At 40.8% G+C, this 288,358-nt stretch overlaps 3 protein-coding genes and 1 long non-coding RNA gene across 5 annotated transcripts; 2 read left to right on the top strand and 2 right to left on the bottom strand.

The window, feature by feature from the left end:
* The first annotated feature begins 82,906 nt into the window (after window positions 1–82,906).
* On the top strand, window positions 82,907–136,663 carry ITGA4 (integrin subunit alpha 4). Its single transcript, XM_060779997.2, has 28 exons — window positions 82,907–83,446; window positions 87,656–87,777; window positions 95,929–96,035; window positions 97,216–97,342; window positions 97,844–97,911; window positions 100,399–100,525; window positions 101,998–102,083; window positions 102,781–102,843; window positions 102,938–103,075; window positions 104,369–104,480; window positions 106,908–107,002; window positions 108,400–108,490; window positions 109,671–109,716; window positions 111,700–111,854; window positions 112,575–112,732; window positions 113,586–113,735; window positions 116,858–116,934; window positions 119,833–119,983; window positions 120,279–120,377; window positions 122,191–122,270; window positions 123,313–123,402; window positions 123,646–123,736; window positions 125,576–125,683; window positions 128,489–128,608; window positions 130,191–130,310; window positions 130,637–130,735; window positions 132,546–132,665; window positions 134,722–136,663. The coding sequence occupies exons 1-28, from the start codon at window positions 83,235–83,237 to the stop codon at window positions 134,824–134,826; spliced, it is 3,117 nt and encodes a 1,038-aa protein (XP_060635980.2). The 5' UTR covers window positions 82,907–83,234; the 3' UTR covers window positions 134,827–136,663.
* Window positions 136,664–137,526: 863 nt separating this feature from the next.
* Window positions 137,527–180,281, bottom strand: CERKL (ceramide kinase like). Of its 2 annotated transcripts, none has more exons than XM_060780009.2 (13): window positions 179,929–180,281; window positions 165,725–165,967; window positions 161,261–161,392; window positions 156,087–156,150; window positions 155,394–155,536; window positions 151,389–151,463; window positions 149,913–150,090; window positions 148,887–148,952; window positions 148,387–148,412; window positions 148,193–148,301; window positions 144,757–144,853; window positions 142,965–143,137; window positions 137,527–138,035 (listed from the first exon to the last, which is right to left on the bottom strand). In XM_060780009.2, exons 1-13 carry the CDS (start codon window positions 180,200–180,202, stop codon window positions 137,954–137,956), a joined length of 1,662 nt encoding a protein of 553 aa, XP_060635992.2. In that variant the 5' UTR covers window positions 180,203–180,281; the 3' UTR covers window positions 137,527–137,953. The 2 variants fall into 2 exon arrangements, with proteins under 2 accessions (XP_060635992.2, XP_067327226.1); XM_067471125.1 differs by lacking the exon at window positions 179,929–180,281 and adding an exon at window positions 175,529–175,596.
* On the top strand, window positions 143,894–147,687 carry LOC137097572 (uncharacterized). Its single transcript, XR_010910275.1, has 3 exons — window positions 143,894–144,187; window positions 144,693–144,745; window positions 147,473–147,687. It is a non-coding gene; the product is annotated as an uncharacterized lncRNA (long non-coding RNA).
* Window positions 180,282–198,649: 18,368 nt separating the features above from the next.
* NEUROD1 (neuronal differentiation 1) lies at window positions 198,650–205,798 on the bottom strand. The gene is made up of 2 exons (XM_060780020.2): window positions 205,618–205,798; window positions 198,650–200,541 (listed from the first exon to the last, which is right to left on the bottom strand). The coding sequence occupies exon 2, from the start codon at window positions 200,525–200,527 to the stop codon at window positions 199,286–199,288; it is 1,242 nt and encodes a 413-aa protein (XP_060636003.2). The 5' UTR covers window positions 200,528–200,541; window positions 205,618–205,798; the 3' UTR covers window positions 198,650–199,285.
* Between the last annotated feature and the right edge of the window lie 82,560 nt (window positions 205,799–288,358).

Genomic DNA, 288,358 nt, shown 5'->3' with positions numbered 1-288,358 from the left:
GGTGGCGGACATCCATCCAGTCGGTGAAAACAAGACCTGGGGCTGACTGTAGCTCAGATCACGAACTTCTTATTGCCCAATTTAGAATAAAACTAAAGAGATCAGGGAAAATACACAGACCAGTTAGATATGATCTCACTAACATTCCTAGCGAATATACAGTGGAAGTGAAGAACAGATTTGAAGGACTAGATTTAGTAAACAGAGTCCCAGAAGAACTATGGACAGAAGTCCGAGACATTGTTCAGGAGGCGGCAACAAAGTACGTCCCAAAGAAAAAGAAAACCAAGAAGGCCAAATGGTTGTCTGCTGAGACACTGGAAGTAGCCCAAGAAAGGAGGAAAGCAAAAGGAAACAGGGATAAGGGGAGATATGCCCAGTTAAATGCGCAATTCCAGAGGTTAGCCAGAAGAGATAAGGAACTATTTTTAAATAAGCAATGCATGGAAGTGGAAGAAGACAACAGAATAGGAAGGACAAGAGACCTCTTCCAGAAAATTAGAAACATTGGAGGTAAATTTCAGGCAAAAATTGGTATGATAAGAAACAAAGATGGCAGGGACCTAACAGAAGCTGAAGAGATCAAGAGAAGGTGGCGAGACTACACAGAAGATCTGTATAGGAAGGATAATAATATTGAGGATAGTTATGACGGTGTGGTGAATGAATTAGAACCAGACATCCTGAGGAGTGAGGTTGAATGGGCCTTAAGAAACATTGCTAACAACAAGGCAGCAGGAGACGACGGGATCCCAGCTGAACTGTTTAAAATCTTAAAAGATGATGCTGTCAAGGTGATGCATGCCATATGCCAGCAAATATGGAAAACACAAGAATGGCCATCAGACTGGAAAAAATCAACTTATATCCCGATACCAAAAAAGGGAAATGCGAAAGACTGCTCAAATTTCCGTACAGTGGCCCTTATTTCTCATGCCAGTAAGGTAATGCTCAAGATCCTGCAAGGAAGACTCCAGCAATACATGGAGCGAGAGTTGCCAGATGTTCAAGCTGGGTTTAGAAAAGGCAGAGGAACCAGAGACCAGATTGCCAATATCCGCTGGATAATGGAGAAAGGCAGGGAGTTTCAGAAAAACATCTACTTCTGCTTCATTGACTATTCTAAAGCCTTTGACTGTGTGGATCATAATAAATTGTGGCAAGTTCTTAGTGGGATGGGCATCCCAAGCCACCTTGTCTCTCTCCTGAGGAATCTATACAAGGACCAAGTAGCAGCAGTCAGAACTGACCACGGAACAACAGACTGGTTCAAGATTGGGAAAGGCGTACGGCAAGGCTGCATACTCTCACCCAACCTTTTTAACTTGTATGCAGAACACATCATGCGATGTGCGGGGCTGGATGAATGCAAAGCTGGGGTGAAAATTGCTGGAAGAAACATTAACAACCTCAGATATGCAGATGACACCACTCTGATGGCCGAAAGCGAGGAGGAGCTGAGGAGCCTTCTAATCAAGGTGAAAGAAGAAAGCGCAAAAGCCGGGTTGCAGCTAAACATCAAAAAAACCAAGATTATGGCAACAAGAATGATTGACAACTGGAAAATAGAGGGAGAAACCGTGGAGGCCGTGACAGACTTTGTATTTCTAGGTGCAAAGATTACTGCAGATGCAGACTGTAGCCAGGAAATCAGAAGACGCTTACTTCTTGGGAGGAGAGCAATGTCCAGTCTCGATAAAATAGTAAAGAGTAGAGACATCAGACTGGCAACAAAGATCCGCCTAGTCAAAGCCATGGTATTCCCTGTAGTAACCTACGGATGTGAGAGCTGGACCTTAGGGAAGGCTGAGCGAAGGAAGATCGATGCTTTTGAGCTGTGGTGTTGGAGGAAAGTGCTGAGAGTGCCTTGGACTGCGAGAAGATCCAACCAGTCCATCCTCCAGGAAATAAAGCCCGACTGCTCACTGGAGGGAAAGATACTAGAGACAAAGTTGAAGTACTTTGGCCACATCATGAGGAGACAGCAAAGCCTAGAGAAGACAATTATGCTGGGGAAAGTGGAAGGCAAAAGGAAGAGGGGCCGACCAAGGGCAAGATGGATGGATGGCATCCTTGAAGTGACTGGACTGACCTTGAGGGAGTTGGGGGTGGTGACGGCCGACAGGGAGCTCTGGCGTGGGCTGGTCCATGAGGTCACGAAGAGTTGGAGACGACTGAACGAATGAACAAGAACACAACAGCATGTAAAAAGAGGCTGCTTTTTGTTTTTTTCCTTTTGAATGTTCGGCATATTTTAAAGTTCATTGCCTTTGGCTAGCACAATGAACATGTTGAATCGGAAAATGTATGTGCATATGTATGCATTTTTATACTGTCTGAAGTTGTTTGGCATGCATTATTCTAATGTGTGTACATGTGTTTGTCCCTTCAAGTCACCTGTCAGTTTGTGGTGACTCCAAGAATTTATAGGGGTTTCTTAGGCAAAATGCACTTGGTGAAATGTGTATATTTTTCCATTGTGTGCATTCCCCACCCCCGTATTGCCACAGAGGCCTTGAAAATGTACAGATTTCCAAAGCAAGATCGTCTTTGTCCCACTTTTAAGCCTCATGAGGCATGAAATTGTCATTTCTGAAGGGAAACGAGAAACTAAGGGATTACTTTTCCATTCCTTGATTTAAGTGGCATTCCAGCTGAATTTCTCTAAGGAGCCATTTGGAGAAACTCTGCAGGGATTGGACTCCAAGCACAAGCCCTGCTCCCAAGTTTCTGATCCCCAAGAGTTCACCATCAAACATGGTGGGGTTTTTTTTGTTTGTTTGTTTTTCGTGTCAGGAGAAACTTGAGAAACGACAAGTCTCTTCTGGTGTGAGAGAATTGGCCATCTGCAAGGATGTTGCCAGGGGATGCTCAGATGTTTTGAGGATTTACCATCCTTGTGGGAGGCTTTTATCATGTCCCCGTATGGGGAGCTGGAGCTGACAGAGGGAGCTCATCTGCACTCTCCCCGGATTCGAGCATCCGACCTGCTAGTCTTCAGTCCTGCCAGCACAAGGGTTCAACCCATTGCACCACCAGGGACTCCTATCCAACATGGTGCAGACAAGGTATAAAGGGAATTCTTCTCATATTCAATGGAATTGATTATGGACTCCTTCCTCTGTATTGCCCTCCAAATGTTGGACCTTCCAAATGTCCCATCAGTCTCCACCATTGATTATTCTGGCTAGGAAAGATGAGAGTTGCAGCTGAACAAACCTCTATAGGACTAGAAACTCCCTGTCCCTTGAATGGTGCTGAAGGCAAGAGGGCCCTAACAAAATAATAAAAATAATAAATACCTTTTGAGGTATTTACGGACTATATTACCCTGATTTCCAGCCACTATGTTTTAAATTATGATTTGATGCTTGCTTAATAGTATTATATGAAATGACTATTTTCTTAAATGGAGTAAAGCCAGCTGCTTCAGTGAGTATAATACTACCTTTGTAAATCAATTCTGCATTGACCTTTTGGATGCATGCAACCGATACATTTCAAGTATCACATGTTTTATTACAGTTTATGTGCAGAAAGGCATTCCATGCCCACTGTACAGATCCATGATGCTGGACCATAACTCCCCAAATTTCCATAGCCTTGTTTAGTATGAGTGAGGATGATAGGAGTGACAATCAAACAATATAAATATAAAACAGTTTTTAAAAAACAATATCTATAGAGCCACAAATTACCAGACCCAGTGTAGAGAAAATGTTCATTACATTGATTGTGCATTGTTATTGTTAATTTTACCAGAAATGCAGCCTTTTCCTCTGAACTGACGTGAAATTCAAGAAGGGACTAAAAGGTTTGCAGGCAAACTTCCTCAGAAAATATCTATGAAGAAGAAATGCCATCCCCTCCCTATCCTCCATATATCGTGAATATTTTAACAATATTTTAACTTCTTTTAATTTTATCTATAGTGATTCTGTTGCTTTGAAATTTTAGTAGGGAAATAACCATACAAATGAAGCACATTATTTTATATTATAGAATACTTGTTCAGAAACGAGAGAGAGAAATTGAGAGAGGGAAAAACTAATGAGTAGTTAAGAGAATGAGGAACATCAAGATCTTGACATAAGAGTAGGTGGTAATTCATTATCATTTCTCAAATTCCAAACGATGGAGAGGAAAGACAGAAATCATAGGGAAGGACCATACAGGCTGTATAGAGCAGCGGTTCTCAAAGTGTGCTCCAGGGAGCCCTTTGGAGCTCCACAAAGCATACTGAGGAGCTCCACATTTTCCTTCTCCTCCTTCAAGCTTTCCATCCTTTTTACCGCTCCTCCCCCTCCCCACCTCTCTTGCCACCAAAAGCTTTTTTTCTTCACCTTCCTCGCAGCCCAGATCTTTTCTCCCTTAACTTTCCTTGCTTCCAAACCCTATTTTCCTCCAACTGCTCAGGGGGTGTTTTGATTCTGCGTTTCCTGCATGGCAGAAGAGAGTTGATGTCCCCTGGACTTTTTGTTGTTGTTGTTGTTGTTGTTGTTACTACAAAGGCTAGATGACCATCTGTTGGGGATACTTTGAGTGTACTTTTCCTGTATGGCAGAAGGGGGTTGGACTGGATGGCCCCTGGGACCTTCCACTGAAATACTGTTAAGTTTATGTTGGTCATAAAGTTTGCCCATGCCTGATATATACACATTATATATAAGAGAATATATCATAAAAATATATATTTCTTGAGGCTCCATGAGAAACTTTTGCTTCAAAAAAGGTTCTGTGGCTGAAAAGGTTTGAGAACCCCTGGTATGGAGTGTGCCTTTGGTATCCGCTAGTCATGTGCATTCGGGACTTATCTTGATCCGTTTCATGTTCTGGCTTTTGGTGGGGGTCCCGATCCATTTTTATCTGAGCCCCTCAAAATCGGGAAGTCAGATATTTGCTTTTTTTGGTTTGTTTTTGGGGCCAAAAGAGCAGTGTTCTTTTGACCCATTATAGTGGGGGGGGGGGTTCACCTATAAGCCCAAAGTGCCCAGGTCTATGGGTGCAGGTTTTGGGCCTATGGGTGCAGTCTTCCTGGCCTACGTGCCCGGGCCTGGCAGGGCCTGCAGCTGAGCTCCGAGTAAGGAGTGCTCCTTACTTGGCGCTTGGCTGCAAGCGTTGCCCAAAGCGTTGGGCTGCCTCCAGCCGAGTGCCAAATAAGGAGCACTCCTTACTTGGTGCTTGGTTGCATGTACTGTATACCAAAATCCATGGATACTCAAGTCCCATTATATACATTGGCACAGTAAAATCGTGTCCCTTATATTAAAAAGCACAATCAAGGTTTGTGTTTTGCAATTTTAGTTTTATTTTTTTCAAGCCATGAATGGTTGAGTCTGTGGATGCCTAATCTATGGATATGAAGGGCTGTCTGTATTTCCAAAAAAATCATGGTAAAGGAGGAAGTACATGTCATTCTTGGGAGTAAATCTTTGTGCACTTGTAATGAGGTTTTATCTTTTAGAGACTAGTATGAGTCATTCTTAGATAGTCTTCAGGATGATGGGCGATGGAAGAGAATTCTTTCCCTCAAAATCTTGTCTCCTCATTCCCATAGGAATTGGTTGGTAATTATGCACAACATCCTTCTGAAAGCTTACACAATCCTTTAATTTCTTATTTCTTTGTATTCCATTTTGCTTAGGACTGAAAAAAAAAATGAGAACTGCCTTTCCTTCAGATGCAGAATATCTTTACTTGGAAAACAAAGAGAAAGCAGAGACAGCCAATTAATAGTAGTTCTTTCTTCAAGATTTTTGAATGACTGGGTTGTTGTAGGTTTTTTGGGCGATATGGCCATGTTCTAGAAGCATTCTCTCCTAACGTTTCACTTGCATCTATGGCAGACATCCTCAGAGGTTGTGAGACTTCACAACCTGTGAGAATGCCTGCCATAGACGCAGGTGAAATGTCAGGAGATAATGCTTCTAGAATATGGCCATATCACCCAAAAAACCTACAAGCCATGAAAGCCTTCGACAATGCTTTTGCATGAGTGTTGCTAATTTAATAGTAATTTCAGTCTTGAGAAATGTGCCCTAATGAAACTCACCAAAATCAATGAGAAAATAAATCTCAGGCTGATTCCAGTGCTTTGAAATTATCCAGATATTGAAATGTACATTTGATTTCAGTATGAGACTTGAACTCACAGCAGATTCTTTGCCTATGAGTGCCTATGGGTGTCCGACAAAACAGACCTTGCCTCATGTGATAAGATACATAGGCACCAGTAGAAAAATAGCATCAGAGATGGAGTTAATGTGTGTGATAAGGCCCATGGTGTGTTTTGCTCATGATTATCTCATATACTCATTTATATAAATGGTTTCTGATTTGTGCATGTGTATGTGAGTGTGCGCAGTTTATGAATTTTCTTATAGTTGTTGTCATTTGCTATCAAGCAAGCTTTAATTTATGGTGATCTCACAATTGCCTGTGTCCTCAATTGATCTGTTCAGGTCTTGCACACTCGTAGATGCAACTTTCTTGAGTAAATCTATATTACTACCTAACGTAATGGCCATTTCTTCCTAGTGCTTTCCTCTCCATCAAGGCTATAGTATATTTGTTTGCGTTGCTTTGCATGATGATGTCCTAGATCCCCAGTCAACATCAGATGTGGCCCATGAGGCCAAAAGTTTGGTGGTCTCTGTCACAAACCCAAAAGCAATTCTATCCACTATCTGAAGTATACTCACTCTTGTTCTGAAAGCATTTAAAATAAGATTATTTGTGGTTGGTTGGAAACTATCCAAGGCCTTGGGGGACTTTGCCAGCCTCATATGTTTTCAATGGAAATAGTTTTACTCGTTCTCTTTTGTTGTTTTCAGGAAATCTGTGAAGTGGCGTTTAACTTAAACAGACCCAGTGGGAGCGCAAGGAACAAACGCATTGCAAAAACATAAGCTAACAAACAAAAACATAGAGCTAAACTGCATCATCAAATGAAAGGAATCTGCCTGACATTCTCAATCCCCATTTGGAACATCATTATATTCTCCCTGTCATGTACAACATATCTGGGCAGTAGGCAATGATAAAGCTATGCCACAGATATACATCTTTGCAAAAGTGAGACTAATCCATACAATACAGCCAGCAGGCCATAATTTTCAATATCAGAATGACAGGTGAAAATAGCAATACAATGTCCTGCCAATTTCTAGAGTACTGACTTTCTGAAATTGCAGCTGTCCATTTCAAACAGCACATTAAATGTATGAGAATGTGAAGCCCAGACTGGAATAATGGCTAGTGCTGTCCTTTCCAATGAAGTGAGAGGAAGTCATAGGGAGGAGGGAGCAAGCATGTTTTCTGCTGCCCTGGAGACTAGGACGTGGAGCAATTGCTTCAAACTACAAGAGAAGAACTTCCTGGCTGTGAGAGCTGTTCAGCAGTGGAACTCTCTGCCCCGGAGTGTGGTGGAGGCTCCTTCTTTGGAAGCTTTTAAACAGAGGCTGGATGGCCATCTGTCGGGAGTGCTTTGAATGCAATTTTCCTGCTTCTTGGCAGGGTGTTAGACTGGATGGCCCATGAGGTTTCTTCCAATTCTATGATTCTATGAAGTGCCTTCCAGAGGTATTGATCTAACAAGTCCCAGTACCCCAAAGAAGCATTTGAATGTTGGACAAGGAGTGGAATGTGGAGGATCCAGGTTCAAACATCCCTCACTGAATGACTTTCATCTGGCCACTTCATGGAGCTGGAACCATTACAACCATTTTTGTAATCCTCAGAGTCACATCAGGGTCACGTTTTACTGTAGAGGTAATTCCCACAAGCTTTGGAACCCCTGAATCATTGTATGTCCTTTTTAGAAGAATACAAATAAAATGGAAGCAACACCCAATTGCTTCTGTTCTGAAAATGGCCACTGGGAATATAAAAACAGTGATGGCACTGAGGGACAACTGGGGGCAATTCTATTTCTATATATCTATCACTATATCTATAGGTGAAGGTGAAGGTTTTCCCCTGACATTAAGTCTAGTCGTATCCGACTCTGGGGGTTGGTGCTCATCTCCATTTCTAAGCCGAAGAGTTGGCATTATCCGTAGACGCCTCCAAGGTCATAAGGCTGGCATGACTGCATGAAGCGCCGTTTCCCGGCTGGAGTAGTACCTATTGATCTACTCACATTTGCATGTTTTTGAACTGCTAGGTTGGCAGAAGCTGGGGTTGACAGTGGGAGCTCACACCGCTCCTCAGATTCGAACCTGCAATCTTTCAATCAACAAGTTTAGCAGCTCAGTGGTTTAGCCCACTGTGCCACTGGGGGCTCCTCACTATAGCTATACCTACATCTATATCTGTGTTTGTTTGGAGAGGAGTACTTTGGTTCTTTTAACCTCCTGTACATGATCTACTCCTGATCTACTTAGTAGGGTTGTTGTGTGGTTAAAAGTGTTATGGTAGCATAGAGCCACCATGACTTCTAGCCATAGTGATAGCCCCATTTCCCATGAATTGGTTTGGAAGAAACTACCATTTGTTTCTCATGAATTCACAGTGTTCCACTTCATTGGATGAGCCTCGGTTCTAGCTTTATGGCACATTCAGAAAAGGCTCTTCCTATCCATTTTCTCCCGAGATGCCTAGTTTCATGAATTATCCCTTCCACTGTGATTCCTTTCTTTTTCTACATGAAAGCATTAGGAACCTTTCCTGCAAGGCAAATTGTGCCAGTCTCCTTCCACAATGATTCTGAATGCCCTCTTGGGTATCTTTTCCAGCGTTACAATGATCTTCTTGTAATGCAACAACCAGAACCATATACAGTTTTCCAAATGTGGCTGCACACGACAGATTTTTATATAGGCATTAGAATATTGGCACCCTTGTTTTTGATCTCTTTCCTTGCAATTCCTAGCACAGATATGGTCTTTTTCACAGCTGTTTATTTCTAGGCTGGCATTTTTGCCAAACTAGATGTCCAAAAGTTCTTCCCCGGTCAGTCATTTCCAGCTCCGTTTGTGTATGCATGTATGTGTGTATTGCTCTGTACACTTTGCATTCTGATTCGAAGCATGTTTAGATGGTAGTGAATTCCATTATAGGGTTGCTGTAAACAGAGGCGGCCCTAGGTAATTTTCAGCGGTAAGCAAACAGTATTTTGCCCCCCCCCCCCCCCCAACCAATCACTGATATATATTTTCTGTTCGTCGTGGGAGTTCTGTGTGCCATATTTGCTTCAAGTCCATCATTGGTGGAGTTCAGAATGCTCTTTGATTGTAGGTGAACTATACATCCCAGTAACTACAACTCACATATGTCAAGGGCTATTTTCCCCCAAGAGCGCCTCAAGAGCGCCCCTGGGCAAAATCAACTATACTGCAAAAGCTTACTTTGCGTAATGGGTTGAGCCTCCCCGGCTGTAAGTTTTTTGGCCTGTATGGCCATGTTCCAGATGCATTATATAATGGAATATAATTCCATTATAGTCTTCTATCTATCTATCTATCATCTATCTATCTATCTATCAATCTATCTATCTATCTATCATCTATCTATCTATCATCTATCTATCTATCTGAAACTGCATTATATGGTCAGTATCAACTCATATAATACAGTTCAATGTGGTTATACTGCAATTTATGAGTCTACACTGACCATATAATATGGTTTCAAACTGCATTAAAAGGCCGTGTAAATGGGGCCTAAGATGTTCGAGAGGAGCTTCTTCCTATTCACTTAGCAATATCGCAACACCATGTTGTTCAACTCAACAGGACAGTCTGTTCAAATCTATGCAGATCATTGGCCCACTCCCACTTCCCAGGCCTTGGGGGTGAAGTGTTGAAATCTCAGCTGCAGACCTTGTTCATGTCCATTTTTTATGTATCATTGCTTTCAAATCTGCTAGTCAATGAGCCATTTGTTTCATCTTTATGATGTCACGCAGCCTGCTGCTTTAAATGAAAAGCATGTACTTTTATCAGTTTTGTATTATCTCAAGAAAAATATTCCATATGCAGGAATGTGACAGTTAGCAAACACATCTGGAACTGTATTTGGCCTAGATAAGGGGAGGAAACATGCCTGGTTGTGTTCTAATACACACACACACACACACATATATGGAGCCCCTGGTGGTGCAATGGGTTAAAACCTTGTGCCAGCAGGACTGAAGACCAAAAGGTCAGAGGTGGATGAGCTCCCACTGTCAGCTCCAGCTCCCCATGCGGGGACATGAGAGAAGCCTCCCATAAGGATGGAAAAATATCAGAAACATCTGGGCATTCTCTGGGCAACGTCCTTGCAGACGGCCAATTTTCTCACACCAGAAGCGACTTGCAGTTTCTCAAGTCACTCCTGACACTACGGGGTGGCTTACATGAGGCCAAGCCCAACAACACATCAGTACAAACAAAACAGCAAGCAAATAAAACAGTACAATTAATATAACTCACATATAAACAATAACACAGAGAATTTAAAACCTTATGGCCGGGCCAGATGTAACAAATTAAAATTTTTAAATTAAACACTGGGCGTGAACAGAGTGAGGATGTATCTAAGCAGGAGGGTTTTAAAAGATAATGTAAGGAGACCAACCCAATGGGTAGTAAAGTGCTTCTGAGGACAATTCCAGAGAATTAATCAGAGTAGGGCATTGTTTCCTTTTTCAGGGAAGGCACACTGGAACAGCCACGTTTTCAGGGTGTGCTGACCCCTGCGATTTCCCCAAATGTGGGAAACTTGACTGCATAATTTGTGGTATATATATGGATTATGACTACACACACATACATATTACTCTATCTATCTGTTGGATAGTAAGTGAGCAAAAGACCAATAGACCATATGATCCTACCAAATATTATTTGGAAAACAAATAACCGAACGAAGGCTCAGTTTAATCACATAATTAAAAGGAATGAAATACCCTCTAAGAAATCATAAATAATGACTATACATATGGCCAAGTTTTATCAGAATGTGGCCAAGATGACAAATGTTGTAAATAAGGAAGAACGCATAAGTTAAGAGAGACTGCTGCAGTTTGCTTTTGTCTGAGTCTACAGGGAAGGGGAAAGATTCTGCCCGTTTCTCTCCTCATTTGTACAAGAACACATGTGAACTTTTGTGCAGACTTTTTTTTTCACTGCAAACTAATATCAAAACAGGATGGAATGAGCAAAGGGATGGAAAAGGGGGAACTGAGAAAATCAAACAGTTTGTTGAACTGGGTTGTAGGTTTTTCCGGGCTATATGGCCAGGTTCTGGAGGCAATTTTTCTCCTGACGTTCTCCTGACGTTTTCTCCTGAGGTTCAAGTTTGTTGAACCTTGACCTGGTTTGTAACAGCTGGATGGAACATTAAAAATAATTTATTTTTGCCAACTTGTCTATGATTTACACTTCAAATTCCAAGTAGATTACCCTTATGCAGAGTCTTGCAAATAAACAGGACTGGATAAAGCTAGATCAGGGTTCAAAGATACTCATTGCATGAGGTCTGTAGAGAAAAATAAGGAATGGTGGAGAAGTCATTGAAATAAAGGCAGCTTGGACATAAACTATGAGAAAGGCCAGCCAATGCTTTCTGTGAAATTCTGAGGACTGTAACTGTCCTGTTGCACTTTGAGGTGATGCTGTGGGTTAAATCCTTGTGCCAGCTGAACTGCTGATTGAAAGGTCAGCGGTTCAAATCCAGGGTGTGGGGTGAGTTCCCATCTGATAGTTCCAGCTTCTCATGCAGGGACATGAGAGAAGCCTCCCACAGGATGGTTACACATCAAACATCCAGGTGTCCCCTGGGCAACGTCCATGCAGACGGCCAATTCTTTCACACCAGAAGCGACTTGCAGTTTCGCAAGTTGCACCTGACATGAAAAAAAAAAGATTATCAGGAAAACTCTGTTGATGTAGGAGAATGTTTTCACCCTAGTCTCACCGACAGGACTGTCATATATGAAACATAAATGTATGTACGAAACAGAAATGATTTTCATATTTAGAATTGAGTCACATTTCTAAGATATCTTACTATCCATGGTAGAGTGGGTCTGATTGAAGTTGTAGGACAAATCATCCAGAAGTTAAAATGTCCTCCATTCTCGTATTATAGTTTCTGAACAGCCTTGATTGGTAGTAAGAAATCTTTAACCTTTCAGGTTATTTGAATTAATATAACCCTCAATCATAGTAATCGGGCATGGAGCTGATGGGAGCTGCAGTCCATTAAGATCTGAAGGTCCACATGTTCTTTGGTTTCGATCCATGGTACTATGATTAAAGTAGAACCTACTATGTGTGTACATGTGCCTTCATATTATGGGTTGACATACAGTGACCCCATTTATTTCACTGGGTTTTCTTAGGCAAGGAATACTCAAAGGTGGCTTTACCAGTCTCATTCTCCACTGCTACCATCTAATCTATATTGACATTGCAATGCCTCCCCCGCCCCCAAATGAATTTGAGCATATTTTGCTTAGGGAACATGTGGCTATAAAAGTAACAGATGGCCCAAGAGCTCAGAGAATATGGTGATAAATATGTGATGTTGGGATTTTATTAGGACATTTTATATTCACCAGAGACATTCAAGCTGATAACAGTTTAGAAAACAGTTTGGAAAGCAAACTCACAGGCTAATGTGTTCAATCTGTTGCAACCGGCAGCAGCTCTGAGAACAAGGATAGAGTTGAACATGAGCCTGGATATCAGATGAAGCCACAAGGAGGATCTTGTTCAAGCCATTGAAAGCCAGCCATGTGAAGATCTAGGATTCCTGAAAGAATTGTGATGTTTTGGCAAAATGAAAAAGGTGCTTAGCTGCAAGTGATCACTTCATACTTGGTGGTCACTGTCCCAGGCAACTATAAACTACTGCAGGTTTTATGAAGTTGTAAGAAAACCTAGAAATGGGGAAACTAAATCTGTCTTAAATACGATTTTTAAACAAATGAATCCCATCTGGGGTCTGTTGGCATTATCATACTACAGCATTATAGTATTCTAGTTTATGAATAGCCTTCAACTGCCAGGGCCCTATCCAATGGGTTAAAAGTGGCGCAATGGGTTAAACCCTTGTGTCGGCAGGACTAAAGACCAACAGGTCAGAGGTTCGAATCTGGGGAGAGTGTGGATGAGCTCCCTCTGTCAGCTCCAGCTCCCCATGCAAGGACATGAGAGAAACCTCCCACAAGGATGGTAAAATATAAAAACATCCAGGCATCTCCTGGTCAATGTCCTTGCACACAGCCAATTCTCTCACACCAGAAGCAACTTGCAATTTCTCAAGTCACTTCTGACATGAAAAAAAATCCAATTGAATTCTGGAAATTTCTGTTTATGTAGGAGATTTGGAAGATTATGATTCTCTACTGTGCTTCTGCAGGTGTGGGTATCTATGATGAGCTCCACATTTTTGGGAGCTGATGTCACCCTGGATCTAGTATGCAGTGACATCTGCTGCGGTGGCTGAACTCAGCCTTTCCTGAGACTTGTTTAATCTGTTGTATATCATGGTGCAGTGTGCATTGGTCATGTTCATTTTGTGGCCACTGTGGATTGGTTTCACAGTGGCCAGAAACTACTGGTTTGGTTTCAAACTATTGGATTGGTTTCAAATTGCCATATAGGGCACACTATGCCCCCTTTTTTTGCCCACAATATTGTGTATTCTCTTATAGATTCATAATTCTTCTCCAAGTACAAGAGGTATATATTTTTTTAATTAAGAAGACTCATATTTCCTTCCATCTAGTCAATGTGACCTTGTGTCTTCTATGTATAGCACACAGAGCGACACACACACACATATTTTAGGCCCCTTCTACACTGCCATATATTCTGGTTCAAAGCAGATAATCTGGATTTTATATGGCAGTGCAGAAAGGACCATAGAGGGAATAGAGAGGCATTTTGGGTGACTATGGCCCCTTCTACACTGCCATATAAAATCTAGATTATGTGCTTTGAACTGGAGTATATGGCAGTGTAAACTCATATAATCCAGTTCAGAGCATATAATGTAGATTACCTTTGATAATCTGGAGTATATGGCAGTCTAGAAGGGGCCTATGTTGGTGTTAAAGATCTTGGGTGAGTCACACCATTTCAGCCCTGGAAAACCACATGATAGGTTTGTCTTCAGGTTGCAATTAATTGGAAATGACTTGGGAAGCACAGAACAATAACACAAATATCATATGTCTATTTTTCTGGTCCTAATTCAGCGGCCAAATTCCTGTTCAACTCAAATCAGTCCAAGCTTAAACATTTTATTTTGGTGTAAATCCAATTAGTTTCACCAGCTTCTCTGTTTCTTTTTAAATTAAATAGAATAAGTGGGACTTAAGTTAATCTTTGCTAGCATTCAATTTATTCAAAAGCCACCAAAGTCTGGATCCAACACATATATGGGCAGAAGGTCTACTACCTATAACACATTTCCCAGACATCCAAAAATTATTCTTATTTGAAGGACTATCTTCATATTCTGTTAATTTGAGGTATGTGTTTTTGTGTTTCCAAAGCAAAACAAACAAACAAAACAAAAACCCTGACCAAACGTGCAAGAGCCTCATAAATATGTCAAGGAACTGTTATTCAAAGTTGCAACATTAATTTCCCTGTGCAATTGACAAGAAAAGACTTCCAGCTGCTGCCACTGCCACCTCCATCACCCTACAAACCGCAGTGAAATGTTGTTTCCTTTTTTTGTAGTGAGCATTGGCCCAGCAACCTCATATTTTCCTTTGGGGTGTAGAGGTAAAGAATAGCCTCAAACTCAGCTTTTTGGTTTAGTTTACACCAAGACAAGATAATCTACAGATGTCTGAAAATGGTCTGCTGCTTGGAAGACATTTGAAAATGACTTTTAGAACCAAAGAAAGAGTTACGCTTGCAAAAAAATTTAAAGGTACTGCAGAGCCCCCATTTCCTCTATGTGAAGGAGATGTCTATGCTCATATCTCCCTACACAGAGAAATAGTTTCCCTTTCCTTCTAATGTAATACCTAATTAAATAGGTATCACTGAGAACAGAGCACAGAGGCACTCCACAAACCAGGCAAAATGTTCAACAAGTTAACAGCATTGGATAAAGGTTTTAAGGGACCCCTCCCCTGAACATAATGCAGAACTTGTCCTACATCTAGCAGAGGTTGGTAGATACAAATGTAAACATCTGTCACTCAACCCATGCAGAGTTGTTTGATATTGTGAAATGGCTGGTGGTTGCAGGAGGAGGGTTGCACGGGTAGAAGCATTGCATATGTGAATGTGTAAGAGGGTGCATACACATGTGCACTCATGGCACACTTCACAGTGTGCAACAGGCCCATTTTTTAGTATATATTACACAATTTTGTATATTGGGGTATGTGTAATGCTAGCCTGGCATAGCTCTGTCAGTGGATATTTATGATACACAATGGCCCATTCCACGCAGTGGAAAAGTTTGCGCTGAACCAAGTTTTAAAATCCCGGGTCAGGGCAGACTATAATCTGCACATCAGCCCCAAAAGCCTCTGCTTCCCATGGGGGGGGGGGGGGGTCTAGATGTCCTCTCAGTACCTTCCAGGAGAATACCCAGACACCCAAACCTCCCCCTCCCAAAGACATTAAAAAATAAAATTACTTACCCGGCCATCATTATAGTGCTGTTGGAGTTCTCCTGAAACATAGAAATGATGTGCCAGGAGAGCTCCAATAGCAGTTTAATGATGGCCGGGTAAGTAATTTCATTTCTTAAAGTCTTTGGGAGAGGGGGGTTGGGGGGGGGGAGATTGGTGCCCTTGGGTTTTGAGGGCTGATTCAGCCCAGAAAACCCAAGAGTGCTGTGTGGATTGATTCCTCGGTAATCCCAGGACTACCAAGGGGTCAGTCTCCCCAGGGCCCATACTTCATTACACTGGGGTCTTTCAGGAAGACCTGGGTCTAACAAAGTATCAAATTAATTTGAGACAAAGCAGCGTTTCCCTGCTTTGTTTCAAATTAATTCACTTTTACTGGAGATGTAATGTGGACGTCTCCGGTAAAACCGCAGGAGAGCCCGCATTTTGAGCCCTGTGTGGAAAGGCCCTATGACAATGTGAGATGGTGGCAGCATGAGACAACCACTGCCTGTAGCAGATACTTGAGTATTCTGGTGGCCAGTGGCAGGTGGTCCCCTTAAACACTGGACAATGCGTTAAAAATGTTAAAGACCTTTTAGTAGCTTGAATATATAATAGAAGTTTCAATATTATTATTTTGTACAACAAAAATTTACATTATTAACTATTCCATTATTAAAAATTCCATTATTAACTATATACAATAAGGCACACTGCAGCCATTCTGACTGTGACAGAGAATTCAAGAAGTGATATAAAACCAGCACTTTGAAGTTCATACAAACTTTAGTTTTGACACCCAATGATGCTGAGGTCTTATTTGGGGAAGGATGCAGCCTCTTTTCTAAGAGTAGGGGGAGAGGAGACCTCAACGTGTGCCTGGCATCGTGCTTAATAAGCCTGGAGCCCTGTCATCAGTTTCTCACATTACTTCAGCGTTCCCTTCTCCCACAATTACAGTTCAAATTCATCCCAATTAGTGTGAATGCCACTTCACACATAAGTACACACCACACATACAGATTTTCACAGGTTTGGGAGGGGGGCATTCTTCACATTACGGAAGAGATAATCTGCTGACATGTGGTGCTGGGCAAACCATGGCTCTCTTTTTTCATGGTTGGAATGGAAGGAGACCTCCTTTGGCTAATCCAGTTGCTGCCTCCAAAGGTGGACTGGTGTGCATCTACACTATGGAATTAATGCAGTTTGACACCACTGTAGCTGCCATGGCTCACTGCTATGGAGTCATATGAGCTGTAGTTTTACAAAGTCTTTAGCTTTCTCTGCTACAGTGTATTGTGTCTCACCTGACCACGAATTCCACAACTCCATGTTGATAGTTACAGTGGTGTCAAACTGCATTAACTCTATGTCCTTCCATCAGCAACAGTTCTCAATCCAAATCTAATCCCTTTTTGTTATTGTCTATTAAGCATGATATATAAAAGGAACATTGTGCTAATTTGTAAATGCAATCCATCTTTTTTGAATGTGTAACTGTGACAAATTGCATGCAGTTTGTATTAATATACTTTAGACGTTCATTGGCCTTGATCCCTGTCCATTATTTATTATGTACCTGGAGATATTTATCTTGTCTCTTTAAAACCAAATTACAATTAGTACAGCACACATTGCTTCGGCAAAAGAACCATGAGTAATGAATTAGCCACAGCTTTGACTTCTTGGCTGGTTGTTTAAATTGCTTACATGTGGCAATCTTCTAAATACGCACTCCAGAGAGCAACAGCATGTGTCATTTTTCTTTTAATGCTTTCAATCAGAGAGGTGCATTGCCAGGTGTAAAAATCAATGAGATTAAATATGCTTAATCTTCAAAGAACAAAGAAAAGATCTGTGATGCTGTGGAGATTTTTTAACAAACCATGCTGCTTGGGGTAATCTGAGGGTAAACTGAGTAACTTTCCTGGATTCTTGGGCAGGCTGGGGACTTCCATCAGCCGGAGTTTGAAAAGTAACTTGTTGAAGTCCCATTGGCCATGAAGCAGATCTGCTGAATTTGGGGTGCTACTTACCTATCATCCGCAAAGAACTAACGCATCACTCCAAAGAGGAGAAAACCAATGTGGGATAAAATTTGCATGAAGATGGGTTCTGCAGGTTGATTCAAGTCATCTGCAGCAACATTTATGTACATATGAAGACAATATAGGATGCTAGCCATAATTTATAATGTAGGATATACATGGCCACTCTACATAGAGGACGTTTCTGTCCCATAACACATGATCTCTCAAATTGACAACTGTAACATCACATGCCAGTAGGGTGTAGTGGTTTGGGCATTGGACTATGACGCTGGAGACTAGGGTTCATTTCTGCATTTGGCTATGGAAACCCATTGGGTGACTTTGGGTGACACACACACTCTCACCTAAGGAAACTCCATGATAGGTTTGCCTTAAGGTTGTCCTAAGTTTGAAGTGACTTGAAGATACACAACAACAACAACAACAAATATAATGTGACATTTCCCATGATTAAGCAGAGCATTATAGATCTCACAAAGCACATAGAATTTTGATCTGGAATTGGTCAGGATCTGTTCGTCCAAGTTGCCAGAGTGAATCTGAAGGGGCCCAGCATGGGGAATTTGTCGACTCATGCCCCGCATTGCCTGCACTGCCACTTACCCCATCCCACGTGGGGTAGCGTTCACCACCCGGCTTCTCCTCATTGTTCTTTATGCAACACAGAAGCCTTCCATGTTGTCACCACTATGGCCACCCCTCTTCAGGCACGAAGTCCTGCCAGAAGTAGAGCAATGCCTTGAGATGGGACCTAGCAGGCTACGTACCTGAAGAGGGGTGAAAGCAGCATAGGATGGGCAAAATCAGATAATGAGCATATGGTGAGTATTCCTAGATTAAATTTGTTGTTGAAGGCTTTCATGGCCAGAATCACTGGGTTGCTATGAGTTTTCCGGTGTGTTTGGCCATGTTCCAGAAGCCCAGATTTGCTTGATTTTATGGAGCTCCATTGGCTGCCGTTCATTTTCCGAGCCCTGTGTTCATTTTTGTTTTCTTATTCATTTTTTGTATTGATTTTGTATTAAGTTGTTTTGTTTATATTTCATCTGATGTTATTAATTGCTGTATGTATTTTATTTTGATTTGTTGTAATTGTTTGGGCTTGGCCTCATGTTAGCTGCCCTGAGTCCCCGTTGTGGAGATGGTGGCAGTGTATAAATAAAGATTATTATTATTATTATTAATAATATTATTATATTATTATATTATTATTAATAATAATATTATTATAATAATATTTTACTGACACAAAACCACAGTATGTCACAGCAAATGAGATCTCTTTGCTGGACTTCATATCACAAAATCACAAGTCAAACACTTCCCAAGCGTCTAGGACTGTGTGATGTATTTTCGAATGATGCATGCAGATCCAAGTAAGGTGGCCTTTTGCAGTTGACAGATCATGATTTTGTCAATGTTCATTGTTTCAAAATGCTGGCTGAGATCTTTTAGATTATTATTATTATCATTATTATTATTATTATTATTATTATTATTATTTGCCATACAAACACACACACACTTAGGATGAATTATACCGACATTTGCCATACTATGATTGTGATAGTGTTTTTGGATATGGATAGGTTGTGTAGCAAGTGCAATAATGCCACTATTCTAAACAGTGTCTAGCACTTGTCCTAGAAAGAACATTTAAAGCTTTTAACGAGACAGTAAGCATTTTGTTCTTTATTTTACACAGTCATTTTGAGCAAACTGAAATATTGGTTCGTTGGCTGCAAACCAATGCTCATGTACTTAAAAGTAAGGGCAGTGTAGTGGTCTGGTGATTGCACTCGGACTCTGGAGACCAGAGTTTGAATCTTAGTCATCTTGGGCAAGTGACACTTGCTCAACCACAGAAGAAGGCAATGTCAACCCCACTCTGGACAACTCTTGCTAGGAAAACCCCATCATAGGTTCACCTTAGAGACACCCTAAGTTGGAAACAACTCCAAGGCATGTGACAGCAACAAAACCTTAGTGAATTCCATGGGAGTTCTGAGTAGATAAGTATAAACTTGGACTGTTTGGAGTCTTTTCAGTTCCCTGTCAAGAAATATGTAGATCACAATTTTCAGTTTGACCAGCTGTCTCATTGTAACCTCCCTCTTGGTGAATGTTTCTTTTCAGGGTTTTCGCTTTGCCATCGAAAGGTTAAAACGAATATGCTCAGCAGATGCCTCTGGTATGCATAAGTATGACCACCAGTATAAATATTAAAATACAAATAACACCTTGTATCCATGCCTGTCATTTGTCTGTTTTCTGACAGGAGGAGCCAGTTTTGATCGGGTACCTGTGGTCCCTGCGTTTTTTATCCTATTATCCAATTTTCCACCGCACTGATCGCCTTCTGGCTTGCTGACTGCTAGCCAAACCCTCCTTGGTAGAAAGGAGCCAAGCTACTTGTTTTATCAATCCCACAGAAGAGAAAGCAGATGAGACATTTAGCACAGAAGCTTTGTGTTTGTTTTGGCTTCACTGGGTGTGAAAAGAAAAAAGGACTTCTCTTTGAAAAGGCTGGTAGGAAGTAGAGATAGACAAATCTGTCCATTCTGGTTTCTTTCCAAATCTTTTCAGTCTTATGTTTGGTTCATTCAAGCTCTGAGAATTTTTTTGTTGTCGTTGTTTCAAGAATTGCACAAAAAAATGTATTGCTTTTATGTATACTGTCCCCAAGTCACATTTTGGACTGGGCCTTTGCTTCAAATATAAAGGTTTAGCAACTAGTTTTCACAATATATAAAGGTATTTCTGAAAATAATTTTTTACATGTACTCCTGATTGTGTGAACCTTTCCTTATAACACATGTTTATGAAAGTATGTTTTCCATGTTTTGAAAAAAATGACATGTGGATGTGACAAATTTGGGGATTCCTCTGCACAAAAGAAACATTTTCCCCAGGTACCTTTTTACCTAGGTTGGGGATTATGTCACTCTAAATATGATTAATCCAGTATGGTGTAGTTGTTTGAGTGTTGAACCCCTTCTACACTGCCATACAATCCAGATTATCACATCAGATAATTCACATTATCTGCCTTGAACTGGATTATAGGAGTCTAAATTTCCATATAATCCAGTTCAAAGAAGAAAATCTGGATTTTATATGGCTGTGTACAAAGGGCCACTGGGAGACCAGGAGGTGAATCCCTGCCAAGCCATGGAAATTCATTGCATTACCTTGGACTAGTCACACTCTCTCAGCCTTAGAAGAAGGGAAGAGCAAACTCCTGAATAAATTCGACCAAGAAAACCCTATGGTGAGATTGCAGTAGGGTTTCCATAGGTCTGAAACTATGTGAAGGCACACAACAACAACAACAACAACAACAACGTATACATTGTTACATTGCAGATTCAGCATTTCTCACCCTTGCCTTTGATGAGTAGGCTTATTTGGACTTGTAGTTTAAGAACATCTATAGTCCTTTCTCGTAATGGTCAGATAAATTTCTTTTTAAGTGGGAGTAATCATTTATCCTGTGTTATGTATGAAAATGTTGTGGAAACCCTCATGTTTTCTTCTTTCTTAGGGGAAAGGGGTTGAGTTGGTTCAATTTTGGGGAAGTATCTATGCACCCCCCCCCCCCCCCCACACACACACACACATTCTAAAACTAGCATTGAGAAAGTGTGGGCAAATTGCATTTTCACATATATTCAATTCATTCTTGGATAAGGGTGATCAAAGGATTATGGATCTTTCTATGAAGTGGGGAAAGAAATGTCTGTTGGCAAACAGGCTCAACATAGGTGGAAAAATTGTGGGCAGAAGCAAAGGTGGACAGATGTGTACAAGTAGGAACTGAAGGATGAAATTACGGAAAGGCGCAGGTGGAAAATCCTCCTGGCAGGGCTACCTAACTGTGGTGTCAAACAGCGTCCAATGAAGCCCTTGGAAAGCCGTCAATTTGGCACACTGAAAACTATTGTGGACAAGGTGCTAAGACATTTCCATGGGGAGAAACTCCACACTGCTAGAAGGAGAGATGAGATAATTTAATTGATCTCTTCCCGCCGCCCTCCTTTAACCGTATAATTTTACAAAGCAGCCATGGTAGGTCTGCTTTGTAGGATTGCAAAATAGGATTGCATAATCCCTTATCTAGCAGTTTGTGTCTGTTTGTTCCTTTCTTCATTCATCAAAGGAATTGATCAAGGTGACCAAAAGGGAACTTTACTATAGTCCTAAAAGGAAACTCTTCTTCAATAAATAAATCAATAAAGCACAAATCAATAAAGCACAAATCAATATGCCTGGCTGATAATCAATTGTGTGACTGTAATGTCCAATACACAAAGAAAATGCCCATTCAAAATCTAACCTGTGTACTTTAATGTGCTACCAGCAAAACAGTAGTCCCACAAGTGCAACTTGGCTTACAGTGACGTTAGCGTCATACAGCCATTGATCACTTGTCCTAAAAAAATATACGGCAATGTATACCTTTGTAAGTCACTAACTGGATTCTGGCCATACTGTATTTTAATTTAAACTATACTTATTATTTCGTAATGTACATCAACAAAAATACATTGGCATGATCAAATGGTACGCACATCTGTTTCCTCTTTTTTTGTGGGGTTGGGTGGTCTATGTGGTCACCATAGTGCTATATATTCATCACTTCTCTAAACACTCAAAATGTTCCAAAAAGGGTACATCTTTTGGTGTTAGACTTCCAATAAACAAAGTTGTGAAATGTGACTGGTCTCCTTTTTCCATTCCAAGGAGTATGGGGCATAAGAACAAGGCAAAAGGCCACCCCACAGCCCCTGGGGGCCGATTTTTCCCCCTGGTGAGTGTGTAGTGGAGGGGTACAGTTACATGCAGCTCGTGCACCCAAATCCACACATTGGCAAAGTGGCATCCTAAAACAGGCAGATGTGAAAAGTGGAGAGAGACAAAATTAGCACACTTGAATACTGATCGAACACACTGTCGGCCAATGGGAGGAATGCATCCAAGCAATGTGTTCATTAAAAAAACCTATTTGTGGGGCAGGGAGAAGGATAGATTTTGTTCTGTTTTTTTAAAAAACAATATCCGGAGTCACTGGGACAGGGCTAGATATGGAGATAGAAAAAAAGAGGACAATCAAGAAAGCAGAATTGAAAGCTGCGTACGCTTCTTCTTTGGACAACTCTTAAAGGCTAGCTTCTGTTATACAATACCCAACACTCCCATTATCTCTTTTGATGGTGTGATATAGTGAATTCAGGATTGGACTATAACTCTGGAGACTAAGAACCTGCCCATGTGTGTTGTGTTCACTGGGGGCTTGAGAACCATGTGGAACAGTCACTTTCAGTATACTCCACCCAAAATGTGGCGGTGGAGGAGAAAAGAGCACTCTTTTTATATCGCTCATGTCTTCCCTTTGAAAGAGATCAAAGAAGAGTTTTTTCTTGGGGGATGTGCCTACAGGTTTTGTCAAATGGTTGGCTTTCCAGGCCAACTCTAGCAGGCTTTCTAAATGTCTTGTTCAAAGCCATGTCTGGGCAAGTGAACATTGTCACTTCTCAGCAAATGCCAAGCTGAATTTTCAAATGAGGAGGCGTGAGTGCATATGGCACAGGTCCAGTCGTTGCTTTCTGAATAGATTTCAAGTAATTACGCATCTTGTGGAGAACATCCAGCTTCAGATGCCTAAGCCAGACAATTTGTTTTTTAAATAATATTTTTTCTTCCAAAAAAAAATTCTACTCTTTGCTGAATGGGTTTCTATATCAGACTCAGAAATATTGTTTGATGAAACCTTCCATCTGCTTAACAGGCAAGCAGTCTGCTGGGTAAGTATTTTCCCAGATGTAATTTTATAGCTACTTATCAAAGAATGAGCTTTATGCAATTCAACAGAACTAATTTCTAAGTAGAGACATAGCACATTGACCTGTTAAATGCATATTGTGCAGAATTGCTGGCTGCCCATAAAAATGCCTGAGTAAGCAGCTCCTGTGTACCTACATCAGCTTTCAAATTAAAATAGAGGGTGGATCTAGACAGGCCTTTATCCCAGGAGAATCCACGTTTTAAAAACACAGATTTTCCTGGGGGCCTGTCCACACCCACTCCAGAAAGCACACACTTTCTGGGATAGGTGTCCAGACATTATCTCGGGTTTGGCCCAAGAGAAAGTCTGGAGGCCCTCCCCTCCTCCCCCGAAGCCCCCAGATCCCTTAGAAAAGTAAGAAAAACTTACCCAGCCTCCATTACAAGCTTCAGCAGGCTCTCCCAGTAAATAGAAATGACACGCTAGGAGAGAGGGGGAGGGGAGCAATTTTCCTCCCTCCTCCCCCTGTGCTCTCCTGGCACTTCATTTCTATGCACTGGGAGAGCCAGCTGAAGCTTGTAATGGAGGCCGGGTAAGTTTTTCTTACTTTTCTAAGGGGTCTGGGGCTTTGGGGGAGGAAGGTGGCTATTCCCACAGTTTACAGGGCTTATTTAGCCCAGTAAACTGAGGTCATAACTGTCTGGACTGCAATATTCTACAGACACTGGAAGTAGTGGGTTTATCCTGCGCCTTCCAAGAAGGCTCGGAATAAACCCACTATCTAATTAATTTGCTACAAACCAAGGTTTTCTTGGTTTGTTGCGAATTAATTTGGGACTGTTCAGAATGCTGTCTGGACAGTCCCTCCTTTATTGCGGTAGTTACTGCAATAAAGGTACTGTCCTAACGGGCCCTCAGTTTAAACTGTATGCAATTTTTCACTCACTTCTTCTAATTTATACATTATTGCAAACAGTTTACCCCAATATAATGCATGTCTGTCTTCAAGAACATGCACATTTCATTCACAAATACGCATGAATATATTAGATTAATATAAACTGTTGTGTGTTTTTTCCATGGAAGAATTTTAAAATAAAAATGCACATATCAAAGTGCATTTTGGTTTCTGTTCTGGTTCTGCATAGGAAGATTGGGAAATATCTTTTCAATTCATCACCCCAACAGTAATCCAATCTGTGGAAATCATCAGGTATTTTTAATTCCACGGAAAAACTATTGCAGCACAGTGTTAGCCCCAGACTAGAGAGATCCAGGTTTCTATTCCCTAGTGAGGCATACAACTCTCTCCCTCTCTCCCTCTCCCTCTCTCTCTCTCTCTCTCAGCAGGCATGTAGCCAGGGGGGGGGGGCTCGGGGGGCTTCAGCCCCCCCCCCCCCCGAAATTCTCATGGTGGTTCGCGAAAAGGCCTTACTGGTGCATTATTTAAACTGTTATGTTTATTAATATCATGATTTGATCACCATTCTCAATATATCCCATATGTATGGGGGTATTGGGGTAATGATACAAAAGGTTTGCTAGGCTATACCCTCTTTCATTCAGACTCAGCCCCCCCCCCGAAACTCAGCCCCCCCCGAACCCCCCCCTAAAAAATTTTTAGCCCCCCCCCCCCCCCCCGAAACGAAATCCTGGCTACGGGCCTGTCTCTCAGCATTGTAAAGTTGTTGTGAGACTCAATGGAGTGCTACTTGGAGCTCATTGTAGGAAAAGTGAGATATAAATTATTAATTAAAACACGCGTATATAGATCAAGAAGCTGTTAAAGTCAAAAGTGGAAGGGACTAAACAAAAAGTGAACAACTAAGGGGAGTATTCAGAATTGAATTCAGAATGAAACTTTTCTGTTGCTTTTGCATTACTGATAAGTTGCTTCATAAAGACTATGGCACTAGGTCATGAACTTGCATTTTGAATCACAGCAGTTCACATAAAGGGAAATGAAATGCTTCCCCCTTTTCTGTCATTACTTACAATAAGCTATGATACTTTCAGCGTTTCATATCATCTACTGCACTCTATTTTGATCTTACTTACAATTCAAACTTTGCAGGAAACACATCTCCATTTCTCTAACATGGGGAAAAGAAACCTTTGGTCTTCTAGATATTTTATTTGGCCTTTAATTACTATTAGCCCAACCCAGTTCTAACGGACTTGCAAGATTTGGAGTTGAAAACATCTATTGGGCCAGAGGTTCCTCATTCCAGCTGTAATTTCCAGTTATAATGAACAGAAATGTTAGCAGAATAGGTACTCTTAAATGAGCAATTAATGAGAAAGGTTACATTTGTTCAGAAGTGTGTGCACGTGCATCCATATATTTGTGCATATATTTGGATGTGCGTATGTGTATAAGACAAATCAGCAGATTTAGGCTGGATCCAGACAGGCCTTTAGCCCCAAAGCATCCAAGTTAAAAAAAAACCAAAACACGGATGTTTATGGGGGCCTGTCCACACCCACTCTAGAAAGTGTGTGCTTTCTGGGGTAGGTGTCCAGACGTTCTCTCGGGACAAGCCCGAGAAAATGTGTGGAGACCCTACCGCCCTCCCCACAAGCCTCCAGACCTCTTAGAAAAGTAATAAAAACTTACCTGGCCTCCATTAGAAACCTCAGCTGGCTCTTCCAGAGCATAGAAATGACGCACCAGGAGAGAGCGATTTTCCTCCCTCCTCCCCCTTCTCCTGCTCTCCTGGTGCATCATTTCTACGTGCTGGGAGAGCCAGCTGAGACTTCTAATGGAGGCCAAGTAAGTTTTTATTACTTTCCTAAGCAATCTGGGGGCTTGGGGGGGGGGCGGTGGGTATTCCCACAGTTTACCAGGCTTATTTAGCCCGGTAAACTGTGGGAATACTGTCTGGACTGCAGTATTCTGCAGTCCAGACCCAGAAATAGTGCATTTATCCCACGCCTTCCAAGAAGGCACAGAATAAATCCACTATCAAATTAATTTGCTACAAACCAGGGTTTTCCTGATTTGTAGCAAATTAATTCGGGACTGCCCAGAATGTTGTCTGGACAGCCCTTCCCACAATAATGGTCCTGTCTGGACAGGCCCTTAGATGAACTGATTCCTTTGCTCTACTAACTGTTCATTGTTCTTGATTCTCCTGGTATCTCAGGTTAATGCTTTCATTGTTAATACCACCATTATTTTATTGCGCATTTTATTGCTTGCTTTGAACTCTGTTCATTTGTAACTCCAAGTACCACTTGTCATGCTAAATTGTTGGGAATGAGCATCCAAAACATCTGCAGGGCCAAAGGGTTGCCACTTCTATATTATATCAGCAATAAAGTTATCAGAAGCAATTCATGGATTGCCTTCTTGAATTGATCCCATCTTGAACTACTCAGGATTATTTGCTTATTCCCTGTCCTACATATACTTTTGGTCCAAAGAAAAAGATTGCTTGCCTGCTCTGCTTCCGCTGGACTGCTACATAAAGTGGATATTAGGGGCTTATCTATATGAAATGCCTGAGCTAGGAAGATTGTGTATGCCTCATTGAGAGGAACTGTATTAGATAAGTGACTATACCACACTCCCTTCCAGCTCTGTAAAACAACCCCCTTCTTTGTGCATTTTAAACATACCACAAATGCATGTTCAGAAGCTTTGGCTAATATAAGATAACAGGAGAGAGGCAAGACAGTGTGTTGGCTAAATGTAGCATCCTTGCACTTTTTATTTGTATTAAACATTTTATGGTTCTTCAGTGCACTCTATTAATGTATTAAGGATGTATCTATACTGTAGAATTATTATAGGTTTTTTTGTGTCATGAGAAACTTGAGAAACTGCAAGTCGTTTCTGGTGTGAGAGAATTGGCTGTCTGCAAGGAGGTTGCCCAGGGGACGCCTGGATGTTTTGAAGTTTTATCATCCTTGTGGGAGGCTTTTCTCATGTCCCCGCAATGGGAAGCTGGAACTGATAGAGGGAGCTCATCCGCACTCTCCCTGGGTTCGAACCTGCCACCTGTCAGTCTTCAGTCCTACCAGCACAAGGGTTTAACCCCTTTGCATCACCGGGGGCTCCAATTAATACAGTGTGACATCGCTTTAACTGCCAAGGTTCGGTGCTATGGAATCCTGAGAGTTGTAGTTTTACAAGGTCTTTAGCCTTCTCTGCCAAAGAGTGCTAGTCATCACTAAACCACAACTCCCAGGATTCCACAACATTGAGCCATGGCAGTCAAACTGCATTAAGTCTACATTATAGATGCACTGCCAGCCTCCACTGTGTGCAGATCTCCTTGGTCCACCTACATTACAGTGCTAGGCATGATTATAAAAACATTACTTCGAGCCACCAGTTTCCTTGGTGGCTTCTTTACTAAGCCTTTAGGACTTCTCTTGTGGAATTCCTCTAAAAGTCTGATCTCTGCTGAAAGCCTATGCTATTGATAAACCTGACAAATCTCTACTGGCATCTGCCCATCAAAGTGAATATTACAAAATCCCATGGTTTGCCAAGAGGATAGATGTATTGATTAGATTTCCATTTGTTTCATCCAGAAATGAATGAGTGCAGTGGAATGACCATGACCATATTTATAGGTGTCATCTCCAACCACCATGTGATAAGGATGCTATTTTCATATGAGATTCTGTATCTACACTCACATATGAGTGGCAACCTACATTTTACCTGTTTTCTCATTTCTTTGCTGGGTTTGGACCTTACTTACTTACTTAGGCGATCCCTCGCTTTCCGAGGATGATTGTCTTCCAATATTCTTGTGGGTCCGTATGTGGCTGTGGAGCCCTATTCTTGCTCTGCATCTTCTTCCGCAGTGAGGGCATTGGTTTCCAGGTGGAAGGCGGTCTCGGCCGGGGTTGGCTTGACGCGCCTTCCTCTTGGCACGTTTCTCTTTTTCACCCTCCACTCGTGCCTCCTCAAATTCTGCAGCACTGCTGGTCACAGCTGACCTCCAGCTGGAGCGGTCAAGGGCCAGGGCTTCCCAGTTCTCAGTGTCTATGCCAGAGTTTTTAAGGTTGGCTTTGAGCCCATCTTTAAATCTCTTTTCCTGTCCTCCAACATTCCGTTTTCCGTTCTTGAGTTCGGAGTAGAGCAGCTGCTTTGGGAGATGGTGGTCGGGCATCCGGACAACATGGCTGGTCCAGCGGAGTTGGTGGCGGAGGACCATCGCTTCAATGCTGGTGGTCTTTGCTTCTTCCAGCACGCTGACGTTTGTCCGCTTGTCTTCCCAAGAGATTTGGTTTGGACCACATCAACCCAAAACATTGTGTTGGTGTTTGGATGCTTCTGGAAAAAGTCCAACAGGGCCCGCATTTTGGGCTCTATCTGGAAGAGCCCTGTTGCAGCCTCTCTTATGCCTCTTCTACCTAACCTGTGGTGTTTTATTTGCTTTCTGTGCTCAGAAGATTTCACCTTGCTTTCTGTCCCAGTGATGATTGGATTTTGAAAAAAAAAAGTCTTATTGTGGAAACAAGGATTGGTGAGAAAGCGTCAGCAGAGACACCTTTTCTCCATGATAGAAAATTCAGGAGTGAATTTCCCTTCCGAGGGGTAGATTATCTCACTTCTTGTTGTCTCATCCCCATTCTTAGCTATGAATAGTTTGTAAATTAGATGCTTGTGCCCAAGGACTGGCTGTATATCTTTTCTCATTTTTTTTTCAGACAAATACTCAGCTATTCTGTGTAGCCCCTTTTCAGAAGATTTCACTTCACTTTCTGTTCCTCTGATCATTGGATTTTGAAAAATGGTTTTGGAAACAAGGACTGGTGAGAAAGCTTCAGTGGAGACACCCTTTCCCCATGATATCTTTTTTTCAGGAGTGAATTTGCTTTGATAAAGGTAGATTTTTCTCACTTCCTGTTATTTCACCCACATTCTTAGCTTTGACCCCTTCTACACTGCGATATAATCCACACGAGCAGCCACGCACTCTTTCCGAGGCATTTTAAGGAGGTGTCCTACTTCCAGGTAAGGAGAAGTGATGACCTCTTGGAAGAGGAGTGGTTTTCAGGGAATTAGGTTTTCTTTTTGTTTGCTGTAAGGTTTGGTGCCTTACCGTTATGAGCTCCTGAAGCACCAAAAGTACCGAAAGAAATGGATGAAATGAATTCCATGCACAACTCTAGTTTAGTGTAGGCTCTTGATTTCATTCCTCTACAAACATGAAGTTGGAGTGTTTTCTGTGTGGGCACACCTATACTGTAGAACCAATACTTTATCTGCCATGGCTCAGGCTCAGTGCTACTGAACCATTTGATTTGTAGTTTTGTAATGTCTTTAGCCTTCTCTATCAGAGTGCTGGTATCTCACCAAACTACAAATCCGACGATTCCATAGCATTGAGTCATGACAGTTAAAATGGTGTCAAACTGCAGTAATTCTATGGTGTAGATGCCTCCCATTTTGCTCCCTCTGCAAAATTTTGACTGTGGGAACCTGAAGAGAGAATTGAAATATAATTTCAGCTGCTTCCTTCCTTCCTCATCAGCCAGTATGCAAGATGGGCCTAAGCTGTCAGTCAAATGATTGAAATGACATGAAAAGCATTTCCACCTCTCTTGATTCTAATAATCTGCCTTCTCTGTAATGACAATAGTTCTTTGTTTTGCTTTGAATATTTTCCCCCTTCAGAGTCAGTGTGAAGCATTGCTTCCAATGGCTCCTTTGCAGCATTATCGTAAAGTGCATCTTAAGCCCCACTTTTCATCAATGTAATGCTGCTATTAAACTATCTTGTGTAACCTTGGGGGTTGTAAGAGGCAACTCTGCAAATATCTCCCAACTATTAGGATGGAGCTCAGAGGGGCTTTTTGTGCATCGTAATGGATGGCAAAGTATTTTCTTTAAAGCATTTGTTTTCCCCAAACTGCAAGTCCCACCAGTCAGATGAAAAATTGCATCTCAACTATATACCTTTCAAAGCTGCTTATGGGAAAAATGGAAGATAGATCACTATGAAATGAAAGATGGATAGCTATGAGATAATTTGCCTAGCCAGCTTTTCCTTGTAGAGGGAAACGTAGTTTTATTTTGACAATATTTACAAATAACCTATGGCAGGCAGGGCACACACAAGTAGATTAGCAATGGTGAAATGCCATTCTGTTTTCTCCACTGACAGGATGGCACACCACAGAGGCCTGTGCAGATTTATTTAAAGTTCTCCTGGTGCATTCCAAAATACAAAGAAACAGTATACAGGCAGCCCCCAAGTTAAAAACAAGATAGGCTGTGTAAGTTTGTTCTTCAGTTGAATTCGTATGTAAGTCAGAACAGGGTACATTTCAGCCAGCAATACATATTTTTTAGCTTTGGATAGCATAGGGAAGAGTTAACATCTCCACTGTTTGTTTTGCTGTCTGGGTCCCTGTTCAGAAGATTTCACCTCACTTTCTGTCCCGGTAGGGTCCCTGGTGGCGAAGTGGGTCAAGCTGTTGAGCTGCTGAACTTGCTGACTAAAAGGTTGGTAGTTCGAATCTGGGGAGCAGGGTGAGCTCCCACTGTTAGCCCCAGCTTCTGCCAACTTAGCAGTCCAAAAACATGCAAATGTTTGTAGGTCAATAGGTACCACTTCGGCAGGAAGGTAACGGCGTTCCATGTAGTCATGCTGGCCACATGACCTAGGAGGTGTTTATGGACAACACCAGTTCTTCGGCTTAGAAATGGAGTTAAGCACCACCCCCCAGAGTTGGACACAAGTAGATTTAATGTCAAAGAAAACTTTTACCTTTACCTTCTGTCCTTGTGATAATTGGGTTTTGAAAAATGTGGCTTGTTGTGGAAACAACGATTGGTAAGAAAGCTTCAGTGGAGGCATATTTCTACATGACAACACTTTCAGGAGTGAATTTCCCTTTCCTTTCTGCTGTTTTTGGGTTTTTTTAAATGAGTGATGGTCACTCATTGGCCTGATAGGTGTATTGTGTCCAAATTTGGTGTCAATTTGTCCAGTGGTTTTTGAGTTATGTTAATCCCACAAAGGAAATTTACATTTTTATTTATAAAGATTGACTTTGTTGTTCATTTATGCCTTGATTCAGTTGCATAATGTTGACATTCCCTTGAAGCACAATAAATGCATATGGAGATTTATGTTACACAGTACTGATGTAGAGTTTAGGTCAGGAACTAGTTGTTTCAAGTCCTAGAACTTGCCAGCTAAAAAGGTAACCTTCTTGAGCTCTGCTAAAGAAAATAGCCTTTGACTCAGGGTGCATCTACACTGTTGAATTAATGCAGTTTGATCCCACGACAGCTCCCATGATTCCATAGTGTTGAGCCATGGAAGTTAGTGGTGTCAAGCTGCATAAATTCTTGTCAAGGTCTTACTTTCTTTTGTTTCTTCTCTTGACTTAAACATGGTGGCATCAATCTGTAAGACAGAGAAAATGAGTCAAGTTAGAAAATTGTTATCTTATAGCAAAAATTCTTCTCCAAAATTCATGGGGTAGGCTCAGTGCCTTTCCAGACAGACCTATATTTCAGGATCCGATCCCAGGTTTTTTGTTTATCCCAGATTTTCTGGCAGTGTGGACTCATATAATCTTTGTCTAATGCAGAAAACCTGTGATCAGATTCTAGAATATAGGGCTTGTCTGGAAGGGCTCTCAGAGAGCCTCAGGTTCTGAAATAAAAGAACTTCGATTATAAAGCAGAATCTTCTTTGGAGGACACAGTCTAGAAAAGTTGTGATAGGTATAAGAGAAATGTGTTTCCAACTTGCTTGCAAAACTTGTGGTTTGGTTATGAAAACCATGAAGCCTAATCTTGGTGCTGTTATTTTCGAGGAGTGGCACTTGTTGAGGTCTCTGCCCTAAAGACAAAACAAGGTTGGGCTCGAAGGGGAAGGAAATGGTGAAGAACTCATATTTCTTTTTGACTCTGCTGCAGGTGTCTTGTTTTTCTGCATACCCCAGCAAACAGGACTGTTACACTAATGTGCTCTGGAGATAAGAAACATTGCCCTATCATATGCATTGAGACACCATTAATCGTGACATTAGCTGCCCACAAACCACAATTAACAGTTTTCCTCCCATTGGATAAAAAATTAAACATCATGTTATCTGAAGCCATGTTATCTAAGCAGGGCAGGTTTTATATCCCAACATCCACAAAGTCATCCTTTACCCAATGTTTTGCAAACCGAGAGTTTGGGATAAAAAACAAGGAAGGTATGCAGGTTCCTCCCCCCCCCCCCCAAAAAAAATTGGGTTTGATAATAAAAAGCATGTGCAGTGCCCATATTCAGTTCTTTTATTTTGCTCTGTCTCTCCTCAATAAAACTAATTGTTTGACTATGCAAACATAAATGTTATTTTATATGCTTTTTAAGGAAGACTGAGACTGTTTCTTTTCTCTGATAGTCTTTGTGCACATTTGTCCATACCCACATAACCATAGGATCTAGCCGCCTTGAGTTGCCATAAGGCTGAGAAAGAGTGGGCTACAAATGCTGTAAATAAATAAATAGCACTGAAGATTATTCATCCTTTGCTTTGTCAATGTTTTGTTTGTTACAACCAGTGCACCGGGACTGTGGTGCAGCTGGCTGGGAATCAGCTGCATTAAGATCACTACTGGCCCCAAGGTCATGACTTCGAAGCCAGCCAAAATCGGAGTGAGCTTCCGACCAATTTTATAGCTTTTTGTCAACCTGAAAGACAGTTGCATCTGACAAGTAGGAAAATTAGGTACCGCTTACGCGGGGAGGATAATTTAACTAAATTTACGACACCATAAAAGTCTCCAGCAAGCATGCAAAGAATGAGGAAGTACTTCATCAGTGTCACAAATGGACAGTGAAGCGACAGCTCCCCTGGTGGCCAGAATCCCCTCATGAAAAAGGTGGAACATTAAATAGCCTCTGTGTGTCTATATATGTTGAATGTTTGCCATGTATATGTACATTGTAATCCATCCTGAGTCCCCTGCGAGGTGAGAAGGGCAGAATATAAATACTGTAAATAAATAAATAAATATTATTTCTCCATTTTCCAACATATGTTGCCAGTCTGATTGTAATCTTAGAGCCCTTGTACTTACTTACTTACTTAAGCGATCCTTCGTAGTCTGAGGATGATGGTCCTCCAAGTTCGGTGTCCTGGGGGTGGGTTCGTAGGTGGCTGTGGAGCCCTATTCTTGACCTGCATTTTCTCCCACAGTGAGGGCATTGGTTTCCAGGTGGGAGGCGGTCTCGGTCGGGGTTGGCTTGACGCTCTTTCCTCTTGGCACGTTTCTCTCTTTCACCCTCCATTTGCGCCTCTTCAAATTCTGCAGCATTGCTGGTCATGGCTGATCTCCAGCTGGAGCACTCAAGGGCCAGGGCTTCCCAGTTTTCAGTGTCTATGCCAGAGTTTTTAAGGTTGGCTTTGAGCCCATCTTTAAACAGGCCCTAAAACACATAACAAACTGAGATAAAAGGGGTGTGTGGCTAAATGATGCTTGACAAAAATGCTTACCGATTCAGATTAAGAGCTGAGAAACTCATGGTAAAAAGATGCACTTAAAATCCGATTTCAGCTGAAGAATTTGCATATTCGCTAAATTGTATATCTCTACAGTCAAGGAAAACACATGATTTCATTCGTATTCCCTGGTGTGGACTGCTCCAGCACATGTGTGCATTTTAAAATCCCAAAACAGCTGATCTGGGCTGTAAATAAATGAAGCCAAGGGCACACCGGTGGCTAAATGGAAGCACAAGTGGAAAGCAATCACAATGAGGAGATCTTTGTTCTGATCTTTATGAAATTAAACAGAGCTTGGATTTACAGTAGTGTGAGGAGAGATAATAAGATAATAAGAAATCTCCTTGTGTGCACATTCAGATATTTACATGCATGAATACATATGAGATCCAGTGCATCTTGGAGATTCATTTTTTTAAAAAGAAAAAGTTTGCTGGATGTCCCCAGTCCATCTTGAGGATTTCTAAATCCACTACAAACGAAGGTGTCAAGATGGCAGGGACCATTTATCAGGACTGATAGGTCTGTGTCTGGACTTGCTATCAGGTCCCATGATTTTTGCCCCACTTATTTGTCCTGCATTTTGACGCTGTCTGGATGCAACCTTAGACTAAATCTATACCACCATGTAATGCAGTGTAGACCTGCATTATACAGTTCCAAACTGAATTTATGACAGTATAGAAACAGTCTTACTGGTAGGACCTTTAAAGTCATGGCAATTAACAACTTTATCTGAGTGAAGCAATCTGACTTTTATTATATTTCCAAACATTTGGTAACAGGCCAAAAGAAGGAATACTTTGAAATGTGCTGTTTATTTCAAAATGTTGCTGATTTCTGTATTTTCACATTAAAGTCTATAGCTTTCTGTATTTCCTGTCCCACCGCTATTTTTTCCTGTTATTAAAAATACAGCATAGCAACGTGCACATATGTAAATATTCAGTATACAAAGAGCTATTTCAGAGGCACTGCTTCCCTTTGGCTCTGCTTCAGCAACCCAGCTTCATTTCCATCTGACCATATTGCACAGGAAGAAGAGCCATTTGTGGTAGTTAGCTCATAAAATCACCTTTCTAATTCACTGAAGCTCTCCTTATCTGAAACTCTTTCACAGAATAAGAAAGTGTCAGCAGAAATCTGGAAATCTTATAAAGTTACAAAGCTTCTTATGCGCTGCATCGACTTATGGAGACTTCAACTGTCTCTTTCTTTTCAAATAAAGTGCAGCAAAAACAAAATAGGCTTTTAGATGTGGTTGATGGAGATCAACTACTTAAAATTCACCAGAAATGACAGGAAACAATAAAATGGAAAGTCTAAAAGCAGATGAGTTCAACCCAGTTTAAGTGTTTGGTTGAACATGATTATGATCGTTCCACTTTTAGATCCAAATGTGCACACCAGACATGTCTCCCATTCTAGGGCTGTGAAATGGAACTATCGGATTTGAAATTCAAATCCATTTTTAAAACTACAGAGTCTCATGATGAGACAAAGGCTGTATATCCACAGCTTGACACCACATTAAGTACTGCAATTTTGTGAGATATTTATCCTTCTCTGGCAGAGCACTCTGAAGCCACAGCAAACAACAAATCCCACAATTCCATAGGATGGAGCCATGGTGACCAAACTATACTGCATAACCATCTGTGCCAATTTTCAGCTATGAAATGTTGGAGGGCATGTTGTTGAAAATCACACATTCGTGCTTCAAAAGATGATGCAATGTTGGGTGTATTAACAGTGTAGAACTTTTGTGCCTGGCTAATTTACCAATTAGAGGACTTTGGATGGCAGGTCTACTGAACTCTTAACTGTATTGGGTTGTTGTAGGTTTTTTCTGGCTATATGGTCATGTTCTAGAGGCATTCTCTCCTGACGTTCCGCCTGCATCTATGGAAAGCATCCTCAGAGGTAGTGAGGTCTGTTGGAACTAGGAAAATGGGTTTATATATCTATGGAATGACCAGGGTGAGACAAAGAACTCTTGTCTGTTGGAGCTAGGTGTGAATGTTTCAACTTGATTAGCATTTGATGGCCTGGCAATGCCTGGGGCAATTTTTTGTTGCGAGGTAATTAGATGTCCTTGTTTGTTTCCTCTCTGTTGTTTTGCTGTCGTAATTTTAGTTTTTTTAAATACTGGTAGCCAGATTTTGTTCATTTTCATAATTTCTGCCTTTCTGTTGAAATTGTCCACATGCTTTCAGCGGTTTCTCTGTGTAGTCTGACATGGTGGTTTTGGAGTGGTCCAGCATTTCTGTTTTCTCAAATAATATGCTGTGTCCAGGCTGCTTCATCAGGTGCTCTGCTATGGCTGACTTCTCTGGTTGAAGTAGTCTGCAGTGCCTTTCATGTTCCTTGATTCGTGTTTGGGCAATGTTGTGTTTGATGGTCCCTATGTAGACTTGTCCACAGCTGCATGGTATACGGTAGACTCCTGCAGAAGTGAGAGGATCCCTCTTGTCCTAACTTGTCTTAATTGTATCTAACTGTATTGCGGATGATATTCCTAGTAGGAAAATAATTTGTGGGATAGCATAGGCTTTTTCCATAACAGGAATGAGCATAATAAGCAAGACAAATACAACCAACAAGAATACTGTACATAGAGAACAGCAAATGAATTATTTAAATTTATTTTAATTATGTTATCATAAAACCTATCAGACTTTTAGAAGGGAAGAAATCATCTGTTACACTGTCTCTCACATCTGATTATTCAAAATCCAGCGTTCTTTCCATTGAAATTTGTGAAACTTTATGGTTATGAAAATACTAGCAGAAGAGTAAATGGATAAGTAGAAGGGACGTGAGCAAGCCTATATCACATTTTCAAACTTCTACGAACACTTTCACATTGAGTATGTTTTCAAACCTGGTGCTCGCAAGAGTGATTTCTTAGCAGACCTTGAATGAAATGTTAGAAAGAAGGAAAATACTTATTGAGAGTAACATAAAATTTGCTGGAAACATGAAACTGGTTAGGAAATCTGTCTATGAGACATTTATAGGAGATAAGTTAAACCTACAAGGGGCGTTCAATAAAGATTTCCCCTGACTCACTTCCTGTGGACTGAGAACAATGAAACTTGGCACAATTATTCATCCTTCTCTACATAGGTGCCACTTAGGGACACACACTTATTTTACTTATTTATTTCAGATATTTGTACCCCGCCGTTCTCAACCCCCCCGGGGGAGGGGGGGACGGCTCAGGGCGGCTTCCAGCCAGCAACAATTTGATGCCTCCAATGTACACATAATAAAATACATAACAAAATCCAATTATTACATACATTTAAAACATTAAATCACATTCATTCATTAAAATCCATTTCTGTTTCAATAACAGCCTGGTGGCCTTATCTGAGCTGAATTCTGTAGTTAGAGACTCCCATCTTTTTAAGCAACTGTAAACACCTCGCTTGTAGAAGTTGACAGGTTGCTCCAAAAGTCAACGTGTGACTTTGGAACTCAGAGTCTCATCATCTGAAAAATGCTTCTCCTAAAAAAAAACTTGGAAAGAGGTGGAAGTCCGATGGTGTGAGATCAAGTGAATGGGGGGGGGGTGCAGTATAATTTCAAAGCCACAGGAGCATGCTTCCATTTAGGCAACATGTGAGTTGTGAACAGGTGCGTTGTCTTGCAGAGGTCAGACACCTTTGGTGAGCATGCCACATCTTTTGGTTTTGATAGCCTCCCACAATTTCTGCAGCAGTGAAGCATAGTATGCCCCAGTGATCATGGTACCCTTTGATAGAAAATCCATCAATATTACTCTATGCTGGTCTCAAAATACTGTGAGCATGACTTTGCCTGCTGAGAGTTGGGCATGTGCCTTCTTTGCAGTGAGTCATGATATTTCAATTGCATTGATGGGACTTTAGTCTCAGGATCATAGTGATGGGCCCAGCTTTCATCCTGTGTGATCAGTCTGTTGAAAAATGTCCTCCTGGTTTCCATGGCACATTGTCAATAGAGACCAAGAGCATTGGACCTATTTCTCCTTCTGGAAAGGTTTGAGAGCCGGGGACCCAGCGAGTGGATACCTTATGCATGTAAAGATGGTCTTGGATGATTTTTTCCCACACTAATCCTGACATTTTGAGCTAGGTGGCAAATGGTTATGTGGCGCCTTCCACTTGCTGGATGGTGTGTTCATCAAAAGCAGAGTGGGGTTGTCCTGGAATCGGAGCTGTTTGCACCAAAGTCCAGCCACATTTTAATTGATGATGCCAGTTCTTGACTACATCATGTGATGAGGAATCCTCACCATAAACCTCTTTCATCTCACCAAACGTCTCCTTTGGTGTGCAGCTTTTCAAGTACAGGAACTTGACCACTGCTCTGTATTCCACCGGATCCATTATCAAACCTCATACCACTTTAGCAGCTGTAAAATCAAGACTGTTATCAGTTCTGAGTTGTAAATTGGCACGTAACCTATATAGATTTATATCATTACACATGTGCAGTTTCAGCATCCTGTGATAAATAGAAGTGGGTCAGGGGAAAACTTTAATGAACACTCTTCATAACCTCCCCCAAAATATATGTCTTCATTGTTGAACCCTGTATGTCATGAATGTACTCTGATCAATGGAGGTGGGCTAGATGTTCCCCAGCTCTGCTATCTGTGGTTTTCCCTAAATCTGGAAAATTTGGGATCTGATAGCATTATTACATGTCAAAGCTATAACCACTCTAGATGACAGTGTTTTAAAAGTTACTCTTAAAAGTAATTTATTACTAAATCATAATAAAGTCATTTCTAAACTGATTTTTGTTACTTTTAACATTATAAAACTTTAATTTTTCTACATTTTACTTTTAAAAAACAAAAACTGAAATATGAATGAATGAAATACAGCATAATACAAAGTTGAATCTACACTCTAGAATGAATGCAGTTTGGCCCCACTTTAATTGTCATGATTCAATGTTATGGAATTCTGGGATTTATAGTTTGGTGAGATACCACCACTCTTAGGCAGAGAAGGCTAAAGACCTCATAAAACTACAACCCCCATGATTTTGTAGCACAGAGCCACGGCAGATAAAGTGGTATTAAACAGCATTAACTTTGCAGTGTAGATTAACCCCAGATATCTGTGGTGGATATACTCCTAGACCATCCCGAAAGCATAGACAATAGACTATATTTTGACAATATTTTCACCAGAAGCATAGCAGAGAATCACAGAGGAGGACTAACTATCCTATCAGATGGGACAATTTGCCAGTCATATGATGCTTCCTTTCCACTTTCAGCACGAAGTCCATTAGGTGATGCACAGGGATTTCTGGTAGGGTTCCGTGCCAAAAGAGGAGAAGAACCAACACGTGCTGCCGCAGCGGCAACATGGAAGCCTTCCCATGTTGCTTTACCAGCAATTGGGGGGGGGGGGGGGCGGGACAGACTGGGCAGCGACACTTCCCCGCATGGGATGAGGGGTAAGGCAATTCATGTGATGTTGTGTGACTCCCAGCAGAGAGCCCATGGACTCATTACAATGCATGGCAGATCGATGGACTTTTGTGATAAGGTTGCTAGAGATGCCCGCATACTCTTCTGAGGGTGGAATATTTTTTTTGTAATGTGGGTACGCAAAACCATGGATATTGAGTCTGCAAATAAGACAGTCACATAAAACTAAAAATAAATGTCTCTGTAAATGAAATGTAATTTCTTACCCCCCCCCCCCCCCCGCTATCAAAAGGGTGATTTGCAATCATAACTTTTTTTTACTTAAACTCATTAATTTCCAAATTCGTGCAATGATTTTAATGACAGAAATCCCTATGAAATCGCCTAATTTTATCTACATCTTTTTCTTTATTTCACGATCCCCATTCTGATTGCCTCCTATATTGCCAATGGTCATAAAACCACAAAAAGTGCAGAGATGCATGACATTACTGGCAGTCTTTTCCTCTAATGTCATCAGAAACCATGGCGCAGTGGGATAAAGCACTGAGATGTCAAGTGGTTGACAGAAAGGTCACAGGTTTGAATCCAGGGATGGGTGTGAGCTCCCGCTGTTAGCCCCAGCTCCTGTCAACATGCAAATGTGAGCAGATCAATAGATACTGCACTGGAGGGAAGGTAACGGCGCTCCATGCAGTCATGCCGGCCACATGACCTTGGTGGTGTCTATGGACAACGGCTCTTCGGTTTAGAAATGAAGATGAGCATCAATGCCCAGAGTCAGACACAACTGGACTAAATGTCAGGGGAAAACCTTTACCTTTTACCATCAGAAACCATAAGGAATAATACTTGGAATACACTGCCTTGTTACTTCAGTGATCTTTTTGTTCCTGCATTCTTCTTTGTCTGTTTGTGTTTAGCTGTGAGTCTCCTAATACATTTAACATGAAAAAACATCTCTAGTTTATATTGAATCCTTGGGATGTCTGTACAGCAATCCAATCGCCATGCAGAATAAAAGAGGCCATTCAATGTGGTAGAATTCAAGGTTGGGAAACAATAAAATTGAAATGTTATTAGTAACGTGCTTCTCTGAAGGCAATAGGGCCGCAGTTACCAAATTTATATGCTGTTCTGCAGGAAGGCTATCTCTCCCCGCCTCTGCCCCCCCCCCAACTTTCATCAGATGTTGGCATTAGCTGCCACTAATTGCTTTTCCATTTCCACTTGTAATTATTCCAATGACTGTTTGTAGTGAGAAGCTGAAAATGAGGCAGATCACTGAGAAAGAATTAATTGTTAATGAATAATCAGCAGTAGGAAGCCAATTTCATTATCTTCAAAGAGTAGCCAGAGATTAACTTACTAACTGGGATTTCTTTAACTTTTTTTTTGAATGCACAATTGTAAAGTAACCAAAACATAATCACGCGCTCAAACTTTATCAATTATTTTCTATTGTGGGGACCGATAGCAATTTTTGTCTTTGTTGTGCAACGCTAACAGTAGAAACCGAATTGCAGAGTGCTAATTGGAAGGTGTTACATTCAGCAGGCTTTAGGCCTAATTATGAGAGTGTTTCATCATTTGCATATGATCCTATGAAGGCTGAATGGTGGGAGTTCCTACATTTGCCACAATCCAATTTTGACCTGCTTAACAAACTTGGGATATCATCCAAGGAATCATTAAAATATAATAGACTAAGCGGCTGTTTTCGATCCTACACAACCAACATTCACAGATGACTGTCACATTAATCCATTGAGAAAAATCTTTTGAAAAATAGGAATTCAACATATTGAAAATAAACGTGTTTCTGAGGATTAAAGATGTCAAGAAGAGCAAGAGAACCCCAGTCTGGCTGTTGTACAATGAGGCAGAAGACTAAAAAATCCAACATCTGTCTCATTATTATTGAATAGATTCTACACCCAGAGAGAATACTTACTGCCTGGCCTTTTCTTCTCCTTTGACACAGAAATTTTGTTCAGTCAGTTGAGTTACAAGAGGACAAGTACAAAGGTTGGTAGAGATATGTGCAAATACTTTGGCAATCGTGGGTCCAGCTTTCCATATGAAAGTCAGATTGTCAATGAAATTCATCTCTGCGAGTGACTGTGAGGGCATATGGGGCATGTGCATAATGCATTTGTTGAACAACCATGGAATAATGAGACCAGATATAGAAAGATGGGTTAAATAAGTGCGACTGCGAAGTTGGGGGGACCGGGAGCAGGGCCTTCCTGGATGATCTTAAGGTCCTAGATGGTTGGTAGAGGGATACGTTCAGACAGGTAAAGTGGGCCGGAGCTGTTCTTTTGAACTTCCAAAATCTTCTGCAGGCAATTGGCAGTGGTGGTGAGTAGTGCAGTGGCTGTGATATTTATAATCAAAAATGTGTTTGAATACTAGAGGGCAGCATAAATAAGAGAATCAGACTTTTTTTTTCATGTGTGTACAATTCAGATGTGCCCCAATTTAGCATCCTAATTTTTTCATAAATTCTTGTCTCTTTCAAAATTATCACATCACTAACTCATAGAATTTACAATTTGGTGACACTGTCACAATCTTCCCCTTAACAGCTTTAGGAAAACTGTTACATTACTGTCACACTGAAAAAAAGCAAACTAGACATAATTTCATTTTGTCAACAAAGATTTTACATTTGCTGTTTTTGATGCAAAAGGAATTCAATAATAGAAAATATGCATTCATATTTTTATAGTTATTTATAAACTCTTTAATTCCAAAACAAATTTCACCGTAGCATGCATAATTCCGTCTGGTTGGGTTTTTTATTAAACTATAAGTGAATTGCCCTTCTGGCGGAAAACCTGTTTTACTTTGCGTTCCCTTCACTCCCTCTTACTGTATTCCATCTTAAATTCCACAAGGACTCTATATTGTATTTAAGCAGAACCAAATTACACCATGAGAACTTACCCTGGAGAAGTTTACCTCTCTTAACATTGCAAATCCTTCTTTTTCATGTAGATTTTCAATCTGGATGGCTTCCAAATTAGTATTTAGCCCAATTGAAACTGTACTAATTACACATAGCATCTTAATAAAGAATGGAAAACAAGATTTAAGAAAAACCTTCAAACTAATTGTTCTGGTATTCCATTGAGAAGCAAGTTTCAATGGCAATTGAGAACTTCCACACCTTTATCCAAAGGAAGCCACAGGGAGGAGGGAGCAAGCTTGTTTTCTGCTTCCTTGGAGACTAGGACGCGGAACAATGGCTTCAAACTACAAGAGAGGAGATTCCATCTGAACATTAGGAAGAACTTCCTGACTGTGAGAGCCGTTCAGCAGTGGAACTCTCTGCCCCGGAGTGTGGTGGAGGCTCCTTCTTTGGAAGCTTTTAAACAGAGGCTGGATGGCCATCTGTCAGGGGTGATTTGAATGCAATATTCCTGCTTCTTGGCAGGGGGTTGGACTGGATGGCCCATGAGGTCTCTTCCAACTCTTTGATTCTATGATTCTAAGATATGTTATGCTAGTTCTAAAACTCAAAGTTGGTTAAGCCCCATGTTAAGCAAAGTCGGGGAATATTCTCAGAGTTTCCCCAAAACTTTGGAGCAGGCTTGCACTGTGTAGAGAGTAGACTACACCGTGTGTAGACAGTAGACTGATTCAAATGTGTACCAGGCCACTGTTCATGTGAGCAATCACCACCACCCCATTTTCCATGTTCTTGGCAGTGAAAGGAAAAAGGGACAGATCAGGGCTGTGTTGCCTCTGTCACCTTGTCTCCAGCAAGGTCCTGACTGTCATCAGGTGCCCTTGACAACATCAGCAAAGCCACCCACATCAGCAAAGCCCCTCCTTTTCTCTGATCATGCAGCATATTTACAGATGTCAGCAAAGGTGCCCAGTGATAGTCACAAGATCTCCTGACTTATGTGGCCATCTGCCACTGTGACAAAGTGAAGAGTGATAGTGCAGTAGAGTCAAACAAGGTTGGTCTGGCTGAACTAACTCAATACTACTCTGTTGCTGCCTAAATACTTCCAGGTCTTCTGGAGCCAGTCTACAACATTCTTGCTGTGTATGCACGATATAGATGAGCCCAAAGTCTCCACAAAATATGGGTGTTCTCTCTGCTCAGAATACTGGAAGAAAAATGATCTCACAATCTGTTTTTTCTAAATAAGAGCAATATTTTTCTGTGTTTTGTCATATCATATTCTCCAGGTGTACATCATAATCCATCCAAAATAAATAAAAGAGGATACAAAATGGTCAGTTCCCATCTCTCCCAGCAATTTCCCCCTTTTTCTATTTCTTTTACGTGACCCTTTTAAATCTTAAAATTGAAAGTTTTTTAGACATCTGTTCTGGTTTCTTTAGACACCTCCTCAACTGAATCGCTTAAATTTGTGACATTTTAAAAACTTACATGAACACCTTTCTCTTTTCATAATCTAAACCAAGGGAACACCTGCATGGGGTGCCTCCATGGCACCCGTAGCCTCACTGTGCAACCACTTTAATGGCCATGCCACCCACCACCAGGTCACTGGAACACCTGTGTGGGGTGCCTCCATTCCCCAATTAGCCTCGCTGTGCAACTACTTTAATGGTCGTGCCACCCACCGTCAGGCTACTGGAACTCCTGTGTGGCGTGCCTCCATGGCCCCCGTAGCCTCACTACACAACTACTTTAATGGCCACACCACCCACCACCAGGCCACTGGAACATCTGTACAGGGTGCCTCCATGGCCCCTGTAACCTCACTACACAACGACTTTAATGGCTGCACCATATGCTGCTCATAATCTAGACATTGGAACACCTGTGCAGGTGCTCGATTTCAGGTTTCCCTCACCTCACCTGTTACCTGCTGCTTCTGGCCTCATTCCATCAGCCCTCTTCAGTTGAGATTGAATGTTTACTTTTAAGCTGTTTTATTATATTTATGTTTGATTTGTTTAATTGATATGTCATCAGCCCACTTTGGTTGGGATTGAATGCTTACTTGTAAGCTTTTTTATTGTATTTATATTTGAATTGTTCAATTGACATGTCATGTTTATTACTGCATGTTTAAATAGATATGCTAATTATTTAAATTCATATGTCATGCTTATTATTATATGTATAATGCGGCATTGTATGCCATGGTCTGTAAGCCACCCTGAGTCCCCCATAAGGGCGGGGTATAAATGTAGTATAATAATAATAATAATAATAATAATAATAATAATAATAATGGGATGTGTTCGACGTGTAATCCAATTCAACAGCCAGCAGAGTGTCTGTTGTGGACTCATCTTGTTGTGTTTCAAATAATAATAATAATAACCAAAAACATTAATTGTTATGGCATAGCTCTCTGTTACCCATGTTAAGACGTAAAGCTTCATTCACATGTATACAATACATGTGTTGGAATGTCATTTTATGGAGAATAGTATTTGAAGGAGGAGTGCAAAGAAAAACCTTCTTCTATTGTCTGACAGTGCTATGCAGTTCAATGAGATCTTTTATTGTTATTGAATACTATCTGGTATCATTCAGTTGTCTCCAAATTATGTCGAGAGTGCATCGCAATCACTTAACATTGTTTATGTCACACCCTAACAATTCAAAATAATCTGTTGAATGCACTTCCTCATTATTTGGAACCAATATTCTTATTTTATTGTTCTCCTGAAAGTAAAGTACAAATGGTTCTGCAGTAGACATCAGTTAATTTTTTAAAAATAGCTGTATTGATTATTTGTATTGGTGTTAGACCGTATTATATTTTAAGACAGTGCTTTTTGGGTCACATTTTTAATCTCATAAAGTCAATTTTTAGCCTCCTCCTGCTTCCAAGTGTGTTCACAGAAGTGCTTTGCTGGGGGAAAAGCACAAAGCTATCTTATTAAATAATGTCACAAACATGAAGTTCATTATTATGCAAATACCATCCTCAGAACAGATTTGTTAATTGCAGCACATTTGCATAATTAATGAACTCTCCGATGAATAATGCCTTTGCAGATTTGTGCAGCATTGTTTTAAAATAAATTATAAAATACATGTCAAATGAAGAGTGCTTCTTCGATTCCCACAGCATTGTTGGGAAATTAATTACCAAATGCTTGTCACATTAAAATGAGTTTGTCGTTTGTGTACCGTTAGTCTGAAATTAATCACAAAATGAAATGTCAGTAGATTAAAACAAACAACTTTGTTTCTCCAAAAAATGAATTTGAGAAAACTGGTTAAACTTTGAATACTTTTGTTGGTTAGGCTCATGCCACCTTTCAATGCATTGTGATGTTTCACTGCTTTGGGGCCTGTTAATGTATTAATGTTTCAGGATATGAGATTGGATTAATTCTATTATAGTAGAATTCAATTCACTAATAATGCTAGTGATGAATGTACATGAAGTACATGAAAAAGCATTATGACGGAAATTACAGGATTAATTCACTGCAAAATAGAAGCAAATACATTGACTGGGAATCCTGATTTAAATTCTAATATTTCTGCACATTCCTTGGGAGGCCAAGCATCTTTTTCCCACCAGCAATACTTTCTGAAAGAAATACATGAAAAGCCAATTTCAAACTCACCCATTTGGAAAATTTGGCACTGAAAAACATCTAGAAGGTCTCTTTCACACTGCCCTGATCCCAGGTCATAGCTTTATCCCAGATTATCTTGCAGTGGAAACTCAAGGCCTGTCCAGACAGGACCGTTATTGAGGTATCTGCCACAATAAAGGAGGGGCTGTCCAGACAATGTTCTGGGCAATCTTTTGCACTGAAAAATATCTAAGACTGTCCAGACAATATTCTGGACAATCCTGAACTAAATCGCTAAAAACCAGGAAAGCCCTGGTTCGTAGTAAATTAATTTGATACTTGATTTATTCTGCGCCTTCTTGGAAGGCACAGGATAAATCCACTTTTTCTGGTGTCTGGACTACAGTCCAGACACCACTCCCAAGTTTACCGGGTTAAATAAATAAAATCACCCCCCCCCCCCATCCTCTTGGCACATCATTTCTGTGCGCCAGGAGAGCTGCTGCAAGAGTGTACTGGAGGCTGGGTAAGTTTTATTTATTTTTCAAAGGGGGTTGGGGGCTTTGAGGAGGGGCGGTGCATATTCCCACAGTTTTCCGCACTAATTTAGTCCAGAGAACTGTGGGAATGGTGTCTGGAAATTGTGGGTTTATCCTGCGCCTTCCAAAAAGTCATGGAATAAATCCACTATCTAATTAATTCGCTACAAACCAGGGTTTTCCTGGTTTGTAGCAAATTAATTTGGGATTGTCTAGGACGTCATCTAGACAGCCCCTTTGTGGGGTGAGGTCCTAAGTAATCATTGTGAATATTCACATGTCTTCAATAATTTTCTTGCTATCTTGCATTGATAAGAAGACTCCCCCCACTCCTCTCCCCACCCCCCAAAAAGGAACACAGGCCATTCCAACTACACTAATGCAATCGGGCTTGAGCATCTCTGAAAGCCTTGTGAATAAAACTTCTGGTTTATTGACTGCATGGGGGGGGGGGGGGGATTCCATTCAGTGGTTTTTTTAGGATTAGAGATTTGTGGCTTGAAGTATTTGGTATTAAATCCCTATGATAAAAATGGATCTTGCATCATCAGCTAGGAAGACTCCATTCACACAATTAGTTTATGGAAAAGTCATGTAGCAAGTATGCTGGTCCTATGGAAATGGGCATTTTTTTATTAAAAAAAAAACTAGAATCAAAGGCTCCTGTCTGCCATTCTCCAGCTGTCCTAAAACATGTCAAACATGATTTGGGATGTACTGGATTTTAGTAAGGGGAGCTGAACATGAATGCTGTATTTCCCATTCTCGGCCTTTTGGGGACTTTTTCATTGATATTTATTATTATTTTTTTTATTGAGTTTGCAGTATAAAATAGACAACAAGGACATAATACAAATCGTGACACGTATGACTCACATACATATAAACATATAACGTATAGACATAGAGGCAAGGTGCGTAGATATCTAAAGTGCCGTATATGCCTAACAAGTTAGGCCCTCACTAGTATCATTCTTACGCCATAATCGCTACATATCCACCCCCTCCCCTCCTCAACTCCTCCCCCCCTCCCTACTCCCTTTTAAAAGTGACTTCCCCTCGTTTTCATTCATTTAGTATCATTCCATAATACAGTATTCCCATTACATCGTATTCAGCCTCCCTTCATTAAACACTGATTTAATAACTTATTTCTGTAATTCTTTTTCCATATAGTTCTTAAACAAGCTCCAGTTTGTCATTGCCGATCCTTTTCCGTTGTTCGGTCGCAGCCAAAAAGTCAGCTCGTCCATTTCTTGAACGTCTCTGACTTTCTCCCTCCATTGTGCTATAGATGGGGTCAAGTCCTGTTTCCATAATCTGGCGAAAGTTATTCTAGCTGCAGTTGCAAAGAAATTAAACAGCTTTTCTGAGTTGGTGTCAGGAAACACAGATTCATCATACATTCCTAATAAATACATTTCTGGACGCATAGGAAGGTTTAAATTGAGAATTTTCCTACACTCATTATGAATACTCTTCCAGAACACTCTTGTCTTGTGGCATTGCCACCATATATGGAAAAAGGACCCCTCAGATACTTTACATTTCCAACACCTATTGTCGGCATTCTCGTACATTTTCGCTATTTTTTGTGGTGTTAGGAACCAACGGTGTAACATTTTTAGCCAATTCTCCCTTAGGTCTGAGGAGTATGTGTATTTAAGTCTTTTTTTCCAAATGATCTCCCATTCCCTTAGGTGTATTGTGCGCCCTATGTTTTTTGCCCAGAGGACCATCGAATTTGTGATTGACTCTGTTTCGGTGGCCCATCCCAATAGGATCCGATATAGGGCTGTTATTACTTTTCTTCCCTTTTTTTGAATTTTGTCCCATGGGTCTGTTTCCTCTCCGAAGCCGATTTTTATATCTTCCTTATAGCACTCCCTAATCTGGGCATATTGCAGCCATGAGATGTTATTAAAATCTTTAGTTATTTCCTGTTGGGATTTTAGTTCCCAGGAGCCATTCCTTTTATGGAGGATATTTTTATAGGTGGGCCATGACCTCCACCCTAGTAGTCTTCGATGTTTTGCCTCAAGGGGGGAGACCCATTGCGGGGTTTTCTGGAAAAAGAATTTTTCATTGATATTTAAAACACATCAGAAGACTTATCTCTTCCAGCAGGCCTGCCCAGTCAGTTTTAACTATGAATCCCAAACTCACATATTGTGATCACTATATTTTAATTTTTTTAAATATTTAATTTTATATATTTTAATTATATTTTAAGGTAACGGTGCTCCATGCAGTCATGCCAGCCACATGACCTTGGAAGTGTCTACTGACAACACTCGATGAGCACCAACCCCCAGAGTAGGACATGACTGGAGTTATTGACAGGGGAAAACCTTTACCTATATTTTAATCCTTGTTGTGTATTTTAATATATGTATTTCATAGAAATATGTTTTAAAATGTTTGTTTGACACAATGATATTTTATCTATGTCATAACCAGCTTGGAGCCATGAGGAGAAGTGGGTAACAAATATAATAATAGTAGTAATAATAATAATAATAATAATAATAATAATAATAAAGCATGATTGTAGAAGGATTTACATTCCTTAGATGAGAAACTAATATCTTAAGATAAACCAGGTTTCCCCTATTGGAGTGGCTGAATCTGCCACTTTCTCTGTTGCACTCCTCCCGAAGGCGCAGGTTCCTAGCTTGGGATGGATCCTGGATTCATTGCTGACCCTGGAACCACAAGTTTCGGTGGTGGCCAGGGGAGTTTTTGCACACCTGTGCGCCAGCTGTGCCCATACATTGGGAAGTCTGACTTGGCCATGGTGGTTCATGCTATGTTTACATCCTGTATAGATTACTGCAATGCACTCTACGTGGGGGTTTCCTTTGAAGACTATTCAGAAGCTCCAACTGGTCCAGTGAGCGGCAGCCAGGTTGCTCTATAGAGCGGTGCTCAGGGAATGCACAACTCCTCTGTTGTGTCAGCTCCACTGGCTGCCAGTTTGCTACCAAGCACAATTTAAAGTGCTGGTTTTAGCCTATAAAGCCCTAAACAGTTCCAGCCCAGCTTACCTATCTGAACGTATCGTCCCCTATGAACCAGGATGTAGATTAAGAGTTTCTGGGGAGGCCCTGCTCTCGGTCCCACCGGCTTCACAAGCGTGGCTGGTGGGGATGAGAGACAGGGCCTTCTCAGTGGTGACCCCTTGGTTATGGAACTCCCTCCCTAGTGATATCAGAGGAGTTCCCTCCCTATTAGTCTTTAGGAAAAGAGTAAAAACCTGGCTCTGTGAGAAGGCCTTCAGAAACTAAAGCAATGTGGTATTTTTGAATTGAAACCTTGTGCAATTGACCTTGGAATGGAGTCAGACCATGAACTTGGCTGGTGTGTTTTCTAAGTTTTTAACTTTTAAAATCTGTTTTAACTCTTTTTAATATATTGCAAATTTTGAAATGTTTAGGTGATTGTGTTGAGGCGTGACCTTGTGTCATTGTAAGGCACCTTGAGTCCCCATGTCAAGGTAGAGAAGGGGGGGGGGGAATACAAGTAAATAAATAAATAAATAAAATTGAAAGTTCCCTGGGCTTCCATATGTCTAGAACAAGCCTACACAGCATGCGGCCCAGGGGCCAGATGTGGCCCTCTCAAGGCTTTGGTGCAGCTCATGGAGTCTCTGAGCCTAAGCCTTAGAAGGGAGGTTTTCATGTAGTCCTACAGCCGAGGAGCAATTGGAACCCACCATTCCCTTCTACAAGTGTTTAACTCTATGTATTTCCTTCCTGTATGCGTCAAAGTTACCAAACTAACCTGTAACAAAGGGGGCACCACTGGTCAGGATGCTAGAAGTGCTGGTTTTGGTTGGAAACACAGCCTGGGGAAGTTGGAATAGTGGGTGCAAGAATGAAATTTAAGTGGTATAAGAGCTTTTGGGGGGGTGGGTAGAATCTTGGGCTCCAAGTTGGAATTTAACATTAGATTGGCCATTTTAGAGGGAAATGGAGTGGTAAAGAAGTGCCCCAATTATTGCCTCTGCCACTCCTCCTTTTTCTTTGTGTCTCATTGCCGCTGTCATCTCCTTCTCATCCAGCGGCAAAACCAATGTTCATTTCCCTCATTTATGAGGGAGAAAGATAGCTTCACCATGAAGTTGTTGTGGGATCTTCATGTCAAAGCTATGCTTTCCCCTCACAATCAAGCAAAAATGAACGGTGCAGAATTGGCATGTTTTCCCTCCAGAAGATGACGACAGAGGTTACCAGAGGCAAAGAGAAAGGAAAGTTGGTAGTAAGAAGAGGTGAGGCACTTCTTCTTTCCCTCAGAAAAGACCACAACGTGCCACCACACAGATGGGAGGTGGGAAATTGAGGCTATTTTGCATTGTTGCTTGCGCTCAGGGAAGGTTGCCCTTTCATAAACCCAGAGTGAGGCACTAAAAGCTTATCTGTGACCTATTTTAATTTTGGTCCCCTACTACTGCTGAGTTGTGCAGGTTTAGTCTAGAGGTAGGAAATAGGAATCAAATCAAATCATCTTATGGGGCAAACTGGCCAATTTCTTGCCTCCTTTAGTCAGTGTAGTACAGTGGTTGGAGCCTCAGGAAAATCACACACTATCATCCATGGAAAATCCTGCAATCATGTTTGTGTCACCATAAGTCATTATGATTTATTATTATTATTATTATTATTAATTATTATTATCTTAATTTATATCCCGACTTTCTCTCTATAGGGATTCAAGGCAGCTAACATCTATCCACACTAGACATTTGAAAAAGAGCACATAGCAACAATAACATCCTCAGACATTCCCCACCTTAAGCCATACCAGGCATCTGGTTCTAACTGCTATTCAAGGAAACCACTGACTGCATAGGAAAAGTGACGAGGAAACACAACATCAAACTATCTACAGACCCACTAAGAAAATCCAACAAATGCTATGTTCAGCAAAGGACGAGAGGGATCCTCACACCGTTGCAGAAGTCTACCGGATATCATGCAGCTGTGGACAAGTCTACATAGGGACCACCAAACGCAGCATTGCCCAAACACGAATCAAGGAAAATGAAAGGCACTGCAGACTATTTCAACCAGAGAAGTCAGCCATAGCAGAGCACCTGATGAACCAACCTGGACACAGCATATTATTTGAGAACACAGAAATGCTGGACTACTCTCACAACCACCATGTCAGACTACACAGAGAAGCCATTGAAATCCATAAGCATGTGGACAATTTCAACCGAAAGGAGGAAACCAGGAAAATGAACAAAAACTGGCTACCAGTAATAAAAAACTCTAAAATTATAACAATAAATAAAAAACAAAATTTCCCAGGCAGTAACAAGCCACACTTAAAATCTGTCAGGCCATCAAATGCTAATCAAGGTCACCAATTGAAATATTTACACCTAACTTCAAGAGTTCTTTTGCCCATCCTGGACCTTCCACAGATAAATAAATCCAATTTTCGTAGTTTCCAACAAACCTCACAACATCTGAGGATGCTTGCCACAGATGCAGGTGAAATGTCAGGAGAAAATGCTTCTGGAACATGGCCATACAGCCAAAAAACCCTACAACAACCCAGTGATTCTGGCCATGAAAAACCTTCAACAATACAATGCTATTCAGTTTTTGCTTAGAGTCCTGTGGAAAATTGAAATGGCACACGGTCCCAGCTGTAATGTCTTCTTTAGAGCAGTGAGCATCCCTGCCCCAAACTAGAATGAACATGGATGTTTTAGTGGTGTGTCTTTTAGCATTAGTAACAACAGAAGCTGCTGGCATCACAGTACCTAATACTTCTTTCCAAGTTCCAGTCTGAATTCCACACCCTACTCCCTCCCCATACAATAAGACTAGTGTGGCTTAACTCATTAGACTTAAGCCTATTGGGAGAAATTCATCCCCAGTGGATTCTGACAAAATTGCTGCAGTTCCATCAGACCCAGGAGCTCAATAGATTTGGAAGCTAATGAGCACTTTACTGAATGTTAGAAGAAATAAAAAGAGCAAGGAACCTACTTCGAAATGAAGATAGGTGACATTGATTTTCTATGTCAATGTTTAATAGCCTACAAGAAGTCTGTATCCTTAACATATGTAGTACAATCCCAATTCTATGTAGGATAAAATAATAATAATAATAATAATAATAATAATAATAATAATAATAATTGGAGCACAATACTCCAGAACTCACAATCATGTTACAAAACAAAGTATGGATCGTCAATGTTGCAATCCCAGATGACAGCAGGATTGAAAAGTAACAATTGGAAAAGCTGACACAATATGAGGATTTAAAGATTGAACAGCAAAGACTCTGGCACAAGCTAGTCAAAGTGGTCCCAGTGGTGATCGGCACACTGGGCGCAGTGTCTACAGACCTTGGCCTGCACTTAAACACAATCGGCGCTGACAAAATTACCATCTGCCACCTGCAGAAGGCCACTGAGATCTGCACACATTATTCGCTGATACATCACACAATCTGACATGTGATCCAATACATGTGATCTTGTCTGCTGTGAACTCATCTTGTTATGTTTCAAATAATAATAATAATAATAATAATAATAATAATAATATGATCCAATACAATAGCCAGCATAGTGACCTTGTTTGCTGTGTATGAATCTTGTAGTGTTTCTAATAATAATAATAATAATAATAATAATAATAATAATAATACTTGAAACAGTGGGTAATAATAAATCCTATTACTTTAACTATATCTGGGCCAGAAACATACCATAGAATCACACTGGAGGACCTATGGAGGCTAACAACAACAAGAACAACAACAACACAAACAGTTTCTGGGAGAATATTTTTGGAAGCAAGTGTTGGTGAAAACTGTGGGTATCAAATCTGTGGATAAAGGAGTCACGTTGTATAGTGAATTTATTCAGACACAATCAAGCTATTGGTAGTCCCTATGCAAGTAAGCCATTGAATGAATTGTTTAAATCCTATTCATTCAATAGGCCTGCTCTATTCATGGTAATTAATATTCCAGTCAGTGAAAAACTGTAAAATATTTGCTAAGGGTATCTGCTAGTAAAATGATAAACATTCATCACAAACAATGATTACTTTAGCAGGGAATTTTTTTGACTTTCTCAGTCCAATACTTGACTCTGTTTTCAGAGTGAGATAACTTAATTTTTTTCCTGCTCTCCTGCAATTACTAACGGGTGATGTGCATATTCCTAAGGGGTTTTTAGTGTGGGAAAGCTATTGTTCATCACAGAAATCCTGTAAACAATTGACTGGTCTAGTTATATAAACAATGACCAAACATGAGAAAATAGTTTTTTTAAAAAAAAAAAAATCCTGTCTGAATAAAAATGAAATAAACTTGCCTTTGGAAAGTCACACAACAATGTCAAGTAAAAAAAAGGCTTACAATGGACTTATTTCTATAGTAATCTCCAATTTATAATCACTTAGTTTCTTTTAGGATTAGAACCCATCCATTTCATTAACCTGCAGTAAGGGTATTTTCCGCCCTCCTTTCTTGCTGCTTAATCCACTCTAGCCTGATTTGCAAAGATTATCTTTAGATTGAAGTTTTTGAAGGCTACCTTTCTAACCACAATCATCAGCTGAGCACTACATTGATGACAAAAGGTCTATCCAAAAATGAATCTTTGCATCTATATTCCAGTTTTCTAGAAATAGACGACGTATGTATTTCCCCACAAACAATTCATTGCGAAGTGGGAAAATGAGCCCTCCTTCTCACTGAATGAACAGGGAAAGTAATATAACTAAAAGAAGCAAGGAGTAATTTTTGAAAATTTCTTCTCGCTGTGAAAAATCTTCCAAAACCATCCAGTTATTGACCTCTCTTTTCAATTTGGGATTCAGGCAATATCTACTCCAGCCACTTACGTCCTCATCATATGGACAGCCAGAATCGCCATGCATTGTGCCCAACTGAGGGAGTGGGAAACCCATCACCCCACACTCCGCATTGCTCGGCTTCTCCTCTACCTCATTCCAGGGGGGAAGCGTCTACTACCCAACTTCCCCCATTGATTCCTCCCGTGTTGCCACCGTGGTGGCATATGCCAGATCCTGTATAGTTTTGAACTGGAGCTATGCCAGAAGTAGTTCTACATTGTGGGATGGGAGCTGGCGGTCTCTGTTGCAAAACTAAAGAGGATCTGGCATAAGGCGCCAAAAGTTATCCCACCTGATGAGATCATTAATTTACACCAACTATTATAACGGCCTTATGTACTTGGCTGAACTCTCTCCATGTTAGTGTCCAGATGTTCCAACTAGGCTGAGACTGCATTGGACCAGGAAGACTGCTACCTTGTCCATATGTTGGCACCACTCCTTGTTAACAATGAGGTGCCTATGTAATCAGCAGGGGTGACATAATGACCCCACTTCTTCTTGCTGGACATGCAGGTACCCCTTTCTGACATCAGCAGATAAGATCATGTAACCAGGTACTTGCAAGGAACTCCATGCTTAGTGAGGAGTGGCAGTGGCAATACAGGGATGATACATCTCCTTCCCAGGGTTGAACAGTGCCAAGAAAGGGTAATGGTGGTGGTGTGTGTATGAATACAATGGATCTAACTGAAATGGAACCAATCCAGCTGTTCAGGTGGCCTCAGAGTATGTAGATACTCCAGAGTTTCCTGCAAACTTTCAAATGCCCCCTAATTTTTTTAATGAGGAGAAAAGTTGAGTTAATTGCTTAAAACGTCTGGATACTTCTCAGAAGTCCCCATGCATCGTAAAGATGGCAAGTACCAGATTCAGGTTGAAGATGGGTTTTTTCTAGATGAGCCCTTAATTTCTGCAAAATTATATTGCACAAAATTCACCATGTTCTAAACAGAAAATAATATTGCTATGTAGAAATGTTATTGTCTGTGTGGAAAATGCTGTTTTCTGCATCGGAAATATCATTTCCTCAGCAAATTGACCATGTGCAAAATTTGCACAACATTTGTCCCCAATTACAGCATTTTCTGCACAGGAAATATTATGTTCTAGTCTGAAAATGTTCTTTCCTGCTCTAAACTGTCACGTGTGGATTTTGTATGGAATACAGTCTACACAGCAAAAATTCTCATCAGTGCAGGATTCTTGTCAGAGTTTCTTGCCTCTAGAAAAGCATATTTGATTACTCCCCCCCCCCCCATTTTTTCCCAATATTAGCTGGAATGCTATGGAGAATTGATGCATTTGTAAACACCATAGTAGTGGGTGCTATGACATAAATTACTGTATATCTGCTGTGATCATATTCTTCCTTTGGTCAGGAAGTAATCTCCATTGTGACAAGTAGATGGAGGACCCCTGTCACAACTCCATCTTGCCCTAGAGCAGTGGTTCTCAACCTGTGGGTCCCCAGGTGTTTTGGCCTACAATTCCCAGAAATCCCAGCCAGTTTACTAGATGTTCAGATTTCTGGCAGTTGAAGGCCAAAACATCTGGGGATCCACAGATTGAGAACCACCCTGCCCTAGAGCTTGGTTGTGCAAGGGGATGGGTGGGGCCATCAGCCAACTCCTTCCCAATTGACAGGGGAACATACCCCATCTATGATAGTGGCTGTTTCCTGGTAAATTGAGATTGGGGAACTTTATCATCCCTGTGAACCTTCTAAACTACACTTTTACAATTGTCCAACTGGATTCCAGCCACCCTTTCCATTCCTAATCTGGGGGCACATTCGTTTAGATAAGATCAAGTCCACCCCGTTCTTTGTGAAGTAATATAGCCGGTGTGGGAATCATGTGGTCCTCCAGATATTGTTGGACTGCAACACTCAGCCTTCCGCATCATTGGTTGTTAGCAATGATAACAATGTCAATTTATTTATTTATTTATTTACTTACTTCATTTCGATCCTGCTCTTCTCACCCCGTGGGGGACTCAAAGTGCCATACGTCATACGTCTAGACAAAAATTCAATACTTCATTATACATAAACAAATAAAGCACTATAAAATCACTAAAACCAATAAATATATAAATGCACATTAATGCCCTTTAAACATATTAAAACATAATAAATTCTCAACACAAATAATGTATTGTACCAATTCCTTAATCATAATTTGGCTGCTTCCTTTCCAACTGTGCCATGATAGGATGTTAAACTGCATTCTGTCACTTGCCGAAGGACTGTTTAAACAGCCAGGTTTTAACTTATTTCCTGAATACCAGGAGGGAGGAGGCCGTCCTAATTTCACTAGGAAGAGAGTTCCACAGCAGAGGAGCCACCACCGAGAAGGCCCTGTCTCTCATCTCCACCAATCGTGCTTGTGACGGCAGTGGGACTGAGAGCAGGACCTCCCCGACAGATCTTCCATTTAATTTCCAAACAATATATACTATTTTGTAATATGCAACACAATATGTAATAATTCTGGCAAATGTTTTAATGACCCAATCCGAATTTAGCATCATGATATAAAGCTTAACACAGAGATTATGTCTAAAAAGCTGGAACATAAAGTGTGACTTTTTTCAGACATGTGTGAGAAGAGTGTGCTGCATAATGTCTGGATTATCATATTGAAGCGTGATGTCAGCAACTGGTATATTAAGGTGCAAAATGTAAGAAATACAAGAACTCAGAAATAAGGCAACCCACCGTCTTTCATGTGGCTGTAAAAGACACAGTTCGAAGAGATTATCTCTGTGTGACATACTGATATTTTCGCTTTTCTGCTTAGAAGTTTTAGAGATGAGAGACTTCCTTCTAAAAGGCTTACATTTCATGGTAGTATTTGGATTTCTAAGTATTTTAATATAAAACAATAAAGAAAATATAAGCCCTTAAGCCTTCTCCAAGTATGATTGACATTTGCTTTTCAATCTAACCTGAACTTTTACACTCTATATTACATCCTATAAAGGACTGCGTTTGTAGTTTTGGCCTGGAAAGCTTTATTAACTGAAATTGCCTCTGTGTTAAGAGTGGTATAATACCCAAAGTTTCTGATAACAGCTCTATGTTTCCCAATTCCTGTGTTCCTTTAAAGGGGGGAAATGTTGGGAATAATACTGTACTTTCTACTAAACAATTTTAATAAATAGATCAGCTGAGTAGATGGGAAGTTTGGTAAAATTACTTTTTATGAACTTGCCATACTGCCTATGAAATTCAGAGAGGAGTCCTTTCCAAGCTCTGAAAGGATCCAAACACCTAAACAGGCAGTGTAATCTAACACCAATCTCCATTCTAACAAGTTGTGAATGCCAACCATCATAGCTAATCTTTTCAATAAACTTGTTCTTTTTCTCTTGTCTATATTTCTGTTGCTTCACGACAACAGCCCACCATTGTTTCTTTCATTCTCCACCAGAAAGAGATTAAGAATGGATGAATTTGCCCAGTTTACTTTCTCCCACTCTTAGGGACCTCATCTCATTAGAGAATGTTAGCATTCTAGGACTCTCGCAGGATGCTGGGAGGACGAAGCCTGCTAGAGCCATCAGATGACATAGGGCTACTTCCGGCGGGGCTTCATGCTTCCAGTGTCCTGCAAGCGTCATAGGACACTGCCTAGAGAACATAGGAAGCTTCCCGTGTTCTCATAGGAAAGAATGGGATGATAGTGGATGAAGCCAGGTGGTGATGTTTCCCCGGTGAGATGAAGTGACGGGCGATGTGGGGTGTGGGGCAATGGTTTCCCCTACTGCCCACCAAATTTGCTCAATCCCCTCACTATCACTCACAAATTGGACATGTGATGAGATCCTATGTACATATGTATTGTAGAATTAATGCAGTTCACTTTAGCTGCTATGTCTCAATGCTGTCAAATTCTGGGAGTTCTGGTAGCCCTCTGGTGTGCTCCCAGCCACCATATGCCTTCCTTGGGCCCTCTTCCCAGCATCACAACAGGACAAGTAGCCTTGTTGTGATGCTAAGAGAAGCCAGGCCTGAGGGATGAGGCTTCTCCCTTCTCCTCCATCAGAACGAGTTGAGGCACTGTCCTGATGCCGGGAGAAGCATGGCCAGATGGCAGGCAAGGGGGCTCCAAAGTCTCATCACCCTCTCAGTATAAGGATGGGGTGAGTAGCCTGAGGATAACCCACCCCTTTGGTCCACCCCCACTGGGTCCACCCTGGCCCAGCCCTAGCCCTGCCTCCTCTCTGGCCCACCCGACCCTCCCTCCTTGTCCAACTCGTCCTCCCGGCTCAGTCCTCCTGGCCGGGCCCACAAGTTCGCCCAGGCCTGGTATAGATGTACCCTCTGTCTCCCCCTTTCCTGAGTAAGAACTTTGCAAATCTTGATACATTCTTATTTTTTAAAAAATCCCGAAATGAAACTCTTCTCCATCTGTACCAGACAAATTCAGTAGGTAAATCTACACCCATCAAGAAGACCAGGTAAGAGTAAGAGATAGGGAACCAGTCACATAAATACTCATTAATTCAGCACTTAAGAGGTTAAATTCAGAAGGCTTGAAACCCAGAATGTTAAAAGTTAAGCACTCAAAACCTTGGGCCTGTATGACCAAATTCAAATGCTTTTATTTCTTCCACATTTGTTTATTATAAAATTGGATATTTTCCCTATCATGAATAGAAGGATATGTGTGAATTCTGGTAAATTTGCACTGAAATGGCTTTATCATCCATCCTGAGTTTGGAACAACTTCGCTACCTGGCAGCAAAGACGATGTAAAGAACTCTGAGCAGTAAACAAGAGAGCATATGCCTACATATTTGGGATCACAGTATTAACAAGAGTTGTGCTGTAGAGATGACTGTTAAAATGACTAAATTAAACACAGATGGAGCAGACGACCACACAAGAGATATAAAAGGAATGATGGCCAATATCAATGAGTCCTTTGTTCATAAGTTCCTGTGATACAATATGTTTGGTGTGGTACAGACAGCTTGGTTTTGTTCCTGTTAGAGCGACCTTGGAACTTAGGTCATTTCTAACCAGATAAATTACACTTGTAGTCATTGTTTGAGATTCTTTACTATTTGAATGAAAGGAGGCTAGCTTCATGAGAAGATCGCATTCTGGAATGGTGGCTGAAGATTTGAACAAACTCAGGAAAACAGGAGACATGGAGTTATCAAGGGGAGAACTACATGTTACAAACAAGGTGGGGCTGTCACTAAGAATAGTTTCATGTTGTATTTCTGTCTACTCTGAAGTAGAGTAACACCTAACTCATGATATGACACTTATCCTTTGTTGTGACACAGATCCCTGTTTTGTTGTGACCTTATGCTTTTCCTAGCATATCACTTAGCCTGGCTTCACAGCGAAAAATGAGGGGCAGTGGGGTGAATCCATCATCCCTTTTGGTGATGCTTTCCCCATTACATGAAAGAAGTGTCGCCATTCTGTATAGGATCCATTCTGGCTCCATTGTAGCCAGCACAACACAGGAAGCCTCCCATGTTGTGAGGGTAACATCCAATGATGTTTCCACCCTGATTGGGGGTGGGGCCACCACCTGAAGTTACATGATGTTATGTGATGGTTAGTGTGGAGCTCCATCCCCAAGAGAGGGTGGAAGTGTCATAGGATGCTGATTTAGGTGAGCATGATGAGGTTGTATGTCACTGGGATTTCTTTTTCATCTTTGTTCACTGAGCAACAGACATGTCTTCCAATGCCATCTTAGAAACTTATTTTGAAATTGTTCTCTCCTTCAAAAGCACTCTTTGGTTTGGAGGGCCAAAAACCTTGTAAAACTAAAACACCCATGATTCCATAGCATTAGAGCCATGGCACTTAAAGTGGGAGCAAAATGCATTAATTCCACAGTGTAGATGCCCCCTACGACTCTGGAGGTCAGTGTTCAAATTCCTGCTCAGCCATGAAAACACTGGGTGACATTGAACATGTCACACTCTTTCATCCTCAAAGGAGGATTTTTTTCATGTCAGGAGTGACTTGAGAAACTGCGAGTCACTTCTGGTGTGAGAGAATTGGCCGTCGGCAAGGATGTTGCCCAGGGGACACCCGGATGTTTGATGTTTTACCATCCTGTGGGAGGCTTCTCTCATGTCCCCGCATGGGGAGCTGGAGCTGACAGAGGGAGCTCAACCACTGACCTGGATTCGAACCACTGACCTGCCAGCACAAGGGTTTAACACATTGCACCACCAGGGGCTCCAGAGGAGGGCAATTATGAAACTCTTTTAAGCAAATTTCACCAAGTAACCCATGTGATAGGTTCCTTCTTAGGGTGTCCACAGGTCAGAAATGACTTGAAGGTACATAGTCATATCAATGAACCACCACAAAGACTAAAATCTTTTGCAGGGAGGCCCTGTTCTCAGTCTCACCACCATCACAGGCACGTTTGGTGGGGACGAGAGACAGGGCCTTCTCAGTGATTGCCCCCTGGCTATGGAACTCCCTTCCTGGCAATAATAGATCAGCCCCCTTCCTCCTGGACTTCAGAAGGATGGTGAAGATCTGGCTATGGGACCAAGCTCTTGGAACAGTGCAATGAGGCAATAATAAAATTGTGTCCTAAGATGGTTTTTAAGCAACTGATTTTAAAGTGGATATAAGTGATTTTAATGTTTGTATATATTTATGGTTTATGTCCCGGCATTGAATTTTGGCCCTATATAATAATAATAATAATAATAATAATAATAATAATAATAACAACAACAACAACAACAACTACTACTACTACTACTACTACTTTATTCTTATACCCCGCCACCATCTCCCCGAAGGGACTCGGGGCGGCTTACAAAGGGGCAAGCCCACATTACAATAGAAAACAGAATTAAAATCAATCAGATAAAAACATAGCACAATCACAAAACATATTAAAACAATGAGGCTAAGAGAAAGTTCAAACCTGGGATCAGGCTCAAATACGTGCAATGATTCCGAAATGGGGCTAGTGGAAAGTGCAGGAATTAAGTGAACAGAGGCTGAGGAATACCCTTAGGAAGTGTTGAGTAACCAATAGGTTGGCCAGGAATAAAGTGCATGGCTTAGAGTAGGAATGAGATAGTTCTCTGGTGAAACTGCCTAATCAAAGGCACGATGGAACATCCAAGTTTTTAATTCCCTACGAAAGATGGACAAGGAAGGGGCCTGTCTGATCTCCCTAGGGAGGGAGTTCCAAAGCAGGGGGCCACCACCGAGAAAGCCCTCTCCCTCGTCCCCACCAACCACGCTTGAGACGATGGCGGAAGTGTCCCACCCTGAGTCCTCTTCAGGGTGAGAAGGGCAGAATATAAATGTTTTAAATAAATAAATGAAACTTTATCAAGGGCCTCACTGAAACCTTGAAGTGGCACCCCTGATAGTGAGAGGAACAGGGAATATGGATGCCTTTGTTTATACAAAAGCATGCCACAGCCCGTTCTGGTTCATGTGGTTGAATGCCTATGGTGGTCTTCTTCCATTACCCAAAGTGGGTTGGATATGAAGAATTAAATCTCTATCCACCAAATAAAACAACAAAATCCCAATGTAGGTTTGTCTAACTCAGGAAAGAGAGGCTTGAACAGCCCAGCCCTGCTGTCGTTGGTAGAGATGATAACAATAAGTCATTTATATGTGAGTTTGCAGCTGATCCCTCCTCTCCTTCCCTTTGCCCCAGTCTCTCGCCTCCTGAAATTAATTGCAAAAGTTTCACAGATGTCTGCAGCAGTTGACCAGAACTCTTGGGTTATTGCTTGTCAGACTATTAATGGGTTTGGCTAACCATGACAGTCATTACTTCCTCCCTCCCTGTGAGCTACTTTCTGTGTAATTTATGCATAGGGTTTGCCAAGATTTGACAACTTTCGGGACATTAACATAAAATGAAGCTTCCAAGCTGAACAATGGGGTGGCATTAACATTGCCAGCAGGAGACACCAATCAGAGAGAATTGATTTCTTTTTGTCCTTTGAATTTTTTAGGATTAGGATATTTTTACTTTTTTTAAAACGCACATGTACACACACAAATCCTCCCCAGACTCAATAATCAATTGCAAGGAGAGTGAATGGGAGAATGGCATAGTTCCTAATGTTCTTACAATTTCGTTTACATTTAATGCAATGCTGGGAAGGCACGGAGAAGAAAATATCCAATAGACAAAATTCTGATCAACATTTTAAACCTGTGTAAACAATAATTTCTTTAAAATCAAAGAAAAGTTTCTGGCTGCTTTCTTAGAGAGGGCTCTCACTTTTTTTGCTGAAGTAGAGTCCGCTTTTGCACAGATTGCTTAGAATGCCATTACAGAATACGATGTGTGTGTTAATAAGCCGGGACATCTGGTAACCAGCTTTTTTCTGATTCATTAACCGACTCTGCCTCAGTGGCCAGAGGCTATGATAGGAAAAGCTTGGAGGGTTTATTCCTCAAAAAATGGGGCTTTGATATATGCCTCACTGCATTGACCCAAGTGCTGGCTTTACAATTCTCTCTAATATCAATGTTAAGAGTTGGTCCTCCACATTTGTAAGTTTGGCTTTTATGGATTTGATTATTCACCGATTTGATTAAAATGTTCTTCTAAAGAATCTCAAGTCTGACTATAGTCAACTTTTTTTGGAATTTGACCAGAGTCGTATTCCTAGAGAAAATACCTCTAGAAATCTCTAGGTGTGCCAGTGCAATTCTGTGTCCAGCTTCTAGAGCAATGGTTCCCAACCTGTGGCTCCCCAGGTGTTTTGGACTACAACTCCCAGAAATCCCAGCCATCTTACTAGCGGTTAGGTTTTCTGGGAGTTGAAGGCCAAAACATCTGGGAACCCACAGGATGAGAATCACTGTTTTGGAGGAAGTTGTCCATATAATCATGCTGTAGGATTTAGACATTCCTAGGAAAATGTTATCTTGGTTTTTTTTAATAAAGAAATAATGTTTTTTAATTTATGGTTATTCACTTTCATTGGGGTTCTGTGTCCCCAACTACAGCAAACGTGTAAAACTAACTATATTTAAATGTAAATATTGGAAAAGCTTGTCTCACCTGTAAATGCAAGTGAGACAAGCCCCCAGTGGTGCAATGGGTTAAACCATTGTGCTGGCAGGACTGCTGACCAACAGATCAGAGGTTCAAATCCAGGGAGAGTGGGTTGAGTTCCCTCTGTCAGCTCCAGCTCTGCATATGGCGGCATGAGAGAAGTCTGCCACAAGGATGGTAAAATATCTGGGCATCCCCAGGGCAATGTGCTTGCAGACAGCCAATTCTCTCATACCAGAAGCAACTTGCAGTTTCTCAAGTCGCTCCTGACACACACACAAACACCACTGTTTTGCACATGTGGATCTCTCTGTGTTTGAAAATTTCTAAATGATATTCATTTTATGTCACCTGCCAATTATTTGTTGTGTTCCCTCCTTGCTAAGATTGTTAGCACCCCCAATTTGAACTTCAGTGAAATGATCTTTTAATGATATTTATGTGTTCTTTGGATCAGAACTATATGAAACACCAATTAATTAAACATATATTTATATGAAGTCAGAAAATACAGCTCCTTCACTTAGAAATAGACGGAGGATCTATCAAATAAAATAGAGTTTAAAAATAAAATTCTCCAAATGAATTTGATAGGAACAATGTAACAATAACAACAACAACAACAACGAAACTTTATTAAATTCCATCCTCTTTCCCCAAGGGGACTCAGGGCGGATTACAACAAAGATGGCAAAACATTCAATGCCAGATTCAATACATAAATAGAAATATAAAGCAACCAGTTAATCTACATCTAACATAATAAACAATTTAAAATAAACTATTTAAACAACATTTAACATTCATTTAAAATCATTATTAACAAGTTGACACAGCCAATGGAGCTTTTTTAAATATAAAAAAAATGCTTCTCCTTTTCTTCCCACAAATGCACCCTAAAGTGGGTCTATCCACTCCAGAAGGAATGATTGAGCAAAAGAAATCTGACTTGATGGTACACGTTGAAGGATGAAATGGACAATGAAGGTTCCATATGTTCTTTTTACACAGTAATTAGAAACTGTCACACACCGTTTCATTTTTTTTAGCTTCCTTGGGCTTATTTGCATGGACGAGGTTTCCCTCGGAGCAGAATTACTCTTCATTGGCACCCAGTTAAAATCTGAGGCTCTGACACGTGGACTTTTTCCACCTCATGGACCAAGAAGCCAGCGGCAGGTATTCTTAACAGCCTCAAGCAGTGCTTGGCAGTAGCCAGATGCAGCCATGTTTTGCTCCATTTCTCAGGTTTGATATTCATCTTGTCCGTGATAAAAGAATCCTCAGCGATCACTACACTATTGCCATTGCATTCATAGGAGGTTTCTAATTAAACAGTGAAGGTTTGCAGTGAGCAAACAGAGATTTATATCAAAGATTGTACATTTTTTATGGCTATGGGATTCTGAGAGTTGTCAAAAAGTAAATTTCCCAAGCTCTGCCCTAAATGTAAGCCAAGACATAAAGGTCCTAGCTTCTCTTTGTTCTAGATCAGTGTTTCTCAGGGCACTTCCACACCGTTATATATCCCAGAGTATCAAGAGTATCCCACAATTTCTGCTTTCTACTGGGTTATCTGAGTCCACACTCAGAGATTGTGGGATTTTCTGCCTTGAAATTCTGGGATATAGGGCTATGTGGAAGGACCCTCAAACTGTGCTCCTTCAGGTGTTTTGGATTTCAGCTCCCAAAAATCCCAGCCATCTTATCAGCTCTTAGGAATTGTGGGAGCTGAAGTCCAAAACATCTAGAGGCACACACCATTGTTTTAGATCAATTGTACTGTGAAGCTAAATATGGCCATCCCTAGTTAGGTAGCTTCATGCTACTAAGGAATATCAGGTGAAGTATGCTGTATTTCAGAGGAAGGAACTGGAAAAATCACTCATTCTTTGCCCAAGAAACCCCGAGAGATGCAGAAGGTCACCATACACCTACAGGCAACATGAAGGCGCGCACACCTACCTTCAACATGATACTTCTTATACACTGGAGTTTACTTTTGAGAGTGTGTTTATTCTCCAGCATCCAAACAAGTAGGCTGCTGAATGAAAGCTCCTTTCAAACTTACTATTCCATGATTTAAGTGAGGACAAGAATGCAGGATCTGAGAGCTGCATTTGCCTTGTTGAGCTCATCACTCAAGCCCTATGGCCCACATCTCCAGTATCAGCAGAAGTACTTCAGGTACAAAAGCAAGTACAAAAGGGTATGTTTCGTTTTATTTGAGAATAAAGCCCCCCAAAAGTTTTTAGAGGTGTGAGCATTCAAAATTCTAAGAAAAACCTCATTTGTATAGTGTTCCCAGGGCTGCACACACACACACACACACACACTCCAGCAATAGATCCAGTTTTGACATGAGGTCAATCCACAACACTTGTGTTTGCATAGTAAGATCTTATGACACTTTACATGTCTGAGGATCTCTCCAGCCAGGACAAATAGCCTGAGCAGTTGTGGTATTTATTACCATGGCTGTCTGGTCTGAAACTCCAAACCAGACAACTATGGCGATAAATAGCACAACTGCCCAACACATTTGCCCTGTATCCAAGCAATGTTCCTGTTCTGGAATATTTTCTGGCAATCCCTCCAACATTTTTTATTTCTACACTCAAGCAGGGTTTGTTTTTTTCATTTCAATGCATTTTAGAACAATACATGCCATTCTCTTCATTGCCTTAAAAATATATTGCGATAATGCATCAGCGATTTTTTTTGGCACCTTAATTTTTGAATTAAAAATGGAGATAAGAGAAAATCTATCCTTCAACTCAATGGATCACCTTACCAAACCATGCCCTATTTTTTTAAAAAAAAAAAAATCATAAACAGCCCCAAGTGGAAGAAGTGGACACAGAAATAATAGCAACCAGCAAAATCTGGCAAAATGAAGGAACTATATTGTGAGAACTCACACTTCTTTAGACCAACCAGTAAATGTCCCAAGAGTTGTTTATATATTTCTAAACATATTGGATTTATGTTGCTGGCAATACAATACAACACCCATCAAGGGGTATTTTCCCGAGCTTTATGTGTGTGTGTAAAACCATAAGCAATAGAGAACACTATTGAAATGACAGGCTTCTAGACTAAGAATACCATAGAGAGAGCATATTTTGTCAGAAGATGATAAATGAAGCCAAAGATATGAGTCCTGTGGATACGAAGGCCATAGTGTCTACTTTGGAGGGCAGCCTTTCCCAATAAGGTGCTGTGCAAATATTTTGGGCTACAACTCCCATCAGCACAAATCTGGGATGATGAGAGTTGTAGTCCAATGCATTGGGAGGGTGTCACATTGGGGGAGGCAACTGGGAACCTGTAAAAGGAGGAGGCGCATTGAGGAAAGCATCACGTTCAGCTAGAGCCCGGCAGCCTTCTGGGTCAGCACAGGGGGAAGGCATTTCCATTGTTTATAGCACAGCTGTTGGAGGTGGCTGTGTTGGTATCTGTAGCATGTTGATGTGCAGAGTGCAAAAATGAATCTTATTTCTCAGGAGAGCCCTGCATATGTCAAGTATATTGTCTCATTAAGCCAATCCATTTATCAAGCCACTGAATGCCAATTAAATTGCACAGGATGGTGCAGGTATATGGTGAGCGGTTGGTGCCAAACTTTATTACAGCTGAGCTTTCCTGGCTCAGCACACTGACTGAACCACCGCAATATGGCAGACAGGGCTTTTTTACTTCCTAGACACAGGAAGATGTTATTGGAATAATCTTTTTCATGAAAAGGATGAGAGGAAAGGCTTCTCCTTGTTGAAATAGATGAGAATGTTATATCACCATTCTTATTGTGCATTTCTGTCCCAATGAAGGTGTCTAGGCTCATGGACAGCCTGTGCCAAATGTCTTCACAGCATGCAAATTGGATCCGTGTAATTTCGTTGGACTGATCACCCGATTGTGTGTAGTTATGAGGCTAGTTTTTCACATCTCCTGCTGCAGACTGCTGGCCCAGCTGAGCTAATGTTGCCCTCCACTGATAATGAGAGCGATGTTGGTTTTAATATGGTTCTCTCAATGCCAAAGCTCAAAAGACACTGCTGCCAAGACCATCGTATAAAATATCTGGAATCTTGGTTCCAACTCTATAAAATCGAACAGATCATCCATGCCTCATCCATAAAGATTCTGCAATAATAACAATAATGATGCACATAGCATGAAAACGATAATACGGTAACAACAACAACAAAGAACTGGTGGGATCACAAGCCTGAAAAAGTTACAGAAAATGAACATGTCAAACTACTCTGGGACTTCCGAATTCAGACTGACAGAGTTTTGGAGTACAATACTCCTGACCTCACGATCGTGTTAAAAACCAAGAATGGATCATTGATATTGTAATCCCAGGAAAAAGCAGGATTGAAGAGAAACAACTGGAAAAGCTGACACGATACAAGGATTTAAAGATCGAACTGCAAAGTCTCTAGCAGAAGCCAGTAAAAGTGGTCCCAGTGGTGATCAGCTCACTGGCTGCAGTGCTTAAAGAACTTGGCCTGCACTTAAATACAATTGGCGCTGACAAAATTACCATCTGCAAAAGGCCACCCTACTGGGATCTGCACGCATTATTCGCTGATACATCACACAGTCCTAGACATTTGGGAAGTGTCCGACGTGTGATCCAATACAACAGCCAGCAGAGTGATCTTGTTTGCGGTGTACTAATCTTGTTGTGTTTCAAATAATAATAATAATAATAATAATAATAATAATAATAATAATAATAATGGTGAGGGATAGAGCTTCATGATCCTAAGCAGAGGGACACTCAATATTAGTGAAGAAGAGGAGGGCCACAATCTACCACCATTTCTAGGCAAATCCTTATCTGCATATGGTGAGCTCTTTGTAGGACAGTTCTATAAACACAATTTCAAAGGAAACAGAAAGATATCTAATTTCCGTTGAATGAAATGAAATAGGAGGATCATGCCTTTTATTCAGAGAGAAAATCTTATGTGTTTGGATCGGGATAAGGGGTTCTGAGAGCTGTATTCCAAAACATCTGGAGAGCCAAGCATTTTCTTAGCTTGGAGAGCATGGTATTGTGGTTTGACTCCAGGAGACCCAGGCTGAATCTCCACTTTGTCATAGAAGACCACTGCATGACTTTGGGCAAAACTTGCTCTTACTAGTTCAGAGAAAGGTAAAAGCAAACTCCTCAGAACAAATTTTGCCATGAAAACTCCATTATAAGTTTGCATTAGAATCTCCATGAGTCAGAAATGACTTAAAGGCACCTAAAATTGCAAATGACAACATTTTCTGCATGTGGTCCTTGGGAAACCAGTTGCCTACTCCTAAGCTAGATGAGATGAGGAAGAAGTGAAGCAGCAAGCAATCCCATCAATTCTTGTGAACAAATGGAGAAATAAAACAGCAGAGAAAATACTATCATGATCCAAGTTTCTCCACCTATGATCAACTCTTTTAGCAGCAGCTCTTAATATTAGACAGGAGGAAATTCTCGATATTACTCCTCTGCATTTTACCAGAGGGAAAAGGAAACAGAGACAAGAGGAGAGATGCTTTGCATTTCACCTGGTAGAATGTGATTAGAAATGGTGGAATATGCATTTAGGTGTATGCTTTGGCAAGAGGAAAATACATGCTCTCAACATAAAATTCGTATTCAAGCATAACACATTTTCCATTGTTTCACAGATTTTAAAAACGGGATGTGGTCCAGCAACATCGGAGTATAGTCAGGATGGTAAAAAAATAATAATAATGAGGAAGAATGGAAAACCTAGTGGAAGCTTGCTTTGCCAGATCCAATCCTGCCCTGTTCACTTGATTGTAAACCTATTTTGCACGTTGAACTCAATTTACAGCATCTGAAGTAAACTGAGGACAAAGACTGAAAGTGACAGGAGGAAGGAGAAACTGGGACTTTTTAAATGCCACTGAAAAAAATGGGACAATAGAGGATTAATTGTAACTGGTATAATATTAGAATACCAACACCCAGGCTTAACTGCTTAACTGTACTTTTAGAGTGTGCATGGAAGCACAAAACTGTGTGTGCATTGGTCAAATAGGTGTGCTTAGTATTTTCCCATGGATATTTTCTGCCAAGAACATTATTTCATTGGTTTCTTAAAGTACATATTTAATAAAATATCTAGTCAAGGGAAGCTTCTGATTTATCTGAGGTACAATTTCCGGTGAAGTGATGCAAAGGTTTCCGATGTCTTCATCTGTCGCTTAGCTCTCCTTCTGCACCTTCTCCAACAATGAGGTTAAGCACCTAAGGCCTTTCTCCAGGCAAGCTGGGCCCCAGATGCCAAGCTCTGGAAGACTGTGGCAACAACATCTGGCTACTTGGTGAGCTCTACAGGCAGTTGCATTCATATATCTGGAGTGCCTCAAGGCATGTCATGTGAAGACACTGCTATCTGATATTAATTGGGAGCCTACATTCTTTTGGGGGGAGCAGCTCTTCTGTTCACCTCTTGGTTGATCAGATGGATTATTTCGCCTACAAACTGTGCATTGAAAGATTTATACAAGAAACCAGGATGTGAATTTTGTATCAGAGAAGTATGGGGAAAATGCAATGTTTGTAGTAAACATTCTAACATAAGAGCAAGCATTTTAATCTCTCCGCCTGTCACTAATAGGAGCAGCAACTAAACCCTCACTCCTTATTATCTAGCATTATCTTTTTTAGATAGTAAAAAGAGCAATAACTGGAAACATTCTCAACTATCAGACAACTATCGTTTTTATGTCCTTATAAACTGGGATTGCAATGCAGGCCTCCCATCTCAAAGGACGCCATCAAAATGGTTTAACTACACAAACTGCTTCTCAAAGTGCAACTTTAAAACATTTCTACCAGAATTATCTTTTCTTGGGAGCCTTAGTTTTTTTTAAAAAACTTTGATATTAGCTTTTCATTCTTTAGGAGACTTTTCTGTTTGCGTAATGATTCTATAAAAGTTTAAAGAAAGGAAATCAATGTGAACAGCAATTCAAAAAATATATAGACTATTAAATCTGTATAAATTTTATTATACAGCAATTTTAGCAAAAATATATTTTGTTACTGATTTATTTAAAAAATAATGCCAATGTTCCTTCTCTTTGAAAATTGAAAATAAAATAGACAATTGGAATGAGTGGTTAATAAAAATATTGAGAGCTAAACTGATACATTTTTAAAGGAAGAGAAAATGAGAAGTGATTTATCTCATTAGCGTCTATCATGATGCAAAGGAATGGATGCCATGATGATCTGTGCAGTCTCTCCTGAATGTTATATACTATAGTACCCAAAACAAAGAAGACTGCTTCTTTCTTGTAACAGTTAAAGAACAAACATCCAGTTATATATCTTAGAGGTCTTTTTTTTATATACTAAAGAAAATTTTGGGAGCTGAAGTCCAAAACATTTGGAGGACCAAAAGTTGGGAATCACTGCTCATGGTACTCAACTAATTCAAAAACATTTTCGTGTAGTGAAAGGTCCATTAAGGATCTAATCACATGGATAAGATCCAGTGCCATGATTCACCAGCCTCCATGGCAAATCATGGCAGCAGTGGGGCAATCCTGGTGCCCTGGCCCCCAGCAGACACTTCCCTATTCCATGTGGGGAAGTGTCTCGGCTTCACTGTTGCCCTGTTATTCATTATGGAACACAGGGTGGCTTGCATGTTGGCAGGGACAGCGTCCCACCATGCTGCCCTCCCAGTCCGCTCATGGAGCCCCCTGGAGCTCTACATCATTTGACTGTCAACATGGGTCTCCATGGCGAACCGAGGCAGAAGCATTCTAGGACACTGCAATTGCCCCATGTGATAAGGCTGTAAATCTTCTCTTGTAAATGTGTGATGCAATTGTGGATAGAATCTGGTAAACATTATGCAGGTATGTAATCCTTGGGAAAAAGTTAATAGGGGATAGTTGTATATATTTATATGTAAAGGAAGATAATTGTTTTGAGTCCTTTGGATGTCAACAGCCATCTTACACTGATGATGATCTTCACTGGCCTGAACAGATTTGGCTGAGCACAGCCCGCATGCAAAATGCAAGGCAAACTTTTTGACAGATCAGAAAGCCCAACACAGCACAAGCAAACAGCAGGTGGGAGGAGTGCCCTGACAAATGCAGTACAAATCCAAGGAACTATTGTAGCCTTGATCAGTGTAATGCCCTCTTTTTAATTAATGCCATCTGTAGAGCACAACTAACTAATTAGGCTCTGGGGCATTTGACTGAGAAGTTCTACCATGCTCTGTGTTTTTTTCATCAGCAATGAGCTGGCACATCCTTGTCTGTGTCAGGAACAGGCTTCAGAAACAAAGTGGGCAGACAGAACAAACATTTGGGGGTAATCTTTGAATCAGTGCTGAGTTCAGCTAACTTTGCGTGTATGTGTGCCTTTGGGTCGCTTAATGACTAGTTGTGATCCCATGAATTTCATAGGGTTTTCTTATACAAAGAATACTCAGAGGTAGTTTTGCCAGTTCCTTCCTCTGAAATATAGTCCACATCACCTGGCATTCACATTCAAGATCTAACCAGAGCTGACCCTGCTTACCTTCCACAATCAAATGAGATCCAGTGCCTTTTTACAGTATTTCGGCCCTCTGACTAGCCTTAATTTTGGTATAAAACAGAGCACCTAAGGACAGTCAATCGCCTCATTTTGGTTTGTTTCCTTCCAGTGCTGAACTCTTCTGCTCTGCTGTGTCTTGTTTCATCAAAGCATAATCTCTATGACATTGGGGAATTTGACTTTACAATAAATAATTTGTTCCTGGGTTGGGTTGGGACAGAAGCTTTACAACAAACCTTCAGCAAGAGGCTGCGTGCCCTTGTAGCACAACAAAGGACAATCAGGAACTGGTTTATATAATCCGGGGGGCCAGTCTGCTTGAAATGGGAACACACAACTCACTTTCCCCTTCTTATAATGTCATGACAAAACAGCTACATTATGAAAGGTTGTTGTAATTTCAACCATCAACCATCTTTTCTTGGATATTTTGTATTCTGGAATCAGTTTTTATTTGCAAAACATCATTTATGGTGAGGCTGTTTGGCATCCATTTATGAATCCTTTCAAACACGATTTTAATATGTTTTAGGTTCCACCTTCCCCTCTACTTATTTGAGGTGGTATTGACTGATGAAGAGCATACTTTAGAGAAATTTGCATCTGCCTAAGGACTACAGCCTTCCCCTAAGACTAATGTCTTGTCTTTGTCCATTTATAGTTCCTGAGGTAGAGAGCTATGGGTGCTTTCCATCTTACCTATTACTTTCAGCTATGGTTGTCCTAAAGAGAAGCCACCACCGCCAAAGGAAATTCCTGTGCCATTACAGCCGATTGTGCAATTTATTTAAAGGTAGTGGTGGGGAAAGGGATGAACCCACTCAAGCCAGGATTTGCTTTTCTTTAACTCCTCTACAATAACTAATTTGCTCAAGCTTCATTCAACCTTCCCATTCTCATTCCTGCTTGCTTCACAAAAAGTTTTACTTTGCTAGAAATTCCTAACTGCAAGAAGATCCAACAATCCATACTTCAGAAAATAAAGCTTGACTGCTCATTGGTGGGAAGGATATTAGAGGCAAAGATGAAGTACTTTGGTCACATCATGAGAAGACAGGAAAGCTTAGGAAAATGGAAGGAAAAAGGAAGAGGGGCCAACCAAGGGCTAGATGGATGGATGTTATCCTTGAAGTGATTGGCTTGACTCTGAATGAGTTGGGGGTGGTGACAGCTGACAGGGAGCTCTGGCGTGGGTTGGTCCATGAGGTCATGAAGAGTCAGAAGCGACTGAACAAATAAACAACAACAAAGAAATTCCTGTCCCAGTCTCTGATTGTTTCTGACCTCTGTTGTTGTTAACTGTCATTCAGTTGACTTTGACTTTTGATGTCTTCATGAATGAGAGACTTCTAAGGCCTCTTCTACACTCGCATATAATCCATTATCAAAAAGATAGCCCACATTATCTGGATTATATGAGTCTACACTGCCATATAATCCAGTTCAAAGCAGATAATCTGGATTTTGTATGACAGTGTAGAAAGGGACCTAGATTACATTTTGATTTGTTTGCCCTCATCCTGTCTATTACTGTCAGCAGATATTGGTTTAATATACAGACAGCTTTTGTGAAATCAGATGGAAAGGAATTTACAATCTGTTTAAACTACAAGCATGTCCCACTGCTTGTAGTTTAAACAGATTGTAATTCCGGCCATGAAAGCCTTCGACAATACATGTCCCATTGTTCAGTAGGACTCACTCCCAGTATATGTAGGGCTGAAGTTTTAATTTTTGTTATATGCTGAAGTGTAAGTCACATCTGGAGACTGCAATATAATAACCTGTAGATGTCATGAAAGCCAAATGATATTTTCTCTGTATGTTTCTTTTAAAAAGAATTATGCTTCTGTATTCATTGTCAGAGTGAGAAAAGTAATGGCGCTATTTCCTTTTGTTCCCCCATCACGCAGTTGCTGTCAACAGTCCATATGGAATGAGAAGGAACCCTTCTTTGTTTAACTGACAGAATACAGTGGGCAGTCCAAGTTTTGGCAGCCACCATCACATTTATATTAGTGTGGATGAGAAATGCAATGTGGAACATCTGAGGAATTTTGAAGGATTTTTTAAAATTATAAGATTAGGGCAATTTCTCAGCGAAATTGCCCTAAAAGGTATTCGCAATGGGTTTAGATTTTATACAAAATATCTTAGAAAGTTTTGAATGAAACCAAGAAAGATCTGGCACTAGAATATGAAGTCATAATCTCTGGGTTATCACTGTTCTATTTTGTGGAGAGCACCCATAAATCTATAGCCAACTATTTTCCCAAGGAAGTCATGGTAAAGATTTTAGCTACTATATATACAAATGTATATGACAATCTCGTGAACACATTGAGATAAGTTTTGAGGCCAAAATTCTGGATGTTTATATGACTTGTAGATAAATCAAGGGTCATTCCATGGAGAGTGGAAAGCCCCAATGCCACTCCAGGGATACAGTCACCCCTGGCCAATGTTTATCTACACTCAGAGAGCACCGTGAATCAAATGATGATGGATCTGACCAAACCTGGCACACATACATAACATGCCCAACTTTGAATCCTGGTGAGGTTTGGGTGAAATTGACCTGGAATTTGGGGAGTTGTAATTCACCCACATCCAGAGAGCACCATGACCCCAAATGACAATAGATCTTGACCAAACTTGGCACACAGACCCAACATGGCCAACTTTGTATACTGGTGGTGTTTGCGGCTGATTGACCTTGGACTCTAAGAATTGTAGATTGCCCCCATCCTTATGCATTTTCTAATGGGAGCATTCATTTAAAAAAGACTATCTTTTTCTAATCAATAGTGATACAAATTACCTAACCCAGGCATCGCTGGGTACCTAAGTCAGTTATCTAATAAAAGTCAAAATATGTATGTAGGTATGTATATGTATTTATGTTTGATGCAATTTCTAAGATGGCTTCCACCTCTAGCACTGGGACTCCTTCCAACAATGGATCTGGACCAAATTTGGTATACAGACCCATCATGACCAGCTTTAAATTCTTGAGGGTGTGGGGGTAGGGAATGGATCTGTGATTATGGGAGTTGCAATTTGCCCATATCCAGAGACCACTGTGACTCTACCGACAGCGGATCTGCACACAGTCATGATTGGCAAACAGACCTATCATTACTGACTGTAACTATTGATGTTGTTTGGGGCGGGGATGGATATGTGATGAAGAGAGTGGGACCCCAGACCCCCCTCCCAGGCTTTGCATTTTGAACATTTATGCAAATGTTCAAAAACATTTAACCTACAGATGCCTCAATGTAATTTTATTGGTATTTTATTGGGATTTATATTTATTTTTTGCTGCATTTCCCACTCTCAGTTTATACTCAAGTCAATAAGTTTTCCTAGTTTTTTGGTGGTAAAATTAGATGCCTCAGCTTATATTCAGGTCGGCTTATACTCAAGTATATATGGTATATGCTTTCCTTAGAACTGCCAGAAGGGTCCTTCTTTCTCTCTCCAAACTGATACACTGCTTGAAGTTTCTGCTTCTCTACTTAAGTAATTTTCTTCCTAGGAAGGAGGCAGAGTAGCATCACACAAGACAGAAACAGGTTAGATCTCAAGAAAAGTCACTTTCTATTGCTAAGGGAGTTGAAATTTTATTGTGTGAACTTTATGACTCTGTCTCCCAGTTCCCATGGGGTTAAAGAGGCAAGTGACCTCTGCCTGCACTGATGTCCTTCCAGACTATCTTAGTTGATACAAACAACTTCTGAACATAAAATGACCCTAACGTCATTACTTCCTCTTCTAGCAGATTGAGCTGTGGCACAGCTAGTTAGTAGCTAGCTGCATTAAATCACTACTGACTGAGAGGTCATGAGTTCGAAGCCAGACCAACCAATAATAGTCGACCTTGCTGTTGACCTATGCAGCCCGAAAGACAGTTTCATCTGTCATGTAGGAAATTTAGGTACCACTTTATGCAGGGAGGACAATCTAACTAATTTACAACACCATAAAACCTTCCAGCAGTGTACATAAGAATGAGGAAGTATTCCATCAAAGACTCTGTGTCACAAGTGGATGGTGAAGCGACAGCTCCCCCTGTGACTGGAATCGAGCATACTCTCATGAAGCTGGAAAGCTGGAATGTTAAATTGCCTCTGTGTCTGTCTATATATGTTGTATGTCTATGGCATTGAATGTTTGCCATGTATATGTGCATTGTAATCTGTCCTGAGTCCCCTGTGAGGTGAGAAAGGCAGAATATAAATACTGTAAGCAAATAAATAAATATGTCAAACTTTTGGATGATGAAGCAGCCATGGGAGCTTTGAAAGTTTGCATGATGTATTTCAAGCCTTTTAGTTGGCTCAAAAAGTGTATCATGGAATTGTGGGTTATTTATTTATTTACTGTATTTTTACCCGCTCTATCTCAACCCTGAAGGGGACTCAGAGTGGATTTCGGAATGTGTTGTATTTTATTGTTGGAGGTTATGAGAGATGCCTCTTAAACTGTTCAAATTCATTGCACTTGAAGCCTGCTCCATTTTCCCATTAATAGGGCATATATATATATATATATATATATATATATATATATATAAAATAAATTGAATCAAAATTTTAAAAGATGGTTTCAAGCTGTGAGAAAACAAATACTATTTTTCTGGGCCACAGCATGTAAGTTAAATTCTGTTTCACAATGTATTGACAAAAAATGTAAAACTCATTACTGATCTGGCTTTACAGAATGCCTTGGCTTTTGTGGTGTGTGTGCATAAAAAAGTAGAAATGAAAGAGGAAGTGAAATATGATTGCACACTATGAAGTGATGAGTATTTTAAGAGAAAATTACTAAAAGATGTTTTAATTTCTTTCTTTTTTTTAAAAAAAGCAGACATCCTGAGAGATTGGGAACAGCAGATTCAGCTGTAGTCTTTACACAACATGCTAGTTTCACAAAGATGTTTGTTTGTTTTTTATTGTGAACCAAAAGGAAGGGGCTGACATATAAGGTTTCAGTAGATATACTTTCTAATACTCAAGCCAAATGAATTAATATTATATTTCCCCATCATTCTAGTGGTGGTGGAAATGTCCCAGTTACTCAAGTAATTGCCATCACTCCAGTCCAAGATTTCTTTCATACTTCTTAGCTAGTTGCTATCCTATAGAACCGTAGCATGACTGTAGATGAAAAAAGCGCAATGATGCCATTGAAAACCACAACAGCCCTCCTCCACTTTGGTTGCTGAGGTAATATCATTGGGAAAGCAGCTCTTACGCAGCAAAAATGCATGTGTAAAAAAAGTTGGGGAAAATGCACTTACTGAAACAAACAAAAATTGAATACTGCCCAAGTAAGAACTCCGGAGCAAAACTGTAATGGGGCTCTTTTAGTATTTAGCACTATGTACTATAAGTTGCTGAATCAACAAATGGAGATAGCATTTTACAACACAATAATTTTTACTGGCATGCATTTCTCCATTTGGTAAACTGTGGAAATTGATTTTTTTCATAGTTCCCAATCTCTGAGGATGTCTGCCATAGATGCAGGCAAAACGTCAGGAGAGAATGCTTCTGGAACATGGCCATGCAACCTGAAAAACTTACAACAGCCTGGGAAAAAATTGCAATGAATCTGTAACCAGACTTCCCTAGACATAAAATAACCATTGGCATTTTGCGAATGCTTACCTGTGCTCCAAAAAAAATTCTGACCGTGTCCATAGGCCTCTCGAAGTCTTCCAGAGTGCATCTATGGTACGCTTCTACTCCAGGTATAGTCAAAATAAGGAGTTCCCTATTATTCACAGTTTCAGGCATCCACTGTATCTATGTGTTCGTGTATCTTGGAACATGACCCAAGTGGATACGGGTGTTCCACTCATGGTACCTTTACTTATTTTTTTTCTACTTCTTTCTATATTTTTCCCAATTATATGCCTTCTTTCACATGAAGATCATCCTTCTTTTCCCATTTGTTGAACAGGACTCTTTTAGGATCTTCTTTTGTGGAGGGAAACTTTTTTATCCCTTAGTTTTTGATCTGATAGCATGATATTCCTGTCACTCAAGAAATTGCAGAGGAAAATGCTATTCTTTACCAAGCCAGCATGCCTTTCAGTAAACCATACCGAGCACATGTTGATATGGACAGGTGGAAAGGAAAAGCATACTCCATTCGTGTCTGCTGTAGGAGGAAACAGAGAAAAGCTGCCAATGGTTAATCATTCCAAAACTGGCAGCTGCATGATATCTTTAGCAGCGGTAGGAGAACCAACCAAAATGCTACCAGTTGAAATGTCACTCAATAAACAAGTCTCTGAGTTTTCTGGATATTGAACAAAGCTGGCTCACTACTTTGTGATATTTTACTTGATTGTATGAAAACAATGGATCCCCAGCCTTTTAACTCCCACCATCCCTGATCACAGGCCATGATGGATGGAACTTCTGGAAGCTCAAGTCCAAAATGTGTACCAACCAAAACCTGAGGAGCAGCCTTCCAGATTTTGCTGGATTACTAATATCAGCAGCCCTGGTGAGGAATCTTGGGAGATACACTTCAGCAACCTCTGGGGCTCCTTCTGCACTGCCATATAATCCAGATTATCAAATCAGATAATCCAGATTACCTGCTTTGAATTGGATTATATGAGTCTGCACTGCCATATAATCCAGTTCAAAGCAGATAATTTGGATTTTCTATGGTAGTGTAAGAGGATCTTGGAAGGCTCGTGATTGAACTCTTCAATATTTCTCAGATAAAAACCAGGCCCATGTGTCCAAGCAACCTTGGAGTGTGTTCCAATTGGGAAAAATTATTAATGAGGGAACACACACAAGCTAGAAGAGACTGTAGCACTTTGCTTCTCTCCCCTCTCCCATGTTGAGTTTCCACCCAGGGCCCTTCCACACTGTCCCTATATCCCAGGATCTGATCCCAGATTAGCTGCTTATCCCAGAATATCTGGCAGTGGAGACTCATATATTCCACTTTAAAGCAGATAATCTGGGATCAGATCCTGGGATATAGGGCAGTGTGGAAAGGCCCTCATCTTTCATCTGCCAGGGGTCATAGCTATGGGATCAATGGAGTTGTCGTATCACAAGGTCTTTAGCCTTCTCTGCCAAAAAGTGCTGGTGCCTCACAAAACAAGAAATCCTAGAATTCCATAGCACTGAGCCATGGCAGTTAAGGTGGTGTCAAACTCCATTCTTGTATAGTATAGATGAACCTTCCAACCGCCTATTCCTCTGGTCTGGTTGCCTCATCTACATCTTTCAAGACTTTGCAGGGAGCGTCTGTCACTCAAGATCCCTATCCTCCCACTACTTTAGGTCCCTTCCACACAGCTGAATAAAATCCCGCATTTTCTGCTTTAAACTGGGATATATGACACTGTGAACTCAGATAACCCAGTTCAAAGCAGATATTGCGGGATCTTCTGCCTTGATATTCTGGGGGTGTTTCCAGAGAGCACTAAATCACGAATTTTAAACTGGGACAAAAAATTCTGGGACTTCAGTAGAGGTCTACATACAGACTTGTTGGTCCTGGGAGTTTTGTCTTTGTTGTCCAGATCTGATGCTTTGTTGTGATATTTAGAAGCTTCCAAGATGGCTGATGCAGGACTTCCGCCTGAAACTTCTGCGGGTTTTTAAAAAAACCTCAAAATGCAGACATGCAGAAACTCACTGTAGTGAATCACTGCAAAAGTTCCATTTTTGTCCTGGTCAAGGAAACTGTGCCCTCCTGACATTTCATGAAGCATCTGCCACTCAAAGTTTACGGAGTAGGACCACTTATGCCCAAATCAGCACTGCACAAACAGGAACACAGACTTTCAAGCCAAGAACAGAACTTTGTCATTATTGACACCTTTTAGAGCCTGTCTGCCTGGCCATCTGTCCAGACCAGTAGTTCTAAACCTTCCTAATGCCGCGAACCCTTGATACAGTTCTTCATGTTGTGGTGAACCCCAAATATAAAATTATTTTCGTTGCTACTTCATGACTGTAATTTTGCTACTGTTATGAATCATAATGAAAATATCTGATATGTAGGATGTATTTTCATTCACTGGACCAAATTTGGCACAAATACCCGATACGCCCAAATTTGAACACTAGTGGAGTTGGAGGGGAGGATTGATTTTGTCATTTGGGAGTTGTAGTTGCTGGAATTTATAGCTCACCTACAATCAAAGAGCATTCTGAACTCCACCAACAATGGAATTGAACCAGTCTTGGCACACAGAACTCCCATGACCAACAGAAAATACTGGAAGGGTTTGGTTGGCATTGATAGTGAGTTTTGGAGTTGTAGTTCACTTACATCCAGAGAGCACTGTAAGAGAACAATGATGGGTCTGGACCAAACTTGGCACAAATACTCAATATGCCCAAATGTGAATACTGGTGGAGTTTGGGGGAAAAACAGACCTTGACATTTGGGAGTTGTAGTTGCTGGGATTTATAGTTCACCTACAATCAAAGTGCATTCTGAACCCCACCAATGATATAATTGGGCCAAACTTCCCACACAGAACCCTCATGACTAACAGAAAACATTGTGTTTTCTGATGGTTTCTGGCGACTCCTCTGACACCCCCTCAGGACCCCCCCTCCCCAGGTTGAGAATCACTGGTCCAGACAGATTTTGTTGTGTACTTGTGGCATTAAACAACAGGGTGCTGTTTCTGGGTTATACATGGCTGTTTCTGGTTGCTCTTCTTGTGAAAAGATGTACAACTTTATCCTGGACAGAGAAAATGTGCCCTCCACAAGTTTCATGAAGTTTCTGGCATACAAACAAAGCTTTTGCCTTCTACTCAAACATCACCTTCTTTTTTGGAACTGACCAATCAAGAACAAACATCTAAAACTCAGGAACAAACCCAGATAAAAAAAAATCTTGTGATTTCTGATTGCAGGAACATACAGACATGCGAAGATCCGCATATTCGGTTCAAAACTGCGATATTCCTGCACCTGGAAATCTTGTGTTTTTTGCCTTTTGTAGTGATTGCTTCCATATTTACAGGAAACAGCGTCTGGTCACCCTCCTGTTTGCTGCAGAAGCTCCTGGGATAGAGGTACTGTCTGGATGGGACCTGGGTTATATGACTGTGTGAAAGGGCCCTAGGTTATCTGAGGTCCCTTCCACACAGCAGGATAAAATCCTACATTGTCTGCTTTGAACTGGAATATACGGCAGTGTGGACTCAGATAACCCAGTTCAAAGCAGATATTGTGGGATTTCTGCCTTGATATTCTGGAATATAGGGCTATGTGGAAGAGCACTCAGTTATCTGCGTTCACACTCAGATAATGTGGGATTTTTTATGCCTTGATATTCTGGGATATAGGGCTGTGTGGAAGGGCCCTACAAGGGCATGATTTCATGATTATGAACTTCCCCAAATGGGACAAGATCCTTAGTGTCAAGGAGCCATTGAAGCTGAGCCCAAGGGGAGCAGGAAGAGCCTGGCACGACAAGGGCCCTTCCTCACAGCCCTATATCCCAGAATATCAAGGCAAAAGAAATCCCACATTACCTGAATGTGGACACGGATAACTGAGAGCCCTTCCACACAGCCATATAACCCAGAATATCAAGGCAGAAAATCCCACAATATCTGCTTTGAACTGAGATATCTGAGTCCACACTGCCATATAGTTGTTGTTCATTCGTTCAGTCATTTCCGACTCTTTGTGACTTCATGGACCAGTCCATGCCAGAGCTCTCTGTCAGTCGTCACCACCCCCAGCTCCTCAAGGTCAATCCAGTCACTTCAAGGATGCCATCCATCCATCTTGCCCTTAGTGGGCCCCTCTTCCTTTTTCCTTCCATTTTCCCCAGCATCATACTCTTCCCTAAGCTTTCCTTTCTTCTCATGATGTGGCCAAAGTACTTCATCTTTGCCTCTACTATCCTTCCCTCCAATGAGCAGTCAGGCTTTATATCCTGAATTATGGACTGGTTGGATCTTCTCGCAGTCCAAAGCACTCTCAGAGCTTTCCTCCAGCACCACAGTTCAAAAGCATCTATCTTCCTTCGCTCAGCCTTCCCTATGGTCCAGCTCTCACATCCATATATTCCACTGCCATATATTCCAGTTCAAAGTGGAAAATGTAGAATTTATTCAACTGTGTGGAAGGGGCCTAAATTGCTGCTGTCTTTCAGAAGTGCCCCCAGTGGTGCAGTGGGTTAAAGCGCTGAGCTGCTGAGCTTGTTGACCGAAAGGTCGCAGGTTTGATTCCGGGGAGCGGCGTGAGCTTCTGCTGTCAGCACTAGCTTCTGCCAACCTAGCAGTTCGAAAACATGCAAATGTGAGTAGATCAATAGGTACCACTTCGGTGGGAAGGTAACGGCACTCCATGCAGTCATGCCGGCCACATGACCTTGGAGGTGTCTATGGACAATACCGGTTCTTTGGCTTAGTAATGGAGATGAGCACCGCACCCCTGAGTCAGACATGTCAGGGGACAACCTTTACCTTTACCTTCAGAAGTGTGTGTGTTTATTTACAACTTTCTCCCCTTCCACACAGCCCTATAAAGGGAATATCAAGGCAGAAAATCCCACAATAACTGAGTTCTCTGAGTCCACACTGCCATATATTACAGTTCAAATCAGAAAATGTGGGGTTTTACTGAGCTTGGCGGAAGGGCCCTAAATTACTGCTGTGTTTCAAAGTCTGTGTGTGGTTCTTCCTTCACAACTTTTCCCCGGGTTGTTGTAGGTTTTTCGGGCTGTCTGGCCATGTTCCAGAAGCATTCTCTCCTGACGTTTCGCCTGCATCTATGGCAGGCATCCTCATAGGTTGTGAGCTCTGTTGGAAACTTTCCCCCGCCTTGAGCCCACTTGGACGCTGCTCGGTTTGTTGGGGGCATGGGGGTGTTCCTGGTGCTCTGGGCACTTCCTTCTTTTGCTGGGACAACCCCTCGACCCTCGCCTCGGTCTCCTCCTTTCTGCTTTCTCTGCCTCTCCTTTCCCTCCTCTTTGTCCCTAATTGAAAGCAGCGGCCTCTCTCTCTCGCGCGCGTTCGGGGTTCGGCTTGGCGAAGCAGGGCCAGGAGCGCCTCCTCAAGCCTTGCTGGGGAGAGCCAGCCCCAAACTTCCCCCTCAGCCACCCCGCCCTCGAGAGAGGCAGGCGCCCAGCTCCAACTTTGGACTGACTTCACTCTTTGAACTTGGCGCCTCCTGGACTCCAAGAAGCGCCGGGACTTGGAGGCAGCAGGAGCAGCCCTCCGTGTCTGCCTTGAGCCTGAGACGGGAGACAACTTGTAGAACAAGGGAAAGAGCCAGCCAAGAGGGATGAAGGCTCCTTGGCAGCAGAAGCAGAAGCAGAAGGAGGCGCGCTTCTTCTCCCCGCCAGGGCTGGCCCGCCTGCTCCTCTCCCTCAGCTGTTGCTCCACGCCTGCCCAGGCTTACAACTTGGACACGCTGAGCCCGCTGGTCTTCCAAGGGCACAACGGGACTTTGTTTGGCTACTCGGTGCTCCTCCACAGCGTGGCCCACACGCCCTGGTGAGTAGCCCTCGCCCCACCCAAGGGCAACTCTTCTGCCCAGCCTGCAGCCCAGCCACCCATGGCATCCCACATGCTCTTCCTGCTCAGACTCAAGGGCTCCTTGACACTAAGGACCTTGTCCTCTTTGGGGGAGTTCATGATCATGGCATCATGGCCTTTTAGGGCCCTTCCTCACAGCTCTATAGCCCAGAATATCAGGGCAAAAGAAATCCCACATTATCTGAGTGTGAAGGCCCTTCCACACAGCCCTATATCCCAGAATATTATAGGTTCTTGTGGGGTTTTTTGGGCTATAGAGCCATGTTCTAGAGGCATTTCTCCTGACGTTTCGCCTGCATCTATGGCAAGCATCCTCAGAGGTAGTGAGGTCTGTTGGAATTAGGACAATGGGTTTATATATCTGTGGAATGGCTGGGGTGGGGCAAAGAGCTCTTCTCTGATGGAGCTAGAGAAATGCCTCTAGAACATGGCCCTATAGCCCAAAAAAACCCACAAGAACCTAGTGATTCCAGCCATGAAAGCCTTCAACAATACAAATCCCACATTATCTGAGTGTGAACTCAGATAACCTAGCTCCCTTCCTCACAGCCCTATATCCAGAATATCAAGGCAAAAAAAATCCCACATCTGAGTGTGAATTCAGTTAATTGAGTGCCCTCCCACACAGCCCTATATCCAAGAATATCAAGGCAAAAAACCCCCACATTATCTGAGTGTGATAACTGAGGGCCCTTCCACACTCAGAATATCAAGGTAGAAAATATCAAGAATATCAAGGCAGAAAATCCCGCAATATTTTATTTGAAATGGGCTATCTGAGTCCACACTGCCATAAATCACAGTTCAAAGCAGATGATGTGGGATTTTATTCAGCTGTATGAAAGGACCCCCAGTTCAAAGCAGATATTGTTGGATATCCTGCCTTGATATTCTGGGATATAGGGTCAGTTAATACCTCCCAACAAAGGATTCCCCCAGGCTGGAAGCAGCCAAGCTTTGATGCTGCAAGACCATTCAATGCTAATCAAGATGATCAGTTGCAACATTCAGCATACAAGAGTTCTTTCTCCAACGCCGGACATTTGGCAGATATATAAACCCATCTTCCCTAGTTTCCAACAGACTTCACAACTTCTGAGGATGCCTGTCATAGATGTGGGCGAAACATCAGGAGAGAATGCTTCTGGAACATGGCCATACAGCCCAGAAAATTCACAGCAATCCAGTGAGTCTAGCCATGAAAGCCTTCAACAATACTTACCATATGTCTGCTGAACTTGCTGGTTTCTCCTTTACTAACCAAATTCATCCCTCAGTTATTACTTACAGCGTGTCTTCTGAATTTGGTGGTTTCTCCCTTTCTAACTGTTTTCATCCTTATCCCACCAGCAAGTGGATTGTCCACCCGTTCCCTCCCTCCCCCTTTTTACAAAAAAGGGCGTTACTTCGACATCACAAGAGTCCAAACTCTTGCTGGTTTGAGATTTGCATTCCTTAAGAAAAATAGTGATCTACTAAAGTAACAATATTTCTTAGTTCTAAATATATATTAAACAATTACAGACATTGATTGTGTGGCCACATTACAGCAGAGAAGTGGGGGCTTACTGCTGGTTAGTAGACCGCCCACAGGACAGCCCATTTGCCTACGTCATCCTATTTGAGTCAATGTAGGCAATTCTGACGGCTCCTATCCCACATGTTTTGGGCACTTTAGAAATGGAATATCATGCATCCAAGACAATTGAGATGCTTTCAGATCGTCATCTCCCCCATCCCCTTTTTCAACGATTACATGACAAATCTTGACAGGCAGAGACAGGAAGTCCCCCTGCATCGTGGGATGGGTTCCATTGCTTTCCATTCTATAAATGTATACATAGTGTTTAAAACTGGGGGGGGGGGGGGGGTCTCGTTGGATAAGGCTCTGTGCTTGTTTGAGCGAGTGAGCTAGAGAATAAGACTTAGTTTAATTCTCTCTTGTCTTCTCCATCCTGCTGTCTGAATGTTGAGGAAGGGACAAGAGAAGTGTGTGAGTTCACAGCCAAAGCAAATAACGAAATGAGGTTGTAGTTTGTTTGTTTCTTTACTAAGAGTTTGAGTGACTTATGTGGGGTTCAAAATCCCACTCACCGAAGTGCCAGGGCTTTGGAGTGTGACTTGTTAGGACTCTCATCTAGTTACCTGGCGTATTCTGGAGATCCCATGAATGTCATTAGGGTGGGGGGAGAAAATAATACAAAGAGGTAGAGTTTGAGTGATTTGGGGGGGGGGGGGTGAGATTCCAAATCAACCAAGTGCCTGACATGTAAACATTTGATTTCTCCAGAGTTCTCCTTCAAGTCACCTGACATGGTCGCTGTTTTCAAATCAACTGGGGTCTTATGGCAAACCCACTAATGGTGACTCCATGGATGTCATTGTAAAAAATAAAATAACAGTTTTCGCGACTCAATGGGATGTGGGATTCAACATTCACAGGAACTCTCCAAAATGCCAGCCATGTAAACTTTTGAGCTCTTTAAAGCTCTATTTGGATTATTGAGTGTGTATGTTGCTTGGCACATTATGGTAACACCATGAATTTCATAGAGTTTTCTTAGGCAAGGAATTCACAGAGATGGCTTTGCCAGCTGCTTCCTCTCCCCTGGAACCTGCTATTTGTTGGTGGTTTCCCTTCCAAGTCTTAACCAGGGCTGATCCTACTTACCTTCCAAGATCAAGACAGGATCTGGTATTTTTAGGGTATTAGACTAGGCAGTCAAAAAAGCACCCCCCATATTTTGTCATAAGTACTCTGAGGAAGAGTTCTGGAGAATTCAAATCCTTGCATACTGTCTTGTAATATTTAGTTGGCTCTGGTATTGCTCAATGTTGTATCAAAGTAGGGGTGCATCTACACTGTCAAATTATTATTCAGTTTGATGCCACTTTTATTGGCATGGTTCAATGCTATGAAATTCTGGGAGGTGTAGTTTTGCATGGACTTTCTCTGACAATAGTCCTGGTGCCTCACCAAGCTATAGCTCCTAGGATTCCACAGCATTGAGCCATGACAGTTAATATGGTGCCACGTTGTCTCAAAATCTTGGGTTATTCTTTAAGGCACATATTGAAGTTCTCAACATTTCCTAGTGCTTTTTTTCATGGAGATTACTGACATCTGTGCCATAATGGTCCTACAGACTACAACTTCTTACATTGTGAATCCCCACCCCAAGTGGGGGCCCTTAATTCAGTGCTCATATCACAAAAAATTGGCAACAGTAAAAGGTTTCTGAACACCATTCATTATCTTTTAGCAACAATGTGCAGTGTTTACAATGTACGCTGCAGAAAATGCTTCAGATGTATTCCACAAAAAATGGAAATCAGCCTGTTTAGCAAGCCTTGCAAATGCTGAATTAACATCAGCAAATGTTTGATTTGTATATTTATGCTATATACCTATATACCACTTTTGAACTGTGGTGCTGGAGGGAAGTTCTGAGAGAGCCTTGGACCGCAAGAAGATCAAACCAGTCCATACTTCAGGAAAGGAAGCCCAACTGCTCACTGGAGGGAAGGATATTACAGGCAAAGATGAAATCCTTTGGCCACATAATGAAAAAACAGGAAAGTTTGGAGAAGATAATGATGCTGGAAAAACTGGAAGGAAAAAGGAAGAGGGGGCAATCAAGGGCAAGATGGATGGATAGTATCCTTGAAGTGACTGGCTTGACCTTGAAGGAATTGGAGGTGGCGACAACTGACAGGGAGCTCTGGTGTGGGGTGGTCCATGAGGTCACAGAGTCGGAACCGGTTGAATGAATAAACAACAACAACAACCTATATACCTGTGGTCACAAAAACATTTCTTAGATGTAAATGAGTCATGAATGCAAGGTTAAGGAACTCTGTTATAGACTACTACTGGGCTTCACAGTGATGGACTCTGGACTGGTGCTAGCCACCATGCCATTGTCTGCTGGTCCCTGCCTAGTTTCCAGAAAGAATACAATAGCTGTATCCAATGGACACCAATATAGTGTCAGTCCCTGGCACATTGAAAAGTGCCAATCTCCAATATCAGAATAAGCACTGACCTAAAGGATTTCAATTCAGTTTACCTTGGTTCCTCTCTCTGGGTCCCAGGAAAATTGTGAACAAGCTCTTGCCAGGGAAATTGCCCTCTTACTATCATTTCATTCTTGTTTTCTTCTTTAGGCTTGTTGTAGGAGCCCCTAAAGCTAACTGGCCTACAAACGCATCAGTAGTGAATCCAGGTGCAATATACAGGTGCCAAATTGGGAAGAATCCAGGGCGATATTGTGAAGCACTTCAAGTGGGTGAGTAAGTGGAAGGTGGGACTTGATGGCCTTGCCATCTTCTTAGCTAAATACCATCCATGTCACGAGACAAATCCATTGGGTAAAGCATTAGCCATATGTTTTTACAGGCTCCTTCTGTATCACTTTTCTATTGACCACTGCTTCTAACTTCCTTCCTCCATTATTTTTGTAACACCTTCAAAGTGGGGAAAAGTCTGAGAATTAACATATTATTTCATACTTGTGTGAGTTTTTCTCTCTCTATTGACAGAAAATTGGCTGTTTACTAGGAGGCTGTGAGATGATGGTTGCTGCACAATGCTGTTTCCTTTTAACCTTAAAAGATTTCTCCATTCTATAGGATATTGCCTTTTTGGTGAATGTGTAATGTGTGCTATTTATAATGTTTGGTGTGTATTCTTTACTTCCTTAGACTCTGAAGTGTCAAAATATTCAACTTGTATTGCTCCCTTCTCAATGAAATAGCTGGTTACAGCTGAATTAGCACCAGCGACTAAAACCGATAATCAAAATACATATTTAGAGTTTCATTTCCCGCCTTTCTCTCACAGTGTCTATGAAACAGTTATTCCATAAGCATGTGGGAACTTATGATAACCTTTTCAAGGTGATAACGCACTCAGCCGTTTGGCACTAAAGTCAGTTGAAATATGCTACTGGTTAGGAGAAAGGAGAGGTCACCACTGATATATTTTTAAAATATATATACAGAGAGGATTTTTAAACCAGTTAGCCTTTCTCTTTCCTAAATGAATTCTAGCTCTCATAATTGCTGGGAATGAAGGATCTTGTGGCTATATCGGCAGAAAAGTGCTGCTTACATGGTATATCTATCTGCCAGTGTAAAATGTGGTTTTACATAAAATGCAGCCTATTCAAGACTGAGTATTATCTTCCCTGCAGGCTTTTTACTGAAAACAGAGCTCTATTGAATGTCTTTGTGCTGAAGCTTAGGAAGAAAGCTAGATGAAAGATCAGCTCTTCTCTGTGTAAGGATTTTCATCAGCTGACTTGCACATTCATGTCCCATTCCCAAATAAATTTAGTATCAAGCACTAATGTGTATTAAAGAACGGGTACAAAAGAAAGCATTCATGTCCCCTGAAATGTGATGTTATTCCTGTTGCACATTAAACTGCAATTTATCAAGTGATAAGTGATATAAATGTGAGGAGGCTGAAAACCATAGCCTTTGTTACATCCCATATAGACTACTGCAAGGCACGCTATGCAGGGTTGCCTTTGAAGACTGTTTGGAGCTTCGAATGGTCCAACACCTTGTACGCTGCTCAAATGGAGCAGTGTACAGGGAGCACACAACCCCCTGTTGTGTCAGCTCCACTGGCTGCCAGCTTGCTACCGCACACAATTCAAAGTGCTGGCTTTAACCTATAAAGCCCTAAACAATTCTAGCCAAGCTTACCTGTCCTTCTATGAACCATCTCAAAAGTTAAGATCATCCGGGGAGACCCTGCTCTTAGTCCCACCTCTTTTGCAGGTGTGGTTGCTGGGAACAAGAGACAGGGCCTTCTCAGTGGTGGCTCCTCAGCTGTGGTACTCTCTCCTCAGTGAAATTAGATCAGTGCCCTCCCTCCTGGCCTTCAGAAAGAACAAGCAGACATGGCTATGGTACCAAGTCTTTGTGGCAGCAAAATAATAGCACAAGAAATGAATAATAAATAAGTGCAATTGACAATTGGAATGGCTTCAGATTGCATTTTTGGATTATGTGATTTTAATGTTAATATTAAGATGGTTTTATTTCTGTGTTTTATTTGTCTAAATATTGTTTGTGTTCTGTGTTTAATATTATTTTAATGGTTTAATTTATAGTTCTATGCCATTGTTTTAGATATTTTTTGGTTTTGTGTGTATGTTTGCATTAAATCTTACCATTATGTGATGTACACCACTATAAGTCCTCTAGGGGTGTGAAAAGCGGTATATAAGTGCAATAAATAAAATAATAATAAATACAGCACACATAGAATCTGAGCCTGACATTGCTGATGAAAGGTGATTGCTTCCAATTGAATCAGGAGACAGCAAGCCAGCTTAGCAGATAAGACAGCTGGCATGCATTCATATTGGTCCTCCATCACTTCATTGCTCCTCCTTTCACAGCTCAAATCTGGTGAGTGATGGGTAACCTCACAAAAGGCCCAAGATGTAGTCTCTGGCATGTCTAGGTAGGACTGGGAAAGACTGTTGAAACTGTGGACATTGCTGATCTGTGTCAACAATACAGAGCTATGTGGACCAGTGAGAGGATGTGCTGTATGAAATATTCCCGTGAGAGACAATTTGTTGAATTGGGCTATAAGGGAACAGCTCTGAAAGTGTCAGCAGTGTGTCAGCAGTTCTTCTTCCAGGTGCTGCCCTCTGAAACCACATTCTGCTGTTTCAGTATGATACTTTCTATGTGAATGTGCCTCTTATTCCTACAAGCAAAGAGGCAAGGGCTTGAAACTGGCATCTCTGGCAGCAAAGAGGGGTGGAAACGTACCGGGAGAGCCCTTCCCTGCATTTGTATTGCTTGTTGCTTGATTATTTGCACTTAACTCTAGATAGTCTCCATGCTAGTACTTTTTTCCCCTCAGGATTCATTCTTGTATTGCATTTCCATGCATGCTGTTGCAATGTGCAAAGATCATCAAGATATTCTGCATTTGAAAATAAGAACTCTGACCTGCTATATCAAGGAGTATGATAGGATCCTGACTAGTACATAGACCAGTTGACAGGACTGCTGTGTCAGGTTCACCCTTTCTCAAAAGTATTTCAGAAGTATTTTATTTTCCATTCTTGCAGCTGTGTACTGGCTTCACTGATAACTGCAGCCGGTGAAGCATACCCGTAAAATGAAGGACAAGTGCTCTTCCTATTCCTTGTACAGATGTTAGTTGGATTGGCAGTTCACAGTCCAATTAACAGTCCAATTAATTATCTTCCCCCATGCTTCAGGCATTAGGCTGATTGAGGGGGTCCAGGAGAAGTCATGAGGCATATACAGCAATGTCCTCCAACATATACAGCTGTGTGTCGCTATGTGTGGGCTATCCATGCCTCCTAGCATCTGCCACCTGAATTATCTGTCTCATTCTGCTTAATAACCTAGCTGGCATTCAGCCTCACATTGCTTTCCTTTCTTCCATAAGCCATTTCTTCTATAAGCCTCCAAAATAAGGGCAATATGTCATAATTGGGGAGAAGTGTTATGTGGCTTGAACGTTTGACTATGACTCTGGAGATCAGGGGTGGAATTCCTCCTCAGTCATGATACCTATTAAGTGACCATGAACAAATCACACTCTCAGAAGAAGGCTGTGGCAAACTTCAACCTGTGATAGGGTTGCCTTAAGGTCACCATTAGGTGGAAATGACTTGAAGGCACACAACAACATCAATGTCATAATCACTTCCACAACCACCATTATCATCCTCATCTTCTCTTGTTATTTGTATTCTGATTTTCTATGGAAAATCTTGAAATTGAACCACAGTCCCATAAATGTTTTACATAGTATCAGACCATTTCAAGTTAATTTCTCTAAAATTCTTTGTTCCTTCTCTTTCCATTTAGATAGAAATTGTTTTATTTGAGCCACTAAGGTATCAGTTAGATAAGCCTCCCAAGGCTTCCTTAACCTATAAACACAGATCCCTCTGAGCAGCTGGTGATGATACTAAGCTGAACCAGATGTGAGGAAACCTATTTTAGTTGTGAAGTGCAGCTGAGTAATAGTTTACTTAATACATTTTTTTAAAAAATGGTCTGCATCTAAAGTTGCACATATGTTCATCTAAAAGTGAAAATGTGTGTTCAAAAATAATGTTTGAATTTGGACAACTCCATCGTAATGAACTATCTAATTGTTAGGTCAACAAGAAGAATGTGAAGCTCATGGCTCCCAAAGTGTTGCCTTAGCATTAATCAGTACCGGAAGATATTTTTCTTTTTATCACTTATGAGTTTTTACCCATCAGTTTCCTGTTTATGAAACTTTACTGATCATGAGCAATGAATTAAATAAAAAGCCTATTCAGTACTGGAAATTTTGTTAGGAAGGCAACTAGAGTCTTTTAAGAGTCACAGAAGCTCAGAAATCAGGACTTGAGTCTAGTTTCTTGCGTAAGAATAGGAGTCTAGAAGTTAGACTGCAGTTCCAAGCATTTGTCACCATTGGTTGTGTTGGTTATGGCTGTTGGTGAACTGCAGCCCAACCAGCTCTGGTGTGACTCCCACTCTGTAACTTGGCATTAGATTTGTTGGAATTGACAATTTGGGAGAGTGGGGGAGAGTGATTGCATGTCTAACAGAACATGGATATGCATGACTGTTCACAAAGAAGTTCTGCAGAGTTTTAAGTGAGTGAGTGAATAGGATGTCAGTGAGCAGATCCAGACGGGCCTTTATCCCAGGACAATCCAAGTTTTTAAGACGTGGATTTTCCTGGGGGCCTGTCCACATCCACCCCATAAAGCGCACACTTTCTGGGGTGGGTGTTCAGATATTCTCCCAGGACTAGCCCGGGAGAACAGCTGGAGGCCCTACCCCCTCTTCTGAAGCCCCCAGACCCCTTAGAAAAGTAATGAAAACTTACCTAGCCTCCATTACAGGCTTCAGCCAGCTTTCCTGGCATTATTTTCCTCCCTACTCCCCACCCTTCGCTCTCCTGGCACATCATTTCTATGTGTTGGGAGTGCTGGCCAAAGCCTATAATGGAGGCTGGGTACGTTTTCATTACTTTTCTAAGAGGTCTTGTGGCTTTGGGGGGGGGAGGTATTATCACAGTTCACTGTATTCTACAGTCCAGGACTGGAAATAGTGGGTTTATCCCGCGACTTTCAAGAATAAACCACAGTTTTCTCGGTTTGTAGTGAATTAATTCGGGACTGTCCAAAACGTTGTTTGGATAGCCCCTCCTTTATTGAGGTAGATACTGCAAAAGGTACTGTCTGGACGGGTCCAGTGTTGCAATGAAAAACTTCCATAATAACCAACTTTCCTCTAAATAAGTCAACAACTTGTGTGGGCCACTGGCATTTTTAGGCTTCACATGGTAAGCTTCCCAAAAGTTGAGAAGAGGGTGGTTGCCATAGATATGGGAGAAACATCAGGAGAGAATGCTTCTGGAACAGCAACCCAGTTTTTTGTTTTGTGTCAGGAGCGACTTGAAAAGCTGCAGGTTGCTTCTGGTGTGAGAGAAGTTGCCATCTGCAAGGATGTTCCCCAGGAACACCCGGATGTTTTACCATCCTGTGGAAGGCTTCTTTCATTTCTCCGCATGAGAAGCTAGAGCTGACAGACAGGAGCTCAATCCGCTCCCCAGATTTGAATTACTGATCTTTTGATCAGTAGTCCTGCCAGCACAAGGGTTTAACCCATTGCACCATCTGGGGCTCCACGGCAACACAGTGATTATGGTAATGAAATTCTTCGACCACACTGACTGGACCCTTCTATACAGCCCTATATTCCAGAATATCAAGGAAGGAAGTTCCATATTATTTGAGTGTAGATACAGATAACCCAGTTCAAAGCAGATATTGTGGGATTTTCTGCCTTAAAATTCTAGGATATAGGGCTATGTGGAAGGACCCCTAGTTCTTCTTTGGAGAGCCAGGGATCCTGTGGTGCAGAACTGGAGAAGAAAAGGAAGGAAGGAAAATTTCAATGGAATAAGAAGTCTGTTCTTGAAAATCAAATTAATTAGAAGTATGTTTTATTCCAATAAAAAAAGATATCTCAATTTGCCTGAAAGTACAGGATAGCCTGGAATAGTCCTGATTGTATTAATATCAGAGCAATATGCAAAAAAGCACCAAGAGTCACAAAATAAGTCCGGTAAAATGCAATACACATGCCACCACCCATGATAACCACATAGGTTTGCCTCAGATTGTATAGTGGATTTCAGTGTGTTCTGTGTGGTTAGAAACTCACATTTTCTGAAAATGCTAATCCTGTTTGCTAGCAGGTCTGCATAAGCTCAGAAAATATTTTTGCCTTGTGAATTGTGAGCTTGTATTGTGGTTTTATTTTTTGTTTGTTTTTTTACTTCAGCAAACCGTTTCTGAGGTGCTTTACTGAGAACCCAAAAGCCTGGAGAAGAGAACTGTTATTCATTTCATCTTTGTTATAGTTAGAGGTGTCTCTTCCATGCTCCCTTTGTGCTTCAACAAAGTCCCTCCTTATGTAGCATCCCTAATCCAGAATTCCAAAATTGAAAATACTCCAAAATTGTCCACCTAGGTGACAGAGATACACCTTCGCTTAATAAAAAACATTGTGTATTACATAACTTTCATGACAATATGTATAAGGTGTATATGAAACATAGGGCCCTTCCACACAGCCATATAACCCAGAATATCAAGGCAGAAACCCTTATCCCAAGAGCTTCCACAGCAATCAGGAGGGTGGCCAGATGCTGTTCCCTGTAAATGCAGAAGCAATCACCACAAAAGGCAAAAACCACAAGATTTCCATGTGCAGGAATATTGCAGTTTTGAGCTGAATATGCGGATCTTTGCATATCTGTATGTCCCTGCAATCGGAAATCACGGGATTATTTTTATCTGGGTTTGTTCCCAGGCTTTAGATGTTTGTTTCTGATTGGTCGGTTTCTAAAAAGAAGGTGACACTTGAGTAGAAGGCAAAAACTTTGTTTGTGTGCCAAAAACTTCATGAAACGTCTGGAGGGTACAGTTTCTCTCACCAGGACAAAGAACTGCATTTTTGTAGTGATTCGCTGCAGTGATTCTCCTCATATCTGCATCTTGAGGTTTCCAGTAGAACTCCTGCAGCGTCCATCTTGGGAGCCTCTAAATCTCACAATAGAGCATCAAGTCTGGACGACAGAGGCAGAAATCCCAGGACCAACAGGTCTGTATGTGGACCTCTTCTGAAGTCCTGGGATTTTTTTGCCCCTGTTTAAAATGCATAATTTACTGCTGTCTGGAAGCACCCTGAGTCCAGACTGCCATATATCCCAGTTCAAAGCAGATCATGTGGGATTTTATTCAGCTGTGTGGAAGGGGCCATAGATAAGTTTCATGTTTTGACTTGGGTCCTTTCTCCAAGATATCTCAGTATTAACATTAAGGTAAATACAAGCATTCCAAAATCTTGGTGGGGGGCAGGACCATCCTGAAATCAAACACATGTCTGATAAAAAATACTCAACCTTTGGATAAGAGATACTCTGATTTTTATTGTAAAATACTATATCCTTAGTGCAAGTGGGAATGTAGAATGTATAAAATGCTGCTGCTTGTTTTCATAATGGTCCCTTCAGTCCCTCATCATTATCTTGCCTCCTTAACCAGTATTTTGTAACCACTGAGCATGCTCACATCTCACTGGATTTGGGTTATTTTTCTTTTTAAAATGTGCTTAACAGTCAAAAATTGATCCTGCATTCTCACATCGCTATTGATTCATATTGGAGTCTTTACTTATGCCACCTATTTGCCAATGGGGAGAAAACACCCACTTTTTAAAATAAAGTGGTCACTGCACTGTTTCTTTGATCCTGGTCTGACTTCATTTTATCCTTAAATGGATATTATAAGGATGGTGAACCATTTGACATTAACTTAAAAACATGCTGGCTGTGTAGGGAAAACAATCTCTGCTGAGATTTAGTTTTAGCTCAGCTTGCTGGCTTCCTCATCACATCTCACTTTTAGGAGGCGACTGAAATATTGTGCATTTTGTGTGTGTTCCCTACTTTGCATAAAAAGTCTTGCACAAAATTAGCACCTTTTCCTTTGTGAAACTATATACACATTTTTGTGGTGAAAAAACTCGTTTTCCCATTTACCACATGGCTCTTAAGTTCAGAAGTGGAACGGTGGTGCTATAAGGTTCTGATGTCATTATTAAACTGTCATTACATCCTCATGTAACTGAGTTTTGCAACATAGTGGTTTACTGGTAATCTTATTCTCATTCAGTTGCTATCACCTCAGCATAGCAATATGATGTCAATGTGCTATCTGTGTTCTCAAAGATTAATATATATGTCGACATTCCTTGCTTAAGCAAATACTAAGAACTTCAAGGGATTGCCAAAAGTCGATAGGAGACTTGGACATACATACATGCACATAAGTATTGATGTATGTTTTTCTTCTTTAAAGGCTACCCAGAAGGGCAGAAGTGTGGAAAAACCTGTTTAGAAGAAAGAGACAATCAGTGGCTGGGGGTGAGCTTGTCAAGGCAGCCAGGAGAAGATGGGTCTATTGTTGTAAGTATACTTCTGTCATAAATTCTACAAATAAAACTATATGGCAAGAGAGGGCAGGTTATAAATAAAGTACTACTACTATTATTACTATTATTAATTCAGTGCTAGACCAGAATGGAATGGTTTTCAGTTGTCGAAGGAGTTAGACAAAGCTGCATTTTATTGCTCTATTTATTTAACTTGCATGCTGAACAAGTTTCTTCCAAACTCTTGAACATCTGAGTATGTTCTTTCATCGCTTTAGTTATTTCCCCTTCCAAACTCCTTCTCGAAATTACAGAACAGTACTCCACATTACTTTTGTATGTGTCTGGCTGTCTGCCTCTCTGTTTTTTGACGTATTCTCCTGAAAATGCTTTCTTTATAGTATGTTAATTAACAAGCAGTGTTGAAATATGAAATATAAAAATCATATTTTTAGAATTACCTCAGTAGGACTATTTACAAAGACGTATGTCTGCCCTTTGCTTCTTCAAAATGTAAACTGGTAGAATGTGTTGAAAGACATTGACTGAGGTGATAGATTTATGTTTAGATAACATGCCCTCTCTGTTTAAGTTGAATCTGAAAATGTCATACATAAAGTACCATATATACTCGAGTATAAGCCAAGTTTTTCAGCTCTTTTCTAGGCTGAGAAAGCTCCCCTTGACTTATACTCGAGTCAAAGTAATTTATTATTTTACTCTATTATTATTATTATTATTATTATTATTATTATTATTTTACCCTTTTTATTATTATTACATTTCCATTATTTTACTCTATTATTATTATTATTATTATTTCATTTATTATTTTACTCTATTTATTATTATTATATTAATTATTTTACGCAATTATTGCTGTTATTATTACATTTCCATTATTTTACTCTCTTTATTATTACTGGAAGGATATGTAAGCACATTTACACATTTACATTGAAGACGGTTAGAATAATGGTTTGAAGGCCAAAACATCTGGGGACCCACAGGCTGAGAACTACTGCTGTATAGGATGCCTGGAAATTATCCTGGATCCTCAACTTCTAGTACAGATTATGTTGAGCTATATGGACTCCTAGTTTTACTAGAGGAAAGTTCTCCATAAGTATGTTTCCTGAACTTTAATTGTGTTTTGTTCAGGTTACCTCTGCAGTTATCACACTTATTTCCACCTCTTCTTTGCTTTTCTGTAGGCCTGTGGACATCGATGGAAAAATGTATTTTATATTTCAGAGCACAAACTTCCTAATGGTGTTTGCTACGTGATACCAGCCAATTTCCGGACATTGTTGAGTCAAAGAATATGTCCATGCTATAAAGGTAGGTGTATGTGCTACATTTCAGTGGGGGAGAGTCAGACTCTGGACTCTTTCTTTTAGAGCTTTTTCATAGGAGCCATAATTACTATGAACAGTTAGCAGTTTAAACAAAAAATGAAGCTTAATAGCTGATGGAAGATTGATTTTACAACTCTTTGTCTTATTGCAACTGTGGATTTATAGCTACACTACAATAATCTTCTTGGTTTTCTTGATATGTTCCAAAATTAGAGTGTTTGATTTATTGGGATAATTTAGAGTTTTATCAAAGCAAATGTGTAGTGACATTACATTTTGAACAGAATGCCTCTCAATGCCTTTGTTCTTTTGATTTTACTGGGTGGAATATTTTCTTGTTGTCTACGTAATCCCGACATTTCTGCCAAAACAGCTGAAAATAATTTTTGATACTATTCAGGAAGGATTATTGTTTTTAGTTGCTTGGTTTCTCCCCCAATGCATAGCAATTTTCCTTTGTATTTTTGTGTGTGCAAATATTCAGATTACGTGAGACGATATGGAGAAAAATATGGATCATGCCAAGCTGGAATATCAACATTTTATACAAAGGTGTGTAAGCTAAAAATATCGCTGTCAACTTGTGTGTCACAAGAATTAGGTAAACTGTTTGCATATTCCATTTCTTAGTTGCATTTCTGTCTTCCTCTTCTTCCACTAAACTCAAAGGAGTAGGCATGGCTTTCCTCCCCACCTGCCACTTATCCTGGTAGGTTCATTTCAGGAAAAGAGGGGGAGATTCATATTCAGAGGGCATATTCAGTCTGACTATTTAGTGTGAAGGAACTGTTAATCAGATTCATGGTTGGTATATCATGCATGGAACGGATCTGGATTAATGCACCCCAAAGCTACTTGATGCAGTCTTAAACCACATTAATTGAAGTTATGGGTTGCTCCAGATTCTCCCCCAGAATCTAGACTTTGGGACTATTGAGTCAGTTCTAATAGCCCCTGTTTATGTGGTCACTCCATGTTCCCTGGGTTTGGGTCTTGGTCACATGGGATGGCACTTACTATACTTTCCTTTCCCCTGTTTACCTCATCATGGAGGTCAGCAGGTGCGACATGGGTCATGCCAGTTGTTTGTTGGTTAGAATAATGCTGAAGTGACGAAGCCGTTGGAGAAGCGAGGGGGGAGGATGGGATAATTCCTTCTCTCCCATTGCTTTGTCCCACAGGTGCCAAATAACCAACATGAGCTATGTTGCACTTGCTCGCTGTGATGATAAAGACAACAGGAGGGACAATAAGAACAGTCTGGTGTTACTGAACAGTCAGCATTGGTGGCAATCTAAACCATCCTGAGGCCAATACTGTGTTTTACCACACTGGTTTGGTCATAGGATAAGTTACCAGTGTATAAATGCCCAGAAATAGAGGACTTCTGTGCATTGTCTGTATAGCCATATCAAGTGACAGGTTGCTTCTGAATATTGATTGATTGATTTACCCTATTTATACCCCACCTTTCTAAAACTTGTAGGAGACTCACGGTGGCTTACATCTGTAGGCAACAATTCAATGCTATGTAAACATACATACATAATAAGAGAAACATATATATTAAAACAATAATTTAAAACATATCAAACCTTAAAACATTTATTTAAATCATGTTTTAATAAGACTTACCATTGTCCATTGACTTCCAGTCCTTTTCACAGGGTACACTGGGTGAAACTAGCTTATCCATACACTAACCTAAGTCAGAGAATACTCTGAAGTTTGAGCAGAAATCTGGAACAGCTCATCACTTTGGGAACAATGTGGATCTTGGGTTGTTGTAGGTTTTTTCAGGCTATATGGCCATGTTCTAGAGGCATTCTCTCCTGACGTTTCACCTGCATCTATGGCAAGCATCCTCAGAGTTAGTGTGGATCTTCTTCTCCCTAGCTGCCCAGTGCCTCTGCCATTGACAGTACAGGGTGCCTCCAGTAACCAGGAGGATTCCCAGTGCTCAGTTGCTGTTTAGCAAGGGCAATGGTGACAGGGAAGGTAAAGTGATGGTCTAGTCAGACCAAATTGGTTTTGGCCTGGCTGGACCATGTAGATTCCACTTCACTGCCAACACAGGTTGTGCATGGAGTTTGTGGATGCCTTCAAGGGCAGTCTGGGATATTTCTGCTTCAGATTCATTCTGTAAGAATAGAATAGAATAACTTTTTTGTCGTTGTACATTATACAATGAAATTAAATGCCATCCCCTGGCTTAGAGAGCGTCTCTATCCCAGAGTCACACAGTGAAGAAGGATATGACCCTGAATTTCTCATGGATATCACCCTCATCTGTACATCATACTTTCTAGTGTGTGCTGTATGCAGCACTCTGGTGATTGCTGGTCCCATCAATGCATCTTGGAATTGCAAGGATACTGAACTGGATGGATCAATTTGTCTCACTCTTACAAAATACCGCCATGCTTCAAAAGAAGTGGTATAAAAGACTATTTGCATGGATTTTCATATAGGACAATCAATATTTTCAGGCTGATGTTCCAAAGGTAATATATTTTACAACAGGCAAACTCATTGCAGCAAGGTTTTTTTTTACCATATATTATGGACCGTATATATATTTTAACATAGAGTTATCTTCTCCATCATGAAAATACATAAATATTTTAAAAGAACATAAGGTTTTATTGTCTGTTTCAGAATAACCTTCTCAAAGTAGTAATAAAAGTAATTGTACTCCATTGGGTGTTGTAAAGACCAATCTACTTTACTGAGAACCTTTCCTTTTTGCTATAAGAATAATGAGCCCTAGAACATTATGCAAAGGAGGGCAGGTTTGTTGTTGCTTTTAAACCTTGTGGCCTGCTTGGGATTCTCTGTTGACATAATCTTTAGCAGCAGAAGTGCTAAACATATTAAACATTTGCAATACATTTCGCTTCACTGTGCTACTGAATGATATAGCCATCAAATAAGCTTGGCTACGGTGAGAGACTTTAAAGCAGACAGAGCAGGAATAAATATGACTCATTCTGATTATCTTTAAGAACTTAAGACTTAAAGCCTTTTGTTTTCTTCCAGGATTTAATTATTATGGGCGCTCCCGGATCAGATTATTGGACTGGATCTATCTTTGTATACAATAAAACAGCAAATATCTATCTTTCATATGTGGATGATAGTCAAGTAAAGTCTGGGAGTTATCTGGGTAACTGAAATATTTTATCAATCTGTTTTTGTGTAAATCTTCATTTGCTGGGGATTTACTTCTCTTTAGTTTTTAGTAAAATTAATATCATTAGTGGCCCTAAATAGCAAGTGGTGATACATGTTCTTATCCAAATTCCTGAAAGACAGACAGAATACTGCATTCCAGTCTATATTGAGAAATGAAGGATAAATATATGAGCCTAATACTTTTTGTTGGATTTATCTTGGCATTCCTAATGGTTAGGCAGCTAGTTCTTATTTTACAATTGGAAAAACAACTAAAACAGAAAAAAAATCAAAATGACTTTCAATGCAAAAGAGATTGAGCAATGTTTTCTTCTCAGTTGATGAAAAGATTAGCTTCCCATAATAAGAAGCCACATCCATCAATCAGTAATCATACGTTGGCATATCTTGTGAGTTTACTTTGAAAGGATGTAGATAATCTATGGCAATGTGGCAAAAGCATGTGCTGGGTTTTGTATGAACATAATCAGTTTTTGCTTTTTTCTTCTGGAAGTCATCGTATTCTCAAATTGTTGAAATATTAATCCCTTTAATTTAATCCCTTCAACTTTGGTCTATTTACATAGGCCATAAACCTGAAGTGAGTGAGTGCCTACTCTTATGATGAGCCAGGCCACTTAACAAGGTTCTGCCCCATGTTAGGTCAAATAAGGAATTGCTCCAGAATTTCCCCAAAGCTCTGGGACAGCCCTATATTATGGGGCAATTTGAACAGTTGGTCGTTCTGATTTGGAACCAGTCCTTTTGTTCCCACAGGCCAGTGCCATCATCACACTTTCCCCATGCTCTGTGCTGTGGGGAAACAGGGAAACATCCTCCTATGCATGAAAGAAGCCTCCCACAGGATGGTAACACATCCGGGCATCCCCTGGGCAACATCTCTGCAGATGGCCAATTCTCTCACACCAGAAGCAACTTGAAGTTGTCTCAAGTTGCTTCTGACATGAGAAAGAAACTTACTTGGGACATTTTGTGTCACTGTAGCAGTAGCCGTGGAGTTCTAAAGAGCTAGTGGCCATTTCTCAGTGTTTTTGCTGATGTCATCAAAGATGCCTGCAAGATTTGGAGAAGGAGAAATGATCATTTCCTTCCTTTCCCCCTTCCCCTCTCTGAGTCACATGGACACTTTTGATAACATCAGCCAAGTGATGGCTAGAAGCTCTGTGGCCACTTCTGCAGTGAAGAAAATAAAATGACAAAGGTAAGGTTGGCCAGTCAGCAAGATTGAACCATGTTCAGCCCCACTGGACAATTTGGACTCCATCCAGCTGCTGCAGTGGAATGGAAGTGGACAGTGTGGCCATCCCTGTTTTGTACTACTGCTCTTCAGGACTGTTCACACAATAAGCTTATTTAAATGCTTTCTTTGTTGGAGACTGGTCAGAAGATTGCTTTTGAGATAATCCAATACACATTGCATTTATTTATGTGTTTTATGGACAGGATATGCTGTTGGAGCTGGTCACTTCCTGTCTCCGAGTAGTACAGAAGTAATTGGAGGTGCACCCCAGCAGGAGCAGACTGGTAAAGTAAGAATTAATTCCTCTTCCCTTTACAGTAGAGGTGGTAGAATATCCAAATATTTGAGTGCAAGAAAAACTGTATAATCTCTGGTATATTTTCCCAAAATGTTTTTCTAGGTCAGGACTTTTCATGTCTAAATGCTGTCTATTTCTATGACTGCACAGTTGAGCTGGGAGGTGAGCAGTTGCACTTAAAACCATATTTTGTCAGATGGCATTTGTAACCTGCTGGGTTATACCCTGCACTGTTATACTAAGTAAATATGGAGACAGGTTACATCTACACTGTGCTATAATTCCATAGTCTTGAGCCATGACAGTTAAACTGATGTCAAACTGCTTTAATTCATAGAATCATAGAGTTGGAAGAGACCACATGGGCCATCTAGTCCAACCTCCTGCCATACAGGAAAAGCACAATCAAAGCACAAATTCTTCAATGTTAATGCCCTCACAGTTAATCAGTGGAAATACAATGCCAGGAATACATTACTATAATATCTAAACTATTCAAATGCAAAACAGGGAATGTAGTATATAATATTTACAATTGTAGACCAGGCCATTGCCAAATACAGGATACTTAACAGAGTAAAGATGATCTTGCCTTCTTCCGCTGTTGGTTAACTTCTTTATGGCATATATGTTTTAATTTTTGGAAGGTGCATAATTCAATTAAACTCCTGTTCTCTCTTTTTTTTAGGCATATATTTTTAAAATTCAACCAAGACGACTCTCCATTCTGACAGAATTAAAGGGCAAAAAGGTAATATTTCCATACTGATGGTCTGAGATTGTTATTTGCAGTGTAATACCATGATGCCTCTGTTATTAAAGCTGTCTCTTTTGTGTGTGAACAGCTTGGTTCTTACTTTGGATCAACAGTCTGTGCTGTGGATCTCAATGGAGATGGCCTCTCGGACTTACTTGTTGGTGCACCAACATATAGCAAAGTCAGAGAAGAAGGAAGGGCTTACGTTTACATTAATTCCGGTGCTGTAAGTGTTTCTTTAGTTTAACATAAGGGCAGTGTGGGTTGATTCAGAGGGATGAGTGGTGCCCCATTCATAAGACCTGCTTTTTGCAAATGGTTGTGTATTAATAGGTGAATTTTGTTTGAGATTTTTTTTTGACATGAAGATGAGGTAGTGAGGGACAGCTTTTGCTAACAAATTCCAATGCATTCATATGCTGTCATGCATTTGCAGTTCTGCACGTTTGGTGCCCATCATAAAGGGTAATTTAGGTAAAGACAAAGAGTTATAGAGCATCAACTCAGGTTATGAATACACATTTTCACTTTACAATTCTGTTTTACGTGTAAGGATCAGTAAACTGAAACATCTTCCTATTGGGTGGTATTATTATTATCCGGTAATATAATATAATAATATTGAATTATATTATAATATATACATATGAGAGCTTTTATGCATTTTCTATGAATTTCTGTATTATAAAACTTTTTTTCTTTGCAAAAATATTATGTAAAAGAATTGGTGCAAAAGTGTTGGTTTTGGGACTAAAAACCATCTGGTTTTGTGCAAACAAAATGCCTACATATATCTTTCTTATCAAGGGCAAGAATAATTGTAATTATTTTTTTAGCCCTTACCTGTGCTAAAAAGAGGTAATATGGTAAAGATCTAGGGTGGGGGAATATGAAATGTCCGGGGGGTGGGGGAGAACTCTTGTCTGCTTGAGGCAAATGTGAATGTTGCCCTTTGCCCTCTTGATTAGCATTGAATGTCTTTGCAGCTTCAAAGCCTGGCTCCTTCCTGCCTGGGGAATCCTTTGTTGGGAGGTGTTAGCTAGCCCTGATTGTTTCACATCTGGAATTCCTCTATTTTCTTAGTGTTATTCTTTATTTACTTCAAAAGTTCATTAATCTGTTCAAAAATTCAAATGTTCATTAATCTGATGTTTACAGAACAATTGAAATGTGATATGGCTCTAAAAAATGAGTAGAAAAAAGATGGGTGACTAGGTATAGTTTATAATGTAAATGATGGATCAGTTATTGTCAATGGAGACATATGAACATGTGCTTAATTCTTTTGTGTTGAACACTCTTTTATTTCAAAGTCTGTAGCATTGGAACAGGCACATTCTTATTTTCCTCTTGGAGCAGCAAGTGTGCCCACTGTGTGCCATTTCCCCTTCTTGAAGTCTATTGATCACTAGTGAATATGAACTGTTTTTCTGCTAAAGTGTTACAAGCTGTTCCTGATGTAACTGTCTCAATACTCCTGCATTTGCTGTCCTGATACAAAATTATTATTTTCCTTCAGGGAGCAAAGATGACAGAGCTGGAGACAGCACTAGTTGGGAGCGATTTGTATGCGGCGCGGTTTGGAGAGTCCATTGCCAATTTAGGAGACATAGATAATGACGGCTTTGAAGGTAATGACAGATGCCTTTGAGAAATATGTAGCAATGGCAAAGAGAAGGGAAAGGTGGGTCAATTTTTGAGGTCTCTAAATATGGGTATTCTGAAACAACCAGTGCTGAGTGGGATATGTAACCATTTTGATCAAACAGCATTTTAATAATCTAATTAATCAGCTTTGCACTCATGGCTAATAGCCGCAATTGGTCCATTTTACCTGGGATTTATTTTTCCTGACTGACAGCAGAATTATGAGTTTCAAGAACAGAATTAGACCTATTGTTAGGCAAAGAGAGAGTGATACTTTATGAAGTAGGTTGGTGGGGAGGAGCATTAAAGGGGCCAACACAGTTGTGTTTATGGGACAGATGGCCTGCTAGACCAATGGAAGATGTCGCTCACCAGAGCTGAAATTAGATTAGTCTTTGTATGGGGGTTTGTGTACCATTTTGCATTTTATCTTGGGTAGCAAAATAAAATACATATGTTGGTTCAACCTCTCTTATTCATGAGATCCAGAGAGAATAAGAATAAGAGAGAAAGATATTACATGACATTTATTTATTGATGTAAATAAATAAACATGACATAATAGATTGCTATTTGCTAGTATTTTCATTCTTTCAGTGGATGCAGAAACCAACATTTAGGTAAAGGTAAAGGTTTTCCCCTGACATTAAGTCCAGTCGTGTCTGACTCTGGGGTGTGGTGCTCATCTCCATTTCTAAGCCAAAGAGCTGCCGTTGTCCATAGATGTCCAAGGTCATCTGGCCAGCATGACAGCATGGAGCACTATTACCTTCCTGCAGTACCTGTTGATCTACTCACATTTGAATGTTTTCGAACTGCTAAGTTGGCAGAAGCTGGGGCTGACAGCGGGAGCTCACACTGCTCCCCGGATTCGAATCTATGACCTTTTGGTCAACAAGTTCAGCAACTCAGTGTTTTAACCCACTGTGCCACCAGAGGCTCCTTAAGGTAGAGATTGAAATATCTTTTGATTTTTTTAAAACCCTGATGTACTTAGGAGCAATATATCCCAGTGTTCCTTTTCTTTGGATCATTTATCTTAGCTGTTCAAACAACTATTTTTGTGCTACAGGTAATAGTGAGAGTAGTTATTCCTCTGTCTCTCAACTCCATATGGGAATAAAACTACCCAAGGATATAAAATAGATTAGTTTCTTTAAAACCAGTTTCTTTCATTTCCCTTTTAATGCCCTGCCTATTAAAACAAAACAAAACAAAGTGATTAGAGCTTTTAAAGAATTAAACCAATAGCACCTTTAAGTATCCTCATTCATACCGCTGGGAGAAAAGCAATGTACCGCAGTGTTCCTTGTTTCCATAGCTGAACTTTTGTTCACTGTACCTTTTGCCATGCTTCTCTGCAGTATTTATACATCACAGTGTGTTTCTGTTTGATCATAAAAATAGATTGTGCTGGAAGAACTGGAAGTATGGTTTGTGATTTTTGGAAGTATATTGCTAACCAATAGTAGCCACTTCTTCCAAGAGATCATGGTGACTTTTGATCAAGACAGACCTCTTCTTGTTTAACCTGTCAGAGACTGAATTACAGATACTAGCCAGTGGTTTTCATTAATCTCTAATTAGGGCTTACTCAAATGAAACATGGATATACCCAATTCTACTTGGTTCCCTGGTGGTGCAGTGGGTTAAACTGCTGAGATGCTGAACTTGCTGACTGAAAGTTGGTGGCTTGAATTTGGAGAGCAGGATGAGCTCCCGTTGTTTGCCCCAGCTTCTGCTAACCTAGCAGTTTGAAAACATGCAAATTTGACTAGATCAATAGGTCCTGCTTCTGTGGGAAGGTAACGGTGCTCTGTGCAGTCATGCTGGCCACATGACCTAGGAGGTCTCTATGGACAACACCGGCTCTTTGACTTAGAAATAGAGATGAGCACCTCCCCCCAGAGTTGGGCACAACTAGACATAATGTCAGGGAAAACCTTTACCTTTACCCTACTCGAGGAAGCTAGCTAGATTATCTGTGGGCAATAGCTTAGATATTCTTGGAATATTTCAGAGAGAAAGACAATGCTCCTTGAATTGTTTCTGAAGGCATATGTGGGATTTTCCCATGTTTGGATGCATTTCTAAAGGTATAGTGTACCCATGATACTGACTGGGATACATAAGACTGAGAGGCTGTTAATCCTATTGTTTCATAGGATTGTTGCAAAAACAAACATAGCTGATCCTCTGACAGAGCATCAACATCCATTAATAATTCATTTGAATCTTGAGATATGATGACCTGATAGTGATTGATAAAAGTGGCAGAAGTAAACACGCTGATGTGAGATCATCCTTATTTCAGTTTCTAAAAGAAAACATTGGAAACACCTATATGTATGTTACTGTGTAGTTAATGCTCTTCAATTTACCACTTGAGTGTTATTTTGTTTTATTTACAGATGTAGCCATTGGGGCTCCACAGGAGAATGACTTAGAAGGGGCAATTTACATATATAATGGCAGGAAAAATGGAATATCACCAGTCTTTTCCCAGGTTTGTGCTCTTAAGATGTGATTCTGAGTTTAATAAATATTTGGTTTTCATAAGTAATAGGACATGAACCACAGTAGCAGATGTTTCACTTTACACTGGACTAGTGCTGGGCTGAATCCAATTGAAGAAGAGAGTTCAGCACCATGGATAGCTCTTAAGCATCAAACTAAAACTCCCAAGTAGAGTTACTGTCCAACTGACATGGAAGCCACCAGTTGTCACTAAGGATAGTGACAACTTCACCTTTCTGCCCCCAAGGCATAAAATTTAGGAATTCATTTAGCAACCAGTCTATCAGAGAAGACACCATTCAGATTGGAAGAAAGTGGACAGAATTCACTACATCCTTCCCTTTCACTTACTGAGAAAGACAGCTTGCATTATTTCACCAAGAGTATTAAGTAGAGATAGCATGATGTAGTGGTTGACTTACTCTGGAGACTTGGGTTCAAATCCCTGCTGGGCTCTGGAAACCCACTGGGTGACCTAAAGCATGTCACTCTCTCGGCCTCAAGAGGAGGGATTACCACAAATTCTGCAAAGAAAATGTGATAGGATCACTGTAGGGTTGCCACAAGTCAGAAATGACATGAAGGCATACAGCAACAATAAGTAGATCCTAAGTAGACAAAAATATGTCAAATAGCATGGAAGAATAGTGTAAAATTAATCCTAGGGAGCCTGCAGTGATGCAGTGGATTAAGCCGCTGAGCTGTTGAACTTGCTAACTGAAAGGTCAGCTGTTCAAATCCAGGGAGCGGGGTTTGCTCCCACTGTTAGCCCCATCTTCTGCCAACCTAACATTTCGAAAACATGCAAATGTGAGTAGATCAATAGGTACCACTCCAGCCAGAAGGTAATGGCACTCTATGCAGTCATGCCGGCCACATGACCTCAAAGACGTCTATGGACAACTTCGGCTTAGAAATGGAGATGAGCACCACCCCCCAGAGTTGGACATGACTAGACTTAACGTCAAGGGGAATCCTTTACCTTTTAAGCCTGAGGCTTCAGGAGCTAGCCTAACTGCAAAAAAGTAGTTGTTTGTATCAATTATCAAACTACTCAGCAGGACAAAACTACAGGAAAGCACAGCAAGTATAAGTTTGCTTGAAAAATTATCGGATCTGGATTATTCTCACACTTTACAAAAGATCATGGAATACAACTTCTTGGAGTTGTTAAGTATCTTGGTCAGTACTGGTGAGAAAACAGAGCACCATCATTTAAAATGGAAGCTGGAATGTAAAAATGGAATAATGCATTAGGAAAGCTGATTTAGATAATTTCTTAATTGTTTATCAAATACTTTTTAGTAGTTCTTTTTAAAAAGGGTAGTTTCCTCTTAGAAAGATAAATTGTGTATTTTTTTAAAAAAATATGTTTCAATGTTTTAGAGAATACAAGGACATCAAATCAGCAATTCTTTACGCATGTTTGGGCAATCCATTTCTGGAAAAATTGATGTGGACAGCAATGGGTATTCAGGTAGGTTAATGGGTATTTGGGTGAGGAAATGTTGCTTCACTTTTGTTTCTTTAAAGCAATGCCCTAAATCCAATGGTTAGTCCCAATCACAGTTGATTTAATGAGAGCTTGATAGGCCAACACTTAAATTGATTTAATGGGTCTACTGTAATGGGCCTAACAAATAAAACAAGGCCAAATGCCATTATTTCTTATCCTCTCCCCCCCTGAAATATAGATCCAAGACAGGATACAGATTATTAAAATGGAACCAATATGAATGATCAGAAACTGTTCGAGGGCTTTTAAAAGAATAGATTAAAATGCTTTATGTATAAGGACATTTGCAGTGCAATCTGTACAAATCTGTGTATATGCTAGTTTTCTTACTACATGTAAGAAAACTTGAAAAAATATGTTTCTGATTTGAAAGTCTTATTCCTGTTTAATTGTGCAGCACTTACTTTGAAAGTAGTTGTTATACTCCAGAAACTTTGTTTTTTGTTTTTGTCTGCCACAAACTGTTGAATTGATTGAGACTCTGTGAGATATTCATTGAAAAACTATAGCAAAATATGCTGCAGGATGTCCCCAAAAACAAAGTTTTTGCAGTTTAATAAACTTGTTACATTTTTTTTATTATGGAACTTATTTAAAATGGCATTTTAACCTAGGAACAAAAATTGTATTACATAGTGTTATACACTGTAGAATTAATGCGGTTTGACGCCACTTTAACTGCCATAGCTCAATGCTGTGAAATCCGGTAATTTGTGATTTGATGAGGAATATTCCTTTCTTGAAGTTTGTCTTATTTTTAGGAGGCATGCCCTCTTTTTAAATTTTGGATTGGAAATTTATTTCTCATGATACATATTCCTGTTTTAAAATATATTCCTTTCATGTTGAATGGAATATCATCAGAATTCCTGGGGAACCTATGAAGCAGCTTAGCCATGATATTGCCAATTGCAGTAGATTATTTGGCACAAGGCGTGACAACCGCAGAGCTACGTCTGAATGAATGTGCTAATGATAGATGTGCTGTAATGTATCTCCATATCCCCTCTAATTAATAATGTGCAAATAGTGATTTAATATAGTCCAGAGGTGAATATGCAATAAGGGGATTGTGTCTGAGAGATGATTTCTGGCGCCTAATGATCGTCATCAATCTGTGGACTTTTTTCTCTCTCTACAGATGTTGCAGTTGGTGCTTTTCTATCAGATTCTGCAGTGTTGCTGAGGTGAGTTGAATACTTTCCAGTGCTTAGGGACAACTGGACATAATGGTAAATTATGAGCTGCAATTAAATACATTTGCAATGTACCATCAACCTCATAAGGCTCTTTATTAAGTTATTCATTAAATTTTGGGTTTCTGTACACCAGTGACATATTTAATACGTTTGAGGGCACTTAAGTGTGTCACTGCGAAATTATCCAAGCAGGAAATAGTTCTGAAAACATGTGCCAAAGACAGTCATGAGGAATGTTAATAAAAAAAAAATTAGCTAGTCAAAATTAAAATATAGGCATCTTTGAAATTTAGCTTCAGTAGAAGGAAAACACAAGTAATCCCAATTTTAGAAGTGCTGTTCTTGTTCCTTTGAAATCTATACTTTTCTAATTTGGATGCTTACACAAGAAAAAGCAGGAAATTTCATTGTAGGCACTCAGGGAGCAATAGTCTCATGGCAGTATAAAATTTAAAAACTACATTAAACAAATTTATATTTACTTAGGGGTGAATTGTAAGTACCATGAGTAAAACATATGTGTGTGAATCATCCGTTTTAATAGGCATTTATTTGACAGATTTATATATATATATATATTAGGGGTCATGGACTATAAAGTTCAGTGTGGAGAGGAGAAAGAATATGTGTTGGTGTTGTTGATAATTGCTGTCAATTTGTAGTGGCAGTATGAATGATAGACCTCCAAATCACCCCATCCTCAAGAGCCTTGCTCAGGTCATGCAGACTAAAGGTGCATCTATATTGTAGAATTAGGGCAGTTTGATACCACTTGAACTGCCATGGCTCACTACTATGGAATAATGGAGTTGTGGTTTGCTGAGGCACCAGCACTTTGGCAGGGGAGATTCACCCTCATGATTACATACTAGAGTTAAGCCATAGCAGTTAGAATGGTGTCAAACTTCATTAATTCTACAGTGTAGATGTACCCAGGTCTGGGGCTTCCATGATTGGATCTATCCATCTTAGATGAGTCTTCCTCTTCTTCCTGAGATGAGTCTTCCTCTTTTCCTACTGCCATCCACTTTATCAAGTATGATTGTCTATGCTATTGAATTGTATCTTCTCATGATATGATCCAAATTATGAAAGTCTCAGTTGAGTCATCTTGGCTTCTAGGGCACTCAACCATCTCTTACTAAATTTGCCTCTACACTGAAATCTCAGAGACCCTCCCTTGATGTCCCCAGGCTTGCTGCTTTGCACTTTCATTACAAAAGGTCTACATTAAATGCATGAGCACAAGCATTTACAAATGTTATATATTTTATGTATAACCAGGGTTCCCCATGGGTGGTTGCAGTGAATGTTGAGATTTATAACACACCAAAGTTAGAGCTTAGAGGCAGAGTTATTGTCCATCCAGAAATTAGCCCAATTTGTTATAGTTATTATTTCAGAAAACAACATTGCCCCACAAATTTCCATAATCCTATAAAATGTTCATCCAGTAATGCCACTTGTATAAAGCTCAGATAGATTTATAACTTGTACATTAATTGATTAGTTCTGTGACCCATACATTTAGTCACAAAAATTGCTTTCTCCTGTTCTTGCTGGTATTAATGTCTCTGTTTGTTTCTGTTTTCATACCTGCCACACCCAACACAGCTATTAGTAGTTGTAAACATGGGCAGCAATGAGATTTTCTTACTGTAACTAAGTGCCACTCAGCAGGAATTGGGGATTTTCTTAGCGGGTTCTGTCTTAGGAAAGAGAAGGATCAAATCTCTTTGATGTACTGTGTTCTTGTTCTGGATTTGGCCCCTGTGTTTCCTTTTCAGTTTTAGAAGAGCCAGATAGAAATGCATGCTACATGTTTAATGTCATTTGTCAAAATGTCCAGGTAAATCATTTAGTCATGGTGTCTAACTGATTTGTCTAATAATTTCAACAATTCAGTACATAAACACTGAATGGTAAGGAGGCATCTTCTGATTACTTTGCTCTCTCTCTCTTTTTTTAAAGGACAAGAGCAGTAGTTATTGTTGAAGCATCATTGCAGCACCCTGACTCTGTAAATCGGACTAAGCTGGATTGTGTTTTAAATGGACAGCCAGCTGTATGTGTGAATCTGAATCTTTGTTTTAACTATAGTGGCCGAACCGTTCCAGGTTATATTGGTAAGCTGCTTAAGAAGTGCTTTGACATCCTTCCTCCACTCTCTGCTGATTGAATGTATGTGTTAATATCTGTTCAAAAGTGACTTCCTGTACATCATTAAATGGAAGTTATGGTTACTTCTTCCATTGAAGCCACTAGGTACTTATCATGATTTAGGACAAAGATAGGAGATTATTCAAGATTTTAAAAGCATATTTTGAGCTTCTGTATGATTTCACTCTTGCCACTAAAGTGAATGCGGATGATAATTCATTTTGCGGTGTTGGCTATCGTTGTGTAAGTACTGCCTGCAATATATAAGATCCAGAAGTTATTTAAACTGTGTTATGTGTTTGATTTGTTGTTCTTTCACATCTTGGTCCATGGGAAGAGATGGGAGAGAAATAAATGTTCGTCTTGTTGTTGCCAGGAGTTGTGAGACTCAAGTCTCAGGAATTCAGTACCATAATTGAAAGTACACATTTGATCTTTAAAGATTTAAAATAGAGTGTCAAATGGGTATTCCAAAGATCTATTCCAAAGATCTGAAGAAAGTACTGTGAGATTTGCACTGATTTGTAAAATGAAATGATGGAATGATGTCTTGACGGCATCCACCATTGTGAAAAGATGTTTGGTGTAGTAGTTCAGCATCAGTTGACAACAAAACATGGTGTGGAGTTACTTTACAAATCCTCCCACTTTTATTGTGTTCTCTTTCCACCCTTTAATCCTTGCAGTATTGCTCTATAATCTCAGCCTGGATGGAGGTAGAAGACCGGATACAGCAGCAAGGTTCTACTTTTCCTCTAATGGAACTTCGGAGACAACTTCTGGAAGCATCAAGATTTACAACAGTAACAACATTACTTGTACAATGTTCCAAGCATTCATGAGGGTAATGGGCTTTCTCGCTTAAAGCAAAGTTTCTGGGATGAAATAGTGACTATAATTGAGATATTGACAACATGAGCTGTATATCCCTCCTTAAATGAGAAGTTCCTTCTGGATGTCTACATCCTGTCCAGGGACAGCTGGTCCTTAACATGGGGTAAACTGGTTTAAAAGGCAAAAGGTCCCTAAGACCAAGAGTAAATCAATTATATAATTGCTATAATGTATATTATGTCTTTGCTTAATTGCTACAACATTCAATATATAGGCATCTAGTACAAGTTATACAACCTAAAATTATTTTTCTTATGTGGTATAAACAAATTCTTACAGCAAAATGTATAGCTGTTTTAAGGTTCTTTTGAAAATAAATTTGTAAATAACAATGCACAGTTTGTGAACCTTTTTACAAGTCTCTTAATCCAGAGCTTCTTAATGTAGGAAAAGTTTGTCCACCTCAACACACAGTTTATCAGTCCTTTTTCAAAATCCACAGTTTGTCAACCACAACTAGTGATAGTAGGTTTTGAAAAAACATAAATAAATAAACCTGTAGATCAGAATTAAAAGCCTGCCTCCATCTAGGAGTAGGCTCTTGATGTGTCCAATAATTTGCTCTTCACATTTACAGTAAGTTGCAACTTCAGTTACTTCCTATAAGATTGAGTTTCCTTTGTGTGCATCAGGAGTGGGAGGCATGTGGCCCTCTAGATATTGCCAGACTTTTAGCATCTATCACTGCTTGCTGATGTACATTTAATTTAAATAAGAACCAGAATTCGCTACATGTTGCCCTATTGATGTATATTTTCACTTCATCTAATGTAATTAACTCGTCTGTTTTCCAATTTTCATAGAAAGATGTCAGGGATATCCTGGCTCCTATACATGTTGAAGCTACCTATCGCCTTGGGAGCCATGTCTTAAAGGGGGAAAGTACAGATGAACTCCCACCACTCCAACCAGTTCTTCAACAACGAAAAGATGATGATATTATACGCAGCAAAGTAAGACGGTGATTGATAGATAGATAGATAGATAGATAGATAGATAGATAGATAGATAGATAGATTTGGTAGCAAATAAACTACTTATATCCAAAGCACACTTTGGATATGCATAGGCTGAGGATCCTTTGTCCAGAATTCCAAAATATAAAAGACTCCAAAATCTGGAATTATCCACATGTGTGGCTCTGATAGTGTAGCCCTTTGATTTATGATGGTTCAATGTACACAAACTTCTTCCCATGCACAATATTATTGAAAGCATTGTTTAAAATTACCTTCAGGCTTTGTATATAGGGTGTATATGAAACATAAATGATTCCTTTTATTAGGCCGGGGTCCCATCTCCAAGAGATCTGATTATGTACAAATATGGAACTACAGTCTTCCAAAATGTGAAATCCAAAACACTTTTGATTCCAAGCATTTTGGATAAGGGATACTTTGGATAAGTGCCTGTTTTTCAGGTTAATGCTGAAATTTGTTTGTATTAATTTTTTTTTAAATGAACAAAAACTAAATACTTGCTCAGCCCTACTCAGGTTATACTTTAGATAGGATATGTTAAAAATGTCAGCTGTGGAGCCTGTAAAAAGGATACAGGACCAAAAGAGTGATTTATAATATCACTTAGGAAGCCTAGATATAATTTATTGCATAAGGGTGAATATCTGAATGCAACCCTCTGCTACTTGCATCCTTTTCTGGATCTTTTTTTTTTTTTTTTGTATTTTTCTAGCAAATATGTTTGCTTCTGATACTATCTGTATTTCACTAAAGAGACTGGAAGAATAATGGTAAAGAACATAACTAAAGTCCTTCAAATTAATAATTGTCAACCCCAAATAAAGGAAAAGATTTGTTTCTCCATCTCATGAAGTTGCTTCAAAAATCAGCAGAAATAAAGTTCAGTGTTTGTGATAGTTTCCAAGTGGCAAAGCAGCTTGGTAACCCTTACTAACTTTTCTCTAGTAGTCACTGTATTAAATAGATGTTAGGCCTGGGCGGTTTCGTTCGTTAATTTTGTAATTCGTTAAATATTCGTTAATTTTAGCAATTACAAAACGATTACAAAACTTATTTTTAAACCCGGAAGTGTTTTTAAATATCGAAACGGCATGCGCCAAAAAATTTTGTATTTCCGTCCATTTCGGAAATACGTAAGATGGCCTGGCTAGATGCTTGCTGGGAGCTCTCCTCTCTCTCCTCTCCTTAGCCAGTCAGAGGCAGAGCCTGAAAGAGGAGGAGGAGGAGGAGAGGGCGGGGAAGGCGCCGGCTGAGCAAGCGAGCGAGAGGGCGAGCGACCCTCAGCGGGAAGGTGGCCCGTCCCTCCTTCCTCACCTTTGCGGTGGGTGTGCTTCATTCTCCCAATTCCTTAGCGGAGGGCTGTGCTTCGTTCTCCCAATTCCTTAGCGGAGGGCTGGGCTAGATGGCCTTTGGGGAGCCCTTCTCCCAATTTCACATTGCTTCGGAGGAGCCGGGCCCAACTCGGCGGCAGCGCTTGAGGGCCCGCCAGAGTGAGTGCCTGCCTTCCCTCCTTAATAATAATTTCCCCTCCCTATTCTACTAAATTAATAATTAAATTAAAAAATATTGAAAAAATATTGGAAAAAAAGGGCGCCATCTTTACAAAATGTTTTGTAAATATTAACGAAATTTCGTAAATACCGAACTTTTTTAAGGGAAATTTTTGTAATTATTTTAAATATCGAAACAAAAAAAAAACCCCAAATACAAATCAATTTTAGAAACAAATTTTTGCGTTTTTACCCAGGCCTAATAGATGTATTCTATTAGAACCTAGGTGAACTTTAAGCAAAGTGAGGTGTATTTGCTTAAAGCAGTGGTTCTCAAACTGTGGTCCGTGGACCACCAGTAGTCCGCAAGAACTAAAATATGGTCCGTGGCCTCACTGTTGTATCATTGCAACAAGAGTGACTGGTCTTGTGAAATCCTCTTATAGTGCTGAGGCTTATTAAATATGGTTTGCTGTGGGCAAGCAGATGGTGACTACTGAATGGCACATGTTCTGTATCAGAAACTAGAGCTGATGTGGTCTACCCAAAGCAATTTTCTGAATTGGCACCCTAAATAACCAAACTGAATATTTTTGCTCAACTTTAGACCAAAAACTGATTTGTAACTCTTTTGGTACTAATATTGGGGAGTGGTCCCTGGTCAAAAAATGGCTGGGAACCACTGGCTTAAAGCAATCAATGTTTAGTGTCATGGAAAAGCAGTAAAGGGGGCAAAGTGGAATAGAACCTCAGACTTGGTTATTGATCATCCTTTCCAGCTCCTGGTAACATTTCTTAGGTAATCAATATCCAATAAAACCAGCCTTCCAGATCCACAGATTCTGCGCCCATGGATGCAATCATCCATGGCTTGAAAAATATATTTTTAAAAATCCAAAAGTAAGTGTGTAACCCTTAGAGGTGTAAATTTTGGTAAATTTCCTTCTAATGGTCAAAAACAAATAATAAAACAATTTTAATCCCTTCTGAGAGAAAAACCCTTGAGAACTGAGCAATTTTTTAAGGGTGAGTCACAGTTTGGAATTTATTGAACACAAAAATCCACTTGTGGGCTTTTTTTGTGAGAAAATGTTTTCTGAACAGAAAAGTTTGTGTTTTTTCCCCATTAAAAACATTTGTTCTTCATGGAACACATGTTTCTATCCAGAAAATGCATTTTTCTGCACAATCTCCACTTCTTTTTCTATTGCAAGGGTTATCTGCTTTCAAGGATATTGCTTTTTCCATCTGGGATTCAAATTGTTATTAATATTCTTTGTATCCCAAATAGCCCTAAATTTTAGTGTTTTACAATATTTGTCTTGATCTACATATATAGTGTATAGCACCATGTAGTGTTAAGAGTATTTTTGAAGCATTTTAGGGACCACATAGAAAGAACCTTTTGTTGTTGCAAGTAGAATGTACTAGAATTTAATAAAGACAGGACAGTGAATGGCAGGGGGATGGTGGTTGAGAAAAAAAGCACTTCTATCAAAATACTCCTAATAGTTCTGGACTTCATGGTCATAGGAAATAGCTGTTTTAAATTGTTTCTACGTTTATAGATAATGAATACATGAACTATTTTTTTCTTTTTTAAAGTTTGTATTTGCAAGATTTTGCTCTCAAGAAAATTGTTCTGCTAACTTGCAAATTTCTGGAAAGCTTGCATTTCCAAGGTAAGTTGAATGTGATTTCTAAGTAGTATGAAAGCCAAAATAAGCATTCTGTTTCAAAGAGAAGTGGTTAGTCCTGTAGAAAAGACTGATTGGCACTGTTGTTTGCTTATATCGGCTGGACTCCTGTTGGGAATGTATGTCATTGTAAATAAGTTTCTGGCTGCAAGAATTAGTATTCTGTGACATCTGTGTCTTCTAAGGGTCTGTTACCTTATTATATAAGGAGCCAACATATTGATAGATATACAGAGGGACTGATGCACAACAAGACTCATATATGCACATTGGGACAAGCTAGGGAGTGGCACTGAGTATAGAGACACTCTTCCTGGTGTCCCATTATGCATCTTTATGATTCACTATGTCTTGATTTAAGTCGTTGATATGCTGGTTGATACCCAAACAGGGGATGAGCTGGAGATGTCACTGCCTTGGTCCTTTCACTATTGACTGCTACTTCTCGACAGATGTCAGGTGGTGCAATACTGGCTCCAGTGGGATTCATTGAGAGTCACATCCACTGTTTTAATGTGGTGAGATGTGTTCCACACTGGACATGCGTATTCAGCAGCAGAGTAGCAAAGCGCAAGGGCAGATGTCTTCACTGTGGCAGAAGAACTGTAGATTCACGTGGAGGACCTAGAAAATACCTCGAGAGAATATATTTTGAAAGATGTGGGCAAATGAAGCCAGGAATATCTGTCCCATGGATAGGAGAGCCATGCTGTATAATGGAATAGGAGAAGAGAAAAAGTACAATTGAGCAAAAACAAAGGGAACCCCCCCTCCTGCCACACACACACACACACTTTATACATGTTAAAGGCAGACTAGGGTTTACACAAATGAGTTTTTTGTCATCATGTTCTGGGTTAGGCTTGACACAAAGTGTGAAACATTGTCTTGAGTTGTCTGTGAAGTGCTAATTTATTTTTTTCTGCCGAGACTACCACCTTTATCCGTGAACAACATGATAATGTTTTGAAATAAAGTGTTTCCTTTGCTTAAAAGAGGCTGCTAAATCCTGCTTAAGAAAATTAGATGACACTGGTTGTGAACTATTTTGTTACAGTTATCTACTCATATGGTTCCTCACTTGGCATGAACCAAATAGTTTGATATTTGTCTACACACACACACACATTTAAAATGAATAATAAGATCCTGTGAAATAAAGCTATAGTTCAGCTTTCTCCCACTTCCAGATGTTTCTGTGAACATGGACTCCTTACTAGACATTTCTTCTCCATTTCCCCTTTCTTCATTCATGGCATCCTGATAACAAAGCAAAATAGGCAGAAGGAAAAGAAAAGACACCAATTATAGCAAGCGCTAAATCTAGCCACTGAAATGTTAGCATTTGCTTTTATCTCTTTAATATGAAACCGAGCTGCTTATGTGGTGCTTTTACCTTCTGTTGCCTGTCTAAGTGCCAACTTCTCTCCCCAAGGTGTTCAGTGACTAATGTGTTGGTCTCCAGCCAGAATATTTGATAAATGTCTATTTCAAGGCGGCTCTTCTGCAAGTCTTAATTAAACTTTAATGTCAAATTGAAGTTTACTTATAAATCCTCTTAGGTACCTTTGGCTTGTTAACGTGATGAGGGGAACATTGGGTGGAATGTAAGATAGACATGTTCACTCATGTGCACAGGTCCTGCTGTATATTAACCTTGACGGAAAGTTGAAAGGCAAGAGCCTTTACTTGACATAAGGTGATTATAAAAGGGGCATTAAACCCTTGGTGGTCTGCTTCAAAATAGTGGAAATGGAACTTAGAGTCAAATAAGGCAATAATTTTTGTTGCCATATGACTGGACAACACCAGTTAAACTTAGAAAGTACAATAGAAAAATGTGAAGAGGTGGGGAAGGATCAAAATAGTGTTTGGCCATAGTGTGATTTAAAAAAAAATGTATTCTTGTTCCAAAGTGAGTTTACACCGGCCAGTTCAGAGCTACAAACTGCAGGTGGTCAGGTGGATGTAGCTGAACACTCTGTGGCACCACATTGGCATCCACATTGTCCACCCACTGAATTATTACCTCCATGTCTGCCACTCAACAGCTAGCTACTAAGCGCCATCTAAGTTGTCAACCTTTGCAACAACCAATCAGAAGGAGTGCAGGGAAAAATTAATAATGCCAGAGTCCCATCTGGACAGGAGACAAATCCAGATTGGTACCAACTGTATAGACTGCCCCAAGATCTTGGGATACTTAATTGTTTCTGAAGTATTCTCCAACTTTGCCCAAAGTGGAGCAAAGACCACGAAACTCACTGGAAGTAGTGAATGCTACTATTTCCAATGAGTCCCACCTGAGAACTAGATTATATGCCATTTCTCCATCAAGTGAAGAATAATATACTTCTCTCTGTTATGATAAGGGAGATAAGCTTACCACGTGTTTCTGTTAGAGAAAAAGCTTGGAATTGTTAACTGTTGTGGGTTTGAACTTCCAGGATCCCTAAACTATCATGGGCTAGTTAACATTCAGTCAGAATAATTTCTTTAAAATGAAATAACAAAAAAAGCATTTTGTGAAGGTACATCTTTAACCCACAAGCAGTGAAAATTTTCTGATATAACCACCTGATTTCCAATGGACTTTTAAAAATTGTTTTCATGTAGGACTTATCTCAAGGGAATCTGTGCTTAGAGGAGTGGTTCTCAGCCTGTGGGTCCCCAGATATTTTGGCCTTCAACTTCCAGAAATCCTAACAACTACTAAACTGGCTGGGATTTCTGAGAGGTGAAGGCCAAAACACCAGCTGAGAACCATTGGAGCCTTAGAGGGAAATCCAAGCATTTCATTTCTTTCTGAATAAATCATGTTTTCCTTTGTTTTTCTATGTGTGTCAAACCTCAACTAAAATCATATATGTTCATTTCATGTAGGCCTCATGAAAAGAAATCTTACCTTGCAGTGGGAAATATGAAAACATTAATGTTAAATGTCACTCTGTACAATTCTGGTGATGACGCTTATCAAGCTGCCCTCCACATCCAGCTTCCTAAAGGGCTTTATTTCACCAAAATTCTAGACCAGGTAAGATATGAATATATATATATTTCCTAAACGGATTATCTATACAGTACACTTTTTACCCCATCAGACTCATGGACGTAAATAAATGAACAAATTTTAAATGTTGCAATATCTCACCTCCCTTGCCTCTAAAATAATATCCAATCAAAATTTTTCAGTATTGTATCCACATTGTGTTCAGGCAGTTATCCTGCAGATAAGTGTCATGTAACATAAAGCAAAATGCTCTTTAAGAAAACCCTTTTGTAAAACATCTGTTGCTTGCTGCTTTTATATATTGTTTGCCTTTATCTAGGAAGAAACACAGATAAATTGTGAAGTGTCGGAAAAGGAAGATCATGCAGTAAGGCTGGACTGCAGCGTAGGGTATTTATATGTAGATCACCTATCCAAGGTAAAATTAATGGCAAAACTATTCCTTTTTCCTTTAGCAAATCCCATTCTTCCCTGCATCCTTTAAATATAGTTTTGCCCTTTTCTTCATTAGCATCAATGAAGTCCTTATGAATGTTTTAAATTGGGTTGATTTTAATGCAGTAGATTATTTACTGATATATGCGCCATTGAACTTTTCCTTTGTGGGGCTGCCCTGAGTCCCCTTTGGGGTGAGAGGGACAGGGTAAAAGTGTGGTAAATAAATAAATAACACCAAGCTTGAGGTTGTGTTCATCCACTATCATTTGTGTTGGCACATATTTGGTAATACCGCCATCTATTTGACAGTAGAATTTTGCAGGGGAATAAACGGATACCAAGGTTTGATGGTCGTAATGAAGCATTTGTTGCTGCCGTGGGTATTCGGAGCATGAGGTGCTACCAGGATATATAGTACTGCTGGGAGTGAGGATTATATGGATAAAGGCATAGATAAATACAAATACATAGGTATTGACATAGGACCTCATCCCATAAAGGGGGGGGGGGTTGAATTGTTCTCTTCGTGTGACATTTTATGGCATTTCATTTTGAAAGAAGATGGAAAATTTTCACACCTCCACCACACAGGATAATCTTCTCTTGTTTCTAGCTCAACCACCCTTTTCATTTCCCATCACACAGGCCAGTGTTGCCTCCTCTCATTTCAAGGAGACCAGCACACTTTTAAAACACTTCTTTCAATAGGACCCACACCATCTTCAAATAGCTAATGGTGACAGAAGGAGCATTCAGGGGTATTAACAGACACGAACACCCACACTCAAATGTCACACAATGGAGTGTAAATGGACAAACCCACCACTTCCCAACCCAAGTAAAAAAAATTACCTGTTTTTCAGCATACTCAGGAAGAGGAGTGGAGTCCATTGTTACCCATCTTTTAAATCTACCTGTTCTACACGCTGCTGAGACGCAGCCCCATTGGCAAGCTATGGAATGGGCCATGCATTGCTTGATGGGATCTGTGGGACTCTGTCTTGGAAATGTATAGAAATGGTGGAAAACCTCCGAGTGATGAAATCTGTAAATATATTTACTATGCAATCAAAAAGGTATTTGATATAGATGAAGCCACACAAAGGCAGGTATACTGAAGTACATACAAGCAACAATCATAACCATAATTATGGGGTCGGGCTTAGCACAGCAGGCTAAACCATCATGCTGCAGAAAAATCCTGTCAATCAAAAGGTCGGTAGTTTGAGTCAGGGTTTAGGTGAACACCTGCCATTAGCCCCAGCTCACCTACCCACCTAGCAGGTTGAAAGCAGAAACACGAGTAGATAAAATAGGGTTAGCAGGGAGGTAAAGGGTTAGGGCCCTTTAAAACATTGGCATGGAAGATGGAGCAACAGCACCACCCTGTGGCGAGAGTCGAGCATAGCCACCAAGATGCCAGAAATAAGATGAGAAAAATTGCCTTTACCTCTGTTTGTGTTGTCTGTCCTTGTTAATTGTATAATCGGCATTGAATTTTTGCCATGCGTGCTTTCTGTAAGCCACTCTGAGTCCCCTTGGGATGAGAAGGATGAGGTATAAATACTGCCTATTATTATTATTATTATTATTATTATTAACTGGTTTCTATTGAGTTCATTAGTATCCTGCATCCAATCATGCCTATTAAAGACTGAACTGGTGATGACAATATTTTGATTTGAACATCAATACTATTTCTATGGCTGATGTTCCTGGAATAATCTAGAATATATTTTCTGAATAAAAAAGACACATTCAGTTCACCCTAACACATTTCATTTACTCCACAGATGGATTTTATTTTTGTGTTGGATGCAAGCTCTCTTAGCAGGGCAGGAGATGACCTCACCATCAGTATTAACACAACTTGGTAAGAGTTATTTCCCAAAGCTTTCTCTCTTGGTTTAACATTGTCTTTGCATTTAAAGTGACTATCACTTAGTCTGTGGAATCTCATAAAAACCAAAAAGAAGCTGTTTGGTTTACTTTGCAAAATGAGACTGTAGCTTTAACCTAAATGTGCTTAATTCTTCTATCAGAAGAAAGAGAGATCAAATCTGATTTATCTGTGGCTAGATAAATTTGTTTCTTTTTTTTCTTTTCAAAGGAAACAATAATTTTAGAAGGTTTCTTTTTGCTCAGAGAAGGTGATTGAAAATTGCACAAATTTCTATGAGTATTTTCAGTCTGGGATTTATTTATTTATTTATTTATTTATTTACTTTATTTATATACCGCTTTTCTCAGCCCTCAGGCGACTCAAAGCGGATGTTGCAAAAATGGCACCTGGTTCTTTTTACTAAAAAAAAACAAAAATTCTGTGCAGAAAAAGAATATTATTTGCTGTGTACAAAATGCTATTTCCTAGGCATAATAACCATATGTGAATTCTGTATATAACAAGTCCCCAGTTGATGCATTTTCTGTGAAGACATATTATTTTCTGACCATAAAATATTTCATCCAGGGAAAATGTTGCCTTTCTGTATAGAACAACAATGTGTAAAACTGACACAAAATACATCCCAAATTATGAAGATTCTCGCCAGTCCAGGAGCCTATTCACACTGCACATTTATAGTGCTTCAATTCGAGTGTATTTGTCATGGCTGTGTCTTACAGAATCCTGTGGTCTCTAATTTAGAGTTTCACTTAAATGGGTTTTTACAGCCCTATCTACAGTCATATAAGGCAGTTTAACTGCATTGTACTAGGTTATATGGCAGTGTAGACTCATATAATCCAGATCGATGCAGTTAACATGCATTATATGACAGTGTATATGGGCCTCAATTCTTTCCACCGCTAATCTCCTAATTGTCAGTTGTATTTTGTGCAAAATGCTAACCAAGTGTGAACTGTAAATGTCTGAGTTCATTGTAATGCTCTGTGATGCTTATTTTCTTCCATAGTGAAAATGAAGTGAGTAGCGACCTGCTGTTGGATAACAGCTTAACTTTAACACTACCTCAGAAGCATGAAGTGGAACTGAATGCTCATGGGTAAGCTCATGAATATTCACCAATACAGGGCTGCTTCAGAACTAGAAAGCTGTATAGTTACAGAGCTCACTTCATCTCGGGATTTTAAGATTTCAGCATGCTGCAAATTATTGTGTTTTCATGAACTGTGCATCAATTGGTGCATCATTATGGGTCGATGCTGACATTTTACAAGTAAGCATATTTCTTACAAGATCATTGGATTTGGAATAATTTGGGAAAATACTTGTTTGTTTTTTTTAGGTCTGTTACACCAACATCATTTGTTTATGGGCCCAGTGATGAAAACCCCCTTGTTACTTGCATGAAGGAGATGTTCAACTTCACTTTCCATGTAAGAGGTGATTCTTTCAGAGACCGTTTTCCTTTATTAGCGCCTTTTGAAAAGCAAAATTCAGTCAAAGGGAAATTTGACATGAGCGAGATACGAGGAGGACTTTTGCTAAAAAGCCAATTAAATAAATTTAGTCCCACTTAGGCCCCTTACTCAGCAATGTTGCAATGTATCTTTTTCTAGGAGATCTTAACCTTTCTGCCCTTGACATGGAGATAAATAGTATTTCATGATATCAGCAACAGACATAACATAATGTGAATATAATTTGTATTAGTAACGGAGAGTGCATCAGCACTGTAGAATACAGTTTGACACCACTTTAACTGCTGTGGCTTAATGCTATGGAATCATGGGAGCTGTAGTTTTAAAAGGTCTTTCACCTTTTCTGCCGAAGAGTGCTGTTGCCTCACCAAACTACCTGTCCTGATTCCATTGCATTAAGCCTTTGCAGTCAATGTAGTGTCAAACTGCATCAATTCTATAGTGCAGATGCACCCAGAATCATTAGTATTGCTGTCACTACTGTGATTTTGTTGGCTACCAGTTCAGGCCCAGCTTGCCTGTCTGAACTTATTTCCCCCATGATGCATCTCGGAGGTTAAGGTCTTCTAGGGAGGCCCTGCTCTTGGTCCCACCTCCTTGGGTGCAGTTGGTGGGGACGAGAGGCAAGGCCTTCTTAGTGGTGGCCCGTCATCTATAGAGCTACCACCCTAGTAAAATTAGACCAGCACCCTCTCTCCTGACCTTCAGGAAAAAACTAAAAACATGGCTTTGGGACCAAGCTTTTGGTCAGTAAATGGGAACAGTGCAATAAGAGACTACAAATTAACATAATGACGACTCAGATCAGCCCTGGAATATGGCTTGGATTGTGTGATTTAAATTTATGTTTTAATGTTTATGTTTTAATTGGTTTGGATTTTAGTGCTTTTGTTTATCGATATGTATAAGTATACGCGGCATCAAATTGTTGCCTTTGTAAGGCCAGCCTGAGTGAAAAGTGTACAAGTGTGGTAAATAAATAAATAAATATTCATAATAAAAGAAAATGATAACATTCAGTTTGAATGCTTATTGAAAGTAATCTGTTTTATCCAAGTTCAGAGACCACTTGAAATCTGTGTATAGACTGGTTATTTATTTCCTTGTATATAGTGGATTTTTATCCCACCTTTCTCTCAGAAAGTGATTCAAGTTGTCTTGGAGAGCTGTGCATCCTATGCAAAGGATTTTAAGAATCCTTTGCCTGAAAATAAACATACTTCTTCAATATTACTATGAAAAAATGTCAATTACACTTTTTCAGTTACAAGTACTTTAGTTAATGACGTACCTTGCTTGTAAAGAAACCATTTGAATATCTGTACCTATCTGCACATTTTCAATCCTTACATTTCATCTTCAACAATGACACTATGTAACAAAAAAATTTAAATGATCTGTTCCTGGTTTGAAAGTGTTATTCCCGTTTAATTGTGAGTTACTTACTTTGAAAGTCTTTGTTATCCCTCAGAAACTTTGTGGCAGCCTCAAATTATGTTGAATAAGTTGAGACTCCATGAGATATTCATTAAAAAATATAGTGAAATATTCCGCAGGATATCACACAATAACAAAGTTTTGGCAGTTTAATAAACTTTTTCCATGTTATTATAATAGAACCAATTAGGAAATGACATTTATAACCCAGGAACAAAAATAGAGTTACGTAGTGTAATAGAATGCTGGAACTTCCTTTTTAAGATTTTAATGTTTTGAAAGAATGTTTGGAAGTTTGGTTTGAATCCCAATTTAAGAGAAGTTTCAGCCATAATCACTGTGTATTTTACTTCTCAGGTTAGTAATCCCGGTCTAAGCTTGGCTCCTGCTGTAGACTTGATGATACAGATTCCCAATTCTTTTGTACCAAACAACGTCAAACTGTTTAATATTCTGGATGTCAAGGTAATGCGCGTTCCTTGTTTGTAATTCAGTATGTGGCACCATAGCATTCCATGTTTCCTGTATGTTATCTTTGTGCAGGAAACAGTTGCTACATCTAGAAATTGCTGTATCCACAACTGAGGTGCATCTACACTGTAGAATTAATGCAGTTGATACTACTTTAACTGTCATGTCACAATGCTATGGGAGTTGTAGTTTTGTGGGGCACCAGCACTATATGGCAAAGAATACTAGAGACCTTGTAAAACTATAGCTCTCATAGGTCTATAATATTGAGTCATGGTATATAAAGTGGTATCAAACTGCATTAATTCTGCAGCATGGATGCACTCTGAGTTTTTGTTAGATGCCGCCCTTGGCAAGCAGTGAATGTAGCAGTAGTAGATGGGAAGATATGGTTAGGGCTCCTGTGAGCAATCTAAAAGATCAGAATGAGTTGAGTTGTTTAAGAAGAGGTCTCCCTGACTTTATGGAAGAAAGAAGATGGTTGTTTTTCAAATGAATCTTGGGCTGGATGTGAAGATTCAACCTTGAGATGGTTATTAGCTGGCCTGCAATGCTGACAGTTTCCTCTTTCAGCCTTCTGTCCTAACTGGCACATGTTGAGTGAGCCCATACCTTGTTTCCCTGAAAATAAGACAGTGTCTTATATTAATTTTTCTCCCAAAGATGCTCTAGGTCTTATTTTCAGGGGATGTCTTGTTTTTCCATGAATAATTCATTTATTGTTGAAAAATAACATTTATTATATACTGTACAGTAATTTGCAGTATATAATAAATATACTGGACCTCACACACAGGACCGTTGTAAAGTACCTGGCTCCCACATACTGTCTGGAGACTAACAATCTCCCACAGCAGTTCCTGGACCACTTACACAGCAGGGACCGTATTGCACCTTCCGGCCTCCAGGGGGAGCATGCTTCCAAACAAAAACTTTACTAGGTCTTACTTTCAGGGAAGGCCTTATATTCAGCAATTCAGCAAAACCTCTACTAGGTCTTATTTTCAGGGGATGTCTTATTTTCAGGGGAAAAGGGAAGTATTCCTAGTGCAAGCACTAATGGTGGCAAATGTGTCAACATTAAAACTATTGTCCAACGATCCTTTATGTGATCTCTTTTTTAAGAATGTAGTGGCTTAGTTTCACAACCCATGCCATAAAAGGGAAGAAAAGGGAAAGGGTCAATGATAGGATAGTATCGGACAAGAAATGGAAGATACTAGTGTTGTGTCAAAATTGTACAATTCGGAAGGTTTCATATGTATGACCAGCATAGATAGAGGTTCTGTTTGTGTGTGTGTGTGTGTGTATGTGTGTGTGTATAAGAGAGAGAGAGAGTTATGTAAGAAAATTACAACATTATCACAGTCACCATTACAAAAAAAAAATCCCATATGTTCTCATACCATTCTGATGATTTCTGCTTCCCTTTCCTTTACATTTATATACAGGGTTAGTCAAAATGCATAGGCCAATCTGCCATTCAATTGAATGGCAGATTGGCCTATGCATTTTGACTAACCCTGTACTTATCTGCCACTTATACATATCCAATTTTTCCCTTCCCTCTTCCTCTCTTCTCCCTCCCTCTGGAAACAGTTGTACGTCTTCTCTTTGTATTCTTTTATTTGTTCGATCGTGAAGATTGTCTGATTCAATTCCTTATATTTTTCCTTTCCCTTTTACTCTGGCTATAAGCCCTTTCCATTTCAACTTCCAGTTCTCCTAAGATGTCCATTCGCATATTTAATGTTCTTTTCAGTGATGTGCTTTTGAGGCATATAATCTGATAAATATTCATACCACTTTAAAAATTGGTTTTAAAAATGTTTTCAAAAATGCTTTTTAAATAATGGTTTTAAGATTGATATGTTTTAATTGTGTGATTTTAAAGTATATGATTTTTTCTCTATATGTACGTTTGGCATTGAATTGTGCCTTGGTGTGAGCCGCCTGAGTCCCCTTCGGGGTTAGAAGGGCAGGATATAAATGCAGTTGTAATGTTCGTTTGTGGGATTAACATAACTCAAAACCACTGGACGAATTGACACCAAATTTGGACACAATACACCCATCAGGCCAATGAGTGACCATCACTCATAAAAACACTGAAAAACACAGCAGGAGAGACTTAAAAAACAAAAAATAAAAATACATTACAATGCATGTGCAAAGCCACATATATACACAAACACACATATATGCACATATACACAAATATATACACATATACACACACACAAAATACATAGACACAAACTGGGCCACAGCAATGCGTGGTAGGGGATGGCTAGTAATTTTAAAAAAAGTTCCCATTGTGTGGATAGAGTTGCAGCACCACACAAGACCTTTGCCATGTAGCAGATTCCTTCAGTACAGCAACAGTTTTTCTGGTGGCTCAAGTCATCTTTTTTGAAGCTGTTTAGGTCTTTCTTCATCTATGTGAGATGCAGTACAAAAGTCCTAATTAAGTCTTGAGAAGAATTCTTTACCATGATTATGTCTTATGGCACAGAGCACCAATAAATAACAGCTGGGTGGGTATGCCTGTCATAACAACAACATATGTCTTACCAGATCTGGGTGGTTAAAAATATAACCCTCACATCCAAGCAAAACGGAAAAATCCCTCTGTTTGCTATTTTTTCCTGTGTTTAAATTTCAATATAATAAGTTTTATTAAGATTCTGAAATTTGTTTCTCATTAAGTGTGTTCAGGATGACAGTGCATGCTCTAGAAGCATCTGCATCGCTCAGCATCCGAAATCCTCATATAATTGTGTTTTGGTTCATTTTCAGACAACTGTTGGACAGTGTATCTATCAAAATCATACCCGAGAATGTACTTTACCAGAAAAAAATGCAAATATGCTGCAAGAGCTTGTTACATTCCTCACCAAACTTGACAAAAGACTGCTGGTAATGTTGCTATTTCATTCCACATACGTTTACAGCTCTTTTAAAAATAATAGTTAAAATTAAAGATTGAACTGCTTGGCTAGTACTAATCCTAGTACTAGGACCCTTCCACACAGCCCTATATCCCAGAATGTCAAGGCAGAAAACTCCATTATCTGAATGTAGACTCAGATAACCCAGTTCAAAACAGATATTTTGGGATTTTTTTGCCTTGATATTCTGGGATATAGGGCTGTGAGGAAGTGCCCCTAGAAATGGAACTCTTTGCTTAATTTAAAAATTGGATTTAAAAATAATGTTTACAACTGATTGTATTTCCAAGTCATATTTTCTTGAATTCAACATGCATGCACACACAGAGAGAAATAAAACAAGAGCGTCTGAAGCACTCAGAGCTGATGATTTGTATATAGACATAAAGGCATTTCAAATGTAAATATTGTACACTTTCTTTCATCAGTTCATAAAAAATAATTACTATGTTGGGCCCTTTCTGGTTATGATGCTGTCAGGTCTTAATCTGAGTCCATGCCTTCAGACTGACCTTTCACCTTAGATATTTACCAATAAGCAATTTCACTGATGTGTTGTCGAAGTCTTTCATGGCTGGAATCACTGGCTTGCTTTGAGTTTTCTGGGCTGACTGGCCATGTACCAGAAGCATTCTCTGCTGATGTTTCCCCCACATCTATGGCAGGTATCCTCAGAGGTTGTGAGGTCTGTTGGAAACTAGGCGAGTGAAGTTTATATGTCTTTGGAATGTCCAGGATGGGAGAAAGAACTCTTGTCTGCTTGAGGCAAGTGTAAATGTTGCAATTGGCCACCTTAATTAGCATTGAATAGCCTTGCAGCTTCAAAGCCTGGCTGCTTCCTTCACACTTGCAACATTCACACTTGCCTCAAACAGGCGAGAGTTCTCCCACCCTGGACCTTCCACAGATACATTCCACTTGCCTAGTTTCCAACAGACCTCACAACCTCAGAGGATTTTTTTCATGTCAGGAGCGACCTGAGAAACTGCAAGTCGCTTCTGGTGTGAGAGAATTGGCTGTCTGCAAGGATGTTCCCCAGGGGATGCCCAGATATTTTTAATGTTTTACCATCCTTGTGGGAGGCTTCTCTCAAGTCTCCGCATGGGGAGCTCAAGCTGACAGCGGGAACTCCGTGCTCTCCCCGGATTCAAACCTCCGACCTGTCGTTCTTCAGTCCTGGATACAAGGGTTTAACCCATTATGCCACCGGGAGCTCCACCTCTGAGGACGCCTGCCATAGATATGGGTGAAATGTCAGGAGAGAATGCTTCTGGAACATGGCCAGATAACCTAGAAAACTCACAACAACCTGATTTCACTGATGTTCAGAAGCATTAGATATTTAGACGAAAAGATTCCTCAGGATTTTACTCAAATGATACAAATAAATCTGTTTGATTTGTTTTCTTAAATCCTCATTTGAACAGCTGATCTACATTACTTAGAAATTGTAATGAGTGTTCCCAAACATTTGGTTTAAAGCAATATCTTTAAAGACATTAATAGTAGCTTCATGTATGTATGTATGTTTTTTTCTCTTTTTTCTCAAGTACTGCATGAAAAATGATCCGTTCTGTTTGCAAATACTTTGTAACTTTGGAGACATGGAAAGTGGAAAAGAAGCAACTGTTCAAATTCACCTAGAAGCAACTCCTTCACTGCTACAGATGGTAATTATTTTAATCCTCGGACTATCATTTTGGAAGTATGGATATGTATTTCTGATCACTGGATATTTCAGTTAGTAATATACATTCCATTGCTCTTAGTGGCAGCAAATTAATTCCATACTTTTAACAGTTCTTAAAATTTGTGAATCTGGATTTAATAATAAATAAATAAGTACATTTCTTGCTCACTTATCCTCGTGGCACATTTACCATGTTTAGTCATTTTCCAAGCAAATTCAGCTGCTTAATCCCTACCAAGTATTCCATGTATGCTCTCATTTGTTCTTTTCTGTAAATTTCAGTGTTCTTTATCTTTTGAAAAACAGGGTGAAGCTTCTACGCTTATATTTGAGATAAAAGGGAAAGTTTCAGCAGATCAGAACCCAAAAGTCATTGAACTGTACAAGAGCAAGCAAATAGCATATGTAAGTATTTGTAAATAAAAGAACCATGTTTAGAATTAATGGCTGAAGATTTCAGTTAATTACATTTCAAAACAAAACCATACATCCGGGGTTGTATTTTTTAGTTCTCCATGTACTTACTTTATGAATTACACAAATTGTCACTGGCTAGCTGATAAAAGAAAATGGTCAAGCTTATATTTAAGCTGCAAACGCCTACAGCCAAGCTACACAAATATTAGAAGGGGGTTTATTCCTGAACAGTGGGTAAACTGGTGACTGGGAATCATGCATAAGAAGAGGGAGCAGAGTGACCAGGTGTAACAGTTTCATCTTGAGCACATCTACACTGACCATTGTAAGTCGATTTCAAACCAGAATCAAAGAAAATGGTTTTGCTGTGCAGATGATTACATAGAAAATCCTGTAATCAGTTTGAGGTCCGGATGGTGATTATACAAACCACAGAGAATTTTGCATTAAATGATCAGTATAGATGGGGCCCTTGGCAGAAGCCACCTTTGACCTCCTTTGGTTTTTTCCAGTGATTACAGGAGGAGGAAAAGGGATACAGTGGAATCTTGACTTATGAGTATACATACTTACAAGCATTTTGAGTTACAAGCCGTCACCTGGCTTGTGTTTAGCTTTGACATACAAGCATAATTTTGAATTAAGAGCTAGTGCTAGAGGGAGTGCTAGCTTGAGAGTATGGGGCTTAAAACATAAATATAGTACAATACCTGAAACAAAAGTTAAAACACCATAAACATAGAATGTGGTTTAAAAGCCTATACGATTCCAGCCCAGTTTACCTGTCCAAACGTATTCTCCCCTATGAACCATCAAGAGCATTAAGATTGTCTGGAGAGGCCCTGCTCTCGGTCCTGCCACCTTCACAGTCATGTCTTGTGGGTACGAGAGACAGCTCCTTTTCTGTGGTGGCTCCCTGGCTATGGAATTCCCTCCTGAAGGAAATTAGATCTGCCCCCTCCCTCCTGACCTTTAGGAAGCTAGTAAAAACCTGACTGTGGAACGAGGCCTTTGCAGAATGATGGGTGAGGCCAACAATCGACCAAAGTATTGACCACAATACATGGACTGAATGTACAGACTGAGTTGGACATGTTTTTATCTTGGCAAATGTCTTTTGTGTGTATTTATTTTATATGTATTGTTAATTTACTGTTGTTATATGTTGTTTTAAGATTTTTACTGTTTAGCATTGAATTCTTGCTGTTAGCCCGTCTGAGTCCCTCTACAAAGGTAGAGAAAATCGGGATATAAAAGTTTTAAATAAATAAATAATAATAAATAGTTAAAATGGACTGAGTGGGTCTGCCAGAAGAGATAGGTCTTAAGTTTTGTCTTATATTCTGACAGCTGATTTAGCTGTCAAGAGCTCTTCCGACAGGTTGTTCCACAGTCTTGGGGTCCTCTGATGAAAAGGTCCTCTGGGTGAGGAAAGGGATGATAACTTTTCTGATAAGAGTGCTTATACTGACTCATGGACAAGTTGACCCAGTTTTTTGGGGCCAGGTTCGTGAATGAGAATATGCAATAAGTTGGAGAATTTAATAATATTGTAGGCATCATACTTGGCTTGCACTTTACTGTGTATTAATTACCCTCAAAATCTAAGCACATCTTGAAGGCATTGCTGCTTAAATAAGGAATGACTAAGATCCCTAAGACCATTGATGTATGTGGCTAAAAGGCAGCCAGATCAAACAAGTTCACATATTTTGTGCTTTTAGGGAAACTATGGCTAGACTCTCTCAAGAATCATTCTGAAGTTATGTCTATTTTACTGTGTTTACCTTTTGTGCAGGTCATTCTAGAGGGGCTTCATAATCAAAAGACAAAAACGAGTGTTACACTGCTCTTTATTGGAATGGGTTCAGTAGTTGGAATTCATTTGCTTTTAGTTCTTGCATTTCTCTTATGGAAGGTATGCACGTTATTCTCTATTTTTATATTTTTGTTTTGTTTTTGCCTTTATTGTATCTCATTGAAATATTCTTGTTTTTGTGTTTCATTTTTTTCAAGTCTAACAATATACGACTAATGTATAATAGTACAGAGAGTTTTTAAATTGGTGGGTTTATACTCCTAGGTGATTCAAAGAGGAGAAAGCATTTTAAAAAGGAGGGAAAATATTTTTAGTTCAATGTCTAACATAATCAGACCCTGAAAAAGATTAAAATGGAGTTCAATCTCAGTTGTTGAAAACTAGTGAAAATTCTCATCATTTACATTTCATAGTGGACATAAAGGAACTCGAAAGGACCACTGGAGCATTTTGTGGAGGCTGGATTCCTTCTGAAAGGTTTATTGGTCTTAAATGCTTTCAGCTCCAACTTATGTCAACCTTGATTATTCAGCCTAGCCTTCTTTTCAAAGCAGTCACACTGATTAGGGGGTGGTTTTGGTTTAATTTTATCTCCTTAACAATATGATTACTTCACACTATGTTAAAGTGGACACTTTCCAAAGAAATGGCACCATCTTATTTCAATAAATGTATTTCAAAGACATTCTGTGAAAAAATGACAATAAGGTACAAATTTATACTTAACATCCAGCTGGTGGCTTCATAATCTGTTGTAGACGTCACTTTGAGGGAGATCTCCACACCCCACCCCTATGCAATACCTTGGATAGTGTTTGGGAAAACTCAAAATTATAGCAGATCATCCAAAAATCGAACAGGATGCAAAAAGTTGAGCAATCAGCTCACAGCTAGCAAAGTGTGAGATTCTGTATGATGGCTGTAAAAAATTAAGAACTTAAGAGCTTAGGCAGGCAAAGATGCAGAATTCAATCTTAAAAATTACAGGTTTATTTACAATACTAAAGAACTAACTACATTTCTTAATACTGAAAGAACTGGGTCTGAGCTACTCTTAACACCCATCTCTTCTAAGGTTTCAAAAAGAGGGGGGAAACAGCAATCACTACATCTTTCTGACACACACGCAGAGAGTGATCTCAAAGCTCACAGCACATACTCCAATGTAAGAAACTAAAATCAGATTTTTAAAAAGCCTGCAGTAGAAATAAATCCATTTTACACAACCAATCAGAATGAGAGCAGAAACAGAGAGGGGAGAAGAAATAGATACATTTCCAACTGTCATCCAGGAGACATGGAGGAAGGGAAACCCTTGGTCTATACTAAATTAACTGGTCCTCATAGAGGACTTGAGATTTGGATAGTGTGGGGTTGAATTCCAACAGATAGCACCTAACATAAGCTAGAGTAGATTTACCACCACATTGAAATAGAAATCACCAGTTGCCAATGCTTAACAATACTAGGTACAATTCACATGAAGCTCAGAACCCTTACTTTCCTTACTTAAATGTCTAATAATCAATTAGTTTAAAAGTGTTTTCAGTTTCCCCTATTTCATCACATAATAGTTATCACCATGTTTTAGTTGCATCCCCATTTTTGGAGTGGCAAGATTGATATATTTTTGTTCCTCACATAATAGTTGCAGAGCTATTTGGGGCTGATTCCGCCTCCTTCCTCTGAAGGCAAGGCAGTTCAGAAACTATGAAATGGATATCTCTGAAGCTCTTCTCTTCCCTCCTTCCTCAGAGGCCTTAAGGCGGTTTTTAAAAAACCTGAAATTGAGGTTGCTGGAACTTGGATCTTCTCCTTCCACCAAAGAGCTTCATTTCAGATTTTATAAAATGCCTTGCATTTGGAGAAAGGAAGAAGGGAGGGGAGATCCTCCTTCCTCCTTGTCAAAGCAATTTTTAAAACAGCTGTTTTAAGGCTGGATGATCATTTCTTCTCCAACTTCTCAAAGGTAAGGTAGAATCAAAGACAATTTTTTTCATTGTGTAATAGTTGCGCCCCCTTTTTCCAAAAAAGGGATAAAACATGTGACTACTATGAGATGAAATTTGGTACGTTGATTTTAACCATTTTTGTATTATATTTTACTAACATTATGTGTTTGCTGACATTTCAGTTCTGAAATTGTATATTCCAGGTTGGTTTCTTTAAGAGAAAATACAAACATCTCCCTCAAGAACAAAATGGAAGAGAGAGTTGGAGCTTCATAAACAGTGACCCAAACGATACCAAGGATGAATGACAATTTGCTTGCTTAATACAGACATTTGACCAAAGAATCTGTTAATTGCAAGAATCCTCAAGCCAATCTATACTCTTTGGATTTAGCTGAGTGGAAGATTGATGGCATCCTCATAAGTGTCTTGAAATACAAATGTCTGAGGAATAATTGTGATAGTGAGATGAATCATCTCTGGCTTGAAGAGCAAAGAAAAACAGACTGAGTTTTAACACTAGAGAAAAAAAAATCTTTTTGGTAAGTGGAAGAATTTGACAAGGACTGCTCATACTTGAACTTAAGAGCACATTACCTCACAGCCATTGTAATCAGCTAATCAGGTTATAAATATAGCAAGCAATGGTATTATAAACCAATATGGAACATCATAATAAAAATTATTTTTATTACTTTTTTCTTTCCACATCAAATATACATGAGCCAAGATCCTGCACAGAGAGAAATGTCATGTAATTGATGTTGAGCATCGACACCCCCCTCCCGGGTCAAATTAATAATAAAATTATATTGATGGAACCAGGAGAAGCTGAAGAGAGCAAGAGCCTGGAGCCATGTGGGAATCAGTTCTGCAAGAGATCAGAGATATGGAGGAGCCCAGCAGCAGCTACCAGCACCTTGGATACATTCTATCCTCCCCTTTTTATTACAAAACTAGCTTGGGTTATTTGAGAAAGGCATTGTTTTTCTATGCTCCAAGTTTAGTCTAGATCCAATGTCAGCTGGGTTCAGTGGGTGTGGGTGAATTACAACTCCCATATGCAAGTTCCATCATCCATCCTCCTCCAAACCACACCAGTATGTAGAGTAGGTCATGGGGGCTCTGTTTGGTCTTGATAAGTCATTGGATGAAGGTTGAAGTGATCTCACGAAGTGAGTGAAGGTACTGTTAGTCCCATTATCCATAGTCCATCCTCCTCCAAACTGTACCAGGATGTAGAGTGGGTAATGGAGGCTCTGTGTGCCAAGTTTGGTCCTGATCTGTCATTTGTTTGGTTTGCAGTGGTCTCAGGAAGTTTGTGAAGTTACTGCAAGTCCTTTCATCCATGGTCTTTCCTCCTCAGAACTGCACTAGGATGTAGAGTGGATCATAGGGGCTCTGTGTGCCAAGTTTGGTGTTGATCAGTCAGTGGTGTGGGTCACAGTGGTCTCTTGAAGTGAGTGAAAGTACTGCAAATCCCATCATCCATGGCCCGTCATCCCCTAAAACATACCAGGATGTAAAGTGGTTCATGGGGACTCTGTGCCAAGTTTGGTCCTCATCTGTCATTGGTTTGGGCCACAGTGGTCTCAGGAAGTGAGTGAAGGTACTGCATGTCCCATCATTCATGGTGCATCCTACCCCAAACCACACCAGGCTGTAGAGTGGGTCATGGGGGCTCTGTGTGCCAAGTTTGGTCTTTATCAGTCATTGGTGTGGATCACAATGGTCTCAGGAAGTGAGTGAAGGTACTGCAAATCCCATTATCCATGTTCTGTCCTCCCCCAAACCTCACCAGGATGTAGAGTGGGTCATGGGGGATCTGTGTGCCAAGTTTGGTCTTGATCTGTCATTGGTGGGGACCACAGTAGTCTGTGGGTGCCCAAGTATTTTAAAGTACTACAGATCCCATAATCCGTGGTCCACATTCCCCAAACCACACCAGGACGTTAAGTGGGTCATTGGGTTTGTGTGTGCCATGTTTGGTCCAGGTCCATCACTTGTGCAGGTCACAGTGGCCTGTGAAAGTGGCAGCCAATCCGAAAGCTGCCACATACATACAAACATTCACTTTTATTATATGTAAAGATATAGATATAGATAACCTTTTAATAAATGTGCACTATGGTGCATTATCCTCTATATTTGATTCTTTGTCTCTTCCTTGCCTCCTGTGTCCTTCTCTCCCTTTCGCCTCTTGTAGCCAGCCCTGGTAACCACATGGCCCCATAGCCCCCCATGGCCCTTGGAGCAAGGCTCCATTCCTTCTTTCCCCCTCTAGGTAATTTCCCTGCATCCCAACTAACCCCTTTGTGAGCCGTTGTCCCTGTGCTTACCCCAGTTCCCAATGTTGGGGATCCCCAGTATCCACGGATCTCTTCATGTATATAAAATTATATTTTGGCCGGCTTAATTAGCATTGAATAGCCTTGCATCTTCAAAGCAAGGCTATTCAATGCCAATCAAGGTGGCCAATAACAACATTCACACTTGCCTCAAACGGACAAGAGTTCTTTCTCCCACCCTGGACATTATTCTGCAGATACATAAACTCCATTTGCCTAGTTTCCTTCAAAACCTCTGAGGATGCCTGCCATAGATGTGGGTGAAACATCAGGAGAGAATGCTTCTCACAGCAACTCTATGTCAAGTCTGTTTTTTTCCCCTTGAAGATTGAACTGCACAACTACTGTCATGGTATAAAATACTTCATTTGCTTATTTGTTATTAACTGCCATCAAGTCACTTTCGACTTATGGTTACTTTATGAAGGGGAGACCTCCAGATCATTCTGTCATCCAGGTCCTTACTCTGGTCTTGTAAATCCATGTTGTACCTATGCAAAAACCACTTGGGCAATAGCTGGATAATGCTTGAAGACTGGGTATTTCTAAAAAAAACTAAACTTAAATGAAGCGAAATCTTCAGAGCAAAGAATGAACTTTCTTGAACATAGTTCTGAAAGATTTTTAATGCTTGAATAATGCATACTTAAACACATGCAATTGTATTTGTCATTTATTAGGAATCAAAGTCATATACTTAAAGAACATTTCAACATTTTTACTTCATCAAACCATTTAAGTCCAATTTTCTAAATATCTCCTCTATGCTTCTTTTCATCACAAAAGTGAAAAGCACCTGAAATGTTGTTTTTTAAAATCTCTTCTCCATATTTTTTTTATTGCAATGGAATAGTTTTTTGACTGAGTAAAGATTCACATAGTGGTCAGTGCAGGACATTAAAAAAAAATCCTCCGGAATGAGTGAAAAGGAAGGAGATCTAGAATGTATCTGGTAGATGATCCACTGGGAAACTGCATTAAAGAGGCATGGATTTCAGTCTAGACCATTTTCTCCCATACCGCTAAATACTCAAGATAAAAACATGATTTAGCTGAGAAATGAGTGATTTATTTAGATATATTTTATCTAAAGACAGCTGCATGATTCTTTCGGATTATCCACTGTATTAACATTCTCTCCATATAGCGTAATTAACTGTGGATGTGCCCTAAAATGGGAAAAGAATAAAGAGAATCTATTACCACTGTTAGTTTTAATATAACGTTTTATCTTGGCACTTATTTACACAAAGAATCCACTTAATTTTATGATTGCAAGAACTTAACTTCCCACAGTTTAAACAAATAACCCATCATGAAAAAAAAAAAAACCTGAAATACTAAGCCCAACATACTTCTAGTAACACGTGGGCCATGCCAGTCTGCCCTGGCCAATCCAAACTGCAGGTTAATCAGATCAAAACTGTCTGCTTATGCCTATCACAAATGTTAATTCAAAAACTTGGAAATGTTATTTTTTTTGTTTGCAATTTCTGGAATTCCCAGCCAGCAGACATTTTTATTCTAGTTTGGGATGCAATATACACTGTCAAATTAATGCAGTTTGTCACTATTTTAGCTCTGTGGCTCAGTCCTATGGAATCATGGGAATTAACAGTTTTACAAGGTCTTCAGCCTTCTCTGCCAGAGAGTGTCAAACTATACCCAAGGTTCCATATCATTGAGCCATGACAGTTAAAGTGGAATCTGACTGCTTTAATTTGACAATGGAGATACAGTCCAGGAGAACCAGAGCCAAAAGAGTAGTTTCCAAGCTCTTTCCAAAGCCCATAACACATGGAGCAAGCAAAAATTGACTCCAGCATCATATCAAATGTAATAACTCCATATCAAATGTAATAACTACATATAGTTCTGTATCATTGTTTCTCAACCTCTTGCCCCTCAGATGTTTCTAGAGTCCCTTTCATTACATGCTTTCTAGATCTTATAAGAAAAACAATCTAGAACTATTAGGATAGCTAAGTGTTTGTAGTTTTAATTTGGAGACAAGACGCTAGAATCCAGGAGGTGATTTACTATATATAAGCATGGACAGGTGGATGGCTTCAGAGTATATCCCAATGGCTAGTGGGAAGAGCTGTTCCTGGCAACTTCTGTTATTCCCAGAGGAGGAGGAGGAGGAGAAGCTATTTCACTATAGCTCTGCTTATGGTGAAATGTTATCTCCCAGTATAATGATTAGATTTGATCCAGTGGCCAATTACTATCATTGACTAACTGTAGAGGAAGAGGTCTGGGAGGGGAAAACCTGGAGGGGCTGGTAAACAGGCTCCCAGGTATCTGCTGCCATTTGTTCTTCAACATATTATTGGTGAAAATACTACAGGAAACACAGATGGAAAAAACAGCCACTTCTGGCTTGTGCATTCACCCAATGCAACTCTAAGATAGCTTTAAGTTAGTATTACATGCAAAATCTTGAAGTATACTTTTATGTTAAAATCAGAACTATTTATTTATTTATTTATTTTATTTATTTATTTATTTTTGCATTTGTTAACCGCCACTCTCAGCCCGAAGGCGACTCGTGGCGGTGTACAAAACATAGAACATAAAGACAACAATTACAATAGATTGGGACTATAACATACATCTTACTAACACACACTAATTAAGCTAAAAATCCGCTTCGTCATGTTTGAATCATAATCAATCTCGTAGACATAGTCCAATTCCGATGGTCAATCCAAGAAAAACAAGCACTTAATTGAAGGCCTTTTCGAAGAGCCAAGTCTTCAGGCCCTTGCGGAAGGCCATGAGGGAAGGCGCCTGCCTGATCGCAGCAGGGAGGGAGTTCCACAGCCGGGGGGCCACCACCGAGAAGGCCCGTTCTCTAGTCCCCGCCAGGCGTGCCTGTGAGGCAGGCGGGACCGAGAGAAGGGCCTCCCCGGACGATCTCAAGGTCCTCGTGGGCTCGTAGGCCGAGATGCGGTACTCGAGGTATTTTGGGCCGGAACCGTTTAGGGCTTTGTAGGTTAACACCAGCACCTTAAATTGGGCCCGGTAGCTGATCGGCAACCAGTGGAGCTGGGACAGCAAGGGCGTTGTGCGCTCCCTGCGTCCCGCTCCGGTTAACAACATGGCTGCCGCGCGCTGAACTAGCTGGAGCTTCCGGGCCGTCTTCAAGGGCAGCCCCACGTAGAGAGCGTTGCAGTAGTCGAGGCGGGATGTGACCAAAGCGTGTACCACCGTGGCCAAGTCAGACTTCCCAAGATACGGGCGCAGCTGGCGCACGAGCCGAAGCTGTGCGAATGCTCCCCTGGTCACCGCTGAAACCTGGGGATCCAGGCTCAGCGATGAGTCCAGGGTCACACCCAAGCTGCGAACCTGTGCCTTCAAGGGGAGTGCGACCCCGTCCAGCACAGGCTGTAACCCTATACCCTGTTCGGCCTTGCGACTGACCAGGAGTAACTCTGTCTTGTCTGGATTTAATTTCAGTTTGTTCGCCCTCATCCAGACCGTCACAGCGGCCAGGCACCGGTTCAGGACTTCGACAGCCTCCTTAGTAGCAGGTGGGAAGGAGTGACAGAGTTGGACGTCATCTGCGTACAGGTGACACCGCACCCCGAAACTCCGGATGATCTCACCCAGCGGCTTCATGTAGATGTTAAACAGCATGGGGGACAGTATGGAGCCCTGAGGAACGCCACAGGTCAAAGGCTGTGGTGTTGAACAGGAGTCCCCCAATAACACCTTCTGGGTACGACCCTCCAGAAATGACTGGAGCCACCGCAAAGCGGTGCCCCCAAGGCCCATCTCTGCAAGGCGTCCCAGAAGAATACCGTGGTCGACGGTATCGAAGGCCGCTGAGAGGTCCAGAAGCACCAACAGGGACACACTCCCCCTGTCTAGCTCCCGGCGGAGATCATCCACTAAGGCGACCAAGACCGTCTCGGTACCATGTCCCGGTCTGAAGCCAGACTGTGCCGGATCCAGATAATCCGTGTCTCTCAAGAATACCTGGAGTTGTGAGGCCACCACGCTTTCCATGACTTTGCCCAAAAAGGGGAGATTGGAAACAGGCCGAAAGTTGTCAAATTTAGTGGGGTCCAGTGATGGTTTCTTCAACAGCGGCTTTATGATAGCCTGTTTTAGGCTCGCTGGAATCGTGCCTTCCCGAAGGGAGGCATTAACCACCACCGTTACCCACTCAGCCAATCCCCCTCTGGCCTCTTTCAGAAGCCAGGATGGGCAGGGGTCTAGGATGGACGTGGTAGGCCTCATTCCTCCAAGTATCTTGTCCACATCCTCGGGTTTCACAAACTGAAAAGAATCCAACAAAATAGGACAAGCAGGTGCTTGTGTCACATCCACAGAGACTGCATTTAATGTGGCGTCCAGCCCAGAACGGATCAAAGCGACTTTGTCTGCAAAGAACCGAGCAAATGCTTCACAGCGCGTGGCCGAATTGTCAGGGCTCCCGCCTAAGGTAGGGGGAGTTAAAAGACCTCTGACAATCCGAAACAACTCCGCCGGACGGTTTTTTGCAGACGCAATAGTAGCCGCAAAGAAAGTTTTCTTTGCGGCTTTTATTGCCGCGGCATATGCCCTTAGAAAGGACACAAACCGTGTTCGATTTGGCTCGCTTGGGTCCGAGCGCCACACGCTCTCTAGTACCCTCTTCCTTCGCTTCATCGCTGCCAGCTCCTCAGTGAACCAAGGAGCTGGTTTAGCTCGGTTACTTGAGAGGGGACGTTCCGGAGCGATCCTGTCAATTGCCCTGGTCATCTCCCCATTCCAGAGAGCGACCAAGGCCTCGACATGGTCACCTACCGAGGTGGCGGGAAAATCCCCAAGAGCCGTCAGGAATCCGTTCGGATCCATAAGCCTCCTGGGGCGGACCATCTTAATGGGTCCTCCACCCTTGCGGAGGTTAGGGGGCGCAGTGAGCCTAAATCTGATCAGGAAGTGGTCGGTCCATGGCAACGGAGAGATGGACAACTCCTCCACACCGCCACCCTGCTCCCATCCCTGGCAGAAAACCAAGTCCAATGTGTGTCCAGCACAGTGGGTGGGGCCAGTTATTTGCTGGGACAGCCCCATGGTTGCCATGGCAGACATGAAGTCCTGAGCCGCTCCTGTGAGGGTCGCCTCGGCGTGGATGTTGAAGTCCCCCAGCACAAGAAGCCGTTGGGACTCCACCACCAGGCTCGAGACCACCCCCGCTAGCTCAGGCAGGGAGACTGTAGTGCAGCGAGGTGGACGGTACACTACCAGAATCCCTATTCTGTCCCGGTCACCCACCCTCAGGTGGACGCATTCGAAATTTGTGGTCTGCGGGATGGGACTCCTGGTCAGATGGATGGAATCTCTATAGACCACTGCGACCCCGCCTCCCCGTCCTCCGGCTCTTGGTTGGTGTTGCACGGAGAAACCTGGAGGACAAAGCTGGGAGAGATTCACGCCCCCCGCTTCATCCAACCAGGTCTCCGTGATGCACGCCAGATCTGCCCGCTCTTCCAGGATTAAGTCCTGGATCCAGGTCGTTTTTCCGTTGACAGACCTGGCGTTCAACAACACCACCTTCAAACCAGAGGGCCCGCTCACCCGGTTACACCAATTTACCTTAGGAGACCGGTTGGGGGTTGTTAATATGGATAAGCGGTCCAAATTAGGCCGAATTCGCGGTCTCCTTTTCCCGCATCTCCTCCTTCCCACCACGACCTCTATGGGGGCCCCTCGGCTAGCGGAACACCTCCCTTCCTCCATGCCGCAGTTTATGACCAGGATCTTATTCTCTATTCCAACAGATGTTTGAGATGCTGGCGTTTTTTCTTGCCACTTGTTTTGGTCTCCTTTATCCCCCCTCCCCTCCTCATTGTTCTTCAGCGGCACCGGCCCTCCTCCTCCCCTGCTCCCTCCACCGATCAATAATGACAGGGACAGGATACATAGGAGGGTAGGGAACCACATGGGTGGAAACGACACACTTTGGTAGATGGAAGACACAGTAGTGAACGTTCAGTCGAGAGCAAGGTGGTCCCTAGAGAGCTGGAGACTTAAGTGCAGCAGTCACAGCAGTATGGACTAAGTTGCGACTACTAAACATTGAACATGAAAACACTTTCTCCTACCGAATATGAACTTCAGATGGCCATTCCCATAAATCTCCATCTATGTTCCAAGGATAGTTCTTTTTTCCAGAATCTACAGGATTCAGATCGCCACCAATGGCATGCTCAGTTTCAGTTCTCAGGTGGACTTTTACTTCTTCAACGATATAAGTTTCAATAAAGGGGAAATTGAACTAAACATACAAAAAAAGAAGACAAACAATTCAAAAAAAAATATTCAAATAGCTATTTTATTTTTTTGGTTTGGTTTGAATGTATACAGACCAGTAATTTAATTTAGCTGATAACAGTCTCAAATGACCAAAAAGTATAACATTTCCAGGGAACTGTCTGACCAAACAAGATACAGTTAGCATAGCAACATAACCTACTATTTTCTCGGGAAATGTATGTGTATTAGTTGTCTACACACATATGTGTTGTTGTATATACTTATGTATTGTTTGTTTTATATGCATCACCTTGAAGTGCTTCTGTGAGCTGTGCTGAGTCCTTTTGAGGAGATGGTAGTGAGGTAAAAATAAATTTATTATTATTTATTTATTATTATTCTCTATAAACCTGGAAGCCCAAATGATCTGCACACAACTTTAAACAGAAATACAAAATCCTCATCTGCCACAAATTACTTCAAAAATAATTCAACTTTTCAAAAATCTTTTGGACATATATAGTTTCTTCTACACAATTCTAAAAATATGGGATATTAAATGATGGGATTCTGCATTTTTAAAACAGAAGGCTAAAAAAATCAAGAGGGGGAAAGCCAATTTTCAAAGGGACTTTTATGTTAAAAAGAAAATGAACCCATTTGTTTCAGCATAATTTTCTATGAACTTCTGCTTCTTCAAAGAAGAAGACTGCTGCCAAAAGAAATGTACAATGAATTGAAATGGTTAGTCTTAAAGGTGCCACAAAATTCTCTTTTCCTTCCTCCTTGAAAAAGAAGAAGTGTTAACAGTAGGAGTACTGCTGCAAATGGTATCTATCACCAAGGCCTCTTCCATGCGACACAATCATGATCCCATCATGGAACTGCTATGGATCCATCCTATGAATTCTGGTGGAGGAACATTTACAATCATCAACCAGAGAATTTTCCTCTAACCAAACTACACAGCTGTGAGAGGCCGCCGTACCCATTAAAGTGGAATCAAAGGATTCAATTGAATAGCGTGGAAGGGTCCATGATGAGAGGAAGGTTTTTTGCTCCCTTTTCACAGGTGAGATGCATGCTGGCTTTGTGTGTATGTCTAAAAGAGAGTAAAAGCTTTGAAAATTTATTTTGCTTCTTGCCACTGTGTTGACTGTCCTTTGTAGCTGCTGTCTGTGCATGTTCTGGGAAAATTAAAAATTCTTATAGACAAAATTCCAGGAGTCCGTATTTGCCTCTAATCTCAATGCAGTTGACATTTAAAAACAAATTTTGGTTTTTTTACAATCAGTTTAGCAGCTTTACACTGTAGTAGTTCCTATATATAAGAACCACATAGAACTAAACCACAACAGATGGACGGAAATAGGTTAATCGGTATTAGTCTGATTGGTGATTTTCAAAAATCAGATAAAAGTGGGCTAATATACTCTGACAGGAAGCTAAGTCGCCTTACAAAGGCGCTGACATCTCCTAGAGTGCATTTACTTCTACGTCAAACCTTTACAGGTCTATTTTCTTTGTGTTATATTTTTGACATCTTGTTTTGTCTTGTTTTCTTCTTTTTTGTTTAGTGGATACAGATGGAAAATACATCTAAATAACCCTGGGCTGGAAAACGTTAAGAGTAAGCCTCACCTGGTTTTTCACACTACTGTATCTTTTTAGATGCTTAACAAATTCTGGACGGGACGTGTTTCGTACAACAATAAGAGCTATGCTTCCATCATCCAATCTGAAAAGGACATAGTTCAGTTAAAACACAAAATTGAGGAAGCTGTGAATAACTACATAATTCTCAATAACTAAATATGTTTGGTTATCAGTGTCACTATAAAATAATTAAAACCCCTGATGCCTGTTACTTAGGCCACAATGAGTAATCTACATTATTAGCGCTAGCATTTCATTTTACTCTTTTTAAGTAAAATGCCGCTTCAGTGTATATTAAAATTAGCTCAAAATTATGTAAGTAGTCCTTAAAGCAATCCTGTATGATAATGGAGTATTATTACCGCTACACAACAGACCTGCCGCAAGGCTGAAATACAGATCCCCCCCACCCCACCTCCAGAAAGCCATTTATTTATTAGTTCACACCAGAAGTAAGATTTTAACTGGAGCAACGCCAGCATCCTTCCATTTGATCACACACTTCCAGCTTGTTTCTCAGTCTTTCGTGTAACTTCCTAGCTGGCATTCCTGGATAAAGTAAGACAGCAGGACCAGTTGCCACCCACTACTGACACGGAAAAGAGATGTTACCCTACTGGGCCTCAGGTGTTGGCGCCCAAATCCCTCTTAAGTCAATCAGGGCTACACCTCTTCAGTTGTCAATTTATTGGCCCCAAAGCCCTGGATTCTTGTGTGACCTTTCAGGCGGCTGGCTGAACCTCTCCAGCTTTCTGTTTACAACTATGTATTGGTACAATTATTCAGGAGGCCTGAGCACATGGTGATTTCAAGCGCAGCCATAATGGCAGGAATTTTTGTCTGACTCCTCCTTGGAGACAATAATCTCAGATCCATTCCCACCCTTGTCCAGGGTTCATGCTTTTTCTTCTGCCTCCAGCAGTCATGTGAGGATTCCCAGTTCTCATTCTGTTTTGGATTTATCTTGCTCATGAACATCTTAGTCAACTTCCCTTTCAAATGCCTGAAAAGTGAGACGTGAAGAACACGTCTCACTTTTTCCTTGTCAGCAATTTCTGATCCAATTCCTTCCAGTACACTAAATAACTGTGGAATACTTGCCCTGTTCACTCATCCCAAGAATCAATAACCAGCTGGTATGCTACACAAAGTTTCCAAGCAGGAAGCACATACTTAAATCCTCTCTTTACAATGGCCGTAAAATTCACTGAATTTTCACCCTTGTTCACGGAATATGGCTGCATTTTCTTCCCCAGTTGACCAAGGATAACCAGATAGCTCCTAGACACACACACCACACAGCAATTCCCCAGAACCTTCTGTTGCTCTTATAAAGCTGTAAAAATAAAAACCTCACAAGCCTCAGTGTACATCTCCTAGCAGAGGTTTTACCATCTACAAGTGATTTTATTGGATATTATCCAAATTGTGGTGCTAATTTCACATTGTACTTCAATTTTAGAGAACTGTGTAATTAGTGAGGCAAGTCTAAGAATACTTTAGGCAGCTGTTTTGTACTCATTTTTCATGGACACGTTTAGAGCCACTGCAAACTAGCCTCCTGCGGGAGCAAACTGTGCCAGCACGTCCATGATGTCATGAGACTCCGCCTCTCTCTCCACCCCTTTCTCCGCCTCTTTCTCTGTGCCAGAGTAGTTTTTCCTTTGTTAGGGCAGCATTTCCAGCTTACTCTCGTTGTTGAATTCTGTCAACAACGAGAGTACGCTGGCAATGCTGCCCTAGCAAAGGAAAAACCACGCTGGCACGGAGAAAGAGGTGGAGAAAGGGGCGGAGAGAGAGGCGCAGTCTCATGACCACATCAGCACTAGTTTCTTAGATATGGTTATGATTTTTTATGGGCAAGCAGATGAAGATTATATATGGCATTTGCTCTATATCTCAAAAACTAGATCTGATAGGGGAAAATTGCTGCCATTTTTTGGAATCAACAGGTCAAATATACCCAGACAAAAGGCTTATATTTGAGGAACCAACATGTGTGCTGGCCAGTGTAATCTTATAAGGAGCCATGTCCCTCAGAGGTCTCAGTACCTCAATGCTGATTTTATAACAAGTCAATCCCTTTACCCTAGGAACAGTCCATGTCGGTTGCCATTGTCATCACCCTTCAGGATCATGTCATGGCCTCACTCATAATTTGTGATCTGCCTCTGTTGGAATGAGTACCTCCACACTCCCTGGGAAGCATTTCCCATTCAAGCTTACATGAAACTGGAAATGGCCAGAGAGTGGGGGGGGGGGGGGGGGGGGGCAAATGGAGTGGCATAGCAGCTACTGCAAGTGCTTTCTTTTTTCCATTTCCATGTAAATAGCATTCATGGGACTTTCCCAACTTCCCTGCTGATATTCAGAAGCACATCTGGAGGTAATAAAACACCCTTTTAAGATCATCAACTTCATATTTCCGAAGATGATTCAGCAATTATGGGTATACTGAAAGAACACTATAGGTCACAGGAAAGTTCATGAAGCATTTATTAAGGGTCTTAAGTCTTAATTTGGATACCAATGGAGATAATTAAAACACAGTGAATCTGAAAGGTATTTGATCAGAGTCAATAATATGCAAGTGAAAATATTAAGTATTGTATTTTTAATCAAATTTTGTTTGGAAATTGCCTATCCAAGTGCATTGCATTCCACTTTGGAGTAGCATTTACTTTATTGTGATTTGTTTTAGACAGCTTTAGGTGCTTGCTTCAAGAAAAGTCCACACAATCTGCAGAAGAAGTCAAACAACAGAAGAACTCTCTCAAGTTCAGTGGCTTTACAGAGAAAGATTTGAAGTATTAATGCTGAACCCAACCCTCAGTCAATTCACTGTATAATTGTACAGAAGAATGTATCACCTCAAGTAATGAGTCTGGAAATTCATATTCAGAAAACGTCATAATATTATTTGTCAATAAAAGAGTTGATTTTCTTTTAATGACAAATACTGTTACAGTCTTTTTGTCTTTCTGCTGTTTTTCTTTCACCTGGCAGGTTTTCAATGTAGTTTGTATGTGTTGCATTGGTTGAAATAATTAAGTCTCTACAATAAACAAAAACCAATCCAGTAAACTGAAGTCAAATCCACTGAGCCAGATCCCCTACTAACAAAGCTCATAGAAGATTATTACTTGATGACCACCACTTAAGTCACCCTTGTAAACTAATTAAATCACTGTAATTATCTAACGATTCTTCGATGTGGATGACCTCATCGGCCTGAACCAAAAACTGATTACAATTTCTGAGATTAGAGAGTCAACTGCAGTCCAACTCAACCCTCTTCATCCCCTTTCCCAACCTCAGAGGGTCTAGACTGCTCATGACACAAGCATGCATTCTGGGGAAAGCCGAGGTTTTAGAATAAGATGACAGAGACATTACTCTAATTCTGTAAATCCTTACTGACCTGGTATTAGGTGCCAAGCCTCTTGGTGCCATTGAGCAGAGACAAGGGATGGCCATAATGCTCACGTTCAGGAAATGACCCTGGATCTTCTGCCACCGATCACTGCTCTCTAAATATAACATCACGCTTCATTACTACTTCAAGTAACCCTTCCAGTAATTCTCTTTGGTAAGTGATTAAACTTGAAATCTTACCATGCTTATGTCTCTCTTGCTTCCTTCTAAAAATAAACAAGTCAGATAAAATAATTACGAAGGGTGTGATAAAACAAAAAAGAGAAAGGAGTGTGTTTTGACTGGAGAGAAACAAACTTATCTAAATAAGTCTGAGATGAAATAAAGGCAGCTTTTGAGTCTGATTTTCAAAACAGTCATTGGGAACAAGTTTCACTTATGACAACAACATTTCTTCTGATTAAGGTGTTCATGCGAAATAAGAACATTTCAAATACAGTGGGGCCTTGGTATCCACTGTGGTTTGGTTTCAGCACCCACTGTGAATCCCAAAACCCATGAATACTCAAAACATCAATCTATGGCTTGAAAAGCAAATCTAGCACAATAAAATGTATAAAATGACAAAATCAAGGTTTGCTTTTCAAGCCATAGATAGCTGAACCTGTATACAGGAAGTCATTGTAGTAAAAACTTGCTCAACTGAGTTTCAGATCCACAGATAAGTGATTACTACTCACCCATTTTCCTCAACATCATGCTGTAAACATTTTGAAGGTAGGAAGGATAATTCACAATCTTCTGGCCTAGAGACAGAACAACTTTATTTTAAAGAGAGTTCTGATATAGATAGATGGATTGATCTGATAGATAGATAAGATAAAGAGAAAGATTCAACTGCTCAGAACACAGCATGAAATAATAGAAACCCCACAAGACTGTATTGTTTTCAGATCATGTCGATCCTTTGTCTTTTTAAATAAATGTTCTCATGGTTAAACTGAAGCATATTCATATATTACAAGCTATGGAAAGAGCCAAGGACCTTTATTTTATAATTATATTTTACCTTCCTAGACATTTTAGAGTGCTTTTAATCATTATTGATTTTATGTTCGACAAAGACTGACTTAGAATTATTTCAATAGGTAATTTATCTGTTGTGTTTTATCTATTGATGATATAATAATAGTAAAACTTTATTTATATTCTGCTCTATCTCCCCAAAGGGACTCAGGGTGGATTCCAAACATAAAAGGCAAACATTCAATGCCCGAATACAACAATACATCGATAATAACAATTTAAACAACCCAACATATAAACACGAATTATAACTTAACAACTAAAACTAAATAGAAAACACATAAGACAAAACATCAAACAGTAAATGGAAACAATAATTTCCATTTACTGTTTGATGTAAATAACCTTGAGTCCTTGGAGAAAGGCAATATAGAAATGCCCAAATAAATAAAATAAATATGCTAAGAGGTACAATCCTAGGTTTGTGAATTTAAAAGCAAATCTTTTAAATTTAATAGGGTTGGTTCCTAATTCACTAGGTATGTTGATTGCTGTTTTGTTGATTGTTGATTGCTGTTTTGTATTAATTATTACTCTGAATAATTATCTAAAATTATTCTCCGAATAATCACAACAATTAAACTGTTGTAAACAGATAAATATACCAACCCACATGTGCATATTGCACAGCTGCTTTTAAAAAATGCATATACTTTTTTAAAAAAAAAACCAAAACATACTTTAGTCTAGCCAGCGTTTTGATCACAGCAAAATCTTTTCGCTGATTTGATGGCATCCATCGGTGCTTTTCAGCTAAAGCTAGCGTCCTTGATCCAAAGCCAAACATACAAGAGAACCCAAAACGAAGTAGTTTTGTCGGACTGCTGAAAGAGCAAACATCCACTGGCTGTAGATGCCCTGAAATGATAAGATAAATGCAAACATATTTATTAAACAATTCATTTCTGGGTTGCTGTGAGTTTTCCAGGCTGTATGGCCATGTTCCAGAAGCATTCTCTCATGATATTCTCCCATATCTATGGCAGACATCCTCAGAGGTTGTGAGGTCTGTTGGAAACTAGGCAAGTGATGTTTATATATCTGTGGAATGTCCAGGGTGGGAGAAAGAACTCGTCTGCTTGATTAGCATTTAACCCATTTATACAAATCTATTAGCAACACGCAGTGTTTACAGTGGATTCTGCAGAAGATGCTTCAGCTGTACTCCACAAAAAGAAAAATCAGCCTGTTTAGTAAGCCTTGCAAATGCAGATTCATAAACAGTAAAAGTCTGGGTTTTATACCTATTTTATATACCAAAATACCTGGGGTCATGTAAAATATTATCTGGCAGAAAGGGATTTCAAGTGGAAAAGTTTAAGAAGCACTGCTCTAGAGAGCTTTTTTCAATGGCAAAGTAAACAGTGTGAGAATTAGAATGGAAAAGACTGACTGAGTGACCAGCCTCCAAGTCATAAAACTATCTCCATATGCAAGTAAAAATATGCTATGTGTGGCAAATGCACTGTTCTTCACTACATGGAAATGTATGTACAGTTGACAATATGATTGAAACAACCAGTTCATGTAGGCACAGGCAAAATGTTCTTAAGCAAATTTATCAGAATGTTATACAAATATGCATTTAAATCCATAATCTCACATAATACATATGATGTTTTCCTCCTGTAACTAAAACATTGCTTATTTTTAGCAAAGTTCCCAATATCCACTGGGAATATGTTCCAAGATGCCCCAACACAAATAGGCTGGAGAAGAAAAGTCCCATCCTATTTGACACCCATCAGATTAGAGGGTCACTGTCCACTTTCATGGGCCAAAACAAGAAGTTAAAATGAGTAGATAAGAATCAATAGATAAGATTGTGAAACTACATATCATACTATAGTTCTCATTCACTTGATTCAAATGTTACTCTGGTACAGACACAACTGGAAAATGTTAACTGGAAGCATTGCTCATTCATACTTCTGAATTGTGTGTGCATTATCAGGATACTCATTTGAATCACATTAACTGTTACAATAATCTAAGAAGTGTAATCCTATTTATTCTATTAATTTTAATGTTCTAAAGAGGTGATGAGATTGTTCTATATGGGTATAATATTCAGTGTGCATATTTTCTAACCTGATGTAATTTGGCATAATTAATAAAGCTCAGTTTCCAGGTATTTTCAAATACAGAAGTCTTACCCATTATTATATGCAATGTTGCTGTTAGTACATGTTGGACTCCATTCAGAGTGTGTGCCAAAATATTTGTAGAACCTGTAAATGTCAAACATAAAGTACCAAATTAAAACAGATTCATACAAGAAAAGAAGAAAAACTTGCTAAACTAGGGTTATCACAATAACCATTCACATGTTAGGATAGGCTTAAAGTCTCAACCTACATATGCTGTAGAAATAGTCTTGGGATCAAATAAAAAGTCCATTAACAACACATTTTTAAATTAACAATATACAGTTCAAACTGGAACTTGCTCTCCAATGGTTAACTCCTTCTTTTGTAAAGTTTGCTTTTCCTTTGAAGGATACTTGCCTTATAGTCTTCAAAGGAAAGCATACTCTGAACTGGGTTGTTGTGAGTTTTCCGGGCTGTAGGGAGAAAGGGAGAAATGTGCCAAATGTTCCAGAAGTGTTATGAACCCAAAGAGGTTCCTGTTCTTTTGTGCAGTGTTCAAGGAATAGTAAGGTATTTTAGACCAATGAGACACTGTAGAGACCAAATTTGGTTTTAACACTATTCATGTAACATTTATTGAAATACAATCATCACAAAATCATATCAGAATCACATCAAGGAGAGCTCTAGTGCACACACACATTCACGCATACTCACACACACACAGGCCTCCTCCGGCGAAGATGATCAGTCTTTTCCGAGGAGGTGCGGACGCTCCATTGCCATGGATCAGGAAGCATGCATGTTCTTGGGGTCCCCTGCATTTATAGGCAAAAATCCATTTTTCTTCTTTTTAATAATCAGGTTGTTCTGTTCATTTCGAGTCCTTGTTCTTTTCAACTTCAGGACATTCACATTCCAGGCCTCGTGACTTATGGGGTACCTCCTGCACACTCCTTACTTGCTTGACCGCACACCTTATTGTTCATTGTCACTCAGTTATGCCTTACTGCCTCCTTGCTTCGACTGCCAAGGCCATCCCCTATCATGCCTTGCGAGAACTCCATGTTGGTTTTTCTTTAGGCCTGTTTCTTCTCTTCTACATGCATTCAAACATTCATTCCTTACAGAAGGACTTCTGGAACATGGTCTTACAGTCAGAAAAGCTCATGACATCTCAGTGATTCTGGCAATGAAAGCCTTTGACAGTACAATGCTCTGAACTTTTCCCAGTTGCAGTCATGAACAGCTGAATGCCATTAACTAGAATCTTCACAGATATATCTAGTACTAGCCATCCCCTGCCATGCATTGCTGTGGCCCAGTCTGTGTATATGTGTTTTGTGTGTGTGTGTATATGTGTGTATATATTTGTGTATATGTGTGTTTGCATGCGCACGCGCGGGCACGCACACACACACACACACACACACACATATATATATATATGGATGGTGGAGGACCATCATTTCAATGCTGGTGGCCTTTGCTTCTTCCAGAACAAATAATATACAAATGTGTGTAAGCATCATTTTCAAGTCACACATCAACTTATGGTGACTTCATGGTTCAATAAAGAATTTTCTTAGGCAAGGGCAACCCAGAGGTTTTTGTTATTTCCTTTCTCTGAAACATAGTGTACAACTCCTGGTGTTGAATGGCAATCTCCCATCTAAATACTTAGATCCTGCTTAGTTCCAAGTTCTGATGGGATCTGGTGTCTTTGGGCTATTTAGATGAGATCAAATAAATAATCACAAATAAATGCTACTTACACCTTGTAGGTCATAGATTTCACATTTCTAAAAGAACAACACAGTACAACAGTAATTTGAAAACTGTTTATTAGTGGCTATTTAACACTGCTCAAGGGGATGGCTTTCCTGATAACATCTGCTACTAAAATAGGTAAAATAAAAATCCTTATTCCAAAGAATGCCAGAGAGAACAACAGTATGTGCAGTTCAAGTGAAAGACGAATGAAGGTACCTGACATACATGTGTGCGTGCGTATGTGTGTGTGTGTGTGGGGGGGGAGGGTCCTTGGAAGTGCAAGCACTCCTGCAGAACAATTAACTTAATTAGCCAGACAACATGAATATTCATAGCCCTGTTAATGTCTCCCACATCCAAACAGATAAATGTGATGTAATGACTTCTTATTCAAGCATATCTAAGGGTCTCATGAAAATTGCACCAACACAATGGTTCTTTGCCCAAACTATCATTGAAAACTCAAAATCTCATGACAATACTTTACTTCCCACAAATTAACTGGAAGCAGGAATTAAAGCTAGTGAATGATTTAAGACTGTAAGAGTTATAGTCAAGATATAACTGCCCCTTTCTTTCTTAGCAATTAAAGTGCTTTTCCTTGTGTTTCCAGTATTCCTCCTCTTTATCCAAATCCCTTTGTGCAGCTCAACAGCTATAGTTCCCATAGCAACTAACACTATTCCTAAATGGCCAGCAGGACTACCAGAGACTTCTTCCACCTGAACAGTTTTTTCAACTACCATACAATAGTAATACTATTAAAATTTAGGAGCTGTTTATTTTTCCTTTAGATTCTAATATCCACAGTCAAGAAAGCCTGAATACTGAAAAGACCTTTTATTTTCGCCATCTTTGGTGAATTGAACGTTTTATAGAAAAGGATTTAATAGAGCACTATTGGCTGTTGCTGTAATCTGTCTTTAAGTCATTTCTTGACTGATCATAGAATCAAAGAGTTGAAAGACACCTCATGGGCCATCCAGTTCAACCCCCTGCCAAGAAACAAGAAAATTACATTCAAAGCACCCCTAAGAAATAGCCATCCAGCCTCTGCTTAATATCCTCCAAAGAAGGAGCCTCCACCACACTTCAGGGCATAGAGTTCCACTGCTGAACAGCTCTCACCATGAGGAAGTTCTTCCTAATATTCAGGTGGAATCTCCTTTCCTGTAATTTGAAGCCACTGCTTTGTGTCCTCGTCTCCAGGGCAGCAGAAAACAAGGTTGCTCCCTCTTCCCTGTGACTTCCCCTCACATATGTATACATGGCCATACTTTTAAAGTAATCTATCACTGGGCTTTCTGGGACTAAGAGTGTGCAATTTGGCACAAATCACCCAGTGGGTTTCCATGGAGAACCATGAAATCAAACTGTGGTCTCTAAAGTCATAGTCGAAGTTTACAAGGCTCCCTAAGCTTCAAAGCTGTACTGCTTCTAAATGTTCTTTTTTTAACCACGTTTTATCATTTTTCTTGTTTTTAATGTCAACCTTTGTGTTTTTTTATATATATTCTATTCATTTTGATCTGGAAGTGATTATGAGTCCTGGTTTTGTGGGAAAAGGTGTAAGATAAATTTCATCTCTTATCACCTAAACCACTGTCATTGTATCTATGACAAGTGAAGTCAAAATACTAGTTTATTTTTGTTGTTGTTTAACATAATGAGCACTGTTTTATACTTCCTGCTAACTTATTTCTGAATTGTTTTGATATAACGTGTACACAACTTTGGAAGTGTTCAGTAATTGTTGTTGTTGTTTTTTAAAAAAAACCTTTCAAAGTCAATACATTAGCTAATCAAGATAGTGGTTAATAATTCTTTTGAACCGAAGGAGGCAAACTGAAATACAAAATTAAATGCCACCTTAATAAAAAGCATCTGCTCCAAGTCAATGCTTCTAAGGCTAAGATGGGGCCAGCTAGGATTTGTGCAGGCTCCAGGCAAGCAGGAGGTGAGGCATATTCTCCTTCCATCCCTAAAATCTTCTCCAACTAATTAGGAATACTCTGGTGTCTGCTTCTGGATACCTCCAAGTGATGCTGTATGGAGGAGGCAGAAAGGAAGGTCTGCGGGACTGCTGCTGTGTGGTCAGTACCACAATGGATTTAGTCATTTGGAAGAAGGAGGTAGCCAATGAGTACAGAATATGCAATGGAGGACTAGGATTTTTTAGAATTAATATTGTATTATGCATTCAAACCATACTGTCCAATATAAAATACGGAAGTGATTCTATGTCATGATGTCTCTGTTACTATATGCAGCTTTCCTCATATTTTTAAATACTCTTACCTGCTGGTATAATCCCAAGAGGAATTTGTGCTCTAGAGGGCTCAAATATATCGTCACAATCCTTTCCAGCATCCATTTGGGCTCTAAGCAAAAGGCCATGGGCAACCTCACTGGCAGTCCCATCTCCACCTATACAGACCACCCTGAAGGAGACAAAATTGCCAGACTCTTCATTTTGAGAAAAGTTTTCTGCCAGACATGACACATAAGCAAGTTGAAAGTAGTTATAATCTTTCTACAGTAATTGCAGACAGTTTTCATCATACCATTTTATTGTTTATGAATATGAGAAAACGATCGGATAAAAGTATGTTTAAAACTTGCAAATTGCTCAATTAGAATATTATAAAAATGGATATAAAACGAATAACATTTCTAGATACTGAATTTTATTTTATGATATACACATGCTTTTTCCATTTATGCAAATTGGAAGTTAAATGCCTTGATTAGAAAGAACTACTGGTGTTCTGAAGCACAGATCTCTTATTAACATAAAGTGGTTCACTGGATGGGGAATCCAGATTTGGGGTGACAATTTTGTGTAGAAACCTGGAACACTTGGATCAAATTCCATTAAGACTTTTTTGATGCAATGGATTGGTGGTATCCCAAAGGATAATGATACCTATTCACTTGTTATCTTTTCTTTGACTTAGGAACACACTAGAAATAAGTTTTAAAAGATCTTACCCATGAAATGATGTCAAATCACATTCCTCAAGCACTGCAAGAGCGTGTCCCTCATATTCAGTAACTGTGAAAACAGACATCATTCACTGTAACACGGAATCAATCAAGTGATTTTTGAAACAACATTCAGCATCTCAAGTTAAAAACAAAATCCTGTCTGATGATCTAAATCACAATCCAAATGGCTATCTAGGGCCCTTCTACACTGCCATGTAATCCAGAGTATCAAGGCAGACAAACCACATTATCTGCTTTGAACTGGATTATCTGAGTCTACGTTACCAGATAATCCAGTTCAAATTTAATTTCCTCCATATATGCACACAATCACCAGGATTTCTGCCTTGTGGACATGATCATTATTTCTCCCTTACATTTTGGACCATGAAACAATGCAATGTATATGATGGTTTGTTAACTGTTGTTATGTGCTTTTCAGGTGTTTCCAGCACACAGCAGGTCTAACATGAATCAAGGTGGGGACTTGTCCTTGCTTTCTCTGAGGCTTCTTCTATACTGCCAAATAATCCAAGTATCAAAGCAGAAAATCCACACTATCTGATTTGAGCAGGATTATTTTAGTCCATGCAGATAACGTGGAAGGGCCATGAGTCTGAGAGCATATTTCATACATAATGGTCCTTACATTTGAGGGGGAAAATGATTTTTAAAGAATATTTTCAAGCCATGAGTGCTTGAATCTGTGGATATGAGCAACTGACTGTATTTCATTATATGAATAATTTTCTAAGTTAGACAATAAATATATTTCCTGTGCAGTTTACTATTTATCATCCTATAAAAACAAGAATATTCTGGTCTCCTTCACCTCAGTGATGTGTAAGCAGTAGATAAACATCTATTGGAGAATTTATCGAGGTTCCAACTATCAGATGGTTCACAACAGGAACAACAAAATTAATTTTGCTCCATCTAATATATGTTGCTTAAATACACAATGTCTGAGATAATGAGGAGTGCATTTTTGGTGGAAGGTGCTGTGACCATTGTTTAGTTCTTATATTCAAAAAATCCAAAATTCATGAATGTACTCAATACTATGTGTCCTCCAAATCCAGCTTTCTTTGGTGAATCATAATATTGTAGTAGGAGCTGCGGTGGTGCAATGGGTTAAATCCCTGTGCTGGCTGAACTGGTGACCTGAAGGTCAGCGGTTTGAATCCGCAAGACAGGGTGAGCTCCTGACTGTCAGCCCCAGCTTCCCACGTGGGGACAAGTCTTCCACAGGATGGTAACACATCCGGGCGTTCCCTGGGAAACGTCTCTGTGGACAGCCAATTCTCTTACACCAGAAGTGACTTGCAGTATGTTCTCAATTCACTTCTGCCACGATTAAAAAATGATATTGTAGTGAATAAATTAAGTACATGTCAACAAGTCCAAAGTCTTTCAGTTTCCTTTTATCCCTCGGTGTAATTATTTCATCACACAGAACTTAATGGTTGTTGAGTCAGATAATACTGATTTCTAACCTGGGCAAGTAACCATATAGAAAGAATAAAGCTGGATATCAATAACAAGAGAATGGAAGACAGAGGGTGATGACACAAGTATATACCAGTATCTGTTCCCTCTGGAAGAAGTGAACCTGCCAGTCTACATTGCTGCCTCTGTTTAACGATACCCTATGCAGTAAAGTAAATGCCAGCAGAAAAAAGAAGAAATTAACTGGCACACTGCAGATGGCATAAAGCTTCATGACTACGTTTAGCATTTTCTAGCACATCTTTGCCAGAAGAGACGGCCCAGCTGCATCCACTCATCAAAGGTTTCTGCTGACTGACATGACACTTCCAGATGGATTTTTTGTGTAAGAATGTGTGCTATTCTATGCAAGATTACATTAATCTTTCATGTTTGTCTGCCTTTGGTGGTAGTACATTCGTTCTTCTCCTTTGCTTTTAAATACTGTTAAATTCATTTTCTGGTGATCTAAAAATAATTTAACATGCCTGTTGTTACTATTCAAAAAAACCTTACAGTTAGTCACTCAACTCAACCGTTCCTTTACAACAGCTAACGGTGTCCTTAAGATAAAGAAGCAGAGTAGCATCCACAATGTCAGAACTGTTCTGGACAATACAGAACTATGGTCTTATCACATCATACACAATACTCCTTGTCAGATTACTGTTTTATGAAATAAAAATAATTATCAAAAACAAACTGGTACTGTATTTTTGTATTTTAGAGGCTTAGTATATATAAAATATTTTAAAACTATAATACTTAATTTCCTTGGTGTATGCTTTTATATCTGCTTGTTTTTAACCACATCTCTTTCAGTGTTGACTACTAATCCAGAAGAATAGTGGAATATAAAAACATGCACACATATACTTATTATATCTGTTCAGAGAAAGAAGTTGATATTTTAAACTAAAATGTTTTTATTGGCTCTGTATGTTACCTATGTAGTTTTAATATTAAGAATTGAATATATATTAGAAATGTATGTGTGTGTTCTGTGCCAGGTGATGTTTTTCACAATGAAGGCAGTCCTTCAATGTGAAAAGCTTGTATATGTTATATATATATATATATATATATATATATATATAGTGTTTCTTGTCTAATTGGTTGTGTGTGTGTGTGTGTGTGTGTGTGTGTGTGTGTGTGTATTCTCTCAACTAACTATATAACGTTGAGAGAATGCCTCTTTAGGAATTTCTAGATCCTTCAGCATGATTTTATGGTCAATGTCCACTAGAAGCTGAGCCCTGAACTGCAAGACCTAGCAATTCCTAGAGATAAGATTTTAATCAAATCTACGAATAATCAAATCTACAAATGTCAAACCTGCCAAGGTTCTTTGTAAAGAAGATTTGTCTGGTTTAGTAGAGCACCTCTAACAAACTTAAAGGACCTGCCATTTGCCAAAGTAACCTCTAGGAGGAGTGTTAGCTAATAAACACAGCAGTATGCTGTGAATTACTGCAAAAATATTAGTCATTCTTGCAGGTAACATATGTTTAACTTTGCCTTTTAAAAAAAATGAAAAACCAAATTCATTTTAATTAGGCATTATATCTGTGCTAGTTCCCATGGAATTTTACATATTTATTTTTTTAAAAAGTTTAATCAGTTGAAAATAAATAATAATATGTCAGAATAACTGAAATGTGATTCAAAATTAATGTTATGTTTTTAGATATTTCTTTTGAAGATATTTTAGAGGCAAGCAAACCTACACCCCAAATCAATAAATCGTTGGGATATTAAAATAAATAAATGGAATAATAAACATCCCCAATAAATCTTGAAATAAGTTTATTCATGCATGAAAAGCACTCTGTATTTCTCTTGCCATGTGGAATATCTTCATACTCTCATACATACCTGCCCTCTGAGGATACATATTTAGTACACGGCCATCTAGTTTACCAACTCTGAAAACACTTTCACCTGTTGGAAAGATTAGTGGGAAGGAATCCAAAATAGTAGTCCTAATTCTTACACATGATTTAGGCCCCTTCCACACAGTTGAATAAAATCCCATATTATCTGCTTTGAACTGGAATATATGGCAGTGTGGACTCAGATAACCCAATTCAAAGCAGATATTGTGGGATTTTCTGCCTTGATATTCTGGGTTATACAGCTGTTTGGAAGGGCCCTTAGTAAGAACTGACAGCAGCAATCTGTTCTGTAACTAGAAGGAAAGGGAGATCTTATGCAAGGCTTTTATCCAGACTGAAATATGACTGCGTTGCTGTGAGTTTTCTGGACTGTATGCTTCCCAACTTCTGGGGATGCCTGCCATAGATGTGGACAAAATGTCAGGAGAAAATGCTTCAGGAACATGGCCACATAGTCTGGAAAACTCACAGCAACCCAATAATTTCGGCCATGAATGCTTTTGACGCACATTGAAACAAGACTGTTTCCATACTAGCCCTGGCTTTTCAATACTTAGGCTAGATTTACGCTGCCATAATCCAGATTATTTTATTGGAACCAGATATTAGTCTACACTGCCATATAATCCAATTCAAAGCAGATAATCTGGATTGTATGTGGCAGTGTAGATCCAGCCTATCCCCTCTTGTTCACTCAGAGATAAGGCCCACTAAAGTTTATTTAAACTGCACCACAGTACACTGTGCATCTATTCCTAAAAGAAGATGTTCTGTCAACATAAATAATGCTGCTATCAGCTACAGCCCGCATGGTGCAGTGGTTTCAGCACTAGACTATGGTCCCTTCTACACTGTCATATAATCCAGATTATGAAATCAGATAATCCACATTATCTGATTTGAACTTGATTATATGAGTCTATGCTGCCATATATTCCAGTTCAAAGCAGATAATATGGGTTTTATATGGCAGTGTAGAAGGGGCCTGAAACTCCGGAGACAAGGGTTCGATTCTATCATGGAAACAAAATGGGGGGACATTGGGTGAGTTGCATGCTTTCAGCCCCAGAATACCCCACGAGAAGGTTGTTTTATGCCCCTTCCACACAGCCCTATATCCCAGACTATCAAGGCACAAAATTCCACAATATCTGCTTTGAACTGGGTTCAAAATGTGGCATTTTCTGCCTTGATAGTCTGGGATATAGGGCTGTGTGGACGGGCCTTTAGGCTCACCATAAATTGGGAATTAATTTTGAAGGCATGCTACAACACCACAACCACAACAACAAAAGCATGACCACTAGGCAAAAAGGATGGCATTCTGTCTATACTTACTTGTGAATAAGTGTGAAAAGAAATGCAACCTTTTTCCTTAGAAGGCATTCTCGTTGCAACATTTCTGGAACACACATTACACTAATATTTAATTTTTAATAGCTGAAAAAATTAGCAAATTGGTGAAAACTATTTTCAAATGCAAGAATACACAAAAAGGTTGAGTAACAGATCTTCACACCCATAAAATAATCTTTAAATGTATCAATTCACATCCAAAATGGTGTTGCTAAAAGCAGTGTCATAGTTCTCTTCCACACAGCTGAATAAAATTCCACATAATCTTCTCTGAACTGGGATATATGGCGGTGTGGACTCAGATAACCCAGTTGAAAGCCGATATTGTGGGTTATTCTGCCTTGATATTCTGGGTTATAGGGCTGTGTGGAAAGGCCCTGAGTTACTTTTGTACCACCTTCAGAAATCGATTAAATTGTGTTGTGGAAAACATCTTACCTGTCACATCAGTCCTGATATCAGCAAGCTTAAAGAGAGGTGCAACTTGCTCATAATAAATGCGAGTAGCCTCTTTTCTGTGACTAGTTGGATTGATAAACACTTTTAATGACTTTGGCCTATTGGGAAGACCTAAAAGAAAAAGCACATATATATCAGATATGGGTTTTTATACTTATTGAACCAATACACAGTCTGGAAACAATTAGGAATGTATAGCAGGATTTTTTTTAATACATGCTGATAACTGGAGGTTGTTTACAGTCTTATTTGCACAAGAAGATGCTCATTACTTGTATCCACCACCTACGTAATCCTGTCAAGTAAAACACTGACCCTGGAACAACTAGAGCTTGTGAGTCTCCAGCTAAGAATAAATGGCACAAATGAGTCACCATCATCCAGAGCATTATGTGACAGCTAGAATGAAAGAGGTTTTAGGTCATGGTTCAAGCCCCAAAGAGGGATGGTGATAAGGAGAAGAGAGCCCATTCTCCTGGGAATTTCAGAGGAAATGCCTCTCAGCCAGGATTTAATAATAGCACTCCTTCACAGTTGGTGCAGAGATTTGATACCACAATTTTCAGGATTTGCAGATTATGTATCCTGCCACACGGAAGAAGCAGGTGCAAAAGAAATCTGCCCTTGATTAAAGGATCAAGAAACAAGGGCACAAGGGGAAGAAAAATAAAATCCTGAGATTGCAATATGTAATGCACATTTCAGCCAAAATGTGTAGCTGGTTTTGTTTTTATTTACCAAGAAATGTATTTACTAACGAAGCAAATTTAAAAATTACTCATGAAATGTTATCTCTGAATAACAATATGTAACGAAATTGAAAAAAAAATCTGTTCAGGGTTTGAAAGTGTTATTTCCTGCTTAATTGTGTGGGTACGTACTTTGAAAACAGTTACTGTATACTCCAGAAACTTTGTTTTGGTGGCTGAGCATAGTAATATTATTTTCTTCAGTCTAGGCACCTTGTTTCTAATTTTCCTTAATGAAAATAAGCTATTTTTAACCTTTTAATGTGCAATTTAATAAACTCTTTCCATGTTTTTATGACAGAACCAATTAGGAAATGACATTTGTTACCCAGGAACAAAAATCGTGCTATATAGTGTAACCAGACAACGTCTGTGTTTGTCATGTTTAGATCAGGGGAGATTTCAGATTTTGTTTCAGAGTTCAGGTTGCCCTATTTACCATGGCAGCCACAAAACAGATATATTTCATTATCACACGCACCTACCCTATGTAAACTTCTCTTTCTTTTCTTTCTTTCTTTTTCTCAATTTCTACCCCATTTCGAATACTTATCCCACCCTATTTATCACCAAAGTTATTCTTAGGCTGCTGATAACATGTACTTAAGTTAATATTTTTAAGTTCATTTCATTTTCATAGCAATTGATTATTTCTGAATGTCTCATTGCCTTGTTGTTTAACAAATAGCTGAAGCTGGAAGCTGGAGTTCATTTGACTGCCTTGACCATTTTTATGATCAAACATCATCCATTTGCATAACAATGTTGTACACAATTCTTTATTTATCATATTCTCTACCCTCCAGTGGTTATAAATGTGAAAGTGGTAACAACATATTCCAACAGAATCTAACACAGAATCAAGATATCAGTCATCTTCTAAGTGCAAATATAGGACTTTTTTTTCTTTCAAAGGCCAAGGACCGGCTTTAGCACAGCAGGTTAATCACCAGTTGCAACTGCAGTAAATCTTGCCAACCGAAAGGCTGACAGTTTGAAGCCAGGTCAGAGTGAGCTCCTGACCTTCAACCCAGCTCCCCACCCACCTAGCAGATCAAAAACAGCAATGTGAGTAGATAAATAGGAACCACATTAAGCAGGGAGGTATTTTAGGCATGACTTTTCAATCAGAAATATATTCTTCTGCTCTGTGGATAAATGGTCTTAACAAAAACAGAAGCAAAAATGACATTATTTCTGTGTGAAGTGGCTTAGTGAGCTAAAGGAGAGATGACACATTCTTCTTTTCTGAAATTTTTGGTGTATTCTTCAAAACTAAAAAAACCTTTCTTAAAATGCTGCAATCAAATTCAAATGAAAATTATTTCCCCTATAAAGGAATGATCCTGCTTAAGTACCCTAAAGGCACCAGATCATTCTAATCTTGGAAGCTAAGCAGTGCCAGTCCTGGTTATTACTTGGATGGGAAATGGCCAATGAATTTCGGGTGCTATGGCTGATATTCAGAAAAAAAAAGGGGCAAAACCACCTCTATTCCATGCCCGAGAAAACCCATGGAACAACAGTTGGAACAACAGGAAGGCTAACATTCAGTGAGTCATGCTAAGTTTACCACCTGTATCGATGAGTTTCCCCACAATAACTGTATTTGATAAATGTTTTAAATATGTTTATTTATGTTTTAGTGTAAACATAATTTTATAGGTTATTGTTATATGTGTTTTGATCTGTATTGTTTTTAAAATGTTTTGAGTTGCTTTGGGTCCCGTTTAGGGAGAAAAGCAGGATACAAATAAAGATTTGTTGTTGTTGTTGTTGTTGTTGTTAGCCTATGTAAATTCAGCCCTGAACCAGGACTTCAAAATTAGCTTCCCCTGCTACAACAAAACTAAGATGCCAGCAAAATGGACAGCAGGCCTATCAGTGAAATCCTCAACATTTCTTAGTACAAATCCAGAGAACTTGCCTGGATACTGGGATAAGTCTTATTATTTTATCAAAAATATTTTTCCTATCTTGTCATAGCCCATGCCTCATAACAAAGAATTTATAATTGATTTCACGTTTAAAAGTTTCATCGCTCAACATCAGTATGTAAAAGCTGTAGCTTTCGGCTTCTTTGGGACATGCCTCCTATTAAATTGCTCATGCAATAGAAGCTGAAATAGCACTTTAAAAAGAAAAAAAATCCAACTGGTCCTCCATTAGTAACAAATGTGCTAATATACTCTAGTTTAAACTTGATCTACTAGTGAATCAATGAACCATGAAAGACAGGGGTTAATCAGGGTGTTCTGAAAACAAAGGCTCATAGGGCGACGGAGACGCTACCCTCAGACACACATCTGTGCTGTTTTCAGTATTTAGTTTTATGGCAGCAGGTTTCTGTTTACAAAAGTTAAGAAGCCGAAATGATGTCACTGTAATATACATTATTAATATTTGATACAACAAACAATACAAAAAGTGTTACACAGAGACAGAAGTAATCATGTGAACAAGCATTTTTCATGCTAACTAACTACAGATACACCTCAGTTGATAATACACTGTTAATGTATAACATTAATGGGATAATTAAACCTTCACGCATGAAGGTTTCCACATACACATTAGAAATTGGTGTGGGAGGCATGTCATAAAGGAGATGCGAGAGCAAATGTGTTCCACCTATAAATAGCCATCCTATCTTTGATTCTGAAAGCAGAGCTATATATATCTCACTATAAAAAGACAAATACCATTTCATACCTAAAAATGCAAACTGTTTGCTAAATCTTCTAGTTTCAGTTTAAAATAAATCTAAGATTATCACAGATTAGGAATGAAAGATATGGCTGTATTAGAATAAAGCTCTTCTGATTTTGATACCTTCTATTAATATTTTTATAAACCCCACAGATTTGCACTACACCATATTGAGTAAAACTTCACTGAATTGTGAAAGCTAAGGTATTTTTTTCTTTAAGAGCATTTTGAACTTGAAACATCACAGTAAACGTGAAGACATAATAACAGAAATCAAGTTCAAAGTAACTCTTGTCCTTTTAGAATAACATTAGCTGCTCCATCTTCTACTAGAATCTTTCCAAATTCTCTTCTTGCCTCACTTTTGGTGAACATATAAAATCATACTTGCTATAAACTTTTATCATGTATCTTTGAATGAAGATTTTCCAATAAAAAAGAGCTGTACAGAAAGATGAGAATACCGTATTTTCCGGCATATAAGACGACTGGGCATATAAGACGACCCCCAGCTTTTCCAGTTTATAGAGTTTGGGATATATTCGCCGTATAAGACTACCCCTCTTCCAACGCACACCAAATAAAAATTTAAAAAGTATCAGATTTGATTTCAATTTGGTAATTTTCCTATTTCTGTACCTCCTTCTCTGCCTCTCAGATCTCGCACATGTGCACTTGCACCACTTCACTGCAGTCTTCAGGAGCGAGATCTGAGAGGTAGAGGAGGAAGTACAGTAATAAGATACATGGGCGAGTCAGACAGGTAAAAGAGGTGTGTTTTTCTGGGCCCAGAGCCACTCTATCTCTTTTTTCCATATCCCGGGCGCCCCAGATGCCTGCAGCTTGCTCCGCCCTTCACTTACACCTTCCCGGTGAGGCACCCCTTCACTACACTTATCTAGAAATAGATCAATAAGTATTATTAACACAATTGGCTTCTTGCAACATATTTTAAAGGACAACTGTATTTCTGAAGAGAACTTACCATTCAAGATTTGTTTCAAACACCGAAACCACAAATGACAGTGGTCTTCACTTGAGTTATTTAGATTGATGATGGAATCTTTAAGTTTGTTGCCTTCTTTTTTCAGGCACAGAAAAATTGCCACACCTAATAATAAGCCACCTTTTTCCTGTCCAGCAAAACGACGGCGTTTCAGTTTTACGGAAAATACATCTTTCATTTCCACATATTCCTCATCCTGTTGCAAGCTCATCCGGGAGTCATCTGTCCAAAGAAGAGGAAAAATCAGAACAGGGAAAATCAGAATATAAACTCGCAATAAAAAGTACATAGAGAAAACATACTATTAATACTGGCCCTCCTTTCACCCTTGCCAGTTTCTCAGACTCGCCTTGTGGGTACAAGGGAGGGAGCCTTCTCCTCTGTGGCCCCCCGACTCTGGAACCCTTTGCCCAGAGAGATTAGGAAAGCCCCTACCTTAGAAACCTTTAAAAAGGATCTCAAGACCTGGCTCTTCCATTGCGCTTTTGGAGAGTTATTACATATTCTTAACCTATTGCTCCCCTCAACGTCTTTGTCCTAGACTACACCCCCCTTGTTTGAAGGTCAGTCTATCACCCTGTCTCTCTACGAGTTCTCACTCACAAATAATTCTGCTCCTTTATCTCATCGTGAGTTTTTAATCAATTTATGTTCATGCAGCCCGCTCACTGTCATTATGTTTGGTTTCTGTATTATTATTATTATTATTATTATTATTATTACTTCCATTGTAGTCATATGTTCTGTATTTTTCTGTAATGTTGTTTATTTTATTGTAACTTGTATCTTACTTCATTGTAATTTGTTGTATGGGCTTGGCCTCATGTAAGCTGCCCCAAGTCCCTGTTGGGGAGATGGTGGCAGGGTATAAATAAAGTTTATTATTATTATATTATTATTTGAGTTGTCCACATTGTAGTGCAGTTTTTTGATCTTCATTCGTAACATTTGGCATCTTATCTACACTCAGATGTTGCTTTGCCAAGTATTCTGCTCCATGTTTTTCTAGCTGAATCTGTCTCTGAGGCCCCTTTCTCACAGCCATATAACACAGAATATCAAGACAGAAAATCCCTTAATATCTGCTTTGAACTGGGTTATCTGAGTCCACACTGCCATATATTCCAGTTCAAAGCAGATGTGGGATTTTATTCAACTGTGTGGAAGGAGCCTGAGGCTACACACTACCTTGCTAAATCTAGAGCATCCATACAGCAAGGACACCACCTGACTAAAACAGTGTGTATGTGTCTTTTCAACCATTCAGGGTTGGCTTTGCAGCTGGTGAGGAATCATGACCAAGGGCCCAGGGCCAACAATACCAAGGGAGTTGGGAAAACATATTCAGTAAATCCCTTTGGTTGTATAAAATAAGACAAAAGTCGTCAACCAAATAAATATATTTTCTTCAGCTGTTTCCTGCTTAGTTGTTGTGATCTCATTACAAAATAAGTTAATGTTTGCTGGTACTGAAAGAGGGAAAAATCAGTTTCCTTTGGATAACTTGTTACAAGCACACACTAACAAAATTAACTAGAAATGGAGAAGTTACACTGCATTAGATTTGCTTTCTCCTGCACAGCAAAGCAATCCTAATATGTTAGTTTTTAGAAACACTCATTTCAACATAATGGACATTTAGTAACAATTAACATTAAAATATTTTTATTCTCTTACTTTTAATTGTGAACCTGTGGAATTTCAACAACATTTTAACTAAATTAAAAAGAACCTTGATGTTATGTTTTTATACTTAAAATCACATATTTTAAGCTTTCTTCAAACTACATCTCACACTACAGATTTTTCTTGGTGGAAGAATTGTCCATTCATTAGTATCATGCTGATTATATTGCTAGCTCTTCCAAAACATTAACTCTCTTCTCATATTACCTAGAAGGACACAGGGTACCATCTGTTCTTACAAGGGATTTAGGTATACATTAGATATCATGCTATTTATTTAATTCGGCACCCACTTGCCATTGTATTTTTAAAAGTCAATTTAATTACAAGGAATAAAGATAATCTTTCCTGCCACGTTGTTCAACCAACATAAGAAACAAGCAGGGTCCTTCATAAAGTAGGTTACACTTGTTTCGTCTCTTTTTGAAACACTCAGCATTAAGAAAAGTCTTAACAAAAACAATAGTCTATTGCTCTTAAAATTATTATTATAAGCCAAGAGCTTGTCTACACCAATTTTGGCACATCTGCCTGATGTGGAGCATAAACAGGATTAGGGATGGATTCATCTGCTTGATGCTAATTCTACTCACAATTTCTGCTCATGTTCGCTTTTTCAAGACTAGAATGAAAAATAAATGCAGCTAAAGGTATTAATTTCTACTGGCATGTGTTAAGCACTTCAGTATCAGGTATGTGTGTTTTAATTTAAGTAGGCCCTTCCAAAATGGTATCAAATGAAAATTTGGCCTAATTAAAATCTAAAGATTACATTTGCATATTCCTCCCACTATTACGATAGTTTATAGAGAACATTCATGCTAGAAGAATGTTTCCTTTCTTGCCTCTACAGGCCTTTAAGCCACAAAGCAAATCCACCTCTTAGTTCAAAATTTGTGTGTGTGGTAAGGTTGTGTTGGTTAAGCTTAAGTCTCAGTCAGCAAACTACTCCTGTGTCTCCTTTCTCTCTGGCTCCAAGGAGCTCCTGCCAGGTAGCAGCTGCATCCAAAGCTTTACACATATTGCTGCTGACTGGGTTTTCTTACCTGCTAGCTCACTAGAGTTGTCAGGGGACAAGACAGCCAATGTCTTAAACTGTGAGAGATACAGTCTTTCCACAATTTAAGGAACATAAGATGAAGGAGGCTGGATTTATAGGACAAAAGTCTTTTTTGAGACATTCTTCACAACTCCCTGTTCTTGATAACCTAAATTCATGGTAGATAAAATGCATAGCTCAATGCAGATGGCTGATTAGCCATTGCATGGCTTTGAGAGGAATGAACACCCAGATTGATATTTTGTATCCTGTTGAAAGCAGGATATCTCACCAAAGTGGTTTACAGTTAGAACATCTAATGATCTTGTGAAAGGATAATTCACAAGACAAGATATTAGGTCTTTGGATTTTGCTCAACCATTTTGATGCCTAGCAGTAAATTATCATCACCATTACCATCATATTTGCTTCTCTCAATATAGTACAATGCTTACACCCATGGAATCAGAATCTGCAGTTACACCTACCTGCATCAGACTTAACATGCCCCTTCTAGGAATTTCCTAGGTCCTCCAGGGTAACTCTGTTAGTAAGTCCAGGAATCTATCTCATGTGGATATGGAGGTTGAACAGTAAAGTCGCAATAATAAACACCATTGCAACTAGGAGTAATAATGCTGTTTCATAATTTTTGACCTTAGCAACAAAAAAAAAGGTATGTAATAATAGAAATTATTTGGCCTAAATCAAGAGGTATGCGTGAAATTATGATTACATGTCTAAGCATTATCAGAAAGCACCAAATGGGGTCCCCCTAGCTTGGCACAACAAAATAGCATCAGTAAAAGGTTTCTGAACACCACCCATTTACACAAATCTGTTAGCAACAACAGTGTTTACAGTAGAGCCTGCAGAAAATGTTCCAGCTCAACTTGCCTATTTAGCAAGTCTTGCAAATGCTGATTTATTATCAGTGCATGTTTGATTTTTATACCTATTTTATATTTCTATATACCTGGCTGGGAAGAAAGAAGTCGCAAGTTTGAAAAAGTTCTAATTATGTTCTAAAGTAAACATAAACTTGTAGTAGCAGTAGAAGTTATTTGCCCCACACACAAAGGCTGATTTAAACTAGTCCATTAAAATTATCATGTACAGAAGAACAACATTATACATCCACCTGAGGTCTTTTTGAACCTCATGTGCATACAGAACAAAATTATTTGCACTGTTAGCTTTGATAGTGCCAATTACTTGTTCGGAGAGGATGGAACGATTCCAGTCCTTCCCTGCCTGTCTCACACCAGCTGAAGATCCCTTTTGCCAGGAGGCAAAATGCTATCTCTTCAACAGATGAGAACATTTATGGATTAACTCTGGAGATTTCAGTCTACAGATTCAAACATGATTCCTCCCTACATCTCAAACATGTATCACAACTGTTGAGAGACAGTTAAGCCTAGCTACATGTGTTAAAAATATGCCAAAACAAAATACCATCAACAATGAACTGTGTAATGGTGCTAAAGCTATCAGTAATTTTATTTTAAGCACATAACCTATGTACACTGCTTTAAAATGAACCCCACAAGAACAAGTCAAATATTTTCAATGCTCCTGCCAAATACTTCCCAGAGGACTTTGGAAGAAAAACTGCTTTTTACACAAAGTGAGTAATCATAGCATTGAATAATACTGTTCAGTCTGTTAGAAAAATGTGTTACTTGCAAATGAATAAAAATGTCCTATGCAAAGTATTTACTGCATAAAGAATATGGCATCTCCAAACATGATTCTGCAGTTTATATTAGTGAAATACTAAGAAAGGAACATTAAATGTGGATTCAAAGTTTACTGACAAAGACATGTCCATCACTCAATATTTAGTTACCTATCCGAAGTGTTAGTAGAAGTTGCAAAGCAAAAGTTATTTAACAATAGGTTCTTGTGGGGGTTTTTTCGGGCTATAGAGCCATGTTCTAGAGGCATTTCTCCTGACGTTTCGCCTGCATCTATGGCAAGCATCTTGCCATAGATGCAGGCGAAACGTCAGGAGAAATGCCTCTAGAACATGACTCTATTGCCCGAAAAAACCCACAAGAACTTAGTGATTCCAGCCATGAAAGCCTTCGACAATACATATTTAACAATAATTTGGGGGCTGTGATCGATATTTACTATAGAAATGTAATTATTAACAGCCTAAATTCAGTGGAGACATCTGGATAATAAATTATCCTTCTCATCATGGTTTTGCATGGACTCTGAAATTCTGCTCTACAATGTTAGGTTGCCCTCCAGAATAAATTTTGTTGTCATGTAAAACTGCAGTATAAGACAAAATGACACCCCATCCCACTAGAGAATGAATCCACTTTAAATCCGGTTTCTGCCTCCTGTAGTTTAAGGAGGAGCCTTTAACAGCCTCACTAAGTTACAAACCCCAGCATTCTGCAGGAGACAGAAACCAGATTTAAGGTGGATTCATTCTCTAGTGTGATGAAGTACAGTAGAAGGCCAAGAAATAGTTTTGTGTCCATACAAACAGTGCTAGTTAGCAGTGTTAAAACACTTTGCTATTTCTATGCATATTTCACACTAGGAAAGTTGTGGGTGCTTTGTAAATACATTAAGTGGGTTAGTCCCAACTGGAAAAAAATGGTGAAACTATGGAAATGATATAACTGCTAATTTACCATTCCACAATTAATTGAGTGAGTCTCTTCTAGTAGGAATTAGTGACTGAGTTAGGCCTAAATTTGTCTGTTGTGATAAGTCTTGAAAATCAGAACAATCTTTTTTTTTCTTATATATTGGACACTGCATACAAACACTGAGTATGCACATAGTAGTCTGACCATAAATAACTTCCAGTTCAAACTGTGTACTCTTTCCCCCATGTTGTTTCTTGCTATGTGCCTCCCTGCATGGTGCTTGTAATCATGATGTCCACCTGTGAATCAGATTTGTCATTCAGGCTGAAAACAGTAAATTCGTGGATCAGAAATGTAATTTTAAAACCTGTCATCCCTGATAAGAGATGCATGTACCATGTTCCATAAATTAAAGTGCCTTGGTGTAACAACCAATCACTCCAGAACACAAACCTTGATTATTTTGACCTGCTGGAAAAAGAATTGCTCATGTTCTTATTTATATTATATGTGTCAACGGCATGAGGGCTACAGCTAATCCTGTGTGTAAGCTTCATTACTACTCTGCAGGTTTCATCCAAGGTCAACTATAATAACGTGTCATATTATTCTCAGAAATTACAGTCTTCCTTTCTCTTAATTCTTGTGTGTTGTTATTCATACCACCTGCCGCCAAACAAGACAACATCGAATGTACATATTTATATCAACAGTCAAGTAATGAAAGAATGTTATATATTTATGTGGGCTAAAGAAATAAACACAGTGAATAATAAAGATCTCGCTGTCGAAAAACTCCTACCCCTCCTTTTCTTGCATTGGCATATCAAAGCAAGAGACTTACATTCCCTAGGGTTTGGGCACAGCCTGCTCTTGCTTGGGTGTATTCAGAGGATTAATCCAATGGTGCCAGTTACCAAGCTGTGGTCCATCACGGCAGGAAGCAAGGACGCCTGATTTAATACAGCGAAATATATTTTGTTTCATTAATATACTATTGAAGGAAACTGTAACATAGAATGGCTACCAATGAGTTCAGCAATTGGGCAAGGGCCACTGTTAAGCTGGATGTGCAGGATGTGCATTATCTCACAGTTTCTTACTAAACAGGACTTCCCAGCACCACACATCTTCTTACTAGGAGTTACCCACCTGGGTACAAAGAGCAAGATCAACCCCAGTCTAGGTAAGAGTACACCTACACAGCAATTAATGCAATTTTACACAATTTAAACTGCCATGGCTCAATGCTATGGAATCATGGGAGTTGTAGTTTTATAAGATCTTTAGCCTTCTCTACCAAAGAGTACTGATGCCTCATTAAGCAGCTGAAGTGGTGCCAAACTGCATTAATTCTACAATACAGATGCACAAACTAAAAGCATGCATTCATCATTACTCTTCACTTCTGTTTTTCTACTGTGTTTAGTGTTCCTTACATAACCTTGTTTTTCCTAAACTTTCTGTATTAGTTTTTCCTAAACTATCAGCATAGTCAATCAATCACAGTAATATACTGCTGGTGTCAGTAATTACAGTAAGTATTTGATTCATTTTTTTCCCAGACACTCACTCTGTTTCCATGATACACACAATATGCACAGCCTGACATCTGTTCCTTCAGAGTTTGCAAACCGACTTACTGTAAACACACTTTCCTGAAACATGCGTTCCACTGGCTACTGAATTTACAGTGGAAGAACACAACAATCTAGCTTTCTATCCCATAGAAGTCTACCACTAACAACTGAACTTAATTTCTGTCAGTACCTTTGCAACATAATGTATCACGTATATGTATTTTTAAGTGTAGGTTGTTTTGAAAGCTTTTCTGATAATATTTTAGCCAGTTCAAAATTACAGTGCATGATTATGTTAATTTATTTATTAAAACAGCTAAAATATTAAATCATGCAAAGCCATATTTTGCCTTAATCCTAGCTAGAAGATCCAAAGGAAACAATCTACATACAAAATTATTTTCTGTGCTGCAAGTTCAAAGTCACGAGAATCATATAATTACAAGCACACAGTTTTAATCATTTCTGTAAACCTACTGCTTCTATTTCAAATGGGTTAAGGTACAAGTCAAATTTCAAATTAACCAAAGAACAGTTTTGGCAAGTTATTCAAAAACCTATAAAATTGCACATGGCTAGTCAGGGCAGTCATGTTTAATACAGATTCCACTTTACTGTTTTTAAGAGATTTAGATCTTTTGCAAGTGAAAGCAAATATGGATGTGCTAACTTTCTGCTAGATGTGGACTTCATTTGTGCCCAGAAGAAAAGTTGAAGTCTATAAAGTTTTTTTTCTCATTTAAAGAATGGCATGAACTTGATAACATTAGAAATGTAAATGCCTTGGGGGAGTAAGAAAAATCAGGGGGCGGCTTATGAAATACATTAATTAAGAATGATGAATAAACTGTTTAAGGTAGACATGTTCACTGCCTGAAAATCATTTCTTAAAACTATGTAAGAGGAAGAAAGTCATCTACATAGGAATAAATTCAATCGCAGATCATTATTACATATTCCTAGTCTTGGTTTCCTTTTTTAATTCATTTCATTGAAATTAATGTTTCTTCTTCTTTACACAATAGAAAACTTGTGGAGGAAAAATAATTTTCTTTCCTTTTCTAATACTGATGTTTTTTTATCTGTTCATAAGGAGTTTCCCCACATAGCTCCATTTATAGTCATTTTATAATGAATTCTATTTAGTATTCTGAATAAACGGTTTATTCTGTGCCAAAGTAATTTTCTTAAATAATAATAATTTATTTTTTTACTCACAACTCCTAAAGGTTCGAGGTGGGGTACAACATAGTATTTATATATTGAAGACATGGAGCAATCTCTCTCAATCAGATAGTAATCTGATGGGGCAAATTCAGGGCTTTAGAGAGGATGCTTTAACACTACAAAATGCAGGTTTTGAAGAGTGTCGACTGTATGGGCAGCGGTGTGCAGACATGCAGTGTCATGCAACAATACAACACCTTTGGATAACATGCTTGAGGGCCGCGGTAGAGCAGCAGGTTAAACTGCTAGCTACAGGAAATCTGCTGACTGGAGGATAAGCAGTTTGAAGCCACAATTTAGGGTGAGCTCCTGACTTTTAGCCCTAGCTTCTGCCAATTTAGCAGTTCAAAAGCATGCAATGCATCTAGATCACTAGCTATTGTCTCAGCAAGATGATAAAAAGGGCGCCCCATGCAGACAAGCCAGCAAAACATGATCAGAGATGTCTACGAATAACAGGTTCCCCAGCATAGCACCTCCCCATGGCTGGAGTTGAGCTCCAGATGCCCGAGATGGAAAAAAGGGAAGGCCTTTACCTTTGTCTATGTATTGTATGTCGTTGTTGTTCACTGTGTAAAAGACATTTAATGTTTGCCTTATATCTGTATACTATAATCTGTTCTGAGCCCCTCCGGGGAGATAAAGTGGAATATTAATAAAGTGTTTTATTTATTTGTCTGAATTTTAGGCTTCAGCTTCCCAGTGAGCCTGTTTGGTCCCCTGAAAGAAGTCCAACAAGGACTAAGATTCATGTCTGATGAAGAGGTGAAGGCATGTGGCTAACAACTCAGCCTAAAATAGTTTTTAATAAGGGAATGTGAAAGCTCGTTGACAAATAGACAAAATGCATTATAAGGGAGGGAGATTATTTCAAAAAAATGTTGTAATTCTTTTTCTGAAAGTTGTTTAAAATAACTTCTACAGCCAGAGGGTGGATAATTTTGGACTCGCCTTCATAAAATGCTATTTATACAAATGTTTTCTACTGAGCCAATAATTTGTACCCATGTGCCCCCAGCAATATAGTTGATTATGGATGCGTATTCTTTGGCAGAAAAATATGAGGTACACCATGAGACAGCATGGTGTAGTGTCTCAAGTGTTTAACTATGACTGGAAACCAGGGTTTAAATTCTTGCTTGGCCATAGAAACCAACTGGATGGGCTTCGGCAAGTCACACTCACTCAGCTTCACTGGAAGGAAATAGAAAAATTCTTCTGAAAAAAACATCACCAAGATAGCCCTGTGATAACAGTGATATGATTGCCATGGGTTAGAAAGTGTTTGAAGGCACCCCACCACCACAATACTATATCAAATTTGAATCAACTTGACAGCAAAATTGTCACATATGAAACAATTTTGGAAGTGCAGCATCTTTCAATTTTTGGGGAAAAGGTGGTTGTTTTATATTAAGGTTTCTTGAAAAAGATAACCTTTTATTGATTTCGTGCCTTCAGTTCAAAGATTATTGAGGTTTTCATTCCCCATTAAAACCTATGGCAGCAAGTGACAAAACAGTTATCTCATATATGCTGAGAATGGGATACTGCCAATCCACCAACATAATGCAGCATAGACCAAGTCCATATGCTGTATAGTGCTTCTTCTTTTAATTATGAAATGTCACTGTACCATGTGTAATGCTCAGGTTTTCATCTGATCTTGGCAGCCAAGCAGGATCAGCTCTGCTAGGTGATGTAGGATCTATTTCAGAGGAGAGAAATTCTATAACTATAGATATTTTCACATAGTTTTGCTGATATCTCAAAATATCATTCTCTTATCATAAGGGGTAAATAGAAGTCCTGGTTTTAAGAATGAAACTACAGTCTAATTGTAAATGAGCTTGCTTTAGACTAATAGAATCTGAAAATCTGAAAAATATCCAAAACACACTTTTGATCGCAAGCCTTTCCAATAAGGAACACTGAAACACAGTTCACATTGGAGAAGTCTTGCCTTTGCATTCCCTTGAGAGCATGTGCCTTCCGGTCATTTCTGACTTAGGACAACCCTAAGCCTAAAGTTTAGGGCAGGGCCAAGGAAATCACCTTGGAGGGCTGCATCTGGCCCACAGGCTTTAGTTTCAGGACGCCTGGTCTACCAAAATTAGATTTTCCATGGTCTGCCTAATCAAATTCTTAGATGTACTAAGAGTTACTTACAAGGCAGTGTTTAATTGTGTGCAATGAGTTTCTTTTCAAAAGTGGGTCACTCTTTTGGGCCTGACCTGCAACAGTCTGACCTGGAGACATCAAAAAGCTTATTGAACATAAGTCTCAAAGGTGCTACAAGATTGGGACTGCAGGCGTTAGTTTTGGGGCCCCTACTCTAAATGCTTAACTGATGTTTCAAGTTACTGCAATCCATGAAAAATCGGGTTTGAACTATCATTTCAGTAAGCGAAATTCTTCTTTGGGGAAGGAAATGCCGTCATTTGACCCTCTCCCCCTGCCCCAATGTTTTACTTATTTGAAAGAAAATCTGTCTTGGGGGGGGGGGGGTGAATCTACACTATAGAATTAATGTAGTTGAACATCTTTTTAGCTGCTATGGCTCAATGCTATGGCATCCTGGATGCTGTAGTATTACCAAATCATTATCCTTCTCTGGCATGGAGTGTTGGTGCCTCATCAAACTACAACTCCCATGATCCCATAGCACTGAGTCATATTATTATTATTATTATTATTATTATTACTACTACTACTACTACTACTAACTTTACCTATACCCTGCCTTTCTCCCCATGGGGACTCAAGACGGCTAACAAGCCACACTAGACAAGTTGAAAAAGTGCAATACAAGGGTTAAAAAACAATTCTGTGGTAAAACAGAATTAAAATACAATAAATAATAGAGGTGTGCATTTTTATTAGTCCTTGTAAGTCGTATCAAATTCATTAATTTTTTACTTACAAGGCAATATTTTATATGTGGGCATGGCCTGCACCAAAAATTTAAGAATCGAAATTTACTCCATACTTTTTTTCTTTTAGTTTTGTAAATCTTGGAAGACTTCCAAAGTCAGTGTCATATTCGGTGCAAGGAAGCAAAGCTGAAAGCAAAGCCAACAAGGCTAACATAGCACCTCTGAAATTAATGGAGTCTCAGAATTAGGAGTGGGGGTGGGGAGAGAACAGTGAATACTAGGAACAGCACAGAACTCTGGGAAATGTAGTTTGGGAAGGGAGGAGCCCTATGCAAGAGAATTCAAAAAGCCCTGCCCTTAACTACATTTCCCAGAATGCAGTGCACTACTCAGCACCAGAGAGATTTGCCTCTCCATAGCCAGAGTTTCAGTACATTTAATATTCTACACTATGATTTTTGTATCTGTGTTATCTCATTTCCTAATTGGTTCTATCATTAAAACATGGCAAAAGTTTATACAACTGCAAAAACTTTGTGTTAGCCCATGGGACAGTGTGCTATAGCACATTTTGCTATCTAGGGACTGTCTCACCCCCTACCAACCCCAGAGATCTCTCCGTTCTGAGGACCAAGATATATTGGAAGTTTCCTGTTTTAAAACCTTGCGTCAAACAGCAACTAGACGCAGAGCCTTTACAGTAGTGGCACCATCGCTCTGGAACACTCTGCCACCAGAAGTTCATGCCTTGCGGGACTTATCAGCCTTCCACAGGGCTTGTAAGACATATCTGTTTCAACAGGCTTCTGACCTTTGATCTGTTGTTTTAATTTGTGTTAGATTCCAGTTTGTTTTGTAAGCCGCTCCGAGCCCTAGGGGAGTGGCGGCATAGAAGTTTGAATAATAAATAAATAAATAAATAAATTTATCATCATCCACAAAGCAAAAACAAAGTTTCTGGGGTATAATCACTACTTTCAAAGTAAGGATTACACAAACAGGAAATAATACTTTCAAACTAGGAACATGTTTTCTTTATTATTGAAAAAAAAATTGTTTATAAAAACTGAAAATTCCCCAAAAATCTGTGGACAACCGAAACGTTTTGAAACTTAGTGGGCTGAGCATGCTAAATACGTTCTATCATTGTGTTGAGTTTCACCCCAATAGCTGCAAAAAGGAGGGAGAAAGGAGCCCCTGAAGCTTCCCCAATTATAGTAATTATGTGCAATTACGATAACAAAATAATAATAATAATAATAATAATAATACAAACAACTCTATTTGTATCCTCTCCCATCTCCCTACTAGGGACTCAGAATGGCTCACAACAAAAATGGCAGCTAATCAATATAGTAACGAAATTTCGTTACTCTCGTTATAGTAACAATTTTTTCAGTAACTACGTTGGAAATGACAACCTTCTTCAAGCCTTCTCTAGCAATCTGTTTATCTATGATGCTGTTGCTTACTGTTTCCTGTATGTATGTTCTGGTGTGCAGTTTCCTTTACTCTACAGTTCCTGTGAAGTTGGAAAAGGGGCTTTCTTTTTCTCTCTCTCTCCTTTTGACTGTTTTGATAGCTGTTTTGTTACAAGAGAGATGTCCTAGCTGGATGGCAGAGAATCACCTCAAACATATCTGAAACTGGACTGCTAAGTTTTGTACCTGTGCATGCTGAACACATGAAGGTTGTAAGAAAACCAAGTGTGTTGTTTTTTTTTATCAAAGTCTACTTCATTTTTGTCTCTTGAGTGCATGATATAAAACAAGTTATTTTATAGGAGTTAAACCGCTGAGCTGTTAAACTTGCTGACCGAAAGGTTGGTGGTTCAAATCCAGGGAGCAGGGTGAGCTCCCACTGTTAGCACCTGCTTCTGCCAACCTAGCTGTTCAAAAACATGCAAATGTGAGTAGATCAATAGGTACTGGTCCGGCAGGAAAGTAACAGCACTCCATGCAGTCATGCCAGCCACATGTGCTTGGAGGTGTCTACAGACAAATGCTGGCTCTTTGGCTTAGAAATGGAGATGAGCATCACCCCCCAGAGTCAGACATGTCTAGACTTAATGTCAGGGGAAATCTTTGCCTTTACTATACATATTTTGGGAATTCAAAAACACATATAAAGCTCTGTTTTATGTACTGGCAAATCACTGTTTCCCTAACAGATCAGAGATAACAGGTTATTCAGTCTAACAACTGAAATCATTGCCTTGCATAATTACATCTGATGGTCTACCACAAGAGAAGATTCTATTCTAAAGAGTTTTTGGCTCTTTTCTGAAAGGCATTTTCCAAAAGGGTATGAATGCCATTTTTTAAAACTATGCTTTAGAAGCAAAACTCCATAGTTTTGTAATGACTTTTGGTAGGGCAGTGGGTTAAAGCGCTGAGCTTGTTGACTGAAAGGTCGCAGGTTCAAATCCAGGGAGCGGCGTGAGCTTCCGCTGTCAGCCCCAGCTTCTGCCAACCTAGCAATTTGAAAACATGCAAATGTGAGTAGGTCAATAGGTACCACTCCAGCGGGAAGGTAACACCGCTCCATGCAATCATGCTGGCCACATGACCTTGGAGGTGTCTATGGACAACGGCATCTCTTTGGTTTAGAAATGGAGAAGAGCACCAGCCCCCAACGTTGGACAGGACTGGACTTAATGTCAGGGAAAAACCTTTACATACCTAATAAACACACTAAAATGGCATTTCAAAGTCATACCCCCCCCCCCCATTCCCAATCCCACCCAAACTCCCCATGGCAGCTAAAGTGGCGCCAAAGTGCATTCATTCCACAGTGTAGATAGGTGAGGTTTCTAGTTATTTGGGTGAGGTTTCTAGTTATTTCAAAGCAAATCACGTGGGGACTGAAGGCACGCTTCCTTGCTTGGGACAGATTTTTAAACATTCGCCTAAGTGACTGCAATCCAAAAAGAAAAGAAAAAAGGAGGGAGGGTTGAATGAAAGTTTCACCCTCAATTTGCAAACACCAGCCCGCCCACAATGAGCTTCGCTTGTCGCCATGGACGCCTGAGATGCAAAGTGCGGGAGACCTTTTCCTCATCCGCTTCGAGGGCCCCAAAGGAGGGCGCGGATTCCACAGCATCAAGTGGTGCCAAACTGCGTTAATTCCTCCGTGCGACCCACGGGGGGAGGGGTCTCACCTCGGGGGCTCTCGGGCTGGATGGGGCGCCAGCTCAGCCTCTGCGGGCCAAGCACCACGTCGCAGCTCCGCTTCCCGATCTCGAAAATGCCCCTCAGGAGCGGACACTCTTCCTCCTCCTCCTCCTCGTTTGCAGCCCTGGCGCCTTCCTCCTCCTCCTCTTCCTCCTCCCCCTCTTCGTCTTGGGAGGAAGGGGAGCCCCGAGTGGCCCCGCTCCCCTTCTCCTGGGGGCAGCCCGGGCCCTCGCCCCACGCCGTCCTCCTGTGGCGCTGCATTCAAGAGAAGGAGCCTTGAGAGCCCAGCAGGGAGAGAGAGAGAGAGAGAGCGTCGCCTCGGTGACCAAGGCAGACAGCCAGGCAGCCAGCGCGCGCTCCCCCGCCCTTTCCCGCCCTCTTCCCCTCAGGCGGCCCCGCGCGCGCTCCCGGCGCCTGGGGATACAGGGCTGCGCACGCCCCCGAGGCTCCTTTTGTCCCTTTTCCCGCCAGGCTGGTCACACTCACTGGCAAAGCTTCACTTCCATCCAAGAGGAAGGCTTCTTTTCTATCTTATCTTTCCTTACCTTACATTTCATTTCCTTTTTTTCTCTTTTCCTTTCCTTTCCTTACCTTTCCTTTCCTTTTTTTCTGTCATTATCTTTCTTTTCCTTTTTCCTTTCCTTTCCTTTCCTTTCCCTACCTTACCTTTCATTTCTTTTCTTTATCTTAGCTTTCCTTTTTTTCTGCCCTTTCCTTTTTTCCTTTCCTTACCTTTCTTTTCCTTATCTTATCTTATCTTACCTTTCCTTTTCTTTCCTTATTTTTCCTTTCATTTTTCTTTCCTTTCCTTTTTTTCTTTCTTTTCCTTATCTTTCCTTTCGTTGCCTTTTCCTTACCTTACTTTTTCTTTCCTTTTTTTCTTTCCTTTCCTTTCCTTACCTTTCTTTTTCGTTTTTTCTGTCCTTACTTTTCCTTTCCTTTTTCCTTACCTTTCTTTTCCTTTCCTTACCTTACCTTATTTTTCTTTTCCTTTCTTTATCTTACCTTTCCTTTTTTCTTTCCTGTTCTTTCCTTTCCTTATCTTACCTTACCTTACCTTTCCTTCTTTTTCTTTCCTTACTTTTCCTTTAATTTCTTACCTTTCCTTTCTTTCCTTTCCTTATCTTTCCTTGTCTTTTCCTTACCTTTCCTTGCCTTTTTTCTGTCCTTACTTTTCCTTTCCTTTTTCCTTTCCTTACTTTTCCTTTCCTTTCTTTATCTTATCTTACCTTTCTTTTCCTTTCCTTATTTTACTTTACATTTCCTTTCATTTTTTTCTTTTCTTTCTTTTCTTTTCCTTTCCTTTCCTTACCTTTCTTTTCTTTTCCTTTCCTTTCATATGAACCAAAGTTGGGAAATACAACCTGCTTTCTTTATCTTATCTTATCTTTCTTTTCCTTTCCTTATTTTACTTTCCCTTTCCTTTCCTTTTTTCTTTTCTTTCTTTTCCTTTCCATATCTTATCTTTCCTTTTCTTACCTTCCTTTTCCTTTCCTTTCCTTTCCTTTCCTTTCCTTTCCTTTCCTTTCCTTTCCTTTCATATGAACCAAAGTTGGGAAATACAACCTGCTCTCTTGATCTGAGCACTGGATAAGAAAGTGTCGATACAGGCCTGGGCAAGTCCAAAACAACTGGAGGGCTGAAGTTTGCCCAGACCTGGTAAATACAGTTAAAGAACTCTTCTACATTGCCATAGAAAATCCAGATTATCTGCTTTGAACTGAATTATATGGCATTGAAGATTCATACAATCTAGTTCAAAGCAGATTATCTGGATTATAATCGATCAGATGGATTATATGTCACTGTGCCGTGACACACAGCTTTCAAAGTACTGCTATTGAGTTGATGCAGTTTGACACCCCTTTAACTGCCACAGCCACACTTTGGCAAAGTGTGGCTGTGGCAGACAAAGTGTGGCAGACCTTGTCAAACTACAACTCCCAGGAGTCAATAGGATTGAGCCAGGGCAGCTAAAGTGGCATTACATCTACAATGCAGATGCACACTAGGACTCTGGAGACCAGGGTTCAAATACCCCATTGGCCCTGGAAACCCATTGAGTGACCACAGGCACACTCCCTAAGAGTCATGGCAAATCCCCTATGAAGAAATCTTGCCTTTAAAAAACTGCATGATGCATCTACACTGAAGAATAAATGCAGTTTGACACCACTTTAACTGCCATGGCTCAATGCCATGGAATCATTGAAACTGTAGTTTTATAAGGCCATTCACTTTCTCTGACAGAGTGCTGGTACCTCACCATACTACAACTTCCAGGTTGCCATAACCCTTGAACCATGACAGTTAGTGGTATCAAACAACATTAATTCTACAGTGTAAATGTCCTCAGGGCCAACATAAGATAGTTGGCAATGACTTGAACACAATACCACTCATTTCACACTAGAGAAATAATGCTGAATTTTAAAAATCAAAGTTATGCCTTTATGTTTTGTCCCATTACGCCACCGGGGCTCAATTTTAACCCAATGCTTTTATTAAATGATGAAATCCTGATACCGTGCTCTTTTCTGATTCCCATAGTCAACACTGGGAATTATTGTTAGATGTTACCTTGTAGATAACTGCTAGATGACACAATATTTCAAATTATGAGACTTTGTATTAAAAGAAAAGCAGAGTTCCTTCCCTTTTTTTCTAGGAGGATTAGAAATTACATGTACACACACAGTAGGGAAAGCTGTGTTTCCATAAAAGCCAGTGGGGAGTTTGCAACTGACTCCTGCTTTCACCTATGCCAATATTCATATTCATAAAAAGTCACAACCAACTGGCAGTTCTCCATCCATAAGTAATATAATGAATACAACATAAGTGTGAGTAACTTTAGACTTTATATAAAAACAACCACAACCCCCAAAAAGGGAACTTAGGTTTTATAAATATATTAATCTTTTATTTTAATCACTTGAGCCTATGATAACCAGTAATTTGTCTCATTGCTGCCATTTCTTTTTGTCATTCATAAATAGGAGATGTCCTAGGGTTTAGCAAATTTGCTGCAACTTCATTATGCTGGTTTCCAGCCAGTCTGGAGTCTGCCTTTCTGTTTGAGTTCCATGAAACAAAAGTATAGTGTCACTGTAAATAATTAGAAGTATTTTCTATAACTAGAAGTGGAGGGCAGTTGGAAAAGAGGAAGAACATATTATCTGGATTATCTGCATTGTTAATCTGTATTATATGGCAGTGTAGAAGGGGCCTGAGATGTCTTTTGACTTGCCCAGAACTGGATTATAGTCGTCCCTCCACATATGTGGTTTTGACTTTGGGGGATTTAATTATTAATGTATTTGATTCAATAATGTTTTTCGGAAAGTCTAGGTGCTATGGTGTGAATCTGTGGCCAACTTCCCATCATGCTGGAGGATCTAGAGGTTTTTGTTTTTATAGAAAGAACACCTCTCTAAGATCCAATCTACATGTCATATAATATAGTTTCAAGCTACATTGTATAGTTCAGTGTAGACTCATATAATGCAGCTCAATTTAACTAATTTATGACACCATAAAACCTTCCAGCAGCATGCGTAAGAATGAGGAAGTACTCCATCAAGGACTCAGTGTCTCAAGTGGATGGTGAAGTGGCAGCTCCCCCTGTGACTGGAATCGAGCATATCCTGATCAAGCTGGAAAGCTGGAATGTTAAATTGCCTCTGTGTCTGTCTATATATGTTGTATGTCTAGTGGCATTGAATGTTTGCCACTAGACATACAACATATATAGACAGACACAGAGTCTGAGTCCCCTGCGCAGTGGGAAGGGCGGAATATAAATACTGTAAATAACTAAATATTTTGTATCCCTTTCTGGCATGCAAAGCACACCACAAGCCCAGAGATTGAAAAGCAAAGCCTGCCATTTAGTGTCCAACACTCTATTGGCAATTTAATCATGCAAGTGAAGGCATTGAAAGCAATTTGGGCTTAATTTGTGATTACTTTATTTGTAACAGCATGCTAAATATGTATTTCAATATATTTTAAAGTGAAAACTCTTATTTAAGCATTTACATAGCAACTCATTTGCAGTTTTTTCACCCCGCCACTCTAATATGCATTAATATATTTCATACAGATAAAGTACGGAGGGTTATCTCCCAGCTAAATGGCATATTTGGGCCATGTTAAAGTGCATAACAAATCCAGTTCTAAAAGAATCTGCTTTCATAAAATGTAAATAGTTCTATGGGTTTTTAAAAAATGTACTAGGAAAAATGCAACAGAGGTCTGTAAATCCTTAGTTAAAATATCCCTACCATTTATATTCTAGAACAGGCATGGGGAACCTTCGGCCCTCCAGGGGTGGTGGACTTCAACTCCCACAATTCCTTGAGGCCAAGGTAAGCCTTTGGGGCGAATGCCGAGCCTCAAGGAATTGTGGGAGTTGAAGTCCACCACACCTGGAGGGCCGAAGGTTCCTGACCCCTGTTCTAGAATATATAGATGTTTGGTGGATATTAAGAAATAACAGATTTCCTGAACATATTGGTAAGGACTGGAACAGATTTCAGTGTGGTTATAAATAAAATTCTTTTGAGTGTCTGTATAGGGGTGGCCGTTTTCCTCCATTGATGCAGATTTAGTCATGGTTAGAATACATTGAAATCAGTGGTCCCTAAGGTAAGTAAAAGTAAAGGTTTCCCCTTGACATTAAGTCTAGTCATGTCCAACTCTGGGGGTGGTGCTCACCTCCATTTCTAAGCCAAACACCGTAAACACCTCCTAGGTCATGTGGCCGGTATGACTGCATGGAGTGCTATTATCTTCCTGCCAATGCAGTACCTATTGATCTGCTCACATTTGTATGTTTTCAACCTGCTAGGTTGGCAGAAGCTGGGGCTGACAACGGAAGCTCACCCCATCCTGTGGATTCGAACCACCAAACCTTCGGGTCAGCAAGTTCTGCAGCTTGGCAGTTTAACCCACTGCACCACTGTGGCCTCTAAGGGTCCTTAAATTAGCAAATTGATAAATTACTCCCCTTTAATTCAGTGGATCTATTGTCAGTATCAGTGCATCTAAACCAGGGGTCCTCAAACTTTTTAAACAGAGGGCCAGGTCACAGACCCTCAAACTGTTGGAGGGCTGGGTTATAATTTGAAAAACCATGAATGAATTCCTATGTACACTGCACATATCTCATTTGTAGTGCAAAAACACTTAAAAACAATACAATAATTAAAATTAAGAACAATTTTAACAAATATTAACTGATTAGTGTTTCAATGGGAAGTGTGGGCCTGATTTTGGCTGATGAAATAGGATTGTTGTTGTGTGTTTTCAAGTCATTTCAGACTGAGGTTGACCCTGAGTTAGAGCCAGGTAAATGAACTTGGAGGGCTGTATCCGGCCCCTGGGCCTTAGTTTATGGACCTCTGATCTAAACTGTAGAATTAATATAGTTTGACACTACTTTAAATGCCAGGGCTCAATGCTATGGAGTCATGGGAGTTGTAGTTGGTGTCAAACTGCATTAATCCCACAGTGTAAATCCAACCAAGAAAGTTTACTGAGAGCACAAGACATCAAAGTGGAAAATGTTTTTCTCCTGGCTTGCTTCCTATGCCACCTACATTTGCTCTAAGAAAATAGTTAGGGTTTACGCCAGTAAAACTGAAGACATGCCTTAAAGATATAGGAACTGAACCGAAATAGCGGCAGTAACCTTTAGCCATAGGTCTGACTCTGCAAACCAAGAACTTACTTTCTAATTACTCTTAAATGGTATATTATCATCCTCCAACTTGTTGATCATTTAAATGAAAAAGATATAGACATATATGATTGGAAATAATATTAAAATATACATTATTAGTATCAAAATCTCTGCAAATATTGACACTTGCCTGTCTTTTCACTCACCTCCCCAGAATGATTAAAAATACCAGAAAGTTGATGATTTATTCTGATTATATTTTGGAGAACCACACATGTTTTGTTTATTCCAATATATACAGTACCATCAAATCGTTTTTATATGAGCTCCCCAGGTCAGTTTATTTTGATCCAAGAATAAGAACAGAAAGAACCAGAACAAAATCTAGGATGTTTCAGTAAGTGTGAATGCTGCTGAATTTAAGGTGCATCTATCCTGTAGAATTACTACAGTTTGACACCACTCTGGCCCCATCTATACTAACATATAACCCAGTTTCTGAATCCAGATTATCTGCTTTGAACTGGGCTATATGGCAATATGGACTCATACAATCCAGTTCTAATCAGATAATCTGGATTCAGAAACTGGATGATATGGCAGTGTAGATCCTTTCTGTAACTGCTGTGGTTTAATGCTATGGAATCCTGGGAGCTGCAGTTTTCCAAGGTCTTTAGTCTGCTGAAGAGTGCCGGTGCCTCACCAAACTACAAATCCCATTATTACATAACATGGAGTCAGTTAAAATAATGTCAAACTGAATTAATTCTGTTGCATAGAGGCAGCCTGCAACATTGGCCACCACCCATTTTGGGATAGGATGCAACACACTATGAGCCATCCTGAGTTTTGAGTAATATAATAGACTATGACATTTTTCATAAAGAAAAATACTGAGTGGTATTTACAAAAACATCTGTCTACCCAAATATCTCACCAACATCCAATTTAGCTTGTTTGTTCTCTTAATTATTATTTCTTTTGAAGTTCTCCAGCAACAAACATTTGTCAGACCTCAAAGGTCAATTGCATTGACTGGAAGAGGTGAAGATGTTTATTAGCTGTGGAAAAAGAGAGAGATGAGAGAACTGAAAAGCTTTCTTCTGGCTTGCAAATGCCTTCCAAATATTCATTAAACATTTAAGCGACTAAATTTGCAAAATATGTTCCTGACATTGGCACTGGTTTTGCTGCTTTCTCTCATCAGATGGAAGTACTGTGCGTTGCGTGGAGTGCGTTCATGCATAAACAATATAATTTTCATAAATTAAAACCTCCCCTGCAGAAGGAACATCTGTGCTTGCCTTTGAATAAAAGATGGTGGCATGCGAGTTGCCCCTTGACTGGAAGAATCTTTCTGTTTGGAAGGAAAACACTTAACCAAAAGGAACAAAAGACAAGATCCACTTATTTATTTATTTTTTAAAAAGTGTAATTCACTTTTCCGTCTTTTTTTGTTTCCTGTGGAACAAGCTAATAAACCATAAATATTGATTCACATTACTGCTTTTTGTGTTGATTTTTTTTTAAAAAAAATACAATATTCGTATAATTTAGAGCTTGACTTTCACATGTAATTTCTTATTTAAAGATAGGCAAGCTGGGCTCCAAATAGCTAGTTTAGATTCATTCTAGGCCTTGAGATTGGCTTGTGTCAGTTAACAACAACAGCACCACCAAAATCAGCATACTATTCTTTTTTTAATAAAAGAAACCAGTTTTTCCAATTATAACATTATATTTGTTATAGGGTTCTCTTTGAAAATCTTCTTTACCATAGTCATACAAAGAAATCTAAAGAGTTTTACATGTATTATTTCAGTACTGTTAAACAATTTTATTTAGTATTGTCAGAGGCTTTCATGGCTAGAATCACTGGGTTGCCGTGTGTTTTCTGGACTATATGGCCATGTTCCAGAAGCATTCTCTCCTGACGTTTCACCCACATCAATGGCAAGCACCTGAGGATACCTGCCATTGATGTGGGTGAAAAGTCAGGAGGGAATGCTTCTGGAACATGGACATACAGTCTGGAAAACTCATATCAACCCAATGTTATTTAGTACTGTTGTCACCCTGTTATTCTATGTAGAATGGGAAATAGAAGATGAGAGATAATGACTTTCCAAAACTCAACCTTTGCTTTCATTTCTTTGTTGTTTTTATGCTGGGTGTCATTTGATAGGATGGGTGCTGAAACTTCCGAGCCGGACTGGAGAATCTGCTGTTGGCACATATGGTTGGGGGAGCTGAAAAATGGCCACGGCCACATCCCCACTGTATGCGGCGACCATATGAAAGCAGCAAGGACAGCGCTGTAGAAGTATAGTAGAAGAAAATATACTCACCAAGATTCGTGGAAAGAAGTGAGTTAATGTGGTCCCAATGACAAGGTGAGGGGGCACCTCACTGGGAAGGTGTAAGTGAAAGGCGGAGCAAGCTGCAGGCAACCAGGACACCCAGGGTATGGGAAAAAAGAGATAGAGCGGCATGGTGTCCAGAAAAACACACCTCTTTCACCCGTCTGGCCTGCCCTTGTATCCTATTACTGTACCTCCTTCTCTGTCTTGGATCTTGGTCCTGAGGACTGCAGTGAAGTGGTACAGGTGCACATGTGTGAGATCTGAGAGGCAGAGAAGGAGGTACGGTGATAGGAAAATTGCCATATTGAAATAAAATCTGATGTTTTCTTAAATTTTTATTTGGTGTGCGTTGGAAGAGGGGTAGTCTTATACAGTGAGTCAGGCATGTAGCCGGGGGGGGGGGGGTTAGGGGCTTCAGCCTCCCCCCCCCCCCCCCGAAATTCTCATGGTGGTTCACGAAAAGGCCTTACTGGTGCATTATTTAAACTGTTATGTTTATTCATATCACGATCTGATCATCATGCTCAATTGTATTTCAAACTGTTTGCATTTTTATCTTTCAAGGTTTTTATTGTGGCTTTAAGAGAGACTCTTGCAGCATGAATGTTGACTGTGAATTTTGGAAAAGGTGAGAAAAATTGTGGGTTTTTTTTTTTTACAGAAGAACGCTTACCTCTTTTTTAAAAAGCCTTTTAAACAAATCCTCATATTGTGTTCACTTCTTTGCAACTCTGGAAATTCACATCATGGCTCTTGGTTGTTTATCCATAAGCTGATTTAGAAAGCAAAGGTTTATAAATAGCTCGCCACTGAATCTGGCACATTAGACTGGGATTGTGAGTTGAAGAAATATTTTTCAATTCTATCTCCTGAATTACTTGACATTAATAGATAATTTAGTTATGATAGAAGGGGGAAAACTCTCTATCTAGATTTTCCTCATCAAACATAATTCTGTATAGTTTAACTATTCTATAAAACAGAATATTCCTGCTTGGATAAAATCAGGTTAACATACAAGGCAATGCAGCCGACAAAAGTGGATCCATTTCACTGCACGGTTGCCTGATTATTTGCCACAGTCTTCAGATTAATATTTATCAAGAACAAATAATGATCCTATTGCTGACCAACACTGAAATTCTAAACCACACAGCAGAAGAGACTTAAAAAGCAAAAAAAAAAAAAAACCCCAAAAAACCAAACAAACAAACATTACAACACATGTGCAAATCCACATATATAAATGCAAACACACACACATATATACACATATACACAAATATATACGCACACATATACACACAATACACATTTACACAGACTGGGCCACAGCAACACATGTCAGGGCATGGCAAGTTAGTAATAAAATAGTTAATTATCTCTCTTCTAGCATCTAAGACTTGGGGAAGGAGACAGATGTGAGGTATACCAGCATTTTGGGTGGAGAATCCTAATCATTTGAGATATTTCCCACCCACCCCAATCTGTGTTGCTGCCATTGTTATTTATATGGGTCTTTGATCACAATTATTTGGATACATTTGATTATACTAGACTGCATACTGGGAAGTGAATGCAAGTTGTATGAAGCATGATATAATGACTAATCATCCACACACATATACCATCCTTTCATAACCTGTGCATGCCGCCTCCTACATGGTGTTGGAAACACTAGTTTAGCACATCTAAAGTGTGCCTGGATGATGCAAATATATCATTTGAGTAGTTTCAATTGCATTATCAGAATGTATCTTACATGGTTACCTTCACTTTTTTTGACAACAAAATGACCAGCATTTGCACTGTATGAAAAATATTTAAAATAATGTCTATTTTAATGGCCAGTTATGACTGAAGAATGCTCACTCCTAATACAACTGGTACAAAAAGATACATACTGAGTTTGACTATCCTAGAACAATGGTTCTCAACCTTCCTAATGCCGCAACTCCTTAATACAGTTCCTCATGTTGTGGTAATCCCCAACCATAAAATTATCTTCATTGCTACTGTAATTTTGCTACTGTTGTGAATCGTCATGTAGATATCTGATATGCAGGAGATATTTTCATTCACTAGACCAAATTTGGCACAAATACCTGATACGCCCAAATTTGAATAGTAGTGGGGTTGGGGATTGGGGATGATTTTGCCATTTGGGCATTGTAGTTGCTGGGATTTATAGTTCACCTACAATCAAAAATCATTCTGAACTCCACCAACGATGGAATTGAACCAAAATTGACACACAAAATTCTCATGACCAACAGAAAATACTGGAAGGGTTTGGTGGGCATTAACTCTGAGTTTTGGAGTTGTAGTTCACCTACATCTAAAGAGAACTGTGGACTCAAACAATGATGGATCTGGACCAAACCTGGCATGAATATTCAATATGCCCTAATGTGAACACTGGTGGAGTTTGGGAAAATAGACCTTGACATTTGGGAGTTGTAGTTGCTGGGATTTATAGTTCATCTACAATCAAAGAGTATTCTGAACCCTATCAATGATGGTACTGGGCCAAACTTCCTACACAGAACCTCCATGACCAACAGAAAATACTGCGTCTTGTGATGGTCTTTGGCGACCCCTCTAACATTCCCCTCACGACCCCCCCCCCCCCGAGGTGTCCCAACCCCCAGATTGATAAACGTTGTCCTAGAAGATTATCATATGCAATAGCTTTAATATTCTCAAGGCATTGTCTTGATGGGAGGAGCTGATACAACTTTTCTCATCGCACACAGATTCAGAATAGAAATGAGAAGTAGGTATGTTGAGCAGATAGGGCTGTATTTCCAGCATGGAAAGAATCCTGCTGTGCCATTTAGGTATTAAAAGACAAGGAACCTTCTAGTAAGCAAAAAAGGAATGACAACTCCAGTTCATAGGTAATGTAGTTAATATATATAGAGATTGACGTCTGGTCTTTTAAAAAGGTAAATGGGAATCTGGACTTGGCCCTGAATTGACAAATCTGTCAGTTTCAGTTTGTCATAGACTGATTAAAACTAAACCAACCAACAACCCTGACTTCTTTCCATCTTGATTATAAATAGACCTGCAGACCTTGGCAAGTTCTTATCAAAAGCAAACTAAACCAGCCTGATCATCCATCCTTAATTGGGGTGGGGGAGGGGGGAGGAAAGCGAGCAAAGGGATGGCACTAACACTTTCCTTCTCAGTGTGAGCCTGGACACGGATCTCGTTTCATAGTTGCTAAGCACAAAGCAGAGACAGCTAAGTGCTGCTTTTCTGTTTCCAGAGCTACTGGTGTGCCAAAGAGTTTCATTTGTAGTCAGCTGTCAGGCACTGAATGGTCAGGAAGCAAAGAAAGCCCTGTTTCTAGTCTGCTCTTACTTCACATCTCTTTGTGTACATTTAGAAGTACAACCTTATCACTTTACCTTGTAATCTTAGGGCTCAGAGTTGTCCCAAGGCTTTTTTCTTCCTGAGAGCAACATGGTACCATCTCCCATCCTTTGTATAAGAACTGATTGTATTGGGACCTCCCCCCCCCCCCCCCCACCACCCAAGAATTGATTACACTATGCAAAAAATTTGAAATTTTGTCTGTTCCTGTTTTGAAGGTGTTATTTCCTATTTAATTGCACAGTACTTACTTTGAAAGTAATTATTCTATTCCAGAAACTTCATTTTTGTGGCTGCCACAAACTGTGTTGAATTGGTTGAGACTTGATGAGATATTCATTGAAAAACTATAGTGAAATGTGCTGGAGGAAGGCCCACAAAATCAAAGTTTTTGCAGTTTAATACACTTTTTTCATGTTTTATGATAGAACCAATTAGAAAATGACATTTATAACCCAGGAACAAAAAATGTGTTACATGGTGTTATGGAATCACTTCTTCCACTAAAGGCAGAGAGCTAGATCAAGAGCCACAGGGGAAGTTATGTGACACACAGTGTTTTTTTCCTTCAACAGTTTGCTGCTATCTCCAAGCTTCTTCCTCTTGAGGAAAGAGTTTCACTCTTCACATCAGGATTGTGCGTACTCTAAATTTCCTTTTTAAAAGTATGCTAAACATAGTCAATCTGCGGGGGGGGGGGGGGGGTGATACATTAGGCAAATTGTCTACCTCACCTGTCCTCAACATGCGTTCTTTTGAAAAAAAATTACAATTTAGTTATTCATTGCTGTTGTGAAGCTGGTGGTGAGGCACTCAACTGTAAACCTTTATATTGCTAATATAAACACCTTAAGATTATAGTCCAAAGCAGATAGTAACAACACTCTTCTTTTAAATCACTTTAGTTAGTTATGTCTCAGAGGCATCCACTGATTTCAATGCAATTTAAGTGTAAGAGATCTTTGGATTAGATCTCTGCTTCATATACAGTGTTCCCTCTTATCACAGGGGTTCTGTTCCAGGACTCACCGCGATAAGTGAAAATCCATGAAGTAGGGACGCCATATTAATTTTAATATTTATACATTTTATTATATATTTTATACAATATTTTCTTACCCATGCTTCCTTACCCACCTCCCAGCCCATCCCAAGGGCACCTACCTATCTCCCTGGCCTCCACAGAGCCTCCAGAGCCATACAGACAGCAGCAGGCCAGGGAGGCAGGCCTTTCCCACTGCGCCTCGGGTCACCACACTTACGGGGTCCCTGGCCTCCACTGGATGTAAATATTTAATATTTAATATTTTTATTAATATTTTCAAAAACCCACAAAACAGTGGGTCCGCTAAAAGCAAAGCATGAAGTAGCAAGGGAACACTGTACATATAAAGAATTCCCAGGTATATATGACAATTCATTGTTTACATGTTTTACATGTTTTACAAGAAACTCTATGTGGTTGAAGTTCTGTTCTGCATGGACATCTGTTAGTTGACATATGTTTGCTTGTGCATGAAGTGTGAAAAGGCTATCAATCCCACAGTTGGTAAGAAACATTAGCTCTCTTGTTTGTAATAGGGAGAGGAACACAGTGTTGGGTCAAGAAGGCAATCATTAAAAATGGAACAAAATGGCATTTTCATGTCTTTCTGTGGTTTCCTGCCCACTCAAGCAAAAGGAGAGATTTTACTCTGTGCCTTTTTCCATATGTCTGACACCTTTGCTTTTTGTAGGATCTTCAGACTGTCAGAACCAACATGTGCCCTAAGTGACATGTGGTAGCAAGGACATGATTTCAATTTTTAGTAAAATCAACAAAGATGTTTCAAGAGGAGTCAGATAACTGCTCTTTGATCAATGCTTCATCTAAGTTTATAGGGGCTAGCGTTTTCTTTGCTTACTTTTGTGTACCTTACATAAATGATAGAGGAATTGGTTTCAATGGATAATCACATATGCTGTGAAACAGAGAGCTTTAAGGAATTACATGCAAATCAGATTTGAAATGGGGGCGAGGAAAAAGGAGGAAATAAATGTAAGTTGGAAGTTCTGAGCAGACTTGTATGTGGGGCATAGTAACTCCAGCATGTTAAACTTAGTTTGCACATGGTTGGATGTTCATGACTGTTTCCATGACTAAAATGGTAGCTCAGGTAGAATCATAGCTGGAACATGTCCAGAGAAAGGCAAGCATAATAGTAAAAGATTGGAAAGCCAAGCCCTATGAGGAGAGGCTTACAAAACTTGGAAGGTAGAGAGGGTATGTGATAACTCTGTTTAAATATCTGAAATGGTGTCATATTGAGGAGGGAGCAAGCTTGTTTTTTGCTGCTCCAGAGACTAGGAAATGGGGAAAAAATGATTCAAACTGCAGAAAAAAAGATTCCACCAAATAATTAGGAAGAACTTCCTGGCTGTAAGAACTGTTGACAGTGGAATACACCGCATCAAACTGAGACTTCTCCTTTGGAGATTATTAAACAAGGGTCATCTGGTGGGAGGGTTTTGATTGTGTGTTTCTGCATGGCAGAATAGGGTTGGACTGGGTGAACCTTAGTATCTCTTCCAACTCCATGATTCTTAACACAGAGTTGGAAGAAACCACAAAGACTATCCAGTCCAGCCCCCTGATATGCAAAGACACACTGAACTGAGCATGACTGGCAAAAGATAGAAAGTCTATCCATTGCTTACATCAGTTTTACCTAAATACAACTATATGTCAAGATGGAGATGGAAAGAGATGACAGAGTTAGAGAAACAGAGATAGGCAGAGACGGATAGACCAGCTAGCTTTTACTCTGTACCCAGTATAACCACCAACACTTTCACTTCTCTTTACCTTAGATCAGTGGTTCCCAATGTGGGGTCCGTGGACCATCAGTGGTCCTCAAGAACAAAAATATGGTCTGTGGTCTCACCATTACTACACCGTTGCCACAAAACCACATGGCAACAAGATCAACTGATCCCACAAATCCCTCTTATAGTGCTGAGGCAACAGGGATGTTGGGAGGGGAGGGGCTGACTACCCATGAAAGATTACTGCTACCATATCAGCTCTAGATTATTAAATATGGTTTTCAACAAGCGAGCAGATGGCGACTACTGGATGGCATCTGTTCTCTCTCAGAAACTAGAGCTGATGTGGTCTATCCAATGCAGTTTTCAGAATCAGCACCCCGAATAACCAAATCGAATCAAAAATTGACCAGAAACTGATTTGTAACCCTTTTGACACTAATGTTGGAGACTGATCCCTGGTCAAAGTGGTCCCTATTCAAGTAGTCACTGGCCAAGTGGTCCCTGCTCTAGTGGTCCCTGGTCAAGTGGTCCCCGGTCAAAGTGGTCCTTAGTCAAAGTGGTGTCTGGTCAAGTGGTGCCTGGTCAAAGTGGTTCCTGCTCTAGTGGTCCCTGCTCTAGTGGTCACTGGTCAAGTAGTCCCTGGTCAAAGTGGTCCCTGATCAAGTGGTCCCTGGTCAGGTAGTTCCTGGTCAAAGTGATCCTTGTTCAAAGTGGTCCCTGGTCAAGAGGTCCCTAGTCAAAATGTTCTATGGTCAAGTGGTTCCTGATAAAAAAAAAAGGTTAGGAACCACTGCCTTAGGCGAAGGAAGTCCTTCCAAGTCAGAGCAAGTGACTTCCGGTTTCAGGTCCAACATGGCACCTTCCTAAAGAGATTGCTTGGCGCCTGTGTTTGGATAGATCTGGCCAGGTTTCTCCTTGTATCCTTCTATAGTTTTGCTGTTTCAGCACTGGGAGGATGGACAGCTCCACGGGGTTTTGTCCTGATTCGAAAGCATGGACGACTGACGTACTCTCGGGGACTAAAAGGAAGCCCCTGCCTTTGCTACTAGTATTTCTGCCCCTTTCCTCCCTCCCCCTCCCACGTTCCTGCGGGATCACACTTCAGTATCTTTTTTTAAAAAAAGTCTTGTTTTATTGTACAAATAGTCAGCGTCGCGTCTTTCAGGAACCAATGCAATTATCCCATGGAGTGGCTCATACTAAAGGAGAGGGCAGGAAATGACACCTACATAGAAACGCCACATTTGACCAAGGCCTCGTTGCTATCTCCTTGCAAAGGGTGTGTGTTCTCCTTCAAACCCCCGACTGTGCTTTAACACCATCGTAGACAAGGTCACCCACAAAATTACAGGATAGGTTGAAGTCTGTAGAACCCAAGTGACCTTTCCAACAGCTCTGATTCCTGAGATAGATAGATAGATGGATGGATGGATGGATGGATGGATGGATGGATGGATGGATAGATAGACAGACGGATAGACACACACACACACACTAGCTGTACCGCCAGACGTTGCTGTGACCAACCTTACCACCCTCTTTCTCTTCTTTCTTTCTCTCCTTCCTTCCCTACCTCTTTCCTTCCTTCCCTTTCTTTCTTTCCTTCTCTCTTTCCTTCTCTTCTTCTTCCCTTCCTTCCCCCCACCTTTTCTTTCCCTTCCCCTTTCTCCTCTTTCTTCTTTCTCTACCTATTCTTAGACTACAACTCCCAGCAGTCCTCCTGATACATCTATCTATCTATCTATCTATCTATCTATCTATCTATCTATCTACCTATCTACCTATCTACCTATCTACCTATCTATCTCTATCTGATCTCTCTATCTAGGGGATTGCTGGGAGTTGCAGTCCAGAAATAGGAAATTGGAAATATGCAGGGATTGGGATGCTCCCAAAGAAATCCAAGGAGAAGAAAACTTGCAGCTTGGATACAGTGCATTTGGATCATCCTCCTCTCCTAAAGGGCCTGGTCAAGGGGAAGCTGGGAGCTGTAGTCTGGAAGAGTGTGTGATTTGCTTGTGTTTTGCTTGCCAGGGGAAGTAGTTTTTGCACATGTGCAGCATCTTTTTGACTTTTTTGGTTTTTTAAGTCCCTTCTGCTATGCTTTTCGATTTTTTTATGAGTGATGGTCACTCATTGACCTGATAGGTGCATTGTGTCCAAATTTGGTGTCAATTCGTCCAGTGGTTTTTGAGATATGTTAATCCCACAAACGAACATTACATTTTTATTATATAGAAGATATATGCATAGACATATATTTATTCATGTGTGTGTGTGTGTATGTGTAGGTGTATATTTGTGTGTGTATATATTCAATCCAAACACTCCTCTGGCTGCTTTAAATCACTTCATTCTTTCCCTGTAAATCAGAAATCAGGTAGATATTACAAAAGCGATGAGGCTGCATGGTTTTAAAATAGTCTTTTATCAAAAGAGTGTCTTTTAAAAAAATCTGTACAAAAAAAAACTCACAACAAAATAAACTCACCACGGGAAAGGTAGCAAGGAGGAGGAAGAAAAGCGGCTGATTGAAAAATAGACATTTGATATATACTTCTTTTTTCTCTCTCTCATTATTATCATCATTCTTATTTATTTTGAAACTGGCCCCTAAGTTTCTCTCTTCTTTTCATTAATTTTTTTTTAAAAAAGAATTGCATAGATCCAAATTATTGCTTGCGATTTTTTTGTTGTTGTCCTGATCAGATCAAGGGAGTGGAGCTGAATCTTTTTCTGTGATTTTTATAGACAGAACCAGGAAAAGGGAAAAAGGGGGGGGGGGCAGGAAGCAGGGAGGTGAAGGCAACTTCTGCCTGAAAGTCTTTGAAGAGAAGACATGGGGATGATGACTCCAAGGCCTGGGTTGCTTTCCCCCTTCGCCTCCCCTCTCTTTTATTTCCCTCCTGCTTCTTTATTCACTGGCAGCTGAGCTCTGCTAGGAGACTCCTTGGATCCCCCACTCGTGGAAAGTGGCATTGAGCTGACTGTTTGTGTCCCTCTCGTGGTGGGCATGGCAGTTTTGGAGGAAAGGAGGTGGTCCTAGAAGCAGGTCCCCTTCTACAGACCACCAGAAGTGGCATTTCTCAGTCCTGGAAGATGTCATGTAGATGGGCGTATGGCAGGAGGTTGTCCCTGGGTGTCTTTCCTGTGGTGTCCAGGTTGGGAAGGTCTTGCAGTCCTGGAAGATGGCCCTCATGAATCTCTCATGGTGGGCACGATGGCTCTCTTGCAGCAGGAGGTTCCCCACCCAAATGGATCTCTTTTTTGAGGCTCTTGGGAGGTGGCATCATTCAGTCATGGAAGATGGCCTGGAGCTGGGCACTCATGATCCTCTTGTGGTGGGCACTGAAAGAGGTTGTCCCTGGGGCACCAGATGGGCCTCCTTTGGTTCCCTCCCAAGGCACCTCTCACTTGTGGAAGATGGCCTTGAGCTGGGTGATGGATACAGATCTCTTAGGGCAGGAAATTGTTCCCAAGACATACTGTCAAGTGGGTTCCCCAGGGCTCCCTCCCATGAGATCTGGACAGTGTGCCTCTCAGTTGTGGAAAATGGCATTGAGCTGGACACTCATGACTCTCTTGTGTTAGGCCCGGTAGGGGCAGAAGATTGTCCCTGGAATGGGTCTCCTTCTTGAAGCTGCCAGAAGTAGCATATCTGGTCCTGGAGCTGTGCACTCAGGACTATCTCATGGAGAGCAGGAGGCTATCCTGAAAACCCTGTTGGGTGCTCAGGATGCTCTCCTGTTAAGCCTGGAAGCTTGGAGAGATCAGGAGAAGGTCCCCGGGAGCTGTGCACACAGGACTTTCTCATGGTGAGAAGGAAGTTGTCCTGGGGGTGCAGGTGAGAGCTCAGAATGCTGTCCTGCTAGGCCTGGTGGCTCTGGGAGAGCAGAAGAAGGTCCCTGAGATGCCCCACTTACTGGAGGCTCCTAGGAGTGGCATCTCTCAGTCCTGGAAGAAGGCATGGAGCTGATGTATGACAGGGAGCCTGTTCCTGTCAGGTGTCTTACCCGTGGCATCCAGGTTGGGGAGGTCTCTCAGTCCTGGAAGATGGAATGGAGTTGGGTGCTCATGATGTTCTCATGGTGAGCACCATGGCTCTCCTGGAGCAGGAGGTTGTCCCGGGAATGCTCCACCGAATGGATCTCCTTCTTGAGGCTCTCAAAGGTGGCATCTCTCAGTCCTAGAAGACGGCCTTGTGCTGGGTGGTGAGCACAGCTCTCCCAGGGCAGAGAGTTGTCCTTAGGTGCCCCATTTAGGAGGATGAGGGCCTCCCTCAGTCATGGAAGATGGCATGGAGCTGGACGTTCATGAACCTCTCATGATAGCTCTCCTGGGGCAGGAGGTTGTCCCAGGGATGCTCCACCAAATTGATTTCCTTCTTGAGGCTCTCAAGGGTGGCATCTCTCAGTCCTAGAAGACGGCCTTGTGCTGGGTGGTGTGCACAGCTCTCCCAGGGTGGGTAAGAGCCTCCATCAGTCATGGAAGATGGCAGTGAGCTGGGTGTTCATGACCTTCTCCTGGTGAGCACCATGGTTCTCCTGGAGCAGGAGGTTGTCCCAAGGATGCTCCACTGAATGGATCTCCTTCTTGAGGCTCTCAAGGTTGACATGTCTCAGTCCTAGAAGATGGCATTGAGCTGGGTGTTCATGACCTTCTCCTGGCGAGCACCATGGTTCTCCTGGAGCAGGAGGTTGTCCCAGGGATGCTCCACCGAATGGATCTCCTTCTTGAGGCTCTCAAGGTTGACATGTCTCAGTCCTAGAAGATTGCATTGAGCTGGGTGTTCATGACCTTCTCCTGGCGAGCACCATGGTTCTTCTGGAGCAGGAGGTTGTCCCAGGGATGCTCCACCGAATGGATCTCCTTCTTGAGGCTCTCAAGGTTGACATGTCTCAGTCCTGGAAGATGGCATTGAGCTGAGTGTTCATGACCTTCTCCTGGTGAGCACCATTGTTCTCCTGGAGCAGGAGGTTGTCCCAGGGATGCTCCACCGAATGGATCTCCTTCTTGAAGCTTTCAAGGTTGACATGTCTCAGTCCTAGACGATGGCTTTGGGCTGGGTGGTGGGCGCAGCTCTCCCAGGGAGGGCGAGGGCCTGCCTCAGTCGTGGAAGATGGCGTTGAGCTGGGCGCTCATGGCCCGCTCGTGGTGGTGGTGCTGGTGGTGGTGTGGGGCGTGGCTCTCGTAGGGCAGGAGTCCCTCGAGGGGGATCTCGCAGCGGGCGGCGGCGCAGGAGAAGAGGGCGCCGTGCCCGGCTCCGGAGGGCGGGTAGTGCATGGCGAAGGCGTAGGCGCCCTTCTCGAAGTCGGCGGCGGCCGTGGCCGAGGCGGCGGCGGCGGCGGCCTCGTGCTTGAAGGCGAAGTTCCCTCCGTGGACGCTGAGCGGGGGGCTGAGGGGCCCGTCGAAGGCGGCGGGGCTGGGCGCGCACTCGGCGGCGGCGGCGGCGGCGGCCACGGCGGAGGCGAGGGCGCTCTCGAAGAAGGAGGGCTCGAGGGCGGCGGCGGCGGGGGTGGGGGCGGCGCTGTAGGCGGCGGCGTGGGCCCCCTTGAGGGAGGAGAAGAGGTGGGCGCCGTCCATGGTGCCGTAGGGCGGGCTGGGCAGGCCCGGGGAGGTGTAGGCGAAGGGGGCTCCGGGGAAGGGCCCCGGCTGGGGCAGGGCCGGCTGGGCCAGGAGGTGGGCCTGCTCGGCGGGGCCCTGCTCGGGCAGGAAGGTGCGCGGGTTGAGCTGGAGGCAGCCGGCCACCAGGTTGGTGGTGGGCTGCGAGAGGCCCTTGCACAGGCTCTGCACGAAGGCCACCAGGTCGGGGCTCTGTCCCGAGCGCAGGATTTCCGACAGCGCCCAGATGTAGTTCTTGGCCAGGCGCAGCGTCTCGATCTTGGACAGCTTCTGCGTCTTGGAGTAGCAGGGCACCACCTTGCGCAGGTTGTCCAGCGCCGCGTTCAGACCGTGCATCCGGTTCCGCTCCCGCGCGTTGGCCTTCATCCGGCGCAGGCGGAAGCGCTCCAAGCGCGCCTTGGTCAGCTTCTTCTTCTTGGGGCCCCGGCGCTTGGGCTTGGGGCCCTCCTCGCCCTCCTCCTCCTCCTCCTCTTCCTCCTCCTCGTCCAAGGCTTCCTCCTCCTCCTCGTCCAGCTCCTCCTCGTCCTCCTCTTCCTCGCCGCCTGTCCGCAGCGAGTCCACCTCGGTCTCCAGGTCCTCCTCCTTCTTGTCGGCCTCCTCCTCCTCCTCTTCCTCCTCCTCCACCTCCGGGGGGCTTAGGCAATCACCGGACCAACTCGAGGGGCCCTGGGGAGGCAGCACCTGGGGCTCCCCCACCAGCCCGCCCTCGCTGAAGGACTTGGTCATGCCGGACCTTCCGCCTACAAGGAAGAGAAGAGAAGCAATCATGACCAAGATCAGGAGCATGAAGAGGAGAGCACAGGCAGGCGCACACGTCGGCCTTCCAGGTGTTTTGTATTTCAACTCCTAGAAATCCCAGGAATTGTTGGAGTTGAAGTCCAAAACACCTGGAGGGCCGAAGTTGGCCCATTCCTGGAATAGCAGAAGAGGGGGAGAGGAAGGAGAAGATAAGGGAGAAGGGGGAAAGGAAGGAGAGGGGGGAAGGAGGAAGAGAAAGTTGAGGAGAGGGAAGAAAGGAAAGAGAGGAGAAGGTTGAGAAGGAGGATAGGAGGAAGAAGAGGAGACTAAGGAGAAAGAGGAAGAGGAGTGAAGGGGAGAAGGAGTTGGGAGCGAAGGGAAGGTTGAGAAGGAGATGAAAGAGGAGGAGGAGAAGGAAGGAGAGATTAAAGAGGAGAAGGAGGAAGAGAAGGTTGAGAGCGAGGAGAGGAAAGAGAGAAGGAGGAAGAGGAAACTGAGGAAGAGAAGATTGAGGAGAAGGAGAGGAAAGAGAGAAGGAGGATGGAGAAACTAAAGAGAAGTAGGAAGAGGTTGAGGAGAGGAAAGAGAAACAAGGTGGAAGGAGAGATTTAAGAGGAGGAGAAGAAAAGAGTGGAAGAGAAGGATGAGGAGAGGAAAGAGGAGGAGGAAGAAACTAAAGAGAAGGAGGAAGAGGTTGAGGAGAGGAAAGAGAAACAAGGTGGAAGGAGAGATTTAAGAGGAGGAAGAGAAGAAAGGAAGAGGAAGAAAAGGTTGAGGAGAAGGAGAGGAAAGAGTAAACTAAAGAGGAGAAGGAGGAAGAGGAGACGAGAAGAAAGAGAATAAATTACAGTGGAAGATAAGGAGGAGAAGGAGACGATGGGTTATTCGGAGGTGGCCTTCAGCACTCAAGTAAGGAGAACCCCAACAAGGAATTGCCCTTCCCAGCCGCCTTCGGTCCCAAGGAGTATCAATCTACACCAGGCCTGGGGGGGGGGGGGGGGGGCTTGACGGGCTTCAGCCCCCCCCCCCCCCCAAATTCTCATGGTGGTTCGCGAAAAGGTCTTACTGGTGCATTATTTAAACTGTTATGTTTATTCATATCATGATCTGATCACCATACTCAATATATCCCATATGCATGGGGGTATTGGGGTAAAGATACAAAAATCCTGGCTACGGGCTGATCTACACTGTCCAATGAATACAGTTCGACACCATTTTCACTGCCACGGCTCAATTCCATGGTATCTTGGGAACTGTTGGTTTACAAGATCTTTACCCTTCACTGTCAAAGAGTTCTGGCGCCTCACTAAACTAGATCTCCTATGATTCAATGAAGGTTGAAATGGAGTCAAGCTGCATTCATTCCAGGGTGTAGATGCGCCCCCATTTTTGTAGGGAAAGCAGTATATCTAGGCATCATAGAGGCATAGACTCCTTGAGTTGGAAGAGACCTGGTGGGCCATCCAGTCCAACCCCATTCTGCCAAGAAGCAGGAAAATCGCCTTCAAAGCACCCCCGAGAGATAATAATACACCAAAAGCGAGGCCTCTTCCAGACACCCAACTTTCCAGAATGATTTCCCAAAAGCACTTCTTCTTCCGGCTGCCTGAGAATACAAGTTTATTTGAGAGTAAAGTTACAAAGAACGTTAGGATTTAGTTTTGGCGCAATTGGAACGACTAGATCCATTCTTGGATCCATGGAAAGGACGGAAATGTCACTATTGATTTCAAAGAATTGAGTTCCCAAGTGAGGATCGGTTTTGATTCTTGACGTGTTTCTCCTTCAGTTGCTTCTTCGTCCTTTGCGGGCGTTCCCCATCCATTTCCAATTTAGACCCCCCTTTTTAACCCCTTGGCGTTTGGTCCGGCGAGGGATGTTTAATTTCCTCTCCCATCTCTCTACTACAATGAGATTTCTCCTCTCGGATAGCATTATGTAACTTGTTTATATATTCCTGGCGATGGCTCTGAGGAGATTAAGTAGAGAAGGGGGGGGGGGGGGGGAGAGAATATTGAGGGACACAAAGAAGAAGAAGGAGAGGCACTAATGAAAACAAGTCGTTTCTTTCTTCAGCCAAGGCAGGGCTTTCTTTCTTTCTTTCTTTCTTTCTTTCTTTCGTCGCCTTTTCAATCCCTCCAGCCTGGCCCCAGAAGCCACCCGATGCCACCCTCCACAAAAGACCTCCAGACTTCCCAACTGTTCAGAGTCAAGCCAAACTGAAGGGGGATCAGGTGCAGGAAGGCCTCCTCCGTCTCACCCCACACACTTTTTTTGTCCGTTCAAGGAAAGGGAGTGGGGGCAGGCTTGCAAATGAGGGGGCGGATGGCACCAAACCCCACCATCGGGCGACGGAAGAGACCCAAACCATTTCCCCCAAGGCGACTCAAATGCAACAGCTGAGCCCTTCGCTTCCAGCCTTGAAGCTCTGAGCTCCTCCATTCCTTTCAGGAAGGTGAAAAGTGCTCTTGTCGATCTTAGTATTGTCATTATGGGTTCCGCCTGAAGCCCTACACTCTCACATTCCTTCCGGGAAGGTGGTTATCATCATCATCATCATCATCATCATCATCATCATCATGTGTCTCGTCTGAAGACCTACACTCTCACATTCCTTCCGGGAAGATTATTTTTATTATTATTGTTTTATTTATTTATTTATTTATTTATTTACTGTCCTTGTATACCGCCGTTTCTCAGCCTAACTGGCGACTCAACGCGGTTTACAACAAAATATACAGTGCACAGTATACAATTAAAACCATAAAAACATAATACACGATATTACACGCAAATCACAATCCAATACATCTCCTTTTATTATTATCATCCTCATCACCATCATCATTATTATCATTATTATGAGTCTCGTCTGTAGCCCTACAGTCTGACCTTCCTTCCAGGAAGATCATCATCATCATCATCATTATAGGTCTCGTCTAAAGCCCTAAACTCTCACATTCCTTCCAGAAAGGTTATTATTATTGTTATTATAATCATTATCATTATGGGCCTCATCTAAAGCCCTAAACTCTCACATTCCTTCCAGAAAGGTTATTATTATTATTATTATTATTATTATCATTATCGTTATTATGGGTCTCGTCCGAAGCCCTAAACTCTCACATTCCTTCCAGGAAAGTTATCATCATCATCATCATCATCATCATCATCATCATCCTGGGTCTTGTCTGAAGCCCTACACTCTTACATTCCTTCCAAGAAGATTATTATTATTATTATTATTATTACCATCATCACCATCATCATTATCATTATTATGGGTCTCGTCTGAAGCCCTAAACTCTCACATTCTTTCTAGGAAAGTTGTTGTTTTCATCATTATCATTGTTCTGGCTTCTGTCCAAAGCCATGAGCTCCGACTTCACTTTCAGGAAAGCTGATAATAATAATAATAATAATAATAATAATAATAATCACCAACACCATCATCTTCTTCTTTATTTCGACACCGTCCTCTCTCCCAGGAGGGACTCAGGGCAGATGATGATGATGATATCACCATCACCATCATCATCTTGTTGCTTTTCCGTGCCCACGTCCTTTTCAGGGAGCTCACAATTATCCGAAATTCTTTCCGTCAAAGTTGTTGTTGTTGCTTCTTTCTGAGGCCATGAGCTCCCACATTCCTTCCAGGAAGGTTACAATTCTTGTTGGTGTTGCTTTTGTTTTTTGTTGTTGTTATATTATTGTTGTTGTTATTATTATTATTAAAATTAATAATAATAATTTTATTATTATTATTAAAGAATAATAATATTCTAGGAAAGCTACACGTATCACCATTATATTATAATATGCTATGATTACACTATGTAACACGATTTCCTAATCCGTTCTATCATAAAAACGTGGGGAAAGTCTATTAAACTCCCAAAACTTTGTTCCTGCGGGACATCCTGCAGGACGTTTTGCTATGGTTTCTCAGTGAGTATCTCACAACATAATTTGTGGCAGCCACAAAAACGAAGTTTCTGGAGTACAACAATTACTTTCAAAGTAAGTACCGCACACTTAAACAGGAATAACACTTTCTAGCCAGGAAAGAAAAGTGTTATAATCATCATTATCCTTATTGGTTTCGTCTGAAGCCCTGAGCTCCCCCATTCTTTTTAGGAAGTGCACAATTATCATTATTGTTGTTATATTGCTATTATTATTTCCTTCTGAAGCCCTGTGCGTCCCCATTATTTTCAGGAAGCTCACATTATTATTATTATTATTATTATTATATTGTTATTTTTTTACTGACACAAAACAAAGTATGTCACAGCAAACGAGATATATATGCTGGATTTCGTATCACAAAATCACAAGTCGAACACTTCCCAAGTTATTATTATTATCATTTCCTTCTGATTATTATTATTATTATTATTATTATTATTATTATTTCCTTCTGAAGCCCTGACCTCCCACATTCCTTCTAGGAAGGTTATAATTCATATAGTTGCTACTGTTCTTGTTATGGTTTCCTTCTGAAGTCTAGGAAGGCTACACGTATCACTGTCATATTACATTATAATATCTTATACTATGATTATTGTGATTACATTTATTTATATCCCGCTTTCCACTCTGGCTTTCCACCCAAAGCAGCCCGTTGGCATTGCCTTTTCCCAACCCAGAGTAAGATCTCTATCTCTATCTCTATCTCTATGTCTACCTCTATGTCTACCTCTACCTCTACCTCTACCTCGTTTCACTTCCAAGTCCCTTGACATCTTTCTTCTCCTACCAGCTTCTCCATTCCCCGAAATGCAGGCACCGATTGGCATCCCTATTACCCACTCCGTGCCCCAATGAAGCTCCCTTTGGGTCGCTCCCTCTTGCCAGGTTTATACCTCAATTCCCATGATCAGGAAGGACAGAGTTGTGTGGCAAGGGGAGACACAACGACTCAATCGCCTCTCGTGTAGAAACCTTCATCCGATCTCTTTAGAAGTCCCATCCAATGTTGCCCAAGGAAGCCAGAAAGGTGATTGAGAGAGAGAGAGATGGAAACTGCTCCCTCTCCAAAGCTGTCCAACCGAGAAATTAAGACTCAGCATTACCTTTCCTTCCTCAGCGCGCTCTTCGCAGTGATGGTCGCATCACCCTGTTGCTCCTGAGAAAGCTTTCCCCCCTTTTGATTATTTATTTTGTTTCCCCCCTCTCCTCCTCCTTTTTGAGGTTGCCTGGAGAAGAAGACTCAGGTTATATAGCCTGGCTGTTTCTGAAGGGGTAGCGGGGGAGGGCGGGGCCTACTTTTGGCCCCGCCCTCCCCCGCTACCCTGGCTTTGACTGAGCCGCAAGCCACGCCCCCTGCTCCTTATCTCCCCCCCCCCCTTCTCTCTCTCTTTGGCGTCAGCCTCCCTTGCCGGCACGCGCCATATGGTCCCCTACGTCAGGCTCCGAGGGGGAGGGGGTCACGTGACCAGTCCATTTGTATGCCGCCCGGCCCTCTCTGCCTTCCCTCCCTTTTGTGGCCCAAAGAAAGTGGCCATCTGTCGCCGGTCAGAGACCTGTTCTTGCTTTTTTGGGGGGGGGGGGGCAGAGATTAACCCTTTCGGACGATGCACTCCGTATCTGGGTACATCTGCATTTCGGATTAATGCAGTTCGACACCACTTTTGCTAGTTTTACTCAGTCTTTAGCCAAAGAGTGCTGGTGCCCCACCAAACTACGAAATGGAAAGAAAAGGAGCCTTTATCCAAATGCTGCTAAATTAAAGGTGGATTGCTGCTTGCCTGCCTAACTATAGAAGCAGATCTTTATTGAATGGCCATAGTGAAACGTTGAATGGTGGACTAGGAATCCATGCTTGAAATCCTCAAACAAACATTGGCAAGGAAGCCACACACTGATATGAATGACCAACCTCTTTTGAATGAATTTTGCCAAAAGAATAAAAATATGCCTAAAACACAACCTTATAGAGGTGGCAAAGACTGCAAAAAGAGACAGATGTTGATGTTGACATATGATTCAATACGCCTTGGTATAATTTGGAGAGAAGGAGTCCCTCGGAGGTGTTTGTTAACTTTCTTTATTGTGCTATAGCATTGAGCCATAGCAGTGAAAGTGGTGTCGAAGTGCATTGTTTCTACAGTGTAAATGCACCCAAGCTACTTTGATTTTCATTATGAGGGTCCATGAAATCTGTGAATGAGCCACTTTTGTGAGCACATGGATATTTTATAACTAGGTGTGTCTTATGGTACTATCTGCCTTTTTTGTAAGCAGCAGCCTGAGAGAAAATGGGATATAAATAATGTATGGGATGGATGAATGGATTACTAGAGGGGCATCTACACTGACCATTTAATGCAGTTTCAAGTCAGTACTGAAGACTGTGATTTCATTGATTGCAGAGGAAATCCTGGAACTAGTTTGAAGCTTGGAGGATGATTGCACAAACTGCAGAACTCTGATGTGCAATAAGAGCTTTTTTGTGTTGTGGAAGGCAGAAAGCAGACAGGCTTTGAAGCTGCTAGGCTATTCAATGTCAATCAAAGTGTCCAATTGCAATATTCACATTTGCCTCAGGCAGACAAGAGTTCTTTCTCCTGCTCTGAACATTCCACAGATATACAGTATAAACCCCACTTGCCTAGTTTCCAACAGACCTGAGGATGCCTAACATATATGTGGGCAGAATGTCAGGAGAGAATGCTTCTGGAACATGGCCATACAGCAATCCAGTGTTTGAACTAGCTTCAAACATAATGCAATAGTCAATGTAGATATGTCCTTGGTGAACTTTTAAAAACAAATTTGCTCCATTGTATTTTCAACATTTCCCTTAGAGATACATTCATTTAATTCTTGAGAATGATCCAGCTCACATTTAAGAAGGACCTGACTGAAACATCATTTTTATTTCTATGGGACAAGGAGAAGCTATGCCAAAGAACAAACAATGTGTTGTCGAAGTCAAAGAAAAAAATTACAAGTAAAAGAAAAAATTACAAATAGGTGGGGCTACTTAAGTCAACTGTTATTAGAGGAAGAATAGTGAGTAAACCAAGGGAATCTAGGCAATTGCTGCTCTACCAAGTTATCACTGATTCAACAAGAGTGAGGCTGAAAGCATGGGTAAGATTAGAATTTGTTAACCAGATACTCATGATAGTGGAGGGCACAAAATCTGAGTTTTGGGTGTTTGATTATAAAGTATGGATGCTAATTTTGTTCTGGGGGCATCTTAGACCTTTTAACATCTTTTCTTTTTCTTCCTCTTCCTCCTTTTGACATCTTAGACAGAAAGAGCCTTTTGACACCCCAGTGGCTCCCTCTGACATTTTTCTAGGTCCAACTGAAGGGGATTACTATTTTTCCTCCATCACTCATTTCAATGTTCATTTTCTGCCAAATATAGTGAAAGATGAATTGTGAACTGACACCTTGGCACTGTGAGATTCCCCCTTAACTCTCCATGCTCTGACTCCCCCCATCTCTGCCATGTAACTGAAGCATAGAGTCTACCTTGTATCGCTCTGGAGATACAAAGTCCACAAACCATTATATATCTAATCAGAAGGAAGTCCCATTGAGTCCAATAGATCTTGTCTCACACCTTTCCCAGGTTAGTATCAGTTTTCAGACTCTCCTGTTGATTTGGGATGGTGGTTTGTTTTCTTGGGCCACTCAGGCCCCTTCCACATAGTTGAATAAAATCCCACAATATCTGTTTTGAAATGGAATATATGGCAGTGTGGACTCAGATAATGCAGTTCAAAGCACATATTGTGGAATTTTCTGCCTTGATATTCTGGGTTATAGGACTGTGTAGAAAGGGCCCTCAGGTTAGCCATGTTTTGTAGTTTTTTTAGGGGTTTTTTTTTTGTAAAAAGATGCATGCCATTAAGCCATGGCAATTCAGATGTGGGGAGGTCAAACTATGTTAATTTTACAGTGTAGATGAACTGAAAGGATCTGGGGTTCAGGGTTCCACTCCTAATTCAGCTATGGAAACCCACTGCATGACTGCTCCATTGCGTCCTAGTCTCCAGGGCAGCAGAAAACAAGCTTGCTCCCTCCTCCCTATAACTTCCCCTCACATATTTATACATTCTTCTATCTTTTTCTCTTTCTCTTCTTCTCCCTCCTCCTCCTGTCTTCCTCCCCTTCCTCCTCTTCTTCTCCCCTTCCTCTTCTTCTTCCCTCTTCCTCCTTCCCCTCTCCTCTTCCTCCACCTGTCTCTTCCTTCTCCCTTTCCTCCTTCTCTTTTCCTCTTCCTCCCCTTTGCTTTCTTCTTCTCCTCAAAAGCTTCTTTCCCCTCCATCTGTTTTCACTGCACTCCTCAACCGTCTCTCTCTTTCTCTTTATGCGCCTCGGAGTTTCCTCCTCCCTCCCTCCCTTTCCCCCCTCCCTCCGGAGGGCGCCCAGCCGCACGCGAGCCGCACGCGCTCGGCACACACACACAAAAAGCCTCTTTCACGCTTGGATGCTGGCTTCCGCTGTGCGTCGCAAAGCTGTTTTCTCGCAAATAGCCCCCTCCCCATACCCGCCCGCGAGCCAGCGAGCGGCTCCCCGCGCGCGCCACCAACGTTAAGACCAGCAGCGGGGGGCGGGGCCTGACGTGAGGCGGGGGGAGGGGGAGAAGGAAGAGGCGTTGGCGGTTGAAGGATTGAGGGCGCGCGCCACTGGGCTGGAGAGAGAGAGAAGAGGGAAGGCATTCCTGACAGGAAGCGACGGGGTCCTCATACAATTAAAATAAAATAAAACAAAGTAAAACAAAGTAAAGTAAAGTAAAATAAAATATAAATATAATAAAATACAATAATGAATAAAATAAAACAGTGATACAAAGCTTGGTTTGAGTATAGCTCTCTCTCTCCACACACCACACCACCTCTGTTGCTGAGGGATGGCTGCCTGTCTAAACCTTGGCACCAGAGTCGGAATGAAGCACCTACTAAAGTAAACGGACTGAGGGCTTTCTAGGCCAAACCACAACCCTTCTTTACAAGTCCCTGAATCCTTTTTGTTTCTGAAGTCCAGAAACCTCCACGAGTTGTTTATAACAGAGTTGATGCAGCAAAGTATGAGGGAAAATTCAAATCTTGCTAAAAACACCAAAGGGAAGACCTATCTCAGCTCTATTTCAGACCCCATTTAGACTACCATATAATACCGTTTGTACTCCATTATTTGGTTTATGTAGACTCATATAATGGAGAGTTCAATGCAGTTGAACTCCATTGAATGAGTCTACATCAGGCCTGGGCAAACTTTGGCCCTCCAGGCGTTTTGGACTTCAACAATTCCTAACAGCCTCAGGCCCCTTCCTTTTTCCCCTCAGCCGCTTAAGCTGAGAGGAAATTTCATTTTATGGCTTAATTTCATTTTATTCACACATTTTTTTCCAAGTCGGAAGGAAAGCTTTTGTGCAACTTTTTCTTGGAGTCCTCTGAGGACCGTGGGAGGCGTTGGAAACGCTATTAAAATGCCTGCGAGTTGCCCCGAGTAGAAAACCCATCCCGAGGAAATCTCTAGGGTTTGCGGCATTCTCTTAATTAAGATAATTGATTCCTATTGCACCTGCGAGAATGGGGAAGGGGAGGGGAAGTCCTCCATCTCCCCCCCCCCCCTTTCATCGCTCGAAGCCATTGGAAAAAAAGGACGCCTCGTTTATTGGGAATGATTGACGACAGGCCGGGATTTGTTTGCTTTCCCTCGGCCTCGCAGACACCGATTTATGGCGACCGAAAGGTTCCTTGTGGCAGATTTGCTCAAAGCCCCTGCCCTCCTCCGAGGCTGAGAGGGTGTGCTTCATCTCCCCGTGAGGTTCAATGGCCACAGGATTTGGACCCTGACCTCCCAGGGACTTAATTTTTACACTAAACATGCTGGCTTTTACACTTCGCATGTCTTAGCTTTTATATGACTTTTGCACTTCATATGTTATATGATAAGTAGTGGGTTCCCTACACAAACACACACAGTTTCCCTCCCTTCTTTCCCCCTTCTTCCTCCCTCTTTCTTTTTTTCTCCTTCCCTTCCTGACTCTTCCCTCCCACTTTCCTCCTCCCCTTCTTTCCTGCCCTCTTCCTTTCTTCCTCTCTCCCTTTCTTCCTCCCTACCTCTTTCTTTTCTTCTTTTCTCACTCTTTCATCTCCTTCCTTCCTTCCTTCGTCCCTATCTCCCTATCCTTTCACTCTCACTTCCTTCTTTCCTTCCCTCTCTTCTTCCTCCCCCTTTCTTTTTTCTCCCTCCCTTTCCCCCTCTTTCCTTCCACTCCTTCCTTCTTTCCTTTCCCTCTTCCTCCCCCTTTCCTCCCTCCCTTCTTTCATCCCCCTTCCTTTCTTCCTCTCTCCCTTCTTTTCTTCCTCTCTCTGTCTTTCTTTTCTTCCTTTCTCACTCTTTCCTCTTCCTTCCTTTGTATCTCCCCATCCTTTCACTCTCACTTCCTCGCTTCTTTCCGTCCCCTTTTCCTCCCTCTTTCTTTATTTTCCCTCCTTTCCTTTCTTTCCTTCCTTTCTCTCCCTCCCCTTTTTCTCCCCTTTCCTCCTCCCTCTTTCTTCCTTTTCTTCCTCCATTCCTCCCTTTCTTTCCTTCCTTCCTTCGACTCTCCTCATGCTTCCCCTCTCCCTCCCTCCCCCTTACTCTTTTTCTTTTTTCCCTCCCTCCCTTCCTCCCTCTTTCCTTCCCCTCTTTCCTTTCTTCCCTTCTTTCTCCCTCTTTCTTTTTTTCCCCTTCTTTCCTCACTCTTTCCGTCTTTTCTCTCCCCCCTTTCTCCCTCTTTCCTCCCTCCCTCTTCCTTTCTTCCTTTTCTTCCTCTCTTCCTCCCTCTTTCCTTCCTCCTCCTCCGCTCTCTTCCTCCTTATCTCTTTCCTTTCCCCCTTCCTTCTTCCCTCCCTCCCTTATTAGTTTTTGACCACTGAAGCTACCCTCTCCCCATCCAAAACGATTCTTCTTCGGCCCTGTCTACCAAAGAGCAGCAGAGAGAAGCGTGCCTTTCTTTCTCTGTCTCCAATGAGCTGGAGCCAAACGACTCTCACACCTGTTCACCGTAGAAACAGACTGAGGAAACCAGGTAACGGGCGAGGGCTCGGACGGCGAGCAAAGGCGAGGAACATGGTTTTAATCAATTCCAACCACAGGCTGCATATACACACACGGCAGAAGGAATGTACTCTATCTGCCCTGGCCCAATGCTACAAAATGGAAAGAGTGGCAGTTTGGGGAGGCCTCAGAGAAAGAGAAAGACCTAGCAGAGCAACAGCTCCAAGGATTGTATGCCATTGAGCCAGGGCAGTTCAAGTGGTGGCAAACTACATCCCTTTCCCAGTGTAGATGCACTCTCTCTTAGGGGAAGGGCAGGCGAGGAAAAGGAGTCGGCCAAGCAAGCCCCCAGCCGCTCAGAAGGAGAGCAGGAGGGGAATCAGGACCCTGGACAGCTCCAGGCGAAAGGAAGGCTTGGCTTGTTGCTCCTGTAGGCGAGTGAGTCCCCGGCGGCCCACAAGATCCAGGCTGAACCGTGCTAAAAGGATTTTCTGTTAATTGCCAAGAGGAGGTCAATAGCCGCCCTGGCATATTTCTTTCAGGAGGTTAATCTCTGCTCAAAGGGCGGGGGAGGAGGGAGGACCACGTCAAAGGGCAGCAGTGCAGAACCACAGCAGTGTCGCTCTCTGTCTTCTTGGTGCCAATATGCAGACAGAAATTTGTATATAGTTGTTTTCACTTTTCCTTTAGGAAGAAAACAGTAGCTGCAGTCTCCCTCAACAATCAGGTGCAACCTGTTGAAGAGAGAAGAGTTGGATTAGATAGTCTCTAGCAAACATTCAGAATTGCACCCAGGATACTAAAGCACAGCAAATGAGAAAGAGTGTATATATATTGACAAGTACACACAGAAAGAAATTGTTGCAGTTGAGTCTATTTCCTTCTGAAAGGATCATATACAAAAATGGTCTGATGATATTCCCTCCCCATGACTTCCCCAATTAAAATTAATAAATTCTACCCCTATTTTTTAAAAAAAGTAAACAAGAAATATTAAAAACTCAACAGCAAACTAACTAGAATGACAAACTAGAAAAAAATTGAAAACTAGATGAATTTTCATACATACGGAAGATATGGAATAGTACATATACTGAAAAGTGTTGTGCATGTACTATAATGCTTACACTATATGCTCCATTTTAATGCTGATTGCATTGCAAACTAGCAAACATATTCAGTGCTGTGACTGCAAGAAGCCATGAGTTTGCTGAAGCTAAGGAAAGGATTTGGAACAACAACCACAGAATTGAGCCTTACCTGTGTATGTTTTCTAGGCATTTTTTTAAAAAAACAACAACATAATCCCCACAATAACTTCACCGAATGGCCCATTTTGTTTCCCTATCTCCTTTGCTAAATGACATTGTTTAATTTTATAAATGACAACTTCTATTTAGTTAATGGAAATTGCAACCAGACCCAGGCTTTAATTATCATCTAGCTAAGTGACCATTTTGGTCACTGATATACAATTATGAATTCGTTTTTAAAATGTAAATGAAAACATTTGGTTTGATTAAAAAGATAAATAGGTTAAGTAATATAATAAAATGATGCTATGGCCATTTGATGTAGGAAGGCAGAGGTGAGCAGAAAGGCAGTTCAAGTGGAGTCAAACTGCATTATTTCTACACTTTAGGTGCACCCCCTGACTCCCTGCACAATTGTTTCAGGTCTGGCACCCAGAACAATTTTTTTTGTCTCAGAATTCCTTCATTTTAGTTTCTTCTTGTTAGATATTGACATTCTGGTGAACACACATAAACAACGTTAAACAGACAGACAATTATCTCAGTTGTAAAACAAGCCCCTGTCTTTCCACAACCTTCCCCCTCCCTCCCTCTCCTCTCCTCTCTATTATTAAGAACTAGGACTCTTCTCAGACAGGATTTGTAGCTGGACAATCTCATTATTTTTGATCTGGGCATTTACCCAAGTGTCTCACCTTCTTTAAATAAATAAAGTAGTGTGGGTGGATTCTTCTTCTTCTTTTGAAAAAAGAGCTTTCCTCTTTCACAAACTCATTTCCATGTGAATTAAATATTGATGATCTGACCTTTCCGTACTGTTAACTAATCAAAAGGAAGAAGACTCCAAATGTGGCTAGGCCTTAGCCCGGCCCTGGTGAGCTTTTCCGCTTGAATAGGTGCTGAGATTAAACAAGCCCAACTTCCTTCTCCTCCCCCAATGCACCCTCTCTTTGCACTAATTGCTTATGCAAAAAATGCAGATCCGTATTAATTAGTAACTCTGGTGATTAGTTCGGTGGTATTTCCACATAATAAATCAAGCAGCAGACTGTGCGTTTGTGCCTTGGCGCCTCACCAGAAGTGGTTCAGGATGCAATCAGATTTCCATGTTCAGTAACAATCATAATAATAATATTAAAATCATAGGCCGGTGCTACTTTTTTGTGTTGCAGGTAATGCTGTGTGCCACCTGCTCCCTGCACCTGCCATGGGAAATTGTTTTCCAACCTGGCAGGCCTTCTTTCCTGCCCTTAAAGTGCACAGCATTCTCAGCGTGCATCATGGCACAGAGAAGCAATGGGTCAGATTGCAAAACTGATGTCATTTCTGCCCTTTCAAATGTTACAGTTCTTCAGCTAGAGAATGGGATATATATGCAAGTATCTTAGGCACAAACAATAGTAAAGTGAACATGTTATTTTGCATAGGAAGTACCTTGTTCATAGGGAAATATACCACATTTCTTTGATTTTAAGACACCATTGATTGTACCATCAAGAGAAAAATGGCTTTATAAGTAAAACAAGTACTCATGATTTTAAGAGGTACCCCATTTTTAGAGAAATGTATATGGGGAAAAGGGCATCTTAGAATTGAAGAAATGCAGCATGTCTTCAATGGTATAATGGAGTCAGGGATTGCAGGATTGAATGCAACACCTTCTTAATAGCATCCTCTAAGCTTTGTTGTTCTCTCTGAGCTAAACTGCCATCCTTACAGCTGTACAAGAGGAATGGGGAGTGAATTTTTTGAGCAGCATATTATATTTTGTGCAACATAATATTGCCAGCTATTGCTTTTATAGTGTAGCTTGGTTATTAGCAAGTAAGACTCATTAACTTTACAGAAATCCTGCTCCAGGCAGAGGTGACAAATAACTATTATTAGCTTGTTAATATGACTTAGCATGACTGTCTGCATTTTGTAACATTCTTGGGAGGTTGATAATGTATGGTTGTCCTTCAAAATTTACCATGGCTCTACAAAAAAGTATTATGCACAATATATTTTAAAGATATTCATTAATCTAGTTCTGGCAGTTACTTTGCTGTCATCATAATATTTCAATGAGTATCTCCAAGGAAAACTGAAAATCTGTGATCATGCAGCTACAGACATGCTGTCTAATGCATTCATTCTGCAGACAAGTCTTCCAAAATTTTCACCCATGATTTCCAATATTGAAGTACATACTTGATATAAAGAAAGCTTGTATAAAATAACATATATTTCCTAATTATGTAATTATTACATATCAGAAAAAAGAGAAAATGGAGAAAATGAAACAAAGGAGAAAAAAACAAAGAAAAAAGAAAACGCAGGGAGGAAAAGAAAGAAAAAAAAAGAGAGAGAGAAAAGAAATTTTTTCCATAGATTGAAACTGGTATACATCAGGCTGAAGTGTAATGCTGATACAGGCTGGTAGCCATTATGTTGATATTAAATAATAACATCAGCTTGGTTCAGCATTTGAAGACATAGAATATAGCTGAATACTTACTTCAGACTTAATTGTTTAGCTAGGATTCTTGTTTTGTTAAATTGGCTCCTTCAATAACTTTTCTCCTTTGCATAATTAGGAAAAATCATAATCTTATTTGTTTTCCATTGCAGCCCTCCCCACTGTCTAGCAATTCAAAGTAGAGAATCTTTTGAAATTAGAGAAACTGAACAACAGTTGGTAGACCCAAACCATCATTTAGCATTGGAAACTCAATAGACCCTCTTGATTTCTAGTTGAGAATCAGAAATCAGTTTCAACAATTTAAAAACTCAGTTTGATGAAGAGTACCTTCCAAGTCTCTCAATGATCCAAGTGTTACCATGTCAGCTAAACATTGCAAAAGGATTCATCTAAGAGTAGATGTTAGAAGGAAGACCTTTGTGGGTTGACAATGCTTCATAAAAATCAGGGATAGAGTTAAGGTTCTGGAGGGAAAAATGTCTTCTGAAGGGTTCCATGACTGAAAACATTTGGGAACCACTGCCTTATAGCATGGTAAACATTTGGTCCCATCAACACTGTCACATAATGCAGTTTTAAACTGCTTTATATGCTCAGTGTAGACCAATGGTTCCCAACCTTTTCTTAACCAGGGACCATTTTGATCAGGGACCACTCTCCAACATTAGTACCAAAAGCATTATGAATCAGTTTTTGATTCGGTTTGGTTCTTTTAGGTGCTGATTCAGAAAATTGCAATGGATATACCACATCAGCTTTAGTTTCTGATACGGAAGATATGCCATCCAGTGGTTGACATCTGATCATCCATAGAAAACCATATTTAATAATCTAGAGCTGATCTGGTCTATCCAATGCAATTTTCTGAACCAGCACCCCAAATAACCCCAGGAACAGGACTAAAGATGAAGACATCAAGGCACCCCGCTTCCAGGAGCCACATGGAATGGCTCCGTTCAGGGGGAGGGAGGAGGAGGAGAATCAGCAATCAGGAGGCTTATTGTCGAGCCTTTCGTAGAGAGTCAGCCTCTCCCCTCCCAACATCCTCTTTGCCTCGGCATTATAAGAGGGTTTCATGAGACCAGTCGCTCTTGTTGTAGCGGTGAGGCCATGGACCATATTTTAGTTCTTGGGGACCACTGGTGGTCCATGGACCACAGGTTGGGAACTACTGGTGTAGACTCACATGATGTAGTTCAATGTAGTTAAACTGTATTATATGAATCTACTCACTGACTGGTGTAGATGAGGGCCTTTGTCCTTGGAAGCCTTCAGAGGATGATAATATCTAAGGAATTTCTTTTTAAAAATAAAAATAAGTTTTACACAACATCTGTATACTCTAAGGAGACAAAGACTTTACAATTGAAACCAAATAGAAAACAACTAAAGCCCCACCTACACTGCTGATAAAATCCAGATTATCTGCTTTGAACTGGATTATATGGCAGTGTAGACAAATATAATCCAGTTCAAAGCAGATAACCTGGATTTTATCTGGCAGTGTAGATGGGGTCTGTGAATCAAACAAAGTTAAGTTCAAACAGAAAATGTTTAATTAAGCTGAAATTAAAGTGATGGTCTCTGAGAGGTATTTTTTTTATTTGTTCTGATTATGTTCAAAGTTTAAACAAAATATCTCCTGAGTCTGATGACTAATCAAGTCAAAACAGAAACTAGTGCCTTGAACAAAGATAGAAGAAAAAAGCAGAGAGTAACACTAAAGAAGACACATCAAAACAAACTAAAATGGCAATCCAAACAGCAAACACCTAATTAGGATGGTAATTTCTGAAGAGTGTGTTGCTTAAAAGCTGAAAAAAAGAAGGAGAAATGAAATAAAGCAAGTAATCATGCCACCATCCCAACCAGGGGACAAAAAGTAGTTTCTTTGATATTCTGCATTGGGAGCAATTTATTTTTATAAAAAGGTTGGTGTTTTAATCCAAGAGTGATCCTGGTATAACTCCAGGTTAATCTTCTAAAATTTTCTGGTATTTGAATAAACACACAATAATAGTATACAGTATAATGCTTTTTCATGATTATGATAACTAGAATCTTAATTTTCTAAATAAAGTAATGAGAAAATCACCTGGGATTCGGATGAGATTCCACTGAGATGCAAGCATAGGAAAAAGTTTATGGGAGTATCTACACTGTAGAATGAATGCATTTCAATACTTCTTTAAGTGCCATGTCCCAATGCTATGAACTCTTGGGATTTGTAGTTTTGTGAGACACTATCCCTCTTTAGCAGAGAATTCCACAGACCTTGTAAAACTATAACTCATAGGATTCTATAGCATTGAGTCATGGTGGATAAAGTTGTGATCTACACTGTCATATAAAGTAATGCAATTTGGAACTGCTTATATGGTCAGTGAAGATCCATATAATATAGTTCAATTAAGCTAAATTGCATTATATGGGTCTACTCTACACTGACAATATAATGCAGATCCAAACTGCATTATATATCAGTGTAAACCCAGCAAGCATTAAATGAAAAGAGAGAGATGTGAAGTGTCAAGCAATAAGCAGAATATGCAGAAGAATGATTGAACAGATAGAAAGGCTTGGAACATGGGACGAACATGTACTATCTATCTAGAAAGCTGGTACAGAGACACGAAGAAAGGCTTGGCTTTTGAAGGATATATTGCATAATTAGTTTGAGATTTGAATCCCATTCAGTAGTCCCATGTTGTAAACTATGTTCTGAAAGTAATTATTCTCCCTATAAACTCTTTCTTTATTGGCACAACTGGACAACAGATGCGTTGTAGCCTGTGAGCCTTCAAGCTTCCTGTTGACTTACAACAGCCCCAGGAGTTTCAGATACATTTTTTTGGGCAAGGAAAACTCAGAGGTTAAGGTCCGGATCTTTCCAGGTATTTAATTAATCTGCAGCAAACTGGGATATTTAGATTAATTTGGTTTTACCTGAGGGATTATTTGGCACCTCAGGTAAAACCAAGACAGGTTGTGGGGTTAAACAGGTTGTGTTGGGCCCCTGTCTGAAAGGGCCCCAACACAATCTGGAGCTCTATACACATTAGTACTGCAATCCCATATAAATCTACCTGTAAGTAAAATACCACTTAGTATTCCTAAATAGTTTTTTTTTGTCGTGTCAGGCGCAACTTGAGAAACTGCAGTGGGTGGCGCAGGGGGTTAAACCCCTGTGCCGGCAGGTTTGAATCCGGGGGGAGGCGGATGAGCTCCCTCTATCAGCTCCAGCTCCTCATGCGGTGACATGAGAGAAGCCTCCCACAAGGATGATAAAAACATCAATTCATCCGGGCGTCCCCTGGGCAACGTCCTTGCAGACGACCAATTCTCTCACATCAGTGACTTCCTAAATAGTAAAATATATTGAACCATAACTGTGGATTTGCACATTGTACAAATATACTGCACCGGACCAGGACAATATATTTTACTCACCTGCTTCAGTTTTCTTAAGACTTCTACACAATCACCAAAATCTACCTTGGAGCTAGCTGGAGTAAGGGGTTCTCACAAAATGTACTCTCCCAATGTCACCTCCAACATGAAACAGTGTAATTTAAAAAACAAATATAAATTCTGGATCAAACCATAAAATCCACTGAAGCCTTATTGTGCCTAACCACGGAACAGGAAGAAGCTGAATGCCAAATATAGGGTACTAAGCAAGGCCAACACTGATGCAGTCAGAGAGAGAAATCAGATACACAGGCCAGCCAGAAAGTAAACAAACACCTCCTCCCATGGGAATGCTCAATTTCATTGCCTTGCCTTGCTCTGCTTTCATTCAAGGGCAGGGAAGCTTTGTTTTGTAAGTGTCTCTCTCTGAGAAAAAAAATCCTGGGTTTGGATTGATCCACAGTCAGTGGATCTGTGAGGACTCTGTCACAGCTTCCAGTCAGTTCCTGGGATGACTGTGTAGGCACTTGAGAGTGAACTGGATTTCTACAATCCACATTCTGATCATATTTACATGACTGTGTAGAAGGAGCTTTATCCTTCTTGCTCAAAACTTAAGATCCAAACTCCATATTTAGAAAAAGTACAGAATATAACCTGGGGATATTTCCTTATATAGGAAACTTATTTGGTGTATAAAACTAGTATCTCAGGTAGAATGCTTTTCTCTGACATGGGTTCTTTTTATTAGTAGGGAGATTTTGTTGTTGATGTTTAAGTGTGACAGCATTCAATTATGGTGTGCATACTTCATTCAATTATGGTGTGCATACTTCAATCTCAAATAGCCCAACAATTGCATAACATTAAATATACTGGAATGTAAAGAGATACTGGAATAAAATAATGGTTCAAAATGAAGAATGGGTTATTGTTTAAATATCTCCTATATTTAATGCATCTAATGTCAAGGCCACTTGTGTCAAACGAACAGCAGTCACTAGTACAAGCAAAGGCAAATACACATTTATTTGCTCCTGGTGGAAAAACAGGAAGCATGTGTCCATAGATTATGTAAAGCTGTGGAGAAATTAAATAGTTGCTTCAATATGAGTTTACATTTACTGTAAACTGAAATCTTCTTTGGGTTTAAAGGAACTGATTTTGTTCTACCTCCATTCATGAAGCATAACTGCTGAAAATTGCATTAAGAATAGAACTATCTGTTGTAGCAGGAAGGCTGTTAGCTAGATATCTTCTCAGGGTTGTTACCATACTTGTTTTAATCTTTAGTTTAATATACCATCTGAGTTTTAAACTAAAAATGCTCCTCTGAGGATACAAATCTTATCCTCATTGTTTTGAGCAACAAAAGAAAATTCAGAAAAAGAGATCTGCAATTTTAAAAGGAACACAGTATATGAGTGGAATGTAATTTATGGATTAAAACCTTCCTATTTTGCCAGCTCATAGCAAGTTATAATTTCATTCAAAGCTCCCTTTAACATATGTATGTATATATGTAACATATGTATGTATATATGTAGTATGTATGTATGCATTCTATATTGGCTTTTTACCCGACCTTTCTCCTGGAATGGGATCCAAAGTGAATGTACACATGGTGATTAGGATTACCAGATTACACACATGGTGATTAAAATACCTTCACAAGGATCTGAGCAAGGCAAATAATTATGAAATGTTATTTTCTACTGCATCATATATCATATACAAAGTGACTGGCTTGACCTTGAAGGAGCTGGCGATGGCGACGGCCAACAGGAAACTGGTCCATGAGGTCATGAAGAGTTGGAAACAAGTGAACAAATAAACAACAACACATACAAAAAAGTAAGGTTACAAGATTTTTTTAAAAATACAAAGAAATAATATATTTTAATAAAACATACATAGATTGTAGCATCAGTATTACATTATTTGTCTGCATAATCACCATTCAGTTCAATATATGTTTATCTTCCATGGGTTGTTTTTTTTTTTTTTTTGATGTCTGTGTAACAGAAATTTCTTTCTGCCTTTTTCAGCCAGTTCGTCACTTTGATTTTCACCTCATCATCGTTGGAAAAGTGTTTTCCACCAAGGTGTTTCTTCAATTTAGTGAACAGATGATAGTTACTGGGTGCAAGATTGGGGCTTTGTTTGGTTGGGGTGGTTTAAAACACCCCAACCAAACAAAATCAACAACTTTTGTATTGTATGAGAAGTGTGCAGATGTGCATTATCATGAAGGAGACAGACTCCCACCATCAGCATCCCACAACGTTTGTTTTGGATGGCTCTGTGAAGTTTCTTCATGGTCTCACAATATTCCATACCCATTTTGTCACTTTCTGTCTTGACATTATGTCCTCTCCATAAACTGAAACGATTTTGTGATGAATTGCAGTGGAGTTCCTGCCCTTAGCATTTAGGTAGTGTATTACAGAGAAAACTTCACACTCAGAGGGAAATGGAATGATGACACTCATCTCTAACCTTCACCACAATACCAGTCAATTAGTTACTGATGACTGGCACTGTTCATTTGCTTCTGCTGGCTTCCCGCTACACGGCAGTGATACCAACTTTCCCTGTGAAAATTCCATGCAAGGGCTATGTGCCTCGCAATCTTACTTTCTAGATATCCCCCCACCATAATACAATATTGTAATATGTTTATTTGGACCTTCCAAAGAATGCAACATACATGCAACCTTTCAAGATCTCCAAATCTCTCTCAGGAGTAAACTGATCACGTATTTGACACTCCCCCAGAAAGGTTGGGTTTTAGTTCCCTCTGTGGATGCAAAACATGGGTGAAACCAGCATTTTTAATGTCAATTTCACTTGCATTTTTGTCACTGTAGAAGAGCCCTGAAAGAGAAGTATCATCTTCATACCTGAGTCTGGAAAGGTGGTATTGTCTGTATTGGTGTATGCACGCATGTGGAGAAGGGGAGCAAGCTTTCATTTCTCTCATAGAGTCCAACTAATTCTTACAGAGGTGATGGGCTTCATGATGGGTTAATCTCTTGTCTGATAAAGTTGCAGTCTAGTTTATGCTAATGTTTTCCTCCTTTCTCCTAAGCCCAGATCCATCTTCTGGTAGATTTTGAAGCAGGATTTTGATTTTCCCCACATTTTTTTAACCCATGGTGCTTACAATGTGTGGATGCATGCAGGCCAATTGAACTCTACACTGCATTGTTTGGGAGTGTTGAAGCAGCTAAAGTTAAGGGTTGTTTCAAGATTCTGTAGCAAAATAACCTTTTTGGCTTGGGGAACTATGTGCTTTGACTTGTATGAGTGGAGGCCACAAGTTCCTATTCTACCTCAAGTAGAAAATTATGGCTAATAGATGTGGGAAGAGGCAACTTTTTGTATGTTCTGAGAATAAGATTATAAATTCAGGAAGTAGGATGAAAATATCTTACCTGACAGATTCACTCAAAACAAGGAAGAATGGAGCACTACTCTAAATTTTTAAAACATAATTCCAAAAATTAAGACTTTGTCTTAATCCTATTCCATTAAGCAATATTTTAACAACTTTGAAGCCCACTACACACTTTGAATGTTTTGGGTTTTTTGGTTTTTTTTTTTTTTTTGCAAAACATTTACCAAAAGGAATTGTTTTCAATATTGGCTTGCTCTTGAGCATTTATGGTAATTAGATGGACATTTATGTCCTGTGCTAGAAGAAAGAAGCTACAGATGATTTAAGCATGTCCAGGTTAGGGATAAAATGAGCAAAGTCTCACATCCCAGCACATGGCATGAACATAAAGCACAGCAATCAAGGGACTGTATTGTTCATAGGTCAAAACTCTCCCACCCCTCTGAGAAATCTGTAACTGTATGTGCCTTCAATCACCTGTTGATCAGCTGTATGATTTTCACAAGGAATACTCAGATCCCTTCTATATTGGTCACTAATGCAAGCTCAATACAGATGGTAGCTTGAACCGCCTCAGAGATAGGGAAACCTGATACAGTTCAGTACCTTTGGGCAGCCACCCTATAATCCCCTTCACCCCCAGTCTGGACAGCCACAAAATGAGGACAGGAATGACAGGGGACTGAGTCTAGGAAACGTGGGCTAGCTGTCAAGACAGCTACTGTTATTTCTGGTTAAGAACTAGCCTAGATGTTTTGATTGCTCCTAACTTGGGGCAGTCTTCCATCTGGGCCAGAAGACAGCCTTGCCCATGGTTAAGCCAGATCAGCCCCATGCGATGTTTGGCTGATGCAGGGGTGAGCTAAATGGTTAGAGTAGCCATGCCCTCAGAGGTGGTTTCACTAGTTCCTTCCTATGAAATATTGCCTACAACATCTGGTATTTGTTCACAGGCTCTCATCCATGTACTAACTAGGACTGGTCCTACTGAGCTATGACCTTCTAAAGAGCTCCTCATCACAATGTACTTGCACTTCTTCTATATACATGTTCCCTATCCTCATACACAATGCCAAGCATTTTTCTGGATTTCTCATCATAATGATACAATTGGCACTGCCTTGCATGCGCTTGAGGGTCGCATTTGCACAACAACAGAGGTGCAGTTGATAGGCTGGGTACACCCTCTTTGAACTGAACATTAATAATTATAAATACAGCGGGTGGGGAGGGGGGGAATCACCCGGTATTTACTAAGCCATTCAATTAGATTAGTGTTCAGATTAACGTTTTTCATTATGCAGCAGAGTTAATAAGTTTGATTCTGAGCCAATGCTTACTGTAAATCTTCCATGAGTGCCAGGAGTTTGTGTTTTTCAAACTGTGATGATTCAGTAGAAGAGAGTTTAAGATAGCTAAGTGAGTAGCTCCACCTACAGGGTAGCATTAGAAATAAATCCTTCTGAATTTGTTTTTGCTCCTGATTTTTTATTGATTTGTTTTAGCAACACTTGATAAAATAGCTTATAGTTCCATGGAGAGAGGTCTGCCACTCTGTTTCTTTCCCAGAATTAGACTTACAAAAAGCATTAAGTGTCGCTGCTGCAATAAATCCAAAGTGCTATGGAATCCTGGGAGCTGTAATTTGGCTGGGCAATAGGAATTCTGTCCTGCCTCTAAGGCCCCTTCTACACTGCCATATAATCCAGATTACCAAATCTCATAATCCACCCTCTCTGCTTTGAACTGGATTATATGAGACTATACTGCCATATAATCAAGTTCAAAGCAGATAATCTGGATTTTATATGGCTGTATAGATGGGGCCTAAGGCAGCTGAGGGAATCCCTATCAAGACTCATTCAGGCCCAATTCAGCTTGAATGAGTCAGGATGTGGGCCAGTACCTGGACCTGGCCCACATCGTGGGTCTTTGTAGAAGAGCCCCTCATCTCTGAAGAGGGGGAAAACAAGCCTGTTCCTTTCTCAATGTGACATCCTTTCAAATATTTAAACGTGACTCCCATGTCACAATTTTATCTTCTCCGGGCTAAACATACCCGTTTCCCTAAGCTGCATTTCACTGGGCTAGGCTTCCTGATTCTACTTCTCTCTGCCTCTGTAGAAATGTTGATGTTTTCTCCCTATCCAACAAGAAGAGTAGTATGTTGGGATTTGGGGAGTTGGAAAGGGTGTTTTTTCTCTCTCTCAGGGTGCATCTACACCAGGCAGACTTTCTAAGTTGCGGGGGCTGCATGACAGGCCAGAGTGGGGTGGGTGGGCCAGAAGGGAGGTTCTCCCCAAGTCTTCTCCCTGCCCTTTCTTCTCCTTCCTCTTCTCTTTTGGAGGCAGAAGTGAAGGAAAGAGGAAATGTTTGGATCCCAAAAAGGTTGGCCTTGGTCCATTAGATCCTGTATTGCCTTCTCCTGATATTGTGCTGGAAAGGATCCCCAAGGGCCATCCAGTCAACCCCCCCTGCCATGCAAGAAGGCACAGTCAAAGCACTCCCAACAAACTACAGCCTCTGCGAAAAAGCCTTCAGAGAAGGAGACTCCACCAGACTCCTAGGCAGCCTATGCCACTCTCTGACAGCTCTTACTCTCAGGAAGTTTTTCCTAATATTTTCAGTCAAATCTCTTTCCCTGCCATTTCAAACAATTTTTACTTTGTGCCCTGGTCTCTAGAGCAGCAGAAATTCAGCCCCCCCCCCCTCAATGAGACACCTTTTCAAATCTTGAAACATCATTCTCTTCTCCCAGCTAAATAACCCTCAGGAGGAAAGGAGGAAGGAAATAAGTAAGAAAGAAGGAAGGGAGGGAGGGAAGGATGGCACGAAGGGTGGGAAAGAATGGAGAGAGGAAGGAAAGAGAGAAGGGAGAAAAGACCAAAGGGAAGGGAAGGGAAGGAAGGAGTAAGAGAGAGAAGCAGGCCCGTAGCCAGGATTTCATTTCGGGGGGGGGGGGGGGCTGAATTTTTTTCAGGGGGGTTTCGGGGGGGGGCTGAGTTTCGGGGGAAGGCTGAGTCTGAGTGAAAGAGGGTCTACCCTAGCAAACCTTTTGTATCATTACCCCAATACCCCCATGCATATGGGATATATTGAGTATGGTGATCAGATCATAATATGAATAAACATAACAGTTTAAATAATGCACCATTAAGGCCTTTTCGCGAACCACCATGAAAATTTCGGGGGGGGGGGGGCTGAAGCCCCCCGAGCCCCCCCTCTGGCTACATGCCTGGAGAGAAGGAGGAAAGAAGGAAGGAAGGAAGGAAGGATGAAAGGGTGGAAGGGAAGGAAGGAGGAAGGAAAGAGAGAAGTAAGGAAGCAAGGATAGAATGCTGTGAGAGAGGACCTGAGAAAAGAGCCCAAGGGCCCGCATCCGACCTTTGGGCTTGGGTTTTTCTATGCCTGATCTACAATGATGCAATAAATCAGGACTGATATGGCATGGATAGGTCAAATGAATACCTCCCTAACCACTCACTATGGAAGTGGAAGAAGTCCCAATCACTATGGAACTGATCCAGGACCCATGTTCAGCATAGATGTGCTCAAGTAATCCCTCTGTTCGTCTGTATGGTCAGCTCTGCAGGCTCCATTCCCAACAGAACAGGGTTAGCTCAATCTGAACCAAGACACTGGTTGTCTGTTGCAGAGAGAGATCCATGACTGCCAATCACAGCCAGACCTTTTCCCTTTTTTAGAACGATAATGAATAGACTCCACCATGGGTGAAAATGTTCTTCATTCTCTATCATGTATTTTTAAAGTGTAATGTTTTACTGATATTTTAATAATTGCTGTTTTAACTGCTTTGATTCTAATATATTTGTTTATTTGTAATATGTAAATTTATGGCATCAAATTGTTGCCTGTTGTAAGGCCGCTTTGAATCTCCCTCAGGGCGAGAAAGGTGGGGTACAAATGTAGCAAATAAATACATAAATAAATAATATGTAACGTAAGAGGTTTGATTTCATAGAATCATCAAGTAGGAAGAGACCACACAGGCTATTTGGCCCAACCCCCTGCAATGCAGGAAATGTATAATCAAGTAACCCTCCAGCTGATAGTCATCCTACCTCTGTTTAAAAGCCTCCAAAGAAGGCCACCATACTCCCAGGCAGAGAGTTCCATTTTTGAACACTTCTTACAGTCAGGAAATTCTCCTTAATGTTCAATTGGAATCTCCTTTCCTGTAATTTGAACCCATTGCTCTAAGTCCAAATCTCCAGGGCAGCAGAAAACAAGCCTGTTCCCTCTTCCTTGTGATATCTTTTCAAATATTTGTGAATGATCTTGTGCCAAAATTTTATATAACTGCATACGCACATTTGAATGTATAGAAGTTAATTAGACATGGTGTTTTGTGTGTGTGTTTATGTATGTTTACAAAACCAGGTTGCTATGTGTTCTAGGTAATCTCTATAGCTGCAGAATGTCTCTGAAAGGTTGTCTCTGGACTTATACAATGGTAAACACAGACAATGAGGGATCCAGTCACCACTACCCCATTCATGCACCAGACTTAGTCCAACCCCCAAACCAAAGCATAACAGCCTGTACTTTTGTTTTTGCTGGTGAAGATGGTTTTGCTTTCTGGCTTTTGAAAGCTTCTGTGAGTAAAGAATATATAAACAACTGTAGGGATCTAGTCAGGAATTCAGTGATGAGGAGGCAGCAAAATGAGGGTCTTGCCTCCCTCCATAAATACTTTCTCTCCTCCCAATTATATTTTCCTTTTGTCTCTAAATTTCTAGCATTTCAGAGAATGAGCCACCGAAAACCTAGAACTCCAGTTTGTTGTGCTTTGATAACTTTTCCTCCACCTTTTCTTTGGATGGCTAAGCTGCCAGCGTAATAGCATGACTGAAGTTTTAAGTTACTGTGATGCTAGAAATTCAGAGACTTAAGAAAAAAATCATGTGGGGACAGAATTCTTATTTTTGGGGCAATGCTCTCCTCACCGCACCACATAGGCACTCTCCTGTGATCATTTTAATACATTTTAATACATTAGATGTGCTCTAATGGACCCTTAATCCTGTTTTAAAGGGAATTGCAAGCTCAGAGTTTGTGAAAGACACTTTTAAAGCCATACATCCCAGAATCCCCCAGCGAACAGAGCCAGGCTATCTTCATCCATTGCAAAGCTTTCCCTTTCTGTTTAAGGGATAAATTATTGTGTCACTAGTTTTGAAGTTGTGTTGGCCCTAATCTAGCTGCGTAGCAAAAGCACACAGCGAGAAAGGATTTTGAAAAGTCCACCATAGCTGTCGATCACTTGGTCCCTTTTCTTCACCTGAAAAAAGAAATAGAAGATGACGGAGGGGCTCTTCCGTGACAGATGTTGACAAGGGAGCAGCATGTAGCTGACTCCTTGGGAGCGGCTGTTGAGTCTGATTATGATGCCTGCCTTCCTGTGATCCATCGCCCGAAGCAGCCAGTGAAATCCTGCTCAGCCTCCAAGCAGGATGCATTCCATTGAGCAGATGCTCATCCGATATGTCAGCATCTGGTTGGAGAATTGAACTCCCAATAACACCGAAAATGCAACCAAGGATGAGGAAGGAATGCCTTGTGAGGACAGAGTGGTAGCTTAGGAGAGAGAGAGAGAGCAAGACAGAAGTTTTTGAATAATCTCAGATCTTGTGCATTTCTTTCAGTGCTCTTTTTCAGTTATTTGTTCCAGTGTAGGTCTTCAGTAGTAAGTATGACTTTGCCTGGAAGCCATCACTCATGCTGACTGCCATATATACTTCTGCATAAGTCAACCTCATGTATAAGTCAGGGGCAGGATTATGGGCCAAAAGTAGGGATTTGGATGTGACCCATGCATAAGTTGAAGGTCACACCTTAGAGAATGGTGCCAGCATCACTTCAGGGGCAACCCAATGTGGCTTCCACTGCCATTATTTCCCCTCCCAGTCATTCAAAAATGGTCAGAAGTAATGCTGCTGGTGAGAGAATAGCAAGAGTGCTTTTTATGTTCTCCCGAGATGGACTAAGTCAGCAGTTCTTAAAGTGTGCTCCGTGGAGCCCTTTGGGCTCTGGGAAGCATAATGAGGGACTTCTTGCTTTCCTCCTCCTCCTCTCTCCTCCTCTTTCCCCTCCAATCATACGTGGGCAGTGACTTTTCCACTGCCAGAAAGGGAGGGAGAGAATGAATGCAGACCTGGAAAGGAAGGCATCGCCTCAAGGGAGGCAGAAGGCAAGGCCTCTCTTGGTCTTAGTCCCTGTGGCTAGGTCTCCATGGCAGTGGTATTATCCTCCCGGGACACAGATCTTTTGTTCCATGCCCTCTCACCATCCAGACCCCTTTCCCTGTGCCTCCTCCCCATGCAAACCCTTTCCCCCATGCCTTACTTGCTCCCCCCTCGATAGACTGTCACCTTGTCGTGGTGAGGGGGCTTGCGCATTCCAATGAACCTGTAGGCACAACAACTGGAGTCATGCACTCCCAGGAGTGGCTGTGGCGGAGGTTCCAGACCAAGCACAGTCCGAAGACCCAAAGACCTCAACGGCGGAGCAGGCGGAGGATAACATGGCACATGTTACAACGGCTGTGAAGGCGGAAGAAGGCTGCAACAGACTGAGAAGCCACGGTCATTGTGTTAAACTACATCACCAGTGGAACCTCACTCTGTGAAGTCTGTGTGTTGATCAGTTGTGCACTGACCTCCACACATTAAAAAACCCACGCACAGGCGTCTTCCAAAGAAAATAAAAACCAACCAACCAAAGTCCCATGGCGATCAGCGAGTGACGACGGGGGCAGGACTGTGAAATCTGGAAGCCCCTAGTCACAGACTGGCCCTTGGGCGGTGGGTACGGACTCAGTCGTTCTACCTCAAGGTCCGAGGCGGTTGAGTAGTTCGGCAGCTGTATCCGCAACTGAGCAGCCCTCTTTAGGACCCACTCTGCTCACCCCACACGGGGAGGGGGCTAGAAAAGGTGCCCTAAACATAGTCTGCCTCACTTATCCCTGACTGGACTGCCGCGTCCAGTGGGGTCACCATGCTGCGGCCAAAAAAGGAAAATGAACTTCGGTACGTGGAACGTACGGACTCTGATGGACAACAGTGGCAGTGAACGCTCCGAACGCAGAACTGCCATCATTGCAAGGGAGCTGGGACGCTTTAACATCGACATAGCAGCCCTTCAAGAGACCCGGAGAGCAGGAGAGGGACAGCTGAAGGAAGAAAAAGGAGGCTACACCTTCTTCTGGAAGGGACTGCCTGAAAAAGACCAAAGAATGCACGGAGTTGGCTTCGCCATCAGAAATGATCTGGTGAAACATCTGTCCGAAGCACCCACTGGCATCAACGAACGACTCTCAACCCTCCGAATCGATCTTGCCAAAAACCAACAGGCAACCATCATAAGTGCCTATGCACCAACACTAGATGCTGACGAAGACATCAAGGAGAAATTCTACTGTCAGCTGGACACCGTCCTATCGGGGATACCTAAGGAGGACAAAATCATCCTCCTGGGGGACTTCAATGCAAGAGTCGGGCGAGACTTCGACCTGTGGCCAGGGACCATCGGAAAAGACGGGGTTGGAAACAGCAACTCAAATGGCATCCTGCTTCTCACCAAATGTGCGGAACACAACCTTGTCATCACCAACACGCTCTTCCGCCAGAAAAACAAGTTCAAGACATCATGGAAGCACCCCCGGTCAAAGCACTGGCACCTCTTAGACTATGTAATCACACGCGCCAGAGACCGCCGTGACGTGCTCCTCACAAGAGCCATGACAGGTGCTGACGACTGCTGGACCGACCAAAGGCTAATTCGATCCTCAATGGCTATCAAGATCACTCCCAAGCGCAGACTCCAAGGAAGGAAGACAAGGCGCAAAATGAACACCCAAGCCCTTCAGGAGCCCTCCAGACGAGCCCATCTCCAAACAGCACTCAAGGATCATCTACCCACAGTACACCCCAAAAATGTTGAGGAACATTGGAACAAACTGAAGACCTCCATCATCCAAGCCTGCGAAGAAACTATTGGATACCAAGCCAAGAAACATCAAGACTGGTTTGATGAAAATGACATCGAGATCCAACAGCTAATTGACAAGAAAAGGAAAGCCTTCCAAGCATGGCTGAGAGACATCAACTGTGCTGCTAAGAAAAAGATCTATGCCAGTGCAAAAGCTGAGGTCCAAAGAAGGACAAGAGAACTCAAGAACATCTGGTGGACAAAGAAGGCCGAAGAAATCCAACACCTGGCAGATACCCATAATGCTCAGGGATTTTTCAAAGCCACAAAGGTCGTCTACGGACCAAGAAACCATGGCATACAGCCTCTACGCTCATCAGATGGAACCAAACTCCTGAAGGACCAAAACGCAATTGCACTACGTTGGAAAGAACACTACCAAAGCCTCCTGAACCGCAGCTCCAACGTGGCCGAAGAGGTCCTCTCACAAATCCCACAACAACCAACCAGGGATGAGCTTGCAGCACTGCCTAGTTTGGAAGAAGTCAGCAATGCCATAAGCCAACAAAAGAATAACAAAGCCAGCGGACCGGATGGGATCCCTGCTGAAATCTTTAAAGAGGGAGGACCCAAGCTGACACACCAACTCCACCAGCTCACAGAAAAAGTGTGGGTGACGGAGAAAATCCCAGCAGATTTCAAGGACGCCACCATCATCACCCTCTTCAAAAAAGGGGAAAGAACAGACTGCGGAAACTATCGAGGTATCTCCCTTCTAACCTCCGCTGGGAAAATCCTCGCAAGAATCCTTGCAAACCGCCTTCTGCCCCTCTCAGAAGACACCCTCCCAGAATCCCAGAATGGCTTCCGCCCCTCCAGAGGAACCGTGGACATGATCTTCACTGCACGACAGCTCCAAGAAAAATGCAGGGAACAAAACCAACCTCTGTACATGGCATTCATCGACCTTGCAAAGGCATTCGACACAGTGAATCGCAGCGCTCTCTGGACCATCCTCCAAAAAATCGGGTGCCCTAACAAATTTGTGAACATCCTGCGGCTCCTCCATGATGTCATGATGGCAACAGTTTTGGAGAGCAGTGGCTCCCAAAGCGACCCATTTAAGGTGGAATCCGGTGTCAAACAGGGATGTGTTATTGCCCCAACTCTGTTCTCCATATTCATCGCTATGATACTCCATCTTGTTGCTGGGAAGCTTCCCACCGGAGTGGAAATAATCTATCGGACAGATGGCAAGCTATTCAACCTCAGCAGACTGAAAGCCAAAACCAAGGTTACAACAACATCTGTTATAGAACTCCAGTATGCTGATGACAATGTCGTCTGTGCGCATTCAGAAGAAGATCTACAAGCCACTCTAAACACCTTCGCAGAAGCATACGAGAAGCTCGGCCTGTCACTGAACATTGAGAAAACCAAGGTGCTGTTCCAGCAGTCACCAGCCAATCCCTCTCCAATGCCAGTAATACAGCTTAATGGTGTAACATTAGAAAATGTTGACCATTTCCGCTACCTTGGGAGCCACCTCTCCACCAAAGTCAACATCGACGGCGAAATACAAGCTCTGAGCTCTGCAAGTGCAGCATTTTCCAGAATGAAGCAGAGAGTGTTTGAGGACCGGGACATCCGTAGGGAGACTAAGGTGCTTGTCTATAAAGCTATTGTCCTCCCAACCCTGCTCTATGCCTGTGAGACGTGGACTGTCTACAGACGTCACATGCAACTCCTGGAACGATTCCATCAGCGCTGCCTCCGGAAAATCCTGCAAATCTCTTGGGAAGACAAGCGGACAAACGTCAGTGTGCTGGAAGAAGCAAAGACCACCAGCATTGAAGCGATGGTCCTCCAACATCAACTCTGCTGGGCCGGCCACGTTGTCCGGATGCCTGACCACCGTCTCCCAAAGCAGTTGCTCTACTCCGAACTTAAGAACGGAAAACGGAACGTTGGTGGACAGGAAAAGAGATTTAAAGATGGGCTCAAAGCCAACCTTAAAAACTATGGCATAGACACTGAGAACTGGGAAGCCCTGGCCCTTGAGCGCTCCAGCTGGAGGACAGCTGTGACCAGCAGCGCTGCAGAATTTGAGGAGGCACGAGTGGAGGGTGAAAGAGAGAAATGTGCCAGGAGGAAGGCGCGTCAAGCCAACCCCGACTGGGACCGCCTTCCACCTGGAAACCAATGCCCTCACTGCGGAAGAAGATGCAGAGCAAGAATAGGGCTCCACAGCCACATACGGACCCACAAGGAAATCCATAATGGAAGACCATCTTACTCGTCCAACGAGGGATCGCCTAAGTACTTGCTTCCAGAACCCCATTTCCCTTCCACTGCTCAGGGGACGCTTTGATTGTGCTTCTACTGCATGGCAGAAGGGGCTTGGAGTAATTGGCAGCTCTTCTTTTTTTTCAGAAGCTATACCCCTGGCGGCACAGTGGATTAAACTGCTGAGCTGCTGAACTTGCTGACTGAAAGGTTGGCTGTTCGAATCCAGGAAGCAGGTTGAGCTCCTGCTGTTAGCTCCAGCTTTGCCCAACCTAGCAGTTCAAAAACATGCAAATGTGAGTAGGTCAATGGGTACCACTCTGGCTGGAAGGTAGAGATGCAGTCATGCTGGCCACATGACCTTGGAGGTGCCTATGGATAATGCAGGCACTTCAGCTTAGAAATGGAGATGAGCACCGAACCCCCCCCCCCGAGTTGGACACAACTAGACTCAGTGTCAGGGGAAACCTTTGCCTTTACTCTACTGTGTTCCTAAAGATAATATACTTCATCTTAGTATATTGTTATCTACTAATGCATGGAATTGCATTACTCTGAAGTACGATGCTTCATTGCTTCTCAGCTTTTGAGAATTCATTGCATTCTTGGCCTATTTCCTATACAGAGGTCTCTTATTGTATAGAGACCATATGCTTTCCTTTTTTTAAAAAAATGTGTCAGCTTGTGTTTCTATAAACGTTGGACACATTGTTATTAGATAAATGTGGGGTGGCAATGAGGCAATAAAATTCTCCATAGCTTAATTACTTCCAAAGCTCAGCTGCTTTTTAAAGAAAAAGATCCCTGATTTTATTGACCTGTTTTAATTGAAAAGCTGAGCAATATAAATTGGTGTCGGGAATGGATAAACCTCCCCTTGATGATTTTGTGTACCTAATTGATTTTAGGAACCTCGGTTTCTTTCCATTTGCAGTAACAATTTCAAAAGATTTTGAGTCTGAAATTGTATTTCTCTTTAATGTTTCGAATGGAACAGCCTGGATCAGAAAAGCTAAATTAAGTAAGACGTATGCATTTACAGTGTGATTCTATATAGTAATCACAGGTTTAATTTCATACAGTTACTTTTAACTACTGTAGTTTGAAAATAGTTTATAATTCCTTCTTATTTATTTGGCTTGAATATATTCAAGGCATCCCTGACAGATGGCCAACCAGCCTCTGCCTAAAAGCCTCCAAAAAAGGAGCCTCCAGCACAGTCTGGAACAACTAAAATGATCAAGGGTCTGGAGAACAAGCATTATGAGGAGCGTCTTAAAGAGCTGGGCATGTTTAGCCTGCAGAAGAGAAGGCTGAGAGGAGGCATGATAAAGGCAATGTATAAAGATGTGAGGGGAAGTCATACGGAGGAGGGAGCCAGCTTGTTTTCTGCTGCCCTGGAGACTGGGGGCCCTTCCACACAGCCCTATATTACAGAATATCAAGACAGAAAATCCCACAGTATCTTCTTTGAACTGGGTTATCTGAGTCCACACGCAGATAATGTGGGATTTTCTGCCTTGATATTCTGGGATATTGGGCTGTGTGGAAGGGCCCTAGGGATGTGGAACAATGGCTTCAAACTACAGGAAAGGACATTCCACCTGAACATTAGGAAGAACTTCCTGACTGTGTGAGAGAGCTGTTCAGCAGTGGAACTCTCTGCCCTGGACTATGCTGGAGGCTCCTTCTTTGTAGGCTTTTAAATAGAGGCTAGATGTCCATCTGTTGGGGGTGGTTTGAATGTGATTTTCCTGCTTCTTGGCAGGGGTTTAGACTGGAAATCTGTGTTCTTGGATTCACAATACAAGAAAAAAAGATTCCACCCCAAGATTAGAGGGAAAAACTATTCACTATAAGACTTGTTCAACCGCTGAATGGGCTGTTTCAAAGACTGGTTGAATGGACAACTTTTTTGGAGTGCTTTAATTATGTATCCTTGCCAGGCAGGGCTTGAACTAGAAAGTTACTTGTAATGAATAAGTACACAAAGGCCCGAAGAAGCTTGTTCAGAATGATAATCCTACAGTGGATGTAGAAACTGAAATGTATCCCCACATGCAAATAAATGCTAGCATTATCTTGTCTATACAATTGTCTTGTCTTAATGAAACTCCTTTGGCATCTACAGGAGGTCCTGAAATGCTACCTTCTGGGGAGAAATGATCAGAAAAGGCTATTTCTCATATGTTTTCCCCCCAGGAATTCTTTGAAGCATTGCATAAATGACTACTAGGAACAGGGGACGATGGGCTACACAAATAAATAAATTGATGATGATGATAATGATGATACATTAGTAAAGGTAAAGATTTTCCTCTGACATTAAGTCCAGCCATGTCCGACTCTGGGGGTTGGTGCTCATCTCCATTTCTAAGCCGAAGAGCCGGCGTTGTCTGTAGACAGGGGCGGCCCGTCCATTACTCGAAGTAAGCGGTGGCGGAATACTTTTTTTGCCAGGGGGCGCTGTTCTGTCCTTAGGCCACGCCTCCTCCTGCAGGCCCCCTGCGCCCTCCACAGCCTTCTTCTAATGGAGAAGCGCAGGCCCCGCCCACTAGGCGAGAGGGAAGTCCTCCCTCCCTCCACGTGCTGCCAGGAGGGAGGCAGCCAGCCAGCCAGGCTCTTTCTTTCGCTTTCGCTTTCCTTCCCTGCTGCAGCTGAGCCTGGAGCCCTCTCAGGGCAGCAAGGAGGCCTCGTCAAAAGGTACTGCAAATGTCATCTTCTGTACATGCCTCCCCAAAACCCCTCTAGTATTTGGTAATAATGGAAGTCCTATATGCCAAGCTTGGTTCAATTCTATTGTTGGTGGAGCTCAGAATGTTCTTGGGTGCTTGGAAAACTGCAATTTCCAAATGTCAGGGTCTATTTTTCCCAACCCCCTCTCCAGTATTTTCTGTTAGTCATGAAAGTCCTGTATGCCAAGTTTGGTTCAGTTCTATTATTGGTGGAGTTCAGAATGCTCTTTGGTGCTTGGTGAAGCATTCTCACCTGATGTTTCACCCACATCTATGGCAGGCATCCTCAAGAGGCTGTGAGGTCTGTTTGTAACTAGGCAAGTGGGGTTTGTATATCTGTGGAATGTCCAGGGTGGGAAAAAGAACTCATGTCTGCTTGAGGTAAGTGTGAATGTTGCAATTGGTCATCTTGATGAGTATTTAATGGCCTTGCAGCTTCGAAGCCGAGCTAGTTGCTGCCCAGGAATCCTTTGTTGGGAGCGGTTAACTGGCCCTGATTGCTTCATGTCAGGAATTCCCCCCCTTTTTTAGTGTTGCTCTTTATTTATTGTTCTGATTTTAGAGGGTTATTTTAGAGGGTACTGGTAGCCAGATTTTGGGCGAGGGGCGAGCGAGGCATTCTCTCCTGACGTTTTGCCTGCATCTATGGCAAGCAGCATCCTCAGAGGTAGTGAAGTCTATATTTATAAGGGTTTATATTTATGTGGAATAATGACCAGGGTGGGACAAAGAACTCTTGTCTGCTGGAGCGAGGTGTGAATGTTTCAACTGACCACCTTGATTAGCATTTGATGGCCTGGCAGTGCCTGGAGCAATCTTTTGTTGAGAGGTGATTACAGATGTCCCTGATTGGGTTGTTGTAGGTTTTTCAGGCCATATGGCCATGGCCTAGAGGCATTTTCTCCTGACTTTTCGCCTGCATCTATGGCGAGCGAGAGGGGCGAGCGAGGCATTCTCTCCTGACGTTTTGCCTGCATCTATGGCAAGCAGCATCCTCAGAGGTATTGAAGTCTATATTTATAAGGGTTTATATTTATGTGGAATAATGACCAGGGTGGGACAAAGAACTCTTGTCTGCTGGAGCGAGGTGTGAATGTTTCAACTGACCACCTTGATTAGCATTTGATGGCCTGGCAGTGCCTGGAGCAATCTTTTGTTGAGAGGTGATTACAGATGTCCCTGATTGGGTTGTTGTAGGTTTTTTCAGGCCATATGGCCATGGCCTAGAAGCATTTTCTCCTGACTTTTCGCCTGCATCTATGGCAAGCGAGAGGGGCGAGCGAGTCATTCTCTCCTGACGTTTTGCCTGCATCTATGGCAAGCAGCATCCTCAGAGGTAGTGAAGTCTATATTTATAAGGGTTTATATTTATGTGGAATAATGACCAGGGTGGGACAAAGGACTCTTGTCTGCTGGAGCGAGGTGTGAATGTTTCAACTGACCACCTTGATTAGCATTTGATGGCCTGGCAGTGCCTGGAGCAATCTTTTGTTGAGAGGTGATTACAGATGTCCCTGATTGGGTTGTTGTAGGTTTTTTCAGGCCATATGGCCATGGCCTAGAGGCATTTTCTCCTGACTTTTCGCCTGCATCTATGGCAAGCGAGAGGGGCGAGCGAGGCATTCTCTCCTGACGTTTTGCCTGCATCTATGGCAAGCAGCATCCTCAGAGGTAGTGAAGTCTATATTTATAAGGGTTTATATTTATGTGGAATAATGACCAGGGTGGGACAAAGGACTCTTGTCTGCTGGAGCGAGGTGTGAATGTTTCAACTGACCACCTTGATTAGCATTTGATGGCCTGGCAGTGCCTGGAGCAATCTTTTGTTGAGAGGTGATTACAGATGTCCCTGATTGGGTTGTTGTAGGTTTTTTCAGGCCATATGGCCATGGCCTAGAAGCATTTTCTCCTGACTTTTCGCCTGCATCTATGGCGAGCGAGAGGGGCGAGCGAGGCATTCTCTCCTGACGTTTTGCCTGCATCTATGGCAAGCAGCATCCTCAGAGGTATTGAAGTCTATATTTATAAGGGTTTATATTTATGTGGAATAATGACCAGGGTGGGACAAAGGACTCTTGTCTGCTGGAGCGAGGTGTGAATGTTTCAACTGACCACCTTGATTAGCATTTGATGGCCTGGCAGTGCCTGGAGCAATCTTTTGTTGAGAGGTGATTACAGATGTCCCTGATTGGGTTGTTGTAGGTTTTTTCAGGCCATATGGCCATGGCCTAGAAGCATTTTCTCCTGACTTTTCGCCTGCATCTATGGCGAGCGAGAGGGGCGAGCGAGGCATTCTCTCCTGACGTTTTGCCTGCATCTATGGCAAGCAGCATCCTCAGAGGTAGTGAAGTCTATATTTATAAGGGTTTATATTTATGTGGAATAATGACCAGGGTGGGACAAAGGACTCTTGTCTGCTGGAGCGAGGTGTGAATGTTTCAACTGACCACCTTGATTAGCATTTGATGGCCTGGCAGTGCCTGGAGCAATCTTTTGTTGAGAGGTGATTACAGATGTCCCTGATTGGGTTGTTGTAGGTTTTTCAGGCCATATGGCCATGGCCTAGAAGCATTTTCTCCTGACTTTTCGCCTGCATCTATGGCGAGCGAGAGGGGCGAGCGAGGCATTCTCTCCTGACGTTTTGCCTGCATCTATGGCAAGCAGCATCCTCAGAGGTAGTGAAGTCTATATTTATAAGGGTTTATATTTATGTGGAATAATGACCAGGGTGGGACAAAGGACTCTTGTCTGCTGGAGCGAGGTGTGAATGTTTCAACTGACCACCTTGATTAGCATTTGATGGCCTGGCAGTGCCTGGAGCAATCTTTTGTTGAGAGGTGATTACAGATGTCCCTGATTGGGTTGTTGTAGGTTTTTTCAGGCCATATGGCCATGGCCTAGAAGCATTTTCTCCTGACTTTTCGCCTGCATCTATGGCGAGAGAGAGGGGCGAGCGAGGCATTCTCTCCTGACGTTTTGCCTGCATCTATGGCAAGCAGCATCCTCAGAGGTAGTGAAGTCTATATTTATAAGGGTTTATATTTATGTGGAATAATGACCAGGGTGGGACAAAGGACTCTTGTCTGCTGGAGCGAGGTGTGAATGTTTCAACTGACCACCTTGATTAGCATTTGATGGCCTGGCAGTGCCTGGAGCAATCTTTTGTTGAGAGGTGATTACAGATGTCCCTGATTGGGTTGTTGTAGGTTTTTTCAGGCCATATGGCCATGGCCTAGAGGCATTTTCTCCTGACTTTTCGCCTGCATCTATGGCGAGTGAGAGGGGCGAGCAAGCGGCGAGCGAGAGGGGCGAGCGAGGCATTCTCTCCTGACGTTTTGCCTGCATCTATGGCAAGCATCCTCTACTAGTGAGGTCTGTTGGAATTAGGAAAAAGGGTTTATATATTTATGTGGAATAATGACCAGGGTGGGACAAAGGACTCTTGTCTGCTGGAGCGAGGTGTGAATGTTTCAACTGACCACCTTGATTAGAGGGCCCGCCAGAGTGAGTGCCTGCCTTCCCTCCTTAATAATAATTTTAATTTCTCCTCCCTATTCTACTAAATTAATAATTAAATTTAAAAAATATTGAAAAAATATTGAAAAAATATTGAAAAAAAGGGCGCCATCTTTACAAAATGTTTTGTAAATATTTACGAAATTTCGTAAATACCGAACTTTTTTTTTTGAAAATTTTGTAATTATTTTAAATATCGAAACAAAAAAAAACCCCAATTACAAAACGATTTTAGAAACAAATTTTTGCGTTGTTACCCAGGCCTAATAGATAGATAGATAGATAGATAGATAGATAGTGATTGGTTTTGGGGGGGGGGGGGGGGCGCCAAAATACTGTTTGCTTACCATTGAAAATTACCTAGGGCCGCCTCTGTCTGTAGACACCTCCAAGGCCATGGAGTGCCATTACCTTCCTGCAGAAGCGGTACCTATTAATCTATTCACATTTGCATGTTTTCAAACTGCTGGGTTGGCAGAAGCTGGGACTAACAGCAGGAGCTCATGCCACTCCCTGGATTCGAACCTGTGACCTTTCGATAAGCAAGTTTAACCCCTGCACCACGGGGGGCTCCAATAATACATTCCACAATCTATTCCATCAGTTGATTTGGATTCTATCCCTGGCTATAGTAACTGAAGCTGTTGTGACTTGTAGATGGATGGTGAGGAAAGTTTGGTTTCATCCAGAAAAGCTGAGAATAAAGATTTAGTTTCATCCAGAAAAATTAGTATTCTATTTGTACCTGATGTTCTGATGCACAGTTTATAACATTAGTGCTTACATGCTCTTTATAAGCCTGTGCAATGTTAACTGATGACCACAGGTTAGGTAAGCTAGCTTTTGGACTACAGCTCCTGAATCTTATCAGCCAATTTGGCATATGTCCATGCTGTTTGGGGGATTCTAGGAGCAACAGTAAATACCACATGGGATCCATTTTCTTGTACTGTTCATATACAGTACTCTGCTGAGCTCTGCCTTTAAAACATACTCATAATATCTGGGTGTCATATTTGAAATATGGTCACATGGTGGTGCTAGAGTTAATATGTTTCTGTTTGACCAAACCGTCTTCCCATTGCCGCCACCACTTTTCATCTGCATTTTTTAATGTATTGCATGCCTCTTGGTCCTCAGTTGTTGTGTTCAAAGGGTGTCTTTGTTCCATGCTCAAATGAAAAGCAAGACAAATTGGCTTTAGAAGTTTTTGGCATTACCTCAGCCCTCCATCAATGGAAGGCATTCAAAATGACAGTAACTGTGTCATGTTGTCAATATGTCAAATTATTCTGAGGATTTGGTCTTTGTTGGATTACAAGACCTGACTGGGAATTTCTGATAGCCACAATGTTCTGTGATAATGTGATGTTATCACAACCAAATCTGAGCACACATTCTGTAGTACACTCTGTCAACATAACAAGAATTATAATTTCCATTAGATTTTAAGATCACTCTGCAGGTATGTTCCAAGGTACTCTTAGACCACAATTCCCCATATTTCTGAGTATTGTTCATACTTTTCTGGGTGATGGATTACAAGGACATCGGATTGCCACTACAACTGAGGCCCCATCTACACTGCCATATAAAATCCAGGCTATCTGCTTTGAACTGGATTATATGCCAGTGTAGATTTATATAATCCATGTGGATTATCTGATTTGACAATCTGGATTACATGGCAGTGTAGATCCAGCCTGAATTTTTTTTGGTGAAAAGCAAATGGGAAGGATCAATACAGTGTGTACATTGTAATGTTCATTTATATTTAGTTTTTATGTCTTAATGGATTGTTTTTGTTTTTTATTTTAATACTTTATTTCTTTGTTGTAAGTTGTCTGATGTTACTCTCCATTATTTTTTTATTGTCATTTTGATGTGTTTGTACCTATTTTGAGGCATTAAATGTTTGTAAACTGCCCTGAGTCCTTATGGTGAGGAGGGTGTCTAGAAATAAATTATTATTATTATTATTATTATTATTATTATTATTATATTACAGGCTGAGTATTTCTTATTTGAAATGCATGGGAGCAGAAGTATTTTGGATGTCAGTTTGTCAAAAGTTTCCATAGATGTACATAATGTGAAATCTTGTAGATAGAATCCAAGATTGAACACAAAATTCATATATGTTTCATATAGGGGCCCCAGGTGGCACAGTGGGTTAAAGCGCTGAACTGCTGAACTTGCTGACTGAAAGGTCGCAGGTTTGAACCCAGGGAGCAGCATGAGCTCCCGTTGGTAGCCCCAGCTTCTGCCAACCTAGCAGTTCGAAAACATGCAAATGTGAGTAGATCAATAGGTACCGCTCCAGTGGGAAAGTAACGGCGCTCCATGCAGTCATGCCGGCCACATGAACTTGGAAGTGTCTATGGACAACGCTGGCTCTTGGGCTTAGAAATGGAGATGAGCAACAACCCTCAGAGTCAGACACAACTGGACTTAATGTTGGAGGAAAACCTTACACACATATTCGGAAGAAAATATTGTCCAATGTTTAAAATAATTTTGTTCATGCAGCAAAGTTTGAGCCTCTTTGGGGAGAGAGGGTAGGTTATAAATACATTATATTATTATTATTATTATTATTATTTGTGTACCTTGAACAATCAGAAAATGAAGGTGTAACTTTCTCAGATACCTTCGACTTCAAATTTTGGAGTATTACAAATTTTGGAATTCTGACTAAGGGGTGCTCAATCTATGTTTCTCTTTCTGAGTTGTACTAGTTGATGGCACAGGGATGCCTGAGAGACCAGTATACACAATTGTTAGTTTTTATAGTGCTTTAGAACTATTCTCAAAGGAAATGCCTTAAGTTTACAATTTCCAGAATCCTCACAAACATTTTCACTGGTCATGCTGGATGCAATCCCTAGAACTCTGGCATTTGTAGTCCAAAAAGTTACTTTCCCAGACTCTGGTGCTGTGATATATGTATCTTTCAGAATATCTTACCCCTACAGCATTTTGAGTAAGTTTGAATGTTGTATTGATTTTCCCTCTTGCAAATCAGTTGATCGCAATGTTGCCTTCAGCATCAGGAGTCAAAGAGAAGCACCAATGTCTTAACAGAACAGTTGCTTTTCTACAACACAGACAAGAACCTGACTAACTGGCGGTGAGAATCAAACAGTGAGAGGGAGATAAATGCACAGAGATTAAGGACAAACATAGAGTGTGTCATTCCAAGGTGTGCTTCGGGTCATATATTGTTTAGGCCTGTGCTAAGAAGGAAGAAGAGCCAATGATGTAATTAAAATCAACATGTTGCTTCCAGTTTCTAAGTAAATGGGGTCTGGAAAATACTTCTGTGTCTGCGACTGCAAATTGTGTGAACATGTGGATCATGAAATACATAGGTGGCATTAGAGACTTAAGTGTAAGTGATAGTTCTGTGTCACCAGCTGTTACGGCAGAACGGCGGAAAGATCTAAATGGATATGGGAGATTTATCCCCTCCCATTCACAATGAAGGATGTTCTTCCCTCGCTAGAGCCATGTGGTGAAAGCCTCAAACATATGGCAAGATAAATGTTGTTTGGAGACGTCTGCTTTTAATGCTGTCGAATGTTTGAGTTTCACATTTCACCAGCCTCAGTGGAGGAAAGGGAACATCTTGTTACATTCTGCAGCCATGCAAAGCATGACTTTGCATATGCTGTCCTGAAAGAGATATTTTTTTCTATTGTTCTTGTTAGCAATGAAGTGGGGTCCATTAGCGATGGTAACAGAAGTGCCAAAATGCCATCATTTTCTTAGAGGTCCTGTACTTTTTATTTGTTAAGTCCAAACCTTCATGATCTGTTCGACATATTTTTTTTTACATAGAATTGTTGCAGCAGTTAAAATTAAAATCTTATCTGTGACATCTGCATATCTCTATCTGTATCAGCCCTACTTCACCAATATGGGACACAGAACTACTGTAGAGTTGTGCATGAATCCTTCGGCCAATCCGGATTCTTCGGTTTGTTTGGGTGCACTTGGCAGCCGATCTCTGCTCCTCTTCACCTATTCAGCATCACAATTTTTTTATTAATCTCAGCAAACAAAAAGAAAAACCTCATTCCCTGAAAACTACTACCAGTTACCCCTCCTCTAGAGTAGAAAGTAGAAACTGCTATAAGAAAGCATTAAACCCAAAGCAGAAAGGAGATTGAAGAGTGCCAGAAAAAGAGGGTTTTTTAAAGGAAGCCCAGGGAGGATACTTCCAGGAGGTCATCGCTCTTTCTTACCTGGAAGTGGGGAAGCCTCCTTAAAATGCCTTGGAAAGACTGCGTGATGTGGTGCAGGGTTAGAAAGTGTGTGCACATCTGCCTGTAACACTTCTTTTCTGGAGTAGAAACAGCTTTTTAAAAGCCTCCTTAAAGTTCATGTGTTTGTCTGCAGCACCTCTCCTCTAGAGTAGAAACAACTTTAAGAAGCCTCTGTTAAATGCCTTGGGAAGAGTCCGTGGTGTGGTGCAGACCTGAGAGAGAAATGGCATGCGCCTGCCTGCAGCACCTCTCCTCTAGTGTAGAAACAGGTAAGAAGCTTCCTTAAAGTGAATGAACCTTACTTGTTTCTAGAGTAGAAACAGGTAAGATTTGTTTATTTATTTATTTAAAACAGAAAGCAGGGCCTCCCTGGAGGATCTTAATCTCCATGATGGTTCATAGAGGGAGATGCGTTCGGACACACACCTGCCTGCAGCACATCTCCTTAAAGTGTGCACACCTGCCTGCGGCACCTCTCCTCTAGAGCAGAAACAACTTTAAAGCCTCCTTAAAGCACATGCACCTGCCTGCAGCAGTTAGAGTAGAAACAGCTTTAAGAACCCTCCTTTAAATGCCTTGGAAAGAGTGTGTGGTCTAGTACAGGCTCGAGAGAAAAAGCCTATGATTTTCAGTTAACCAGGATTGTATTTTTCATTTAAAACTGGGATATTAACTATGTCTGTTCTGGGAAATTTCAGATCTGGTCACAGTCTTTGGTTACATCCCATTTGGACTACTGTAATTTGCTCTATGCTGGGCTGCCTTTTGAAATTGTTTGGAAACTTCAGTGGCTCCAGAGAGCAGCTGCTGGGTGGTTAAAAGGAGACACATGCCACTTTTGTTATAACAGCTCTATTGGCTACTGGTTCTTTCCTGAACACAATTTAAGTCAGGGGTTCTCAAACCTTTTCAGCCACAGAGCTTTTATTTTAAGCCAAACTTTCTCATGGAGCCCCAAGAAATATTATATACTAGCTTGGGTACTCGGTGTTGCCTGGGTTATTAGAAGTTATTTTTCTATTTTAGAAAATGCATAAGGTTGTGGGCATACTACAACTCACATCATGCCAGGTTAACCCCTTAAACTCCATCAGTACTTAAAGTTTCTTATGTTGGGCAAGTTTGCTCTAGATCTATCATTGGTGGAGTTCAGTGTGCTTCTGGCTGCAGGCTTGAGAAATCTATTACAACCTTTCATATTAATCCATAATTCTATGCTTCAAGCTGCTTTGCGTCCTGCTTGGGAGAAAGGTGAGATATAAATAAAACAAATCACACTGTCAAAGTGGCATGCGTAGGTCGGATGCAAAACCTAGTCATAGAGCTCACCCTGCTGTTCATTTGCAATTGCTTCTTTTACTGATGTATATGTGAAGCACAATACAACTCTCAGAGCTTAATAGAAAACTGTATTATTCTCTCTTTAGATCCTTATATCACACTAGAGAATGAATCAACTTTAAATTCGGTTGCCGCCTTCTGCAAAATTCTGGGGTTTGTAGTTTAGGGAGGAGATTTTAAACAACAAACCCCAGAATTCTGCAGGAGGCAGAAACTGGATTTAAAGTGGGTTCATTTTTCTAGTGTGATGAAGTGGTAGATTACCACAAAAATGTTATCCCAATAGACCATTTCAAAGCATGAACGTCACAAAAGCATTGAGTATTTTCTTAGCACAGCTTAGGACTATTGCAGACATTACATAAAGCTGAACTGACTTCACCTTGGAGTATACACACACCCGCTGGAACAAACTAGCTGTGAAGTGACTAACCAACTCTCACTTATTTTTTAAGATATAAAAGCTTGAATGTGTGAATGTGAGTGTAGTGGAGGTGGGGACATTGAATTTGGACCATAACAAATAACAGCTGCTTATGCACACACACACATATTTCTGGGAGGGAGATTTAAATTGGAAAAATAATACTAGGAAGCAAAATGAACTACCCCTGGAGTCTTCCTCCAAAATACTGTTAAGTTTATGTTGATCACAAGGTTTGCCCATGCCTGATAGATATACATTATATATAATATATAAACACTACTTGTGGCTCCATGAGAAACGTTTGCTTCAAAAAGAGCTCTGCGGCTGAAAGAGTTTGAGAGCCCCTGCTCTGGAAGACAGGACCGCAATTTAAAACAACCTCAACAAGTTAGAGAGCTGAGCCAAAACTAACAGTGAATTTCCACAAGAATGAATATAGGATACTTCATTTAGGCAGAAAAAACAAAATGCAAAGATACAGAATGGCTGACACCTGGTTCGACAACACTCCATGCGAAAAACATCTTGGAGTCTTAGCAGACAACAAGTTGAACACGAGCCAACAGTGTGATACAGCAGATAAAAAAGCCGCAGATGGCCTTCAACTTCCAGAAATCCTAACAGCTGGTAAACTGGCTGGGATTTCTGGGAGTTGTAGGGCTAAACACTTGAGGATCCACAGGTTGACAGACACTGGTTTAGATCCAGGGAAGCCATATTGCCTCTCTGTTCTGCTTTGGTTAGACCTCACCTGGAATACTGTGTCCAATTCTGGGCACCACAGTTCAAAAGAGTTATAGACAAGCTGGAAGGTGTCCAGAGGAGGGTGACTAAAATGATCAAAGGTCTGGAAACTATGAATCCCTATGAGGAATGGTTTTAAAAGCTGGAATTATTTAGCCTGCAGAAGAGAAGGCTCAGAGGGAACGTGATTGTCATGTTTAAATATTTGAAAAAACATCATAGGGAGGATGGAGCAAGATTGTTTTTTGCTGCCTTGGAGACTAGGATACGGAACAATGGCTTCAAACTACAAGAAAGGAGATTCCATCTGAACATTAGGAAGAATTTCCTAACTATGAGAGATGTTCAGCCGTGAAACTCTTTGCCTCAGAGTGTGGTGGAGGCTCCTTTTTTGGAGGCTTTTAAACAGAGGTTGGATGGCCATCTGTCACAGGTGCTTTGATTGTGTTTTTCTTTCATGGCAGGGGATTTGGGCTAGGTGGACCATGCAGTCTCTTCCAACTCTATAATTCAATGATTCTAGGATTCTAAATTGGCCTGGGGTGGGACTAAAATATAATGTAATGTAATGCCTCCCACGCTCTCTAGAGGGCAGTTGGGGGCAAGACATTTTATGGGGAAAATGTTACAAATATTTTTGTTTGACCTCTAGGAAGCCCCAGAGATTAATAATAATAATAATAATAATAATAATAATAATAATAATAATGTATTTATACCCCGCCACCATCTCCCCAAGGGGACTTGGGGTGGCTTACATGAGGCCAAGCCCAGCAATACAACAGTGCAAATATACAACATAAAAATACAACAAAAATATAAGAAAATAAAATTAAATAAAATACAAGAAGCAGTATAAATAAACACATCAGAACAATATAAAATCACAGTATTTGAACACAGAAAGTTGATCATAGCTTCTTGAGAGTGACTAATTTATATTCCATTTTATACCATACCATAAACTCTATATTGACTTGACATTAATATTACAATAACAAAATAAAAAGGAAATTAGGAGAAATAAATACAAACTTAACTTTATGTAACAATTATGTTAAACATTTATTTAATTTTAATTCTAATTTAAGTATTATTTCTTTAAAAAATGCCAGTTACTTCAGAGTTTTTGCTTGAGTTCCAGTTACCTGAGAGTCTACTGTATATTCAATACTGTAGGTACAATAATATGGCTCAGTCAATTGTTAGTACCATTTAACATGTTGGAGTTTGATAAATCAGCTTTTTTAAACATGAATATGACGTTTTGATATATGTTTAAATATCCCAGGAAGACATGTAAAATATAAAGTGTGAAGAGTAAAGCAAGAATATCTGCAATCTGCTCAACAGAAATCAGAAAAGAGTATAGGAATCTACAGTAATAGAAGGGTATATCTTTTCAGCTGATGTTTGATCGCCAGCTGACAGTTTCCCTTGTGTCGAAATAGTCACATGCAAGTCCCTTCAATCTTTCCAGCACCTGTCAGATAAAAATAGTTTCTTTGTATTGTGTTAAGGAAGTAAGAAGGGTTTGTGGAGGAAGGTGTGACAAATACATCCTCGCACAAGTCTAACTCAAAAATAGATGGACAAATTTTCATGCTGAAATTTGTATGAAATGTGTAGTATTAAAAACACACTGACTATAGGATGGCCACCACAAATACAAAATAACTCCATTGCATTACATGGGGGGGGGGGGGGGAGAGAAGAAGATAAATGGAAGAAGGCAGGCATGTTCATTGTATCCAATGCCCTTCTACACTGCCATATAATCCAGATTAATAAGGTAGATAATCCACATTATTTGCTTTGAACTGGATTATATGACTCTACACTGCCATATAATCCAGTTCAAAGCAAATAATCTGTATTTTATATGGCAGTATAGAATGGGCCTAAGTAGAAATACTCCATAGAGTTATTTTATATGCTTATTTTCAAATAATGTGAAATAGATCTGTTACTTGAGAAGACAGGAAAGCTGAGGTAAGACAATGATGCTGGGGAAAATGGAAGGAAAAAGGAAGAGGGGACGACCAAGGGCAAGATGGATGGATGGCATCCTTAAAGTGACTGACTTGACTTTGAAGGAGCTGGGGGTGGCCATGGCCAACAGGAAGCTCTGGCGTGGGCTGGTCCAGGAGGTCATGCGACTGAATGAATAAACAAAAACAACAAGATCTGTTACTATGTGTTTTTAATATAATCTTGAGGATTTGTGTAAAGCAAGTATCATCTTAAATTTCCACATTGATGATTAATCCCTAAAATCATTTAGTAAGTCACTACTAGCAAACAACAATTGGAAAAGACTGAATCTATCAAGAAAAATTAGCTAATTTGGGATTTTATTGCCTGTAGACAGCAAACCTTCACAGTAGCAGGACTGCCAAAATCTTTGGTGACATTCCCTATTGCATGATGTAGAGCTATTCCCATTGCCAGTCCACCACTTCCCTGTGATGAAGTTGGCATGCAAAGCCCATGCAGTGCAAGACCGGGCTTTAGCACAGCAGGCTAACCACCAGCTGCAGTAAATCAAAAGGTTGACAGTTCAAGCCTAGGTCAGGATGAGCTCCTGGCCATCAGCCCAGCTTCCGCCCACTTAGCAGATTGAAAACAGCAATGTGAGTAGATAAATAGGTACCGCCTTTAAAAAACGAGGAGGTAATAAAGGCGCCCATAAAGGACATGCCGATGATTCAATCGAGAGGTGTCTATAGACAACAATAAAGTTCCTAGGCATGAAAAATGGAGCGACAGCACCCTCCCCCCAATGGCCAGAGTCGAGCACAGCCTCCAGATGTCAGAGATGGAAAAAACAAAGCCTATACCTCTGTTTATGTATCATTTGTCCTGTCAATGGTATAATGGCATTGAATGTCTGCCTATATATGTTCTGTAAAAGGTTTGTATGCCACTCTGAGTCCCCTGCAGGGTGAGAAGAGCAGGATAGAAATGATGTAAATAAATAAATCAATATTATCTGATTAGAATCATTAGATCATGGTCCAGGGACTTATCTTGTGCAGTAAGTCCAAACACTTCTGAAGCAGCATTTTCTGTGTTCCACCCACTCTGTTTTTTTCCACAGGTTACTTTGCAATTGCGAGTTGCCTGCGAATAAATAAAGGAGGGGAAATGGCACAGCCGGATGCTGCCAACCTAGAGGTACAGATCTGCACAACCACAGCATTACAACAATGCAGTGCCATCACCTGTATGTAGCCGGCCATCACCATGATGGTAACTTGCTGCTACAGTATTCTCACCTTGCAGTAATGACGCAAAGTGCAATAATGGTTCCCACTGAAACCAATGGGAGCTAGCCAATGTTATGACTTATTTGACTCATTGATTTCAGCAAGACTCAATTTCTACTAAGTGGGTTGGGCTCTAAACCCCCCAAACACAATGCTCATGTGGATTTGGTATCTTTTAGTTTGACTTACAAGCAATTCCTTGATATGACCATTAAGAATGTATATGTTCTAATGAAGGCTGTTAATTGATACATACATTGTCAGTTAATTAAGCTTATCACCTTTTAAATGGATTAATCTGTTCAATGTAAATAAATCTGCTAATTACCCAAAGCCACTAGAGATGCCTTAGTAGGATAGGAAAAGATAATTCAGTAATACTACAATGCAAAAACAAAACTTTATCAGGACAGGTCTTAGCAGATGAACAGACCCTCCAATTAAAGATGCCCTCCCCACACTATAATCAACTCATACTTGTATTGATTAATCTACCAATTAAGGCACTGAAAACTTATAGTCCTAGTTCTTATGTAATGTATACAATCAGGCCTGTCCATCAAATGGGTAGATCTGTTCATTGCTCCATTAACCCAGTAACCCCCTATTACCACCAATAAGTCAGAGCTACTCTGGGGACATGGTGCATAATATCTCCCTGGAGGTCTGCCTGCTCTTACTGGGATAATCATATCTGTGCCTCTCGGCAGTTTGGGCTTCTCTCTCCCTGCTGCTTCCCCTTCTTCTGCCCCCAGGGACAATCTCCAAGCAACCATGCATTTGTAACAGTATATACCCCTCCTTCCCCAGCCCTATGGAGAAATTGCTGCCCATCTTGGAAAGTATGATCACTTTCACTCTTTAAAACATGGGGTTTTAACTTTCAAAGCTAAAAGAAAATGCCAATTTGCTTAATTTTTGAACACTCCAGGCAGTAATCTTAATACAGAAGTTTCTATTAAAGGATTAATGGGAAGAGTTTAGACACTCAGGGCAGATCTTATTAATTCTACGTATGCTGTTTATCACTGGATCTTAACAAGAATGGTTTAAGCCACTTGTGCTGGCATGATGGAAGCCTGACAGGTCGGCGGTTCGAATCTGGGGAGAGCTCCCTCTCTCAGCTGCAGCTCCCCATGCGGGGACATGAGAGAAGCCTCCCACAAAGATGGTAAAACATCAAAATATCCAAGCGTCCTCTGAGCATCATCCTTGCAGATGGCCAATTCTCTCACACCAGAAGCAACTTGCAGTTTCTCAAGTCGCTCCTGACACTAAAAAAAACAAAAACAGAATGGTTGTGGGTCCAGGATCAGATATTAAATTGTAAGAAGATGCCACTTTTACTTAATGCATTAAGGCAGCTTATTTTGATATCCAGCCCACTCATTTCCCCAGTTTAAACAACAACAAATCTGCGACTTGGAAAGCCCAAAGGGTGCCAGGGGATGGTTTCACAGCTGAATGGGAGGAAAAGGTGGTGTGCAGGAAAGCTTCCTGTTCTGATATCTGGAGCCTTTGCAGCTCCTCCTGCTCTCTTGCCCAAACCAATCTTGCAAAATGATGTCAGCACGGCTCTCCTGCTGGGCTTTTTATAATTTGGTAACTCAGGCAGATCCCTATCTTGCCGCCCACTGCCACAGAAGCTCAATAACAAAAACATGAGGGCAGGCAATGGATGAATGGAACACAGTGCGATATCTGTCAGGGTGAGGCCTGCCTCTTATTTCCTGCCTCGATTTGAGGGCCTCTCCTCGGTTCTCTTATATGATGATGACCTTTGCTCACCCTGGCACAGTTTCCTGATGATATCGACAACTGTTTTCTGAGGACAAAATGTAATTCTTGTAATGTTGTGATGCTGAAATTGGTGGGTTTATGTGGTTAAAAAGTAGAGATGGGACTAGGTGGCATTATGTGGTGTGGAAGGAGGTCAGGGAAGAACAAAACAAAAATGTTGCTATGTACCCACAAGTCAACGCTGACTTCTGGCGATCTTATTCTAGGGGTTTCTTGGCAAGACATTTTTGAAACAGGTTTGCCTTAGCCTTCACCTGAGGGAGAGAAAAACCTTGCTTGAGGTTGGTGAATTTCTCTGCCTGCAGGGTTCACATCCTGAAATCCTAGTCCAACCCTTTGGTGTGAAGCCACCCATACTGTCCTAGGGCTGATCTCTCTGTGTGCTTATTCATTCAGTCGCTTCTGACTCTTCATGATCTCCTGGACCAGCCCACGCAAGGGCTTCCTGTCAGCCGTCACTACCCACAGCTCCTTCAAGGTCAAGTCAGTCACTTCAAAGATAACATCCATCCATCTTGCCCTTGGTCAGCCCCTCTTCCTTTTTCCTTCCATTTTCCCCAGCATTGTCTTCTCTAAGCTTTCCTGTCTTCTCCTTACGTGGTCAAGTACTTTGCCTTTATTATCCTTCCTTCCAGTGAGCAGTTGGGCATTATTTCCTGACTGCATTATTATGGACTGGTTTGATCTTCCTGCAGTCCAAGACACTCTTAGAATTTATTTATTTCTTTACAGAATTTTCCTCCAACACCACAGTTCAAAAGTGTCTATCTTCCTTCACTCAGTCTTCCTTATGGTCCAGCTCTCAATCCATAGGTAACTACGGGAAATACCATTGCTTCATTGCCAGTGCGATATCTCTACTCTTCACTATTTTATAGAGATTGGACATTGTTCTCCTCCCAAGAAGTAAACATCTTCAGATTTCCTGGCTGCAGTCTGCGTCTGCAGTAATCTTCGCTCCTAGAAATATAAATTCTGACACTTCCTCCATGTTTTCTCCCTCTATTTGCCAGTTATCAATCAGTCTGGTTGCCATAATCTTGGTTTTTTTTTAAAGTTGAGCTGCAACCCAGTTTTTGCACTTTCTTTTTTCACCTTTGTTAGAAGGCTCCTCAGCGCCTTCTCGCTTTCAGCCATCAAAGTGGGATCATCTGTATATCTAAAGCTGTAAGTGTTTCTTCAAGCAATTTTAACTCCAGCCTTAGATTCATCAAGCCCTACACTCCATATTATGTGTTCTGCATACAAGTTGAATAGGTTGGGTGAGAGGATACAGCTCTGCTGTATTCCTTTCCTAATCTTGGACCAGTCAGTTGTTCTGCAGTCTGTTGCTACTTGGTCCTTATACAGATTTCTCAGGAGACAGACAAGGTGACTTGGTATCTCCGTTGCCACAATTTATTATGATCCACACAATCAAAGGCCTTAGAATAGTCAATAAAACAGAAATAGATGCTTTACTGAAACTCCCTGCCTTTCTCCATTATCCAGTGGATTTTGGCAAGTTGGTCACTCATTCCTCTGATTTTTCTAAACCCAGCTTGTACATCTGGCAACTCTCGCTCCAGTATTGCAGGAGTCTTCTTTGCAGGATCTTGAGCATTACCTTACTGGCATGTAAAATAAGGGCCACTGTATGAAAATTTCAGCATTATTTAGTGATTCCCTATACAAAAAAATGTATTATAGACTCCAGAAGAGGAACTAGCAGAAAGGACCCTAAGGGCATGGTTGGGCAGCAAGGGGTTAATTGACCCCTCTGGGATTGGCAATTGATTAGCTTAGCTTGATTTCACATTCTCCTCTTCCTCCTTTTGTGTTTCATCTCAATACTCTTCCCCCACCATGGGGCAAATGTTTACTGGTGTCCTTCTTGGCATTAAAAAAAAAACAAACCCCAAATAGCACTTCTAACTTCTGGCAGTTCCTGGTGCCAGCTGTAACATTTTGGAGCAGGTTTCTTTTTAATGATGAGACATATCAGAACAAGATGTTCCTTTCTCATCTGAAAAATGAAGTATCTAAATTAATTGGCACTTTGTTACTACAACACTATAAAATGAATCATAGAGGAGAACATTTGCCCAGAAACCATTGGACTACCTCAGCAAACTGTGTATTTAGATTTTTAAAAAACTTTGGAAAAGTCCTGATGCATAGGTAACAAGTAGGGCTGGGCAGTTTCGTTCGTTAATTTTGTATATTGTTTTCCCCCCGTTAATTTCCCATATACGAAATGATATCAAACTTTTTTCCAAACCCGGAAGTGTATTTTCAAAATCGAAACAGCATGTGCCAAATATTTTTGTATTTCCGCCCATTTCGGAAATACGTAAGATGGCTAGATGCTTCCTGGGAGCTCCGGGAGCCAATCAGAAGAACCCACGGAGCTGATTGCCCTGTGGGTTCTCCTGATTGGGCCCACAGTGCCTCCTGCTGAGGATTATTAGGCTGGCTCTCCTCTCTCTCCTCTCTTTAGCCAGTCAGAGCCTGAAAGAGGAGGAGGAGGAGGAGGAGGAGGAGGAAGAGGAGGAGAGGGCGGGGAAGGCGCCAGCTGAGCAAGCGAGTGAGAGGGCGAGCGACCCTCAGCGGGAAGGCGGCCCCGTCCCTCCTTCCTCACCTTTGCGGTGGGTCTACAGACAATGCTGGCTCTTTGGCTTAGAAATTGAGATGAGTACCACCCCCCAGAGTTGGACATGACTAGACTTAATGTCAAGTGAAACCTTTACCTTTTAAGAACTTAATAAATGATATCTTTCTGGATTCCATTGCTTCCCTCTCATCAGGGGCGGCTCAACCCATTACGCAAAGTAAGTATTTGCAGTATAGTTGATTTTGCCCAGGGGCGCTCTTGAGGGGCTCTTGGGGAAAAATAGACCTTGACGTATGCAAGTTGTAGTTACTGAGATGTATAGTTAGCCTACAATCAAAGAGCATTCTGAACTCCACCAATGATGGAATTGAACCAAATGTGGCACACAGAACTCCCACGACAAACAGAAAATAATAAATATATATCAGAGATTGGGGGGGGGGGGGCAAAATACTGTTTGCTTACCATTGAAAATTACCTAGGGCCGCCTCTGCCTCTCATCCACCCACTGAACAATGGACAGAAATTCAACAGGTGATGGTTTTTTGTATGTTTTTAATAGTGTTTTATCTCTTGTTATAATAATGTTGCATCCCACCTTGAGCTGCAGAGAGAGGCGAATAATAAAATTATTATTATTATTATTATTATTATTATTATTATTATTATAATATTCATATCTATATTTGGCAAAGCTTCTCCTGTTGAATTTCCATTGTAATTCTACCAACAAGAGCTCATTCTGTCAGCTTACATATAACCCGGCAAGGCCGATAAAAGAAGCTTCCCATTCCAGTTTTCTTTCCAGAAGGGGAGGCAAAGAGTATAAAGGATTTGCATATTTAATAGCACCTAGCGGCTAAAGAAAAACATAAACAGAGTCTTAAATTAGAATTGTAATTAAGGCTGTAATTTTAAATTTACTTAATTGGATTTAAATCTTATTGAAATTAAATAACTATTTTTAGGATCAGAGGATTAATATGAAAGATCGTGGATATAATCATACTATTTATAAAGCACCATAGCTCGGTAGTTGGACACATGTTTTGTACGTGGAAGGTCCTGGATTAACACTTGCCATCTTGGGTCAAAATGTTCAGGGAGCAGGTGATGTTGAAAACCTCTGTGTGACATCCTAGGGAGCTACTGACAATCAGAAACAGCAACATTAGGGATGTTGAAATCAGACCTGGGAGATGCAAATTCAAGCCCCCACTTAGCCATCCAGTTCACTAATGGCTCATACTCACTATGCATCTGATCCAGGCTGCCTTACTGGCATTCCTTTACTTTCATTAGGTATTGCAGGGTAAACCAGATTAATCATGTGTTAAGAAATGTAGGGAGTTGCTCCAGACTTTTTCTGAAATTCAGAAGAAACCTGTGGCTTTAGTTCAGTATGAACAGCAGGATTGGGTCTGAATTTTAATTGAATTTAGCTTGCATGTGTACAACAGACTGGTTAAAATGGACATTGCTAAGTGTGGAACAAATCTGGAAGTCATTGTGGTCCCCTTATATGAGTCCACACTGCCATATAAAATCCATGTTATTTTATTTGAACTGGTTTATATGGCAATGTGGACTCATATAATCCAGTTCAAAGCAATAATGTGGATTATCTGTGTTGATATTCTTGATTATATGACAGTGTAGAAGGGGTCTGAGTGTCATTAAAATTGACAGTATAAAATTTGGGGTGAATATGCTTTTTTCCACAAAGACTCAGCCATAGTGAATTCAAATACATACAGGATTACATACAAATACATACATGGCTCTATAGCCCGAAAAAACCCACAAGAACTTAGTGATTCCAGCCATGAAAGCCTTCGACAATACATACAGGATTGTTTTTAATCCTTTAGTATCTTTTGCTCCACTGCTACTGAAATATTTTCCCACTCTTACCTACCCAACTGGATCTTAGGCAAAGGTTGTTTCCCCTAACAACATTAGCTATAGTAACAAAAACACCCCCCCCCCCAAATCAAATACAACAACGGTACTTTACAGGCACTCCATGCAGTCATGCTGGCCACATGACCTTGGAGGTGTCTGCAGACAATGCTGGCTCTTCGTCTTAGAAATGGGGATGAGCACCACACCCCAGAGTTGGACACAACTGGGCTTAATGTCAGGGGGAAAACCTTTACCTTAGGCTTGTTGCAAGGATTATGGACCTAAGGATTGTGTATTCCACTCAAAATCTTATATGATGAGTACCATTATCATACAGCATTTTTAAACAGGTACATTACTGTGTGCTTAAAAATGCGTATTTTTGGGTTGCTGTGAGTTTTCCGGATTGCATGGCTGTGTTCCAGAAGCATTCTCTCCTGACATTTCACCCACATCTATGGCAGACTGCAAAGACCATCTTTCTGAACTGATGGTCTTTAGAGTCTTTAATGATACAACAAAGTACAAACAGCAAATCTTCAATGGCTCAAACAACACTTCAAGGCTTTCTTAGTCTAGTCCTCAATGGACTGGTATCTGACTTTGATTAACTGTACTTTCTCTGTAGGAAAAAACCTTATTTAACCTCTCCCAGGCTGTTTACTATCTACGCCTCATCGGTGTGGGTCCTACTACCGATTCCAAATGCGTCTGGGTATCGAGTAGACCTACCAGCTGAGGCTTGTAGATATTTCAGATGGAGTTCCATTGATCTGTAGTGCTGTCCTCCCCCAGATAATTCTTTGAGAACTTCAGAGCTGTTTTCCCTCTGTTTGCTGTGAGGCTGAGAGACTGTGAGCTCTCAGCCAGAGCCTTGGGACCTTTTCCCTGGAATTTCTGTTTCTGTTTCCCCAGATGTTCTTGAGAAAAGAAGCTTTTCTACAGGACGAGCTGGTCTATGTCCTATAGTTTAGCTTCCTTATGAGAGACTGCCCCCCAAAAATGGCTCCTTTCCTTCCCAGAGCCCTGAACAAGGGGCGGAACCAAAGCTTAATTATGATGGACAGGAGGCCTGCCCTATGACTGCAAACAGATAACAGAAAGAAAATAAAGTTGGAGCTCCTGGTACAGCCGTACCAGCACAGCCCATATAATAATTCATGAATGTTTTATTCCAAAGCTTGGAAAAATTATTTGTTGAACTACAATTTCCAGAATCCACCACAGTCCTCTCCAAGGGCAGCTCTGGATGAGGAATTCTGGGCATCCAAAAAACCGATAATTCTAAGGTAGAAAGAAAGAACGGTAATACCTGGATTGTTGGATTATTTATCATTATTTTAATAATACTGTGATATTATTTTATATTATTACTATTTATAATAGTAATAATATCACTGTTGCTGGATCCTTTCTGATCTGAAAGTGTCTTGGTGATTTAAAATGGCTTGAAATATCCACCATTTAGCAAATTGGGATCAACATTAGGACTCGGGATGATGTGTTTTACAGGAAATAAAGATATTTGTTCAAGAAGCTGTCAGGCCTTTGAGATGAATTTAGAGAGCATGACAGCTGCTCCCTCGTGGTTAAAGCCTTTCCTTGCAGAATCTCATTTCTGATTGACTTTCATATGAGGACATCTCCCAGAGGGTTCTTGCTGAGCTGTTCAGGTCCTGTCTTTTGACATAACAATTACTGCCGGATGCTAAAGCAATAGAGAAAGCAGCGTGTTGGAGGAATCAATGGTGAGCTACTAATGAATGTTAATGCATCGCTCTAATTTGGGACATTTGTTTTCTTGATATTCTTATTAACCTTCCGATCTGTGGCTAATAAGCCATTCTATTTTAGGGCATTGAGGCAATGCAAGATGGAGGAGAAACTTAAACATTACTACTATTTCAATCAAAATGCCAACTATTCTCAAAGAAAAAGAAGAAGGGGAGGGAGAAAGAAAGAGGAAATTAAGAATCAGTTTTCATGAGCTTGTTCTATAATGTAATAACTACATGTAAGCAAGGTGTATATGTGGTCTCTGAGGATTTTTCACCTACCTTCATTCAGTAATGGTTAACATCACCTTGTGATGTGGCTCAATATTTCTCTCTCCACATTGATGAAGGGACTGGCACTTAAGAAGCTGTAGTTGTCTCATTATTATGAAAATGAGATTAGAGTGATAGCTTCTAGCCACTGATATCCTATTAGGATGGCCACGTGAAAAAAATGGAGCAGGGCTGCTGTATCTTTCAATGATAGCTTAGAAAACATTACGACAGCAGTAGGGATGTGCAAAATTATCTTTACTCCTCATACGATGCAATATCTGACATATGGGCATGGCCCATGCCAAAAACATAAGAATCAAAACTTACCCAATACTTTTTTGTTTGAATTTTGTAAGCCTTGGAGGTCGTCCAAAAACAGTTTCATTTTTAGTGTAAGCAAGCAAAGCAAAGCCAAAAAGGCTGCCATTTCTCTTTAAATTAATGACCTCTCACCATTAAGAGAGGGAAGCAGCAGGGAGAAAGCAGAGTGCACTGGGAAAGGGACTGAGAAAGCACAGAATTTTGAGAAATGTAGTTTGGGAAGGCAAAGAGCCTATGCCAGAGAATTCAAAAGACCCTGCCCTAAACTACATTTCCCAGAATTCTGCTCGGCACCAGAAAGTCCCAATCAGGAGAGGGAAGAGATTTGTCCCTCCGCAGCAGCAGCCAGCCAGAGTTCCAATAAATTGTTGAATCTGCAAAGAGGAGGACTGACTGATACTTCTGGTAAGTAAATCTCTGTTCTGGGCTGAGAAGAAATCCCTAAATGGAAGTTCTATTGGTTAATATGAAAGATTGGTGGGAACGAGAGAGAAGGCCTTTTCCATGATCACCCCTTCCCTCTGGAACTTCCTCTCTTTGGAAGTAAGAACAGGCAGAGAAGGAACATCGGGGAGAAAGAGGAAGGGAAAGAAAAGGGAGGGAGGAAGGGAAGAGAAGGAAGGAAGGAGAGAAAGAAAGAAGCCAACAGCAACGTGTGGCGGGTATAGCTAGTACATTTTAAAAAGTAACAAAAAATATGTTCATACCAGACCAGACCAGTATGTTCTTCAAAGCCCACAGGGAACTATTATAGAAAGTGTATGGACACTAACAATGTATCTAATTTGAAAATATGGTGGGTTCTCTATGGGAGACTTCTCTTAAATTCCTGCTCTAAGCAGTCATAGGACACTTTTGTTGCAAGAGGAAATAGTAACACTGGGGTTTTGCACAGTTTCTCTCTTTTTTTTTTTTTTTTGTCCCCTAATAAATAAAAGTGTAGGAACTGGGAAACCTTCAAGATTTTATTAGGCATTATTTATCATTAGCAACACAGCCTATAATTGACACGCTTTGCATTTCAGTGACATTTGTTGGGCCCGGCTGTAGATCTTGAGAGTATTGGAAGTGAAGAAGCGCCAACATTTGTATACAGAGCAATTAGGGACAGAGGGAACCCTGTAGTGCAGTGTTTCTCAACCTTCCTAATGCCGCGACCCCTTAATACAGTTCCTCATGTTGTGGTGACCCCCAACCATAAAATCATTTTTTGTTGCTACTTCATAACTGTAATTTTGCTACTGTTCTGAATCATAATGCAAATATCTGATATACAGGATGTATTTTCATTGACTGGACCAAATTTGGCACAAATACCCAATACACCCAAGTTTGAATACTGGAGGGGATGGTGGTGGTGGTGGGGGGGGGGGATTGATTTTGTCATTTGGGAGTTGTAGTTGCTGGGATTTATAGTTCAGCTGCAATCAAAGAGCATTCTGAACTCCACCAATGATGGATTTGAACCAAACTTGGCACACAGAACTCACATGACCAATGGAGAATACTGGAAGGGTTTGATGAGCATTGACCTTGAGTTTTGGAGTTGTAGTTCACCTACATCCAGAGGGCACTGTGGACTCAAAGAATGATGGATCTGGACCAAACTTGGTACGAATACTTAATATGCCCAAATGTGAATACTGTTGGAGTTTGGGGGATATAGATCTTGGCATTTGGGAGTTGTAGTTGCTGGGATGTATAGTTCACCTACAGTCAAAGAGCATTCTGAACCCCACCAATGACAGAATTGGGCCAAACTTCCCACAAAGAACCCCCATGACCAACGGAAAATACTGTTTTCTGATGGTCTTTGGTGACCCCTCTGACACCCCTTCGTGACCCCTCCAGGGGTCCTGACCCCCAGGTTGAGAAACACTGCTATAGTGGATGCCTGCTGTCCTGTTTTACACCTCTGCAACCCAAGTTGTTTGGCTTCCTGCCTATATATTGAGGTCACTTTCCCTTTCTCCCCAAAAATCTTTAGTGTTTTATTACTCTTTGTTTGCGAAGGGAACAGCATGAGGCTTCTTTCTGCTTCAAGATAACTTACACCCAGACATGAGATCCAACGTTAGGGATTCTTCTACTAAAGTTAGGTAGCTTTTTCTTTTGTCCATCTACTTAAAATATATTACCAGCAATAATAAAAGTAAGTTTTTAAAATCTTTTGAAAACCTGACCAGAGCACCCTGTGTATTTTCTCTTCTATTTCCTACCATATGCTCATATACAGCACTGGCTATGCACACTCTGTTATAGTATAGATAGCAAATATTCCTACAGAGAGCACTCTTTTGACCTCCCTTGAACTTCCTTCCCAGTGGATTGGACAATAATCTTATATTACCTTACTGATATTGTCTTATTGTCCTGTTTGTAGACTCCAGATGGTCTTGAGGCATCCTTATTCTGAGTCACAAGTCTATCCAATTCAGTCTCATATGTTTCAGGGATTAGAAATATGTGTCCTTTCAGAAGTTGCTGCACTGCCATTCTTGATGACCTATGTGTAAACAATGAGAGTTACAACATCTGGCAACATCTGGAAGAGCCCAGCTTAGTCTTTTGATTGTTGTTTTATGACTTCAAGTCATTTGTCACATAAGGGAAACCTACTACAGAGCTGTCTTGGCAAGATTTGGACTGCACTGAACTACATTGAATGGGTCTATACTGTTCAAATTGCATTATATAGCAGTGTATATCCAACCAGTGACCAATACTGATTGATATTATCTCTGTTTTTCCAAAATATCTGTGATTTTTAATCTGAGTTCATGTAAGAATGAGTGGAAACAAACCTCAGAAAAGCCTCCAATAGTGCAATCTTATTAATATCTATTCAGAAATATTTCACACTCAATACTTATATCTAGGACTCCTTCTACACTGCCAAATAATCTGCTTTGAAATGAATTATATGGCAGTATAAATATAATCTAGTTCAAAGTAGACAATCTGGATTTTATATGGCAGTGCAGAAGGGACCTTAGTGAGGAACATCTGACCTCTAGAAGTTCCTGGATTACCACTTTCTTTATGAGGTCACTGGCCAGTGTTTGGGGGATCCATAAAACAAATATGAAAGTTTCTTTGCTCATGCATATTTCCATTAGGTTACCACATCATAGATTTTCTCACATAGTAATTTATTTATTTTATGTATTTACAGTGTTTATATTCAACCCTTCTCACCCCGCAAGGGACTCAGGGCGGATTACAATGTACACATACATGGCAAACATTAAATGCCATAGACACACAACACATATAGACAGACAGTCAGAGGCGATTTAACATTCCAACTTTTTCTGGCCACCAGGGGAGCTATCACTTCACTGACCATCTGTGACACTGATGAAGTACTTCATCATTCCCTGCATGCTTTTTTGCTGGATATTTTTATGGCCTTGTAAATTAGTTAACTTAGCCTCCCACATACTACAGAGTAATGAGCATTTATTACTTTTTGTTTGTCATTTAAGCTCCAATGAACCATGGATTTGAGTTCCTAGCATGGTTGATCTCCAATCCAAAATGAGACATGGAAGGACCAGAAGTTTATTCACTTTGGTCAATACTGGAGATTGGAGAGAAAGCACTCCCAAATCAGGCATAAAGCAGGTGATACATGTTGTTGTTTATTCATTCAGTCGCTTCAGACTCTTTGTGACCTTGTGGACCAGCCTACGCCAGAGCTCCCTGTTGGCCGTGGCCACCCCCAGCTCCTTCAAAGTCAAGTCAGTCACTTCAAGAATATCATCCATCCATCTTGCCCTTGGTCGGCTCCTCTTCCTTTTTCCTCCCAGCATTGTCTTCTCTAAGCTTTCCTGTCTTCTCATTATGTGGCCAAAGTACTTCATCTTTGTCTCTAATATCCTTCCCTCCAGTGAGCAGTCAGGCTTTATTTCCTGGAGTATGGACTGGTTGGATCTCCTTGCAGTCCAAGGCACTCTCTGAATTTCTCTCCACAGAGACACTTATAGAGGCTTGACATATGTTTAAACAATGGACTTTTGCTGCTCTGGGTGCTGATTGGTGAAAGTTACAATTTGCATGCTGATTGGTGGAGGCGCACCATCTATTGCTACAGCTGATTGGTTTCCTTGTCTGGTGGGAAATTTAACAAACAGTCATTGCTCAGTTTGAAGCCTGTAGCTTGAAGCTGTTTTCTGTGTTTGTCTTCTTTGTGTGGATGGGGAAATGATTGTGGGCTTGGATGGTTTTAATTTTGTCACTTGAGACATCGCAATGTGTGTGACTTGCCCAAGCTCATCCACTGGGTTTCATGGTTGAGAGCAGATTCAGACTCTCATCTCCCAGTCTCCTTGTCCAACACTTGAACCATTGCACCATGCTGGCTCTCTTTGCTACAAGGATTTCAAATGTACATTAAATATTGAAAGCATCCTTCAAGGTATTATTCATGAGCCAACCATTACTAGTAAACTGTAAAAGTTTTTTTTTTAAATCACAGTAACTTTTCTTCACTGCTAATGGAAAGCCACACACCCCACCAGAGCTCCAGAAGGATGCCAGCCTTTTAACAACTTCACAGGAAACTCAAACAGGAGTCTTTATAGGCTGTTTTCAAAAAAGGCCATAAAGAGGAGTGACTCATGGAAAACTGTGGTAAATATTTTCATTTTAGAAACAATGGCACCCAGTCCTGGCAACAAGTTCCCAACACGTGCCACTTCTTGTATCTTTATACTTAGTCATGCATCCGGAAACACCCAAAGACATTCCCTGTATACTTTTAGCAAAGGGGAATCCTCTTTAGGCTTTTTAAAACATGTTACCAAATTTTCTTTCACAATGACAGTGTGCATCAAAGCAGCTGTGTTGTTCTGTTAAGTTTAGCCTGTCTGGTATTGGTAGGGTCTGCTTTTTAAAATAATTGAAACTGATCCTCTCCAAAACTGATGTCGGAGAATGCACCGTTCTGCACAACTGGACAGTCTGGACTCCACTCCTGCTCCTGCTGAGGTTCAGGAGTGGAGCATGCAAACACCTTTGTTTATTATTATTATTATTATTATTATTATTATTATTATTATTATTGCCTTTATTTATATCCTGCTTTTTCCCTGCGGGAGCTCAAGGCGACTATCACACCACACTGGACAAGTTTAAAAGGTGCAATACAAAAGTTTAAAAAGCAATTAAATAGTAATAGTGTGGAAAAACAAAATTAAGTAAAGATAAAGGTTACCCCTTACATTAAGTCTAGTCATATCCAACTCAGGGGGTGGGGGTGGGGGGTGGTGGTGGTGGTGCTCATCACCATTTCTAAGCCAAAGAGCCGGTGTTGTCCATACATACCTCCAATGTCATGTGGCCAGCATGACTGCATGGTGCGTTGTCACCTTCCCGCAGAAGTGGTACCTGTTGATCTACTCATATTTGCATGTTTTGAACTGCTAGGTTGGCAGAAGCTGGGGCTAACAGTGGGAACTCACCCCACTCCCCAGATTCGAACTACCAAGCTTTCAGTCAGCAAGTTCAGCAGCTCAGTGGTTTAACCCAGTGTGTCACCGGGGGGGGGGGGGGGGGACAAAATTAAACTACAATGGCCTTTAAAACTCACATCTAATGCTGCAGGCTGATCCTGGATATAGGTATCTACTTAGCTTTCAAGCTAAGATGGGTCTGGTGCTTTTAGGGTATTTAAGCCATTTTAAGTTTCTAAAAATTGTTACTCTAACACCCTTCTTAAACTTTGGGTCCCGATCCCAAATGGGGTCCCTTTCATTCAACGTTGAGGTCACAGAAAGTGTTATCTGAAGCCAGTATTCCAAAAGTTCAGGTTCAGGAATGACCTCCAGCTGGCCTTCTTGGCTTTGGAAGCAGGGAAACAACCCCCAGCTGAGCAGCACTGCCAGATCCTGTTTTTGTTTTCTCCACTGCATAATGAGTTCAAAGCCATTCTTAGCTAAGCCCCAGACTCAAGATGGAGATCGGAATACAGATATCCTCAGGATACCTTCTGATTCCACAGGGACACAGGATCCCAGGATTTCTATCTATTGTTCAATCAAGGAACTCTACCCTTTCCAGCCTCATTATCAATCAGCAAACATTGTTTTTCCCTGAAATAATCACATTCTATTCTAGTGAGCTCCCACAAGCAGAAAGGGATGGTGTGGATACAGAAGTTGGACTCCAGCTCCAGAATTCTTCCAATTTGTGTGTGTGTGTGTGTGTCAGGAGCGACTTGAGAAACTGCAAGTCGCTTCTGGTGTGAGAGAATTTGCCGTCTACAAGAACATTGCCCAGGGGATGCCCAGATGTTTTGATATTTTACCATCCTTGTGAGAGGCTTCCCTCATGTCCCCATATGAGAAGCTGGAGCTGAAGAGGGAGCTCATCTGCACTCTCCCCATATTTGAACCTCCGACCTGTCGGTTTTCAGTCCTGCCGGCTCAAGGGTTTAACCCATTGTGCCACCAGCTGTATTAAAAGCTTTATTAAGTTATCAGCCATACTGTGTACACCATTCACAAACAGTAATTATGCCAACAATGAATGTACTTGAACTAATGAAACTGTGGATCGTAATTTGTACCAATCAAAGCAATATCTGTTCTTTACAAATGTCTTTAAGATGCCCATGTCTGTGAATGTGAGGTATAGCAGACCTGAGTGAATTCCCCTGACATTATTCTTTGGACAAACAGAGAAATAACACGATCTTTGACCCTGCTCTGGACTTCTGTGTGTCTGCAGTTGGGATTGATCGGAGCTTGCCACATGGGGTAAACCCTGAGATTCCAAACATCCAAAGGTTTCTAAATACCTGCTATTGTCAGAAGCCTCAACCCCAAATTCTAGCAGAGCATTACTCCATAGTCCAAGGTCAAGGCGATGGTCCTGCAGAGGTGCAACACAATAGAGAAGTTGAATGTCCATTCCAGGGTCATAACCCAAATACAAGAGGGTTCAGAGTACAAGGTTGAACTCAAAACCCATAAACCAAGGGCCAAGAGTTAGTCCAGAGTTTAGAAATACAAGGTAGCAAGAGTCTGAGGTTGTAGCTTCTAGAACTGACGTTGCAGCCAGCAACAAGATGCCACCCTTGAGCACCTCAAATCCTAAATTCATGGGTGCTACCCGCTGTTGGCTCTCTTTTCAGAAATATAGGGCAACGTAGATCCAGCTAGAGACATAACTGGCCAATTGCAAAGTATCAATCAATCATTAAGTCTGTTTCTTCCACTATATCTTCTTGTATTTTATAATGTATATAAGCACAGTTTAGTGTGGCAATTCTAAAAATAATTAACTGTAGATCATCCCATAACACTACCACGGGCAATGGTCGTCCTCCATATATTTTCAGTTGCTATCTTCCTTCATCATTGACTATATTGTTTAGGGCTGATAGGAGTTTCAGTCCAAACTATGGAGGGACACAGTTGAAAATACAGTCAAGAGCATGTTATTTCAAAATCTCATGTAACTGTCATATCAATACTGATACTAATACGAATATTAATAGAAGCAGCTTTGTCCAAAGAATTAAAATTCTTAGGTAAATTGAGTGATTGTGTATTAAGACCATTAAGAGCCAATGAAGATAGCAAATCGTATGCAATAAACTAATTGGAGTTCAGCAAACAAGAAGCAGGTGGCATCAGGTGGCTAATTTTCCAATATTGAAGCCCGAGAGCAGATGGAGTCCTCCACTAAATTACCTAATCATCAGTATGCCTTGTGTTTGCTGATATTTTTCGCATCACAAACTTAACCCAGGCACCGTCATGCTGAGTTTGTTTGGATCATGTTTGCCATAGATGAGAACATCCCAAAATGGAGGACTCTTGCCAAGATAAATTGAAGTTGACTAAAAGGCACATAACAATAACATTCTCTGAAATTTTGGATTTTTAATTATACAATAGCAGGTGTAAAGCTATGCAAATATGTATTTTTGTTAATTTGCAAATGTGTTTTTGTTCACTTGCTCATCTGTCTGCTTGTCTGCTCATATATCTTTCTCCTGCCTGTCTGCTTTCATATCTTCTTTCTTTCTTTCTTTCTTTCTTTCTTTCTTTCTCCTCTCCTCTCCTCTCCTCTCCTCTCCTCTCCTCTCCTCTCCTCTCCTCTCCTCTCCTCTCCTCTCCTCTCCCTTCCCTTCCCTTCCCTTCCCTTCCCTTCCCTTCCCTTCCCTTCCCTTCCCTTCCCTTCCCTTCCCTTCCCTTCCCTTCCCTTCCCTTCCCTTCCCTTCCCTTCCCTTCTCCCACATGGATGTGGCTATCCTAGTTGCCAGGATCAAAATTGGGAGAACATTTGTGCATACTTTTAAACCTCTTGGTGGGGAAAGAAGAAGGCAGCTATAGTTTCTCCCTCCCTTGTTTGCTTTGCGTCATATCTGTTACCCTTATCAATTACGGTAGAGTTAATACTCCTCCTCCTTTCAGTGTTAGAGCAGCCTAGGAAAATACTTCTGCCTTGTCTTCTTCCATGTTGAGAGATTCAAAGCTCAGGGTGGCCAATATTTGGTGCTCCAGGTTATAGCTTCTCTAGCACTGGTCATTCTGGCTGGGTTTTCTGAAACCCAATATTCAAAACATCTGTATAACCCTTGTGATACTTTCTTTTTCATGTCAGGAGCGACTTGAGAAACTGCAAGTTGCTTCTGGTATGAGAGAATTGACCGTCTGCAAGGATGTTGCCCATGGGACACTCACATGTTTGATGTTTTACCATCCTTGTGGAAGGCTTCTCTCACATCCCCATATAGGAAGCTGGAGCTGACAGAGGAAGCTCATTTGTGTTCTCCTCGGATTTGAACCTCCAACCTGTCAGTCTTCAGTCCTGCTGACACAAGGGTTTAGCCCATTTTGCCATGGGGGGCTCCTACCCTTGTGCTGAGAAAAACAATATGAGGACAATAAAGCAAAACCACATACTTTGGTTAGTACAGGTTTTTGGAAGAAAGTATTAACTTGTACAAAGACAATGTAGAAAGAATGATAATAAAGAGGAACGGCGTCACCTTTTTCCTGAAGCAGGGGCAGGGATGTACGGCTCTCCATGGATTGCTGGATTGCAAGTAAAAGAGTATAACCAATAATGAGGAATGCTGGGAATTGTTCCTGGAGGGGTACATGAGGAGTATATGATTTCTGGACAGTGAAAAAAAACCCAACAACAACAACCCAAGCAATGTTTTACAAAATAAATTTTGCTATCCCAACAGATCATAGAGTAGTTATAACATTTATTGCTCAAGCACACCAAAATATTTTGGCAGCACCACTATTTATTGGCATAATTTAGACATGGTAAAGTAGAACGAAAGGACAAGTGTGGTGTAGTGGATTGAGTGTTGGACGACAACACTGGAAGCTAGGTGGTCTTGCTCTCAAGTTCCTTCTACACTGCCATATACAATCCAAATTATCTGCTTGGAACTGGATTATATGACAGTGCAGACTCATATAATCCAGTTAAAGACAGATAATGTGGGTTATCTGCTTTGCAAATCTGGATTATATGGCAGTGTAGAAGTGGCTTCAGAGGATGGCAATGACAAATGCCCTCTAAGTGAATCTTGGGGGAAAAACCCATGGTAGGTTCTCCTGGACTTGTCATAAGTCAGAAACAACTGGAATGCACACAACATGAGCACCAACATACTCAAAAATTATTTTCCCCTCTCCAGTCAGGGTTACAAACTACCATTAGCCACAGAGTAATTTAGGTTGCTTCTCCTTTCAGGAAAACACATTTTGTTGTAATGAGTAGCCTAATCTAACTAATTCTTTCTACCCTTCCCAATGGCCACATCATTCATAATAACTTTGCAAGTGGAACTTGCTTTTTAGACTCTTGACATGTGAAGCTGGCATTTCCTTTCCTTGGCATTTTGGGGACCAATCTCTTATCTGTGCCTTTGGGTTACAATTTTATCTTTCTTCCCTGCCTGAAACTCTCACTGGATCAATAGCTGCTGGTTCATGGAATGGCACTGGCCCAAGGACTACCATTTTGAGTAGTATTTTATTTTTATTTTGTTATGTTATGTATTTATTTTGATGGTATTTTTGCTTTTTGCACTTTATTTTGCTGTACTTGTATTGTGTTTTGTTGTAATTTTGGGCTTGGCCTGATATTAGCCACCTCATGTTATTCCTTCCTGAAATGTGATGAGAAGAATAATTCAGTATTGTATCTGAAAACCTTCAATCTTTTGCTTTGAATATTTTTCATTTCCTTGTTTGGTTGGAGGAAACAAGGTTGAAGTTCATCCTAGAGGGTGTAGTAATGGGATTTGGCAAAACGAGGGCATTGGCCTTCCCAAATAAGAATTCTGTCTCCCTTTCATGACATTTTCCTTCGGTCCAGCATTGCAGTATTTTTCAACATCAGTTGAGTCCTTAGAAATACAGTTTTTGCACTGAAAGGAGAAAAGAAGACGTTTGGGGAATTGTAGTCCCAAAAGAAACCTTTGGGAAATACTAATTCTCAAAAGTAATTCCACTCCCCACAAAAGAAAAAGTAAATAAGGACTAGCATTTTTTATGCCAGTCCTTTATGATTAAAAATACTTCTGGGAGCCCTTTCTTTCTGAAGATGTCTATTGTTGTTTCTGAACAATGCTAAAGAGTAAGTGCATAATAGAGGGAAAGGTCTGAATAGGAGTGGTCTTTTCATGTTTTTGTTCAAATGTTTATTATTATTAATTCAACAAAACCAACATCATTATGCTTTGAAATGGGAATGATTTGTTATTTGATTTCTTTGGTTCTAACAAGTTGGTTTTTTAAAAGGAAAGGAAGCTCTAGGGATTTGTATGAAATGTTTTCATATGATTTGGATGTCCACAGATAAAAATTACCATTTTAAAATGTCCTGAAGTATTTATTATCATTTGCCTCTTCCAACTAGTGTTCCGACCTTGATGGTACTTGAACAGCCCCTGATTAAAAAAATGAGCAAGTGAAGCTTTTCTATGTATGTACTTGGAAAAACTACATTGGAATTCATCAGGCTTCTGGGCATGTGATGGGAACAACCACATCCCCATGTTAAAGAAGTAGCAGTCCTACTTAATACAGCTATCTTCCCAAGCTGGCATCTTTCATATGTGTTGGATTTTGTTGCCATCTGACATCAAGTCATTTCTGATTTATGGCAAACTGCATAATCTGCATTATATGGTAGTGTAGACTCACTACCTATGGATGTGAGAGCTGGATCATAAGGAAAGCTGAGTGAAGGAAGATAGATACTTTTGAATTGTGGTGTTGGAGGAAAATTCTGAGAGTGCCTTGGACTGGAAGAAGATCCAACCAGTCCACACTTCAGGAAATAAAACCTGACTGCTCATTGGAGGGAAGGATAGTAGAGGCAAAGATGAAGTATTTTGGCCACATCATGAGAAGACAGGAAAGCTTGGAGAAGACAATGATGCTGGGGGAAAAGGAAGGAAAAAGGAAGAGGGGTCGACCAAGGGCAAGATGGATGGATGGGATCCTTGAAGTGACTGGATTGACCTTGAAGGAGCTGGGGGTGGTAATGGATGACAGGGAACTCTGGCGTGGGCTGGTCCAGGAGGTCACAGAGAGTCGGAAGTGACTGAAAAAATAAACAACAACAGTTCAATGCAGTTAAACAACATTCTGAAACTGCATTATATGGCAGTGTAGATGGGGCCTAAGCCACATTTATCACAGGATTTTCTTGGTAACCTTTGTTCAAAGCGGAGTTGCCGTTGTCTTCATCTGAAGCTTAGGCTGGCTCTAAACTCCTCTACATCCCTGGATCTGATTCCTGATGATCTGATTTGAACTGAATTATATGCAACTACACTGCCAAATAATCTGAAATAAACAGATAATCTGGGGTCAGATTCTGGTATATAGAACAGTATAAATCCAGTCTAGGTTTCTAGGTCTCCCTGTCTCCCAGTGTCCTAATCCAACACTCAGGACACTATACCATGCTGACTTTACAGAGCCTATAGATCCCTTAAGCCCCACACAGGCTTCCTAGGGCTCATATACATAGGCATTATAACCTGAATTTATCATGGGTTTGCTTCTGGATCTCCACATGCTGTTATTCCACTTCTGTAAGTACTGTAGATTAAATTGGGTTAAGCCAGTTTAGCCCTGTATTGGGAAAAGTTAATAATAAAAGTTAGTGCATGCTCCTGAGTTTGCCTGAAATATTTCTTTTTTAAAAAAATCCATACTGCCCTGTGGCTGCAGGGCAGTGTGGGCAATGGGATCAAGTCCAATTTGGATCACACAGGGCACTACCACTACCTCCGTGTCACCATATTTCTATTCCCAGATAGTTGCAGAGTTCCATGTTTGCTCTTGGCGGTTGTGGTAGCTGAGTATTGACATCAAAATATGTGGATGCTTGATTTCCAATATATATAATAGAAAAATCAAGAGCAAGAGAGAGGGATGGGGGGTGGGGACGGGGGGAGAGAGACAGAGAGAGAGAGAAGCTGTGGATAGTTGCATCCATCGATGCAGGATTTATGGATATGAAGGGCTGACTATGTTGCACTCCAGGTCTAGAAATACCTGGAGAAATTCCTGATATAAAATCAGGAATAAGAAAGGAAGATATATAATCCAAGAAGGTTTAGCAACAGCTCATAACCAAACAATGATCCAAATGTCTCAATAAATTCCAGAGATGACAAAGTCCAGGAACAGCCGGAAATCACAAATACAGCATAAGCCCACAATCCAGAAGGAATAACTAGTAAAACTTGGACAGGAGTACATGAACATGAACATATAAAACTTCCAAGATATATTAAATCAAAAATCAAAGCTTGACTTGAACCAGGAATGAGAGAACTCAGGTGTAGCTTCTCACTCTTGCCTGAACTGACCTTAAGATAAACAATTGCTTGTCTAATAGACACCCATTAAATCATTCCGTTTCCCATGAATTTCCTTCACAACTTTCCTACATAATCTCTCTGAACAACACAATCTGTTTTTGGCTCTGATTTGTAAACAAAGTCTTTTTTTTCATCTTCGTAGCTACAGGTAGTTTTTCATGGGAGTCCTCCTTATCACTCAGCTCTTCACTCAGTTCCTTATCTGCTGTTGCTACTTCTGAATGCCCTTAAGGTCTTGTACTTTCTGAGCCAAATTTATCACAGAGAGAATAATCATTTCCCAGATTTGAATTTCCCAGACTTGAGAGCCCATCACTTTATGCCACAGGAAAGCTCACAATCTTTTCTAAATCAACAGTTAAACCATCAGCCTCTGGTAGTTCAAACATGAAACACCAAATTAAGTTTTTCAAGCTGTGCATAGAAACTGGGGGGGGGGGGGGGGGGGGGATGAACACCTTGACAAATATTGCTTTTAAGAGCATGTGGGAATTATAGTCTAGCCAAATAAAGTTTTTCCAGCTTGAGTTGGAACAAAAACATGTCTACAGTAGTTGCTCCAAAAACACCACAGCAACAGGAGGTCCTAAGGACATTCTTGTTCCTGAGGCATAGAGTTCCTCTGTAACTGATTCAAATACGAAATGATGTGAAAGAGACCTGGAAAGAAATGGCATGATTGAAAAGTCAACAAGACCAAATCATAGAATCATAGAGTTGGAAGAGACCTTGTGGGCCATCCAGTCCAACTCTCTGCCAAGAAGCAGGAAAATTGCATTCAAAGTACCCTCAACAGTCCTTATTGTTGTCCAATCCTTAGTCTGCAGTAGACTGGAGTGGACCAGTTTAATTCTGTGTTAAGAAAAATTAGACAATGCACCAGGATTTTGCCAAAGTTCCAGAACAAGTCTGGAACTTTGTATGGACTGCAGACTAGCTCCAGTGTGAATCAATCTGCTGTACATATGGGGCAGTGCTGTCCACCCCTTTTCCCTGTGTTTGTGATGGATCAGGACTCTGTCACTCACATCAACATAGTAGATGGCCAAAGAGCTTCTAGCCACTGCCAGGCACCTAGCAAAGGTACCCTGTGTTGGCCTGGGGCTCTGTGGCCATCAGCCGCAGCAACCAAGGGATGGCGTAATGGGAAAAGTAATGTTGACAGTCCAGATGAACTGAACAGATTTGGTCCAACTGGTATTTATTTATTTATTTATTTCCGTCACTTTTACCCCGCCCTTCTCACCCCCTAGGGAGGACTCAAGGCGGCTTACAGAGAAAGGCACAATTCGATGCACAATTCAATTGTTTTATACATATATAAAACAATTAGGCAATTACAAATTAAATTAAATCATCAATACATAATAACACCATAAACACAATAGTAGGCTAATCCTGAGCTCAGAGTTCCGTAAATCCTCTTGTCCAGTTCCAGCTCGTCATCAAGTCTTTCTTTAACTGCCTGGGTGTCCAAACGCCTGGTCCCACAGGTATGTGAAGACTGCCTCAGTGCTTCCACGGGTTGGGGACACAGCATCTGAACACCTCCAGGAACATAGTATTTATGCTTCAAACTGGCCTCGGAATGATTGGTGGATTTACATGAGTTCTAAACTGCCTCCTACAGTTGCACATTCATTAGTGGTGACTCACAAATTGTGCAAACACACATATAAATTAGAGTTTATGGCATCTCATGTAACCCACACTTAAAGCTGAAATTTATTTGCTCCTAATCATATTCCTCTGGATAGTATACTAAAGCTGAAACATTTTAACCTTAAATACTGCATTGTTTTTGGCATTTGACATCTGGTTATAATCAGTTTCAACATTTTGTTGACACTATTGGACAGTTTGGAGGCCAACATATGATTGTACCCACCAGGCCTGCTAGACTATTAAGAATTTAAGCTGTTTCATTTCATATTTGATAGATACTATAACGGGAACGAGGATGGGTGATGGTTCGGGAATAGCATCAGGAAGATACTATTGTTTAAATCTTTACTCAACCATAAAGCTCAGTTGATGATCTGGGACCAGTCATTGACTTCCTCTCCACTCCTAATATGGGAATGTACACCTCAATAGCAAAAAGAATGGGGGTTTATTTGCTACTAGCCATCCGCTGCCACCCCTTCTGTGGCCTAGTCTATGTATATGTGTTTTGTGTGTGTATATATGTGCATGTATTTGTGTAGATGTGTATATATGTGTGTCTGCCTATATATCTGTGGTTTTGTGCACGTGTTGAAATGTTTTATTTTTTATTTTTTGGCTTTTAAGTCTCTTCTGCTGTGTTTTTCAGTGTTTTTATGAGTGATGGTCACTTGTTGGCCTGATAGATGTATTGTGTCCAAATTTGGTGTCAATTCATCCTGTGGTTTTTGGATTATCTTAATTCCACAAACAAACATTACATTGTTACTTTCAAACAAACAAACATTACATTTTTACTTTGAGGGAATCACAAAGGGGTGTCAGAGGGGTTGCCAAAGACTATCAGAAAACAATATTTTCTGTTGGTCATGAGGTTTCTGTTTGGGAAGTTTGGCTCAATTCTATCATGGGTGGGGTTCAGCATGCTCTTTGATTGTAGGTGAATTATAAATCCCAGCAACTACAACTCCCAAGTGTCAAGGTCTATTTTCCCCAAATTCCACCAGTGTTCACATTTGGGCATATTGAGTATTTGTGCCAAGTTTGGTCCAGATCCATCATTGTTTGAGTCCACATGGCTCTCTGGATATAGGTGAACTACAATTCCAAAACTCAAGGTCAATGCCCACCAAACCCTTCTAGTATTTTCTCTTGGTTGTGGGAATTCTGTGTGTCAAGACTGGTTCAATTCTATCATTGGTGGGGTTCAGAATGCTCTTTGATTGTAGGTGAACTATAAATCCCAGCAACTACAACTCCCAAATGACAAAATCAATCCCCCCCCCCAACTCCACCAATATTAAAATTTGGGCATGTTGGATTTGTGCCAAATTTGGTCCGGTGAATGAAGATACATCCTGCATATCGGATATTTACATTGCGATTCATAACAGAAGCAAAATTGCAGTTATGAAGTAGCAACGGAAATAATTTTATGATTGGGGGTCACCACAACATGAGGAACTGTGTTAAGGGATCACAGCATTCGGAAGGTTGAGAAACACTGATTTATATAGATGGGTTACATAGAACACTGTTTCAATATGATACACAGTTACACCTTTATACAGTCAGGTAGTGGTGATAGTGAAGATCCATACATTTGGGAAATCAGTAAGACCAGTTGGAATGGGAACGGTGCCTTTTCTTATTCATAGGGGAATGTACAGTAAAGTTTTCGAGACAAGGATGTAAACACAAGCTATATCCCACTGCAGAATTATAGTAGTCAAACACCATATTAACTGCAATTTCTCAATGCTATCACATTCTAATATTTGTATTTTTGTGAGATATTTATCCTTTTCTGTTAGAAACTTGGATGCAATAGCAAACTACAAATCCCAAGACTCCATAGGATGGAGCCGTGGTTGGTACAGGGATGCCAAGTTGCTATAATTCTGCAGTGTGGATGGTCTCACATCTGGTGACTCCCATGTCAGTGGAACAGTGATTCCACTCCAGGTTTTAGTACCTATTTTGAAGGAGCCATACAAGGTATGGAAGCCTATGTCTGAGATTCAGCACATGGTATTACTTCTTCCAAATTTATTCAAAACTCATACTGGATTTCCCATCCCATTAATATGGAATCCATCTGTTGCCACTGGTATGGTTCTTTCCAAGGTAAAAAGGGTATCCAACCAACAGGCTTGACCCCTGATAACTCTTGTTTTAATTCACACCATTGTTCTTGGCATGAGAACTGTCATCCAGCTACTTCTCCTAAAGATTAGGTCAAGAAATACTTCTAAATCAGCACTTTCTCTGAGGAACAGGCTTCTGCGTGAGACTGCATCAGAGTAGAAAAGTACAGCCTTTAAAACAGCTGCTGGGCATGGCTGCTGTCAGATCTATGATAAGAACTCTCATTGTTTCATGTGATGTTAACTGCTGTGATGATTGTTAGCTTTAGAGAAGGCTAGGAAAGGTGGCGCCACACACTTGTACTTCAAGCAACAGAAATGAGTGTACTTGAGACTGTACTTCTGTTTTTCTTTTGGAAAACAGGTGCTACAACCTATGTAGTATATTCCCATTCAGTCCCTTGAAGTTACATAGCTTTTAATCTCTTATTTATTAATACTTCTGGTATTTTAAATTGTACTAAATGATAATTGTTTTTGTTATTTTTAAAATCATGTATTGCTTATATTTCTGTATTTTTGCTTATTGTAAGCTGCCCCAGGGGGCAGGGTATAAATAAAATTATTATTATTTGAAACACAACAAGATGAGTCCACAGCAGACTCTCTGCTGGCTGTTGAATTGGATCACACGTCGGACACTTTCCTGTGTGATGTATTGCCAAATAATACGTGCAGATGCCAGTAAGGTGGTCTTCTGCAGCTGGCAGATGGTAATTTTGTCAGTGCCAATTGTGTTTAAGTGCAGGCCAAGGTCTTTAGGCACTGCACGCAGTTATTATTATTACACAGTAATGTCACAGCAAATGAGATATATATGCTGGATTTCATACCACAAAATCACACGTCAAACACTTCCCAAGCGTCTTGGACTGTGTGATGTATTTTCAAATGATGCACAGAGATCTAAGTAAGGTGGCATTTTGTAGTTGACAGATCATGATTTTGTCAATGTTTATTGTTTCCAAATGCCAGCTGAGATCTTTTGGCATGGCACCCAGTGTGCTGATGACCACTGGGACCACCTGTACTGGTTTATGCCAGAGCCTTTGCAATTCGATTTTGAGGATTTTGAGGGATTATTATTATTATTATTATTATTATTGGAAGTGATTTGCATGGCTGTTCCACATATCCTTGAGCATACCTTGATTTAGCTGAGTCAGCTGCCAAAATAGAAGTTTGAAAACATGCAAATGTGAGTAGATCAATAGGGACCGCTCCGGCCAGAAGGTAGCAGCGCTCCATGCAGTCATGCTGGCCACATGACCTTGGAGGTTTCTATGGACAGCGCTGGCTCTTTGGCTTAGAAATGGAGATGTGCACCAACCCCCAGAGTTGGACACAACTGGACTTAATGTCAGGGGGAAACCTTTACCTTTTCCCAGATAATTCTCTATTATCCCACTTTTTTCAGCTGCTTTTGAAATGTTCTAGTTTGTCCCCCTTCTTCTTGTCCCTAGATTATTCCCATTTCTACAAACTGAGTTAAAAGTGCAAAAGTTTGCACTAAATTTTCTCAATGGGGGTCAAAGAGGAAAATGTATTGGATCATACCAGTCCCAGTAGGCAAAAGCAAACTGCTGCAGTCTTTCCTGGCTTGTCTATTCTTCCTCATTAATAGTTTATGCTATTGTGATCACACACTGATATTGCTTGGCCACATTAATGCCTGTTGTCATCTGTGGAAATTTGGAGGGTATGACCATCATCATCCTCATCCTCATCGGCATTGTTATTTATGTCCTGTGTTTTTCTCACAGAAGAACTTACATCAAAGCTAAATATAGTATTTTTATATCATTTCTATGCCATCATTCTCAAGGATAAGGACCCAAGGCAGCTTACAAAAGAAAAAGCTGAAAACAATGAAATTCATAAAATAATATGTTTTTAAAAATATAAAATTCCTCCCCTTTGTAAGAAGCTAAAAATAAAAATAACTAGAGAGATAAGTTTTTGAAGAAGAACAGGAAATATGATCAACACAGCATGTGAATGGCCCTTTCCTCCTGAGCATGAGACTTCAGAGGCATGTTGAAAGAAAAAGGTTTTCAATTGCCAACAGGAGAAAGGCCAAGAGGACACCATCCTAGCTTATCTAGGAAGGGAAGTTCAGAGTCTGGAAGCAACTACTGAGAAGGCCATCTCCCATGTTCCCATTAGATTATATGTAGGGATGCATTCGCTCAGCTGTGGAAAGTCACATTCTGACGGTAGAGGCAACAAAAGTCCCTGGAATTTGGCTGGAGACCCACCTGATGGACCACTATAATATTTTGCACAACAATGTGTAAACAAGCCAAAAAAGAAACAAAAGGAACCTCCACTTCTGACATCAGGTCTCTTTTCTCTTTTTATTTTAATTCTTCTGTCATTTCTTTCTTCCTTTGGTGGAAGTGGAGATTTTTTTGTTTTTGTTTGCAGCCCTTCTGGAGCATCTAAGAATGGCGCCTTGGCACTTTGGCAACATGGAGATCTTCCTAGCTTGGTCTGGTGGAAGTGACAAACTTCCCCCTATTTGCCTTGGAGACTACCTGATTGGTGCAGGATGTTCAGTTGTGGAGTCTTCATGGGTTCTTTGAACCTAAGACTTGTCTTGAGTAGCCTCCAAATCTTTCCTTGAAGGTTTACCAAAGGACATCAACATGACACCTACCAAATGATAGCATTTAGTCCAACTCCCCACTCTAGTAGACCTCTACAATTTCATGCATCGCACCTTGAGGCGAGAAATCCTCCAAATTAAAAAAAAAATGCTCTGAGTATACTGGATCTTCTGTGCCAGTTTGGCAGCAGGACAGACTGTGTGAGACAATATGTGTATCCCACCTGGGTCTCAACATCACAATGAACAACTAGCACACTAATCTGGAGTAAATTGGTTTCCAATTTTTCTATAAAGCCCTTACATATTTTTATATATTCCAGTAAGGTTTATTTTAGTAAAACTTCTAAAAGTTCACAATTTATTTACACAGGAAGCAAAACAATTCTTAAATAGAGACTTATAACCTCATACTACATGCCAAATGCAGTGGTGTACATTGGTTCCATTTTTGCCATGGAGCTGCTACCTCCCATCCCATGACATAAGTCTACTTCTGGCAGGGTTAGGTGACAAAAGTGAAGAGTAACCAGTGTACACCACTGCAGAAGCAACATGGGGGAAAGCCGGGCAATGTGGGTTCCTCACGCCCTCTGCCAGGCCCCGACCGATTTGCCACAATCTATGGCAAATCTGTGGTGAATACTATCTGTGGCGAATCCAGCAGCTAATGTGATAAGATTCATATACAGTAATTGATTAGCACTGTGATGTCACTCATTGGGAGGCAGTTTGGAGAAGTCACATTCTGTCAGCCTAAAGGCAAACTCCCTCTGAACATATCTTGAAAAGAAAATTCTTTGATAGGTTCCTCTTAGGCTCTCCACAAGCCAGAAAGCACTTGAAGGCACACAACAACCATGCATTAAGAAAACCCTTTATGACTCACCAACCTGGCATTGCAGAGTAGCCACAGGGCAATGAGCAGAGTGATTTAGGTTTGCTGCACATTTGCTGTATCACACAACCTGTTTCAGCCCATGCTTTCAGCCTTTCCCAATGGCAACATCAAACATAATTCCCTTTGACCTTAACATTCCTTCCCACACCCAAGATGTGGCGACCGATACAGTGAGGCCTACCGCCTTGTTCTTTGCTCTGAATGACTCACAAGTATGAGTCATCCAGCTTTTGTGCTGTAAGGAACTTGGAAGACTTTGAAAAGCATCGTAGCTTTGGGCCAAAATGAATTTCTCACTACTTTGAGCATAAGAGATAGTGTTGCTACACATCAGTAATTTGCTTCTCAGATCTGTTTTGGAACAGAATGCGCTGAAGGAATAGTACATTGCATTATTTATTTGTTTGAGTTTTACATCTGTCAGAAATGCTCAGTAAAGTGGAAGGTAGATGCCTGTAGCTACACCCAAAACTGATACTGATGCTTCGAAGCTTGGAAGTAACATTTTTGTGCAATATGTTACTTTCAAGGACTGTAGAGGTTTGCATTTCTTTAATTTCTTGGACTGTAGAGATTTCTTTGCATTTTTTTCTTCAGGAACTTTTTTTTTTTTTGCAGCATTTTGAATGTCACTGTACTTCCTTGTTTTTAAAAAGTTTTCCCCTCTAAAAGTACAAGATCTTGTTAAATGATGAATGCAAATTGCCAAGTATAACATGCTGTTCTGGAAAGGGGAGTTGTAACAAATGACAGAACTGCCAGATACTTCTGAAAAAATAATTTTTCCAAGCTGTGTGGTCTCACAATTCAATCTACAACCGAAAGTACTCCTTGGTCCTCAGCAACTCCCTTTCTAGGCTCACATTGCCCTTGAAGAAGATATCTTCTTGGCCTTACATAACTGCATTCTGGTTCATAAATCCATCTGTCTTCTCTTTTCCTCACTGTGAGATTTGATGATTTCAGGTCTGCAACTGTTTGGGTGAAGAAAAGCATTAAAGGATGAGTATCCTTTATCCAAAATGCTTGTGCCATAGTGTTTGGGGTTTCAGATCCCCCCCCCCCCCCCAGATTTGGGAATATCAGTATTTGCACATCCGTACATAATGAAACATTTGCTTTTGGCACCAGCCCATGCCCAGCCCTTGCTAATTCTGACATGTCTACTATATTTCTGGTCAGTGGTTGTTGAGATTTACTTTTATACATTTAATTATGTTTTCATACCCTTCTGGAAACCAGAAAGATTTTTTCAACAGGCTGATCACACAGGATGGAAGCTGGGTCCATCACTATGATCCTGAGACTAAAGTCCAGTAAATGCAATGGAAGCCTCATGACTCACCGCCTCCAAAGGCATGTGTCGAGCTCTCAACAGGCAAGGTCATGCTCACAGTATTTTGGGCCAAGCACAGAGTAATATTGATGGATTTCCTAGCAAAAGGTACCATGATCACTGGGGCATACTATGCTTCACTGCTGTGGAAATTGTGGGAGGCCATCAAAACCAAGAGAAGTAGAATGCTCACCAAAGATGTCTGCCTTCTACAAGACAACACACCACTTCACAACTCACATGTTGCCCAATTGGAAGCATGTTCCTGTGGCTTTGAAATTCTACCGCATCCCCCTTATTCACCTGACCTCGCACCATCAAACTTCCACCTCTTTCCAAAAATAAAGTTATTTTTGAAGGGCAAGCATTTTTCAGATGATGAGACTCTGATTTACGAAGTCACAATGTGGCTTTTGGAGCAATCTGTCAACTTCTATAAGCAAGGTGTTTGTAGTTGCTTAAAAAGATGGGAAAAGTGTGTGTCCCTAGGTGGCACCTATGTAGAGAAGGATGAATAACTGTGCCAGGTTTTTTTGCTCTCAGTCCACAGGAAGTGGATCAGGGAAATCTTTAATGAACGTCTCTCATATATAACCACCACCCTCTTTTTTGTTAGATAATCTTTTCTTAAATGGAGTTAGATGATCTTTTTTTGAGTGAGAAATAAAGCAATTTTAAAATCATGAGACCATGAGAAGAGTCGTGCTTGGCACGAGAGACTTCTGTTCATCTGACCAGATGGCTGTAAAAAGCCCACAAACAGAACACAAGAATAGTAGCTTTTTGGCTCTAATCCTGGATACCCAGTGTGAGATTTTGCTTAGTTATGACCAGTAATGTAAAACACATTTTTCACTCTACAGTTGATTCCACAAGTCTTTGAAACCAAATCTGGCATCACAACGTATTTGATTAGGCTGTTTAATTCTAAGAGGCATTTTATTCCCCTCTCATAATGATAGCTCTTTTACTCTAATGTATTTACTTCAAATACACTCCCCTTCTTCCACAGATATGTAGGTTAAACATCTTTGCTTCAGCCAATTTCATTAGCATTTTCATTATCTTCACACCCCAGGACTCCCCGCTCTTTCGTTTCTTGGCAATAGGAGAGTTGACACACTTTTTTCAGACTAAGGCTGCATTGTAGGTTTTAAAAGGGAGAGGAATAAACAGAGTTTATATAAACACAGTTATATAATATATACAAGAAAGATAACAACCATGTTGATTGTAGTGCCAGGTTTATAGTTTCAGAATGAATTTCAGATAGAATAGTTATATAAATTGAGCATCCCTTAGCCAAAATGCTTGGGATCAGCAGTATTTTGGATTTTTCTGGATTTTGGAATACCTATATTTGCATATACAGGTGAGGCAACATAACTTCCTTTTTTCAAAACTTAATAAAACCCATTGTATGAATCAGAATTTTTTATTATTTTTTTATAATGTAGGCGTGTACATAAAGTTTTGTTTTACATAGTTTTGAAGATCAAATTAGGTAGGTGACGTCCCCCATTCTCCATTCTCCATACACTGAGTAAACCGATTTCTGGCGTTTGTCATGACTCTTGCCAGCATAGCAGGCGTTATGTTGGCAATTTCTTCCTGGATGTTGGTCTTCAAATCTTGTAGGGTCCTTGGATGGTTCACATAAACACGGGATTTCAAAAACCCCATAGAAAAAAATCACAAGGGGCCAAATCTGGAGAGCGGGCCAGCCACTCCAAATATGCTTGAAAAGTAGGCCTCAATGGCAAAAGCATGCTCCTCACTGTTCCAACGCATGATGGCGACTGAACTGTGTCAGGACAAAACTTTATACTCCCGCCTCTTGAATGAGACCACTAGCGCTCCACTATGACTTCAAACGACTGAATTGCGCGCATTTTAAAAAAGGAAATTATGCTGCCCATTCTCTGAAAACTACTACCACCTAGTTATCTCTCCTTTAGAGTAGAAAGAAACAGTTTCGAGAAAGCATTAAACCTGGAGATTGAAACATGCCCATTCCAGATAGGGCCTGCAGTTGAGCAAAAAGAGGGTTATTTTAAGGAAACCCAGGGAGATAGCTCCAGGTCAACTGATCTTTCTTCCCTGGAAAGTGGAAAGCCTCCTTAAATGCCTTGAAAAGCTGTGTGCAGGGAGAGAGGACATGCCTGCAGTCTGTCTACTGTATAGTAGAAAGAAAGAACTTTAAAAAAGCATTAAACCTGGTCTCTTCTACAGACAGAAGGGAAAGGGTCACAGAAAGGGTGTTATCTTAACTCTGATTCTTTTAATTCAGGTCTTAATTTATTCTTACGAACTACAGGAAAACTGGTATAAAATGCTATACCCGTGGTATCACACACCTGAAAAATTAGCAAAGTGCTATAAGAACCTAGATGCAAAGTGCTGGAAATGTAAAAATGAGAAAGGGACATTCTTACATATGTGGTGGAGCTGCAACAAAGTAAGAAATTACTGGAAAATAATCCATGATGCCACCCAAAAAACAATCTAAAAACAAATAAATTTTAACCCGGAACCCTTCCTACTAGGAATTATGGATAAAAAAAAATCGGAAAAGAATAAAGTAACCCTTTTCACCTATTTAACAACTGCTGCAAGAATAGTACTCACAAGGAATTGAAAAACAGAAGAAAGCCCCACGAGGCAAGAATGGTTGATAAAAATGATAGAGATTATGAAAATTGATTTATTTACCCAACAATTAGCTCACAGCCAAAACAGAACTAGAAAAGAGACAGACTGTTCACAACTAATCAACTTTCTGAACAGGAGAAGATGAAAATTATATCACGAATAGAAGAACAAAGAACAGCTCAACCACTTGGAGCAGAAAATCAATTTAGGAAAGAACTAGCAAAGAAGAAGCCCAACAATCCTGGCCTACTGTCAAGAGTAAGGAAAAATTGTAAATATCCCCCCTTTTTTTCCTCCTTTTATCTCTCTCTCTCTCCCTCTCTCTCCTTTTCCCTTTCTATCTAAAATTTTAACCAATAAAGTTATCTAAAAAAAATATATCCAGGTCTTAATCAAGCATATGGAAGGGGAACCTGTGGGAAGCCCCCCCCCCCAATAATGGGCCAGAAAGGGTGCTTTCTTAACCCCATTTCGGACACCCAGACTCCCTTGAAAGAAAAAAGGAAAGGCTCATAGGAATGGAAAGGAGAACCTCACAAGTTCCCCATTGCCACCAATGGGCTAGATCTAGCTGTATTTTTTGGCTGAGGATGAAAAAAGACTATCGGGCTACTCACCCATTTTTGGGAGTCATGCGAAAATGGATATAGGGGTCTCCGGTCAGCAGAAATAGATTGAGGTTCAGCCGAAATGCACAAGCCTAATATACATACATCATGAGCTGTTTTGGAACTGGGACCCAAGTCTAAATATGAAAATAATTTGTTTCACATTCACCTTATTATTAATTTAGTAGTGGTAACTAAGGCAATGAATTTATTTCTCCAGGGGCAATAAATGCAGCATTGATTTTACAGCCACTTCTTCCGTACCTGTCCCAAGATTGTATGTGAGCCTTCCTTGCTAAACTCTATTTCCAGCATGAGGTACATACTGGGACAACCCTTATACAATCCAAAATACCTTTGGGAAAATTGGGCATAAACCAAGAGTAAGTTCACTGTCCCTATTGCAATTGATCCACTTGCTACCCCAGAACTGAGTTTGTCTTCCTGCACATTGTTTTAAGAATAATACTGTAGAATGACGACTTTAGACATGGTGTTCTCAGCAAAAGCTCATTCTGCTCCATCTCTTGTTTAGCCCTCTGGCAAAGACACACAAAAAGAATTTAAAATGATTAACTTGATATCATTTCCTGGAGGAAAAACCATTGATCTTTATCAGCTCGACAGTATCCCAGTTGCTGGTACAGAACTTCATAGTTGTATCATTACAGGGAGGGAGTGTGGGAGTATTGTTGAGTTTGCATCTGATCCGAAAATTATATATCGGCTATCATTCCTCGGCAGTGTCGAGGCATGTGTATTTGGAAAGGAGGGAGTTATTGAGAACTATAATTCAAAGAGAAATCAATCCTCCTTTTAAAAAAGGGGATAGCCTGAAAATTCAGAGTGAAAATGATGAAAAACAGATCCATTTGGTCTGGTAATTTAGCTTCCTGTTTAAAAGAAAAGCCCGGATTGGGAGAGTTTGTGTTTACATTTGGAATAACCTGACAACTTTGTTGTAATGAATGATTAGTACGTGAACAGACTTGAATCTCAGAAAACTGACTGTACATTATAGAGAGGATTTTGCTCTTTTTTTCTTTTGAATGTGTGAGGTAGGTGTAGAGTGATGGCCTTGACTTGTTTTCTCTCTTATGGATTTATTTTGTGAAGAGAAAAAAGACATTGAATGATTGTTTGGCTTTTTACAGGAATGTATCCTCAGATCTTTGGAGAATGCAACAGAGCTCATGGGGCATTTGTATTGAGTAAAACTGAGGGGAAGTGAGGGGCTAGGAATGTACTACTAAGAAATAGGATATTGTTCACTGAGGCTCCTTCCAAACACCGCTGAATAAAATCCCACATGATCTGCTTGGAAGTGGAACATATGGCAGTGGGGACTCTAATAATCCAGTTCAAAGCTGATATTGTGGGATTTTTGCCTTAATATTCTGGGTTCTATGGCTGTGTGGAAGGGCCCTGACCCTTGCCTTTTTTTAATTTCAAATTTCAGTTCAAGTGGTAATTTGAGAAAACTAAGGGTCAGTTCACATACCCCCAAATCCCAGGCTTGCAGTGCAATGCTAACCTAACAAAAAGATACTACCAATTGTAGGGCTTTAGTCTCATTTGGGGCTCTTCCAGACAGGCCTTTATTTTAGAATCCATTCGGGTTTTAAAAATGCAGATGTTTCTGGGGGCTTGTGTACACCCCCCCCTCCCCAGAAAGCAGGATCACAAATGGAACATGATAATATCTGACATCTGAACCTCTATCAAATTCTGTGATAGAAGCAGGGCAATGTCACAACATCAAACCCAGATAAAACGTTTCCACTGAGGAAGTATGTGTGAAATGCATGCATATCACATGCAATGTTCCAAGAGTCATTTAAGGAAGTAAGGCCAAACACTATTTTTATTTCCCTCTGCATATTCTGTTGGAAAAAGAAGAAAATGCAAGAAAATCAATAAGTCTTTACTCCCCACTGCATGGCAAGCTATGCCAGTCTATTCCGTATATGTGTATGTATATCCATTCATCTGCATTTGTTTAGTCACTAGATGGTTTGCAAAGACTAGATCAGTGGTTCTCAACCCGTGGGTCCCCAGGTGTTTTGGCCTAAAACTCCCAGAAATCCCAGCCAGTTTACCAGCTGTTAGGATTTCTGGGAGTTGAAGGCCAAAATATCTGGGGACACACAGGTTGAGAACCACTGCACTAGATGCTTGCAGGTTTTGTGTGTGTGTGTGTGTCTCAAGAGTGACTTGAGAAATTGAAAGTCGCTTCCAGTGTGAGAAAATTGGCTGTCTGCAAGAACATTGCCCAGGGAATGCCCAGAGGTTTGATGTTTTACCATCCTTGTGGGAGGAATCTCTCATGTCCCTGTGTGGGGGGCTGGAGCTGACAGAGGGAGCTCAACCCACTCTCCCCAGACTTTAACTGCTAACCTATCGGTCAGCGGTTCTGCCAGCATAAGAGTTTAACCCATTGCACCACTGGGGGCTCCTGTGATAGCATATACATGCATGCATCCACAACAGTGGGATAATCTGTAGAGCAGTGGTGCTCAACCTGTGAGTCCCCAAATGTTTTGGCCTTCAAATCCCAGAAATCCTAACAGTTGGTAAACTGGCTGAGATTTCTGGGAGTTGTAGGCCAAAACACCTGGGAACCCACAGGTTGAAAACCACTGCTGTAGAGCTATTGTGAGGATTGTCTGAAGTGTGACCTCCATGGGACCTGCTCCCCAGCAAGGATGCTTAGATTCGTTCACAGAAGTGCCCTTAAGTGACAGGGGGGAAATTATGAAGCCTATAACAACTTCCTTGTACTTCAAGATTGACCATTCTGAACTATAATTTTTTAAAAAAGCATAAAGCCAAAGAATGTGAAGAATGTATTCAAAGTCTGTTGAGTTAAACCCATCCATAATCATTAAGCTCCTGAGTAACATTTCTGAGTATTGTACCAGATCTGACCAACTGCAGGCTGGAAAGAGCTGTTCTGCTTTTTTAGTAGGCCCCTTCTGTATCAAGACTCCTATTGTATCCAAACATAGCGTGCAGTGGTATTACAGCATGCTTACGCACCCTCGTTTTGAACAGCGATGCAAATTAAAGCATGGAAAGGTTTATCGCCTCTTGGAAATATTAATGAATAACTATGAGAAAGAAATATTTTGGTTGCACTCCTTTTGTTCCTATGAATAATTCATCCCTTCCCCCTTTAGCGGGCAGAAGTAAAGCATTTCAGCACCTCATGTTCTCTCAGTAGACGTAATTAGAGCTTGGAAAAAGGTTGGGTTTTTTGAGGGGTATGAAAACTTCCCATGGCCCTAACCAAAGATTTCGGCAATTCGACACATTTGATAACCCAGTTCAAAGCAGATATTGTGGGATTTTCTGCCCTGATATTCTGGGATATAGGGCTGTGTGGAAGGGACCACAGTGGGATGTATTTCCTTTTAATTTTTTTTAAACTATATTTACTATATTCCTTTTTTTTAAAAATAGTGTTTATTAACATTTTGAGTGTACATGAATTAAAAATAAAGGAGACTAAAGAGAACCAAACCCACCCCCCAATAATAATATGATTAAAAAAATTGATCAGACAGATATCTAATACATAACAACTACCCTGAACCCTATCCCCAGTATAAACCACTCCGTCTTTGTCATGTTCCCACTCCCGTTACAATTACTCCAAAGCTCAACAACCAAATAACAGAAATAACAACACAAATAAAGAAAATGTATTGTTGAAGGCTTTCATGGCTGGAATCACTGGGTTGTTGTAGGTTTTTTTGGGGCTATATGGCCATGTTCTAGAGCAGCGGTTCTCAACCTGTGGGTCACAACCCCTAGGGGGGGTTGTTTGGCCAATTTGGAGGGGTCTGGCTTTGTGCAAAGCCTTCCTTTCCTTGCTTGCTGGCCAGCAGGGTTGCGAGGAAGATGAGGGATGCTTTCCCCGAGGCCAGGCCTTGAGGGGAGCCACCCATGACTGCCTTGCAACCCTGCCGGCCAGCGAGGGCAAAAGCCAGGGAAAGGAGGCTCCGCTCGAAGCCTGGCCTCATGCAAAGCCTCCCTCTCCTCGCTTGCTGGCCGGCAGGATAGTGAGGAAGGTGAGAGAGGCTTCGCCCGAGGCCAGGCCTTGAGTGGAGCCATCCTCACCTGCCTCGCAACCCTGCCGGCGAGGGTGAGAGCCAGGGAAAGGAGGCTCTGCTTGAGACCTGGCCTCACGCGAAGTCTCCCTCTCGCTTCCCAGACGGCGGGGTTGCAAGGAAGGTGAGGGAGGCTTCATCTCCCCTAAACCGTTGTCAATTCCTCCCAACTCCCTCCAGTATTTTCTGTTTGTTATGGGAGTTCTGTGTGCCAGGTTTGGTCCAGGTCTGTAATTTGTGAAGGTCTCCGTGGTCTGTGGAAGTCAGAGTTGAATCGGTTGAAGGTACTGCAAATCCCATCATCTGTTTTCCATATTCCCCCAAACATATTTTTTCTGATTAATCACGGTGCTTTAATTATGTTGAATTTGTAATAATGGAAACACATCCTGCATATCAGATGTTTACATTACAATTCGTAACAGTAGCAAAATTACAGTTATAAAGGAGCAACAAAAATAATTTTATGGTTGGGGGTCACCACAACATGAAAAACCATTTTTAGGGGTCACGGCATTAGAAAGGTTGAGAACCTCTATTCTAGAGGCATTCTCTCCTGACAACCTTTGAGGGTGCTTTCCATAGATGCAGGCAAAACATCAGGAGAAAATGACTCTAGAACATGGCCATATAGCCCGAAAAACCCTACAACAACCCAAATAAAGAAAAGTTTAAAATGATGACCTAATGGAATGGGGTAGGAAAAATTGTGGGGGTAGGCGTACACAAAGGTTGACATGAAGGAAAGATGGGAAAGATACTAAGGATATGTTTGGGATGTATTTTTAAGCAGACAGCTATAGGACTCCATAGTAAAGTTGGAATTTTCTATTCAGGAATGAAGGGGAAAAAATCAATGGGACTTAGGGCCCTTCCACACAACCCTATATCCCAGAATACCAAGGCAGAAAATCCCACAACATCTGCTTTGAGCTGGAGGTGGATCTAGACAGCCCTTTATCCCAGAAGCATTCGCATTTAAAAATAACACGGATGTTTTGGGAGGGCTGTCTGCACCCACCTCAGAAAGCTTTCTGGGGTGGGTTGTTCACACATTCTCTCAGGACTAGCCCGAGAGAACATGGGGAAGCTCTCCCCCCAACCCCCTAGATCCCTTAAAAAACGAATAAAGACTTATGAGCTCTCCCGGTACATAAAAATCATGCGCCAGGAGAGCGGGGGGGGGGGGGGGGGGGAATTCCCCCCCCCAACTCTCTTGGTGCATCATTTCTATGCACCTGGAGAGCTTGCCGAGATTCTAATGGAGACCACGTAAGTATTTCTTAGTTTTCTAAGGGATTTAGGGGCTTGAGGAAGGGGATGGGTATCCCCACAGTTTGCTATTTATTACTATTTACTATTTATTATGGAAGTTTCCACAATAAAGGGGCTGTCTGGATGGGCCCTGGGTTATCTCAATCCACACTCAGATAATATGGGATTTTCTGCCTTGATATTCTGGAATCTAGGGCTGTGTGGAAAGGCCCTTACTATTGGGCACTCCAGCCTTTGGATAGTTGGGGCTATTCGAACAAACTGTAATGGTCAGTTTCCCTGTAGTTTTGGAAGTCACCCAAAATGCAACATATGTTAATTATGTTATTTGTAACAAGGAAATGTTCCCCTCTCAACTTTTTTTCCTTTTGTCCTCTCCCTGCTACCACCACCAAATTTGCAAGTTAAAGAAAAGCCTGGCACAATTGGACTTTGTAGCTAGGAAATATTATTCTAGTATCATTCCTGCATTTTACAGTTAACACTTCCATGTTTGGAAACAGATTCCATTGGGTTCCTGCTATTTATTTTATTATGAAATATATATAATGTGGGTTTTTTTAAGGAAAAGCAACTTTTCAGTGGTATCTTACTACAGAAACATGTAATTAAGTCATAATTATAGCAACATAAAAATAACAATAGCAACAGAAACCCAATGGGAACCCAATAGGAATCATTTAACGTAGAGAGCTCTCTGGATGTGTAGCCCCAAAGATCTGTACTCCCAGGACAAATTGTACTCACTTTGTGTGGCCTGGAGTTGAGCTTGAAAATATTACTTTTTGGACTACAGCTGACCCCTGAAATTATACAGGCTGGGGGATTCTGAGAGTCATAATCCAAAAAAGCAATTTTTCCAAGTTCTGCCTTATAATATAGCTGTAA

Source organism: Anolis sagrei, chromosome 1 (genome assembly GCF_037176765.1).
Source record: "Anolis sagrei isolate rAnoSag1 chromosome 1, rAnoSag1.mat, whole genome shotgun sequence".
In the NCBI taxonomy this organism is placed as follows: Eukaryota; Metazoa; Chordata; class Lepidosauria; order Squamata; family Dactyloidae; genus Anolis; species Anolis sagrei.
Note: the sequence above shows the minus strand (reverse complement) of the source record. Positions and strands in the feature narration are given on the sequence as shown.

Coding starts and splice junctions, on each gene's coding strand:
- NEUROD1 (XM_060780020.2), bottom strand. CDS start 200,527: ATGACCAAGTCCTTCAGCGAGGGCGGGCTGGTGGGGGAGCCCCAGGTG.
- CERKL (XM_060780009.2), bottom strand. CDS start 180,202: ATGCAGCGCCACAGGAGGACGGCGTGGGGCGAGGGCCCGGGCTGCCCC. Junction 161,393..165,724: donor TTTGAAACAAATCTTGAATG/GTAAGTTCTCTT, acceptor TTTTTCTTTTAG/GTCTTCCCAATAGGCCAAAG. Junction 148,413..148,886: donor CATGATGTTGAGGAAAATGG/GTGAGTAGTAAT, acceptor GTTTATTTTTAG/AAGGAAGCAAGAGAGACATA.
- ITGA4 (XM_060779997.2), top strand. CDS start 83,235: ATGAAGGCTCCTTGGCAGCAGAAGCAGAAGCAGAAGGAGGCGCGCTTC. Junction 103,076..104,368: donor TTTACATTAATTCCGGTGCT/GTAAGTGTTTCT, acceptor ATTTTCCTTCAG/GGAGCAAAGATGACAGAGCT. Junction 130,311..130,636: donor CTCCTTCACTGCTACAGATG/GTAATTATTTTA, acceptor TTTGAAAAACAG/GGTGAAGCTTCTACGCTTAT.